The sequence below is a fragment of the Gouania willdenowi genome, chromosome 5 (genome assembly GCF_900634775.1).
Source record: "Gouania willdenowi chromosome 5, fGouWil2.1, whole genome shotgun sequence".
NCBI lineage: Eukaryota > Metazoa > Chordata > Actinopteri > Blenniiformes > Gobiesocidae > Gouania > Gouania willdenowi.
The window spans coordinates 11,433,054-11,684,462 of NC_041048.1; the positions used below are offsets into that span (position 1 = coordinate 11,433,054).

General features: G+C 37.3%; 3 protein-coding genes across 3 annotated transcripts; 2 read left to right on the forward strand and 1 right to left on the reverse strand.

The window, feature by feature from the left end:
• Window positions 1-26,538: 26,538 nt before the first annotated feature.
• On the reverse strand, window positions 26,539-49,371 carry LOC114463517 (CTTNBP2 N-terminal-like protein). Its single transcript, XM_028447119.1, has 7 exons — window positions 49,259-49,371; window positions 43,049-43,153; window positions 34,355-34,588; window positions 32,578-32,685; window positions 31,426-31,614; window positions 31,175-31,345; window positions 26,539-28,460 (listed from the first exon to the last, which is right to left on the reverse strand). Exons 1-7 carry the CDS (start codon window positions 49,262-49,264, stop codon window positions 27,597-27,599), a joined length of 1,677 nt encoding a protein of 558 aa, XP_028302920.1. The 5' UTR covers window positions 49,265-49,371; the 3' UTR covers window positions 26,539-27,596.
• A 28,867-nt stretch (window positions 49,372-78,238) lies between these two features.
• Window positions 78,239-177,827, forward strand: LOC114463415 (potassium voltage-gated channel subfamily D member 3-like). Its single transcript, XM_028446961.1, has 8 exons — window positions 78,239-78,548; window positions 79,916-81,074; window positions 157,419-157,581; window positions 166,677-166,778; window positions 172,935-173,027; window positions 174,700-174,953; window positions 177,007-177,275; window positions 177,354-177,827. The coding sequence occupies exons 2-7, from the start codon at window positions 79,972-79,974 to the stop codon at window positions 177,239-177,241; spliced, it is 1,950 nt and encodes a 649-aa protein (XP_028302762.1). The 5' UTR covers window positions 78,239-78,548; window positions 79,916-79,971; the 3' UTR covers window positions 177,242-177,275; window positions 177,354-177,827.
• Window positions 177,828-190,265: 12,438 nt separating this feature from the next.
• On the forward strand, window positions 190,266-205,711 carry inka2 (inka box actin regulator 2). The gene is made up of 2 exons (XM_028447284.1): window positions 190,266-190,626; window positions 203,999-205,711. The coding sequence occupies exons 1-2, from the start codon at window positions 190,540-190,542 to the stop codon at window positions 205,259-205,261; spliced, it is 1,350 nt and encodes a 449-aa protein (XP_028303085.1). The 5' UTR covers window positions 190,266-190,539; the 3' UTR covers window positions 205,262-205,711.
• Window positions 205,712-251,409: the final 45,698 nt, after the last annotated feature.

The window sequence follows — 251,409 nt, forward strand, 5'->3', positions numbered from 1 at the left end:
AACTGCAGTAAGGCATGAAAAAAAAGTGGAAAATGAGAAAAAGTAACAAACACCCCAAATCAGAGGTAAGGCTATTGTAAGGCATAAAAATTTAAAAAATTTGATTTTTTTTTTTCTGAAATAAGGCTATCACTCGACCCTAAAAACTAGTGCAAATATGATGTGCACACTTAAAGTGGAATGAAAATGCAGAAAGGCAAGAAAAATGAGGAAAAAAGTGGAAAATGAGAAAAAATAACAAACACCCCCAAATTAGAGGTAAGGCATACAAATTAAAAATTTGGGATTTTTTTTTTCTGAGATAAGGCTATCACTAGACCCTAAAAACTAGTGCAAATATGATGTGCACACTTAAACTGGAATGAAAATGCAGTAAGGCATGAAAAATGAGAAGAAAAAAATGACAAAGACCCCAAATAAGAGGTAAGGCTATATAGTAAGGCATAAAAATAAAAATAAAAATAGATTTTTTTTTTTTTTTCTTCTGAGATAAGGCTATCACTAGACCCTAAAAACTAGTGCAAATATGATGTGCACACTTAAAGTGGAATGAAAATGCAGAAAGGAAAGAAAAATGAGGGAAAAAGTGGAAATTGAGAAAAAGTATGGCATAAAATCTGACAAACTAAAAAAAAAAAAAAAAAAAAAAATGAGATAAGTCTATCACTAGACTCAAAGAACTAGTGCAAATATGGTTTGCACACTTAAACTTGTGTAAAATTGCAGTAAGGCATGAAAAATGAAAAATAAGGGGAAAATGAGAAAAAGTAACAAACACCCCAAATTAGAGGTAAGGCAATAGTAAGGCAAAAAAATTGAAAAATTTTAGATTTTTTTTTTTCTTAGATAAAGCTATCACAAGATGAAAAATGAGGGGAAAAAATGACAAACCCAAATTAGAGGTAAGGCTATGGTAAGTTATTAAATTGACAAATTAAAAAAAAAAAAAAAAAAAAATAGATAAGGCTGTTACTCGACTCTAAGAACTTGTGCAAATATGGATTGCACACTTAAACTGGTGTAAAACTGCAGTAAGGCATGAAAAACTAGTAAAAAGTGGAAAATGACAAAAAAGTGACAAACACTCAAAAATAGATGTAAGGTTATAGTAAGGCATATAAAATGAATTCATATTAAAACATTTTCTCTTTTAGAAACACCAGGGATTGAACCAAGGGCATCATTCACATGGAACACAGAGCTATATACAAGCTTTAAAAATGTAAAAGAACACGAACTAATAAACACCCACATCAGAGGTCAGGTATACAGTTGGACACATTTGGATTTTTTTTTCTGAAATAAAGCTTTCACTAGACCCTAAAAACGAGTGCAATTATGAAGAACACTTTTAAACTGGAATAAAAATGCAGTAAGGCATGAAAAATGAGGGAAACAAATGACAAACCCCAAATTTGAGGTAAGGTTATAGTAAGGCATAAAATTGACAAACTTAAAAAAAAAACAAAAAACTAAGATAAGGTTATCACGAGACCTTAAAAACTAGTGCAAATATAATGTGCACACTTAAAGTGGAATGAAAATGCAGAAAGGCAAGAAAAATGAGGAAAAAAGGGGAAATTGAGAAAAAGTGACAAACACCCCAAATTAGAGGTAAGGCTACAGCATGGCATAAAATTTGACAAACTTTAAAAAAAATTGAGATAAGTCTATCACTAGACTCTAAGAACTAGTGCAAATATGGTTTGCACTCTTAAACTTGTGTAAAATTGCAGTAAGGCATGAAAAAGGAAAAAAAGTGGAAAATGAGAAAAAGTAAAAAAAAACCCAAATTAGAGGTAAGGCTATAGTAAGGCATAAAAATTAAAGAAAAATTTGATTTTTTTTTTTCTGAGATAAGGCTATCACTAGACCCTAAAAACTAGTGCAAATATGATGTGAACACTTAAACTGGAATGAAAATGCAGTAAATGAGAAAAAAAAAATGACAAACACCCCAAATAAGAAGTAAGGCTATAGTAAGGCATAAAAATAAAAATAAAAATAGATTTTTTTTTTTTCCAAGATAAGGCAATCACTAGACTATGATGTGCACACTTAAAGTGGGCCTAAAACGCAGGATTGCAAGAAAAATGACGAAAAAAGTGGAAATTGAGATAAAAGTGACAAACTTTTGTGCATTATGTTTGCAGTGGTTTTTAGGGTCTAATGAACAAAAAATGAAAAAAAACAAAAATCACCCAAAATCAAAAGTAAAGCTATAGCAAGGAATTTTTTTTTTTTAAAAATTTTGAAAAAAAAAAAAATTGAGTTAGGACCATCATTAGACCCTAAATACCACTGCAAACATAATGCACATACTTAAACTGGGCTAAGAAAGCAGTAAGGCACAAAAAATGACAAAAAACAAAATTCACCCAAAATCAAAAGTAAGGCTATAGCAAGGCATTTTTTTTAAAAAAAAATTTCAAAAAAAAAAAATTGAGTTAGGACCATCATTAGACCCTAAAAACCACTGCAAACATAATGCACATACTTAAACTGGGCTAAGAAAGCAGTAAGGCACAAAAAAAGACAAAAAACAAAAATCACCCAAAATCAAAAGTAAAGCTATAGCAAGGCATTTTTTTTAAAAAAATTTTGAAAAAAAAAAAATTGAGTTAGGACCATTATTAGACCCTAAAAACCACTGCAAACATAATGCACATACTTAAACTGGGCTAAGAAAGCAGTAAGGCACAAAAAATGACAAAAAACAAAAATCACCCAAAATCAAAAGTAAGGCTATAACAAGGCATTTTTTTTCATAAAATTTCGGAGAAAAAAAAATTTGAGTTAGGACCATCATTAGACCCTAAAAACCACTGCAAACATAATGCACATACTTAAACTGGGCTAAGAAAGCAGTAAGGCACAAACAATGACCAAAAACAAAAATCACCCAAAATCAAAAGTAAGGCTATAGCAAGGCTTTTTTTAAAAACATTTTGAAAAAAAAAATTGAGTTAGGACCATCATTAGACCCTAAAAACCACTGCAAACATAATGCACATACTTAAACTGGGCTAAGAAAGCAGTAAGGCACAAAAAATGACAAAAAACAAAAATCACCCAAAATCAAAAGTAAGGCTATAGCAAGGCATTTTTTTTTTTTAAATTTTGAAAAAAAAAAAATTGAGTTAGGACCATCATTAGACCCTAAAAACCACTGCAAACATAATGCACATACTTAAACTGGGCTAAGAAAGCAGTAGGGCACAAAAGAAGACAAAAAACAAAAATCACCCAAAATCAAAAGTAAAGCTATAGCAAGGCATTTTTTTTAAAAAAATTTTGAAAAAAAAAGAAAATTCAGTTAGGACCATCATTAGACCCTAAAAACCACTGCAAACATAATGCACATACTTAAACTGGGCTAAGAAAGCAGTAAGGCACAAAAAATGACAAAAAACAAAAATCACCCAAAATCAAGGCATTTTGGGTGATTGAAAAATTTTTTTCAAAAATTTTGAAAAAAGAAAAATTGAGTTAGGACCATCATTAGACCCTAAAAACCTCTGCAAACATAATGCACATACTTAAACTGGGCTAAAAAATCAGTAAGGCACAAAAAAAGACAAAAAACAAAAATCACCCAAAATCAAAAGTAAGGCTATAGCAAGGCATTTTTTTTTAAAAATTTTGAAAAAAAAAAAAAATTGAGTTAGGACCTTCATTAGACCCTAAAAACCACTGCAAACATAATGCACATACTTAAACTGGGCTAAGAAAGCAGTAAGGCACAAAAAATGACAAAAAACAAAAATCACCCAAAATCAAAAGTAAGGCTATAACAAGGCATTTTTTTTCAAAAATTTCGAAAAAAAAAAAAATTGAGTTAGGACCATTTTGGGAAAAAAAAATTGAGTTAGGACCATCATTAGACCCTAAAAACCACTGCAAACATAATGCACATACTTAAACTGGGCTAAGAAAGCAGTAAGGCACAAAAAATGACAAAAAACAAAAATCACCCAAAATCAAAAGTAAGGCTATAACAAGGCATTTTTTTTCAAAAATTTTGAAAAAAGAAAAATTGAGTTAGGACCATCATTAAACCCTAAAAACCTCTGCAAACATAATGCACATACTTAAACTGGGCTAAGAAAGCAGTAAGGCACAAAAAAGACAAAAAACAAAAATCACCAAAAATCAAAAGTAAGGCAATAGCAAGTCATTTTTTTAAAAAAATTTCGAAAGAAAAAGAAAATTCAGTTAGGACCATCATTAGACCCTAAAAACCACTGCAAACATAATGCACATACTTAAACTGGGCTAAGAAAGCAGTAAGGCACAAAAAAAGACAAAAAACAAAAATCACCGAAAATCAGAAGTAAAGCTATAGCAAGGCATTTTTTTTAAAAAAAAATTTTGAAAAAAAAAAAATTGAGTTAGGACGATCATTAGACCCTAAAAACCACTGCAAACATAATGCATATACTTAAACTGGGTTAAGAAAGCAGTAAGGCACAAAAAATGACAAAAAACAAAAATCACCCAAAATCAAAAGTAAGGCTATAACAAGGCATTTTTTTTTCAAAAATTTAAAAAAAAAAAAGAAAATTCAGTTAGGACCATCATTAGACCCTAAAAACCACTGCAAACATAATGCACATACTTAAACTGGGCTAAGAAAGCAGTAAGGCACAAAAAAAGACAAAAAACAAAAATCACCCAAAATCAGAAGTAAAGCTATAGCAAGGCATTTTTTTTAAAAAAATTTTGAAAAAAAAAAAAATTGAGTTAGGACCATCATTAGACCCTAAAAATCACTGCAAACATAATGCACATACTTAAACTGGGCTAAGAAAGCAGTAAGGCACAAAAAATGACAAAAAACAAAAATCACCAAAAATCAAAAGTAAGGCTATAACAAGGCATTTTTTTTCAAAAATTTCGAAAAAAAAAAAGGAAATTCAGTTAGGACCATCATTAGACCTTAAAAACCACTGCAAACATAATGCACATACTTAAACTGGGCTAAGAACGCAGTAAGGCACAAAAAAGACAAAAAACAAAAATCACCCAAAATCAAAAGTAAGGCAATAGCAAGGCATTTTTTTTCAAAAATTTCGAAAAAAAAAAAATTGAGTTAGGACCATCATTAGACCCTAAAAACCACTGCAAACATAATGCATATACTTAAACTGGGTTAAGAAAGCAGTAAGGCACAAAAAATGACAAAAAACAAAAATCACCCAAAATCAAAAGTAAGGCTATAACAAGGCATTTTTTTTTCAAAAATTTCAAAAAAAAAAAGAAAATTCAGTTAGGACCATCATTAGACCCTAAAAACCACTGCAAACATAATGCACATACTTAAACTGGGCAAAGAAAGCAGTAAGGCACAAAAAAGACAAAAAACAAAAATCACCCAAAATCAGAAGTAAAGCTATAGCAAGGCATTTTTTTTAAAAAAATTTTGAAAAAAAAAAAAATTGAGTTAGGACCATCATTAGACCCTAAAAACCACTGCAAACATAATGCACATACTTAAACTGGTCTAAGAAAGCAGTAAGGCACAAAAAATGACAAAAAACAAAAATCACCCAATATCAAAAGTAAGGCTATAACAAAGCATTTTTTTTCAAAAATTTCGAAAAAAAAAAATTGAGTTAGGACCATCATTAAACCCTAAAAACCACTGCAAACAATGCACATACTTAAACCGGGCTAAGAAAGCAGTAAGGCACAAAAAATGACAAAAAACAAAAATCACCCAAAATCAAAAGTAAGGCTATAACAAGGCATTTTTTTTTAAAAATTTCGAAAAAAAAAAAATTGAGTTAGGACCATCATTAGACCCTAAAAACCACTGCAAACATAATGCACATACTTAAACTGGGCTAAGAAAGCAGTAAGGCACAAAAAATGACAAAAAACAAAAATCACCCAAAATCAAAAGTAAGGCTATCACAAGGCTTTTTTTTCAAAAATTTTGAAAAAAAAAAAAAATTCAGTTAGGACCATCATTAGACCCTAAAAACCACTGCAAACATAATGCACTGGGTGATTTTTGGTTTTTTGTCATTTTTTGTGCCTTACTGCTTTCTTAGCCCAGTTTAAGTATGTGCATTATATTTGCAGTAGTTTTTAGGGTCTAATGATGGTCCTATCTCATTTTTTTTCTTTTTTTTTTTTTGAAAAATATGCTTTGCTTTAGCCTTACTTTTGACTTTAAGTGATTTTTGTTTTTTGTGATTTTTTTGCCTTACTGCATTGTTAGTCCTGTTTAAGTATGTGCATTATGTTTGCAGTGGTTTTTAGCATCTAATGATGGTCCTAACTCAATTTTTTTTTTTTTTCAAAATTTTTTTAAAAAAAATGCCTTGCTATAGCTTTACTTTTGATTTTGGGTGATTTTTGTTTTTTGTCATTTTTTGTGCCGTACTGCTTTCTTAGCCCAGTTTAAGTATGTGCATTATGTTTGCAGTGGTTTTTAGGGTCTAATGATGGTCCTAACTCAATTTTTTTTTTTTCGAAATTTAAAAAAAAAAAATGCCTTGTTTTTTTTTATTTTGTGTGATTTTTGTTTTTTTGTCATTTTTTGTGCCTTACTGCTTTCTTAACCCAGTTTAAGTATGTGCATTAAGTTTGTAGTGGTTTTTAGGGTCTAATGATGGTCCTAACTCAATTTTTTTTTTTTCGAAATTTTTGAAAAAAAATGCCTTGCTATAGCCTTACTTTTGACTTTGGGTGATTTTTGTTTTTTGTCATTTTTTGTGCCTTACTGCTTTCTTAGCCCAGTTTAAGTATGTGCATTATGTTTGCAGTGGTTTTTAGGGTCTAATGATGGTCCTAACTGAATTTTTTTTTTTTTTTCAAATTTTTTTAAAAAAAATGCCTTGCTATAGCTTTACTTTTGACTTTGGGTGATTTTTGTTTTTTGTCATTTTTTGTGCCTTACTGCTTTTTTAGCCCTGTTTAAGTAAGTGCATCATTATTGCAGTAGTTTTTAAGGTCTAATGATGGTCCTAACTCAATTTTTTTTTTTTTTTAATTTTTGAAAAATATGCCTTGCTATAGCCTTACTTTTGACTTTGGGTGAATTTTGTTTTTTGTAATTTTTGTGCCTTACTGGATTTTTAGCCCTGTTTAAGTATGTGCATTATATTTGCAGTAGTTTTTTAGGGTCTAATGATGGTCCTAACTCAAATTTTTTTTTTTTTTTTTTTAAATTTTTGAAAAATATGCCTTGCTATAGCCTTACTTTTGACTTTGGGTGATTTTTGTTTTTTGTCATTTTTTGTGCCTTACTGCTTTCTTAGCCCAGTTTAAGTATGTGCATTATGTTTGCAGTGGTTTTGAGGGTCTAATGATGGTCCTAACTCAATTTTTTTTTTTTTTTTTTTGAAATTTTTGAAAAATATGCCTTGCTATAGCCTTACTTTTGATTTTGGGTGATTTTTGTTTTTTGTCATTTTTTGTGCCTTACTGCTTTCTTAGCCCAGTTTAAGTATATGCATTATGTTTGCAGTGGTTTTTAGGGTCTAATGATGGTCCTAACTCAATTTTTTTTTTTTTCAAAATGTTTTTAAAAAAAGCCTTGCTATAGCCTTACTTTTGATTTTGGGTGATTTTTGTTTTTTGCCATTTTTTGTGCCTTACTGCTTTCTTAGCCCAGTTTAAGTATGTGCATTATGTTTGCAGTGGTTTTTAGGGTCTAATGATGGTCCTAACTCAATTTTTTTTTTTTCGAAATTTTTGAAAAAAAATGCCTTGTTATAGCCTTACTTTTGATTTTGGGTGATTTTTGTTTTTTGTCATTTTTTGTGCCTTACTGCTTTCTTAGCCCAGTTTAAGTATGTGCATTATGTTTGCAGTGGTTTTTAGGGTTTAATGATGGTCTTAACTAAATTTTTTTTTTTCGAAATTTTTGAAAAAAAAATGCCTTGTTATAGCCTTACTTTTCATTTTGGGTGATTTTTGTTTTTTGTCATTTTTTGTGCCTTACTGCTTTCTTAGCCCAGTTTAAGTATGTGCATTATGTTTGCAGTGGTTTTTAGGGTCTAATGATGGTCCTAACTCAATTTTTTTTTTTTCGAAATTTTTGAAAAAAAATGCCTTGTTATAGCCTTACTTTTGATTTTGGGTGATTTTTGTTTTTTGTCATTTTTTGTGCCTTACTGCTTTCTTAGCCCAGTTTAAGTATGTGCATTATGTTTGCAGTGGTTTTTAGGGTTTAATGATGGTCTTAACTAAATTGTTTTTTTTCGAAATTTTTGAAAAAAAAATGCCTTGTTATAGCCTTACTTTTGATTTTGGATGATTTTTGTTTTTTGTCATTTTTTGTGCCTTACTGTTTTCTTAGCCCAGTTTAAGTATGTGCATTATGTTTGCAGTGGTTTTTAGGGTCTAATGATGGTCCTAACTCAATTTTTTTTTTTTCGAAATTTTTGAAAAAAAATGCCTTGTTATAGCCTTACTTTTGATTTTGGGTGATTTATGTTTGTTGTCATTTTTTGTGCCTTACTGCTTTCTTAGCCCAGTTTAAGTATGTGCATTATGTTTGCAGTGGTTTTTAGGGTTTAATGATGGTCTTAACTAAATTTTTTTTTTTCGAAATTTTTGAAAAAAAAATGCCTTGTTATAGCCTTACTTTTGATTTTGGGTGATTTTTGTTTTTTGCCATTTTTTGTGCCTTACTGCTTTCTTAGCCCAGTTTAAGTATGTGCATTATGTTTGCAGTGGTTTTTAAGGTCTAATAATGGTCCTAACTCAATTTTTTTTTTTTTCAAAAAGTTTTTAAAAAAAGCCTTGCTATAGCCTTACTTTTGATTTTGGGTGATTTTTGTTTTTTGTCATTTTTTGTGCCTTACTGCTTTCTTAGCCCAGTTTAAGTATGTGCATTATGTTTGCAGTGGTTTTTAGGGTCTAATGATGGTCCTAACTCAATTTTTTTTTTTTCAAATTTTTTTAAAAAAAAGTCCTTGCTATAGCCTTACTTTTGATTTTGGGTGATTTTTGTTTTTTGTCATTTTTTGTCCCTTACTGCTTTCTTAACCCAGTTTAAGTATGTGCATTATGTTTGCAGTGGTTTTTAGGGTCTAATGATGGTCCTAACTCAATTTTTTTTTTTTTTCGAAATTTTTGAAAAAAAATGCCTTACTTCTGATTTTGGGTGATTTTTGTTTTTTGTCTTTTTTTGTGCCTTACTGCTTTCTTAGCCCAGTTTAAGTATGTGCATTATGTTTGCAGTGGTTTTTAGGTTCTAATGATGGTCCTAACTCAATTTTTTTTTTTTCGAAATTTTTGAAAAAAAAATGCCTTGTTATAGCCTTACTTTTGATTTTGGATGATTTTTGTTTTTTGTCATTTTTTGTGCCTTACTGCTTTCTTAGCCCAGTTTAAGTATGTGCATTATGTTTGCAGTGGTTTTTAGGGTCTAATGACGGTCCTAACTAAATTTTTTTTTTTTCGAAATTTTTGAAAAAAAAATGCCTTGTTTTTGATTTTGGATGATTTTTGTTTTTTGTCATTTTTTGTGCCTTACTGCTTTCTTAGCCCAGTTTAAGTATATGCATTATGTTTGCAGTGGTTTTTAGGGTCTAATGATGGTCCTAACTCAATTTTTTTTTTTTTTCGAAATTTTTGAAAAAAAATGCCTTGTTATAGCCTTACTTTTCATTTTGGGTGATTTTTGTTTTTTGTAATTTTTTGTGCCTTACTGCTTTCTTAGCCCAGTTTAAGTATGTGCATTATGTTTGCAGTGGTTTTTAGGGTCTAATGATGGTCCTAACTCAATTTTTTTTTTTTCGAAATTTTTGAAAAAAAATGCCTTGTTATAGCCTTACTTTTGATTTTGGGTGATTTATGTTTTTTGTCATTTTTTGTGCCTTACTGCTTTCTTAGCCCAGTTTAAGTATGTGCATTATGTTTGCAGTGGTTTTTAGGGTTTAATGATGGTCTTAACTAAATTTTTTTTTTTTCGAAATTTTTGAAAAAAAAAAGCCTTGTTATAGCCTTACTTTTGATTTTGGATGATTTTTGTTTTTTGTCATTTTTTGTGCCTTACTGTTTTCTTAGCCCAGTTTAAGTATGTGCATTATGTTTGCAGTGGTTTTTAGGGTCTAATGACGGTCCTAACTAAATTTTTTTTTTTTCGAAATTTTTGAAAAAAAAATGCCTTGTTTTTGATTTTGGGTGATTTTTGTTTTTTGTAATTTTTTGTGCCTTACTGCTTTCTTAGCCCAGTTTAAGTATGTGCATTATGTTTGCAGTGGTTTTTAGGGTCTAATGATGGTCCTAACTCAATTTTTTTTTTTTCGAAATTTTTGAAAAACAATGCCTTGTTATAGCCTTACTTTTGATTTTGGGTGATTTATGTTTTTTGTCATTTTTTGTGCCTTACTGTTTTCTTAGCCCAGTTTAAGTATGTGCATTATGTTTGCAGTGGTTTTTAGGGTCTAATGACGGTCCTAACTAAATTTTTTTTTTTTCGAAATTTTTGAAAAAAAAATGCCTTGTTTTTGATTTTGGGTGATTTTTGTTTTTTGCCATTTTTTGTGCCTTACTGCTTTCTTAGCCCAGTTTAAATATGTGCATTATGTTTGCAGTGGTTTTTAGGGTCTAATGATGGTCCTAACTGAATTTTCTTTTTTTTTCGAAATTTTTGAAAAAAAATGCCTTACTTTTGATTTTGGGTGATTTTTGTTTTTTGTCATTTTTTGTGCCTTACTGCTTTCTTAGCCCAGTTTAAGTATGTGCATTATGTTTGCAGTGGTTTTTAGGGTCTAATGATGGTCCTCACTCAATTTTTTTTTTTCAAATTTTTTTTAAAAAAAGCCTTGCTATATAGCCTTACTTTTGATTTTGGGTGATTTTTGTTTTTTGTGCCTTACTGCTTTCTTAGCCCAGTTTAAGTATGTGCATTATGTTTGCAGTGGTTTTTAGGGTCTAATGATGGTCCTAACTCAAATTTTTTTTTTTCGAAATTTTTGAAAAAAAATGCCTTGTTATAGCCTTACTTTTGATTTTGGGTGATTTATGTTTTTTGTCATTTTTTGTGCCTTACTGCTTTCTTAGCCCAGTTTAAGTATGTGCATTATGTTTGCAGTGGTTTTTAGGGTTTAATGATGGTCTTAACTAAATTTTTTTTTTTCGAAATTTTTGAAAAAAAAATGCCTTGTTATAGCCTTACTTTTGATTTTGGATGATTTTTGTTTTTTGTCATTTTTTGTGCCTTACTGCTTTCTTAGCCCAGTTTAAGTATGTGCATTATGTTTGCAGTGGTTTTTAGGGTCTAATGATGGTCCTAACTGAATTTTCTATTTTTTTCGAAATTTTTGAAAAAAATTGCCTTGTTATAGCCTTACTTTTGATTTTGGGTGATTTTTGTTTTTTGTCATTTTTTGTGCCTTACTGCTTTCTTAACCCAGTTTAAGTATGTGCATTATGTTTGCAGTGGTTTTTAGGGTCTAATGATGGTCCTAACTCAATTTTTTTTTTTCAAATTTTTTTTAAAAAAAGCCTTGCTATATAGCCTTACTTTTGATTTTGGGTGATTTTTGTTTTTTGTGCCTTACTGCTTTCTTAGCCCAGTTTAAGTATGTGCATTATGTTTGCAGTGGTTTTTAGGGTCTAATGATGGTCCTAACTCAAAAATTTTTTTTTCGAAATTTTTGAAAAAAAATGCCTTGTTATAGCCTTACTTTTGATTTTGGGTGATTTTTGTTTTTTGTCATTTTTTGTGCCTTACTGCTTTCTTAGCCCAGTTTAAGTATGTGCATTATGTTTGCAGTGGTTTTTAGGGTCTAATGATGGTCCTAACTCAATTTTTTTTTTTCGAAATTTAAAAAAAAAAAATGCCTTGTTTTTTTTTATTTTGTGTGATTTTTGTTTTTTTGTCATTTTTTGTGCCTTACTGCTTTCTTAACCCAGTTTAAGTATGTGCATTAAGTTTGTAGTGGTTTTTAGGGTCTAATGATGGTCCTAACTCAATTTTTTTTTTTTCGAAATTTTTGAAAAAAAATGCCTTGTTATAGCCTTACTTTTGATTTTGGGTGATTTTTGTTTTTTGTCATTTTTTGTGCCTTACTGCTTTCTTAGCCCAGTTTAAGTATGTGCATTATGTTTGCAGTGGTTTTTAGGGTCTAATGATGGTCCTAACTCAATTTTTTTTTTTTTTCAAAATTTTTTAAAAAAAATGCCTTGCTATAGCTTTACTTTTGACTTTGGGTGATTTTTGTTTTTTGTCATTTTTTGTGCCTTACTGCTTTTTTAGCCCTGTTTAAGTAAGTGCATCATTATTGCAGTAGTTTTTAAGGTCTAATGATGGTCCTAACTCAATTTTTTTTTTTTTAATTTTTGAAAAATATGCCTTGCTATAGCCTTACTTTTGACTTTGGGTGAATTTTGTTTTTTGTCATTTTTTGTGCCTTACTGCTTTCTTAGCCCAGTTTAAGTATGTGCATTATATTTGCAGTAGTTTTTAGGGTCTAATGATGGTCCTATCTCATTTTTTTTCTTTTTTTTTTTTTTTGAAAAATACGCTTTGCTTTGGCCTTACTTTTGACTTTAAGTGATTTTTGTTTTTTGTCATTTTTTTGCCTTACTGCGTTGTTAGTCCTGTTTAAGTATGTGCATTATGTTTGCAGTGGTTTTTAGGGTCTAATGATGGTCCTAACTCAATTTTTTTTTTTTTTCAAAATTTTTAAAAAAAAATGCCTTGCTATAGCTTTACTTTTGATTTTGGGTGATTTTTGTTTTTTGTCATTTTTTGTGCCTTACTGCTTTCTTAGCCCAGTTTAAGTATGTGCATTATGTTTGCAGTGGTTTTTAGGGTCTAATGATGGTCCTAACTCAATTTTTTTTTTTTTTCAAAATTTTTTAAAAAAAATGCCTTGCTATAGCTTTACTTTTGACTTTGGGTGATTTTTGTTTTTTGTCATTTTTTGTGCCTTACTGCTTTTTTAGCCCTGTTTAAGTAAGTGCATCATTATTGCAGTAGTTTTTAAGGTCTAATGATGGTCCTAACTCAATTTTTTTTTTTTTTAATTTTTGAAAAATATGCCTTGCTATAGCCTTACTTTTGACTTTGGGTGATTTTTGTTTTTTGTCATTTTTTGTGCCTTACTGCTTTCTTAACCCAGTTTAAGTATGTGCATTATGTTTGCAGTGGTTTTTAGGGTCTAATGATGGTCCTAACTGAATTTTTTTTTTTTTTCAAATTTTTTTAAAAAAAATGCCTTGCTATAGCTTTACTTTTGACTTTGGGTGATTTTTGTTTTTTGTCATTTTTTGTGCCTTACTGCTTTTTTAGCCCTGTTTAAGTAAGTGCATCATTATTGCAGTAGTTTTTAAGGTCTAATGATGGTCCTAACTCAATTTTTTTTTTTTTTTAATTTTTGAAAAATATGCCTTGCTATAGCCTTACTTTTGACTTTGGGTGAATTTTGTTTTTTGTCATTTTTTGTGCCTTACTGGATTTTTAGCCCTGTTTAAGTATGTGCATTATATTTGCAGTAGTTTTTTAGGGTCTAATGATGGTCCTAACTCAAATTTTTTTTTTTTTTTTTTTTAAATTTTTGAAAAATATGCCTTGCTATAGCCTTACTTTTGACTTTGGGTGATTTTTGTTTTTTGTCATTTTTTGTGCCTTACTGCTTTCTTAGCCCAGTTTAAGTATGTGCATTATGTTTGCAGTGGTTTTGAGGGTCTAATGATGGTCCTAACTCAATTTTTTTTTTTTTTTTTTTGAAATTTTTGAAAAATATGCCTTGCTATAGCCTTACTTTTGATTTTGGGTGATTTTTGTTTTTTGTCATTTTTTGTGCCTTACTGCTTTCTTAGCCCAGTTTAAGTATATGCATTATGTTTGCAGTGGTTTTTAGGGTCTAATGATGGTCCTAACTCAATTTTTTTTTTTTTCAAAATGTTTTTAAAAAAAGCCTTGCTATAGCCTTACTTTTGATTTTGGGTGATTTTTGTTTTTTGTCATTTTTTGTGCCTTACTGCTTTCTTAACCCAGTTTAAGTATGTGCATTATGTTTGCAGTGGTTTTTAGGGTCTAATGATGGTCCTAACTCAATTTTTTTTTTTTCGAAATTTTTGAAAAAAAAATGCCTTGTTTTTGATTTTGGGTGATTTTTTTTTTTTGCCATTTTTTGTGCCTTACTGCTTTCTTAGCCCAGTTTAAGTATGTGCATTATGTTTGCAGTGGTTTTTAGGGTCTAATGATGGTCCTAAGTCAATTTTTTTTTTTTTTTAATTTTTTAAAAAAAAGTCCTTGCTATAGCCTTACTTTTGATTTTGGGTGATTTTTGTTTTTTGTCTTTTTTTGTGCCTTACTGCTTTCTTAGCCCAGTTTAAGTATGTGCATTATGTTTGCAGTGGTTTTTAGGTTCTAATGATGGTCCTAACTCAAATTTTTTTTTTTCGAAATTTTTGAAAAAAAAATGCCTTGTTATAGCCTTACTTTTGATTTTGGATGATTTTTGTTTTTTGTCATTTTTTGTGCCTTACTGCTTTCTTAGCCCAGTTTAAGTATGTGCATTATGTTTGCAGTGGTTTTTAGGGTCTAATGACGGTCCTAACTAAAAAATTTTTTTTTCGAAATTTTTGAAAAAAAAAAAGCCTTGTTTTTGATTTTGGATGATTTTTGTTTTTTGTAATTTTTTGTGCCTTACTGCTTTCTTAGCCCAGTTTAAGTATGTGCATTATGTTTGCAGTGGTTTTTAGGGTCTAATGATGGTCCTAACTCAATTTTTTTTTTTTCGAAATTTTTGAAAAAAAATGCCTTGTTATAGCCTTACTTTTGATTTTGGGTGATTTATGTTTTTTGTCATTTTTTGTGCCTTACTGCTTTCTTAGCCCAGTTTAAGTATGTGCATTATGTTTGCAGTGGTTTTTAGGGTTTAATGATGGTCTTAACTAATTTTTTTTTTTTCGAAATTTTTGAAAAAAAAATGCCTTGTTATAGCCTTACTTTTCATTTTGGGTGATTTTTGTTTTTTGTAATTTTTTGTGCCTTACTGCTTTCTTAGCCCAGTTTAAGTATGTGCATTATGTTTGCAGTGGTTTTTAGGGTCTAATGATGGTCCTAACTCAATTTTTTTTTTTTCGAAATTTTTGAAAAAAAAAATGCCTTGTTATAGCCTTACTTTTGATTTTGGGTGATTTATGTTTTTTGTCATTTTTTGTGCCTTACTGCTTTCTTAGCCCAGTTTAAGTATGTGCATTATGTTTGCAGTGGTTTTTAGGGTTTAATGATGGTCTTAACTAAATTGTTTTTTTTCGAAATTTTTGAAAAAAAAATGCCTTGCTATAGCCTTACTTTTGATTTTGGGTGATTTTTGTTTTTTGTCATTTTTTGTGCCTTACTGCTTTCTTAGCCCAGTTTAAGTATGTGCATTATGTTTGCAGTGGTTTTTAGGGTCTAATGATGGTCCTAACTCAATTTTTTTTTTTTCAAATTTTTTTAAAAAAAAGTCCTTGCTATAGCCTTACTTTTGATTTTGGGTGATTTTTGTTTTTTGTCATTTTTTGTCCCTTACTGCTTTCTTAACCCAGTTTAAGTATGTGCATTATGTTTGCAGTGGTTTTTAGGGTCTAATGATGGTCCTAACTCAATTTTTTTTTTTTCTCAAAATTTAAAAAAAAAAATGCCTTACTTCTGATTTTGGGTGATTTTTGTTTTTTGTCTTTTTTTGTGCCTTACTGCTTTCTTAGCCCAGTTTAAGTATGTGCATTATGTTTGCAGTGGTTTTTAGGTTCTAATGATGGTCCTAACTCAAATTTTTTTTTTTCGAAATTTTTGAAAAAAAAATGCCTTGTTATAGCCTTACTTTTGATTTTGGATGATTTTTGTTTTTTGTCATTTTTTGTGCCTTACTGCTTTCTTAGCCCAGTTTAAGTATGTGCATTATGTTTGCAGTGGTTTTTAGGGTCTAATGACGGTCCTAACTAAATTTTTTTTTTTTCGAAATTTTTGAAAAAAAAATGCCTTGTTTTTGATTTTGGATGATTTTTGTTTTTTGTCATTTTTTGTGCCTTACTGCTTTCTTAGCCCAGTTTAAGTATATGCATTATGTTTGCAGTGGTTTTTAGGGTCTAATGATGGTCCTAACTCAATTTTTTTTTTTTTTTCGAAATTTTTGAAAAAAAATGCCTTGTTATAGCCTTACTTTTCATTTTGGGTGATTTTTGTTTTTTGTAATTTTTTGTGCCTTACTGCTTTCTTAGCCCAGTTCAAGTATGTGCATTATGTTTGCAGTGGTTTTTAGGGTCTAATGATGGTCCTAACTCAATTTTTTTTTTTTCGAAATTTTTGAAAAAAAATGCCTTGTTATAGCCTTACTTTTGATTTTGGGTGATTTTTGTTTTTTGTCATTTTTTGTGCCTTACTGCTTTCTTAACCCAGTTTAAGTATGTGCATTATGTTTGCAGTGGTTTTTAGGGTCTAATGATGGTCCTAACTCAATTTTTTTTTTTTTCGAAATTTTTGAAAAAAAAATGCCTTGTTTTTGATTTTGGGTGATTTTTTTTTTTTGCCATTTTTTGTGCCTTACTGCTTTCTTAGCCCAGTTTAAGTATGTGCATTATGTTTGCAGTGGTTTTTAGGGTCTAATGATGGTCCTAAGTCAATTTTTTTTTTTTTTTAATTTTTTAAAAAAAAGTCCTTGCTATAGCCTTACTTTTGATTTTGGGTGATTTTTGTTTTTTGTCTTTTTTTGTGCCTTACTGCTTTCTTAGCCCAGTTTAAGTATGTGCATTATGTTTGCAGTGGTTTTTAGGTTCTAATGATGGTCCTAACTCAAATTTTTTTTTTTCGAAATTTTTGAAAAAAAAATGCCTTGTTATAGCCTTACTTTTGATTTTGGATGATTTTTGTTTTTTGTCATTTTTTGTGCCTTACTGCTTTCTTAGCCCAGTTTAAGTATGTGCATTATGTTTGCAGTGGTTTTTAGGGTCTAATGACGGTCCTAACTAAAAATTTTTTTTTTCGAAATTTTTGAAAAAAAAAAAGCCTTGTTTTTGATTTTGGATGATTTTTGTTTTTTGTAATTTTTTGTGCCTTACTGCTTTCTTAGCCCAGTTTAAGTATGTGCATTATGTTTGCAGTGGTTTTTAGGGTCTAATGATGGTCCTAACTCAATTTTTTTTTTTTCGAAATTTTTGAAAAAAAATGCCTTGTTATAGCCTTACTTTTGATTTTGGGTGATTTATGTTTTTTGTCATTTTTTGTGCCTTACTGCTTTCTTAGCCCAGTTTAAGTATGTGCATTATGTTTGCAGTGGTTTTTAGGGTTTAATGATGGTCTTAACTAAATTTTTTTTTTTCGAAATTTTTGAAAAAAAAATGCCTTGTTATAGCCTTACTTTTCATTTTGGGTGATTTTTGTTTTTTGTAATTTTTTGTGCCTTACTGCTTTCTTAGCCCAGTTTAAGTATGTGCATTATGTTTGCAGTGGTTTTTAGGGTCTAATGATGGTCCTAACTCAATTTTTTTTTTTTTCGAAATTTTTGAAAAAAAATGCCTTGTTATAGCCTTACTTTTGATTTTGGGTGATTTATGTTTTTTGTCATTTTTTGTGCCTTACTGCTTTCTTAGCCCAGTTTAAGTATGTGCATTATGTTTGCAGTGGTTTTTAGGGTTTAATGATGGTCTTAACTAAATTGTTTTTTTTCGAAATTTTTGAAAAAAAAATGCCTTGCTATAGCCTTACTTTTGATTTTGGGTGATTTTTGTTTTTTGTCATTTTTTGTGCCTTACTGCTTTCTTAGCCCAGTTTAAGTATGTGCATTATGTTTGCAGTGGTTTTTAGGGTCTAATGATGGTCCTAACTCAATTTTTTTTTTTTCTCAAAATTTAAAAAAAAAAATGCCTTACTTCTGATTTTGGGTGATTTTTGTTTTTTGTCTTTTTTTGTGCCTTACTGCTTTCTTAGCCCAGTTTAAGTATGTGCATTATGTTTGCAGTGGTTTTTAGGTTCTAATGATGGTCCTAACTCAAATTTTTTTTTTTTCGAAATTTTTGAAAAAAAAATGCCTTGTTATAGCCTTACTTTTGATTTTGGATGATTTTTGTTTTTTGTCATTTTTTGTGCCTTACTGCTTTCTTAGCCCAGTTTAAGTATGTGCATTATGTTTGCAGTGGTTTTTAGGGTCTAATGACGGTCCTAACTAAATTTTTTTTTTTTCAAAAATTTCGAAAAAAAAATGCCTTGTTTTTGATTTTGGATGATTTTTGTTTTTTGTCATTTTTTGTGCCTTACTGCTTTCTTAGCCCAGTTTAAGTATATGCATTATGTTTGCAGTGGTTTTTAGGGTCTAATGATGGTCCTAACTCAATTTTTTTTTTTTTTTTCGAAATTTTTGAAAAAAAATGCCTTGTTATAGCCTTACTTTTCATTTTGGGTGATTTTTGTTTTTTGTAATTTTTTGTGCCTTACTGCTTTCTTAGCCCAGTTCAAGTATGTGCATTATGTTTGCAGTGGTTTTTAGGGTCTAATGATGGTCCTAACTCAATTTTTTTTTTTTCGAAATTTTTGAAAAAAAATGCCTTGTTATAGCCTTACTTTTGATTTTGGGTGATTTATGTTTTTTGTCATTTTTTGTGCCTTACTGCTTTCTTAGCCCAGTTTAAGTATGTGCATTATGTTTGCAGTGGTTTTTAGGGTTTAATGATGGTCTTAACTAAATTTTTTTTTTTTCGAAATTTTTGAAAAAAAAATGCCTTGTTATAGCCTTACTTTTGATTTTGGCTGATTTTTGTTTTTTGTCATTTTTTGTGCCTTACTGCTTTCTTATCCCAGTTTAAGTATGTGCATTATGTTTGCAGTGGTTTTTAGGGTCTAATGATGGTCCTAACTGAATTTTCTATTTTTTTCGAAATTTTTGAAAAAAATTGCCTTGTTATAGCCTTACTTTTGATTTTGGGTGATTTTTGTTTTTTGTCATTTTTTGTGCCTTACTGCTTTCTTAACCCAGTTTAAGTATGTGCATTATGTTTGCAGTGGTTTTTAGGGTCTAATGATGGTCCTAACTCAATTTTTTTTTTTTCAAATTTTTTTTAAAAAAAGCCTTGCTATATAGCCTTACTTTTGATTTTGGGTGATTTTTGTTTTTTGTGCCTTACTGCTTTCTTAGCCCAGTTTAAGTATGTGCATTATGTTTGCAGTGGTTTTTAGGGTCTAATGATGGTCCTAACTCAAAAATTTTTTTTTCGAAATTTTTGAAAAAAAATGCCTTGTTATAGCCTTACTTTTGATTTTGGGTGATTTATGTTTTTTGTCATTTTTTGTGCCTTACTGCTTTATTAGCCCAGTTTAAGTATGTGCATTATGTTTGCAGTGGTTTTTAGGGTCTAGTGACGGTCCTAACTAAAAAAAAATTTTTTCGAAATTTTTGAAAAAAAAATGCCTTGTTTTTGATTTTGGGTGATTTTTGTTTTTTGCCATTTTTTGTGCCTTACTGCTTTCTTAGCCCAGTTTAAGTATGTGCATTATGTTTGCAGTGGTTTTTAGGGTCTAATGATGGTCCTAACTGAATTTTCTATTTTTTTCGAAATTTTTGAAAAAAATTGCCTTGTTATAGCCTTACTTTTGATTTTGGGTGATTTTTGTTTTTTGTCATTTTTTGTGCCTTACTGCTTTCTTAACCCAGTTTAAGTATGTGCATTATGTTTGCAGTGGTTTTTAGGGTCTAATGATGGTCCTAACTCAATTTTCTTTTTTTTTCGAAATTTTTGAAAAAAAATGCCTTACTTTTGATTTTGGGTGATTTTTGTTTTTTTTCATTTTTTGTGCCTTACTGTTTTATTAGCCCAGTTTAAGTATGTGCATTATGTTTGCAGTGGTTTTTAGGGTCTAATGATGGTCCCAACTCAATTTTTTTTTTTCGAAATTTTTGAAAAAAAAAGCCTTGCAAGAGCCTTACTTTTGATTTTGGGTGATTTTTGTTTTTTGTCATTTTTTGTGCCTTACTGCTTTCTTAACCCAGTTTAAGTATGTGCATTATGTTTGCAGTGGTTTTTAGGGTCTAATGATGGTCTTAACTCAATTTTTTTTTTTTCGAAATTTTTGAAAAAAAATGCCTTGTTATAGCCTTACTTTTCATTTTGGGTGATTTTTGTTTTTTGTCATTTTTTGTGCCTTACTGCTTTCTTAGCCCAGTTTAAGTATGTGCATTATGTTTGCAGTGGTTTTTAGGGTCTAATGATGGTCCTAACTGAATTTTCTTTTTTTTTCAAAATTTTTGAAAAAAAATGCCTTGTTATAGCCTTACTTTTGATTTTGGGTGATTTTTGTTTTTTGTCATTTTTTGTGCCTTACTGCTTTCCTAACCCAGTTTAAGTATGTGCATTATGTTTGCAGTGGTTTTTAGGGTCTAATGATGGTCCTAACTCAATTTAATTTTTTTTCAAAATTTTTAAAAAAAAATGCCTTGCTATAGCCTTACTTTTGAATTTGGGTGATTTTTGTTTTTTGTCATTTTTTGTGCCTTACTGCTTTCTTAGCCCAGTTTAAGTATGTGCATTATGTTTGCAGTGGTTTTTAGGGTCTAATGATGGTCCTAACTCAATTTTTTTTTTTCGAAATTTTTAAAAAAAAATGCCTTGTTATAGCCTTACTTTTGATTTTGGGTGATTTTTGTTTTTTGTCATTTTTTGTGCCTTACTGCTTTCTTAGCCCAGTTTAAGTATGTGCATTATGGTTGCAGTGGTTTTTAGGGTCTAATGATGGTCCTAACTGAATTTTCTTTTTTTTTCGAAATTTTTGAAATAAAATGCTTTACTTTTGATTTTGGGTGATTTTTGTTTTTTGTCATTTTTTGTGCCTTACTGTTTTCTTAGCCCAGTTTAAGTATGTGCATTATGTTTGCAGTGGTTTTTAGGGTCTAATGATGGTCCTAACTCAATTTTTTTTTTTTTTTCGAAATTTTTGAAAAAAAATGCCTTGTTATATCCTTACTTTTGATTTTGGGTGATTTTTGTTTTTTGTCATTTTTTGTGCCTTACTGCTTTCTTAACCCAGTTTAAGTATGTGCATTATGTTTGCAGTGGTTTTTAGGGTCTAATGATGGTCCTAACTCAATTTTTTTTTTTTTTGAAATTTTAAAAAAAAAAAAGCCTTGTTATAGCCTTACTTTTGATTTTGGGTGAATTTTGTTTTTTGTCATTTTTTTGTGCCTTACTGCTTTCTTAGCCCAGTTTAAGTATGTGCATTATGTTTGCAGTGGTTTTTAGGGTCTAATGATGGTCCTAACTCAATTTTTTTTTTTTTCGAAATTTAAAAAAAAAAATGCCTTACTTTTCATTTTGGGTGATTTTGGTTTTTTGTCATTTTTTGTGCCTTACTGCTTTCTTAGCCCAGTTTAAGTATGTGCATTATGTTTGCAGTGGTTTTTAGGGTCTAATGATGGTCCTAACTGAATTTTCTTTTTTTTTTCGAAATTTTTGAAAAAAAACGCCTTACTTTTGATTTTGGGTGATTTTTGTTTTTTGTGCCTTACTGCTTTCTTATCCCAGTTTAAGTATGTGCATTATGTTTGCAGTGGTTTTTAGGGTCTAATGATGGTCCTAACTCAATTTTTTTTTTTCAAAATTTTTTTAAAAAAAATGCCTTGATATAGCCTTACTTTTGATTTTGGGTGATTTTTGTTTTTTGTCATTTTTTGTGCCTTACTGCTTTCTTAGCCCAGTTTAAGTATGTGCATTATGTTTGCAGTGGTTATTAGGGTCTAATGATGGTCCTAACTCAATTTTCTTTTTTTTTCGAAATTTTTGAAAAAAATTGCCTTGTTATAGCCTTACTTTTGATTTTGGGTGATTTTTGTTTTTTGTGCCTTACTGCTTTCTTATCCCAGTTTAAGTATGTGCATTATGTTTGCAGTGGTTTTTAGGGTCTAATGATGGTCCTAACTGAATTTTCTTTTTTTTTCGAAATTTTTGAAAAAAAATGCCTTACTTTTGATTTTGGGTGATTTTTGTTTTTTGTGCCTTACTGCTTTCTTATCCCAGTTTAAGTATGTGCATTATGCTTGCAGTGGTTTTTAGGGTCTAATGATGGTCCTAACTCAATTTTTTTTTTTTTCAAAATTTGTGAAAAAAAATGTCTTGTTATAGCCTTACTTTTGATTTTGGATGATTTTTGTTTTTTGTCTTTTTTTGTGCCTTACTGCTTTCTTAGCCCAGTTTAAGTATGTGCATTATGTTTGCAGTGGTTTTTAGGGTCTAATGATGGTCCTAACTCAAATTTTTGAAAAAAAATGCCTTACTTTTGATTTTGGGTGATTTTTGTTTTTTGTCATTTTTTGTGCCTTACTGCTTTCTTAGCCCAGTTTAAGTATGTGCATTATGTTTGCAGTGGTTTTTAGGGTCTAATGATGGTCCTAACTCAATTTTTTTTTTTTTTTTTTTTTTTTTTTTAATTTTTGTAAAAAATGCTTTGCTTTTGGATTTTGGGTGTTTTTTGTTTTTTGTCAATTTTTGTGCCTTACTGCTTTCTTAGCCCTGTTTAAGTTTGTGCATTATATTTGCAGTAGTTTTTAGGGTCTAATGATGGTCCTAACTCAATTTTTTTTTTTTTTTAAATTTTTGAAAAATATGCCTTGTTATAGCCTTACTTTTGACTTTGGGTGAATTTTGTTTTTTGTCATTTTTTGTGCCTTACTGGATTTTTAGCCCTGTTTAAGTATGTGCGTTATATTTGCAGTAGTTTTTAGGGTCTAATGATGGTCCTAACTCAATTTATTTATTTATTTTTTTTTTTTTTAATTTTTGAAAAAAATGCCTTGCTATAGCCTTACTTTTGATTTTGGGTGATTTTTGTTTTTTGTCATTTTTTGTGCCTTACTGCTTTCTTAGCCCTGTTTAAGTATGTGCATTATGTTTGCAGTGGTTTTTAGGGTCTAATGATGGTCCTAACTCAATTTTTTTTTTTTCTCAAAATTTAAAAAAAAAAATGCCTTGCTATAGCCTTACTTTTGATTTTGAGTGATTTTTGTTTTTTGTCTTTTTTTGTGCCTTACTGCTTTCTTAGCCCAGTTTAAGTATGTGCATTATGTTTGCAGTGGTTTTTAGGGTCTAATGATGGTCTTAACTGAATTTTCTTTTTTTTTCGAAATTTTTTTTAAAAAAAGCCTTGCTATATAGCCTTACTTTTGATTTTGGGTGATTTTTGTTTTTTTTGTCATTTTTTGTGCCTTACTGCTTTCTTAGCCCAGTTTAAGTATGTGCATTATGTTTGCAGTGGTTTTTAGGGTCTAATAATGGTCTTAACTCAATTTATTTTTTTTTTGAAATTTTTGAAAAAATATGCCTTGCTATAGGATGGCATAAAATTTGACAAACTTAAAAAAAAAACAAAAAAAAAAGAGATAAGTCTATCACTAGACTCTAAGAACTAAGGCAAATATGGTTTGCACACTTTAACTGGTGTAAAACTGCAGTAAGGCATGAAAAGTGAAAAAAAGTTGAAAATGAGAAAAAGTAACAAACACCCCAAATTAGAAGTAAGGCTATAGTAAGGCATAAAAATTAAAAAAAAAAAAAAATTGATTTTTTTTTTCTGAGATAAGGCTATCACTAGACCCTAAAAACTAGTGCAATTATGATGTGCACACTTAAAGTGGAATGAAAATGCAGAAAGGCAAGAAAAATGAGGAAAAAAGTGGAAATTGAGAAAAAGTAGCAAACACCCCAAATTAGAGGTAAGGCTATAGTAAGGCATAAAATTTGACAAACTTAAAAAAAATAAATAAATAAATAATTGAGATAAGTCTATCACTAGACTCTAAGAACTAGTGCAAATATGGTTTGCACACTTAAACTTGTGTAAAATTGCAGTAAGGCATGAAAAATGAAAAATAAGGGGAAAATGAGAAAAAGTAACAAACACCCCAAATTAGAGGTAAGGCTATAGTAAGGCATACAAATTAAAAATTTGGGATTTTTTTTTTCTGAGATAAGGCTATCACTAGACCCTAAAAACTAGTGCAAATATGATGTGCTATCTAGTGATAAGGCTATCACTAGACCCTAAAAACTAGTGTAAATATGATGTGCACACTTAAAATGAACAAACATCCATAATTAGAGGTAAAGCTATAGTATGGCATAAAAATTGACAAACTTTCAAAAAAAAAAAAAATAAAAAAAAAAATTGAGATAAGTCTATCACTAGACTCTAAAAACTAGTGCAAATATGGTTTGCACACTTAAACTGGTGTAAAATTGCAGGAAGAGATTAAAAATGACAAAATAAGAGGAAAATGAGAAAAAGTAACAAACACCCCAAATCAGAGGTAAGGCTATAGTAAGGCATATAAATTGAAAAATTTTGGATTTTTTTTTTCTGAGATAAGGCTATCACTAGACCCTAAAAACTAGTGCAAAAATGATGTGCACACTTAAACTGGAATGAAAACGCCGTAAGGCATAAAAATGGAAAAAATTTTGTCACGGTCTGAGTTTACCACCATGCAGAAATTACAACCCTAGCCCCTAACCTTAACAAAACTAGTGCAAATATGATGAGAAAATACAGTAAGGGATGAAAAATTAGAAAAGATTAAACACTCCAAATCAGAGGTAATGCATTAAAGAGTCGGCATTAAATTAAAAAAAAAACTTTGGATTTTTTTAATTTTCCGAGATGAGGCTGTCACAAGGCCCTAAAAACTAGTGCAAATAAGACGAGCACACTTAAACTGGATAAAAAATGCAGAAGTAAGGTATTAACAAGTTAGAAAAAAGTGGAAAATGATTAAAAAGTGAGTTTATGTCTCAACCTGTCAAACAGTGACCTCTGGTGGACACTCACAGGTAGTACGTCTTATGAAGATCACCGCTCGTGATGCACTAAGTGTTCATTCCTTAGGATTAAACACTTGATCATTATTATTTCTATTGAACATGATATAGTTCTTTATCTTTGTGAAAACTATGTGCCACAGGCACTTTTCACAATGATGATGATGGAACTGTTGTGAGAATTATTTTGTCAGATTTTATCAATGAAGTCTAAGACTCAATTCAAACAATCGCAAGGTGGGGAAAAAAATCTGATCTTTAAAAAGGCGATGAAGGGGCACAACTAATATCTGAACTTAAACACTGCAAAACTGAATTGGACTGAGAATATTGTCAGTCTTTCAAAGCTCTTAGTTGTCTTACAATAGTCTTCTAGCTGGATATATTTAATTCAGGCTAAGGTTAATAAGCCACTAAACACAATAAAATGTTTAAAAAAAAAAAAAAAAAATTAACAGCACTGATAGACAAGAATAATGAGTGATGCAATATGTTAAAAGTTTTTACATAAAAAACAAAACTGAAAAATAAAAACTCGACCAAGTAATTGTCGATCTACAGGATTACCAGAGACGACTTTAGCTTGACAACATACACACATTGTCCAAATAAGTAAAAAAAAATAAAAATAAAAAATAAAAAAAATAAGTAAAGACAGGATCACAAACCGGTTTAAATAGATTTATTAAACAGTAGATAAAAAGGAACCACAAACTAAGTTGATTTGGATTTTATTCAAAGCTATAAAGAATAAAGGACAGTCAATGGTCACAGATTGTGCAGCGTTATATACTAATTTTATACGACTTTCATGAAGAAGCAGCACAAAAAAAAAAACAAAATGGCATGAATCTTTTTTTCAGTTTTCCATTTTTCTGCTTTACATTTACTAAATCAGCAAAATAAAAGAAAAATCATAAGTGCAATGAAAATAAGCTGTATTTATTGTATTGGTCTAGAGATGATTTACTGATGATTAATGGTTACATTTACAAGCAACATGCTTGACGTAAAATAAAAGAATAACATTTCTAAGGCATTATTATTAGGGGAGTCCCAAAGTTCCAATTTTCGATAATATCAAGCACTCCGATACAAGCAGTCGATTCCTACAGCTGACAGAACTAAATACTGACAATAGAAAATAACTGAAGTCAACTTAAATTATGTTGCACTTCTAAAGTATAATTATCAGTAGTTTTAAAAAAAATATATATATATATTGGATTTATTGGTTATTTTTCAGGGTTTCCTAATTTATTATTTATTCAATTGCAGAATATTGTTCTGTATAAGGTTAAAATGTTAACCCAATGTAATCCATTGGTTAATAATAAATGGGTCACTTTTTCTCCTACTGTTGCTGATTATTGTTCTCTGTTTGATTATATCACTTTATCAAGCCTTTTAGAAAGTTCCACAATACAAAATAAGTAATAAAAGTATGTATGATTTGTGCTAATATCGATTGGGTGTATGAAGAAATCTATTTGATGATATGACGCAATATTTCATCGCGCGATTATCGTATCCATCCAAAAAATGTCCAAATCAAATTTTTTTAATCATGTTTTTTTTTTTTTTTTTTTTTTTTTTTTAAAGGATTTTTTTTGGCTCTAGTGGCCTTTATATGACAGTTGCTTGACAGGAAGGGGGTGAGAGAGAGCAGGGAATGACACGCAGGAAAGGGTCCCAGGCCGGGAATCGAACCTGGACCCGCTGCAGGTGAGGAGCTATAGCCTCTGTACATGGGGCGGGCGCTCTACCCACTGAGCTAAACACCGCCCCTTAATCATGTTTTTTGACGAAAAAAAAAAACAATTTCAAGTCCGTGTATAGCAGAAATAAATGTGTTATGAGTTTGTCACACCACAAAAACGTGTCAAATAGCTGAGTACATAAAATCATAGAAAAACAAGCACTTCTCCCTGCTCTGAAACGCTGGGGGCGTGTCAGTTAGAGGCGCTGGAACCACGCCCACATGTGGAAAGGGCGCCACCTCCGTGTACTGTGTCTATGGGAGAGAGCAGTGTGAAAGTGGCTCCAGCATCGATAGAGCTTCTCACGTTGGTTTTCCAAAAGTGCTCGGATCGGGCCAAACGAGGCGTCAGCGGAAAGGTCTGCTCCGCCCAAGTCCTAATATGTGCATCCCTCCCCAGTAGAGTCAGAACTGCGCCCACTAGAGGCAAAACACACAATCGCGGTGCAAAAAAACTGGTCATTTCATGGAAAATGTGGCCACGTTTTATTGAAAAATGCAATTTGACAGTTTGGTACTTAAATTACAGCTAGTTACCATTTACTTTTTCTTTAAAGACATAAATAAATTAAATCAATTAGATTTCATTCTATTGTGTACTTGTACAGATTCAATTTGTAATTATTGATATCGCAATGTGCATCGCATTGATAAGTACTGTGATATATCGTATCGTGACATGCAAATTGTAAATCGTATCGTCAAATTCATGGCAAATCACACCCCTACAGGCTTGTAATTAAGGCTTTATTATGGTATTGTATCGAAGTGATTGGGACACCCCTAATCGTTTTACAACAATATAGTTTAACTGCTGAATGTGTTAAGGCTGTAAAGCAGGTGTCATCATTACTGCCCTTAAACCAGCACTGAGCTTTAAAATCAATAAAAAGAATTGAAAATAACCTCTTTTTACTTTTTTTAATTCAACAATAATAAAAAAAAAAACTAAAATAATATAAGATTATTGCAAAGATTTTCATTTAAGTGATTCTCAATCCGTAAATCTGTCATTTTTGGTGAATTACCCATAATTCTAAGAACAGAGCAGGCACTGCTTGATTAAAAATGGACCCATCACTGGTTAATTGGATGAAACCACCATGTCCAGTTCTTTAACCCCCTCTTGACTGGTGGTGAGGCCACAGCTGCCTGTGAGCGAACTGTCAGAGAAATGACTTGGGCTCCTGGGCGCTGTCGCTGGAGAGGGCGGAGCCTGAGCTAGACCAGGTTTCTTAGGTGGAATGGGGGGTGGGTTCCCCCTGTCTGCTCTGGAGATAGTGGGTGATTTGATCACCTGGGGGGCTGATACAGTCACCCTACCAAGGACTGGAGACAGGGGTGCTGCCAGGCTGCGGTAGTCAGTACCGAAGGGTGAGCTGTTGGCTGGGAGCTGCTTTGGGGCCCCCGGGCCCTGGTGGACGGTGGTGAAACGAGACAGGACCTGAGTGACCGTGCTGCGAGCCATTTGTTTCACTGAGCTGGACTCTGGCACAGGAGGGGCCTCCTTTGGAACGGGAGGGGAGGCAGACTGGGAGTGGAGTTCTAAGTCACTGGTTCCCTGAAACTTGTGACGTGCAGCATGGAAACGCTGGTGGATCCCAGCCTGGTACTGGGACTGAAAGCTGCTGCCGGGGACTGGGCTGCCTGGGGAGTGTTTGGAAAGAACGGGTGAGGAACAGGGGGAGGGAGAAGAAGGATTTTCATTCTTGTCATGTGGAGACGTCTTGTCTGAGTCGTGGTGTCCGTTAGAGTCCACGGTACACCTGTGACCGTTCAGCTCTAGTTCCCCTGCCTCCAGGTCCTCCACCATCAGACCCGCCACCACAGAGTTCCCAGAGGAGCCGTTAGTGGCCCACTGCTCTCCACCTGACACGGTCGGAACATTCATGGGTTCTGTTGTTTCTTTCATTGTGTTCACACCCAACTTCCTTTGCAGTTCCTCTACCTGAGTGCAAAAAAAGAGGAAAACATCAGTTTTTAGAGGAAAACACTTTGTTTTTGCTAAGAATAAATGTCTTTCCTTTTCTTTATTCTGATCTGTTTTAAAGCTGCTGGAGATGAATATTTATTTATCAGATGACATAGCGTAGGCCTCATAGATCAATAAATCAATGATCATTCACTTGAAATAAATAGAAAAAGGTTAAAATTGTTTTGATATCTTTGGAAAAAACTAATTTATTGACGTTGCTGGAAAAGTTTTGCCCATTTGCATTGTGGGATGTACAAATCGAAGTGTTTTTACTTCATTCTTACTGCAATAAGTCCGTGTTGGGAAATCGCTTTTGTAGTGTTTTTAGGGGCAAACACAAAAAAATCATTCTACGGGACTCCACATCCCATAATGCAATGCGCAAAACTTGAAAAAAAGTGTTTACAGCAAGTTCAAATTAAATTGATTACAAATACTGAGCTTCAAATAAATCACTCCATAAAACGTAACCTCTTGTGTTAGCTTTCTGTTGGCATCTCTTATGAAAACAAGTCAGTTGTCTCATCTCTTACCTTGTTAGGCTTTGTTATCCATGAAAATATTGGTAATCATATTTTTGGTGTGGGCGTCTGAGCCTTTTTTGTGTCAATAGACCCCTCAATTTTATTTTTATTTATTTATTTTTAATAGTATAATGATCCTTAACTCACTCAGTGCCATTGACGAAAAATCTCATTTGCTTTTTTTCCACGGAGATTACTAGAATACACCCTGGCGGAGGTCCCTCATCAATACATAAGCTGTAATGTGATGTAGTGACCAACTGGTGCCCTGAAGGTGGCAGCAGTGCACCTATAGATGATAGATTAGCCACTGATGCTACCATTAGCTAATGAAGAAGAAGCAGGAACGAGTGAGATTGTGGCGCTACGGAGTGATATTGTGAAGTATCCAGCAGCTCACAGCACCACATACTAACACCGAACACGTGTGGACCTGAGTGGATTATTGATAATGTTACGATCGTGAGATTAAACCATCAACTAACCGGGCTAAACAAGATACAAAATACAGTAAGCAAAACATTCAACTGTGAGCCAGATAGCAAAAAAATTATAAAATTGCCATCCAAAGCCTTGTCTCAGTGTTTTTTTTTTTTTTAGAAGGAAACCAATGTTCAGATGTTATAGTGAAAAAAAAAAAAAAATGCTTCAAAGTCACTGAGATTTGTTTTTTAGAAAAAGCCTGTTTTCTGAGATTTTTGCTCTGAAACTGGCGATTTGTGTAAAACTTGCTCTATTCAACGGCTGATCACGGAAGAACAAAACAAGCTACAAACAATTTTTTTTGATGAAAGTAGAGACTTTAATCTTTCAGAATCTGGTGTCAGATTTTAGATTTTAGTCATAGTACAAAATATTCTGTGGGTCTTTAAAAATCAGTCAAAATGCTCTAAAACGGCTGACACTGAGGGGGGTAGAAAATTTGAAAACGGCTGGCACTGAATGAGTTAAAAGAAGTGACAGGTAAACTTGATATGAAACATATTTTATTGATAAACTACATATGTGTAAGCCATAGAACTGTAGAAGCTCATTAAAACGTCAAATATCTGAACTCAATTACAAGTACACCAAAACTGTAATTAATAATTAATTACAGTTGTGATTGACCCCACCCTGGTTTACACTAGAGATCACAACAAAATTTTGAGCAGCAATTTCAACTGTTTACAGCCATTTTTTTCAAGCAAATGATCTTCAATCTATTGATCTATGAGGGCTACAGTATGGATTTATCTTCAGAAGCTTTAACATTTTCATCATTTTTTTTTGTGGTTTGAAATCTCAGATTCAATTTCACATTTATTCCATGAACATATCATGTATAACTTTAGATGTTGGAGAGTGAGGAGATAATATTTGTATCTTGTGCTTTGAGGGACTCCTTGTTACTCATCACTGTTAAGTAAAGTAGTGGTTCTCAACATTTTCAGCCCGCGACCCCAAAATAAAGGTGCCAGAGACCGGGGACCCCCACTGTATCCAGAACACATTGAACACAGACATGAAAAAAGTTAAATGTTGGAAATTAGAGTGGGCAAAAGTGAACAGAGAAAGTGGTAAAAAAAAAAAAGGGTTCAAAGTGTCAATATTGCCTTAAAAGTTGGCTAATTTAAAAAGTAGGAAATTCATGTTTAAACTGGGAAATATTTGGCATGAAAAATCGTGAATGTGGTTGAATTGCCAAAAGTAAGCATGAAATATGGTGAAAAGAGGTTAAAAGTGACAATAATGGGTCAACATATCCAACATTAGGTGAAAAAAGTGGTGGAAAGGGTTCATAAGTGCTGAAAATGTCTTGAAAGTGGAAAAAATATGCAAAAAAGGCAGTGAAGTTTGATGGAAAAGTGGCAGAAATGGAAGGAATGTAACAAAAATGCATTAAAAGGAGCAAAAATAAGGCAGGAAAAAATGACAAAAATAGGTTAAAATATGGCAAGTTTGGTGTAGTTGCAGAAAAAGTGTTAAAAAATAACCAAAAATGGGCTCAAATTGTTCCGAAAATATTCTTAGTTTCTTGAAGGCATCTGGCGACCCCCTCCAAATGTCTCGTCACCCCAAGGTTGAGAACCCCTGCACTAGAAGACAATATTGTGCATTACCTCCACACATGACTTTAGTAGGTTTAAAAAGTATCTCCTCCTAGTTTCCTAACGTTCCCACCTGTTGTTGGAGCAGACGACACTGAACTTCCTCCTTCTTTAAACGTGAGCGAAGCTGTTCTCGCTCGGTGTCAAACTCAGCCAGCTGCTCCTCCACCCGCGCCTCCATCCTCAGAGCTCTCCTCCTCTCCTCCTCCAGCTCCTTCCTCAGCACCTGACACGCCTCTTTTTCCTACATTACAAAAGGTTTGTAAGCAGTGCTGAGTCGACACAATGCAATAAGATCAGAGAGCGGCGAAACAACAAACCCACCTTGTCTAATCTGTGGTTGAGCTCAGTCACACGGTGACCCTCCTCCAGAGCTCTGGTGCTCGCCCACTTGCACTCTTTGGCCAAAGCACAGGAGAGCTGCTTGTGCTGCAGCCGCTCCTCCTCCAGCTGATCACTCATCCTCCACTGATCTTTCTCCAGCCGCCGCACCTGGCTGCGCTCAAACTCTAGCTGTAACAGTGGACAGTTAGCAAGCATGTGAGCAGTCGTATACATTGGTATTTATCTTCATTAGGAAAAAAAAAAAAAACAGCCTATGCACTTTAAAGGTCCTATATCATGCTACATTAAGACTTTCCAAAATCAACTAAAGCCACATATGGGTAATATTTTACATTTTGCAAAATAAAATAAGTGTATTAAGAAATTAAGGCTGCTCAATTAATCAAAATTTGATTACGATTATTACACCCAACGATTACAAAAATAACAATCGAGAACAAAAACGATTATTAAAAAAAAATATATATATACTTTTTACATACGTTACATTCGCTAAATAAAACAAAACCAATATTTTGGACATCTACAAATAATAAAGCTTAGCACACAAATTATTAATACTAACTTTGAGTTGTTTAATCCATCCACAAGCAAGCTCCTCCCCTCCGCCCGCCCCTCTCAAAGCCAAGCTAGGCTGCTGGCCAACACGAGGAAAGTTGTTGCCAGTGGTCTTAAACAAATTCCGAAGGCTTTCGCAGGTGAACACACATTGTCTGTTACCAGACATTATCGTTTGGTACAAAAAGAAAGTCTGTTTATTTTCCCTGTGCAGACTGGATAAGAAAGGACAATGACCATCCAAACAGATGTTCTTTGGCTGCTCGCATGCATTTAGCACCAGAGAGAATGGGCGTGTATGTTCACTGTGGAGGGGCGGCACCAGCAGCAGGCACTTCCTGGAGGGGACGGTTCAGAATTCTAGTGACGTCACTAGAATTTGAAACGCTCGTTTTTCAGAAGCAGGTCAGAGAGCAGGACTATTGAGGATTTCTCAGACATGCAGGAAGGAAGCCCAATAATACTTTAGGGATTTAACATTTAAGGAATTAACATTGTAACAAGGTTAAAAGCTCAAAAAAGTTGATTTGCATGATATAGGACCTTTAATATTTAACATGGAAGTGTCAGCACCTGCTGCTGTAAGCGCTCTCTCTCCTTCTCCAGGATATAAGTGACATCATCGCCCTCTGCTGTGTCTTCAGCATGTCTCCTCTTCTCCTCCTCTAGGTCTGCAATAACCTACAACCATTGAAGACGACACACACACACACGGACACACACACACACACATTACAACACCTGGGAGGCATAGTCAGATAAAAGGCTGAGTTCAAAGCTCCCACAGAAGCAATGATTAAAGTGAGGGAAGACACTCAGCTCTCCTTGTTATCCTGAATTCAAACTTGCTCAAACTTGAAGCTTTGCATTAGGCCATGTTTGCAGAGACAGTAAGTTTTTCTAAACTAAATTAAAATCTATGATTTTTTCTTATTTTTAATAATCCTCTCAGACATTTCCATTTATGTCCCCTAATTCTCAACCTTGGGGTTAACGTGAGACACTGGGAGGGGCTCGCCAGATGCCTTTAAGAAACTAAGAATATTTTTAAACAATTTCAGCCCATTTTTGCTTATTTTTACACTTTATCTGCAACTACCCCAAACTTGCCATATCTATTTTCATCACTTTTTCCTGCCATATTTTTGCTACTTTTTCTGCACATTTTTTCCACTTTCAAGACATTTTAGGCACTCATAAACCATTTCCTTCACCCTTTTCACCTAAAATAACCACATTCATAATTTGTCATGGCCATTATTTGATAGTTTAAAATAATTGGTCCAACATTGACACAAGTTTTTCTGTCAGTTTATGGCCACTTTAATGTGCAACTTTTAACCAATTTCTGTGATTTTTAAAATGTCATTTTACCACCTTTTCCACCATTTTTTGGTCATTTTTAGCCCATTTTAATTCTGATTTATTTTAAGATGACTATATACTATGGCCCAAATAATAATGAACTTCCTAGATAACAGTGGTTATTATTCAGATTAATAAATAAATATGGTTATCACAGATTCATAGAACAATGAACCATCATTTTGCTGACTTTATGGACGGACCCCAAAAAGCTCTCCCCTTTATTCCGTTTTATATTTGACCCTGTCTCCACATGACGGTTCTTCAATATTCATGTCTGTGTTCAACCACCTTCAGGAACACTGGGGGTCCCTGGTCTCTGGAACCTTTATTTTGGGGGTTGCGGGCTGTAAAGTTTGAGAATTACTGGCCTTAATCCATGAATTACTGTCGCTCTTCCCACTGTAAATGCATACGTGCGCACCGCTACCCAAACTTTAATTTATTACCGGTATTGTATTTTTATTTAAACAATCAGCAATCTTATTTTATATATAAATAAAAAACAAATATTCAACAGATGTATGACTTTTGCTGTCATTTGCTCCTACGTGAGTCATTGAACCTGTGTCAGAAATGACTGAGTTAATGCTGCGTCAGTTAAAATGATGTGTTGATACCACTGTGTTGTCTTTTTATAGCTCTTAATATGAGAAACGAGAAGTGGAAGTTGGTGTTTTGTGAGTTCAGCAAGTTTTGGCTTGTCTGTTTCACCTAAAAAAAAAAAAATTAAAAAAAAAAAGAACTTTTTATTTTTTACCAAAGCAATATCAGCTGCTGGAAATAAAGTGAATATATTACACATGCTCGAACAATAAAAATAACTAACAGTGACATCAGGTTTTTTTTATTGATCCTGTGGCCTTCGGGGAAATCGTGATCTCTAACAGTATCTCAAGTTAAAATATAATGTCGACTACCGTAATGACCTTTTTAGAATAAAGCTCCTCCCTTTCTTATGGGTTTACACGTGAAACAAACTCACCCTCCTGTGCCTGTTTTCTGCAGCAGACAGCTGAGCCAGCATTTTCTCCTGCATCTTCCTGCAGTGGCTCACCACCAGTTGAAGAACCACCAGAGGGTTGGCAGGGGTCGAGGAACTGGCAGCTTCCTTGTTTTGGTCACCCACGGCCTCACTGTCCCTCTGCAGGGCCTGGAAGGGGTCGCTGAGGCTGTAGCGTCCATAGCGCTCCTGGGTGAAGAGCTCTTTACGCTTAGCCTGAAAGGATTAAATACAACTGGGTCAGTACGTACTAGCCCATAGATAGGTGACTAGCATTTATGTCAGGATAATGCATATGTTAAAATAGAATAAACCTTTATTGATCCCCATAGGGAAAATTCACACATTGCAGCAACATCATAAAATAGCAAAGTATGTGGGGTGGACATAAATTAGAAATAGATAAAAATAAAATACATTGAAAAAGAAAATAAAACACAAACAACAATGTGCAATGACAAATGAAGGAATACGGGGGGGGGGGCAATAATACAGGTTTCTGTCATTTTTGTACATTTATGTTGTAGTGTTGTGTGTTTTGGGGTCCTTTTTTGAATTTCTTGAGTCATTTTTTCCATTGTTTTTTATGTACAAGTAATTGTTGTCATTTTGTGTTTCTTTACTGTTCTTTAGTGTATTTTTGGTGTCCTTTAGTGTATTTTTCTGTAATTGTATATATTTCTTTCGTCATTTTGTGTAGTTTTAGTGTCCTTTTGGGTATTTTTCAGTAACTTTCTATATTTTTGAGTCATTTTGTGTATTTCTGGGTTTATTTTATGCAACAAAAATATGAATGTGTTTTTTTTGTTCACATGGTTTTTTAAAAACAAGTTTTATTTATTATAGTCTAGTTGTTACTTAAAAAATGTAGTCGACAAAGACTAAGACAAAAAAAAAAAAATGGTATTAAAATAAACACTGGAACAGGCAACAATTAACTTAATTCAGGTTTTAATTTGGTGTGGGGTTTTGTTTTTATATTTAATATATTTCTAAACTTTTAAATCTGTTCAGTTAGGTTCGATGAAGATACATAAAAAAAAAAAAAAGTAGTTTGTGGTCATGAATTTCTTTCTTTCCAGAGAAATAAAGCGAGGAACTGTGGTGCCTTGACAGTCGTATTATTATCATTGCTGCTGGAATTTTAATATCTAATTCAGCTGCACTTCAGAGGAAAAAAAGAAACATGCCGAAAAAAAAAGATTAAGATTTCATCAATTTGACCAACAAAAAAGGCTTCTATTCCCCATCAAACAAAGTAAGAATAAAAAGAGAATACACAGTAACACAACACAAAGGAAGTGCGTAATAAATAGACGGATCACAAGCAGGAAAATGCAACAGATGGTACGATGGTCTACATTTAGACAGACAAGTTGCAAAGCAGAACTATTCTCTGTTTGCTCATAACAAAGGAAGGTTAATGGGAGTAAAACATCTCAGGTTGAACAGATACATTTAGGCCTGCAGAGAACAGGATTTAAGGAAAAGGAAAGGGGAGAGGAAAGGAGGGAAGGAAGGGGCCACACTGCAGCGTTTATTAGTATAAGGTTAAACAAAAGACGATCAGGAGATTTAGGAGACCACTATCCCTCATGGAAGAGTGTTGACGGAGCACGTGATGACTGATACTAAGATTAAAGCACAAGTTCAAAGCGCCCTCAGTGTGTATAAAAAGGACAGGTCTGGTCTACACTTTAAAACATTAGAAATTATTATTAGAGATTATTGCGCGCCACGCGATCCCCCATCCTGTGAAAAATTCCTGGTAAGAACCCTGTTCCCAAATCAAATAAAAAAAAAAAAAAAATTATTTTTGATTTCGTTTTAATTTTAACCCTGTTCCCGCTATCATCTTGCATGCTGCAAGGCTTTTCAGTGGTTCTTATTTCAATTTTTCCAAATTGTAAAACCCATAGTGAGTGCAAGAGAGTTAAAAATGCATCTCATTCAGAATAACAATGTCCACATACAATAAACTTGTTTTTTTGTGTTATTTTTTTAATGGAAAAAAAAACATTGCATTAGAATTGACAATGAAAGTAAAAACCCACTGAATAATATGCTTTCATTTTCGACAATCATTGATGTGCATAAACTTCAAAGGTATGAAAGAAGAAGCTTAAGGTGTGTGATATATTGCACATCATCAATTTCTTAGTGAAGTGAAATGCTATGTATATTTTTCCTCAGCCCTATTGAAATGATTTGTAATTTGCAATCTTATTTTTGCACCAGTTTTGTCACATCAAGTACATTTTCTTAAGCTACAATAACAAAAAATTACGTGAGCAAAAACTATATGAAAATATATTGATATTTTCATCAACTAAACTGTAATTTTGTCACATTGGAGGAAATCCAATCAGAACTCATGTGATTTTACGCATTGATTTCATCAAATCTGTCTGTGTGTATTTACAAACATTAATGCCATCCCATATCAGGTAAATAAATGCATAAACCCTTGTGCTTTATATTTTAGTAGTCTATATCTGTAACAGGTTCAGCTCTACAGACAACTCCTTTGGCTTCAGGCTTGGTGTTTGCACTCTGACATGTACTGTCAACTGTAGGACCTTATATAGACACAGGTGTGTGCCTTTCCAAATCATGTCCAATCAACTGAATTTACCACAGGTGGACTCCAATGAAGCTGTAAAAACCTCTCAAGGATGATCAGTGGAAACAGGATGCACCTGAGCTCAGTTTTGAGCTTCATGGCAAAAGCTGTGAATACCATGTGATTTCTTAATTTTCTGTTTTTCATGCATTTTTTCAAAAATTGTCATTATGGGGTATTTTGTGTAGAATTTTGAGGTAAGAAATTAATTTAATACGATTTGGAATAAGGCTCTAACAAAACAAAATGTGGAAAAAGTGAAGCGATGTGTATGCTTTCCGGATGCACTGTAGTTGACTAAAACTGAAATAGTTTGGCGACTAAATTTAGACTAAAACTAAGATTATGACTAAAACTGAATCAGAATTTGATGTCAAAATTAACACTGTTTTGCACTTTTCCCCCAAACCCCAAATTACACATGATCCATTCTATGGAATCACAGGAGTGCCAAAGTTAAAAGGAATTGCATGTGGAAATATAAAGAGAATCAATAATACAAATTTGGAAATAAGCTGTGAATACTATGTGATTTCTTAATTTTCTGTTTTTCATGCATTTTTCCAAAAAAAAAAAAAAAGAAGAACTTTTTCACATTGTCATTATGGGATATTTTGTGTAGAATTTTGAGGTAAGATGATCATTTCATACGATTTGAAATAAGGCTCTAACATAACAAAATGTGGAAAAAGTGAAGCGCTGTGTACGCTTTCTGGATGCACTGTAGTTGACTAAAACTGAAATAGTTTGGTGACTAAATTTGGACTAAAACTAAGATTATGACTAAAACTAAATCATAAATTTGCTGTCAAAATTAACACTGTTTTGCACTTTTCCCCCAAACCCCAAATTACACATAATCCATCCATTTTCTATACCTGCTTATTCTGCACCAGATTAACCCAGTCTGTTGCAGGGACTCCTTTCAACTTCAAATAAATATTTGTGCACACGTACATACAGTAGCACATTTCAGATACTTTTTACCTGATAAGCTGCGTTACCTATTTTTTTTACTATCAACTGAACAGTAGACTACAGTTTGCTCACTGGTACCTCAGTGCACTGGAAGTTGTTTGTCTCCACTTGCCCGTAGGTTCCAATAATATTCTAATAATGGTCCATTCATTAATAACACAAATGTGAATGATTCTCTGCACTCTAACCCATCCCAGAGGTTGGTGTTTAAGGGATTTTCTCATGCCCCACAGTGGTGGAAAGTAGATGGTGGTCCCTTTAGCCAGCTCTCACTCTTGCCATCCTTGGGATTTCAACCCTCACCCTGCAGTCACAAGCCCAAGTAGAATCTATAACTGTATAAATCTCTCAACTGCTGCCTTAAGAGTGGAGTTGTTAGGATAAACAGCTCGAATGTTACATAATATTCAGCCACCACCACATTATCCAGAGAAAATTCCTCACATCATGTTGAGCATGTACAAGAGTACAGTGCACCACTCTTATGAATCATTGCCGCGGTTTATTAATCATGCATCTGTCTGTTGGCAACAGTTGTTGGCCACTGGCATTCTCATGCCTGGGAAACTGGCTAGAATTCACTTGATCTTTTGCTGAATCGTGTCTTGAGTTTTGCTGGTGTGAAGAAGAAGCTTGTTCTTATCTAGATTTCTTGTTTTTTTCTTTTTTTTTAAACTGCAAACAAGAATTGTGCAAAGACACAATGATAGTTTTCCCATCTATACACTTGATCTACTCATGTGATTCTAGATTCATTGATTCAGTTGTTTCAGACAAAGAAACCAAAGACTTGATTTGTAGTTTCCGCTCTGCCATTATTGGTGTTCCTTTCAATGTTTAGGGCAATTTTCAGGATGCCAAGTGTTTTTTTAAGTATTTGTGAATAAAGGGAAGAGCTCAGCTGCCACAAGCCAACTTCCTCATAAAAGCCACAGCATGAGCAGCTGCAGCAGTGAGTCACAAGAGGAAAACTGCAATGGATAATAAGTACATCAAATACTATCGTACAATTTAACATAGGCACAGAAGCACGCGCACACACACACACAGCTTCAACAAAAACCGACTATAATATTCTTACAAACATTAAGAAACAGCTCTGGACAATGGACAGGTGACCTTTCAACAGATTAACCCACTTTCAACAAAAACCGGCTTCTATAAAGTAGGTCATTATGGATGGATTAATGGAAAAGATCTTAACTCTATGTTCTGAGTTTCAGTAACAAACAAAAGGATTGTATTCAACTTTTCAGTGACTTTGAGGTGAGTGCAATACCATCAATTCCATAACAACACAATGCAGCTGAAAGATATGAAGCTGTTTTCACACTGAGGTGTAGAGTAAAGCCCGATCAGTGTGGCTGATTATTCAGGCCTGTTAGAGCCTAATATGTAACACTGACCCTAAATGTAACGAGACCCAAATTGTTACAGAAAAAAAAAAGAAAAAAAAAAGTGGTCATAAACCCAAAAAATAGTTACTGGTCAACAATGTAACAAAAGTGCTGAGGACTGAAATATAATAAAGAAAATTATAAAACGCAGGGATGATTATAAAGGTAAAACACTGGGAGAAGTCACTCGTTCATTGCTTCCAGTTATATTTAGTCTTTTTTTGATTTTAGCAGCCTTCTTTTTGATTGTTTTTTTTTATATCGTATTCAGGAAATAGAGTTTGCAAAAAGATGGCTTTTCTTATTCATCAGTAGTTTTGAAGTCCTTATGTTGACAGTGTTACTAATTAAAGTTCCTTGTTTTAATTTAGTAGTGTTTTTCTTCCTTGTCTTGAGTCATATTTTGGGTATTATAAGAAGTTGTGTTCATGTGTCTATCAATGGTCCCTTTTCATATTTCATTGGCTATCGACAGAGATATCAGTTTCTAGCACCAGGTGTTTCCACGCAGGCAGACCTGCTAATACTTTGATGTTTTCTGCAGTCTGTGTCTTCTCTCTCTTTTCTGTTTTAGGTGTCTCTTGATGCTGGAGTTGGCAGTTCCTATAGACTGTAGTTCAACTAGTCTGGGACTCTCTGATGTTCTATCTCTCTTTGCTGTTCTGTTCTCTTTCTGTCCACTAAACCCAACCAGTAGAAGCAGATGGCTGCCACCTCTGAGCCTGGTTCTACAGTGGGGGGACTTTTTCCCCCAACTGTAGCTGATGCATGTTCATGTGGATTTGTTGGGTTTTTTCTTAAGAACTTTATATTTTGATAAGCGCTACAAAATGACTATTGTTGTAATTGTATCTATATAAATAAAGAATTTGAACTGAATTGAAATTGGCAGATACTTCAGATATTGGCTTTTCAAAACAAACATTATTAGCCCTAAAAATCCTATATCAGTGGGGCTTTAGTGTACTGTTGGAGAATAAATCTGGATTGGTTTCGGTTTAAACCACTATGTGACCTCAACAAACCAGTTCCATCATCAAATGGTTAGTAGTAAAAAGCTCATTTTAATGAGGAGTTTACTCCTGCACCACTGAACCAACCACGGGCCAGAATAAATAGGTTTGATTCAAAACCACTTTATTTAACCACGAAAAAGAAAAAAAAAAAAAGCACAGAAATACCCTCCTCCCTCCATTTTGACAGTTAAGGCTAGTGTTTATTTATTCACTCCTGTTCTCACTCCTGTCATCATCAGACACCCAGAGCTGTATCTCCTCTTACCTTAGATGGTCAGATCCCTGTGGGAGATGCAGGAATGCAGCTGAGACATAACACTTGAACATTCAGCAGCAGACTTTTTTTAGATGGCTGTCTTTGCAGTTTGAGCTTTCTCAGACACTTTATACACTAAGAACAGCATGACTGAAGATTATCGCAAGCTTTAGGAAACTGTTGCACCGCTTGTTTTCTCACCGATAACCTCGAATATTTGATGTCATGTCAGAGTAACTTTTATCTATAATATTAAATAATAATGCACCCCTTGGTAGCCACAGATAACCTATGATCGATAGGCATAGTGAGTGAGGCCATACAGGACACAGAACAGGAAAAAGCAATCCTTTCAAACAATATCCTGCTATAATCCTGCCAAAGCAGGTAATTTAAAAACTAGCCGGTAAATATCAACCCAAGAAAGTGCAATTTCCTCCAATACAGTTGATGACAGAAATGACCTGTGTGTAAATACCAGACCTAAGCTACTCAATTCTCCATGAAGGCCCAGACTATATTTTACCTTCAGCAAAAAGCAGAAAAAAAGGTAGATTTTTCAACCTTGAGAGTGATTTGCTGGCAAATGATTTACCTTTTGGTCCCTATTAGACTCAAGTTTGTTTTAGTTTTCAATTCAACAAATTAAAATATATATGGAAAACACTAAGATCATGCAAAGTCAAAAGGTCCATTAAAAAAAGCTAGTGATATATGCAAATGTAGCAAATTAATAAAATACACTCTTGGTTTTTGATATCTCAATGTTAAGAATAGTTTGTAGGAGGCTCTTATCAAAAAAAATACACGACTAGTAAAAACCTCAAACCAACATTATTTTAAGTTCTGCCACTAACTCTTCTAGGGCCCTATAAAATCTACATTAACAGAATTGCGGCCGGAATAACGAAATTTACCAATGGAAACTGTAGAACAGAATCGGGATGAAACACCGTTACCGTGAGGCAAAGAACGTTTTTTTATGGGGAAATGTTTCCGGGGAGCGCTCATTAGGTGCACTGCCCGCCCCCTCCCACCCTGACCACATTTAACACCGCCTAAACCACCACAAACACTGTTTGCCAAAAAACTACAAAAATCATCACTCACTCCTAAATACAGATCCGACCAGTGCCTGCTTAACTTTAATGTGTCTGTGAAGCTCCGTTTGTTTCTGGTGAAGTGTTGGGGCGCGCCGCGAAAACAGGAGCAGCTTTAATCAGCTTCACCTGCTCAGATTGCTTGAACAACATCTCATCAGAGCTACAGGAGATCCGTGGGAAAAGTTGCGTGTTGTTGTGGACGAGACCATCGAGGCCAGGGGTTGTACAGTCCGAAACATTGTAGGTTATTGATGATTTCTAATACTGTAAAATATTGTGGTGAAATTACTGATGCATCCTGATGCGTCCATTTATTTTTGTGTAATCATTACGGTCTGGAATGATGTCATCAGGATAATTTAAATTAGGTTAATTTAAATTAAGTTGATCAAAACTTAATCAATAAACCTGCTCAGATTCAGTAAACCATTGATCCCTGAGGGAAAATTGGGTGAAATTAATGCTGTTCTCATATATGACATATAAATAATTAAAAAGGAGCAGTCAGAATAATCCATGTCACTACAACTTATATCTACATTTTAATTGTATCTTAATTTATTTTTGACATCCATTTTTGTTTAATTGTGGGTTTTTCATTTATTAGTATTTATTTTGTTTCCTCACAGGAGTTAAAACAAAATTTTGAAAAAATAAAACGGCCCTATTATTCAATATAAACTTAATGAATTCAAGTAATTTTGTGTGACACAAGCATCTTATTTTAAAGTAGAAGTCTGAAATCTGAGGCTGTTTATCGAACTTAACTAATATTTCCAGAACAAAGTGTCACAATTACTTAGTTTATCAACTTGCCGCAATCCATCCATCAAAAATACTACAGTAAATACCTTGTTTATTTTGTGCTCTGTCGGATTTGCTTTACTACAGTAGTTAAACATATCAAAACAATAATTATATTTATATTATTTATAATATAACCTGTGAACATGTTTATTTTTCTCAACAGTCTCAGGTTTAAAGGAGCTTGGTTTGTGAGAGATACTGCTGATCAAACATTGACTGCCTTGCCAACAAAAAAAAATGTACCTATTACAGAGCACGCCGTTTTATTTTTCTATATCAAAATTACATGATGCATTTTTTACCAGGGCATCACTCAAAACCAGGCAGTCCTTTGACTGTTAAAAATTATATAAACTCAACTTTTCCAGTAAACAATATCACCTAAACATAATCTACTGACAGTGACAGTAAATCTGACTGTATTTACTTACTTACCATAAAATCTATTCTTAGGCAAGGTTTTTACTGAGTAAAGGAAACATTCTGTGTTATGTACCTTTAATTCTTCAATGACAAAGTCCCGAGCCTCCAGTTCTCCCTCCAGGATGCTGAACAGCATCAACAGCTCTGGCTTGGTCAAACTCTCCAAGTTCAGATTGGACTAGAAAGACAAAAAAGTAAAAGAAAGTGTGAAATTACCCCCGAATCCCCACGACAACCTGTGGTGATGTCTAAAGAACGTCACTTTATCCTCAAACAAAACCCTGTGCTTTCCCCAGTTTTGCATGTGATTGAAACGCAATTGAATTGTAATTGACAGTTTTAGTTGAATCTGCAAATCAATTTCAGCTCTAAAGCCATTTATCTTTATTTAATTACAATTCGATTACAATTATATCACAGCATTTATTTGCCATTGCAGTCTAAATTATATTTACACTGCAGCTGTATAAAATGATCAATTACACAAATGAAATTTTAATTTACCCCAGACAGAACCATACAGACGTGTGATCCAGATCAAGGATGTATGAGAATTCTCTTGGTATGTCATTATTATCTCTACAGGGCAAACTCTGCTAAAGCATCACATAACTTCATTTCTCTTTTATTAAAATAAACATGAGGGTTTAGAGTGGGTATTTCTCTGAAATACTTACCGTGTGTCTGCTGCAGGTCAATAAATATTTAGTGGGAGATGCCAGGTCAAAATTTCCCATGCAGAGATGATTTGTTGAGAAAACCTATCCAACAGAGGACTCTTTATCTTTATGTACTCTGACCTGATGTTTTACTGAATGAATCATGATACAACATCACAATGTCTTGTTTTCCTGCTGAGTGTCGTCAGACGTCAGTGTTGTGGCAGCCACTTAGGAAATGCGTTGTGGTCTCTTTGTAGTGTCTGAGCTCTAATCTCACAGCTGTGTTAGTTCTCCTGACAAGCCCTGCGGTGTCATCATCTAAAACATCCAAACACAAAATCCCCCCCAACAAATGTATGCGGGCCTCGCTTTGAAATCAGATCAAAGCAGCTGATGCGTACAGGAATCATCTTTTTTCTGATGTGAATCTTCTTAAAGGAAGTGTAGGACAAACACCACTGACACACTACTAGATAACAGACATCTGGTAAACTGCAGCTCAAACTCTTTGAGCACAGATCTAAGGAAAAATGTACAACCTGATTTGTTTTCCCCTCAAATCACACTGGTTATCATTAAGCTACGTTCACAATGAACGCGTCTTCTGCGGCACCGGGCGCGTCTGACGCACTAAACGTTCCACAGGTTTCGCAGGATCAAAAAATGTCCCCATTCACTTCATATGCTTGTTTGAAGTGAAGCACCGCCCACCAGCGACACATCAAACACGGTACGTTTCACTGCCTGCTGCAGCGAGAAGCTGCGCTCCTTTTTCTCCTCTCATAAACATAAACCACTAGTGTAAAAAGTCGGTGCGATTAGTGGCTAACACTATCCTAGCTCAGTGCCGACTTTCAAAAATGAAAACTACAGAGAACTTTTACCTGCTACTACCACCTCCTCGCTGATTTTCCTCCACGCCAAATCCTTCCTTGTCCGGTCCTGGTTATAAAGGCTGTGTCATACAGCTCCAGGTGGTCACACACAGCTTCTATGAATGGGTGAACAGGCCGATGTCCGTGTTGACGGCCTGACGTCATCGTCAACAAAAACTCTGATTGGAGTTCAATATTTTCAACTCTTGCAAATGTGCGGAAATGCGTAAAATCGGGAACACGCTCGCACGGCCAACCCACTTGATGTGCGGATCGGACCGCACCGCCGCACAGGAAAGAGTTAGCATCTGGAACGCATCCATCCATTGACTTTGTATGTAATCTGGATGTACGAACAATTCGTGACGCATCCGGTGTGAATGCAGCATTATTCTTTTTCAAATTAAAACAAAATCTGAAACAACTGTATTTTATACTTTCACTTTCTCAAATATAAATCTAGTTCAAATTAAATGAAGCTTAAAGAAAAGAAAAAGAATAAGGAATAATTAAAACGCAGGATTAAAATATCTGAGCTGGCACCTCGGCACTTTGGGCCAGATTCACTGTCATCTGAAATAAAGGCTGGTAATCCACTTACTTCCCTACACTGTTTCCTCACCTGCTGCGTAGAATTCACGAATTCAAGATTGCAGCAATAATTAGTGCACGGGCAGAACTGGTGCAGACCACCCCTATTTAAATGAGGGTTTTGCTACACCTGCTTTTCAGTTGTACTATTTTCCCATACTAAAACAATCACCGCGAACAGTTCCAGATTTCATGAATTGCACTGCGTCCAGTGCATTAATTTATTTGCATTTCCTCCTCCCATATTTTTGCTCCACATAGGAGTTCCGCCTCCTATGCATATTCATCAGAGGAAAACGTGGTAAATAAAATGAAGGCGCATTCTGACGCGCTGAAGACGCGCAGTCCTGATTCCCAGGGCTTTGTACTCCTTATTAGCGCGTGGAGTGACATTTGCACACGTTTTAATACCACTAAACCTTTTGTGAATCTTCCCCTCAGTGTTCTAATCCTGGCTGTTCTGTATTTGTTACACATCATGACAAGATCAAAAACTAATTATAGGGAAAAAAAACCCTTTGGGGTACCCAGAAATTTCCAATTAGTGATATTAAAATGGGACCACGGTCCAAAAAAGGTTGGAAAGCAGCCACTGCCTTAAGACCTTTATTCTCATATCTTGTAAAAATGTAATTTTCTGCACACACTGGCTGTAAATACCATGCTAAGTTACTCACTTCTTTGCAGGCTGAAGTGAGAGGTGTTCAGGGCTCAATGGGCTGCACATATATTCTACAGCAGCATCCTCTCACAAAGAAGGCTCAGAGTTTTGGTGCTGCCTTCAGCAGCACACGGTCTGCGGTCTAACCACGGGGCTAAAATGCTAATTAGACGACAGCATACACATCTTACTTTAACGTTGGTTTACAGGTTTTCTAGCTAATTTCACATCAGGCCCTCATAATGGCAGAGACAAGCGTGCTCTGTGTCATTGGAACTGTCTGGACAAGCAGGAGCCCACTCGTGTTTTCATCGTTTGCATAATATTCATTCATCTTCCTAATAAGATTGCTTTTAATCTATTTTTTGGAGTAGCTGATTATTAAGTGTGGCCAAACAGAGTGACACACTGACAACATGGGAAAGAAAAATATTCCCACACATGTTCTAAGCTTGACTTTGGATAACAAAACGTGCTGTGTCTGTAATCCTTTTATCTGTGTTTTTTCTGAACCCAGTGAGCTGCACAGTGCACACCTCCTCCTCAGCAGAACTGGAAACTCATTAAACACAGTCAGCAACTTTCACTGCTACAATGTGTGCTTTGCTGTAGAGTAGAGCAGTGCTTGGTTTGTGAGAAAATCTGTACTAAGTTAATACACCTTTGCCTCCAATTACGAAGATAGATAGATAGATAGATGGATAGATGGATAGATAGATAGATAGATAGATAGATAGATAGATAGATAGATAGATAGATAGATAGATAGATAGATAGATAGATAGATAGATAGATAGATCATATGATGATATATTTCTATCTAGACCTTTGACAGTGTTAATTTTGACAGTACTTTTTTATTCACCGTAATGGTAGTCAAAGTATTATGACTAAAATGCAACTTAGTTTTAGTATATATGTAGTCATCACAAATATTTCAGTTTTTATCTAGTTTTAGTTAGGGGTGTGAAAAAAAAATTGATTTCACGATATATCGCGATTTTTTGGGTGCCGATTTTAAATACATTTTTTAAATTTAAAAATCGATTTTTTTTGTTTTTGTTTTTTTTAGGATATTTAATCAATATTTTTGTGTATTTGTGCAATATTTCAGTGGTGGTTACAATGCTTCCAGTGTGTTGCAATGGGTATTTGATGTACTTTATTTTATGATGGCAGTGTGTAACACTGCATTTTCTATTTTTCAGTGAAAATGTGCAAAAACGCTAATAATAAATAATAAATAGGATGTTTTGAAGCAAATAGTTTTGACTCAATTTGTCCTCTGAATGGTCAATATCTTCTGATGAACATATACAGCAACTTGATTTTTCATCTCTACGTTTAATTTTGATATTAACTGCGTAGAACATTGCGTTATCGCGATAATATCGTATTGTGACTCATATTGCAACATCCTTGCCAATACTCACCCCTAGGTTTTAGTCAAATAAATGACATTAAGGTTTTAGTTGACTAAATCTGTTGAAGATATAGTCGACTAGAATATGAAGAGTAAAAGTTTATGCCTTTTCCAATGATTCAGTTATACATTTGGATATGTATGTATATATAATGTAAGCAATGATATGACGACCACATGTTGATATTAAACTTGGTCACTTTCACGCTTAAAATGCTTTCACAACTTTCAAATGTGGTGAATCAAACGAGATATTTAGCCTCTGTTTGCTTCGGGTTTGCGTCGTTGTCAGTTTGAAATGTATCCTGTGAAAATTGGAAGTATATACTTCAGTGGAAATGATCACCACACTAATCATACTAACCATAGTATATAGTAGACAGTATATATTCATTGAGTTTGTAGTGTATAGTACGGAGTGCACAATCTCGAACACAACTTATGTCTCAGTATTGTGACTTTAAAAATGTAGTTGACGTACATTTTTGGAAGTGTCTATTGATACGGAAACACATCAATAGATCCCGGGACTATAGGTACATTTTCCGGACCTTTTCTACATAAGCGTAATGTGCCTGAGTTTTTTATTTAATATACTATTTATTTATTTTTTTTAATTTTTTTTTTTTTTTAATTTTAACAAATTTAACATAGCAAATTCCGCCTTTAAAAATAAATATACAAAAAAAAAATAAACATTTTAGAGTATTTCCTGGGTTAGGGTTAGGGTAGGGCAAAAAATGATTTAATTGATTAATCAAATTTGCAAATTCAAGTTTTTTTGTTTTTTTTTTCACCAGTTTTTCAGACTTTTTTGCATTTAGATGTGAGCCAGCCCTCTCTTTGTTTCCATTTGTTTACCCTTTGAGTAGGCTATATGTGTGCCACAAGCATGTTTAATTTTTTATACGCACTATGCTGCGAGGCTAAAGGAAGAGTTAATTATTTTTTTATTTGTAATGTTATATGTTGTAGAATATGTAGTTATCTGATTTCTTAATCAGAAAATTTAAGCTACTGTAAAGTTGCTGCTGCACTTTTGCTTAAACCTGGGTTAAAGCTTGAAATTGTTGAATGACAGAGCCTCATTTACTTTTTATTTTGGGATTGTTCTATGCATTTTAACTCTTGAGGACAGCAGTAATAAAGTTGCACTTTTGACAATATATCTGATGTCCGCAGTCATTTTTAAGTACATAAAAACAAAAAACAAAAATCATATCAAAACTTGAATCATTTTTTTTTTTTTTTTTTTTTTTGCTGAGCCCTAATATCATATTTATTAAAAATAAATATGAGCTAAAATAAAACTGACGGAACTTTAGGTCACGTGGTGCACCTAATACGTCACCTAAACTGGCCAATGAGGGGCGCTACGTATAAATAGACATGCAGTCTATTCAAACGTTTCCGTATCAATAGCCACGGCCTACACTTTTTAGTCAACTAAATTAGCACTGATTGGACGGAGTGAATTTCATGTGTGAACTTGAAGTCCATTAGTTTTCCAGCAGACTTTGGCTTGTAGAAGCAGGTCAGCTGAGGGGAAGCAGAGCTAGAACTGAAGTGTGTTATAGTCACTTTCCTCCTTCCCTTCAGCTTCAGCAGGGCTGACCAGATGCAGCATGTCTGCAGAACAAATTGGATTTGCAAGGCAACCTAATTTCTGCACAAGCCACCCAAAGCCTATTTCCCACACTGAGCTCCCTGACCCAGACACAGATAGACATACAGACATAGATCATTTAAAAAAAACGAAGATAAATAGCACACTGGTCCAAAAACAGATGTTACAGTGTTACCTATCCAACAGGAACCAACTCAACAGATGTTAGGATTACGATAAACATCAAACTGTTATCTTCCTGAAGGGGATAGTGATGTGATGAATGTATCATTTTAGTTGTAATGTACACATCCTAGTAATCATTTGTCCGGTTCGGCCTATACAGCCGCGTCCACGGTCGCTTCATCTTTTCTCTCTTTAAGGAGCGCACACACAACCAAACACTACGAATTAGTTTCTATTTCCACTCTTCAACATAAAAACGATGCGACTAAGGTTCCTTACCTTCATTTGGCCCTCGGGGGTCTTTAAAAACTCCAGCTGAATACTTTTTTCCCTGTCAAAAGATTTGTTTTACTTGTACTGTGTCCTCCGTCTACGGCCAGAGTTGTGGAAGGCGGAGCCAAAGTGCTGAGTGACAGCTGGTCTGTCCAATAGGCTCAAAGGATCTCCATTATTAGCCAATGGGAAGTGATATTGATGGAATAGGCTGAGCTAATTTAATCCCGCCCCTTTGGATTTTGGTGAGATTTCTTTGTTTAGTGAGTTTCGAGACCCTGTTGTTTGTATTTGTTCTGACTTTAGTGAGATTAGTCTATTGTAACCACGATATAAAGGTTAGATTACATTATTGGAAACATAAAGTGTACATTTTGTCCCTACTTGTCTGTCTCATAAGGTTATAGTCTATAAGCTTCACGCTTCACAGTTTAATACCTCACATCTTCGTGTATTGTGAGAGCGAGAATTTGTTGGCAGTGAATTGTTTCATCTTAAACACAAGACTTTAGACTTTTAACTTAAAATAAATAAATTATAATAATAATACTTTCAGGGCTCTCAAGTTTTAATGTCAGTTTAGAGTGACAAATTGGACCATTTTAGCAAAAACAGTTCTTTTGACATTTTGTGACATCAGTCATGTGATATGCACGAGAAAATATCAAGTCCCTGCAAATATTCTGGAGTTTCAATATAGAGATATCTAAAACTGAATTATTTATTATTCAATATTTCTTTCTCGCTCATTTTTCCTCTATTTTACAGTCCGATTTAAATACTCTTTAGGGCCAAAATTGAGTTTCACACTTGTTCTTTAAAGCATCTCAGGTCACCCAGTTTAAGTGGGCTCTTCCAGTCTGTCAAGATACAACACCTGAAATTATATTTGGTAAAAAAAAAAGACTCTGAGCTGGGAGGCATTAGATACATACACTAAAAATAGGAATTAAAATCATCCAAGGGGTCTATTTACATGAAGCATGTTGCTTTTATTAATTTACATCCCGTTTAAAATCCAATTTATATTAATAATTCATGCTAAATTTAGTTAAAACACATGCAGGAGAGTTTGGATGGTAGTGTACATGACCAAATCATCTGCACTCGCGTCTAGCACTTCCAGGTTAGCCTCAGCTGTCTTCTGCTTAGGACCAGCATCTAAGGAAAGCAGAGAAAGTATGGCTACTCACTACTCAGTACATGTACATGTATATACTCCCTACAGAAACAAATGTACACCTCTCTTGGTTCTCCTCAACCTGCTCCCTATTCCCATATCATACCACTTTGTCATCTGCAAACATCTAATCCATGAAGCCTCCTGTATCCTGACCTGTTAGCTTGTCCATCACCATCGCTAATTCTTAATTAAAAACCCAAACTCTAGGTTGAATTTCTCTGTCACACAAACAGCACACCTCAATGCAGTCTAATCTTCCCCGTGTATGTCCTGTCTGAGGAGCAGATGACATTTCCATGCAGTAGGCTACCACCTTGCTCTCTTTGCTTTATCTCCAAATACACAAAGCGACTGTGCAGCTCCTCCTAACCTTCTCTCTGTCTCCTTCAGTATTCTCAATTTACAGATTATATCTCTAGTGCTCATTCCTGGTATGAGGCCAAACTCAAACTACTTCTCACGGAACGTCCACCCAGGGCTATAAATTAACACCCGCCAACAACCCGCCAATTGCGGGTAAAAATGAACTTTGGCGGGTAACAATGTAGCCATTTTGGCTGGCGAAGAACCAAGCAAATACCACTGTGTCTGTTTGAATCAGCAGGCTGCAGAAACAATGCGACATATCATTGTTGCCAGGTTGGGCTGTTTTCTGCCAATAAATTTGAGGATTTTTGTGTGTGTTAGATTTTAAAAAAACATAATGTATATCTGGCAACACTGCTGGTTGTACTAATCCTACATTTTCCTTGAACACTATGTTGTGACGTGTCATACAACATTGGCTATGTGCTTAAGTTAGCGTGATTGTTACGGTTTGGTATCAGAAGATAAACGGAATGGCGCAAAACAAACAAGAAAGTGTCTATTCGTATGGTTGCCGTATGGACAAACTCCGGCGTTATTGGTACATTTACCGAAGTACACGTACGTAGCGTTTTAGGGTTAGGATTAGGGTTGGGGTTAGGATTAGGTTATAACCATATATTGCAATGATTTTTAGGGTTAGGGTTAGGTTTTACGGTTAGGTTTAGTCTTAGTCACGTGACCTAAACAGACTAATGACTGACCTTATCACGTGACCTAAACTGGATAGAATGTCGGTATATTGATACGGCAACCGTATGGATAGCCACTGCCAACAAACAATAGGAGCTGAAATGAGGTTGTAAAATTAGTTGGAAAACAAACAAACCTGTGAAAAACCTGAACAGCAAAAAAGGAAAGCTGCAGCCGACACAGGGGAAATGAAGATCTGAAAAGAAGAAGAAATTGAGGAGTTTTATTACTAAATGGATGTTGGGTCGTGAGTGGCTGGTGTTCGACCATTTGTTCACCTTTAATATATGCACTATACAGTTTGTTTACATTTGAAGAGCATGCATGTTAGTAAAACATGTTTTCTCTACAGTACATATAATTCTTAGTACTGATTACTTCTATTCTTTCTAACTTCAAACAGTGTTCCAGGGATCCAATTTTCATCTGAGTTAAGTCTATTTATTAAGTTATGAGAATATAAATATAAAATGTTCACTTCTTTGGCACACCCAAGGCATTGTTACACCATTGTTTTTATATTAAATGTATATATATATATATATATATATATATATATATATATATATATATATATTTACCATTTTAATGTATTTCTGCAATCAACTGAAGTAAAAACAATTTAAAGAAACATGAACACTTAAATCTATTCTCTGGCACTCATAATGTTGTTTATTTTTACTGGAAAAAAATTGTCTGGTGGAAAATCTGGTTGGCTGGTAACTTTAAGAATCTACTAGCCATGCTGGCTGGTGATCTAAAAAGTTAATCTAAAGCCCTGGGTCTACCTAATCTTCACTCTTTCTCACATTTTCACGTTTTTTGTAAGTGCACGTACACAGCATGTAACTCATAATGACCATGTGTCTCAAATCTTGAGCTACTTTTACAGTTGTATGTCCTATTGTTGTAGCATGGACTCCACATGGTCTCTGAATGTGTGCAGAGGTACAGTGGGGCAAAAAAGTAGGGCACTAGGGCACCGAAATACCTAAAGCCGGCCCTGCTCCTGTCATCACGCTTGCCTTTAACAAATAAATAGATATAAAAATAGAATACGCCTTTGAGCTTGTGGAAATATTTCACATAAAAAAGCAGAGGAAAGTGTAACTAAGCTGGGAATTCTTCACTTTTATTTTTAAATTGTGTCTGATTGGTTTTATCTGAGTAAATGCTGCTAGAAATCAATACATTTACAGTATGTGCTCCACATTATGCACTAGAATAGATCATTTAAGGCCTGAAAGTTGTAGCGTGAACTCCACATATCAAGTCTTGTTCGTCCTACAGATTTTTTATACACCTCAAATTGCCAAAGACGTCACCTGCTTTTTTTTTCCTAAGAACGGAGTTTATATGATTCATAAAGGGTTATGTACTTGATATTTTACTAAATCAAAAGCAATGCATGTATGCTTCATCTAAAACATAGCTGAAAAGTCTCATGAAGGCCATTTTACATCCTACAGATTATTCAGATTACTTCCTAACTATAAGCAGATGTATCTAATTAAACAAGTATTAAAAAAGAAAAAAGAAAAAAAGGACGATATGTGTAAAAACTGTTCCAGCAGGTGTAAAAAGGCTCCGTGATAGCAGTTTAATGGGAATATAGTGTTATTGACTGTCAGCTGGTGCCACAGTGTGCAGAGGTTTAATCACCTCTGGAAGATAGAAAATCAAACTGTTTTATTACATTGTGGATGAGATGATACAACAGCCAGCAGGACATTTAATTAGATTAACTATGAATCTCAGGGTTTGACAGATTTTTATTCATCCTTGTTAATACATCTGGCATGAAGGACAATAGGTAGGGAAGAGAAGAGATATACACAACTCTCCCATTGCTTTTTGTGTGAAATAAATACGTTTTGTTATTAATTCTGCCAGACACATCACAGTAACAGTTTCTCAATTGCAAGAAAATGTGTAATACACATGATCTGCCAGCAGAGTGCACTACATCTACTTTTTCTTTTTCAGAGAAGTTAGTTTTAGTCCCAAAATGTTACCTTGTATTTACACTATTTAAAGTTCATTGATTCCATAACAATGTTTCGGTTGAAGGAAAAGAAAAGAAAAGAAATTTAAAGTTTTTCTTTTCTTTTTTTGTAAAACTTACTGTTCAATGACAAAATGGATACCAGGGCTATTACATCAAGAAAAAATGCAAATATTGATAATTATATACTAACTTACTTGTTGTATGTATTGTTACCAAGTTATATAAAAAGTAACTAATTCAGAAATGATTACTTAAGTCAGTGTTTTTCAACCTAGGAGGGTCGTAACCTCATGTGGGGTCCCCTGGAATTTAAATGGGATTGCCTATAATGTCTAGTAATTTATAAAATGAAAATAAAAAGTTTCTGTTAAATTGTTGTTTTTTTAACGTATTGTTATTATTATTATTATTATTACTATTATTATTATTATTATTAAATCAAAACACAACACAATCTTTAATAACTATGTATATTTTTGTTTTCTCAAATATACAACTGGTTCAAATGAAATGCAGTATAAAAATATCTTGTCTCTACTCTGTAACAGTATAACAAACTTTATCAAAAACAAATTCTAGAAGGGGAAAAAAGTATTTGGGGTCACTAGAAACTTGTGATTGTGATATTAAAAAAGGTTGGGAACCACTGACTTAGTAGTTCATTCCTTTAATAAGAGTTTTTCATGATAACTATTTGATAACAAGCACATATTGGCTTTTGGAATAATACACATGCAGTATAACGTAACATTGTGTTATCACTGTATGGCCTAATGTCTGTGAAGTTAATGTATATATTGTATTTGTAGATTGATCAATAATATATCTAGTCTTTAGCAGAAGCCACATATATTTTTATACAGGAACATACCTACAAAAATGAAAACAGATTAACAGCTAAATTCTATTTAGTAATACAGAAAATGTAATTAGCTAAGATCCCTGGGGTAATATCAAAGTGTTGATTACCTTGCACGTGGGCCAACATTTAATAATTCCAGAAGCAGAATTACGGTGCGTGGGGAGATATCACATGGTATAACCTCCACTTCACTGTAGTTTGCATTTATTTATTTTTTTTAATTTATTTTTTAAACTGATCCAGAATCAGTATACTGATCCGGATTCCCTCCAAAATTCAATAGAGTTTTCCATGGCGCAAGGTCTATATTTGTAAAAATCCGTTTAGTAATTTTGACATAATCTTGATAATAGACAAATAAACAATGGTGAAATTATTAGCTTCTTGACAGATGTGAAAAAGACGAAATACATGTAGTTTTTCTTATTGAAGGGAGGTTTTGTAACATGCCATGTGAAATGTGTTAATATTTTCCACTACTAGATAAAATGACTAAATTCAGTTAATGGTCAAACTTGGCAGTGCAACAATACCTCTTCAAACTACATCATCATTATTAGTGTATGTTTAGAATGTTCCTTCAAATATGCATTAAAAAGGCTTTTTTTTATTTTAGCACCTGAAACCATCAACACACGAATGAGTACTGAAATATTCTTACCTCTGCAGTACAACACCCTGCTGCTCCATTAGAATAGTTCTGGTATTATAATGAATGACCTTATCTTTGATTTGACACCTGGTACCCTTTCACATAGTGCCCAGTTATAATATACCACTGTGGCATGGACGTGATCAGTAGAAGTAGAGCTGTAAATACAGAGGCTTGGAAAGAAGGAAAGCATCTAAAAGAGTCAATACAAGGCAGTGATTAGCATGTGTTGCCTGGCATCCAGTTCTGTTGGGTTTTAAGTTATTCATCTATTGCTTAATATCTGTCACTTATTCCCATATGGTTCCACATACAGGAGGTCCCTTCAAAACTGGAAAAAAAATGAGATGCTTTTCAATATCTCTCGGCGATGGAGTCAGAGATAAACACGTTTCTTGCTAGCTTTTCTTCATCTGATTACATTAGGATGTTAAGGCATGTGGAATTGATTTGCTTTGCCAAAAGGCCGTGATAAATGAAAATCACCTGAAACGCTTGACCTTGAAGCATTTCCTGTCATTTACATATCTCCAGAGCCGCGCTGTATCGTCTAGTATCAGACGCCTGTCAAAGTTTTCAGCAGGTTTATGATCATGAAACAAGAAGATAGGAAATCACACATCAAACAAGTAGAGGAGCTTTCCCCTTTATGTTTGGCAAGGTGCTCACTTCCAGACAATTGATGAGTAGCGTTCCTTAGAGCCAGCTGTGTTACGCACATGGACAGAATGTTGATTTCAAGAGCGAAAACAGAGCTTTTAGTCCAGACATTGACAACTGGCGGCCCAGGGGCCACATCTGGCCCTCAGTCTATATTTTGCGGGCCCAAAGCAAATCTCCAAAAATGTGTTAATTCAAGAAGTTGGAAGGAATATGAAGCTCAACATGATACACAAAGTAAACAAGTACACAAAATACACCAAATTCACGAAATGACTCATAAAACATAAATTGACAACTAAGGCGGACACAACAACCACTTAAAGATGTTGATGTAACCCTATTTTGTTTACCGAAAGAGGATAAAAACAGTTGTGAGACGAAAACCAATTGATGACCATAGGGGGCGTCAGTTCCAACTCTGCAGTTTGGTAGTAGACAATGAAGCAGAGAAGAAGAGCTCTCCTCAGGGACCTTTACTCTCCCATAAACAGTGTGGTGCTGACGCTCTGATGGGGTAAGTTAGCGAGACCGTTGATGATTCACAAACCCTGAGGTTTGAAGTCAAAATGACAAAATTACTATACAAAAACACACAAAACAACAACACAATACAGAAAAGCTCCAAAGACAAACAAATCACACAGAATGACAGGAAACAAAAAATACAGAAAGTGACACCAAAAATGCACAAATCAACAACAAAAATGCAGAAAATGACACACAATAACTCCAAAATCACACAAAATGACTAAAAACTGACAAAACATCAAAACCACAAGACAAAAAAAAGACAAAAACCCGTTTTTTCTCTTTCATTATTCTAAATGCTGACATGAATATTGATCATGTGGCCCTCGGATCAGATACAATCACATGTTTGTGGCCCCTGCTGTGATAGAGTGGCACATGCCTGCTTTAGTCATGGCTTCTCTCATTTTCTCACCGATGAGAGCAGTTTGTGAAAGCTTGAATATTGAATATTCAAAACGAAACTTGAAGAATCTTAAAAAAACGTAACATGCACAAAGAAATGATGAATACATTCTTTCACAATGATCTTCCAGAATTGTAAGAAGTAAATGTTCAACTATCTTGGCTCAATGCTAGGCCTACACAAATTAATTTCAACTTCACACACACAAAAAAAAAAAAAAAACATAATAGACAAAAGTTTGTATTGAAAGTGTTGTTTATTCAGGCATCCATTCAAGTTTAAAGCAACAGACGTCAAAATTATGAATAGTGATTTAATAACGTAATGGCTTTTGCTTGACAAAGAGGATGCTGTGTGAATTTAAATCGCAAGTTTCATTGAGAACAATACTTTTTCCCCGTATTACACAACTCTCTTCAACTGCTCAAAAGTTATTCTAATAAATTCTATATAGCAAGCCACAGGAAAGACGATAAATATTCTCATCTAATACAAACACTGCTTCGGAAGTGAATAGGATTATTGATTTAATAAAAAAAACATCAAAGCTACAATAAGTCAATAGTTTCTTTTTTGCTTTTCCTTCGCCTGCGTCATACATGCTCGAATATTTATCAGCACAACTCCAAAGAGTTTGAAGAGACACTTAATCAATTTTTTTAAATTATGTGCCATTTAAAATCTATCAATTTTTACCTGAAAAATTACTTTTGAATGCGTCATTGTAGGAATTTACCAGTTTCCTGCTGTCATTGTTGTTGTAAGTGAAATTCAAATCAGTTTCATGCTTCTCCAGCTGCCTCAAAGCAAAGAAATACATTTATATTTTTCATATTGAAACCTGTTTTTAGGACAAAGTATTCATTCCTGATGGAATAAATTCTGGTTTCGTGCAACCCTAAAAAAACGTGATAGGAAGCTGTTAGAGGTTGAGAATATGCATGTGGCTATAATGCTATGGTTTAATTAAGATTTGGAGTAATAAAGTTAAACAAATTATGTTTTTTTTAAATCCACTAAACTTGACCCCAACGTCCTTTCCAGGCCTTTCTAAATTTAACACCCCATAATTGACAATTTGCAAGGTCCGGGCAACCCTAATTACTGCTGCTTAGCCTGCCCCAATATGCACAGACTGTGGAGAATTTCACGATAACCTGACAATTTCTTGCCTTGGATGGGTTTATAATTGGTCATATGAGGACATTTAAAACATGTTTTAAAAAAAACAAGCTTACAAAGTGTGAGGAGTGTGCATGTAAAGCAGGGCTTTTAAAAAATTAAAATTGAAAATCAACCTCTCTGAACTGTTTTTGATTAAGACTGCTTTTTTTCATTAGTACTCGTCTAATTAACATGGCTCTTTCCCAATATGTTTTTTTTTAATTTTTATTTCAAAGTGATTTAAGGTCAGTCGTGTGCTGTGAATTTAATGGTTAAAGTGAAAAATAGATTGTAAGATTTTTGTTTGTTTAATTTCATTCTGTCCTCCACTTATTTAGGTCACAGGGACCTGATCTTGACCTCCTCCATCACACGTGTACGCCCACATATTCTGTCCATAGAAATATACACCAATTGTAAGATCCTCAGCTATCAAAGTCAACTTACCAATTAAAACAACTGATCAGCTATGGGTGAGTTTTCAGAGCAGACATTAAAATCCCTTTCTATATATATCAGATTTCTTTTTAATGGTTTTTGGAGTTTTCAGGGACAGAAGGTGAAGTAATTTCCCCATGTGATGAATTAAGTATTTCTGATTCTAAGATCAAAAGTTAGTTTTGTAATCATTTGGAAAATTGACACATTGCATAGAAACCTGCTCTCCTGCCCAGGGTCGGCTGCTAGGCCACTCATGAGGCCGCCTAGGGAGCCATCTGCTTGAGAGGTGACAAATTCAATAAATATAACAATAATCTAAAAAGTTATAATAAACATGAAACACACACTTTACTTTTTTTTTAACCTTGTCGGCACATGCTGTTGCTGTCGAAGCTCAGCACTACATGAAGTGCAATCTTTTTACAACAGCAATGCATGTTTTTTATTACAATAAAATAAATGAATGTATTTTATTGCATAATTGTGACCATCACCAGCCCTCTCTAAAGAAAGGGTAAGAAAAACTTTATTAAAGGGAGGATGTAAAAAGAGACGGCTGTGTTGCACCTTGGTCAGGGGGAAAGGAACAAGGAAGAGGGAGTCAGGGTACGACAATGTAAGGGGTGGGAAGAGTCAACTGTTTTAAGGGGAGAGTGTAACGTGATGTTATAGAAACACACCCTTTACACTCACTGTATATTTTTTTTCTTCATTCGATTTTTATATTAATTCAAACGTGTGAAGTTTTAAACAACACTGGAGATGTTAGTAATTGTATAAGATAGCCTGCTCTTTATTTGGTGCTTACAAGCAATCTTCTGCCCATATTTATGCTATTTTATTGAATTTTACCTCCGTCAATGCACTGCCTTTTTGCATATCTCGTAATTTTTGTTTTATTCTATATAATTCTGTTGTGTTGTTTGCACATTCTTTGGTTTTTGGGTTGTTGTTTTTTTTTTGCTAACTAGTAAAACCAAACAGGAAAGTAAAAATTTCCTTGCACTGAAACTTTCACATTTTATTTTACCTTTTGATTTCCAGGTTTTACATTGCTTTTGGATTTTTCACCATTGTTGTTAGCGAGAAGGTCCTGGGTTCAAGCCCTGGGGTTTCTGTGTGGAGTTTGTATGTTCTCCTCGTGCTACATAGGTTTGCTCCGGGTACTCCGGCTTCCTCCCACAATCCAAAAACATGACTGATGATTAGAGTTTCTAAATTGCCTGTAAGAGTGACTGTGGGTGGTTGTTTGTGGACTGGCGCCCGTCCAGGGTGTACCCCCGCCTAGCACCCAGTGTGAGGCACCGGCAGACCCCCACAACCCTGAAAAACAGGAACAAGCAGGTCTGGATGGATGTCTTGATATTTAAAGTAATAAATAATGTGTACCACACACACTAGGGCACCTAAAGCCGGCCCTGCTCCTGTCATCACTCTTGCCTTTAACAAATAAATAGACATTAAATTAGAGCACTCCCTTGAGCTTGTGGAAATATTTCACATAAAAAAGCACAGGAAAGTGTAGCTAAGCTGGGAATTCTTCCCTTTTATTATTACATTGTGTCTGATTGGTTTTATTTGAGTAAATGCAGCTAGAAATCAACACATTTATAAGAAGCATGTGATTGATAAAAAAAACACATGGAGCAAAACTCGTTTGACCTTTGAGTTTGTATCAATATTTTGATGAGATTGCATCAAACTGTCGGGCGACTGATCTGTATCTGTTGCGTGTACACCCCATTTAACTTTTGGTGTAAGTAAAGTGATTTTCCCTTAGATAGTAAATGACAGGCTGTGACTGCTCATATAAAGCAGTGTTTACCTCCTCCTTTGTCAAATTATCACTCAGCAGACAGACTGGCTTCGAGGCACAAACAGGCCAGTTGAAGTAAATTGTTTCTGTGTTCCCTTTGGCGTCAGATGCTTTTTAGCCTCCTTTAGTCTTTAACAGTCCACAATTTCACAGTTCACTATGTAGTTAAAATCCTTAAAATAAGACCCACATTCTGAGTTTTTTCATTATCGTTTAACAATTTCTAAATCGAGTGTCTCAGAGAAAATTTAAGTAAGGGAAGTAAAAGGAAACAAGTGCTGGTATTACTTTTGTCAGGCTGAATTTGTTGGTAAATGCATATCAAAGGACTTTAAAAATGTCAAAGTCATGCAGAAGAAAAAAGAAATACATGGAGGATTTACATTAGTATTTTATCTAAAGTACATGAATACTGCCATTAATCTGACTATACGATACAATTCATAATTTACATGTCATAATGCAATATATCCCATATATCCCGATACTAATTACTATGATATAATATATAATATATATATATATATATATATACAGTATATAGCGTGATATCAATAATTTCAAATTTAAACTTTACGTGTACAAAATGGTTTGAAATACAGGTTTTTTTTCAACTTGTGAGAGCAAGTAATTTGTAACAAAAAAGCTTTAACTGTTGCTTCTACAACTGATTCTGATTTTGTTAAGTTATTCAATTATTAAAAAAAAAAAAGTAACCACATACATCTCTAAAAGTGCCCAGTATGTTTTATAAAAATAAATCAACTTCCAAGCTAAAATGAATCAAGTGAATGGCTCGTTGTCATGCTTCTGCAGAGCTTGATGACAACACATTGGTTTCAACCAGGTGTGTTGGCGCAGGGAGACAACATCTAAAAGAGACATTTTGTGATCTTTTTGTGATCCTGGCCCCGGATCACAAAAAATGTCCAATGTGCATATAACGTAATGTTTGTTGTGGCTTTAATTTCTTCAAATGATCAAAAACCAAATTCAAATCATGAACAAAATCAAAGATTAACGCCATTTTAACACATAACTATATAAAAAAAAACATGATACGTAGATATTTTACAAAATGATTATGTATTTGGATCAAAATAACAAAAGTTGGACCTGATTTGAAGCCCAATTATGTGTCTGTTAAAATAAGATTCCAAACACTTTGGGTAAGATTACAGAGAACACACTTTGAAACCTTTGAGATGTCCCCCAATTTTACTTTTAAAGTCCACCATGTTATGAACATGTCAACAGCTTTCAAGCCAAACCAATTTTGTCAAAGAAAATATCACCTAAATGTCATCAGCACATCACAGAGTACATGTGAGTGTGCAGACACTGATCCAGATTGAATACAGCACAGTGCTCCCTCTGTCACTTACTTAACATTTTTGTGGTCAAACTTCCTCAAAACCCAAGACTGTCTCAGTTACTTCAAAAAAATGAATATCTCTAATATCCTCTGCACTATATGCGTATAGTATTTTTTTTTAACACTTATCAGTCACCCATTCATATCATGAGTTTGTTGGGTCTCGTGATCTGTGATCGTTGTATTCATTTGCGTGACAAAACAAATACTAACAAATAAGAAACCTTTCATTTCAGAGCTCGTTGCACAGCTTCTCTTTTCCCTCAGTCTTTATCGCATCTGTTTTTTTTTCTAACAGCTCTGAATTTTACCGGGTGTCAAAGTGAACAATTACAAACCAGGTCAGGCAGACGGGCCTCAGACGACCACCTGCTCTCACTGGCAGCACAGCTTTGTGTCAATATTTGCATGCACGTAACTGACAACAACGCAAAAAAAAAAAAAAAACACTCACACACACTCGCACAAGCGCGCACGCACAGACACGCACACACAGTAACAGAAAACAACGCAAAATAAACTAACTATGCTGCTCACAGTTTTATTTGGAAGACTGTACAATGAGTGTGATCTTTTTTCTTCTAATAGCCAATGAAACAATATGGTACACATTTCAGAACCATTAGCCATGATGCAGTAGGTTAACGATTATCGATTTAAAGAATCAGAATCAGAATCAGAATCAGAAATGTTTATTTGCCATGTACAGTTTTGAGGACAGTACAAGGAATTTGACTTGGTGGTTGGTGCACAAAACAAGCAACAAAAAGAAATAAAAGAAATAAAAACAACACAACAAAGAACAACCCAGCAACAATAATAATAATAATAATGATAAATATAAAGGATGAGGGATAAATAAAGGATAGATAGAGAATAAAGGATAAATAGGATAAATATAAATATATATATACAGTGCAGCATGGTATCAAGCTGGTGGAGGTGGTGATCGGGTGGGGGGGGGTTCAGTGGGTGACTTGGGGTGTGTTCATGTGGATGGTGGCAGAGGGAAAGAAGCTGTTTTTGTGTCTGGAGGTTCTGGTCCTGATGGACCGAAACCTCCTACCAGAAGGGAGAGATTGAAACAGTTTATGACCGGGGTGGGAGGGGTCGGCCACAATCTTTCCTGCACGCCTCAAAATCCTGGAGGCGTACAGGTCCTGGAGGGAGGGCAGATTGCAGCCGATGACCTTCTCTGCAGAGTGGATGATACGCTGCAGTCTGGCCTTGTCCTTGGCCGTAGCTGCAGCGTACCAGATGGTGATGGAGGAGCAGAGGATGGACTGGATGATGGAGCTGTAGAAGTTCACCATCATCTTTGTTGGCAGACTGAACTTCTTCAGCTGCCGCAGAAAGTACATCCTCTGCTGAGCTTTTTTGATAAGGGAGCTGATGTTCAGCTCCCACTTGAGGTCCTGAGTGAGTTCCTGTAATGAATTTTAATTGTAAGCTCTATCAGAAGATCATATATAATAGAAAGGTAAAATTACTCAAAAATGCTTGCAAAGCAGCCAAGAGTACTGTATGTATATATTTATTCATTTCAATTGTGTGTGAATATGATGTTTAGATATTTAGCCATTCAAGTATAGCTCAATTGTTTCATGATTGCCTGACATGTTTAATTGTTTTAGGAGGAGAAAAGCCTCATACAGTATGTATTCACATGTAGATACTACACTATCATGAGGAGAGAGACATACTTTATTCCTTTGTTAGAGTTTATTGCTCTGTAAGATTCTATTGCTCTGTCATTAGAGTTCATTGCTCTGTCTTTACAAAGGTTTCTGTTGCTTTAGAAACATGTGTGTTTCAACACTCACACAATAGGCACACTGTTTTTACATGGTTCATAAAGCAACAGGGCAAGAATAGACTGAATTGGGATAAGTCGGCCAATCGCGCCCTGCGCCAACTTCACTCCTCGTTCGGGGTCATCCAGCCCAAGAAGATGAATGCAGAACCCCCAAATCTTTGGACACTTCCTCATGTCTAGCCACCTGTGTGTGAGCTGTGTTCCAGGAACAGCAGGCCTGCTAAAACTTTACTTGTGACTCCAACTTAGAATAAATTAAACTGAGAAATAAAACAACTTTTGTCGTCTGTCCTCGAGCTGTTCAACAAAAGAAGGGAAGAAGGTAGAAAAAGCCTCACAGTACTGTTCGAAGTTGCATATTAACGTACTACTCATGTTAAGTCTGATGTCAAAATGAGTATGTACTGTGTTGACATTAGATACTATGGAAAGATTGAGTATGTGAGAAATACCCGAATGTATACTTTATCGGGACACTTTTGAAGAATGCACCGTTGGCACACTAGTCATACTCAACCGCCTCATGATGCATTGCGAGCAGAACGTAAAATCATCCTGGGACCGGCTTCAAAGCAAAAGCATCTCTTCTCGTCTTCCATTAGTTTTTAATGCTTTTGTCAGTTTTTGTCAGTAGCACAATGGCGGGTCTCCAAAAATCTCCAAAATGTCGGCATGAAATGTGTTGCTGTGAGTTTTATGGATCAAATGAGCACATGTTGATATTCTACTTGGTCACTTTCTCACTTGTTTTCAGAACTTTCAAAGTTGGCGAATCAACGAAGATATTTAGCCTCAGTGTGCTTCCGCTTTTTGTCGTTGTAGGTTCGAAATGCATGTTGGGAAACTTGGAAGTATACAAATGCTCATCATCCTAGCCATACTAATAGTACAGTATATAGTAGAGAGTATATACTGTACTCATTGAGTGTGTAGTGTGTAGTACGTTAGTATGCGATTTCAAATGCAACCTCTGACTTTCTGGGGTTCTATTCTCTGCGCCATCTGGCCTCTGTATTGACACTAACATACGATTGTAATTGGATGAAATAAAAATACACACCTCCCTTGATTTAATAAGGGTCTAGCAACAGCCAGAGTCCCTACAAACTAAGGTCAAACCCTAACCCTAACCCCCACCATAGGAACACGCAGGCGTGGTTTGTAGGGGGCGTAGTTTGTAGGGGAAAAGGGGTGTGGTTTGTGTATTCTGGGTGTGGTTTGTAGTGGCTCTGGCAGCAGTTAGGTCCTATTGTTGTTTTTTTGAAAGCACAAAAATCTGCTAACATTCATGATTTGCCAGTTGCAAAAATATTATTTTAAAGCTCCTGATTTATTACTTGTCAACACATCTGCCTTATAATATTATTGTGTTCACTTTGGTATGAACTGCATCTAGTTTAAAGATAGGTGTTAATTTACTGTAGTTTAAAGTGGCCTTCGTGAGCAGCTACAACTGTCTAGTGATGAAGGCCAATTGTTTGTCTTTCTTTTGTCTCTCATTGTTTGCAGAACAGGTTTCAGCCAACTGGATGGACAAACATGAAGGCTGGGGTCAGATCCTTTATTAACACATAACTAGTACACACACGTGCACACGTACACACACGTTTCTTTGGCTCAGCAGTTCATCAATCTGGCTTCTCCTCTTTGAAGTTCATGTACAGATTTTTTTCACACTGAATCTTCAGACTTAGTTTTTTTCTCGTTTGTCTCCATCACTCTGGCTTAATGCTCAGTTTCTACCCTTCCATTCTGTTTTTGTTATCATCATTTGGATCTCTCCTTTTCAATCACGGTTTTGTATATTTTAATTACAAACAATTTATGAAAAAGGATCATTTACATAATCATTTGAAAGTTCCAGTGACTGGGCACAAAAACTGTATGGAAAAAAGAAATGTGGAACGTTGAGTTGTGTGGAATGTAGAATTTTAGTGTCATCTATTGTATAAAATTAGCATAATTATTTAATAATTAGGTGGTTAGTATTGCTCAGTTGGTCTACCCAATGGTATAAGTATTTCTTTACAATAATAAAAAAGAAACTAATTTGGGAATTCAAAGGTCCTATAGGTGCTATATTAAGATCTTTCAAAATCAACTCCAGAAATATTACTTATTTTTTTTCAACCAGGAAGTTGAGACGCACGGTTTCTTGGAGCGCCGCCTCTCCCCGTGTGAGTGCCTCCCATTTCATGACGTAGCGCTAGAGCCCCGGCAGCGCCCACCAAACTTTGTAAACAGTTCCAGTGAATGTATTTCAAATACAGACCCTTTCCAAAAAAATTGAATATAATGGAAAAGTTGTTTAATTTCCATAATTCCATTCAAAAAGTTAAACTTTCATAGATTATAGATTCAGGGCACACAATTTAAACGATTTCAAGTATTTATTTGTTTATTTTTACATAATTTGGGCTTCCAGCTCATAAAACCAACAAAAACAGAAATTCAAAAAATTTGATTACTGCCAAGAAATCAACATTTACTTCTCAGTTTGTGCAGAAAAAAAAGAGGAGAAGAAGGACTGGACTGTTGGCCAGTGGTCCAAGGTCCTCTTTTCCAATGAAAGTAAAGTGTGCTTTTCATTCAGGAATCAAGGTCTAAGGGTTTGGAGGAAGACGGGTGAGGAACAGAACAGAACATTGCACCCCAAATCATGACTAACTGTGGATATTTCACACTGGACCTCAAGCAGCTTGGTTCTGTGAGTGAGTATGGCTAACATTTTGCGAGAGGTTTATTTTACTTATGGCTATGGCCTCTCCATCTGTGGGTTTTATTGTGGGAATCGTGCCGGTTTGAAGATGTAATTTACTGGACAATCCACTTTGGAACTGGCCAAGGTTCACCAAGCAGTCTTCTGTAAAGTGACGGTCACAGACGAACAGATGCTGGATGGTGTGTTGCGTGCTCCCAGAGATAAATTCCAACCACTTCTGGCGAGTAGACTCTTCTTTCGGAAGTTTGAACAAATTTTGAGGACTTTCACAGTCAAACACACATTTTCTCTTACCAGACATTATCGTTTGGTACAAAAACAAAGTCCGTTTATTTTCCCTGTGCAGACAATGACCATCCAAACAGATGTTCTTCGGCCGCTCGCATGCCTCTAGCACCAGAGAGAATGGGCGTGTATGTTCATTGTGGAGGGGCGGCACCAGCAGCAGGCACTTCCTGGAGGGGACGGTTCAGAATTCTAGTGACGTCACAAGAATTTGAACCGCTTGTTTTTCAGAAGAGGGCAGAGAAGCAGCTCAGAGAGCAGGATTATTGAGGATTTATCGGAGATGGAAGGAATCCCAATAATACTTTAGGGGTGTTTTTGATATAGGAAAAAAATCAGTGTAAAGTGGAATAAATCAATTCCATTCAAATGTGTTCATACCGTACAGCGCCAAATACATTTAATGGCACTCATCACAAAATTTAAAGTTATTTAATTTTAAAGAATCCACATTGGAAAGAATCAGTGCTGATGGAGAGGAGAAAATCCCTTTAAACAGGAAGAAATCTCCAGCAGAACCAGACTCAGAGAGGATGGCCATCTTGTTGAACAGAGTATTACAAACTGGTTGAAATGCTCCAACACCAGAGGAAATAATGGCGAGTGGAAGAAAAGAGAAAGTAAAAAGCACAGACTGCAGAATAAAAAAAAACATGTTACAGCTTCAACCTTTACATTTATTTGGTTGAAGCCAAATTTAGTCTTTTTTTTCCTCTGCCAGATAGAGAAAATATGAATGGAGTATAATCTAAAGAAACCAAATAATCAGTTTAACAAGAACGTTCCCTCTCCACTGCCATTAGCACTCAAGAGTGAAAAGCCAACATTAGTGTTTGCTTTTAGACGGAACACCTAATGTAATAACAGTACTGGTGTTGCTAAAGTGCCAATGTTGCTTTTACTAGTGCAAAAGTGAAAATAATATATTGAACAAAGGACATATTGAAGAAATAATTATAATGCAGACTTTTTATGTTTTTCTGAAGATATTTTATCTGTACATACCAGAGTAGAGCATTACGTTACACATTATACAAGATTGAATTACATTTCCCTTTCAAAACCTGCATGAGATGAGTCATCAAAGCAGATTTCAAGTGTTTTCCAAGACCTTTAAAAAATAAAAATAAAATCTGTTCTTCAAAACAGGTAAAACTTCCTGAAGTTTACTTTCCACGTAAATTATATCCATGCTCACAACTTTTGATGCAAGAATAACTCTCTAAAAATACGATTGTTTAGAGTAATTATTTAACGTGGTATTTTACTTCAATACAAATTCATATAACATGATCCATTCATCCATTTTCCGACCTGCTTGCTCCACTTCAGAGTTATATAACATCATCCTTCCATTAGTAAAGAATCATTGTGAGCCCACGCACACACATATGGGCATTCTGGTGAATTACCACAAATAATCTTATCCTCAAAATGGTTCATTTTGTTGTTCATTTATTGTTCCCCCAATTACTTAGTGAAAATATAGCAATGTTGTTGAAACCAGCTTTTAAAATCTGCTACCGACTCTGCAATTCATGTGTTATTGAAGTTGCTGCCGAAACATGGTGATTATAGCTGATATATATATATATATATATATATATACTGTATATATATATATATATATATATATATATATATATATTTTTTTTTTTTTTTAGTTGTTCTGTTTTTATTGTTTGTGCAGATTTTGGTGCAGTGGTCTCATACATTAGACTTGCATTTATACAAAGCACACTGATGAAAACAGATCAGAAAGTTAGCTTACTTGTTTAGTGCTGTGAAGAGTGTTTTATCGTGTTAATGTTCAACAACAAGTTAATGAGGTTACAGCGTACTCAATCCACTTATGTGAAGGTTAAAGGCAAAACCTTCACAAACAGTAAGAAAACATGCTGTGCTTTACAAGGTTATTCAATTATCCACAGAAAACTAAATCTTTTCTACAGTAAATTTACTTTAGCTGATTTGAAGATGTTGTTCCAACAGCCCTCATCTATCCTTGGCCACCACTCAACCTGTCATTGAAGACTTTTGCCTTGTTTCTTAGGAATGATTAGAAATGACAAAAAAGGAAAGTATTGAACGAATTTTCACTTCGAGTACATGGAAAAGAGTTGTCAAGGTGCTGTCTTGCTGCTCTTGAATCCTCTTCTCCCAGTACTTTTCCACTGTCTGTAGCCCCTCCCCCTCCAGCTCACATCAATCACCTGACCCACACCTGGTCCTCAATAGCAATATACGTAGTATATCAACCCTTTCAGATTACTCCTTGCCAGGCTATAGTTGCAGCTAGACTAATTCTCGCTGGTTAAAGAAATTTTCCTGGCAAACCAAACTGTCTTCAGGCTTGGATCATGTCTCCTCAATCTGGCCCTTGTAAACTGAAGTGTCTGTTGGAAGTTCTCCTACCTGGTATAGCTATAGGAGATCCAGCTTTTTAGGGCTGACGTCGATACCGATATTAGGGGTTTTAAAAAGGCAATCTCTGATGTATCTGCCAATATCTGATACATGGTTGATATATAAAATAAGAACATTGATATACACAATATATATATACTGTACATAAACACAAATTCTTATAATACCCAAAATATGACTAAGTACGAAACACTACAACAAGTAGTGTTTCACTGTCACTGTCAATATAAGGACTGTAAAGCCACTGATAAATAATAAAAGGCAAACTTGTGAAAACTTTATTACAATAAATGCCTGTCGGGTTTAGCCGTATGTCTTCCCACTATCGCTTGTTCATGTGGATCTTGTTGGGTTTTTTTTTTCTTATTATGAATTTTATATTTTGTTAAGCGTATTGAGATGACTTTGTTGTATTTTGCACTATACAAATAAAGTTGAATTGAATTGAGTTAAAGCTGCAGTATGCAGAACTGTGAGAAACAACAATGCTCCCCCTCCCTTCCATGAACAAAAGTTATTGTGCCTTCACCGTTATACTTGTGAACACGCATAGCTTAGACATTTTTCTCAATAGAGACTGGTGACAAATGTAGGGACTTTATCTTGTGTTATTGGTTGAGTTTTGTGGTGTTTTAGAGCAGCCGATCACCACAGAGTGACAATCAACACTCCGCATCCAGACTACAAAATTAATTGTGTCTGTTCACTCCATCTTGGGTAAGCTTCTCATGGTTTACACTCGATGTATCCCGTCTGTTCTCACTTTCCTTCTGAAACCAGTATGTGGGGCATCCGCTAGGAAGCAAAGCTCTCCGTTTCTCCTGAGTATGTTTGAGACTTTAGACTGTTGTTTCGCCACGTCTGTCCTTTTCTGTTTGGTTTGCCTTGTAACCAGTGTGCCTAACGCCGCAATGGGGTTGAGTTGAGTTGAGTTGAGTTTATTTGTCATTGCACATGTTACAGAGCAACAAAATTACATTTCAGTTTCATCCCGTCCAAGAAAACATAAAAAGACAATCACATAACATTTATAACATAACATGGGAGCACAGGAGCGGGAGAACTGCGGTTAGACACAAGGGCGAAGAACCCTTATTTAGATGAGAAATGGGATAACAATAATGGCTAAGAAGAACCAAACTAGGCCCTTCTGGAACATCTGCCAATGCACTTTCCCTACTCTCAGATTGTGAACGAGCATAGATTTTTGACAAGCAGCTCGAGCAGCCAATAGTAAGGCCCAAAGCAGCTCATGGAGCACACACGTTTGTAGAAAGATCTCTGATTGTCTGAAATCCAGCGTCACACTCCTGGATTTCTAAACCTTAGGGCCAGGAGAAGAGATTTATTGTCTACTCAAAACACTTTGGTTTACAATATGCTCAAAGATAATTATGGATTTTTGACCAAATGACACAAAAAAAACATACATACTGCAACTTTAACCTTATGTCGATTATTCAATGATTGCTAGAATCGGACCAGTTAAACGACCGCACCAATTAATCAATCAGTCTCTGGTTCAAACTCCACTGGGCACATCATTCATTACACCTCCTAAGGCCTTCAATAAAGACACGAAAAAACTGTTTTTAGCAAAACCATGAAAACTGTGAGTTTGGTGAAAACTAAGAAAGCATTTTCTCATCATTGTGCAGAAAAATCAATGACAATGTCAGAGCAACAGAAGTAAAGAGATGCATTTTTGAGAGCTCAACCAAAGAAACTTCTTGAAACAGCAGCATTGCTCTAAATAGCCTAAAAATTTCAATACAGTAATAATTCAAAAGAAAAATAAAAAGATCTCCTTATAATCAGGCAATTAACGGCCTCAGTCGAAATGAAAAGGAATTCAGACGGATATGAGTTGTGTCAAGTTGTTTAGCCTACAGAATTATATTATATAAATTGTCAGTCTCCAACAATTTATATAACTGTTTTTGTCATTCAGCTTAAGTCATAGCTGCTGCAAAACCTTGGATCAACATAATAACAGAGATAGCTACTGCAGGTATGTTACATCACCGAGTGCGATCTGAATGACGAACATACTGATTTATTATACCCGAGGTTACAAATGTCAACGTACTGCTCAGACTCTATTTAGACTCAACACTGCATATTGAAATGATAAATGGGTGTGGGCTTTTTTCCCCCCATCAGGTGAATTTCAATACATTATTTTCAGAACAACAAATGATCTTGGAATAAAATGCACTAAAGCTGTTTTATTGAATCTTTTTTTTCCACTTCACACTACAACAGAAACTCGTTAGTTTAGAGAAAAGGCTGGGAAGGATTATTTGTTATTTATTGAATTATGTTGCATAAAATGACAATATATAATCTAGTATTGGTTGGAATCAGGATATGATTTTAGCTGCATCTGCTTTCCTCTATATAACCACTTTTTTTTTTAAAGAATCATTTCTCTTACATTCTGTTTTCAACATTTGAATGCCCCTGCTGTCACCTGCCTATGCAAAATAGTGTGAAAAATTGCAGGTAAATGCTCTCCTCTAAAGTTCAACTGCTACCCTCGAGGTTTGAACATGTCAGAGAAAGCTGCAGAAGTGGGGAAAAATGATCTTCAGCATAGGCACTGGAATATTGGCATTTGGTGGTGTGAGGAAACATATTGAAGCTGTGCTAAATAATGGCCAAGATGAGAGAAATGTGAAAAAGTCTTAGCGTTCTTTTATCTCTGTGTCTTTCATCTGTGCGCTGAAAGATTTCTTTTAAATCTCGGTGGAGGAGACAAGGCTGGCAGAGATGAGTGTGAATGATTGTGTGTGTGTGTGTGTGTGTGTGTGTGATGTGTTTTTGTATGCTTTACAGATAAAGAGTTGATGTTGGTTTGTGTGTTTACGCAAGAAAGAAAAACCAGAAGATTTAAAAGCTACAGGATATGGATTTATACTTGAAAACATGGCGTGGCTCTTTCCCTGCTTTGTGCCCTTTGGAACACAGGTGAAAACAGGTTAAAAAATAAATAAGACACCTGAGGGGTATTTCATCAAACCCAGCTCAGGGTTAAGTCCAGGTCTAACATGAGAGTCCGGCTCCATTAAGCCGGGTTCTATTTGGAACGGCAGTTTCATCAACGAGAAAACACCTTAGTTACCATAGTAACACAGTCCGTGGCGCAAACCTGCTCCCGACCAATGCAGACGCACTCTCAAAAAACCACATCATAATTTTGAAAGAAGTCATTTAGTTATGCTTTAAAACACTCAACAAAGATCTACAAAAGGAAAAAGGAGTCAAAAAGGCTTATTTTATACTTAGAATCTAAAATAAATACCACTTTAATATGGTATTTTAAAAGTTTAATGTGTCCCATACTTTTTAATGAGATGATCACGGTCTCCATGTATTTAAACCTAATAATATGTCTTTATAAGGATACTTGCGTATCTATCGCCTCCGTTTACCGCAAGGTATAAATGTCCATTCATTGATCAGAGATCAATAATGAGAAAGCTCTGGATTTACAGAGAAGGAGGGGCTTTTCAGGGAGCGTCACAGGGCAGAGCACTAAGACTCCCCCATGACAAAAATATACTATCACTTTTCGGGATGTGCACACAGTGCACGCACCTCTCGTGCGCTGTGCACTTAAGGGAGCAACTGCAGTGTTGGACGTGACATCCAGCTGCGAACAGCATCGTTGAGCTGCTCCCTCCGTTCATTTGAATTTAATGTTTAGTGCTGAGTTCATCAAACACTCACAAGTCTAATAAATTACATAATATTCAATTGAGAGTTACATCATTGTTTTTTATTAAACGCAGACAAGTGTTAAGAGAGAGAGTTGCGACAACTTTGTTCACTCCAACGGTCCGTTTTCTTTTTTACAGCAATGGCTGTTCATGGAGCCTCACAATAGTTCCTAGAAGTGAGCAGTTGACTGCTGCAGCTCAATGGAGCTAAAGCGGAGGAGACAGTTTGTGATGGACTTTTGAACGGTAAGACGTTAAAATAATCATAGTGGCTATTTAATTAATAATACATTAATAACATATGATGGCGTACTGTGTATGTGTGCATATGATGGTGTACTGAATAAATATTGTAAATCAATGCAGTTAATGATGACAATACACCTAAAACCCCAGGTATGTCACTCGGAATCAAAGGATTCAAATAGCCCATCAATAACTTCCGGGAACTATTTGAGTCTATTTCGAACTTTCGTTGTCGCAACTCTCTCTCTAAACGCCCTCACGTCTCTAATCATGAAATCTGTGATTGATCTTGTGGGTCTTATGAAGATGTGCACTTTAGCTAAACATTGTCAGCTGGCTTGGCTCAGCTGGGGAGCTCCAAGCTGAGAAGAGTTTGGTGGAATGGGAAAAGCCATGGTCAGCAATGGTCATGGACGGCTTGAATAATCCAGGTTTAAACCGTAGGCCTGGCTCTACTAAGAACACTTTGATGAGATACCCCTCTGGTTCATGTGTGTTTTACTCAATGTTTTGGAATTTATTTGTTTATTTATTATGATCCCTGTTATCTTAAAGGGTAAGTACACCCCTGCCTTTTGCTGAGCTGCCACTAGGAGGGAAATTTAAAAAAAAAGCCTTGATTATGGGCATTACTGCTGTAGCAGAAAGACTACTTTCAGTAACCGCCCCTTCCCCTTTGTCCCCGCACACACAGAATCAAAACCCATCACAACTGCTAGCTAACAATCCAACCTACTGGCTACAGTTTGCAAGGAGGTGGGTGTCAGGTTTTATAGGAGAGGTGGGGCCAACAGTTAAAGTGATGATGCAGGGGTTTCAAGGGCTCACTGTTCAACCAATAGCAAAACTCAGTTGTAATAGCCGGCGTTCAACCCTTAGTGGCCAGTATACTGGACATTTTACAGCTAAATACGCAAAATGAAAATACTTTTACTAAAATGTGAAGAGTGGGACTAGGATCAATACCAAATACATACATTTTCAGCAGAAAAAATGTTGGTTTGAGGTTTACTTACTCTTTAAGCATAAAGCTATTAGCTATTCTTCCTAAGGTCCACAAATTACACTGACAATAGAATTTATACAATGAAAATAATAATCACATTACACCAACAAAACAGACATATCAACAACTACAACTCAAACAAAATCAATAACAACAGACATAAATGCTATGTATTAGAATTAGTGTTTGGCACTAAAGTTTCTTAATAAATAATATCTCTTTTGGGATTTTTTTTTAAAATGACAAATATTATGTTGTTTGTCATTTGGTAATGAATACCATTCATGAATAGCTTTATATGTTACTGAACGCAGTACTAATGACGTTCTTACTTTGGGTAAAATAAAACAACCATTAACTCCATGCCTAGTTGAGTAAGAATGTGTTTCTGTACTGAAAGAAAGCTTTTGGTATAAACAAAAAAGAGTGTTAGTTGTTATAATATTCCATTGAAAGACCACCAATGAATATAATAATCTTTACTTCAAATATACGATTTTGATGCATTTTAATGACATTTTTCCTGTGCCCACATGACAAAGCCACTTGTGCCGCTTTGTTCTGGACCAGCTGCATATTTTCAAAATTGCTGATAGATATGCTGGACCAGACTACAGAGCAATAGTCTAATTGAGAAAAAAAACAAAGCTTGAATTCATTTTACTTTGCACACTTTTTAAAAAGAGACACAGTACTTCCCATTTTAAGAACCAATGGTTGTACCTGCTTGTCCCAATATAGTCTCATGGTCTATTACAACACCTAAAAGTTTGACATCCTCAACTTGCTATAATTAAATCTGATTTATTTGGAGCTCAAGTTTTGGTTCAGAATGTAAACAATGAGTAGTTCCAATCAGGAGTGGACAGGGACAACATTTCAGCCCTGGCATTTTCTATCCAGACTACAACATTATCAGCTACACCATGTAGAAGTCATTATTAAGTCAGTGATTCTCAACATGCGGCTCTTTATGTCTTAATTTTAATTATTATCCCCCAGAAACTTTTTAACCCATTTTTACCTATTTCCTTTGGCCATTTTGCAACTTTCTTTATCATATTTTTGCCCCTTTTCAAGAAGTTCTGACACTTTTTTCAGGCTTTGCAAAAATTGACAAAAAATAAGAAAAAAATGGACATTTATTGGCAAATATATTCCTCATTTTTGACACTTTTATCCAATTTTTGTACTCTCTTTACTTTTTGGGGCCACTTTTCATCCAAATAAGCTAACTTTTGCCCAATAAATATCAATGGTTTCCTTTTTCCCATACATTTTGCCTCTTCTTGTTCTACATTTTTGCCCTTCATAATTGTTTGCCACATTTCACCCATTTAAGCTACACTTTTCCATTACATACCACCTGGTTCCTCTGTATTTGCCCATTTTTATTTCACTTTTCTTGCCATGTTTTTGCCACTTTTAGACCATTATTGGATACCTGTTATCATGTCTGCCTACACTCACTCATCAAAAAAAGAAACGCAGCGGACTGGACCGGCCCACTTTGGGTCGACGGCCCTCCGGGATGATGCCCGGTATGCCAGATGGCCAGTCCACCCTTGGTTCCAACTATGAGGCACGTTGTTTTTGAGACATTCAATGCCAGTTTATCTATGATCCAGTTTACCAACAACTGTAATTCTCTCTAATTTAATTTTAATATGAGAATGTACATTGAAGTCCAGCAATTGATTATGTTTTGTTCTTTAATTGAATCCACACAGCATTTCTCTACCTTTATTTCCATCATCATAGCCACTTTCACTATGAAGGCCACCCTTTCAAATAGCCTCTTCAGGCAGCCACAGCCAGCCCCCCTGAGCTGTTTATATACAGTGGAGAGTTCTGGATGGAAGCATGAGATTGAACACGTCCAAGGTGCTTTCTGTATCCTCCCTGCACGTAACAAGGGCTGTAAGCAGTCACGTCTGACCCTCAGACTGTGATTATGACAGATGGTAGTCAATCGTGTGTTCGTTATGGTTTACAATTATAGTTGCGTGTTGTACAGGAGGAGCACAAATAAACACAGCCAGTAATTGCTATTCTGAAGCATGACTGAGTGTATAAGATGCCAGTGGGTGTGTGTGTGTGTGTGGGGGGTCTTCTGTTGCTGCAGCTAAAAGGGTTTAATAACCTATAGCCTGCCATCAGGGGTTGCTATTGTTAAAATTAACTTGTACAGTGCCAGTCGGAAGTATGTATTCATGGAGCTTAGGTAGAGTTGTCAATTATGGCCAAATGAGTATGTGTTTGAAGGTTGGATGCACAAAGAGGTGTACATACTCTGTGACGTTATAAAGAGATATATTTGCGGGTGCAAAGTAAAATAGCATTTGCGATTTCCCTGGTCTAATTTTATTTACATGAGCATGCTATATTGATCAATAAAGTTTGCACCAATGTGGCTGTTTAGGTAGAGTCTGATAAAATACATAAATTTGTACAAATAAAACTATTTATTTAGCATTTAACATTTCTTAGTGCAGGGGTGCTTATCATCCAAGGTTAGTAATTAATATATTTAACAGATGTAACTTAGTGAGCAGACTGAGAATAAATTCGTCTATAAACACATAGTGTGTGTGTGTGTGTGTGTGAATGCCGCTGCTCAGACGCCCCTCCCCCCTCTAACCCTCCGTCCGCGTTGATTCCGCAGTGATTTCAAAATAAAACCTTTTGAACGTAATCACCAAATATGTCCAAAATAATGGACGCACACACTCGGCGTGTGTGCCAGCTTATAAAAAAGTTTCAGCTCGAACAGACACTGATACTACGTCAGGGAGATATTCGCTCCACTGACAGACAGACAGACAGACAGTCCTTGGTTTAATAGATAGATTAGCATGTTTTAATTATGTACAGACATGCATAAACCCAAAGGTTGAAATACATGCTTACATCTGGTACTGCTGTTAACTCCCTCAGGGGCTGAAACCTATAGGAGCCTATTGAGGTGGGAGGAAAAATGATGAATGAAAAGTATGGAATAGAGCATAAGCACCAGGAGGTGTTTGGCTCATGACCAAGTCTTTCAGAGTGAACTAGAGTGAAGGCCAAAATAGATCTGAAACATAAGAGATGAGTTACTCTAAAAGAGTGGGACAGGATGGTAAACTAACACACTAACAAATATTAAGCATTTAATTTATTAAAAGAGCGGTTTGGTTCATCTGTCTCACTGGTGTAAAGTAATCCTGAACACAATCATTAAACTGCAATGACTCATCCTAATCTTCATGTGCAATAACACTTGCCTAACATGGTTTCATCAGCTTCAGAAGTGTTTCTGCTGTTATGATGCTAACACTGACTTTTTTTTACCACTGAGTAAGCAGCTCTGACACTGGGTTATTGCCTGGAATATCTAAATAATCGTAGAAATGAACTCCTATTTAAGCCTTACATATATAATACAATTGTAGAAGTAGTTATAACCATAGACAAACTGTTTTTCAAAAGAAATTCAAGTGAGGATGCATAAACTGAATCCCTCAGAGTCAGTATAACCCCTAAATATAAGCCCTCGGAGTCAGTATAACCAATCTTAGTATCACCAATCAGAGTTAGAATAACCCCTCAGACTCAGTATAACTTCTCGGAGTCCGTTTATCCCTCAGTATAATCCCTCGGAGTCAGTATAACCCCTTGGAGTCAGTATAACCCCTTGGAGTCAGTATAACCCCTTGGAGTCAGTATAACCCATTAGGGTCAGTATAATCCCTCGGAGTCAGTATAACCCATTAGAGTCAGTATAACCCCTCGGAGTCAGTATAACCCCTCAGAGTCAGTACTCGGCGTCAGTATAATCCCTTGGAGTCAGTATTACTAAGGTACTACTACGACTCCCTGGCCTCCTCGCCGACATCGGCCCCCTTTGCCGGGGGTCGGCGCGGTGGACAGGGGGGACCCCGACGAACACCGCAGCTGGGAAGATCCGCCCAAAAAGGGCCGAGCCTCCAGCGGCGGGAGAGGAGGGCAGCGGCAGTGGCCGCTGGTCCTCCAGCCGCGGCGCTAGCCCAGCCCCGCTTCGCACCCCGGCCTGATTGACCCAGCCCTTAGAGCCAATCCTTATTCCGAAGTTACAGGTCAACTACTGTCTGCATACACAATCAAAAGGGAGGCTGGCCCGACTGACTGACTGTTGATTTTTGCGACAGTGCTGTGGCGCTTTGTGGCCACTAGGAGCGCTTGACGTGAAAGTTACAGGTCTAGCGCCACTCGTGGCCAAAAGTTACACAGTGTGCCTTTAATAATTAATAATAAAAAGTTGAAAGTAATAAGTTTAAACTCAATATTGTCATCCAAAAACTGAAGAGTAAATCAAAAGTTGCAATCAAGATTTTCATAATACATAGAGGAGGACTATATAAACCTATTTGGAAGCATATTCAAGCTATGATAATGGACTGGCTTTAAATGTCTCCAGGATTTGAAGTCTGGCCAAAACGTAGTATGGTTGTGCGTGTGTGTGTGTGTGTGTGTAATGATGATGATGATGTTGATGATGATGATGGAGGCCGGGAGAGGAGAGGCGGAGGGCAGATGATGATAAGCAGCTGCTACAATGAGCTCTGCGCACATGTAGGAGAGAAGCTGCGCCTCTCCTTCACTTTACAAACACCGTCAGGGAACAGAAGAAGCCAGGATGTAGACTTCCTCATCACCCTCGTGCTCTTCCTTTTCCTTTGGATCATCAACCAAACGAAGCAGATTCTCCTCCGTGTCGGGTTGGTTCTGACAGCCCGCCTCGGTGCGCGTGTGTCCGTCTGGAGGAGGAGCTGCTGCCCGGGGCTTCAGCACCGCTGGATGGACCTGAGCTCCTTTAACTGTTCCTGGAAACTCTCGGGTTTTGTGTTGGCAGGAGTTGGAAATATGTTCCTTTTTTTGAACAATCCCATTATTGGTGAGCACACTGTGTTTTATCGTCTCTCTAAAAACGATGGAGGAATTACCAAGTGTGTGTTTAAGTTGTGCGCTAATTTGATAGATATGAAAAAAGTCATTAAAAATATATTAGGTTAAATGTTACACACTTACAAATCAATGTAATTTAGCATAAAAGGTATCAAACTTGCTTTACCTTAACCTTTCTTATTTCTTTTTTACATTATTTTTCTTTATTTTGTAAAGCAGCTTTAGTTCCCACCCAAAAAGCGCTATATACAATTGCTGCATAATAATAATAATAATAATAATAATAATAATAGTAATAATAATATTATTATTATTATTATTATTAAATGCATCGAAATCGAGATCATAAATAATTATTATTCAAAATTTGGTTAGATTACTGTAATAACTCAGTGGTTTCACAAAAAGGAAAAGGAAAGAAGATATAATTACTGCTGCTTTTGTTACCAGCGTTAATTTTGACACCATTTTTTATTTACTTCTAGTCATAGTCAATATGTAGTCATCAGGACTATTTCAGTTATAGCCTAGTTTTTATTCGACTAAATCACTCACAGACATAGTTGACTAAAATATACGGCATAAGAGTTTATGCACTTTTTAAAGATTAATTTACCGTTTATCAACCTGCTATGGAATGGTATTAATATTTGGAGATACACACAGACAGATTGGATGTGATCAATGTGTAAAACCACATGATCATTTGAGAGATGATTGAATTTTGCCCCATGTGAAGAAATTATTGTTTTGTTTTATTACTTATTCTAATAGAAAACATCAATAAATTGATACATTTTTCTTTTTTTGTACTTATTGTAACTTTTTAAAAATGTAATCGACGAAAACTATGACGAAAATGTTTAGTCAACAAAATGAAGACTGTTAATGCTATTTTCCGGTTCTCTTTATTCATTGCACACTAAGCTGCACTGAGCTGTTGGTTTAGTCACAAATGAGTATCATTGGCTTGCAACTCCAAGTAATTAAACCGGCATCCGACACACAAGCTGTCACAATGAAATGGATTTTAGTCAAGAAGTAGTTTTCATTTCTCATATAAAGCTTTCCCCACTGTGTGCAGGCTTACTTGTCACGTATCATTGATATTTGTGCCTTTTCGCTGTCATTTATCAAGTTTTTTTCCCTGAAGCATGGTGACATTTAGGCATACTCTTTTTGGATTTGGAAGAGACCTGCACAAAGTGACAGGGAATGTAATAGAGGAACGAGTTGACGAACTGATCTGTAGCTCATGGTGTAACGATTTTTGACAACATTGATCTGACTGCCGTCTAATTTGCAGCTGTTAACTTTCACCTTCACACTGCTTCTATCATTTTTGTTGTGTTTTAGATGCTGGTTTGTGTTGAAGACTGTGAAGTCTGAATTAAGGAAGACAGTCCTTCGTGATGGCAGCAGGCGTGGCAGCATGGCTCCCCTTTGCCAGGGCAGCAGCCATTGGTTGGATGCCCATTGCCAACTGCCCCATGCCTGTAGCACCCAGAGACAACAGCAGGAAACAAGATGAGTTGATCATCCTTAATGTGAGCGGCCGTCGTTTTCAGACCTGGAGAACCACTCTGGATCGTTACCCAGACACTCTACTTGGCAGTACAGAGAAAGACTTTTTTTACAACGAGGAAACCAAGGAGTTCTTCTTTGACCGGGACCCAGACGCCTTCAGAAGCATCCTCAATTTCTACCGAACTGGAAAACTCCACTACCCCCGTCATGAGTGCATCTCAGCCTATGATGAAGAGCTGATTTTCTTTGGCATCATCCCTGAGATTATTGGGGACTGCTGCTATGAAGAGTACAAGGACAGAAAGAGGGAGAACTTGGAGCGATTGCAGGACGATCAGGAGGAGAACAAAGACATAAAGCTGCCCAACATGAACTTTAGAGAGACCATGTGGCGGGCATTTGAGAACCCTCACACTTCCACAATGGCCCTGGTCTTCTACTACGTCACTGGTTTCTTCATCGCCGTCTCGGTCATCACCAATGTAGTGGAGACGGTTCCATGTGGATCCACGGCCAATCATAAAGACATGCCATGCGGCGAGCGCTACACAGTGGCGTTTTTCTGCATGGACACCGCCTGCGTTATGATCTTCACCGTGGAGTACCTGATGCGCTTGTTTGCAGCACCAAGTCGTTACCGTTTCATGCGCTCCGTGATGAGCATCATTGACGTGGTGGCCATTTTGCCGTACTACATTGGCCTGGTCATGACCAACAACGAGGACGTGAGCGGCGCCTTTGTGACGCTTCGTGTTTTTCGCGTGTTCCGTATTTTCAAGTTTTCCCGCCACTCGCAAGGCCTTCGCATCCTTGGTTATACGCTCAAGAGCTGTGCTTCAGAACTGGGATTCCTCCTGTTCTCGCTCACCATGGCCATCATTATCTTCGCCACTGTCATGTTCTACGCAGAGAAAGGCTCCAGCTCCAGCAAGTTCACCAGCATTCCAGCCTCCTTCTGGTACACCATTGTCACCATGACGACGCTGGGGTGAGTAATTGACAGATTGAAGGCACTGCCGTTCTTAATCTGTATTTATGTTTTTAATAAGACCAGAACCATTGCCTTTGCATTTGATTGATGCATATGTGGCATCTTGGCATATTTCTTTAATGAATCATTCTTAGGAAACTATTCCGAAATTAAACGTGCGTTTGAATTACCTTCCTATATATTTCACTGTGCTTAATTTAGTTCTACATATTCTGACGTATGCACATGTTGCCTTTGGTGGCCTTTAAGTATTTGTCTCTACAATCAAGATTAGACTCATGGGATAATGTTTCATTGTTTTTTGTCGTGGCATCTTTAATAATATCCTTGACCTAAATGTTTGAAATCCTATGCCACTTTTTCCATTTTTGTTACAGTAATGTTGTCTCTTTCATCTCTCTATCATGTCTTTTAAAAAATTAATTATATAATTATTTCCATGGAAGTGAAACATTCTGTACTCTATCAATGACGGACCGTTTTTTTATATACATGTATATTTTTTTATTTTAAGCACTCTTTGCCTTCCATCTGTGTCATCTGGTTTTTCTGCTGCTTTGCTTTTTGTGAAAATCATTTCTTTGTTTTATGAAGTGAGATCGCTCCTTTGTATGCCTGGAGGCAATATATCTCAAGCGACATCCGCAATCACCTTTATTATGATTCCACTCCGCTCTTAATCTTTCCTCCAAGCCCCACAAAGGCTATGTGCTTTGAATGGCAAGAAGAACTTGAAAGTGTTCCTGAAGTTCAGCGATGTTACATGAATTCAGGCAAGGTGGAGGAATTATAGAGTTTCTAAAATACAGCTCTTTGCTCCCATGCTGCCGGTTTAGATAATGTGCTCCTCAAAGATGTTCCCTCTGTAAAATAAGTGTCAGAACACAAAGGTGGATCATTGATTCAAATAGAAACTGACACCGGGAATTAAGTGAAAATGCCTCTGGAATGATTTGACATCCAATTTAACACTGCCGTTTCCCAGTTGATTGAAAACACTTTTTTGTGTTTTTTACTGGTATAGAACTAAATAAATTCCAATGTTGTCGAGGGCGGCAGTAGCTCAGTCCGTAGAGACATGGGTTGGCTGGTTCAAGTCCCAATGCGGACCATAATACAGAAGTTGTTCTGGTAGCTGGAGAGGTGCCAGGGCACTTCTCGAGCACTGTCGAGGTGCCCTTGAGCAAGGCATCAAACCCCAACACTGCTCTGGTGCGCTCCCTTCATTGTGGAAGCAGCCCCACTCTGACATCTCTCCATTGATGCATGTTCACAGGTCCTGTTTGTGCATGTGTGTGATTCGGGCCTGTGTGTGTGAGAAGCATGTCCCTAAAAATAGTGTAACATAATTTCCCTTCAGGGATTAATTAAGTAATTAAAATTTTATAAAAAATTAAATTAAATTAAAATTAGTTTCATGATTTGGGTCTAAATGTGTGTCCCATCCAGTCCTGTATTATCTTCTTACTCACTGAAGTTTTGTCCTTTAAACTTCTTCAATATTGCCAGTATGCATTGGCAGTAGATTTCTTTTGAATAATTTAGTCGAAAATGTCTCAATTACTACACATCTTCTTGTGTATTCCTAATCTTTTCACGGGTATGAAAATGCAATTATTAAAAATGCAACACATTATCTAATTGATTCATTATGTAGTGCAATTTATGCATGATCATGTCGTGGAGTTTTGTAAATGTCTGCTGACTGAATTAAATGAAGAGAAAAAAAACTCCACCTGCGGAGCAAATTGAACAGCGCATGGTGGAGATGGTACAAAGTGGTTTTCAACTGAAGTTTTATGACTGACACCGAGAAAACAGTTTGTCACTAGTCAAAATGTGAATTTTTTGTTTTACGTTTTCCATGTTTTTCCTTTCTGAAGGAATTCACAGTGATCAATGGGCAAGTGATGTCATGACAAATGCTCATAGTTCTTATCTGGAATTATCATTTTTGTCATGTTATAACAAGGCAGTTGTAGCTTGGCCATGAGTCGGACGGTCATTAGTCTTTGGCATTATCCACTCGTACCCCGTTTGCTAAATTGAGATAGGGGACAAATAAGCACACAATCACTGCACCCCTTAGGTTGCCGCACCTTTCTGTTTTATATGCTTTCTTTTGGACAAATTCTACAGAACTGATAGGTTGATTATCAGAGCTATGCAGATGACACACAACAACTTCTATCACTGAACCCAGATGACTATGGTCCCATAGAGGTGTTGTGTGAATTCTTAAAAAAGGTAAACTGCTTTAACTAAATTATGACAGGATGAATGTAATTGTCTTTGGTAACAAGGAAAAGAGGACTGCTGTCAGTGAGTACCTGGAGTCTCGATCATTAAAAGCTAAAAAATCAAGTCCGAAACCTTGGTGTTCTGATTGACTCAGATCTGACATTCAGCAGCCAGATCAAATTTATCACAATAACAGCTTCTACTACCTAAAGAACAATGAAATGTTTAATGACTCAGAAAGATCAGGAGAAGCTGTTCCATGCTTTTATCTCTAGCAGACTGGACTATTGTAATGGTCTCACATTTGATTGTCTTGTGTATGAAATGCGCTATACAAATATATTTGCCTTGCCTTGCCTTGCCTTAGAGCTATAGGACTGTTTAGGCAGGGGTTTATTTTTCTGGTGCCGCTCCTGCAGTCTGAGGTTCTTTCAGCTTGTAAAAAGCCTTGTCAATTTTAAGTTTTGTTTTGAAGTGTTACGGTCCACGTAGTATCCCAAAAAATACTGGTGACTTACTATGGACGGTGCGATGCAAACTATAGATGTTAGAACATTTTCGATAGACGCTGTTAAGAGAATCAAGTTAATCAACAGACACTGAAGTGGATCACGAGAAACGAAGGGCCCCCATTAAATACATAACACCAACCCTGGTTACTTCAATCATATATGTTCAAGTGTTTGCCGCAATCTCCACATTTGATTTTGATATATTTATGTATTCATAATGTTTCAATGCACCAGTACACCGGTCGTGATTTTATACGCTGCTCCTATTGAGGATATTATGAAACCCAAATCCAGCCGGAGTGGTCATACACCACCGCAAATAGGCAGGATCAGTCCGGGACCAATTAGGATCAGTCCAGAAATCTCAAAACTTTTTGATAAGGCCAGGAATGCTCCGGACCTGATCCAGCACCAATAAATCCTATCCCGTCAAAAGTGGACTCATCCTTACACCTATAATGTCAGTTTGTATATGCCACAGGAGATCTTTGCAAACCTGTAGAGAAGTGGTTTGGGGTCTTTGAAATCATTTTTAGAAATAAAGGGTGGAGGGTGTTATTAAGAATCTAATGCTGTTTCTTATGACTTTTAATTTGATCAACAAAGAAGCCCAAACAGCAAAAGAGCAGCTAGGCTCTGCTGAAGAGAGGCATTTGACCCAAAGGTTCTTATACATAGATATTTTCAGGTAAGACGTAATTGAAGTCTTGGGAAAAACTCAGTTTTTTCTTCAAGTCAAGGTCATAAATTTACTTCAGTAAAGGACAAAAGTAAACCCCAATGAAAAGCCAGACATGAATCCAGCCTGGAATACTTCTTTCAGTCTTTAGCGTCTAAAGGCTCCACAGTCTGAAAAGGCTGACCTTACCTGGGCTGCACAATACTTGTGCTGGTCTATCTGTTCGTTTTTGTGATTGTGTGTGTGTGTGTGTATCTCTTATGTCACACACACACACACGTACACACAGAGGTTGGAAATGCCAGGGTGAAACCATTATGTAAATTGTAAACCTGGACAATGTGTCTGAATGTGGAGCCATTATGTCCAACACAATAAGCTCCAACAGCAGTGATCATCATCAGAAACCAGGGATGGTTATTTGCTACCAGAGAAACAGTTGATTCAAAAAGCTCACATTTTTTTGTTTTGTGAGTATTATAATTGAGCTATTGCCTTCAGTTTTTCAGAATAATTAAAAAAGAGCCAGACTTTGTAAAATGTAACCTTTCATTAGTCTTTGTTTGTGCTTAGTACAAGTTACACATGTTAGACATTCTGAAACAAATAGTTATAAATTTTGTTGAGTAACGGAGAGAAGATATAACATACTAATACTATTTATTTATTTATTTTTATAGATTTCATTGTTAGTTTTTGTTGTACAAACAGATATGGTTAAAAATATGTATTCCTTCAAGCGGGGGCAAGGAACATTAATGATTCACTTGTAGATTTTTTGCAATTCAAAATAGATATTGAGTACTAAGATAGTGATAGCTATGTTTTTCATTTCTCTTCTGCATCTACACAGCATAATAATGTCAAAGACTGTACGCAAAACCTCCACATGGTCAATGATAACAGGAATATTGGTAAAGAATTATTATTAGTAGTGTTAGTATTAATTTAATATTAGTAATTTAGTAAAAGAGAGCTTTTTTTCTTTTAGTAATGTGGACATACTGCTGTGCCTCAGCAGCTGCCTGAATGTAAAAGAGCAAAGCAAGACGTTTGTGTCTTACAGATTGGACAATTTTTTATTTTTTTTTAAATCAGTAACATATATCACTTAAAGAAATCCATTACCGACTCTGTTCCAGGATAACGTACAGTATATATATTTTTAGGTTGCAGGTAAAAGTGTGTTTACGTCAATCCAGGTTTCCTTGGTGAGGCACATAATGTGCATGTAATTATAGCTGTAAGTGGACAATCAGCACCTTTTACGAAGCTCAGTCTTTTTTTTATGCCTGTCCATTAGTTCGCCTGTAGATTAAACATATGCCCAGATGACAAGGTCACCAAAAAAAAAAAACATTAGTCAATGTTCATTAGAAGCTGCAGAGAAATCGACGGTATGTTTAAAATACATTTAAACTTACATTTCTGGAGAAGTTTGTAGAAAGATTGGTCATTTGTGCAGGCAATAATCTGTATTTCTAAAAATCTTGATTGAACCAAAGTATTTTATTCCACAACAGATTTCGCAGATTTTTTGATGTATTGTTTAGGAAGACTGGCGCACTGTCCAGGGTGTACCCCTGCTCAATGAGAGCTGGAGATAGGCACCAGCAGACCCCTGCAACACTGAAAAAATGAACAATTTGGGTCAGAAAATGGATGGATGGATGGATAGATGGATGCATGGATAGTTTAAGAAGCTGAGGTGACTGGAGGGTTTATGTCAGTGTCAAGTGGATCTAATTTTCCCACCAGCAAGAAAACTCCTCAACCTTGTATTTTATTCTTTAAATGCAAACTTTTGGGGTCTTTTTAATCTTTATTCTCAAGATTTCCTGGTTGAAAAACTCCACAAAACATAGCTTTCTATTATTTTATTTTTTTTAAAAAATCATATCTTCCAATCAAATTAAAATGTTCCCAATTTACTCAATACAATATTGAATTTATTTATGTTCTGCTTTTTATCTGATCTAAAAAATACAGATTTTTGTACATCAATGAGCTAAAGACCCTGAACAGTTTTTAGTGAGGTCACAGTTGAACTGTTTGCTGTCGCTTTCTGCTGTTCTCATCGTTATCATCTCAGAAGCACCCAGGAGCTGCTAATCAGTAGATTGCTTCACCTGCTGCTGCACTGGTTGAAGTTGCTGTCAATTCAAAACTTTCCATTCATTACAGTGAATACACACATTTAAAAAGGATTTGCAGAGTTTCAGGATTACAATTTGATTTAGCAGACACTTATCCAAAAGTGACGTATAATACAAGCAATTTGGGTTATGGGAATTGCTTCACATTCCACAGTAATGCCCCAGGTTGATTCGAAACAGCTACCCTCCGATTACAAGCCCGTTTCCTTAACCATTACGCCACTACCACCCAGTGTTTCCAATTAAACAAGGCAAAGAAAAAATAAGCATTTATTTTGTTTTAAACCTGTCTTGATTACTAATTTTAATCTCATGTATTGTTAACTGACCTCAGGATAAAAAGCTGAAATGTAATGACGTGATAAAGGGAACTGGAGAGACGAGGAATCACTGAAACTCATAAAGGCAAGGCAAGGCAAATTTATTTGTATAGCGCATTTCATACACAAGGCAACTCATTGTGCTTTACATGATCAAATAGTGCAACAGAAAACATTCAACAGCTTAAAATCAATAAGAGCATTTAAAATCATGAGTGAAATCAATGAAAATGATCAGCAAACACATTACATCAACAACATGGCCAAAAATCTCCCTCTCAATCATACGCGGTAGAGAAAAAGAGAGCCTTTGACTTTCATTTAAAGCTTGTTGAGAAACAAAAACAAGTTATTAAAGGGCTGTTTTACCCAACCCTAATCAGCGCTGACAAGAAAGGGGCAGAACATCAAAAAACGTTTAAATGCATAGCCTTTTTGAAATAAGTCGCTGTGAGATGGACACGGCCTGGACTAATGCTGCATTCGATTGCAATCTGACAGAAGAATCCGAAAAGTTCAATAAAATGGCCCTTGCGCTCGATCGGAATAGCGTTTTAGCAAAATGGCAGCGCACACCGTTTTATGTAAACAGTCATTTTCTCCCCAACTTTTACTTCTATGTGTCATCTAATTGTGTTACTAAAAGTGTACTTTTAGTAACTCTGTTCATTTGCATAAGTAGTGATGCCCTTATAGTTCAATGCATTGTCTACAGTCTATGGTTTAATGAAGCATTGAAGATCCCCCTTGCTGGTGCGTTCAAGTCATACTTAAAGTGTATGACGTTTCTCTTTTTCTCTCATCCACCAGAAACGTGTCCGTCTGTAATACTGGTCCGACGGAAACACTTCCGTTGCGGAAACCCAGTGGCCGGGAAGTGTCAGGTGAATGCATTTAAAGAAATGAACACAAATGCAAAAAGGTCACAACACGGATGCAACACGGAAGTGTTTCCGACGGACCGGTATTACAGACGGACACGTTTCTGGCGGATGTTTTTAACCCACCAGAACAGAGAAGAACAAGAAGAAGACATCGAAACGCGTATGGAAGTAAGTGAAAGTTGATCAGGATACTCTTATATTTTTCATATCAGGCTATCATATCATAATACCCGTCCGTCGAAAACACATCCGTTGCGGAAACACTTCCGTTGTGGCTGGTTTGCATTCGTGTTGTGACCTGTTTGCATTTGTGTTCGTTTCTGTAAATGCATTCACCTGACACTTCCCAGCCACCGTACTTTTAACTCTGTTTGCTGCTGTTCCCTGACCACTGAGAACCACGGTGGGTCTGAGACCAGAGAGTCCAGCTCGAGTACAACCCAAAACAATGTTTGACCTACATAAAGATGTGACGTTAAACAAGATGAAAAACACTAATTTCCTTAATGCCCTCATGCCTTATTTTCTTTACTTGAAGCACTTCATTCACACATATCTGTGTAGTGTCACATCTAAGTGATCAATCAATTCAACAAGGGATGTTAGACCCAAATGAACTCAAGCAGGCAGATGAGAAAGTGATTTATTTAAAGGAAGAACAGGCTGATAGTAACCTTTGATCCCTGAGCTGCAGCATTCATCCTCTGCTTCAGTGGATCAATGACATCTAAAAATGAAAAAGATAATAAAGGCACACATTTAATTCCTCCTTAACATTTGTACAACATGTACCGGTATAACTTTGAGAATGAAGCCCAAAGACAAGCTGTATGATTGTACTAAAGCAAGGGATCCAGGAATTTAGTGAACAAAGCTGACTGCTTTTTAAATGTAAATAATATGTATGCAATGACTAGTTAAACTATAAATAGATATTTACGTGTCTGGACCAGTGGGCGTGCACTGTAGCTGTTCCCACTCAACGTTATTGAAGCCAAAATACAGCACTTAGGGGTGCTTCCATCATGCAAATTTGACATCATTTGGGGCTCCAAACTTGGGTCCGGCAGGAGGAGCCCTAGTAGCACGCCCCGCCCCTTTTGCATACTGCCCAATCATCGGCTGTCAATCATCGTCATATATGATGTCAAATCCCATTTTTCAACCTCAAACAACTTTTTTTAAACAAGCTTCACAGAAAAATGAGCACTTGAACATAATGTAGGGTGATAATAACTAATGATCACAGCAGAGTTTGGGTTTGAAAAAAACTTTACAGTTTGACCCACATCCCATCCGTTAACGTTGAGGAGGCGGGGCTTATGACCTATACTGCAGCCAGTCAGCAGGGGGAGCTCTTAAAAAAAAAAGCTTCACTTCCCCATGAGCATGAGTCTATAGTCTATAGTCTGGACACAAAACTTCCTCACAGTAAGTGTGTAATAAACACTGGTTATCATACTGTAGCTGTTCACCATCATTAGTTCACATACACACTGTAGCGCTATACGTAGCACAGATTCTAGCATGTTAAGTCATAAGTTGGACCACGTATAACTTCTCTGATGAATTACAGACAACATTTTTACATTTCCTCGTTTTATTGTCTAGTTCACTTGAACTAGTGTGTTGTGTGTTAACCTGAAACGGCTCCAATGCCGAAGCATGCTATCCTACTGTAACACAACACGGAAACAAACACAAAAATTACGCACAAACTCAACGCGACACAAGCGGAAAAGCGACTTACAATGTGTCGGACACATACCTTGTTTGAATGGTGTTGTATTTATAACTGAAACTTCCTGAATCCTCTTCTTTCTTTCTCTTTTTTCAGAAAAGGGAGTGAATGGGATTTGTGTAGTTGTGTCCAATTGACCCCACAGCACGTAAAGTCGAAAGGTTGTGGCGCTGCACAAATTGTAATTGGCAACCCATCTATTAGCAAAGTCTAAACATAACTTCCATGAAAATTTACTTGTTTGACGTTTGTTCAGGACTATATAGATATGATAGATAATGAATGCCTTTATTATATATATATATCTATGGTCACACCCTCAACGAGCCATAAAAGAGTTATTGTAGATGTAAATTGGAGTTCCATGAATCAGTGATTGATTGCTCAACCTCGCAGACCAGAAGTGTGTTTCCGTGTCGTGAAATTGTGTCCAGTGAATCTAAATTTGAGAAACAGAAGTATATTGAATTTTTGGAACGTACCAAGATGAATATATTTTAAACAGAAAAAATACAATTTCAAGTTACTAATTCAGTTTCCAAACAGTAATTTCAATTTCAAGTCGTTACTTTCAAATTCAATACCAACTATTCAAATTCAGTTTCTAGTGGCACAAATCTCAGCCCATAGTCTTCCAACAGCGAGAGATTTAAACGTCCTTAAGGCAGTCTCTTGCAGTCTTTGACATCATCAAGGACTGGTTATCCAATAATGTTTAGCGTATGACAACAAAGCTTTAGACTGTTATTCATCGGCATGCATTATGCCTTTGGTCATACTGTATGTTGTGTTTATGACTGAGCCTCGATAGTCGGGCGTGTGTGTGAGTGTGTTTTGGAGGGTTTGCAGTCGGAATGGCTTTGTAATCAGCTGCTGTCAATGCTCAGCAAAAAAAAGGTGTTAAATCAACCTCAGGTGGTTGATAAAAGATTTGGATTGAATCTCAGTGTGGTACTTTCCCAGTCGGTTACTTGAGGGCTGGTATCAGTGGGTAAGGATCCAAAAGACTGATGAGAAAAGAAAAACCTTCTCTCTTTTTCCCTCCGACTGTCTTGCCTACCCCCCCACTTTCCTCATGAGTCTCCCAGGGGAACAGCTATTTTGAGATCCCCAGCACAGTAAAAAGGGAGTTTGCATTTTTTACCTTTGTAACTATTATCTGATACATAATCCCAACACAACTGATTAAGATACCCTGCAGGTACAATGAAAGCCAATAATCACAGGAATGCCACGGGCTCCCCCATATTTCATTTGTCCCTATATTAAAAAACAATAATAACCCAACATAGAGAGAAATTATAATAAGATGTGTATTGAAACCTGACCCCAGGGTTATTATTAGAGTGATGCTCCCAGTTGTAGAGGCCTGGTCCTGGATGGAGGTTCGTTCTGTAGCCGAAAGTGAGAGAACATGTTGTGCATGTAGGTCATGTTCCCATCTCTGTGTTAATCAGTGGCTATATATAATTTTTTTTTCTTCAGAGATACGTTTAGCTCATTCCCATTCGTGTTTTTTTGCTCAACATCTTTATTAGATGAAGTGGACTGGGTCAAGGGACCAGTGTCAGGATGGTAGATGTCAGGCAATTTAGGGTTTTGGCTCAGTGAAGCTCTATTGTTGAAGGTTTGTTCAACTGAATGTGAAATCCATGCCATCATGGATTTTGCATTCATCCTAAATTGACTGTAGGAGTAGCCTAAATGTTTGTGTGCTTGTGATCGGTGAAGCGTATTATTTTTTTTTTTCATTTTTTTTTTTATCTAAGACATAGGCCATCATAGATGCAATGAGAGCAAGAAAGTGCCAAAAATGTAATAACAGTAAGCAATCACACTAACTAAATATGACATCTGATAAATTGTTTTTCTAAAACTTTCAGAATAGACAATTAAACACTTTGAGTGCTTATATTTATTCAAATGTAATAAAATAACTGTTTTTGTAAATCGGCGTACCTTCATTCCAAACAATCATTTGGTTAGGGTGATTAGGTGTTATGATTTCTCTGGTGAACATGTTATCTGATTACTGGCTATTAAGAGATATTTTTCAAAAACAAAAAAAAGAATACAGCCAATAACTGTCATCTTAGTGAGTTCTTATTGCATCGTAACCAAACATGTGGTTCGGATTCATGTAAACTTGCTTCTTTCTTGTTCTTGCCACCTCAAAAAACCAGGACACATTTCTCAGTTCTTGGGAATTTTGAAGAAAGGTTTAGATGCTAGTCCATGGTTGTTGGAGGGATGTGGTGGAAAGCCAGTCACAAGATTCTAGGAATAATAAAATAGTTATCTTTAAGTTGTTTAAAGGAGAAGAGCATTGGGTCAAAAATGTTCATCATCTCTTCTTATTACTATATAGAAGTTTTTGGTTCTTTTTTCAAACATTAAATTTAAGAGTAGATGTTGCTCTTGACCTTTTTTGCTTTACAGTTTCGGCGATGTCTCTCGCCTTCCTCAGAAGCGTCTCACTGACAACGTGTGCCGTGTCAGCCGGTAGATCGTAACAGCACACCCAGCAGAGCTGTCAGATCCACCGGGTCCGCCATGCCCACACCAACCGGCGTGTCACGGTGGGCCCAACAGATCCAACCGCCCCGCAGTGTGCACCACCATCCCCACTGACTATTTTTTCTGTAATAGGGTGTCCCAGGCGTGTGAGAGCATGAAGACCGCCTTGTCTCTGTTCACGGCCTTCTTTACACGCTAACTGATTTCTATGGCCTCCTTGATCCAACATTTGTGTTTGTTTTCTTCTGCCCCGATGATCCTCGCCCCGTCCCAATCCATAACGTGTGTGTTTCTCTTGTAGTGGTCTGATACTGCAGATTTGAGGTTTCCCTGTTGTTTCTTTTTGAGTTCTTGTGAGTCGTGTTGCCGTTTTCTTTTCGCATTACTTCTGACGTTCTTTTTTCCTTGTGTAAAATGGTCTTCCTGTCTCCCCGATGTATGTGTCATTGCAAGATTTGCATGGTATTTCGTAAATGACATTTCCCCTTTGATTTTGTCTGTTGGTTGTACCAGAAGTTGTTGAAGTTTTGTGTGTGGTTTTATTGCAGTGCCAATGTTGTGTTTTTTCAAGATGCGTTGGATTGGTTCTGTTATCCCCGGATGTATGGTAGTGTGACTATGGTTTTGTTGCTGTCATGGACTTCTAATCTTTTCTTTGTTTTTTGTGGGTTTTTTTGTTCTGCTTGTTTTTTACCTGTTGTTTTCCTCTGTTGATGGCCCACTTAGGGTACTGGCGGCGTGTGAGTGCCTGCAGGATGTTGGATGCTGGATGGAGAAGAACATTGTTTTACATGACCGATGGACCCATACATTTTAGGGACCCTCTCATGGTATATAGTGGATATGTTTCTTATAGTGCCCTTCACTGTTGGGATTACGTTTGAACTTTCTGAAAGAACAGCAATTATCAAAAAGCTGAAAAGCAGGATTGGGACATTCTTCAACTCAAGTTTTTTTGCTGAGGTTGGTTTTAATACGAACATTTAATTGGGGGTTAATTCTTTTACTTGAGTAATGATCTCCACACTGTGGTTAAACTGCTATGCAATCTAAAGCACAGGGTTTGATGACAAGGATAAAAGCAATTATCCCAGGCGTGTTTGGAAGAAATTTATTCTTAGCTCCACTCTTAGCTCATTTCCTTAGAATGTGTAAAGGTTATAATTAACACCTGCAGAGCTAAGCTTCTCACTTTGAGTGTGAACAAAGGTTCGGTTTTAATTGTACACTTTTTAAAAAAAATTTGTGCTGTGCACAGAAAAGGAGCTGGCATGTAGAGGGTGGTGTTCACACTTAATGTGGGTGCTACATAATGTACTTTTTTTTGTATTCGAGATATGGATGTGTTTTGTTTGCAGTCAATGATGGAATTGGGTTAGATTTGATTTAGTCTCATGTGACAAAATTATAGTTTTGTTTTCATTCATTGAGAAAAATATGAATACATTTCTATATAGTTTTTGTTCACATGTAAACTTCTAACTCGTAACTGTCTAGTTTTTGTAACTTAAAAATGTAGTCGACGTAAACTATGATGTAAACCAGACGGACAAACACAGAAATCGACAGAAAAATGCAAAAAGTGCACAAAAAATTCCAAAAATACACAAAATGGCAACAAAGAGAGACACAACAACCACTTAAACAAACAAAATGACTACAAAAATAACACATTACAGAATAACTCCAAAGACACACAAACTGTCAACAAAAATGCAGAAAATACACATAAATACTGTACAACAAGGACACTAACAATAACAAAAACACACAAAATGACTCCAAGGGCCTGATACAAATCTAGATAATTGTATCCTGGATTAAGCTCTGTTAACGGGCTAACAGAGAAATTATGAATAAATTAAAATCCATAATTCAACCCAAAAACAACACTGTTGTTACAGAAAAAGCAATAATGAAAGAACCCAGGCAGGAAGCTGCTGACACTGCTAATGCCTAAAAGTGTGAGATTATTTATGATATTAATCCATTGGATGATAAAAGGACAGTGTTCAGTTTCATTTTATTACAGCGCACACATTTTTCTATTCCAGTAAACCTATTTATCACACACACTGAGATGAGAGCACATTGTTTCATAGTCTGTAGTATGTTCCTGCTGATGCAGTCAGCTTTGCTAGCATATGAATTAATTAATGACTTCACCCGTACGTGGATGCGAAGACACAGGCTTCATCAGCTGACTATAGATCAGTCCACCAGATATACAGTAAATCTATACGTTTCCTAAATGATGTCATTGGTAAATGAAAGGATTGCATCACTGTCTAAACACTCTCTCTCCTATCAGCTGTCAGATCAGATCCACACAGTGACGTGTTCACACATCACCTTTTATTGGACAGCTCACTTTCTAAGAGAACCGTCAGGAGGCGGGACTTTAGCACTTGCTCAGATTATAGCCAGAGCAAAATCTACTCCCGACCAGGCTAGTCTTTCAGCATAAGTTACCATGGTGATTAAGTGCCGTAAGAAGTTAGCGGGCTTCGTAGTCCAGCACATACTGATTAAATCCTGTAAATTAGTCCGATAAGAGGTCATCTCGCTTTGTAACAAAGGCCTCAAAAACACACAAATTGACTAAAAACTGACAAAACAACAAAACCAGACAAAGACAAACAAAAACAATAACAAACCCTTTTTCACAACTGTAATTATTGCTTAGATTTGTTATTCTAATGCTGACCTGAATGTGGCTTATGTGGCCCCCGCTGTGATAGAGTTGCCCATCCCTGACATAAACTATGATGTAAACTAAATACCCACCGGTAAACATTCCGGATCTCTGTGTTGCAATGAAATGAAAACTGTTGTTTGTACTGGGTTGTACTGCTGGATAGTTTGTTAGTGGCAATGTTGTTTCTCACCCATCATAAGCCCTTCCAGATTGGAGTGGGTGCTTTCTCTGGCAGCCTGCTTTCACATAGTATTAATGGTCTGCTTTGTTGGCTTTCTAAACCCCTGGGGGTCAAAACAACTGCAACTTGTTGGAAATTAGAAGTATTCTCAATTTATCAAGGCAAGATGTTCCTGCAGCTTGCCTTGATAAACAATTTCCCAACACTTGACTGTTTAATAGAAACCTTTCTAATGATAGCGCTGGAATTTAATTTAGCTCCAACACAGGTTCATTTAACACCTATAGTCACTGAAAAGAAATTATGCTGAAAAAAGGGTTTGTCACAAGCTTAATGTTTTTTCTGTGCCTCTCTTTGCTGTATGGTAACATGAGCAAGGAAGTTAAAGCGTAGTGTACTGGAATAGCAGGGTGTAACCATTTATGGTAGATGTCCTCTAACACATGATGATGATGATGACTTCTGGTTTGGGGCAATAAATAAATAGTCTCATAGCATCACTGTGTGGTGTTATCACCAACCCAGTCTCACTCCCAACTCATCACATAATGACATTCCAAAAGGACCTTTTAGCGTCAGTATTCGACGCACGGGGTAGTCCTTTGGCTTTAATTTTCGATACGGAGGGTCCATAAGTTGCTTTTCAACGCAACTTTTCAAAATAAATCTTCGAACCCTAAACCTAACCCTACCCTAAACCTTGATCCTAACCCTAACCACACCCGACCGCCTCCACTCAATGACCCTGACCCTAACCCTCAATCTAACCCAGTCAACATGAACTCTTATCCTAAACCATGACCCTAATCCTAACGCTACCGCCCCCACTTAATGGCCCTAGCCTCAACTGCTTCCACTTAATGACCAAATTTAGGGAACTTTGCATCGCTCACCTTCCACGTTTACTACACCCAGACATGAACTCTAACCCTAACCCCAACCGCTACCGCCCCCTCTCAATGGCCAAATTTAGGAACCTTAAACTTACACCAAAACCTAAGATAATTTCAGCACCTAAAGTCAAACAGCATAAAATTAACCCAGAAGACCACCCAATTCCTTATAACTGGTAATGGGGCGGAGGCTGGAAGCTGGGATGAGGTCCAAACAGACCCAGTTGAAGCCCTAACAGGCTCCCACTCCTTTACCTCAGCTAACAGTTCTGTGAACCCTCATGCCATACCACTCGTCGCATGAATTTACGATAGGGTGTCCAAACAGACACAGAATGGAGAGGGTGCATGCATCCCCCCTGTTCTGTTCTCTGTCCTATACTGTATTTACAACACTGCACTGACACCGCACTATACTGATACAACTTCACAAAACCTTTTGATGAGTGACACAAGGAAGGGAGCGACACGAATGACAGGCGTCGGCCCTTGCCTGCCTTTGATTCCCTATCTAACTGGGAGAGTCCCTGAACTTGCCCATGGGATCTCATCGAGAAAACACTTTCCCCTACCAAACCCTAACCTTAAGTTATGGGTACGTTTCTCACTAGAAATGTCATAGAAACTATTGTAAAGCCACAATCTATCTTGAAATAAGGCACGGTCCGACCTTTAGTGTCACATATTGATGCCAAAGGAAATGAAATTGCCTGATTGATGATCAAATCCTGTTGTTTCTGCAATAACAGTGATGTAGACCAGTGGTTCTCAAACTTTTTTGGCTCAAGCACCCCCTTTCTCTTACTTTTAAATCCAAGTACAGTAGTCCCTCTTTTATCACAGGGGTTACATTCTAAAAAATAACCCTCAATAGGCAAAATCCGCGAAGTAGTCAACTTTATTTTTTACAATTATTATACTTGTAAAACCCCTCACCACACACGTTATACACTTTTCTCAGACAGGAATTATCATTTCTCTCTTGTTTAAACACTCTCAAAGTTCAAACCTTCGTAGATTTTAAAACATAAACCTGTTTTCAAACATACAGCACTTCAGAGTCACACTGCAAGCGATCAGACATTGATGCGGAACGCATTCAGAGACTTTGTTGACGATGACGTCACGTCAGCACGGACACCGGTCGGTTCACCAATTCAACCATGGAGTAGAAGCTGTGTGACCACCTGGAGCTGTATGACACGGCCTTTATAACCGGGACCGGACTAGGAAAGATTAGGCGTGGAGGAGAATCAGCGAGGAGGTGGTAGTAGCAGGTAAAAGTTCTCTCTGTAGCACTGAGCTAGGATAGCATTAGCCGCTAATCACACCAGCTTTTTTCACTGGTGGTTTATGTTTATGAGAGGATAAAAGCAGGCGCAGCTCCTCGCTTCAGCAGGCAGTGAAACTGACTGAGTTGGATGTGTCGCTGGTGGGTGAACATTAGCCAATCAGGATGCAGAACACAATGCGCGGTCATACGCTGTAAAAAAATGCATCCAAAATTGCACTGTAAAAAAATCCGCTAAACACCGAGGCCGCGAAAGGTGAACCGCGATACAGCGAGGGACTGCTGTACCCCCTTATTTCAGATCTCTGTGAAAAAATTGCTATAGAGAATAATGATGGAATGAATGAGTTATAACACACATTTTAAAGAATCTTATTTTGTAAATAAGTGGAACAAAAAGCTGTATTTAGTGCCTCCTGAATAGATTTATTTCTATAGTTTTTATCATTTACGGTTATTTCACGCCTGATGTGGGACCAAGACTGATCCTTGTATTTTCAGTTTCAAGATAATTTCTATCATCATTTTGTGTTTTTAGTGTCTTTTTGTGTATTTTGTTGTTATTTGTTTTTTTTTTGGTGTCATTCTGGATGCTTCTCTGTTATTTTTGTGTAGTTTGGAGTGATGTGTATTTTTCTCTTATTTTTGTGTTTTAGTTGTCGTTTTGTGAGTTGCTGGTAGTATTTAGTATAAATCAGATTTTTAACTAAAAATGAACATTATAAAACCCCATATATTTAATGCTTTCATTTGTTATTTTTTTCTTTCTCTTTCTCTCTCAAGTACCCTCTGTAGTGCCATTGAGTACTCCTAGGGGAACGCATACCCCCTTTTGAGAAATACTGATGTAGACAAATAGTTATGATTGCAAACAAATAGTCTATAAATAACACAACCTCCACTTCCTATACCATACTTTATGTTTACTATAATAGAATTGAAGAAATTGATTAACCGTTGTCACATTTCTTGCCATCCACTCGATCTTGTTAATATCTCACATAGAGAAAACATGAATTATTTCAAAAGAGGAATCTTACAACTCATTCACCCAACTACTTTTTTTAAATGAAAATAAATGGTCACAGTTGTTTTTTTTTTTTTAATATGCCATGTGATTCAGTCATCAGTAGGTCTTCTTTATTAATGAAATATGTCAATATTTACTTGGTTTATTCTTCTTTCATGACACATTTGATGAATAAATAAACTGTCTTTGTTAGGATTTAATAGTCCTTTATCTGTCTTCAAGCAAACCATGTTGAAACCATTGAGCTGTTTGCTGTTGTTCTCTGTCACTGGACTGAAAAAACAAAAAAAAAACTCTGCTTTCATCTGTTTTCTTTCATCTTTATCCATCGTTACCCTTCTAGTCTTTAATGTTGAGTATTGTTCTGCTGCCAGAAATAAACAACAGTTGTTATTGCTATAATAATATAATAATGTTACTTAGAATAACCAGCCATGACTACAGACTGAGCACTAACTGCTTTAGAGCCACATCACAGAAGTTGCAATTCTTGTCACTTTTTATACTTTACAGCATACATTTTTAGACTGCTGGACCTGAAAAAGGAATATCATGAGGATTCTTTAAATAACTCATTAATTGTGATTGTGTTAATAACATAAAGCTTGTGCCAAGTAGACAGATGGTTTTAGTTTGTGCAATGAGGTTGCATTTTGTTTTATGTCAATCCCGTACAAAATACTTTCTGCTGTAAATTCAGAGGTATCTCTAATCTTTCTCCCAACCTTTTACAGGAAACAAAAAGACAGCTGCTGCTGCTGTTGCAGCATGGACATTTAGAATCACGCACAGTTCTTGTCTAACACCTTTAAAGGGATCATCCACTGTTTTTATCGAATTTGGCCTACAACTTATGAAATGTACTTACTAGAAGATATATGCCTAAAAAAAACATTATTATGAACAGTATTCAGTTAATTGTCATTTAAACATGGGACTACTTTGCAGTAAACCTTTGGGTAGGAGTCCTTTTATCTTCAGGGTTTGTGTGTCTTCAACTGTCCGTGATTACTCGCTAACTTCAGCCACGAGAGCATCAACGACGCATTGTATAAGCAAGAGCAAAGGTTGTTTCGGAGAGCTCTTGTTCTCTGCTTCATTGTCTACTACGAAAATGCAGAGTTGAAACTGTCACCCACTGCAGTCACAGATTAACTTTTTATCCCCTTTCGGTAAACAATAGATGGTTACAGCGGCATTTTAAAATGTTCCTGCAGCACAAGTTGGCATTTTGGCTGAAAAAGCTTGCTAACTAATCTAAAAAACAGGCTGAATGCTTCACTCCAATAGCAAACAATGGCATTGTGGCCGTGTGACATCATCAATCACGTGATTTCAAGATGGCGTAGCACAGACTCATACATAACTGTAAAGTAGTCCCATTTTTTAAAGACAATAAAATGAACATGGTGCATAATAATGTGTTTTGTTAGGCATAGATCTTCTAATAATTACATTTCAAAGGTTTTAGGCTAGATTTGTAAAAAACAGTAGAGGATCCCCTTAAACAAACATCGGCTGTTTTCTGGTAAATTGGGAAGTGTATATACATTACAAATGACTTGTTATAAAACTGAAGCTCTATATGACTTTTATGAATGTAGTAGCATTAGCTAATACACCAATGCCGGCCAGAAAACTATACAACTAATGTATGTCAATATTGTACGGCTCCAAAACTGTTGAAATGTTACATTTAGAAAATACATGAATTTATTGCAAATGTTTTATGCCGTAAATGACGTAAATGAAATGCATTTAACCATATCAAGCCTGATGTATTTTATTGGTGGGGTTTTCTATTGTCTTTTAACACAATTGGAAAAGCTTAAAATATTCAAAAGTGTAATGTTACCTAAAATAATATTATTTATTTATTTATTTATTTTAATTAAAAGCTATTAGTGGGTCACCAGCCAATAACAGGGCAGACTCTGATGATCAGACAACCACTCAAACTCCCATTGTGGGAAATCAAATTAACATACATACATGTTTTTGATTGGCGGGAGGAGACTGGATTTACTGCAGAAAACCCACGCAAGCACAGAGAGAACATGCAAACTCCACACAGAAAGTACCCAAATGTCCACCCCACAACTTTCACACTGTGAGGTAGACGTGCTAATCACAACAGCACCGTACTAAACCGTAGTAAATGTATATTTTTTGTCTTTAACACCATTTAATACACTGTCACTAACACCAAAATATAATTTTAGTCTGGACTCCTTTTTCAAATGTAAATATTGTAAAATGTTGTACAAAACCACTTTGTCAGGGTTAAAGATAAGTTAATTACGATCAATAATAATAATTACTGGCTTAAAAGAATACTTTTACAGTGTGTGCTTTTTCCGTATCTCTTCACTGCATTTCACTATCGCACTTGTATCTTGAAATCAAGTTTGATTATCGTAACTCCATTATTATTGAAATGTACTTCGAGAATGAAACAAAAAAAAAAATACATTTAGTCCAAAGTAATTATGAAAAGTGAAGATAAGAATTATTTTGTCACATACGGTGATGCCATGAGATAGACAAAGATAGATGACAGAAGGTGAGAGAAAACTAATGAGTTGTAGAAAGAAGAGAAAAAGGGATGAAGCGACTGAATGAGCCGCGCAATTTTTGAAAAGGACAAAGCAAGAAGAATTGAAGACGAGATTCTATCTCGTGGAGTTTCGGACATGTTATCTCGAGATGTTTGTGAGAGGGGACAAAGAAGAACCGTGTATGACACGACATGCTCTCGACCCAAAATTAAATTGTTATTATTAGACAATCGGCGGTTATCTCGGTGTACAGATGGCAGTGTGGTCTGTAAAGAATATGGAAAGATAAGAAATACCATTTAAAGTATAGTAAGAATGAAGGAAAATACAGGGTAATACTGAAAAACAATCATATAGGACAATAGTGGTCAATTGAGTTTACATTAGAAATTATGACATATTCACTGCATCACTGGAAAATCCATGTACCCTTCGTTCTTTGGTTATTCCGTTATCAAACCAAATCAAAATAACAACTAAACAGTGTGGTGATTTTGTTTTACTGACTTAAAACCAAAACAGAATTACAGAAAAATCAAAAACCAGACAAGCAGCTTTTTCCTGTTTTAGAGTTAAATCTTACTCTGTTTGTGAGATATTTGGATATTTATGGGAAAACTAGGACGAGAGCTTCATGTTTTAAAGGTCCTATATCATGCTTTTTTTCACCCATCTCCATTTGTTCTAAGAATCCCAACAACATAGTATCTGAGATTTATTTTCCCAAACTCGCCTGTCTTCCAGAGTTTTAGCCCTCTGAAAAGTCACCTTCTGAGCAGTTCTGAAAGCGGGCTGTTTTGGAGCCTACATATGCATATTCATGAGTAGGCGTGACTGTAGTCGCTGACTTCATGTCTAGCTCTAGCAATCCACACACTGTTATTGTTTTCCGCCAAAAAACTGCACATTACAGTAAAACACATGGCTATTTAAGCCGCTATTGTGATTGTGAGTCCGTCTCAGTGTTTCAGGCTGTGTGTGAGCTTCAGCTGATGTTGCTGCTACTGCTGCAAACTGCTTAGTCACTTTCTTCTCCTCCTTATCTCTATTAATTACAGGAATAGTGCATTTAAGGTGGTAATCATTTGTTTTGTCCAACCGCTGCATCGCCCTGTGTCACAAACATGTTAGATCAAGTCAAAGGCGATACGAGGCGATATAACGGATACTAAAAATGGAACGGTTTAGCAGCAGGCACTTCCTGGAGTGGGTGATTCAGACTTTTGGTCGTTTTTCAGAAGAGGGCAGAGCAGCAGCTCAGAGAGCAGGTTTAGTGAGGATTTCTCAGAGATGCAGGAAGTAAGCCCAATAATACTTTGAGGGTATTTTTAAAAAGGAATTCACATTGTAACAAGGTTAAAAGCTTATATAGCGTATATAGTAGGCCCTTTAAGATCACTACACAGAGGGGACCCACAGACGGGGGAGGACTTTTTAGCATGTTGTCCACCTCACACCAATGGCAAAGAGGCATAATATGTGTCGATGATGTTTCGTTACAGAGATATTGATGCTGGAACTTTGAATCGTGAATATCGTGCCAACTTTACCGAACAGTGTCATGGTTCAAATAGTATCCAAAACAACTGGTGACTGACTATTGACTGTGAGGCTGGTGTGACGAACAATAGATATTAGAACTTCTATGATTTGACAATTTTGCAATAACAGTTACAAAACAATTTTGTGCACATTGTAACACCGCTAGCCACTAACAGCAGCCGTCAACACACATGGACATTGATCACAAGTAGTGAGGAGCACCAGGAGATTCATTACACCACCTCTGGTTCCTTTGATCACATATCGTGTGCATATGTTATGTACCATTCATTTTTTTGTTTTGATTTTTTTATATATTAATAAAGTTTCAATTCACCAGTTCATCAGTTGTGTGACTTAGGCATTTCTCTTTTTTCTGTCTGGGAGTAAAAGTCTGTGGGTCACTCTGTGTGGTGAAATTAAAACATGAAGCTCCCGTCCCGTAAACATCCAAATATCACACAAACAGAAGATTTCATTTTAAAACAGAAAAACGCTGCTTGTCTGGTTTTTGATTTTTCTGTATTTCTGTTTTGGTTTTAAGTCAGTAAAACAATATTCCCGGTAATATCTATTCATTCAGTTGTTTCTCTGACACAGTCATCAAGCGCTTCCCCCAGCATACAAAAAAGCTGTAATGCAATCCACAGTTTGAAGAAAAAGTTAAACAACATCCTTCTGCATTTCCCTATTCCCCTGCTATCAGATAGAAAGGCCTCATTCACAATCATTAGCCCTTGTCAAACAGCTATGTGGCATTATCTGTGGCCTTGCTATTGTGACATCTCTCACTTGAATGCCAATTATGAAGACATCCAGAGGCTAAGATGACCTCCCCTTGTCCTTGCAGTTAAAGAAGAGGAATACTTGTTATTCTCATAGGAGGACAGTTCTTTTCCTCACAACTGCATTAGGGTTTTCAATTCAGGGGCTGGTGGTGATATACACACCATCCATCTTTGGTTGACAATTTCTCTTTACTCTCAGCTAATCTTTAAATGTCTCCCTTTTTAAGAATTAATTAACATTCAAGGATTGAATCTTTTAAGGTTCTGTTGGTGGCTTTTTACAATTTAGCATTATTGATTCCGGTTATCTGTATTTGACTTAAACTGATAATACAAAATCAATTTGATCAATAGGTTTTAGCTAGGGCTGAACGTTTCTTTCCTCAATATTGCGATGGCGATTTAATTTGCAATTATTTTTTCAAGGTCCTCTTTTCATGTATTTTTCAACAAACATAATCAATGTATTGTGTTCTGATAAACAATATCAGATGTAATATACGCACATTGTATAGGCTTATGTTAAGAAAAAAGAAATTGAAGCATGAATTAATATTAAAGACAGTTTATCAACTTCAATTACAGCTGTAAACTTAAATACTTTGACTTGCAGTCTTGTAAGCATTCACCATGACAACGTAAAAAAAGTCTCCCAAACATAATTAAAAACTAAAGTGCAGGAAAATAAGTCGAACAAATAGCATTTTTTTAAGGTAAATCAAAGTCCTAATATGCACAAAATAAACAGTGTATGTTCTTATTTAATCTTTAAGAAGGAAATAAAACTGTTTGAACACTAATAAAAATATTATATTTACTCAATAATTGCAGCACACAACACACTAAACTTATTGATCACATTACATTGAAATGACTTTCACCCATATCCCCCTCACGGATAGCAGTGGCTGCCACAAACGGGTAGCAAACCTGGTGGCGGCGTCCGACAGCGTGATGGCCAGGGTGAGACGTTGCACCCACCAACACAGAGTGCGGTTTTGGTTCTGAGCAGTGGACCTCACACCACCACGAACGCCGGCGCGTCCGACATGAGCACTCCCGTGGCGAGTCTGTCGTGGCCCCCGGAGCGGGCCGCGAGACGCGTGGTTTGGCGGGGGAGCGCAGCATCTTCTTTTTTATAGCCAAAATAATTCCACACACCTGGCGTGTTAGATACTGTTCATCATGAGGACTGAGCATTGCTTTGGAAGACATGAAAAATCTGTTGAATATTATGTACGGAGATAAAACAAAGGCATGCTGTTTGTTTTACATCAGTCTAATTGCGATGATAACCAGGCTTTAATCTAAAATGTTTGCTCCCTGCTCTGGCTGGAGTAATGCCACAACTGTTAGCAACGGCTAAAAACTGTGTCAAGAGTTCCCATCGGGGGACAAAATCGTGATGACATATTAAAAAAAGCAGAGCCATGATTATGTTGTTTTTCTCCACAATGCACAATACACGTTATCGCTGAAAGCATTGTTTGAGGTCTGTTCCAGTTTTATAAACCAGAGATCAGCCACTTTGCAACATTACAAGCACAGTAAGGCTTTTAACACCTCAATACTTCTCTGGAGCCATTCAGCTTTTTCTTTAACCTGTGCATAAGTGATGTAACTACACATTTTATTTTCACACAACCAATGCAACTGATTAAAATTCTGAAATTTCATTTTCTAGCACCCCACATTAAGCTGGTTCAACAATCCGGTTGGCTCAGAAGAATCAATTACTGGGACTGTACCGCAGAAGAATTTGAATACAAGATGCAAAATTTAACTTGCAACATGTTGTCACATATGATACAGTATGGCTCAGATGGACTGTGTGGTATCAATAAACCAGTGGTTCTCAACCTTTTCAGGCCGTGAATAATGGTGAATAATGGACATGACATATTGTGAATGTGGTTAAGTTGGAAAAAATAAGCAGGAAATATGATGAAATGAGGTTAAAAGGTGGGAAAAGTGGTGGAAAGGGTTTATAAGTGCCAAAAATGTCTTGAAAGTGGAAATTTGGAGAAAAGGCATTGGCATTTGATGGAGAAGCGCCAGATTATAGTAATAAGTATTATAGTATTAAAAGGAGCAAAAATATGGCAAGAAAAAGTTATGAAAATAGGTTAAAAAAAAGGACAAGTTTGGTGTAGTTGCAGCCAAAATGTTAAGATCAAGGTCAAGGTCACGTTAAGTGTGATTTTTTCTAATTTTAAATTGTCAAATATGTATTCGCCTCGCAAATACAGGTCTGGCCTTGTATTATTTCTGTTTTGAAAGACAGCCAAACTGCGTCATCCCTTCGTATTAAACTTTGACCGATGCTGTTTATTCAAAAAAGGTTCAAACTGTGCCGAGGAAAAGCAACATCTGTGCACGGCTTGTTTTGGATTTCATTGCCAGCACTGGACAGGTGTTATCCCATGCCTGTGATACACTCCCACTCCCACATTTCTGCCACGCTCACTGGGCAACACATCCTTTAAGTGGGTCACAAACCACTGACAATTTCCTCCACTTTGATCGGAAAGAAAGGTCTGGCAGATATCATGAAAAAGATATCCAAAGGTCTCTCAGGGATTCAGACGTGATAGGGATTGAGATTTTGAAATTAAATGTTGTAGCACTTTTAACTGCTTCAGTACTACTGCAGCATTTATATGTCTTTGAACAATTGCATTCTCACTATTGATATCCTTTTTTTTTTTTTTTTTTTTTTCCGTCGTCGCTAACTCCTACACCGTTTGTCCGATTTTGACAAATAAGCTATTAAAAATTCATAAGGTTCCCAAAATGTATGTTATCACTTTTGTGATTAGTAACTTTTAGACTTTTTGATTTATTACATTTTTTCTTTTCCATTCATTTCTATTGGACATTTCAGCTTTTTTAACTTTTAAGCTCATCCCCTTCAACTGGATTTAACCATTAAACCTTTAATATGATCAGCTTCACCCCCATTTCAGCCTTTTTCAATTTTTTTTACTTTTTCCAACCCATTTCAGCCTTTTTCAAATTTTTTTACTTTTTCCAACCCATTTCAGCCTTTTTCCACTTTTTTTACTTTTTCCAACCCATTTCAACCTTTTCAACCCATTTCAACCTTTTTCAACTTTTCTCCACTTTTTAAACCAATTTCAACTCTTTTCAACTTTTTTCAACTGTTTCAACTAATTTCAACTTTTTTCAATGTTTTCAACCTTTTGGCTAAGGTTCAGCTAATGCTAGGTTAGTGTTAATGCTAGGCTAATGCTAACACTAAGCTATTCAATACTAGGCTAATGCTAATGCTAAACTAACTTTAGGTTAATGCTAGGTTAATGTGAATGCTGAGCTAAGGCTAATGCGAGTGCTAATGCTAGGCTAATGCAGTGCGACGCGGCCAGCACCTGCATCCTCACTTGCATTTTCTTCAAGAAATGCCAATATTCTAGCTCAATTTCATTTTAGAGCATGTCTTTTCAGGGTTTGGTTTATGACAACTTGCAAAGACAATGTACAATTTTCTTTAGATGTTATGGCTTTGCTGTTTTGCAACACAGACGCCTAAAAAATGTAGCTGGAATTTCATGGTTAACTATGGAGCCTGATTTTTATCCAGATATTTTATACCATGAATAGTATTATAAAGTTAGAAGTATGTGTATTTGATGATAGAATAAGTTTGATTGAAATGCATTTTGCAAATTTACAATATTGTTTAGTAAATATTACTTAGCACTTTAGCCCCTATGATGATAAAAAAAAAAAAAAAAAAAAAAAATATCTCTAAGACTATTCAGTTTAAAAATATAAAGTGATTTCATGTATTAATTGAGAGGACCCACAGACACACATTCTTCTGGAAAGAAAGTTTTTCCTGCTCATGCAGAAGAGAAGAGCCTTTTTATTTTTATCTTATAGAATTGAACTTTAATCTCCTCATCATGTATCAGATCAAGGTTGAGTTAAGCAATCAATAAAATGTCAGAAAAAAATGGTCATTGGCCACAAACCATTGATCAAGAACAGCCGGCTCCAGCGTCAAGACACCTGAAACTGAAAAATTGATAAGATGATTATGGATTTTTGACCAAATAAAACAAAACAAAAACTTACAAACTGCAGCTTTAAATTTTTTCAAGGTCAGTTCAAAGAGGATTTTACTTTTATTCTGAATTAAAGAGGAATTAAAGCTCCCATGTAAAGGTGGCCAATGTCCAAAGGTGCCAGTGAATTGTTATTGTTGTTGAAAAAGAACATGTGCATAACTGAAATCTGCAGGATCTGTGAAGTGTTCTAGTTTGATGTTTTAAAAAAAGTTGTCATGTTAAGTTCATACACAGATGAGGACATGATTTTGTTTTAATTTCAGACCGGCATTAATTGTAAGGCTCTGTTTTTGCACATCAAATAGGGGAAATTGTTCTATTTATTTTGTTATCCAATTTATGTTTTTTTTTATGTTCCAGTTGAAAAGGTTAGGATTGCAATATGTGGTCTGCCTGACTGGCATCTTTGAATTTTTAGCCTGTAATTACATACAGATGAGTGTCTTTAGTGTATTATTATTTCCGTGTAAACGTTAAGATGAATCCCACTTGGCATTGATGCTGCTTTGTTGTGTTTTTTTTTTTTTAAGAAGAAAAAACAAGTTTCTGTGCGGGTGTTCCACACAAGCCAATGGTATATCAATTTATTTTACACTTGTAAAAAAAAAAAAAAAAAACTGTTTATCAATTCTGGACAAAACTCTTGAGGAGATTGCATAGATTTGTTTTCCCCACATTGTCGTCACCTCACATCTCACAGTGATTGCCACTATTGATTTTTGTTTGTTTTCACCATTGGGAGAGCACATTTCTGCTTGTTGTGTCTGGACCTCTTCTGCTTTAATAATTTAAGAAGAAGAAGAAGAAGAAGAAGATGGAATAAAGGCTTACAGAGGGCTAACAAACACTGACACAGGCAGATGAACATAATGAAATGTTTTCTTTTCTTTTCTTTTTTTATTTTTTTAATTGAAAACATATTTTGTGATAATTTGTATTATTTTGAATTTGAGGTTTGAGTCTATTTTTCCTGGAAACTGAAATACACTGAAGAACACAGATATCTAATTTGATTGATTGTGGTATTCCTGAACAAGATGCAAAGGGAAGACACATTTTTATTCATATTTTCAGAAAATAAATACTTTAGTTCATTTTTGGGACAAGCAAAACATGAAAAACTGCTTTAATAAATAGAACATGTAAATAAAAAATAAAAAAAAAAATGGAAAAATGCCACGTTGTAAATGTAATGCAAAGATCTTTCTATTCTGTTCAAAGCTTATTGATGTCTTTCTTTTGCTTCAAATACTACTTAATTGAAAAGGATACTATTTAAAGCCAACTTTGCCAGAAAAACAAATAAAAATTTTTACTGTCACTATCTTTGCTGGTTTATGATTGTGAATTGATTCAGGGTAAGGTTTAATGTAAATTCAGTGCATTTTTTTATTTATTTTTTGTTCTGTTCAAATTTTATGATAGGAAATTTGATGTAAGTAGCTTTAAAGTCATCGTCCTATATTTGTGGCATGTTTGTCGCAGCTTGGTTTGGGGGCCAATTACATTTTTCAGTTACAATTACATTTTCAATAACCCATGTTCAATTACAATTAAATTATGATTACAGTGACCAGCATTTTTTCCAATTACAATTCATTTACTATTGTTTTTTTTTTATTCTCAGAAAGTCAAATACAATTGCATTCTCAATTACTAAAGTTAAATTACAATTAATCACAGTTACTGAGCCTGAAATAAATAATCTAATAAAACTCTTCTGTTAGCTTTCTGTTAGCATCTCTTATAATAACAGGTCTTAAATCAGCTGTAAAATACACTAAAAACACATATCTATCTTCAAATTAGATTCTCATCTATCTATTACTTTGTTAGGCTTCTGAATCAATGAAAATATTAATATTAATATTTTGGTGTGGGTGTCTGAGCCTTTTTTGTGTAAGTGTACCCCTAGGTTTCATATTTTTTAATGGTAAAATGTGGGAAAGCTTGATATAAAACATATTTTAATAATTGTTCACTGTAGAACTTTACATAGAACTGTAACGTAGTTCCCAAGTTTTGCGTTGAATTATGTTTGACATGGAATTTTCATGGCAATTCCAATTTCAATATAAATTATCTAAACTCAATTACAATTTCATTACAATTACAACCGCAACAGATTTTTAAAATTACAATTATAAGTACGCCATATAGTTGTAATTAATTATATAATTAATTATCGATTATAATTTACTCAACCCTGGTCACAGCCTTTGCTTACTTTTAAGGTTTGGTTACAGGATTATACTGTTTCATTTCAAACAAAATGCAATAATACAAGAAATAATGTTACAATGAATAAAATATTTGAGGCAGATGGCTTCCAAAAAAACAGATCATAACAATAATCACTGCATACGCTAGTATAACAAATAATCTAAGCTTTAAAATCATTGTAGATTGGAAAAAATGAATAAAATTGTGCATAGAAATGAGGCTTCAAATATAGCTAATAGAACTTTATTTCTTTACCCAAAAGGCATCAGATCAAACAATGCTGTTAGATGATTTAACTTGTTGTCTAAGTTAGTTTGTGTTGCTGGTTTATGGCCATAATACTAGTTTTTATGCTTTGCTTTGCCAGCCTTACATCAGAAAAAATCAGTATAATGAAATGCACTTATGTTAACCTCCCGTTATTTATTAAAAACCTTCTTCATCTGAGATGCACTTTGCTGACACACAAAGTGCTTTAGATGACAGCAGTGCTTCTTTCATGCTGGTGCATCTGTTTGATAAAAAAGCCCACAGTAGAAGCAGAATCAGGAAAACGAGCCTGAGGCAAGCTGGCCTGATTTGGGTAAATACTGTTTTGGAATGATAATTACTTTACCTTACTTTAACATTTGTATATTATTAACTCATCGTCAAATAATATTCCTTACGGGTTTCAGTGCATTATTTCAGAAAACTTTTTTTTTTATAGAATTCTGCTTAAATGCTGCAGATTAGGGGTTTACTTAAGGAATCATTAAAGTCCTTTATTGTTTAAGGTTATACAATAGCATAACCTCGTTCTAAGCTGAAGTCAAAATGACTAATCAAAATTCAACAAGCAGTGAAAATGTAGTGTGTGTGTGTGTGTGTGTGTGTGTGTGTGTGTGTGTGTGTGTGTGTGTGTGTGTGTGTGTGTGTGTGTGTGTGTGTTTACATTAACTGCAAATACAAATCAAACAGTATTTTAAATTCAACGGCCAGTAAGTGCACATTATGTTCTCAAAGATTGTATGTTAAAAGGGATAGAAGGTATTTTAGATTAAACAGAGGATAAATGGCGAAGGTAATTAAGTTTAGTTTACATGTATATCTCCAGCTCTGGTGGAAGTCTCGCATTCAACAGCAATTGTTTCCTATAAAAGTGGCCATTTGGAGAAAGATTGATGGTTCATTACCTGTGAGTTTATACACTCACTGCATTTGGTCCACTTTAACTGATGAACTCCTTTAGCTCCTATTGCTCCTGAAAATAAGATCAAATGAAACTATATAGTACATTTGATCGGGCATCACGCTATGGGTTCTATTCCTGCAGGGATGGAAGGTAATAAATTCAACGTGGCCTGTTTATCCTTTTTCATTCCAAACATTTTTTGTTTACCTGCCAGTCCATGCATTTTTCTGTTGATGGGTTACAAAGCAGAAAACCAGTTAAAAGTTCACATATGGACCTGTTTTTATATGCAAACACGTGCAATATTTTCTTTCACAATTGAGGTGGATTTATTTAGCTGTGGAAAAGAAATCACTAAGATGCCCTACAAAATAAAAGCAATGTGCTGAGGGCAACTTCTTTTGTGGTATGGCGTAGTGTGGAATGTCATTCCCTTCTGGCCATGGCCATGCAAATGTACATGTCCCAAAAGTGTGTGTGTGTGTGTGTGTTGCATAGTCAACTGCCGTGGCTTGGCCTTCACAATATTGCTGAAACATTTTTTTTTTCCACAGCATTGACTCCCCAACCTCAAATGTTTAAATGTATAATTTCCTCTAAATGGCAACAAATTCAGTGGGTCGTACACGCTGCACCTGCTGCACAAGGACTCCAGTCTCCATATGAGTGGGCTGCTTAGAAAGAGTCAAATAGTTCTGTATAATGTGCTTTGCCTCCTTTGAGCCATTTAATATCGCACAAAGCTTTTATACAGAACCTTCTTGTTGGTTGAGCTTCTCTACTGGAATAAATATGTCCTTGGTTATGCACAAATCTATTGTGCGATTGTGATGATATGTTCTCCTAATTTGTTTTATAAAGAATATTTTTTCTAAAGGAAAAAGGGCTTGTGTACAATACAATGGAGAATTGAAGTAATTCAGCAATAAGTGCTTAGGCTGTAATATGAAGGTTAACCCTCTAAGACCCAGACATATGCATATGTGGACCTTTCATATGGTATGGGAGTACATTGGGGACAAAGAGTACAGAAATGTTTTTAGGATTTTATGAATGAATGGGGGCAGCAAGATTTCCAAAATTATTTGGTTCTTTTTAAGTTTTAAAGAAAGCTTGTGTAAAGTAAGGCAGCTAATCTCACTTTTTACAAATCACAAAATTCTCCTATTCACAACACTTCAATCAATCAAACTTTATTTATAGAGCGCTTTTCAAATATACAATATAATTCAAAGTGCTTTACATCATTAAAACCTTACATACAATAAAAAAAATATCCCACGTAACAAACAATCCGCGGCAAACCCCAACTCCATTACACAAACCCACACACACAGACACATAGAATTAAAATAAGGACAATGACACATGATATCTGGCTGCACAGAGGATCTTGGAGGCAGGACAGCATCACAAGGAGCCATCTGCACCAGGATCTGATCATAGACCAAGCCCACAGGGCCCCCAGTGCAGCAAAGAGACAGGAGTCCTTCACCAGCACTGAGGACCCATGAGACAACACAACCACCGCCACGATCCACCACAGCTGCCAGTGCAGAGGGCTCCATTTGAGGAAACACTGGGAGAAAACAATAGCAATAATCAAAAAGGATAAAACACAAATAAAACCATTGAAACAATGGGAACTATACTTTGTCTTCCCCAGCTATCCTCCAGTTCCTCCAAGGGCTACTGGATGCTGGGAGGTTGTCCTCCACTCCGAGAGGCATGGCTGCGAAATTAAGGCAGCTCGGGTGGGACAGCACTAGTTTCCAGAGGAAACAGGCAAACTGGTTTCCCAGTTTCTTAAGGGCGTTAGGAGACGTGCTGGCCTGCACTCAAGACTGTCATTCCTGCCCTGGGAGCTGGAGCTGGTTTTGAGGGCTCTTGAAGGGCCTCCGTTTTTTCCAATGTGATTTTCATACTGCACATGGCTAATAACTGAACTGAACTTGAGCTGTTAGAGTCTGTGGACTTAAAGTGGCTGTCATTTAAGTCTGCCCTTCTTTTGGCACTGGCAACAGCAAAGAGGGTGGGAGAGCTTCATGCTCTCTGTGCAAAAGCACCTGTGTAGGTTTTGGCCAGAGGATGCAGGTGTGGTCCTGTGTCCAAACCCAGCATTCACTCCTAAGGTTTTTTTCTGCCTCCAGACCAAATGTGGACATGGTGATACAGTCCCTTTATACCACATCTACAGAAGGTTAAGAGCTGAGGCATTCACGTGGACAATGGTTTGTAGGCAGACAGACCAGCTTTTGGTCAGACCTCCTGGGTCAGCCACTGTCAAAGCTCTGTTTCCCTAGTGTTATGTCTCTCTCTCAGACAAGTTTGCAAAACATGTCTGGTCCCCACAGAGATTCCCTCTTAGTGTCAGCACACTGATAATCTCATAACAAAGTGTGTCCTGAGCTGGGAAAAACTCATTCCCTTCCCCTCTTCAGTGCGATTAGCCAATAGCTGCTGATCATTTTGTCTGTTCCAGCCTATAAGAAATATGTTACTGTGTTGCCACTTTTCCTTTACCCCCCACAAAACCTCTTCATCTGTACCTATTCTCCATGCCAGAGCTCTGGAATAAACTCCACAAAATATACTTTGGACTATTTTGACTTTTTTCTATTTCATCAGACATATAGTGTATGCTCGAAGATTTCTATAACAGTAGCATCTGGCACCAGGGCTTCAGGCAGCAGCATCTTGTGTCCTACGGAGCCGAGTAATGATAGAGAACGTATGGTTACGTTTGTAACCTTGGTTTTCTGAGTGCAGAGGCTTCTCCTCCACCCCGAGGCCGCCCAGGGATTCGTTCCATCAGATTAATGGAGAAGTGGCTGACGTGGGATAGGCTGGCAGCCACGTCCACAGGTGGGTTGTCTTAAAGAAATTATCCACGTCACCTGACCCGAAGGTTCTGGTACTCCAATAGAGATATATATACCATAAATCTCTGGGTGGAGGGGAAGCCTTTCCACTCAGAGAACCAAGGTTACAAACGTAACCATACGTTATGAGAGTTTTAAAGGTGCAGTCCGCAACTCTCAGATCTCTCTCTCCCCCTCCCTCCCTGCTGCTCTCTTGCCCTGCCTCCAAACTTTCTAAAGTTCCTCCCTCAGAGGAGCCAACAAGCTAACGTTAGTCCGACAGAAACATCACATTAATATAACATGCACTGTTAAAAGCATATTACTGCAGCACTTCTCTCTCTCAATGTGCACACACCTCAGCAGCAACAACACAATGTCACTTACAGCAGCCACACGGAGGCTGCTGCGCGCACAAAAACAACACATGCACCACAGAGTTCTAATGTAACAAATACACATCAAACATAATGTAAATCAAGCAGCAGTAATTACCTTTCAAGCAGAAAAGTCAACAATTCCATCTTCTACTCCTCCAGACCATACACTGTAAAAAATACAGCCTCGGGAAAGGAGCGGGGCCTGTGAGCAACAGCTGTCAGATAATCCATCAAACACAATCCTGGCTCTGATTGGTTCTTTTTGCTCGGTTTCATGTAACGCTGTCCTTACATAGTAACAGCTTTAGCAAATATGACAAAAAGTCACTTTTATATGAGCTGCAGACTGCACCTTTAAGGGAAATATTTTTTGTCTCACATTCAAATCAATATGATTTAAATTTAAAAGACAGAAACACGAACATACACTTACACAATTAAATACTTTCATATTACATAAGCAGAAACATCTATAAGGCTTTTAAACAATATCCAAAATGTGCTTCCATTGTTTTGTACATCTCTGTTAAGTGTTGTCAATGCTTAGACTTTAACATTAACATCTTCTCAAAACTCTTTACTCAATCAATAAATTGGTTCAAAGGAGGAGTCAACTTGGAAGGCAACCTATTCTTTCTAAAATGTCTCTTTTGTTGTCATCTCTTCAGTTAAACATCAACACAATGCTCCTGTTCCATCAACTGTCATTGTTGTGTTCCTCCTATGTCCTACACACAATATAAACTGTCTTGTTTGAGGCTTTTTTGTGGAAAGCAATGACAACGGGTGTTATGACTCAGACATCAGACGAGTGCTTTACAAAGAAAAAAAGAAAAGAAAAGGCAGTTACCCAATAATGACATGTCTATTTGGACTTTCTATATTAGTAATGATCAGAAACTCATTTTGAGCTTTTTGGCTCCTAATAATTTTACCAGTCCTCTATGGCGAAAAAAACAGCTTTTTCTACTTCAATACAGAAGTTGGATGCATTAATGTTGAATCCCCTTTTTTCCTGTGTTGGCCATTTATACGACTATACAAAAAATCTGCTAATTATTGTCAAAGGTGCAATCTTTTTTATGGCAATTTTCCCCGTGCAAAAATGTATTTTAATGAGCTCATCTGTTGCTTACGTGTCATTTTAAGGCTGACCTTTTTAAAAAGGAACAGATGAATCTCTTAAAAACTAAATCAGCCAATATTTTAGGTTTTGTTGTGGGAAGAAAAACATATATATTTATATATTATGTTAAATATGTAAAAAAAAAAAAAAGTGTTAGGACGGTGGGGTTATAGATAATATCTTTCTATCTATATTACCTTACAAGAAAACTGGGTTAGAATTTTTGGTAACACTTTACTTATGACAGCGTATTGTCAGCCTTAAGTATAAAATTTCAAGTAAAGTGTTACCAGAAACATTTCTGTGTGGAAAAACAAACTTCTTTCTGAAAACAAAAGTAAAATCATTGTTTTGTTTTCCGTTCTGTTCTTTGCCGCTTATTCTGGTGCGGGTTGCCACTTGGTGGTTCCCAGGTCAGCCGAACGAGAGAATATCTACAGCGTATCCAAGGCCGACTTTGGGGTCTCCTCTCAGCTGGACATGCCCAGCACACCTCCATGGGGAGGTTTCAAGGCATCCTTGAACCAACTCAAATTTCATTCACACACAATATATAAATAGGATAAAAATTGCAAAGAGGCAATTCATCCATAATTTTTCATAACAAAAACAGTAGGAATATTGCACTGTTATGAAAACTCTCTCTCAGTCTGTTTGTGCGAGTGATTTTAGTGCCTTGAATCTCCTGCCAGAGGGCAGCAGCTCAAACACCTGATGTCCTGGGTTTGTGCTGTCTCTTCAAATGCTGCGTGCCCTTTTGTGAGCTCTATACATGTGGAGAGGGTGGCCGAATTGATCATTCACGCGTTCATATCATCTTGCATTGACTACTGTAATTCTGTTTTCACTTGTTTTATTAAGTTGACCCTAAACAAACTCCAGATCGTACAAAATGCTGCTGTTGCCAGACTTTTGACTGGTGACCTTAAAACATCCCACATTACCTCCATTTTTTCTACTCTGCACTGCACTGGCTTCCGGTCAAATTTTGAATAGAGTATAAAATTTTAGTTCTGACTTTCTGAGTGTTTCAAGGCCAGGCCCCTCAATATATCACAGATTTGTTGTGCCCCTACACTTCAGGGCGCTTCCTTTTGTCTTCAGGCTAGGGTCTCCTAGAGATTTCAAAAACTAATTTTAAAACCCGAGGATTGCAGGAAAGAGAAAAGAAAAGATTTCCAGCCGCTGGGGGCCGCATGCATGCAGCCTCTCTAGGCGCTCCACATGCTCCCTTCTGGCTTGCAGGGAGGGAGGAGGGACGGAGGACCAGTGGAGGCGTTGAAAAAATAAACCCTTTGCTTTCCCTCTGAAACAGTTAGATGATGTGTGATGACCATGGTAGAAGTCCAGGTATCGATGAGGGAGGAGGAGGGGGAGATGGAGGGGCTGAGCGTCAGTCTGCACAACATCTTTGGTGAAATAGAAGACAGACAACCTTGAGCGGTTGGCCTGTGAGAGAAGCTAATGATGATAAACGATTTGATTTTGATTCAGGCTAGCACACTTTCGGTAGCCTTAAGTCTTTGGTCTCCAGCAGTAAAATCCAATAATGTGGCCTCAAACTGCAAAGCACTCAGCCTTTCCAAGCTGGTTTAAATTCTACATAAATGTTCCAAAGTAGCCTCCTGCATACTTTTGAGTTTGTTCATCACATTAATCTGAGTGTTGAGTGCTCTGACCCATCCTTCAGAAATCACGGACAATCTTCCCAAGACAGCTGCCAAAGTAATACAGACTTTGCGATCGATCAGAAAGCTGCACGCTCCAGTCAGCAGCATCCCTGCTACCATAAATCCAATCATGTAGATGTCCTCCACAGAAAGCATGGACAGACACACAACCTTCCACTTATTCCAGGAACCCATTGTGTATCCGGCCGCAAACGTTCCGCCCGGACACGCAAGACCAGCAGACCAATTCCATAATTTCGGTTTTTGGATAAACTGCAGAGAGAGTCTCCTAGTAGATGCACAAAACAGAAGACAAAACAAGCAGCAAGAGCAGATAGGGAGGAGAGTGGGAGCAGAGAAGAATGCAACTGCCTTCACAGAGTAGCAGAGGAGAAGTGGTATGGAGTTACAGTATGTGGTGGTGGAGATGGTGGTATGGAGTATGTGGCAATGGCGTCTTCTTTTGATCTTTTAGCTCTGTATGCAAACTGGAGTGGATCAAGTGTGGGTGGGATGTAAGATATAATATGAAGTCGGACCAGTTTTTCAAAACATTTCATGATGATTGGTGTTAGGGCCACTGGCCGATAGTCATTTATGCTGCTGATGGTGGGCTTTTGGGCAGCGTACCGATTGTGGCTGACTTCAGACATGATGGAATAATGCACTGGGACAGTAATACATTAAAGATGTTGGTAAAAACTCCATCCAGTTAGACTGCACATTCTTTGTGAACCCACGCGGTTAGTCCATCTGGTCCGGCAGCCTTCCTAGGGTTCACTGCCCTCAGTATGCCCCTCACCTCATACTCCTGCATGGTGAAGGAGAAGCTGCTAACACCATCTCTTTAACTAGCTACTCATTACTCAATATTCCTCTTGAGTCACTCTTCTCTCAATCCAACCTACTCACCACAGATTGTAGAGCCCACAGGTGCTCGTTTTAATAAAAGGGGCAGGGCTTACAGTGCTTGCTTGTGACACAAGCTGGTCCCAAAACGTCACATGAGTTTCAACCCATAGAGGGCAGTCACTGACATTTTACAAGGTTACTCCTCCACCACCTCCAGCTCCTTCTCCACCATCGAGGACATTTCTCTGTCAAATCTGTATTTTCCCCTCATGTTTGTGTGTGTGTTCATAAATAAATAGTTATATATAAAAAGCTCAACTCTTACACATTGAGCATATTTGCTGTTACACAGTATTATGATTTATTGTATGTAGTATCTAAACACAAGCAGTTGTACATCTCTAGTATGTGGCCATACCTGCCTGTCATTGTCAGATCACGGACACTAAGGACCACTGACAGTCACTCTAGTGGTATCTGCCATTGTGTTCTCAGGCAAGACACTGCACATACATTGCATAGTATGAATGTGGTATGTGTGTGAGTGTTTGGTGGTGATCGGAGTGCCCGATGGCGCACTATGGCAGCCTCGCTTCTGTCAGTCAGACCCAGGGCAGCTGAGGCTACCATAGTGACTTATGATCACTAAGTGTGGAGTGACATAATGATGCAATGCAATGTAAAGCGTTTTGAGTGTCTATGAAAAAGCGTTACATGAAATCCATTGCATTATTATTATTATTATTATTATTATTATTAGTTTAGAACACTTGTGGTAACAGTAAAAAGTTTTCATTTTTCATTTTCTAGCATTGTGCAGTTTTTAGCATCTACTGGATCTGAGAAACATGGGCTCTTTAGAACAAGGTTACATAAAACATGTAAGTGCTCCATGTCCTTCATTTTCTCATTCAAATCCCCACCTACATCACGTACTAATTAAATGGTCAAAACAAGTTGCGTCGTGTTCTACAGAGCAGGCCGTCTCATTCACTCCCTCTAAAGTAAGCAGGAGGACTGTACTGTGTTATTCAGTGGTTGAGTGGTCGTTGATGATGGCTCAGCCCTTTATTAAAGGGGCCACAAGAGGACCTCTCATGTTGAATGAATGTTTCAGCCTTTGAATAAACTAGACTGAATCACTTTTTTCCTCTCTTATTAGCTTTTATCACACGCCATCATTTGGCATCTTGACCCAGTGCACAGTATTATATTAAACAATGGGGAAAGACTCCCATTAAACACAGCTGGAAAACAACAAGGGTGCATGTTTGGGGGCGGGAAAAAAAACTTTTACTAGCACTTCATAAAACCACACAGATGCTGTTTTTGCAACAACACAAACAGCGTGGCAATTTGTCACAAGTCACCATAACGTTGTGGCGTATTGTTGATAGCCAGTTCCAGAGCTGGGCCGGGGGCGGGGCAAATGACTGGGCCCTTTAAACGCAAATAATAAAGTTCATGATAACATAATTTTACATCATACACATGCCCGCAGCAAAGGGGCTTACAAGCTTCGACACCACGGAGAGCGACTATGTCATTTTGAAGTCCATCAAAAGAACCTGATGTATAACAAAAAAAGAGCACAACAAAAACATCACAGCACCACGGATAGCGACCGCATCATATTGACACCCACTTTAACCATTTCAACTCAGAGCCTGTATCAGTAACTATGAAGTTTAGTAAAACTGGCACAACGGCCCACATGTTCACTCACCACTATTTGAAGGATATACGACGAGCCTTGCGCTGTGCGAACTCGTCCACGATGCTCTTTATGTCCATTTTGTTTGATCGCTCATTTTAATACGTTTTAACTTGGAGAATGAGCGGGACATGTGACTGACGTGCGCGCGCATACTCTGTGCAGAAACCATGTTGTTATTGTATGTGACGCTTGGAAAAATTGAAAAATGGCAATGAATGAACTGCTGTTAAGGCTCGTAAATAATTTGTAGTATGTAGAAAGTTTGTCACCTGAGGACGCGGTCGCTTATTTAACAAAACTCACTTGTCAGTACAGGTGAACGGTTGCAGGACCCATGCAGCATTCCTGAAAACAACTGGCCATCCGATGTGCACTCCTGGCCCGATGTTCAATGGCCAGATATTTATACATATCTGATAGAAAAACCCAGTATATAAACAAAAGAAAACCTAAAAGCATTGAGTCTCTAGATGCTAACTGTTGAACGGGCAGGTAGGCAGGCTGCTGTACTCCTGTTACCGAAGGTTTCCATGTATTTCCGCGTATTCTGATTAGTTTCAATGGATGAGTTTCCATCTCTAGATTAAGTCTCCTCCTCACTGTCCATTGACAGCTTTTTATGGTCACTTTTTACTGGATCCAGACTGAAATAGCGCTCCGTCCGCTGGCCAGCTCCCATTATATTTGGTCATTGGAGCAAAAGACTAACAGAATCAACTCCCTAAATTTACATTACTACATACAATATGCAGTAGGTAAAGTACCACTTGATTTGATTAATCAGAAGGAAAATAAGAGGTTATAGATGCAATTGTGCTAAGCCTAAACTTTTTCTAAATCTAAAAAGTGCAATAAAAACTGGTAATGGAAACTCCTGAATTTCAAAAAAACACTCAAATATCGCTAACAAGGTGAATGAGCTGATATTGTAAAGCGCTTTGAGACTAATTCAGTGTGGGGATAAAGCTGTATAAATGAAGTCAATTTACCATTTAGACAACAAAGGAACGCGGCGTGCTGTAAAGATGTTTTTAGTCTTCACCTTCAATGGAAACACATTCAAAGCACAATTATACTTTGGCAACGGCCACCAGTTCTGCTTTCATGCGTGCACCCAAGGGCTCTCCACGCCCCAGTCTCCCCGCGACCACGGCACGGTCCGGTAACGGCTGAGAGAGATAGAGGTGTTCTACGGGAAGTTCGGCTGTTGCCCCTCCTCCCTCCATGGCACCCGCACACACACACATATTCCAATAAAAGTGATGCGTGCCCCACTGACGCACCCAGGCCGAAGACCGAAAAAGCCACAAATGAAGGCAAAATCTACAATAAGCAGCGCGGTGACGGCACCTGCTGTCCCCCCTTGGCCCCCCCTGAGCTGGGACCGTCATGCTTCATATGGATCTATGATTCCTAATTCCTGTATCTGAGTCGCTGACGGACGTATTCCGTCAAAATGGCTGACACGCGGCTAGGGGTCATGTGATTGGGACATCCCTATATATAATGTGTATGTATTTATTTTTGTATTCATATGTAAGAGACTTTGATTAATAAAACTTTATAGTGAACAACTTGTAGTGAGTAGTTTCCATTATCCAGTATCCATTTTTGGTTTTTATTTGTGCTACTGACTACAGAAATGATCCCCTTCATTCTACGCAGACAGCCTGCTGATTAAACAGTGAAAGCAAAGAAAGGAGAAAACAAACGCACACAGCACCCGGGAGAGCTTTGGCAGTAGCAGGGGGCATATTGATTTATGTATTTGTATTTAATTTACCTTCTTACACTTGCCAGAGGGAAACACAAACCGTTTGAATGTCTCACTTTTACTATTTGATGCCGTCTACTAAAAGTTTATAATCAGTGACTGTTATCAGATAAGTAGATTCTGATATAGATGACGTTACTAAAGCAAAAATAAATACATTTAAAATAGCTACTAACATCTGCCCAGTGTTTTAGAAGAGTTTCACATTAGCTTTTTTGTGTGTGTGTGTGTGTGTTTATTCAGATAGTTTTACTGCAAAGAGAAAACATATGAAAATTAATTGCCACTACATGAGTTTTCTTTACATCTATACTTTAATTACCAACCAAACTTCATTATCACATTTTTTTTAATCTAGTGACCTATTTTTTGTCATACAGTGGCTGTACAGTTGGTACCGCAGCCACTCAATCCTGAATGAATTTTACTGCTTCAAAGGCAGACAAAGTATGGGTGTGTTTGGAAAAAAGAAAAAGAGAACAGCTGCTAAACACATTCTTCTACAACACAACAAATAAATGCAGATTACAGAGTGAAAGTGAAACGTGAAGCTTAATAGAAGCTGAAAGCCTTGTTGGTGTTTATTATTGCAGCCAAAAAGGCCATCTGTTACTTTAACTGAGTGATGGGACAGTGTACATTAGTACAAATGCTATCATTTCCAGGACTTTGAGCTCTAAAAGGGTAGTTGATCACACTTTTAAAAAATCCTCCACGGTCTTCATTTTAATGTTGTTTTCTGTAGTAACCTATCCCGTTTTCTATTTTATGGCCAAAAGTAAAATTACCAAAGTTGCATATTCTAAAGGTAGCCAAGGATTTTTGTAAATATCTACAGTAGATGTGGCCGAAACAATCAAAGGAGTCTTAAAACTGCTTTGTATTCTGATGCATCATACACGGTCTGTTATTGAAAAAAATCCCATATACATGTAGCAAAGTTGACTGTCAAATTAGGTGTATAGGTTACTGAAATAGGTTGTCGTGGAAATTGAACAATAGCTGTTGGGGGGTGTCAAACATGAAGTACCCAATCTGGTGCGCTAGGTGAATTTTCCAGATTTTAGAAAGTAATATAGGCTATTTAATTTCTATAAAAAATCTAACAAAAAAATAAACTTTTTTTTATTATTATGAAAGACCAGATAAGTACTACTGTGAATTGTTTGACTTTCAAAATATTTGGCACAGTTTGTCGGTCTTTCACATAAAATCTCAATACACTAATGCAGTGTTTTTCAAATGGGGGAACGTGTAGGAGTACGTGATGGCACAACAGTGGGTACTTGAGAGAAAGAGAGTGAAAAATTAACAAATGACAGCATTAAAAATATGGTGTTTTAAAATGTTTATTGTAGTTAAAAATGATTAACATAATAATGATGATGGAAATGATCTTAATTAGAACATGAACTGAAAATACAAGGGTCAGTCTTGTTCCCACACTAGGCGGGAGATAACCAGAAATGATAAAAAAAAAAAAAAAAAAAAATAGAAATTATTGAATGAATATATTCAGGAGGCATTAAATACTGTTTCAGATTTGAGATTTTTTGAAATGTCTGTTGTCACTCATTTAATCCATCATTGCACTCTATAGTGGTTAAGGACGCTGGCCTTGTAATCAGAGGGTTGCCGGTTCAAGCCTCACCTGGGCCATCACTGTGGGATGTTAAGCAAGTCCCTTAACCCCGAACAGCTCCCCAGGCGCCGCAAAATGGCTGACGACTGCTCCCCAGGGATGGGTTAAATTGCAGAGGACACATTTCAGTATATATGTGTAACAACAAAGCCTAGTTTAATTTAATTTATTTAATTTAAAAAAAGTTTTACCAGTAGAACTCGTGAAAAGTTAGACAACACCTAAAGCTAGCTAAAGGTAAAGTAGATGTATTGGAAACCAAACCTCACCAAAGAAATCAGGAGAAAAAAACCTCTGAATTAAACAAAGAATAGAGAAAACTTACACATATTGAAAATGTACACACAAAACAGACTGACACAAAAATGTACAGTATATCTACCGACAGATCATATAGAGCTTGTAAAGAATCAGTCATTTTGAATTGCCAAGAGGATACTGGCAAAATGGAAGTTATCCCTTGACAAGAAAGGCTTAACAACAAGAATAAGAAGTCGGCTTTCAAACTATGTATTACTGCTGTAACACATTGATGGAGTGATTCATTGGTTTATTCATTCATATGCAATGTATAATTAAAATTGTAACTACATTGTGAAAGTATACAAATATCTGTTCTGTCTTTTTTTTTTTCAACAAAATACTGGTAGTTACTTGATCAAGTTTACGTTATTCTCAGTAAGACAGCACAGCAAGGCTCTGCCACAGCCAACACATGTACAGTATTTGGAAATAGTTTCAAGTTTCTTGTATGATTTATTGAGGCAGCATGGAGACAAAGTGGTTAAGACTTCGCCCTGACAGTTAGAAGGTCCATGGTACTGACTTAGATTCCAGGGGTGGAGAAATGTATCTGGGATTGTTACGTGGTTTCTTTTTTGCCCTAAGTACTCAGCTCACTAAGGTCTAAAACCATGTATTTCAGGTTCAAATTCTGAAAGGCAAAACTCCCTCTGCTTGCTAGCAGAAATTTTGAAAAGGCCTTGCAGCTAAGTGCTTCAAAACAACTTCTTTTGCAAGGCCGAATCTGCGATCGATCCCAACAAACTTCTCTCAAGACTGTAGTTCATTCGATATTCATTGTGCAGTTGCATTGATGTAAAAGAACCATAGCTTGAACTTTCAGCCCTATTTTCAATGATTAACACAGGGTTGGCTTTGAAATAAACAGCTACATACATTCTAAGGAGTGGAACTAGAGTCACTGAAGTGATGTTTCTGTCTGCGAGAAAATGACTGACCACTTTATTTCATTATGGACATTTTTTGTTATAAAGGAAAACGGAGAGACTGGTGACGAAAAGGGATTCACTGACTTTGCCTCCTCTATAGTTTGCGAAAAGATGATCAATATCAGTTTATCCATGTGTACATGTTCAAATTCATTTTCTCCGTGAGAAACTACTTAGTAGTTGGGTGTAATCGAAGGCATATGCAGTTCGTATGTTTGCCTTGTTTGGATTGTAATAAAGATTTGTCTCTTTTAGCTACTGACAGCTGGACACCAAAAAATGCCCCAATACGGCCAAACAAAAATGATTTGTAAATTACAAGGCCTTGTTCTAAGTGAGCAGAGGCAAAGGTTTTATTGGTTATTACAGAGGTGTCTCTAAATAAGATGTACAAGGAACGTGTGTGCTCTAAAATGTCCTAATGATAGATGGACTAGATCAGGGGGCGTCAACCTTTAGCATCATAAGAGCCACTTAAGCTGTGGACAATATTTTTGCTCTGAAATACGATGAGCCGGTTAAGGTGTTATGATCAAACTGGTGACCTTTCTTCCTAATGACTGCTGCGCACAGATGTTTACACTCAGACTACCAATGTTCTCTTTCTGATGTGACTGAGAAGTGTCTGAATGATGGCAAATTTTTTTCAAACACTGGCAAAAAAAGAAAGAAAATCCTCACATCTGAGGTGAAACAAAACATAGATGTGCTTTCTGACAGTGTGAAAACTGGATTTCTAGGTATGGTTTTGTAGCATTTGCTGTTTGCTGCATGTTTGGCCCTGTTGGCCACCGTATAAAGGCGCTCATTGTGACGTTTGCTCCCCTGTGTGCGTTGAACAACTTCACAGCAGAAATCTTTGGGAGACACATGGCAGTATATCGTTTATCTCAGCATCAGTGGTCTGCACTCTTTTTTTTTTTTTTTAAAGGATTTTTTTTTTTGGCTCTAGTGGCCTTTATATGACAGTTGCTTGACAGGAAGGGGGTGAGAGAGAGCAGGGAATGACACGCAGGAAAGGGTCCCAGGCCGGGAATCGAACCTGGACCCGCTGCAGGTGAGGAACTACAGCCTCCGTACATGGGGCGGGCACTCAACCCACTGAGCTACACTCTTAAAAGAAACTCAGATCTGAGCGTACAAATGGTTGATGAATGGGGGCGTAAGGTGGGGTAAAAGACACCCAATCACAGGGCCACATGTAGAAGGACAAACAACTACTTTTACAACAAATGTATTTCTAATGAAATGTTGGTTGTTGGTAATTATTATAATTAGTATATCTACCCAAGTGTGACAGAGAGTTATCTTCAAAAAGGACACAACCTATTTGAGACATTGAGGTTATTGATTGTTGACCAACTAAGGGTAATTAGGAATGCTGGTCCTCTCACAGTTTTGATTTTTCTGCAGACTGCTAAAGGTCGAGGCCACTCTGTGAGGGTGTGAGGTGATGTTTTAAAGCCATAATGTGGTCAGAGAAGGGCAGGAGTACTGGGGGATCTTACCTTCAGAACCACAGACACACACGGACACAGACGGACCCTGGGAAATTCCTGTAAAAATATCTTCCTAGCTGTCCTGAGATTTTTGTTATTTCTCTTCTTTTCTGTACACTTTTTTGTCCACTCTTTCTCATGGTTAAATCAGACTTGCATTGCTTTCCTGTTTTCCCCTTGACAGAGAGTGAAGACTGATTTTATGAGATGAGAAAGGACATCTTGCTCCTATGCATGCATCAAAAAGCAGTTTAGAGATTTGAGAGTTGAAAAGTTTAGCCTTGAACCAGTTATTCCAGTCTTTTATTGACTTGGTCAAAGTACGCTCAATCTAGGTTGATAACAGTTCAGCTAGTGTTTGGGCACAACTGAGATTCAGGTTCCGTAAAGAACAGTGCTCAAAGAAGCTAAATTGTGTCTGCATTCAGGATTATCTGAATTCTGACGGATGGCCATATCGGGACATTCTTCATGGCCTCACCGTGTTAGCAGATTACTGAGCATGTAAGGTCAAGAGATGGTATACAGCTGTCTAAAAACAGTTTTGAGAGATGAATGGTCGGTTATAGATGTGGATGTCAAAGGAAATGAAGGGCTCCAGCTATTATTCATGTAAAAGCATATAAATAGCTGAATATTCTCATCACTAAGGTAAACAACAACCTTAACGGGTGATGCTTAGAAACAATGTAACAAACTAGTTGCTAAATATTCACCTCTTGATTTGTTTTAATTGGGCAAATAACTGTGGAGTGTATAATTTAGACTTTCGTCTTGCTTCTGTTATGTTATATAAATCAGTCAAGGAAATGATACATTTCTAAGTAATGCTGTTAGCAAATACGTTTTTGTTCGGCCTTTCTGTGTCATTTAGTTAACGTTTTATTGCGTCTTTTTTTGTAAGAAATTGCTTGAATGATGTGAATCATCATTGTACCTTGTTCAGGATCACTGATCCAGATAACTGTGAATATCTGGCAAAGAGGATATTTTGGCGCTTGGCATAGGTTTGCGCTCTCTGAGTGCTCTTGTTTAGTAATTAAGTACATACTTGTCTACCTTAATGTCCTTCATCCTTTTATGTTCTTATTACCTCAATCATTTTTGTCAAATTATTCTTACAAGAGTCCATCCTTGAACAGCAGCTGCCAAACACATTATTATGTGTGACCTCTGCGCAAAGAAATGATCTGACCACACGAGTCCACATCTGCACAAACAAGCACTATCTCTCTGTGTTTTGCTCTTAACTTTTCTGTGATTTATTCCACATCCATATGAGTTGAGTTTGATGAACCCCATTCATCACCTTTTCAGACATCGCTCCAACAGGCTACAGGAGGTATTTGTCATACTAAGTAAAGCTGTTTTGATCTATCACTGCAAGCTATTTCCAAAGTGGATTTTAGAAAAGACCCTCAAACTAATTACTTGGTTGTCATTGAGTGAGTATGACTGGATCGATGCCATGATTTTTTTTTTTTTTTTTCTTCATGTTCTGCTTCAAAAGATACTTTGAAACCGGCCTTATTGGCTTTCCTTCAGATGAGAAAAAGCAGTCACTCTTACGGCTATTTCACATGAGATTCATTAGATTTTGATTAAACTCACTCCGATGTCTTATTTCCTAATCTTACCTTCATCGTCACATTGTTTGCGTTAAAAATGACCTCAGAAGTCAAAAATACCAAGCTATGCAAATTTCAAAAATCAAGTTAAATCTACTTAAAGGAAATACTACAGAATGTTGTACTAGAATTTATCCACGATTCTATAAGGCAGTAAAAAAAAAAAATGTGTCTAACTGTCCATGAATTAAGACTGCTGGAAGCCATTTTTATTCTGCACATGAATCAGATCTACATCTATTCTCTCTGCTGGGTAGCTCATATTTTTCATGCTATTACATACTGCTCACACTACCTGCTCTTTGCTGTGGGAACCCATAGGGAGAGAATGATTGAGAGATAAGGGTACAGGATGAAGAAACTGAATAGAAATGCAAGGTGAGAAACAAAGTCATCGTGTATAACGAAGACCATAATGTTGGACTAGTTTATTGTCCATAGGTTCACAACTGATGGACAATAGGGAACACTTAGGTAAAGGAAACTTACCCAGAGTGTAAGTATTGGAGAATCAACAAACTGTTTTTTAGTAACGGTAAGTTCCTGCAATATCACCCTTCCAGAAAATGTCAAATATAATTTATTCTGTGACTGCTGTGCCGCTCGTGGATGCTTCACTGTGTATTATTTAAAACCTATCGCAACTGAGCAGATGTTTGCTTGGGGAGACGGCAGTGTAAATAGTAGTCATTAAAAGGCGTATTACATGCGGTGGCAAGCACTAACAGATGGGAATAATGTTAGAATTAAGTCAACTTACACCCAATGCTCAAAACATTGACTGCAGTGCAGGTACATTAGAAACAAAATTGGTGTCTAATGTGAGTTTTCCTGAGCTGAAATCTTATGCACGTTGACCTCATTTGACAACTCTGGTTGTAATTATTTTGTTTACTTGTGCATTTGAAGGTCAACAAGTTGTGTGGTGATATCACCTTATGTCCCATCATCTTCTCTCTGTAATTTTGTTGTTTTTTTTAAAAAAACCTATAGTCGAGCCTTGTGCGAAAAATACTGATGGTGGTATGCTAAGTTCCACAATTTCTTTTAATAACCTGAAGTAGTTTGCATCAATATTTACACACTCCAGTACAGTAGGTGGTGATATGCACCTATTCAAGTTGATTGCAACACGCCAATAACCAAGAAACAACAAAAAACAAAGCTTGGATATTTTGACTTCAAATATTGATATTGATGTTCCTGATGTCAAAAGCTTCGACCAGAATGGGTTCATCCTTTTAAAGTTATCGTTTTGTAATCTGAATGTAAAATAATATGCAGATAGCATTAGCATTATGCACCTTTAGGTTGCACATTGTTATAGAAGTGCATATTGCTCTTTGTAAGGCATAGACAATCTTTTTAGCTTGCATAATATTGAGGACGTCCTCAATAAAGGTTTGTTCTATTAATGCCAAATATTGTAAGTAATGAAGCAGGTATTTTCTGAGCTACTGAGGCACAGGTGGTGGAAAAGTATCCCAAAAACCCTTATAATAAAAGTTACATTGGTTTTATATAATCAGGGTTTATTGGACTTCTTTCTTTTTTGGCCAGGTGATAAAAGCTAAGCTGGCACTGCTGTGTCCTGCCTGACCTTGCCCGCTTGCCTCAGTTCCATCTTGCCAGATTCTTTGCCAGGCCACCTGTTATCATATTCCCTCTCATATCCACATGTGAGATTCCCTCTCACCAGCAAGCTTGTTGGTCGATCACCTCGAAGCTGAAGATTTGCAGTAAATTTAAAAGTAGCATCACATCAGTTTATTCTACTATCGTCACTACAAATGTGTAACTCTTCTTAGCTTATTGAGACAATGGTGGCTTTTCTGTGTGACTTGAACTAAGCTTGACTCTTTTACTTTCAACCCTTACAGATTTCCTTCAACTTGTTTTAACATTCAATAAGCACCTTTTCCTGTTTGATTAATGGGAATATTATGATTTTTGCTGCCAAATTGACCTCAAAGTTCACCAATGAAAGCAGCATAATGAGTGTTTCTGTGGTTTAATGCTCAGGGAATGATCCATGTGGGTTTTTTATTGCAGCAAAAACCAGAATAATGAGGGTCAGCCAAATTAGAACACTTGAACAGTGAAAAAAACTGTGCGTACAGTCCGCAGAGCGTTGGTGTTTGAATACTGCAGTTTACTATCTAATGAATTTGAACCACTTTCTTTTACTCTTGCCTCTGCATTCTGCAGAAGTTCACTTTTTAGCTCTTTCATGATCATTAGTTAATTTGTAATCGCTGTAACCACCGATCAGATCTTCATGTTCACTCAAAACAAAAAGAAATGCATTGGTTTCACATCATTTCAATTCAAGTTTTAGTATCCAGATTCATTATTGAGCCAGATAACTACATCCTCTTTGCTTCTTATGTCGTCTATGTAACGACAAATACTTATAACTGAAGTTTTTTTGTGAAAAATATTTTTTTGAAGAATGAAAAGCAGCACCATGAAGGTAATTTATCATTCAATTGCAAGTTTCCTTTAAATGGTATCTGTTGCAAACTTTAAATGCTAGCTGTATCAAAAGATTGTGAATCATACTAGAGGGTTAGTCATGTAGTGTTCTTTTGTTATAAGTTCTGCTGAAGCTGCCAAGGGTACAAGTAACTGCTCCACAGTACGACACAATCAGGACAATGTTGTCTCCTTCACAAGCTGATAGTGATGCACGGTCATTGCGCAGATGACCGTGGCTCAGGTGGTAGTTGTGTCACCTTCTGATTGAGAGGTTGGGGGTTTGACCCCAAGGGTATGTATCTGTCTAAGTGTTGACTTGTCCTTGGGCAAGACACATAGCCTAAGTTGCTCCTAATGGTCAACTGTGTCGTGCATGGCAGCTCTGTCCCATTGGTGTGTGAATAGGTGAATGAGCGGATAATGCAAAGCACTTTGGTACTACTTTGTAGTAATAAAAGCGCTATATAATCAATTTTACCATTGTTTTGTCTGATTAACTATATTTGATCTAGAATTCTTTAGCGTGTTCTGGAGGTACTTCAATCTTTACTGAGAACAAGAAATTAACTGTTTGACAAGTCACTATCATGTTCTGGCGCTCTGAGGCAGGGCCAGCTCTGGGTAATATGGTGCTCCAGGCGAGAGTGGACTTTGAATAAATAACAGAATAACAGACAAAATGAAAGCAAAAACACACAAAAACGACTCCAAAAACCCAGGAAAAACACACAATTAAACAAACTGTTATAGATGCTCAGAATGGTCATCATTCTCACATGAATATTGTTAATGTGGCCCTTGGATCAGAAAATCACATTTTTGTGGCCCCAAAAAAAGGTATAGAGTAAACTAACACCACTATATCATTTTCAGAGGAAACAGAACTGAGAGGAAAATGCTTGAATGAGCCTTTATCTCACTTCATTGACTGAAACCACCTATATCTTTTTTAAATGTGTTCATGTTTATTAATTTACTTTGACACAAGATACATTTTAGGACTTGTATTAGAGGTTTGTCAAGTAAATGTGAAGGGTGAAATGTATTGTACGTTTTTGCACCCCTCCAGCAGATGGCGCCCCAGGCGACCACCTGATTCGCCTATGCCCAGGGCTGGCCCTGCTCTGAGGTACCATTCCGTCAGTAAGCTTCTCTTCCAGGGACAATTAGTGGAGACAGGCTTTGGTGTAACTGTACTGAAGCTTTTTAAGCCACTTTGGATCCGCCTTCGCACCCATCTTTGTTAGCATTTACCTATTCACACCTATTTCACTGTTACTAGTTTTAGGAAATGTTACTGTATATCCTAGGATAAGTAGTGTTTTTGCATTAGGGGCCAGTAGTTCCAAATTATACTCTTTCAGGGAAAGCATCGTAAGATATATTTTCCTATGTTGTCAAATTTCAAAATGTTCTTAAAAATCTTGATGTATTGATAAAAAAAAGATATGCTAACCAATCCCTATTGTGTTTGGCTTACTTCCATTTGGTAATAGCATCCTTGCATAAAATGATGTACTGCCTTTGACGTGTTTTTATAAGAACATTATACTGGAGTAAATTTATGGGCCATCACTAAATAACATCAGGTTTGTCCACGGCTGCATCACAATCCATTCTTGCACGTTGTAAAAACTTTTTTTAAAGTGACGCCAAGAAAATGTGCATGTGTTATACATATTTCGGAAAAGTTAAAGTTGCATTAATTGAATACATTGACGACTAGCCCGTCAGTCACTGTCTAACTGTGTCTGCCTGAGAAAGAAGAGCAAGGCTCCTTTTATTATTAACGTTTCTGATCAATATCATTATGTTTATAAATTTCCATCCAGTAAACACTCAAGCACGTCTAAGCATCCTCTATTTGGACTTGTTTGTGTGAAACTTCCACATCCATTTTACACAATAGAACAATGCTCATAAAACTGAAAGTGTGGATTGGGAGCGTCACAAACTCTCAGAATATATTTTTCTTTTATATTCTAATCTCAGCTGTCACATCATGAGAAATTAATTCTGAGAAACAGTTTGAATACAAAATCTTGCTATTTGATGCTGTTTGTTAATCTGCTGCCATGTTTTTTTCTTCATTTGCACAAAAATATGCTAAGAAGTCAGCCTGGCGTTGTGTTCTTTTCACGTCGGTGTGAATTTAAGCAGCCTAAGGGCACAGTTTACAGAAATAACAAGGGAAACAAAGTGCCTGTTGCCCAGCTTATTTAATTAAAAACATCAGAAGAAACTGTGATAGTGAAGGAGCTCCAAAGATGGTTGTGGATGAGCTATACATCTTTATTAGGTTGCAGTGATGGTGAACAGGAGACTGATTTGTACATATCTCACAGTGCTGGGAGAATTGCATACTTGCATGACCCAATTCTCTCTCAGCTTTACGTAAAACACTGTCGATGTTTGGCATACTTTACAAAAGATTCATGACCCTCTGGTGGAGAAATTGTATTTATACTAAACACTGCTTTTTTTTAATGATTGGTTTGAGTTACAATTATGATGAAATGCCCCGAAATCTTGAATCCAAGAAAAACTTTAAAAAGAAAGCAAGAGAAAAAAAAGAGAAATCGCATATTTTGCATTTAAGTTTGACAAAATTATACTCCCGTTCAGTTTTTTGTTTTCTTTTTTACCCCACTTTTTAATTCACAACATAGTTTGTATATAAACCATGGTTAAAGTTTGTTTGCCAGTGAAACTGCAGGAACATTTTGAAAAAGTATTATTATGGTGCATGGTTCAAAGTTTTCTTTCTGTCTTCATTGACTTGCAGAAAGTTTGTCTTGTTAGTTCGTCCCTCATAAACGGATGTCATTGTTATATTTAATATAAACTGGATCTCCATTCTTTCATTGGACTGTTTTGGCATGTAGTCTAATAATAATAATAATTCATTTTATTAAAAGCGCCTTTCAGGCCACCCAAGGACACTTTACAGTAAAAACACAATAATAAAACAGAATAATAAAAACAGTGCAATACATTAAAAACAGTATAGTACTAATAAGACAAAAGAAAAGCAATGTAGGTGAAATAGGGATGAGAATTTACAGACAGTGGGCTGATTGGAAGAGATGGGTTTTGAGTCTGGAGTCGATGTTTCTTATGTGGGGGGGGATTCAGAGTTTGAGAGCAGAGCAACTGAAAGCTCTGCTCCCCATGGTACTGAGGCGGGCAGTGGGTACAGTGAGGTGGATGGAGGACGAAGACCTGAGGGAGCGAGAGGGAGTAACAATGCGAAGGAGGTCAGACAGGTAGGGGGGGACGATGTTGTGGAGGGCCTTGAAAGTGTAAAGGAGGATTTTGAAATGTGTTCTGAATTTGATGGGGAGCCAGTGGAGATGCTGGAGGACAGGGGTGATGTGTCCAGATGAGGGGGTTCCAGTGACGATATGGGCTGCAGAGTTCTGGACCAGTTGGAGTTTATGGAGGGAGTGAGTTACAAAAATCAATCCGGGAAGTGGAGTGAGGAGTGAAAGGGGCGGAGAGGGTTGATGTTGCGTAGGTGGAAGTATGCAGACTGGGTTATGTTATTGATGTGGGAGTGAAATGATAGGGAGCTGTCGAGGATGACACCCAGACTCTTGACCTGAGGGGAGGGGGAAAGGGTTAGTTTGAAGAGAATGGATTTGGTACCAATGAGGAGGAGTTCTGTCTTATTGCAATTAAGTTTGAGGAAGTTGGAGGTGAACCAGTTTTTAATTCCTGAAAGTGGGTAAGGGAGGAGGGGGGAGAGTGGAGTCAGGTTTACTGGACAGATAGAGCTGGGTGTCATCCGCGAAGCAGTGAAAATTAATGCAGAATTTCCTGAAGATATTGCCTAGTGGAAAGTGATAGATGATAAAGAGAAGGGGGGCCAGGATGGACCCCTGGGGAACACCAGAAATGACGGAGGAGGGCTGGGAAATAAAAGTTTTGAGTTGGATGAATTGAATGTGGCCTGAGAGGTAGGAGTGGAACCAGTGTAGGGGAGTGTGAGTAACGCTAATGGAGGAGAGTCTATCGAGGAAGATGGGATGAGAAATGGTGTCGAAGGCCGAACACAGATCAAGGAGGATGGAGATTAAACTGGAGTCTGCTGCCATGAGGAGGTCATTGGTGATTTTGAGGAGTGCAGTTTCAGGGCTGTGGAGGGGATGGAAATCGGATTGGAATTTTTCATCGAGGCTGTTTTGGGTGAGGTGGGAGTGGAGTTGAGAGGCAACGATTTTTTCTAAAAGCTTTGAAATGAAGGGAAGGTGGGAAATGGGGGCGGAGGTTATTGAAATTATTGGGGTCAACTCTGAACCAGGTTTTTTCAGAATGGGGGTGATGACTACTGATTTGAAGAGAGTAGGGATGATTCCAGTGGACAAGGATGAGTGCATGATGGCTGATATGAAGGGAAGCAGAGGAGAGAGGTGATACTTTACCAGGACTGTGTGGATGGGATCGAGCTGGCGTGAAGAGGGTTTGGATTTCTTTTTAATGAGGTTGGAGATTTCTGACAGGGGGGAACTTTAAAGGAGGAAAAGGGTTGCATGGAATAAAGAGGTTCAGAGGAGGGGAGGGGGGAGTCTACTCATGACAAAGCCTTTTTGTTTGATGGAGCATAGGGCAGACTCCATAGTGACATAGTGGCTAGGGTAACTTCAGCCATCCGCAAGCCACCGCGGGGCCACGCATCAACTGTTGCATTAGCTGATACTAGAGGATGGATACCCGACCAAACCCTGACGGGACCCGAGTCGGGTTCAGACAGATATTTAGAACTGGAGGTGGGAAATTCACGCCCACAACAGCAGTACAAAATGTAACACAATCGTTTCAAGGCAATAGGTAGAAATGTGTGTGGGCTCACTCTCTTTGGTTTAGAGTGCTTCATCACCCATTAGCATTTAAAAAAAACTTAAAATGTATGTTAATTTTTTCTCAAATCCTGCCCTATTCTCCTTTAATGTGGGTTTGCCCATAAAAGTCTTTGCACTCTGTGCACAATGCAGATATATATTCAGCTGTGCACAAAAGCACCTTATTCATTGGTTTGCAAGGTCCTTTTCAGCCTGAAAACTATTGATTCATGTACAGTTATTTCTTTGCCTCTCTCTTTCAGCTATTTAGTATAATCACAGCTGCAAACTAAAAAAAAAAATTAACTTTATGAAATCCTCTTACAACAGTGGTGGGTGGCTTTTCAGATGAGCGTTTGTGTTATTAACCATAAGTACCTCTTAAAAGCCTATGTAGTGCACAATATGATGCATTTACTGCCCCACAAAATACAAAGTCTCAGTTTTTTGTTTGTTTCTATTTGAATTTGTAAAAAGGAAAGAAAAAAGATCCTGTAACCAATGGTAATCATATGGATGTGAGTAATCATTTTAATTCAAACATTTTTTAGGTATGGGATCAAACTGAGGGAAACAATGCTCATCTAGATACAAAAATGATTTTTTAAAAAAAAACTTTATTGCATTAATTAACAGAACAAAATGTCATTTTTACAGACAGCTGTCATCAAAAGTACACTGCATTTTTAAAAATAGAATATAAAACAAAACAGACCAGAACAGAACAAAGAAAACAATAAAATAATAATAATAATAACAATAATAATAAATCAAGATTTTATAGAACGAACAAACTCGATATTTTTAATCCTAATCCTAATAAATAAATACAGTATTTTAAATTGACACTGTAAAAATTAAAAGAAAATAACAAAGGATAACTTTAGACAGGTTAGACAGTTTTATAGAAAATTCTAACTTAGTCAATATATTGAAAAAAGGAAATATATCTTTCATGGAAATAAACACTTTAAAGTTAATAAAACTAATGTTACATTAAGATTTGCAGCTATTACACAATCACAATATGATTCATAGAAGGTCTATCGACTAATTTTAAGCTCCTTTTTATTCTAACTCTGTTCCTAGGAGTAAGAACACATAACAGGCCAACTTTGCTCAAGCTGCCTCGTCAGAAGTACCATTGCTAACATTTTTACCTTTTCCATCTCTTAATGTCAACTCCTGATTTGGGATGCCTCTTCCTCTCGAGTGATACAACAGTAGCTCCTTGGGTCTCTAGAGCTCCTCCGGCAGCCTACTTTCCTATCTAACCTACATAGGAGGCTTTTTAAAACACTCCCAAAGAAAGCTTTTTCATTTCTGTTCTCATCTCACGCTCTTTAATGGAAGTGGATGAAGAGGCACCTGATAAAGGGCTGAACGAAGTGAGGGGATGTCCTAGAAGAACAGGTGGATATGTGGAAAGCAGCCTGGTGTGTGATAACACCTGAAAGAAACACATTATCAAGTGGACCAAGGAAAGGAAGTAATATAAAGTTTATAAATCTGCTTACTAAAACTTTTGTGTTTCTGCAGTGAGTATACAAGTTATCCATGCCTGAGCTGTTTGTTTTGCTGCTGGATTAATTGTAATAATTAATTCATCTTTGCAGTGTCACTTTTGCCTTGATCTACAAGGTCGTTTTTTGTACATTGGAGAAAAATCAAGATAAAACGAATTGTTAGGTCTGTGATTTTTATTTCTCCATATGCTGAAAGTGTCCCATAACTCTTAAAAATGTAAATAATTAAGCATTTATCCATTTATCCAAAAGGATGGCCAGTCCTTACCTCATCACTCCTACATCTAAGTAATCACTACAGTCATTGCCCAATCCCATTAGATCTCTGAAGCTAAGCAGGTCTGGGCCTGGTTAGTAGGAGGATTCCAGGTGCCACAGTGGGGTGGCAGTCGCTCCAGTGGTATCTGTCATTGTGTCCTTGGGCAAGGCACTCTACCCACATTGCCTAGTATGGATGTAGTATGTGAGTGAGTATTGGTGGTGGTCGGAGGAGCCGATGGCGCACTTTGGCAGCCTCGCTTCCGTCAGTCTGCCCCAGGGCAGCTGTGGCTTCAACAGTAGCTTACCACCACTAAGTGTGGAGTGAAAGAATAATCCCTTAATTCTGTAAAGCGACTTTGAGTGTCCAAAAAAGCGCTATGTATAATTGATGCATTATTAGTATTATTCATGTAATTACAATTTAAATGCTCAAAAATGAAATTTTCAGTTAACAATGTATATGTGTTCCTATTTTAACAGTCTTATGCTGCTCATGTAGTGATTTTATACCTGATTTGTATGATACCATTAAGGTGTGCCCTTTGTTTAATTTTGTACAGGAAAAAAATGACTCCAAAAACACACAAAACAGCAAACATACACAAAATTGATGAAAACAACATACAAAATAGATAAATGTAGTCCAACAACCCATAAGATGACCATAAATATACACAAAAATAACAGATTTTAAAACAAAATGAGAACAGAAATGACTCCAAAAAACACCACATCACAAAAACACACCAAATGACATACATACAGTGACAACAAAAATACACATTATGACTCATTACACACAAACACACAAAAAAACACATAATGAGATAAATATATACAGAATGACAACAATACACAAAACAACAACAATAAGACAACAAAAAAGGCTAATCCCTTTATTGTTAAATTGTGTTAATTCTTAATTGTCATTATTCTAAAGGCTGAACTAATATCCTGATATTGTAACCCTGGGATCAGACAATCCTTTTACTGTGGCCCCCACTGTAATTAAAGTTGCCCATCCCTGTATTAGAGGATCAATAAAAAGTTTAGTGTTTAGTGTAGTTAATTTCTTCATTCCACACTGGGTGGTGAATTTCAGGCCCGTGTTTTTACAAATCTTGATGATTATAGCTTACACTTGTACATCTGCTTCCTATAAATCAGAAACAAAATGCCAACTTTGCACTTCAACACTCATTTTCAAAACCACGTTTTGAGATTAGTTTGATCATTTCAACAAGAAGCCACATTAGCAGTTTTGATTGCTAGGCTGTGGGGATCCACACAGTAATTTAAGCTTGTAGCATGTTGCATTTTTATTACTAAACAAAGATATTTTTTTTATTGTCTTAAACAGAAAGTCTCATTTTATTTTCTCTGCTTGCAATACAAGGAGCACGTTTCCCAGATTTGCTTCCAATTGTTTGGCGTCACATTATTCTGGGAGAAAGTTAAGAGCTAATGATTGAGAGCTAGTGCTTCTTTCATTGGATACAGACGTGGTGATGGTGATTAAAAAGGCATTGAAGCTGAACACCAGAAGAGATGAGAAACCAATATGCTGAGGGTAAAATCTCTGGCTTGCTAAAATGTTTCCACTTTTTAGAAAATTAGGCTCACAAAATGCAGCTTATTCTCATATTGGAAGGTTCACGGTGAATGTCAAGTAGGAGAAATATTAGAGCACAGGGAATAGATGCTTTCTGTGGGGAAATATAAAGGCAGAAAGGTTGCCTGTGTGGATGCACGGTATCTAAAATGATCAGTGACAGCCAGATCGTGTCCTTGAAGGTGATCATGACCTTTAGCGGATATAAACATCACCTGTTGACTTGAATATGAGGGAATGTCCTTCATTGACTACACTAAAGATTTGAGGAAGAATTACTCGAAAGGAGGGAATTTACGATTGGCCCATTTCTATTGGCAGCTTAGATTGCTATGATAACGCAAGGCTCGGAGGATGGATGGGCCCACTCACGATGGACCAATCAGTCGGCTCCAGCAATCAATGGTACATTTTGACGCCACTTGTCCTCAGAAGGCATTGACGAGAACTTACAGTAAGCTAAAAAAAAAAAAAAAAACTGGTGCTGAGCCATGCATGGTGTACATACTGCCAAAGGGAAAGCACAACATGTTTCATATGTAGCAAAGTAACAAGGTTTTATAAAGAAACAAGTTACAACCAGTGCTTCATTTGTAAATCCCAGAACACAGGCCGGGTGTTGCTCTGGCAATAAGAGAGAGACAAAAATGTCACGGAATTAATTTTTTAAAGCGCCTTTTGCTAACTCAATGGGCCAATAATATCACGTAAACACAAACAACCACCAGTTACCCTAAATGTTTAATAAAAAGATGATGAATCAGCGTTAAAGAAGCACAGACAATGGCCCGTTACGGAGCACATCCGTCTCTCACTCTGAGTGACAGCTGTCAAATCTGCCATGTTTCAGCACCAAGGACAGCGCAAAATCGCCGCTAATTTAGCCACTCTCACAAATACTAAATATTTAGAAACTTTTACATAACTGCTCTAATGAATCAGTAGCACAGCAGAAAATTAAAATAAAATACACGTCCAAAACAGCCAATAAAAAAAAGCCCTTTGTATCTTCGCACCTTTTTTACATGCATTAGCATCGTTGCTATAGGTGCTGCTATTCACTACGCTAACAGCCTCTGTACTGCTGCTCTTTTCTGCACTTTCTACAGAAACAACCTTGGACTTCTTTACCTCAGGCTTAGATTCATTTAGAAAGCTATTTAAATCCAACTTCCTTTTTTTCTACCATTTTCCAAGCTGACAGAGAAACAATTTTTGCACAAAAATCACACTTTAGACAGAGCGTGGGGGCGTGGCCTGACCTTCTCCTCTCTTCCTCACTCGTGCTCAGTTCTTACGTTCAATTTTGCGTCTACAATGACATTTCCTGTGATTTCAACTTAAAAGACACAGATGTCCAAATTTAATACTTCAAAATGTTATCAAAACACTTAAAAGCAAATAAGGTGCTGAAAAAAACAAATGTGCTGGATTCAATCATATAAGTACAGGTCAAAATCAGGGAGGTGCAGGATCTGGTTCAATACATTACAATATGAAAGTATGCAACTTTTCATGTAAAATCGACTTGAATTTTTTTGTAGCAGGAAACAGATAGAAAGGTGTTCTCAATTCTTATTACAGAAATCATTTTAGCTAACCGTTTTGCACACCGGTAAATAAAAGCCATAGAGCTTTTCTTTTTTTAAGATGAGGGTTTGATTGATGGACTGTTTTTAATGAGAGCATTGATGTGGCCGTGGTTTTCTTTTTTCTCCAATGATCAGTGTCCGACAGACAGTACATACGCATGAAGACGTCCCTTTTAGTATTCTCTCATATAAAAGCTGGCAGCCTGAACAAAACCCTACATCCAGTGTCCTTTAGCCACGCCATCATGTTTAAATTCAGTTGAGGCGATAATATTTCAGATAAAGTGGAATATCTACATTTACCTCCAGATTGCTTTTTATCGTTTGTAATTTGTAAGTGTTTATAATATAAAATCATCATTATATGTAACACTGACGGTGTTTTAGTGGCAAAGTGGCGGTCTAAGGTGAAAGTAATGGATTACAAGTACTTACGTTACTGTACCTGTACTTTTTGGAGTATATTTATAAATCAGTCATTTTACTTGTACTTAAGTACATTTTAAAAGAAAAGTAATTCATCACATTTCTACACTCAGTTGCTGAGTAAATTATTAGTTTTGTTTTAAAATGATCAACGGACAACGTGAAACTACAAAAAAAAAAAAAAAAGTAATGAAATCAAATGCATTACATCATAGCCGACCAATCAAATTAAACAAAAAGGATTCAATGCCAGTTTTTTCAGCATGAGATTTTTTTTTTTAAATTTGTAATTGGAATAATTAGTTATTTTATTTTTAAAAGAATGTCACATTGACAAACAATTTATTATATACAAATGTCTTTGGAAAACAAATTAAATTCCAATTGTGCAATTCTTTTTTTAAGTTCACACATGAGACGTTTACTGTATGCATGAAGAAAAGCCTTCACTAGAGAGTTGATGTGTCATAGCAATACAAATGTGAGACCAGGAGAAAGCAGAGGAATAGTTGAACCACCATGAAAAACAGCCATTAGGCAAGATCATTGTGCAACTGCCAGTAAGTTGGCTAAACACTGACAAACTAACCAAGTGCACTGGAAGAAAACCATTTAAATACACCTGAAGGCAATGAGCTGATTAGTTGCAGCTTGGATACACAGGTGATGTGAGTGAGGCTGATTAGCAGAGCAGGAGCTGTAACTGCATGTCAAAGCATGGGGGGGTTGATCCATTGTTTAAATCAGATGCGATTCGTGGAGTATGTTAGTCTTCAGATTATAACTTTCTATTTTTCTAGGCAGAACAATGCCATATATTACCTGTTTAAAATTTAAATTAGTCAAAGATGTAAGATTAGTTCATGTTTAGCCAATGAGGGAAGTTATAGAAAAATGTTATTTTATGCTGAATTTGTTTTAAACTATTTATTTTCTGGAACCATCTTTTTCAATCATATTAAATGAGTACAGTACTTAATATATAATAATAATAATAATAATAATAATAATAATTTCTTTAAGTTATATAGCGCTTTTCAAAAAAAAAAACACTTCACAAAGAAAATACAGATGATAAAAATAGAAAAATTAATTTAATAATGAAAGTTTAAAGAACCATTGTAACATTAAAAGTAATATAAGTAGTGTAATGGTAGAATTATATGCACCAGTGAAGTGCCGTGACCACTAGGGTTGGGTAGGCACGTTGCAAATTGAGACCATAATTTCACGTTTCTGCTGGTTAATCTAACAAAATCAACATTGTAAAACACCATTAAAGAAACATAAACAATTATTTAATATAGTCTCCATACTCTCCCAACAAGATATATCTCATGACACGGCAGCACATCCGTTGTTTGTGTTGGAAACACAAAAAAACGGAGAAAATGCCAACAACCACAACTCAGAACAGCCTCAGTGAGGCTCATCCACAAAGCCAATCCTACCATTCACTGTGGGAAGTACCAACAATGTTCTGACCTTACCTTTGCAGGTCTGGTAGCTCAGGTGTTGGTCTCCCATCTTTTAAAAGCTGTCTGATCACCTTTTCCTTTTCTATCCTATAAGACAGGAGTTTTCAACTCATCTCACCCTGGGACCCACATTTTGCCTCAGTCATCAAATCGCGACCCACTTTTTTTTTTATTCAACCAACCAAGTTTAGTTTTTTTCAAAGATTGCGGTTGAAAACACGCATATATATATATATATATATATATATTGCTGTGCAACATGCTTTTCACAGCATGTCTGTCAAAAGAAATGTTTCTTTCAAAATAAAAGACAAGTCACACGTGACAGACATTAAGTTTTTTTTTTGACCAGCTTTACGCGACCCACCCAGTACAGATCCGCGACCCATTTTTGGGTCCCGACCCATCAGTTGAGAATCACTGCTATAAGAGTTCTGGAATAAACTCCACAAAATATGTTTTTGGTCTATTTTGACTTTATTTCATCAGACATATAGTGTATGCTTGAAGATTTCCATAACAATAGATTTGACAGTCTGAATAGATGAGTTTTGAGGCATAATTTACAAGAGTCAGAGTGGTATAGTTTTGAATCTCTTGAGGTAGTGAGCATGAGATATCACTGACTGGGCTATCAATTCAGGTTGCCAGTTTCAAAACTGGAAAACCTCATTACAAAAAAATGTGAAAGATGAAAACACAAGTACAGGGTGCAACCTGTAAATGTATTTCTGAGTATGTAGTGGTTAATAAAAACGAACAGGTTTAATGTATGGGTTTTTAAGCTATTGGAGTTGCTGGGTGTCTGTAATTTACCTTTAGCTTTCAGCAGAGCATAATCAAGCATTTATTTATTCACACTCAGTGCTATGAGTTACATTTTTTCCATAAGCGCTTTCTTGGCATAAAAGCTCCTGTTGGGATTGACGGGTCTTCAGTCTAAACCGTGGAATGCACAGGTCGTGATGGATGATGCTTTAGTTCCAGTTGCAGCAGCTCACATCCATCCCACCTTCCTCACATGCTTTACTGTTAGCACACACATGGATTGTTTGTCTGGTTCTTGTTTAACCTAATCTTGGCCCGAGCTGCTTTTGTGTTTACCCTCTCTTATTTATCTTATTATCGTCTTTGGAGCCGATTTGGTAGGAAATATGAAGGTGGGATGATGTCTGCGCTTCAGTAAAGCTAGCTGTGTGGCCTCTGGGTTAATAGCCCAGTCATGATATTTCATGTTCACTTTAAAGAACTTTGAAAGAGCAGATTGGTTTCAGGCTTTTACCTGCAGTGATAGGGCCCTGAAAAATGAATGGAAACAGCAAACATGGTGTTGAAAATCAGATTACATGTGTTAGCTTGCTGTAAAAAAGAAATACAAAGGGTTTCTGCAACTAGGGCCGTGTTTGAAATGTCATGCTAACGTACAACCTATAATCAATTTGACGTCAAAATGAGTATGCAGTGCGTTCACATTAGTTAGTATTCAAAGATTGAGTATGCGAGGAATACACTCATGTATACTATATTGTAAGAGAATCTAAGGTAAACGAAGATAAACTCAGTCTGTGACACCGGCTTCAAGCTAAAAGGCAAACATCCCCTTTTCAAAATAAAAGCATCTCGTCTTGTCTTTCATTAGTTTTTTAATGCTTTTGTAGTTAACTGGAAGTTTAGTCAGTAGCACAAAGGCGGGTCTCCTCAAATCTCCAAAATGTTGGCATGAAATATGTTTCCTTGAGTTTTATGGATCAAATGACCACATGATGATATTCTATTTTGTCACTCTCTCGCTTAAAATGTTTTCAGAACTTTCAAAGGTGGCGAATCAACAGAGATATTTAGCCTCAGTGTGCTTCAGGTTTTTGTTGTTGTACTGTAAGTTCAAAATGCATCTTGGCAAACTTGGAAGTATACGTCAGTATACGTCAGTATATTTCCAAGTTTGATCCCAATCATACTAATAGTATATAGTAGACTGTATGAGAGTTTAGATTCCTGGCCCGAGCCCGACCCGACCTCATTTTCCCGCTCAGCTGACGGACCGGGTCGGGCTCGGGTTGGGGCGGGCTTTATGCCCCGGGCCCGGGTCGGTTTGGGCTGCATTTTCAAACACAGCCTTGGTGTCAATAAATGCAATAAAAATGCTGGACACCAACCGCCGTTTGAAACCGAAGATGTAGAAGTAAAACAAAACACATCACATGACTTCTGTGCAAACACTTTAACATGGTGGAAAAAGCATTAAACAATAAAGTAGACATTACCTTTGCCTGATTTCCCGTGTTATGTGACATTTTGGTGCAATGTCTGGATTCTTTTTCTACATCTCGTGTGAAACAGTGTTTGACATCGAGCACTTTGATGCATTACTACCACCTCTGTTTCATACTAGAAATGCTGTATTTGCATTGCAGATCAGTAGCCTTTCCTTCTCAAACTGAAGAACAATATTAGGTGTAAACTGTCTTTTTATTCACTCTTGCTTTCTGTTATGGCTGATGCCTTTTCTTTCTCCTTTCAGTTTTTCCTTCCTTTCTTCTTTCCTTCTCTCAGCTGAATACCTCAATCAAATCATCAGTCAGGAAGTGAGGAAGGTGACATAACATGTGAGGAGACAATGTTCTTGTGAATAAAATATTTGGCCCATAATCAAGATGGCTTTTGTAATTTGTAATATTTGTTGAATCTTTGTTTTTGTACTTGTTGCCCATATCTCCAGAAAGTTCATCAAACTACGAGCACAATGCAAACAGGTGGTTACATGTTTAGTGCGTTACATGTACTGTTCTGTGCATGACAAACGCTGAAAAACTGACAAATGCCATGGAGAGCTACCACTTGGACACAACGCCAAAGATATACAGCAACTTTTCAGCTTTCTTCAGACTGATTGCATTCACACTAATCAAGCAGTAACAGGTTTCCCTTCAAAGCGGTCAGTGACTCTCATTTTTAAGTAGACCGATCTGCAGCAGAGTTCAAGGTATTATACAGGGATGTGAAAGTTTTAGGATGATACCATGTGAATTATTACAGTAGTGTTTTATCCAAGTTAAAAATTAGCCTTTTTGGAAAATGTATATTGTGTATTTGCTTGGATTTTGTTTTTGTTTTAACGTTTGTCTAGGCTTTTTTTTTTTGATTGAAAAACTCATTAGTTGCGTAGTTCAGAGCATTAGTTTGATAGTTCCAAGCTGTCGTTTTAATTTTTTTCTAAATCTCATTTAATTTGTTGTTATATTTATTTTTTTACTAAAAGATTAGTATGAAAATATTCTACTTTATTGATGCAGTTTGTTTCTTTTGTGCAAACATGAAATGGAAATATGTGTGTATCTTATAAGCGACGCTAGCCTCTGTGTTTTTGTTTTTGCGATTGTTCGACGGCTGACAAAGTGGTTTGACATTCTCATGATTTGCACTTGTATATCCAGTGGGATTTACAGAGCTCTCATTAGGAGCATCATCCTGTCAGAGCCATTTAGATACAAAGCAGATTATGTAAACATCCCAACAATACATTTTGTATTCAACAGCGCTGTCACACAGCTAACCTGTGTTTATTACTAAAGAGCTATCACGGTTCAGCGTCTTAGCAAAAATGAGGAGGATTAAAGAAAAATTATTATAGTTAATCCTTGAAAAACATCAAAAAAATAATCCTGCATTATTTAAATAAAAGATTATTATTCCAAATGTCAGTGCATGACATTTATTTTTTTTAAAAAAAGGGTGTTTTCCTTCTCTGTTTTTGTCATTATTATTAATGATAAGTAAATAACAAGAAATTTGGCTTAATTATTTTTTTCACTGTGAATTGCAAGACCAGCCCTGACTGACATCAACTATTTCTACATATCTAGAATATATGTCTTTGGAAAAAACGTTTTTTTTTTTTTTTTTTTTGCATTTCATTTTATTTCCTATGTGTGGCAATAAGTGATTTTGCATGATCTCAAATATTTGCATGGATTTTCTATGAAGGTAGCTATGTTTTGCTACAGACGTCTCGCAAAAACTCAAGCAGCACTGATTAATGTAGTAGTTTATGCATCTGTAGCTGCATATTCCAGAGTTGTAGTTGTAAAGGATAATAGGCACGAGTAATTAAAAAAAAAAAAAAACATGAGTAAATGTTGGAATACAAGTTTGCAGTTGTCATTTTATTTGTGTAAATATCAGTCTACGTTTACACATTTGTGAATATTTTTTTCCTGTGACTTTCATATTCAGATATTGTCTTTGGGTTTCAATTTTAACGCTACCGCTTCACATTTTTTCCCCATCATTTGTGACATGAAATTAATTTTTAAGTTCTCACATCACATTCTACAAGTAAATACATAATTTTCTTCTCATACTGAAAGCTCTTCCATAGTCCAAAAACCATGTATGAAAGGAGAATTGCACATAAGAGTGGGTGAGAGTGTGAGAGTGATGTCTGTCTTTATTTGTACCACGCTTTTCACTTGAAAGAAAGAATCAGTAGATGAATTGAATTAATACCTGTTTTTCTTATAACACGTTTGAATGCCAGAATATCTGTTTGGAAATGTTCATATGTCATACAATATGTTTAGCTGGGCCAGCATTGATGTGTAAAGTACCTTTTTAGAAACCTCCAGAAACCAATTAAAGCTGCAACTGAATGAGTAAAAATGTTTTTATTTACACCGGCTTCGGTGAAGGAAGACGAAGCTACTGTAAAAACAGCCCACTTAGCTTCTATAGCATGTCCCGTGTCCCAGGGGCTGGCGGTGTTGTGCCAAAGTCTGTGACCCGAAAAAAATCTGTGACCGCTGCAGCTTCTCGGCAGTAGAGAAGAAGAGTCCTACGTCAACTGCGTTAACCACTTCGTAGCTATTAAGGAGCTCTTTACTCCCCCTTAAACATGACGCTCCGGTGGGTGAAGTAAATGCAGACTGGAAAAGAATTACAATTGTGTTTAAGGGGGAGTAAATGTCCGCCGAGAAGCCGCAGGGGTTGGAACGATCGCCACCTCTGGTCACAGATTTTGGCACAACACCGGCACTCGGCTGCGGCTCTTGGTGACGTCATCGACTAGTCGACGTCGACTCGACTAGTATGCACATGAAGTCGACATTTAAAATTATCAAGTCGTTCAACCCCTAGTTTGCAGTGGACAGGACCGGCCTTCCCAACAGGCAACACAGGCGGTCGACTGCGGTGTCATCTGCTGTGGGGGCACCAAATTGCACCCCCAAATTTGTATTTATTTATTTTTTTATATATGAATTTAAAAAGGTAGAATAAACTTGAAACACACCCTTTACAATCACTGTACATGTTTTCCCTTAATTGAATATTAATATAAAAAAATTTTTTAACTATCCCTGCTAATCTTCTGCAAATATTTATATTTATTTTATTTTAATTCTTGTTGTATTCTATATAATTCTATTGTATTGTTTGCACATTGTGTTCTTTGGTTTTAAGATCTGTCTTACTGATTAGTGAAACCAAACAGGACGGTAGAAATGTCCTTGTACTGAAACTTTCATATCTTATTTAAATTTTTGATTGCACTGTTTTGCATTGCTATTGGATTTTTGCACCATTTTTTTTATTGTTCCCTCGAGACATTGGCATTGGCAGTTTTGTATTGTATTATAGTGTATTTTTCTACATTTTTTAAATATGTTGTATTTTTTTTTCAATGGGTTGTTGTGTCGCAGAATAATGTGTACACACTTTGTATCGACTCAAAAAAAATGATAATAACCTAGTTTCATTCCATTTTTCTTTAAGTTTTTTTTTCTTCAAGTAATTTCGCCTTGGGCAGTGGAGATGATAAACTTTCAAGTGGCTATTTTTGACTTTTTTTTTTTTCATTTTGGATTAAATGATGATCGATTCATTGATCTATGAGTCTTACACTACGGTTTTATGTCATAAAACATTAACGGTGTTGCAGCTTTAAGCCCCAGCATTGGAAATACAGCATCAGTTTACAATGACATCCTGTTTTTATTTCCATCTGCTGCTGTGCTGCTTTCACTGCTGCTTGTAGGTAGTAATGACAGTGGATGCTATCCTGCTGTTTTTGTTGTGTGGTGCGTAGACACTCCATCCCACCACTGTGTCTTTCAAAGTTAACAATTTGTTATTATAGAAAGTAAAACAATTATTAATCACATTTCAACTCAGAGGAATTAGAAACTGCTTTAGGATTCAAACTTGATAAGGAGATTGATCCTATAATATTATTAAGGAAAGCCCACAGAAGCAGAAGTAAAGACATGGGTTTTGGTACATTGATTGATGACTGCTCCTGTTATAGGGTTTCATTGTTTTTATTTAAAAACTCCCCTGCCGGCGATAAATCCTCATAAAACAGATGAGATGATGAATTACAGGTGTGAGCTCAAAGGCACCTGTAGCAAGTATCCCCGTGGTCTCAGTGGTCTTGTGTGTGTGTATAGAATACATCATTTATGCTATTTTCTTCAATGTGAGACACATTCTCCTGTCAGCTTTGGTGAGCTTTGACTTTGCTGCTTTTAGTTACTGTCTATCTCATCACAGGAAAGGTTTCCATCTTTTCTCCAAATGTTTGTTTGTATTTTAATCAGAATCAGAATGCTTTATTTGCCAGGTACAGTTTAGAACAATTCTTGGAATTTGACTTGGTAGTTGTAGCGAAAGAATACACATCAACACAACGGAGCAGCCATTTGCGGCGCCCACACTGTAATGTCATTTTAGTGAAAGAAAAGTGTAATGAATATAGTAATCCTTAATGGCTGGTTTTGTGCAGTGGTTTTTATTTTGGATTGGTTCCTAACAGTAGCTGAGTAAATAATAAACCATAGAAAAAACTCACAAAAGATTTGCTTTGACGCAGCATGTCATCCAGTAATTGAAGGGTTGTCGTGTCGATTCCATCCCCACTCTGTGTTGCTACGTCATTGATCAAACACACATTTTCTCATAGAATGGAAGTCGGTGGTGGTAAGATCTTGTTATCTGTGCACTGGTTTCTGTTAATGTTTCTGTATTTCAAAAGTTCTAACACTGACACTTTGTTTTCACTTATTTACAATATTTAAATGTATTGTGGGGGAACAGCAGAAGAATCATCATGCTTGCTCAACCTAAACAGTCTAAAAATAGGAGTTTTGAGCTCTAAAGGTCGTAATTTACCTTGCATTGTTGCATATTATCAAAGGTGTAAAGAGAATCGTAAGGCAGTTAAAAATCAATTAATTGGTATCACGGTTCATATCGATTTTCTGAAAATTGAAACGCAGTACTTTTTTTTAAACAGCAGAGGGCTATATATATACAGTATATATATATATATATATATATATATATATATATATATATATATATATATATCCTTCTCTTGTCCAAATGCTGAGGCGGCGGGCGGAATCTGCTACTACTTTCTTTCTGGCCGCCTACTACTCTTAAACATATTCATAAATGATTCCTTACCCCTTTAGCACCAAACGAATATCTGTAATATTACGTGAATATCTGTAAAAGTCACGTTTTTCTATTAGCTCTGTCTGCTAGCATAGCATATCTTCTTCACTGCACAGAATAGCAACCGAACACTGGGTTACCAGCGCCCTCTGCTGGTCCAAACAAATATCTGACGTAAATACAGTGCAGACTGGTTTTTTTTTTTTTTTTTTTAAAGTCCAATTGTTAAGGCACAAAATACATTTTCACTTGCACTTTTAAAAAGAAAAAGAACTATTATGCAGTTTTGCATAGTTTACTATAAAACCAGAATTTAAATTAATAGGCTTCTTTTTCATTTGTATTATTCCTTTATTATTTCATTCAAGATTTATTTTTAGTTAAATTGCATTGTTTTGAATAGTTTATCAAGGGATTATTTTGAGAATGAAAAATAAAAGGAAAATAGTACCGTATTTTTTCCCACAAAATTTTTCAGACCCCACATTTGTTTTCGGTAATAAATCTTGCCACGGTTCCCATTGATATATATGTGTATATATATATATATATATATATATATATATATATATATATATATAAACTGAGGAAAATAAGCAGCATTCAATGCTGTTTTGGTGCAGTGCATAACGTTTAATTCTGATTGGTCGGCTATGATGTGATGCATTTGATTGTTGTCTGGTCATTTCATTTTTTTTGTCATTTCACAATGTCCGTTGATCATTTTAAAACAATAAATAATCATTTCCTTGGTAACTGTTTGGTGTAGACATGTAATGAATCACTTTACTTCTTTTAAAATGTACTTAAGTACAATTAAAATGACTGATGTAAAAACACACTCAAAAAAGTACAAGTACACATGAAAGCAACTCAATTACAGTAACGTAAGGCAAGGCAAGGCAAATTAATTTGTATAGCGCATTTCATACATGAGGCTAAAAAAAACTCAATGTGCTTTACATGATCAAAACATGCAACAGAAAACATTCAACAGCTTAAAACCTATAAGAACATTAAAGTCGGCAAAAAAAATTAAAATCATCAGTAAAATCATTTAGAATCATCAACAAACATTCCATCAACAACAACTACTTGCAGTCAGTTACATTCACCTCTGCATTATATGTTGTGGTTTATCACAATAAATTCTATTTAGAAAATATATATTATTAGTTATAAGCAAATATGTCATGATACTAATTCATACTCGGTCACTGACTCCATAATTAAGTTTGCTGCTGAGTTTAATGTCAACACTTCACTCTGCAGCTGCTATTTTCTTTTATTTCCAAGTCCAAATCCCCGTCTGTGGATATATGCAAGTTTATGTAATCGCTTGTGCGTCCGTGGGAATTGGTAAATGCCTCAAAAAACTTTATAAAAATTAATGAGTTGGCATAGAAATCAATCACGCAAACATACACATCTACATGAACATTGAATTTATTGAAGTAATACATTTTGTTGTATTTAGTCTCAATACATTCAGCACACTTAGTGATATGCTTAATGACTAAGTGATTTTACAAATGCAGGAATGTTTTAGTTTTATTGGATCTTTATCTTCAAATGAAATCAAATAAACTTTATTCATCTGTTAGGAATTTTGTTTGCAGAGAAGTTCCTTCTTCCACTGCCTGGTTTAGCTCACGTCGTGGCGTCATCTTTAAAGGTCTTAAAAGTAACGAGTAGCTAATTTTTCAAATGTAAGGAGTAGAAAGTACTGATATTTGTTTAAAAAAGAAAGGAGTAAAAGTAAAAAATGCCCAAAAAACAAATACTCAAGTAAAGTACAGACATAAGTACAGTAATGATGTATTTGTACTTGTAACCTCTGCTATTTATGCACAACAAGAGAGACAGAGAGGTTATGCATCTCTTTTATAACTGATAGAAACCTGATATAGACATAGAGATTACATCTGTGGAGGGATCTGGCTCAATAGTTTGGAGTTTGAAGAAGTATGTTTCCCATGTGGGTAATCATAAATCATAAATACGTGGTCAAACACATATTATGAAAGCAGGAAAGAGCAATGGTTTGGCTGATATTTTGCACATCATATTTTTGAGCTCTAAACGTAAAATATTTTCACTGCTGAGTGTTCCCAGACACCAGCTAAAAAAGTCTTTGTCATCAGCTAACAGACAGCAAATAGAGCAGAGTGTGAAATCATTTTTCAGATTGCCTGGCAGCTAGGATCAGGATCAGGCAACAGGAGCAGCGAGCCTTGTGGTTGAATCTCCCTGGCTTGTTAACAACCCTTATTTCTCAGAGTCTTCGCAGCTTACATTACACATTAGCCAATCTGTCGACCTGCCTGCCACCGGTCCTCAAACAACCCGAGAAAAGTTTTTTTTGCTGAAAGAAAAATTATTCTCTGTGATTCAGTCTGGAAAAGAGGAGTAGGGACATAGTTTTTTATTCTCTTTGAACATAAATAACAAGTCGAGGAATTCTAAACCTTTACTTCGGGCCAAATTTTGCTTCTCATGCATAGCTGGCTATTCACATCTGAGATGAGATTTAGATTTCAGCATAAAATAAGCCATGTTTCCAAACTTAACTTTCACTCATACACAGTGTTTGGAATAACTGCGTTTTATTTTTTTTTTCAATAACAGGGTAATCGAACTAATTACTTTTTACGCCGTTACAACGCCGTTACCTTTACTGAACGTTAAATGCGGTGAGTTACATGCATTGATTGAATAAACTGTGATCCGAAAGCAACCCTGGCTTCATACGCAGCTGTGGTGAGGTGGATTAAAAACAAGGTGAGCGATTATGATTGGCTAAGGCGGTGTCATGTTTCATGCTAGCCAATCAGAGCCAGTGTTTTTACACATGTGCCAGCACACGCGCCACACACACAACCACTACAGATTGGATGAAGCAGCAGAGGTGGCGAGCGTGGAGCAGTCCGATGAAAAGTTGGCATTTTTAAGGTGACGATACAAACACTACTTTAAATTAATTGTGGTCAAAGGCAAGAACGTGCATGTGAAGTGTACATTATATCCAGGAGTGAAAACTTTGTCAACATAAGTTGTTAGCAACTCAAATTTAATGAAGCACCTCACGACGACACACGCATCTAAAAAAAATCTGAATTCTTTGACATACAGCAACTTTTTTTTAACAGTAACACAAATAGTTACTTTCCTTGGTAATGAGTTACTTATTATAGAGTAATTCAATTACTAACTCAGTTACTTTTTGGATCAAGGAGTGAGTAACTATAACTAATTACTTTTTTAAAGTAACTTTCCCAACAATGCTCATACATCATGGAAAAATTCGCTATAGAATTATGGTCACTGAATGTTTTGTGAGCTTTAATGATGATTGTTTTTTCTGTAGTTTCTGCTGCTTCATTTGTTTATTGAGTCATTTCCATGGGAAAATTTCTTGTGGAGCATCTGACTGCCTGGTGGCCCTGTGATTTGTTAGTAGTTGTTCAGTTTAAATTAGTTTTGGTTTTAGTTCATGATTAAAATCAAGTGAAGAGTAAATTAAAAGATAAAATCTGCTGTTGATACCCTGGGTTCAACTTCGAGATGTGCCTGAATCCAGGTCACCTGATATAAAGATGATGTATATGGCTTTTAAAAACATTGCATAGCTCTACATAGCGTAGGCAGCTGTGTGCCATGCAGAGCGGTTCAAGTCTTCTTGGCTGATGTGTATGTGGGGCGGCATATCCACAAGGGGCTCTTAAACGCACATCACAGGCATGTCTCAGGCTTCTGGATAAATTTACGTTGTGACATAACTTAGAAATGCTCTGTTATATTTGTAAGCACACACTCACTCCATCTGTTCACCCTTATCTTGATAGTGTCTGAACAGTGGGATGTTTATGGTAATTGAGTTGCTTTTATGTATTTTTGAGTGTATTCCTGAATCAGTAACTTTACTTGTACTTAAGTACATTTTAAAAAGAGTAAAGTAATTTGTTTTTTGTTTTAAAATGATCAACGGACATTGTGAAACTACAAAAAATGAAGTGACCGGACACCGTTTGAATACATCACATGAATTAAACGTAATGCACCGCTCAAAACAGCTTTAGAGTTTCTAAATTTAGCTATACTTAGAACCTGAAATTTTTTTTCATTTTTATTTGAATTCCTTGGTGTTTTTATTATTTTTTTTACATTTTTTGACATTATTTCATACAGATGCCTTTGTAGAAAATAAATGAAGTTCCAATTGTGGTAGATTTACTTGCTTCCTTTTTAAGTTTCTACATGAGATGTTTACTGTATGCAAGGGAACCGTGGCAAGATTTATTACCAAAAATATTGCCAATAATACCAAAATACTTGAGTTTTTTATGTGTGACTTACTTGTACTTGTACTTGAGTACAATTTCAATAAAGTAACAGTACTTCTACTTAAGTAGGAAATATCAGCACTCTACACCTCTGTCCCTCAGATGTAAGACATCCTTTTTTTTCATATCTTTCCCCCTAATAAAATGTTCCTGACATATGCTTGGCAGGGCTGGTGACTGTTACAGTTTTGCAATATAACAACACGATATATAATACAAATACGCATAGTGCACTACATCTCGTGTTAAACTATGATGACAATTCAATTCACTTCAACTTTGTTTATATAGCAAGGATGCATGGTGGCTTAGTGGTTAGCACGTTCGCCTCATAGCAAGAAGGTCCGGGGTTTAAGCCTTGGGGTGGACACTTGGGTCCTTTCTGTGTGGATTTTGCATGTTCTCCCTGTGCTGCGTGAGTTTTCTCTTGGTATTCCGGCTTCCTCCCTCAATCCAAAAACAAGAGTGTTAGGTTGATAGGGGTCTCTAAATCGCCTGTGAGTGTGAATGGTTGTCTCACTTGCAATGGACCGGCGGTCTGTCCAGGGTGTACCCCCACCTAGCGCTCAATGAAATCTGAAGGTAGGCACCGAAAGACCACCACGACCCTGAGAAAAGGAGCAAGCGAGTCAGAAAATGGATGGATAGATAGTCATCTCATAGCGCTCATCACAAAATATTAAATTGTTAGGGAAAAAACCCAACAATTCCACATAAACAAGCATCAATTAATGTATTTTCATTTTCCTAAAGTTCCTTTATTGACAGTGCCGTAAAATCTCCGGCCTGGCGTACAGTAGTTGACACATTTTAAGACATGGAATATAACATTTTCCAATTTTAAACCTTGTCTAAACAGTGCTGGCTGAGAAATAATCCAATGCAGATCAACAGATGGATATGCAGTTCCCTCCAAAAGTTTTCTCTGCACCATCGCAACAAGTCTGTTTTTTTTTTTTTTGGTTTTTTTTGTCCTACCTGTCAGGGAATGACGAATCCCTCAGTAGCACAATCTAACTTGTTTCTAAACTATGCTGCTGAAAAACATATCCCTGGTGAGGCTGTGCTGACATCAAGAGACATTGTATGCACTGAAAGAAGCCGCTCAGCTGCCTGAATTAACTGGAATTACACAAACATTCATTAAGTTGTTTTAGCCACTGTGGGTTTATTTGCCAACAGAGAAATGTTGTTCAAAAATCTTTTTTTTCTGGGCACAAAATACTGGCTTTCTGTTGTTTTCTGTCTTTGAAAAACATTCTCTCTGTAAAGGATTTCCGGGACTTGGCAACTCACTCACCAGGTAAATGGCTTCCATGGCAGCTTCTTCATCCTATTTTCTTTGTGGAACAGGAAAAATAAGTTCTTTAGCTGTGCAATCAACTCAGTGTGTTCACATGCAGCTTGAGAAAACTGAATAAATGGCTGATGGAAATTTGATTTCTAAACGCACGAAAGCAGGTTAGCTAGGCAGGAATCGGACTATCTGTAGCTTGACTAACAAATCCAGATCATTGGATTGACGATCAAGCTGTTAGTGCATGTTTGTACACCAGCTTGACAGAAACACGTTATGTACATTCCTGCAAACATCCTTGAATGGACTTGATTCAGCCTCATTCACCATTCACACACATTCACACACCAATGGGACAAAGCTGTCATGCAAGGCACTACTCGACCAATAGGAGCTACATCAATGTTTTGCCCAAGGACACTTTGACACATAGACAGGTACAGCCCTTGGATCGAACCCCCAAACTCACGATACATTGACGGTACAGGAGAAAATATTTTCATTCATTGTGATCTTCTACGGGTCAACTGGAACTACGTCAATACGTACTGAAAGAATACAGCACCACCTATGGAGGCAGAGTTAGATGGAGTTTGTCAAGAGTTCAGTTTTCTCTCCTTCATGTTTTCTCAGACAAGACTTGGGTGCACGGTCAGATAGCTGCGTGTATGGAAACACACTGACTGCGTTTACTCATCTACCCAGTACCATTTATACTATTCTACATTTTTAGTTCTATAATGTTGCTTAAAAGTATCCTTGTTTCAATAGTTGACTCATCCTTTCGGAACAAACATCAATGATTGTCATGCACTGCCTCTTCCACTGTGGAAATAAGTGGACAACTGTGCAACTTCTTCACTATAATACATTATGAGGATATATATATATATATATATATTTTTTTTTTTTTTTTTTTTTTTTTTAATTAACTATGACCAGTGACGTGCCGTGAACACTAGGGTTGGGTAGGCAGGGCCTTGCAAATCGAGACCACCAATGTCAACACCATTGACAAATTTACATGTTTCTGCTGGCAAGTGTTAATTCAATTCAATTCAACTATATTTGTATAGCACAATTTACAACAAAGTCATCTCAATGCGCTTATCAAAATATAAAATTCATAATAAGAAAAAACCCAACAAGATCCACATGAACAAGCATTTAGCCATCCATCCATCCATCCATCTTCTTCCGCTTAACCATTTCCGGGTCGTGGGGGCAGGATCCCCAGTAGGGAGGCCCAGACTTCCCTCTCCCTGGCCACTTCCTCCAGCTCTTCCGGGGGGACTCCGAGACGTTCCCAGGCCAGCCGAGAGACATAATCTCTCCAGCGTGTCCTGGGTCTTCCCCGGGGCCTCCATCCTAATTAGGTGCCCGAGCCACCTCATCTGGCTCTTCTCGATGCGGAGGAGCAGCGACTCTACTTTGACCCCCCCCCCGAATGACTGAGCTTCTCACCTTATCTCTAAGGGAGAGCCCAGCCACCCTACGGAGGAAACTCATTTCGGCCGCTTGTACCCGTGATCTTGTTCTTTCGGTCATGACCCAAAGCTCATGACCATAGGTGAGGGTTGGAACGTAGACCGACCTGTAAATCGAGAGCTTTGCTTTTTGGCTCAGCTCCCTTTTTACAATGACGGACCGGTGCAGACTCCGCATCACTGCAGACGCCCCACCAATCCGCCTGTCGATCTCTCGCTCCATCCTTCCCTCACTCGTGAACAAGACCCCGAGGTACTTGAACTCCTCCACCTGGGGCAGAACCTCATCTCCAACCCCGAGAAGGCACTCCACCTTTTTCCGGTCGAGAACAAAATCAAGATCGTAAAACACCATTAAAGAAACATAAACAGTGTAGTGTTATCCCGCCCACTAGCTAGAGAACGTAGCAGCAGCCACGCTGTATCAATTCCTTAATGCACTCTGAAGGTTCCATATAGCATAGCGCGGTTATGTCCAAAGGCAGCGTAGAGAGCTGCCTTTTTACGTAAATGGTTGTCATCTTGGGGAACTGACTGCGCATGTGCAAACAGATAAAAACACGCTATGGGAACGGAGGCAGAGCAGCAATGTGCTTTTGGGAGGGGGTGTGGCCTCCTCTTGCCTGATGCGTTCACACTGAATGTGTCACAAAATGTCCAAACGTCCAGATTACATACAAAGTCAATGGATAGATGCATCCCAGATGCGAAATCTTTCCTGTGCGGCGGTGCGGTCCGATCCGCACGTCAAGTCCATTGGCCGTGCGAGTGCGCTCCCGATTTTACACATATCCGCACACCCGCACATTCGAGTTGAAAATATTGAACTCATGCGGCTGTTTTGCATGACAAAAGCCAATCAGAGTCTTTGTTGAGGATGATGTCAGACCGTCAACATGGACACCGGTCTGTTCACCCATTCAACCATGGAGTATAAGCTGTGTATGACCACTTGGAGCTGTATGACACGGGACCGGACTAGGAAAGATTTAACGTGGAGGAGAATCAGCGAGGAGGTGGTAGTAACAGATAAAAGTTTGTGCATATATAAGGCGAATGGGGACATTTTTTGATCCTGTGGACCCTGCAGTACGTTTCGTACGACAGATGCGTTCGGTGCCGCAGAAGACGCATTTGGTGTAACGCAGCATTACAGCGGAGTGAGACTGTGCAGCGTCTCTGCCGAAAATTGAAAAGTAAATAATTTATATTTATATTATAATTAAAACAAATAATCAAAATGTCAATTCACCCTTGGGTAGGCACTGCCTACCTTGCCTACCCTGACTGCACGTCACTGACTGTGACAAGGTGAATACAAATGTCAATTAATCAAGTTCATTAGTCGTTTAAATGACACTGGTACACTGTCAGTGGTTGTGTGAAAAATTTAATTTAATTTTAATACCACTGTTTATATACTTGATAACTCATTTTATGGATTACAGTTTTAAAGATTTATGTATGCTTTTCGGGGAGAAAGAAAAAAGTTGAAAACATTTTAGCTTAATTTGCTCTACTTGATTCAAAATTAAATCAAACTTAGTCCTGTACTTAGGGGACCACAAGACGCAAACTGTTGGGAACCAATGGTTGAAAAAGTGACAATCAAATCCCAACACCTGAGTTTCCCTTTATGATTTCCCAGGTATGGAGACATGGTGCCAAAAACCATCGCTGGAAAGATCTTTGGCTCAATTTGTTCTTTGAGTGGCGTGCTGGTGATCGCCCTGCCCGTCCCAGTTATCGTCTCCAACTTCAGTCGCATCTATCACCAGAACCAGAGGGCGGATAAACGACGTGCACAGAAGGTAAGACTTTATATATTCTGTCATTTTTATCCTTGATTTGCATATGCTTCAAGAAACCAAGCAAAACATTGTCTGCATAATTGCTCATTTTTCCTAATTATTCAGCCACTTTGCTCTGTCGTTTCCCTCTGAAGAAATGGTCAATGAATAGAAGAATACATAAATGAAATGTTCAAGGATAAACCTACCACTAACCTCACTGCACTCCATCATTTGAATGATCTGTCTCTGCTCATGATTATTCATTAACACTGTTTATTAATGCTAAAAGTGTGCTTCCTACCTGGTCTTTCGAAAGCTATAAAGAGCCCAACAGGAAGCAGCACACGCTGTTTTTAATTAACATCCGAAAATCATTGACCAATAGTCCTCAATAGAAAAAAAGGTATTACAATTCACAGCTATTAATGTTGACCCTGTAGCCTCGGGGGAGCTTTGACCCATAAATATCCTATTTATCAACTGCCAGTTTGATTTTCTCTCATTGTTTATTTTCATTCATTGCCTACAAATATTTAACCTGTCTGAACCTGCATTTTGATTCATGATTTTACTTTCACCTTTAGCTCAAGACAATAATGTGGGGATGTGTGGTAAGTTTTACGATACACAACCTTGAACCCCTCATTTGTAGGGTTTACACATTATCATTAGCTCCGAGCTACACAATATGTATTTTTTCAGGTTCCAAACAAGCCTCTGAAAAACTGAGGTTATAATGATGGTTATTTTCTGAACATAAAAAAAACAAACTGTGGGACCATTTTTTTTGTCTATACATCAACAAAGTCATGTGTAGCCTCACAAAGAGATGGCAGGTTGTCATGGTAAAACACTTTTTTTAATGGTCTGGAGGGGCAAAGCAAGAAGTCTGGAGCATGAGAGTGTCTTGAAAAAGTAGGTCATACAGGAATAAAAATGCAAAATGAAGATATTTTTAAGAAAAACATAGTAATGGCAAAAAAGGTCATTTCATTTGCAGCTATGGTTTTACCTTGAAAAGACTTTGCTAACATTGATCAATGATGTACCTTTAGAATTCTGGGCCTTAAGTGAGCAATTGTAAAGGTTCACTACTACATAGGCAGTGCAATAATACTGTGCACATTATGTTGCATACAGGTTCTCAAAATCACAGCAACCTATTATAAAAGGCTTTTTAAGTGTAGGTTATTTTCACAGTAAAACATTGATTCACCTACAAACATTTTTTCAAGTTACTTTTACAACTGCTTTTTGGTAAAAAAACAAAAACTTTGTAAATTAATATCAATTACTGTCTATATTGTGTTTCTATCCTATGGATTACATTTTTATGAATTTAACATGGTCCATATCAGATGCCAGATTGTTGGGAACCACTTATGCTGCTGGAAGCTTTCACACAGTACCCGCGTCTCGAAAATTCATGTTGCGCAGGATGGAAAAACGTTTTCCCCATGTTCGCTTCGTATGGGCGTCTGAAGCGAATATAAAAGCCCCGCCGACTAGACTTCTTTTCTTTTCACCATCAATTATGGAGAACCCCAGTAAAATCAATGCTCTTTATCGTCTGTGGAAGCTGAAGTGCCGTCAAAACGCGTTCGTGAGTTTCACTGTTTTCTTCAGGAGCTGCGCCAAATCCTTCCTGGTCCGGTCGCGTAAAAAAAAACTGGCCGTGTCGTGACGCTCCATGTGGTCACATACCGCCAAGATTATTTTCTCTTCCATGCTGAAATGGGTGGAAAGACCAGTGTCCGTATTGACGGCCTGACGTAATTGTCAACAAGGGTTCTGATTGGTTTACGCACCAATTCGCTGGAGTTCAATATTTTCAACCCAGACGAATGACAAATGTCACGGAAAATCGGGAGCGTGCATGCTGCGGCCAACACTCTTGCCGCGCGGATCAAACCACAGGAGAAGAATTTGCCTCATACCGCGTCTATCCCATTAACTTTTGACTCCTAGCTTTGATTGGCTTCTCGTTTCATAATATGTAGACCTTCCTCATCCTCAGGAAATGTGTCGTTTGGAAAGCAATTTAAAGAACCCCAAAATCTTTTTTTGATGAATACATATGCAATTGGTTTCATAGATTCTTGTCCAACTCTTGACATTTTGATCAAAGTATTTCTATTTGGCATATTTTAAAATGTAAGTGATTGCCCTCTATGGGCTATTACAATCAAATTACGCTATTTGCTGAGAATGGTGGTTTGTGATGTTTTGGTGGCTTCTTTCCTCACAAAGCAGCACTGTTAGCCCTGCCCTTCCTTAAAAAACAGCACTTCTCGATTCCGCAATCTGTGGCGAGTTATAATAATAAAATAATGCATTGGATTTTATATAGCGCTTTATCATAGACACTCAAAGCACTTTACAGAATTAAGGCATTAATCTTTCACTCCACACTGAGTGGTGGTAAGCTACTTTTGTAGCCACAGCTGCCCTGGGGCAGACTGACGGAACCGAGGCTGCCATTAGTGCACCATCGGTCCCTCCGGCCACCACCAACACATTCATACTTGGCAATGTGGGTGTAGTGTCTTTCCCAAGGAAACAATGACAGATACCACTGGAGCGACTGCCCCCCACTGTGGCATCTGTAATTCTCAGTGGTCTCCCATTCTACCACTAACCAGGCTTACTACAGGCTACTATGGCCACAGTAGTAGTATTGAGTCGGTAGTTAGCATAGCATAGATTGTTCTTAGGAGATTTTAGAGTATAGACTGGGCGTGTCTGCACTGCTCCAGGAGCCCCGCCCATAATCAAGGCATTTTATGAATTTCCAGCCTAGATGCACATGAACCAAAACCTCCATGTTTAGTTCAAGGACAGATCCTCACAATGTTCAGAACAAACATCTTCATTCTAATTAAGACTCATTTATTTGGGAACAAAAAAGGTAATTTAATTTGAAGTCTCTAAGAGGTTGTAAATTTAGAAACACCAACACTTTGGGGGGAAAGCCTTCAAAGGAAACATGGGTGCAAAATTGTAACTACGCTAGAATAACAAAAAAAACTTTATTAGATTAAAATAAAGAAGATCAAAGAAAGTTTTGGTCATAACAGTCAATGTGTCACTAAGATCTTGAACAGTGCAGCATGGCAGAGGAAATCTTTGGCCTGGGTTTTATGGCCTCTGGGACAAAGCTCCTTTCAAGTCCTTTCATGCTCTTCCAGCCTTGAATTCTGTATCTTATCAAAGAATATTCGATAACAATTGAAGGAGCATTTATGTGAAAACTGAATTCAAACTGAAAGTGTTTTTGCCCAGGTTACACTCATGTCTTCAACAAGCCACTTATAACTGGCTCCGAGAATGACACATGGAAGATCTCACAGAGATTAAAGGAAAGAAGGGCAGCTTTGAATCTCACCGAGTTGTTGATTTAGACAAAGCATGGCATATTGAGATGGTTTTTTGAGGATCGGGAGTAAAATAAAAGTGTCAGACACAATTATGCAAACCTCCTACAAGAAGTTATTTCTGCCAGAGGGGGCAACGTTACCTTCTGAGATGAGGATGGTGCTCCTATTCCTACACAGGGATATTACATCTCTTGGCAATATGTTGAGAATGTTCATAATGTAGTAAATCCTTTATTGCTTTAAATATAGCTATTATTCTGATTACCTTAGCTAATGCCACTAAGGCCTAACGTTTAAACACCAAGAAACATTTTTTTCTCTACTAAAGACTGTATTTTACAATCTCTCCATCCTCAAGATGAGAAAAACTGAAAAATCAGGATCACTGATTGGATAGACTACAATATGATGGAATGTATGTACTGTACATTTTAAATGTGCACCAGATTTAGTTGGATTATGGCAACACCAAAGACCGAGGGTGTTATTGGAACGTCTGCGACGACCCCCGGCGAAGGGGGCCGATAACGACGGCAAGGCCTTGCTCTTGAGGGGAGCGTGTCCGACACGGCGAGGAGGGCCAAGCGCCGGTCCTCCGGCGGCGGGGAGAGGAGGTCAACTACTGTCTGCATACACAATCAAAAGACAAGGGAGGCTGGCCCGACTGACTGTTGATTTTTGCGACAGTGCTGTGGCGCTTGTGGCCACTAAGGGCGCACGACGTGAACGTTAGAGGTCTAGCGCCCCTAGTGGCCAAAGATTACACAGTGTGCCTTTAAATGAGGGATATGTGTGCGCAAGCTGGTGTGGGGACAGAGTGGCCGCGTGCTGAATATAAAATTTGGGAGGCGTTATTGTAATTACATATTCTTGGATTACAGTAAAGGTGGCTACCTGGAGATATTTCACATTTTTTATCAATTCAAAAGTTCATTAAAAAAAAATTGCATGAAATGAATATAGGAGATGTAGGGAAAATATGGCCTTTTTTAAATATGTTTCAAATTGGGATACGTCGGGTAGAGTAAACAGTTTGTATGTTTACTCGCACCATAGACTGTTTTGTGAAATACCTCCAACTAAGAACTGGGAAGATTAAAAGCTGCAAAATAGACGGATGGACAGATATGAAAAGAAAAACCATGGATTGTTACACCTCTTCTCATCAGGTCGTCCTATAGCTGGTTCACCCTATGGAGTCCTTCCTTTTTTGGTCATATACTGTAATATCAATGTCCAATTGTTACTTGACACTTTTTCTAAAGAGTTTACTTATGCTACGCCATAACTGGATTAGTTGTTTCATTACAACAAAACACAGCTTCATGTAGTTTCCTGGCATCAAAACTACAACGTTATGGTTCCTCTGCCAGGTTTCTGTCAGTGATAGCAACTTTTTCCTCTGCTCTTAACGTAGTGTTCATCTAATTAAACTGTAATGCCAGTGTAGCCAAAGCCCATTATCCGACTGCTGATTTCTCTGAGCCACAGATCTGCTTTGCATTCACGGTCTCGTCTCTTTCAGAGTGATCGCCACTAAAGTTGAATCATTGTGCTGTCAAGTTTCCTTTCGAACGAATAGAGAATAATACGTGGCTGAAGGTTGTTTCATTTGCGTGGTTGTCGTACATGTCGCTCTTCTGCAGTTTTTAAGATGAGATGGCTGTTTCTTTAGATTTTTTTTATGTGATAATGATTTTTTCTTTCTTGAGATGTACTACTTTTGAGAAGATATATATTTTGATTGAACACTTAAAAATCAGTATCAGTGGTAAATTAGTGCCTCACACGTTGTAGTTTGAAAAGCAATTGATTTCTTTGCATTAGGTTAAATATTGATTCCTCACAGCCTTCAGCGATTTGAAGGCTCATTTAAATCTTAACCTAAGTTAAATAATTCAGACTGAGCTGCTTTGCGATTCAAAAAAATAATTTTAAAAATTCATCAGATTAAAGCTTTAAAATGTTGAGCTTCTTAAACACTTGTTTAGACGCATGAGCACACCAGCAGAGGAGACAGCATGCCCTGCAGAAAATATCAGTGCAACCCATTGCATAGCGATTGCACATAAACAAGGATCGTTGTTCGTTATTCTTTCATATAAGTCTTCCCTCCTCTTGTGTCATAGAAAGTGTTTGTGATCGATGAAAAAAATAAAATAAAAATGCAGGCAGCGAAGACGGCAAATTTTCTTTCTGAATCATTCACTTTTCGACTGCAAAGGAGAGGAAATCAGGGGATTCTCTGTTCTCTACCTCTATTTCTCATGCAGCACTCACCACAGCCCAGCCATGCTTATTAGATCTCAGATATCAGCAGTATTAACATTTTCACATTTAGACTTTTTCTAATGCCTCCAAACTAATTCCATTACTTTGGATTCATGTCTGGGAAGGAGATATTACTCCGACTTTCTCCTCTGTGTGAAATGCATTTACTGAGGAATAAAGCGAGCAGTAGGGGAGGTTAAAGAAATCCCTCGCCATATGTGTCCGAGAGCACAGTACAGTCCCCCTAACATCTTCTTCATTAAAAAAGATCTGACACTAATTCGCCTTCGCTCTTCTACTCCTTTGCTTAGTTCAGTTATTGCATCCATGATTCAAACAAGTTTCATCTTCATCTCGACCAAGGAAGGAAACGGCACCTGTAGGAGATTTTAACCAGAGGCGGATATTTCTTCTAGTCTATTTTTGAAACATGTGCAATCAAGTTTTAATTATTATTTTTTTATCTTTACATTCAGCTACAAATTCCAATACACACTGACATCCACTAAAGACAATGAGATAATTGTTTACCCAGCAGGTTAGTTTTCTTGAGTATTCAGATTGGTAAATCATTAACTATTCTAACCGGGAAGTCTATGAGTATAAGCAAAAACTGAGAATTAATAAAGAAAATACGCTTTTTAATATAGTTCTGATCAATTAAGCAATGCTGCCTGTCTTGTTGAAAGTATTGAGTTTGAGTGATCTTATTTGCATAGAGAAAACATCAAGTGGCTAATGAGTCAGGATCCCGCTGAAAAACTTTGATTAAAATATAGACATATGTGATGTGCAGTTTTTTAATGAGCACTTCAAAAAAAAAAAAAAGACAGAACAAACAAAAACAAAGTTACACAGCCAAGCCAATAAGATATAGACGATATTTGGCTCGTGATAACGATATGGTACAAAATTAAAAGAAAAAGGACTTTCTCTCTGGACAGACTTACATACTCTGCCCCTCATCTCCTCTTCAGACACCACTCGTACCTTTGATACATCTTGAGATAAGATTTTAATATTGAGATATCTTGTCGCATGCTACATCATCCCACCTTTACTGAATCTTATTTTACTACGAGTTCTTACTACTGGTTTTTATCGATTTTAGACAATGGTTCACGTTTGAACAATCATGCAGTCTTTTCCTCTTGTAACAAGATCCCAAGCCAAATCTCCAAATGAGACATTGCTGTCGGCGCTTCCATTGGTCCAGTAGAGACAAAAACAGACTTTCATGAATTGTTCCATCCCTCTGGTGTGTTGAGGATTATGCATCCATGCCAAACTTCAGAATTCATTGTTTGGACTTTGAGGATTAAGAAAACAATGTGATTTCAAAGTTGAACCTCTACTGACTTTCACTTTGGATCCACTTGTTTTGTTTTAGCGAACACTGAGGTGAGTAAAGATTGTTGTGGTGAAGGGTTCTAATGAAAGGGGCCGTCACCATGGGCATCGGGTCAAAATGCCCTTTTCAGACAATGAGACTGGATATCAGTTCAATAGGTTTATTTGATCAGCTTCGGAGGCAACAAGAACAACAGAAAAACACACATGAAATGTTTGACCTCGGTGCTGAAAGACAAAATGAAACAATATTAGAATAATAAACAACTCAACTTAAAACCATTTTCTAAAGGAAATAATGGTAAATTAGGTACTTAAGATAAATTCAAGTGGACTTTGTAACAAAGTTAGTTAGTTCGACCTCAGGTGTGTAGTATAAGTTTAAAGTGAAATGGTCCCAAACTTTTGAGACTTTAGGTTGGTTTTTCTCAGTGGGGGCTGGTGCATTTTTCTCCATCGGAGGCTACAGCTCCAAAAAAGATATACATCAAAAACAGGGTTTGTGTAGCTTTGAACAAATAAGTAAGGAACATTGCAGTTACAGAACTGCTTTCAAACTAACCACAAACAAGAAAGAACAAATGTAGTTTATATCAGTGGTTATCAACATTTTTGGCTCAAGTACCCCCTTTTTCTCATTTCGGAAAGTAAGTACCCCCTTATGTCCAACTACAACATTTTGCTCAGAATACTGTAAAAAACAACAACTATAGAGCATAATGATGGAATGAAGGAGTAATAACACACATTTTAAAGAATCTCATTTTGTAAATAAGTGGAAAGAAACAGTATTTAGTGCCTCGTGAATAGATTTATTTCTATTAATTTGAGAAACTCTGGTATATACAATAGAGTGTGTCAGGGTTATTATACTTCTTGAAATTTTTTGTTAGTTTAGCAAATAATTAAATAAAAACGGGGTGACAAAGGAAGTGGTAAATGAACATACATAATTGAAGACCTGACAAAATATAATTTAAAACCTAGTTTACAATGGACATATTCAATGTTTGAAATCATCAAATTTAGTTCCTAGTTTGTTCATGTTTCTTTGCCTTCTCTGAAAAGTGCTTTAAATGGGTCCTACCTGTCTTTATTTGCACTGGGTCGGCAGGTAGGCAGGGAAAGCAGATTTATTTAATTTTTCTTTCTTCATTTTGCTTCTCCTTCTAACTTCTCACGGCTTCACATGCCTAAACCACTTCATGACGGACGACTGTGACGTCAGCCCCCCCATGGCGGGAGGGGGGTGTTGTGTAAATGATCCGGCTGCATTCAACTCTGCACAGCCGCAGAGTGTCTCTGGGCACCGGTTAGCTGCGCCCAGAGTCACTCCTTTGACTCATATTGAAGAGGAGTTACTGCGCATGTACAACTTTTAACGAGAGTGGACGGTAAAGATTAGTGCACCCCAAGGAGGAAACACGTCACTAGGCAGACACAGATGAACAAATCAACTTTACACATCATCATTATCTGTATGATATTTATTCTGATTATCTAAATACAGATATTACTTTGTTTCATAGTATTTTTAATTCATTATCAATTTTTATCATTTTTTATGTCTTACTCAAACTAACGTATGTGGTGGGGCGGCGCCCTAGCGCCCTCTATTGGCCAGCCGCCACTGTTTTTTCTTCTATTGCGCAATTTGTCTTCACAATGTAAAAGTGGAGCGACACCCCTCCCAGCAGCTCATGTATGGTACTGCAGCAAAAATGAAGCAGAACGCGGCCGGAATCTTGAGACAATATTTTATTTTTTCTCTTTGAAGCCCCCCAGCAAGAATCTCAAACTCTGCCTATGGTGTAACATAACCTAAATTATCATAAATGCTCCCATAGTTCTGAAAAGCCAAACCTGCACTTTAACAAGATTTGTGATGATAAACAATCCATTGGACAAGAAAAAAGATCGTGAAAAATGTGTCTGCATTCATACAGAGTGACATTTAAAGTTACATAGTTTCTTTTTTGTGTTATTGGTTCAGTGTCTGAAGCTCAAGCTTCTGCCTAATGTTGTGAAAGATTGGCTCGTATTAAATACATCAGTCATGATTTGTGGTCTTTGTCCACACTGTCTGATGCTCTAACCTCTTCTTCCCACATCCAGAAAGCCAGGCTGGCACGGATAAGAATATCCAAGAGCGGCAGTGCCAACGCCTTCCTGCAGAGCAAACGCAACGGACTGCTGAGTGAACTGCTCGAGCTGACGGTGAGAAGAAGAATTTACGACTAACAACGCACAGTGGGCACCATGACACCTGAGAATTACTTTCAAATGTGTTGCATGGAAGTGAAGGCAGTACCAGTATTTAGTTATTTATCACACTTGATCTGCTGATCTGCTCAATACTTCATTTCACTGCAGTGCGATATTTCAGATCCCAATACTTCTCACACAGGCAAACAAACAACTACAATTACTCTCCTAATTAGACCTAGAGAAGTTTACAGAAGCTTTAAAATGGCAGCAGAGGTAGTGGAGACTTTATTATTGTAGTTACTCACTGCAGGGGTTTGAGACATAATGGATCAACTAGTGACGTTTATTTCACTTTATCCTGTTTGCTTTAGTCTCAGTTTCTGCTATTTTTTTCAAAGCAAAGTAATGCTGCATTAACAAAATAGGGTGACTTCCTAGCCGAGGTGATGATAATGAGATATTCAGAGCTGAGAAATGCTGAAAATGTAGACTTTAGAATCTCCACAATTCTCTTCTCGAAAGTAGCTTTGAACTTCAGAGAGAGCCGGCTGGTTTTTATGCATGTATAAGTGGACAATATTCTCTATATTTAATGCATGAACATCAAAACTGTGAGAATTTGGCATTTTGTTTACAAAACTATGTTTAAAGTATTTAATAGCAGAAGCTATACCCTTTTCATTTTACATGCACTTGCAAATGTCAGCACTCTTTTTTTCATGAAAACAAATATAATATATTTCAGTTCATTCTTTAACTTTGATTAAAAGAAAAGTTGTTTGGAAAAGCATGAGGACATTGCCTATGTTAAATCCCTGCCCATGCAGCCTGCAATGACCCACTCCCTTCCTTTGCAGTTGGTCGCTAAAATGAATTTGGATCTAATCGAGTCCAGTGTGAATGCTCATTATTGTCTGGAAGTGGTTAGAATTATCATATAAATGCCATCTGTGAGTGCTGCGTGACCCCCCTCACCCCACCCATCCCTCTACATGTTTGTGATGAAGCTGCCAGAGTGCGGACCCGCATCACATTACCACAACGTCACCGCTGACAGTCATTTTGTCATATTCCTCATAGTCATGCAGTGCAGCAAACTGACTCTCACTTCAGCCTATAATTAGATTAGAAGTTCACTTTTCTGACAGCCACTTATTTGTTAACCACATCACTGGCTCTTTGTCACAAAGGGCGACTTATTGACGATCCTGTCATGTTTTGTGAAAACACGGGCTTTAGAAGCATTAAAGTTTCTTTAGATGCTGTGTATTTAATTTCCACTCTTTTATTCGAGAGTGACAGGCCCTTGTGCTAAACTTTGTCTTTCTCTGCATTCCAGACATCTGAAGACTTATTCATATCTGGGATTATTAAAAGGAGGTTGTTGTGTCAAAAGCATTTGAACCAAATGTGTGAATAAGGGGAAAGTAAGAGATTATCAACAAATATTCTTCTATTAAAATCTGATAGTCAGTGTTACAAAATTGATGTTTGGATAATTACAAAAGGCTCGAAATAACTTTATTTTTGTGTTTGTTATATTTATTAATTATGCAAATCATTCATTCAGTACAAATGAGTGCGTGCATGTATGTTAATGTTATTACTATTTATGTATTATTAGTGATTGGTTTGTGGTTCTCAGTTTCCTGTTGTTTGACAGGAGTGGCTAAAGTGGTTCTTTTAATGTTGAAGTTTGTTCTGGTCATTTGGAATCTGTAGTTAACTCAAAAAAGAAAATACACAAGAAACAAAACCTACTCTTCTCATTATGGAAATAACCACTGATCCACTATGCTCCCTATTTTCAAAGGCAGAAATAAAACAAGGTTTTTTTTATTTAATTTAATTTATTTTTTTTATCTAATACTCATTAAGAAATGTCAAATTCTGTAAACTAAACAACAAAGTGTATAAGCCTATTCCCACTATGAGTCTAAACCTCTAACTTCCCCATAACTGGCTTTTAAAGTCCTAAAAACTAGCTGACTCCAACCTATGAATAGAAAAGCGACTTTTCATTTTATGTGCATTTAAATTCAAATGTCCCCTCGAACTCCTGACTGATTTAGAGCTTCTTTGTTGGTAACAGAGCATTTTACAATTCTCCTTTACTGTGCCTGAAAAAGGTGCATTCTGAATGCTATGAAATACATGACAATTCTTGGAAGTTGGCATTTGAGCCGCAGATTTAAGCCATAAAGTTTGCCCTGAGATTAATGTTGAAAATGTAATCTCCCTTGAAGGGAAGAAGATTTTACTATAAGCCTTGAAAACAAATTACATCAGGCTGGAAGAATGAAAAAAATGCAAGTTATCACGTAAAATCTAACCTTATGGGACTTCATGATGTAATAACATGTCGGGGATGGGCTGAACTTCAAAGTAGCATCACATTAAATGTAATGTATTCCAGCTTTCCTACTATCCTCACTTATTAAGAGTTCAAAGTCTAACACACACTATATATCACTAGCCTTTTGCAAAAAAACAGAGATACACAGCAGTGCACACATACGGTCAGTACCTTTATTAATGTGAACACTCGGGGGCGGATTCACTAAGCTCTGAAATAAAGGGTGGTAATTCAGTTGCTTCCCTAAATCCTTTAGTGAAGCAGTTTCCTCACCTGCTGCGCAGAGTTCACTAAGATTGCAGCAATGATTAGTGCACATTCAGAACTGGTGCAGACCACCCTTATTTAAATAAGAGTTTTGTATGTGTTGTTTTGAACATGGAGGGTGAACATGAGTGCACGGAAGCAAAAATAAAAATTTGAAGCAGCAGAATTGGCGGTGTATGTAGTAGTATGAATTCCAGCAGATAGATAGATATTCTTTATTCATCCCGTAGTGGATGTGACTGTGAGTGACGGATAGGTGTGTGCGTGAGGTTCGATCGCGTGTGTGTGTGAGACAGTAACCCGCAGAGGAGAGGTGGAAACACGTCCAGCTTTTTTTTTTTCTCTCCCTCACACTTGAAAACACATGCTCATGTTTGGTCTAACCCGCATTCAAAATCAAATCAAAATAAATGTTTTGCAACAGCAAATAATGGACAAACACCATGGGGCCATGCGCAAGCTGTTCAAAAAGTTTCAGGTCGAACAGACACTGCGTCAGAGAGATATGCGTCACACACACACACACACACGGAACCTTTTTTCATCTCCGCTGTGTTTTCTGTCCACATTTACTGCAGCGATGATCTCTGCGTGTGTGTTTGCACCTGCTTTTTAGTTGTGCTATTTTTCCATACTAAAATAATCACCGCAAACAGTTCCAGATTTCATGAATCGCATTGCTCCCCCTGCATACATTTATTTGCATGTCCTCCTCCCATTTTTTTGCTCCCCCTGGGAGATCCGTCTACTATACATATTCATCAGGGGAAACGCGGTAAATGGATTGAGGGCGCATTAGGAAGCGCAGCAGTGGCGCACTCCTGATTCCCTCGACCTTGTACTTATTATTAGCGCGTGGAGTGACGTTTGCACACATTTCAATACCACTGTATCTTTAGTGAATCCACCCCTCAATTTGGGTTGTGGACTATGAATAATACAAAGTGAAAACACATGCACTCCTCTAGGATAGAATAATGGTGGAGTGATGATAGATAGATAGATGGATGGATGGATGGATGGATGGATGGATGGATGATAGATAGATAGATAGATAGATAGATAGATAGATAGATAGATAGATAGATAGATAGATAGATAGATAGATAGATAGATAGATAGAGAGAAATTCGAGTGCCCAGTCGCATACCTGTACATCGTGTGCCATACATTCCACACACACACACACACACAAAAAATAAATAAAAGGTTAAAAGTTACTGACAATAGTGATAAAAGTGCACATTAGCAGGGAGATATACGAAAGGTATTGAAACCACATACCAATTCTAGAAAATGCTTTTGCAAGTAAAGCAGATAGAGACAATAATTTGTCAGATAGACATAGTATAGGCCTCATAGAACATGAAATCAAAGATTGTTTGCTTGAACAAAATAGAATAGATAGAGAAAGGTTGAAATTGCTGCATAAATGTTTGTTTTTATCTCCACTGTAAACACTCTCTTATTGAGATTGTAGGAACAGTTTGCACATTGCATTGTGGGATGTGGAGTCCCATAGACGGATGCATAAAAGTGTGATTTTTTTCCATGATTTCTTATGTTTTTCCCCAAAAAACTCTGCTAAAGTGACGTCCCAGCACATTTCTGGTGATTTCACAGACTAAAGTAGCTGCAAAACTATATTGGGGTGTACACGGAAAGATTCGAATCCGGCCAAAAATTGAAAGTCTCGTGGAGTAAGGTGCCTAAACACAAGGAATACTGGGAACAAACTACAACAAAATTTGGAGAATCATTGTCCTCTTTGTCTGGCAAAGAAAACTCAATAAAACACTTCTATGCTTTCGTCCACGTGTCCTCACACATCCAACGATGCAATATGCGAAACTTTTACAACAATGTTTACGGTGAAGATCAAAAACAAACTTTCAAGCAGCAATTTCAGGCTTGTATATCTTCTTTTTCAGCAAATGATCTTTGATGTGTTGATTTATGAGCCCTAAACTATGTCTTTATCTGAACAAAAAAAGTTTTTAAAAAAATAAATCATCCTCAGCAGCTTTAACTGCATGCATAGATGGATGGATGGATGGATGAGGAGAATGTATAGTTGGATGAAACTGTACGCATGTCTTGAAAATTCAAAGACTTGTTTCCTTCCTGATAGAAAAAGATTCCAGCTTGGATCAATACAATACATCTGTGTGAATCTATGTAATGGTTGAATTCAGTTTTCCTGTCCTTGACTGTAACTCCACTCTGAGACATCAGAGATCTTCCTGTTCTCTTCCCTGCAACGTTGCATTGTTCATGTTCCTGCAAAGTCAATGAGATTCTTTTGGCTGGATCTCCTTCCTACACAAATCCCCCCTCGCTGTGGGCAAAAATCATTTGGTGTTGGTTTTGCATGTTATTTGGCATTTGGAATGACTCTCAGACTAAGCGATGTTAGATGCGTAAGCTTTAAAACCAAGTTCCTTTTTGCAGAGACACCAACAAATGGCTGCATGGGTTTGTTTCTCTTTCTTCACACAATCAGATTTTTTTTCTTTCTGACGCTTCACACTGTTATGGCAATTTTTATATTCATCATCATATTGTCAAATGTGTGTTCATGTGTACAATTTGTCATGTTTTAATACATGATGACTCCATTACTCTTCGCACTTTTGAACAGCTGAATCATGTTAGATTAAACAGTACAGATCATATTGAAGGCCATACACATGAACACACACACTATCAAGGATAGATAAGAGTGGCGCCCAATCTTCCTCATAATATACACGTCATCATCATCCTCAAATGTTTCCACTGTTGGGCATCTGACTCCCTCCTTCTCCTCACCTCAGGGTGGAACTTTTTCTGTTATCTGTATAAAAGCTTAAGCTGTGAAACTGTTAGTTAGAGCGGGTCTTGCCTTTTTGCTCTGCCACGAGCCTTTTGCCTTTCATTCTTTCAGGATGGAAGCTTCTTTTTTACTCCTTTTTTATTTAATTTTATAATAAACCTTTTTTATAAAATCATCAATGCCTCGCCTGGACTCCATCATTCAACCAATAAATCATGTCTCCAAATGAGGTCAACCGCAAATTTGCCGTGACAACACATAAAAAACCGCTGAGCTGCTGAAAACAAACAACAGCATTCTGTAATATCTACTTGAATGATGAAGTAGGGAATTTGGGAGTTGCATGGTTCTTTCCATCTAAAAATATTGCTTTGAATTTTGGTTTTTAATCAAATAAAGATGTTTCTTTACTGGCTACAAGGAGCGTATTGGTAATAAAAACATGTGAAAACAAAAAACAATCAAGAGAAAGTTCTGTCCATTATGTTACAAATCTGAATGATATTTTTCCATCAGTCTGACAAAGACGCCGCCTGTCTGCTCATAACAGAAAGAAGTACTGCAGTAAATGGACCGCAACTAATTAATCACAACGCTGACTTGTTCCCAATGTCAACAGCTTTTTATTTCTAATGATGCAGCTTTAGTGCTTCACTAGGAACAAACTGCACAACCTGAACACATACATAACACGTGTGCGTGTCTTTGCCTTTGTGTGGGCTGTTAGGGTAAAGAAGAGGACGAGCAGAAGCTGCTGAAATCTCCATCTCTGTTAGAGACCCAACACCACCACCTACTGCACTGCCTGGAGAAAACCACTGTGAGTGCACTACTACTCGTCTTCTACACTGATTTACTGTGAGTAGTATTGATCTAGATCAGGGGTTCTCAACATTTGGGGTCGCGAGACACTGGGAGGGGGTCGCAAGATACCTTTAAGAAATCAAGAATAATTTCTGAACAATTTGAGCCCATTTTTGTTTATTTTTACTGTTTTTCAGCAACTATATTTCAACCTATTTTCATTAGTTTTTCTTGCCACAATTTTGCTCCTTTAATGTATTTTTGCTACATTACTCCTATTTCTGCTACTTCTCCATCAAATTTCAATGTCTTTTGTGCACATTTTTTCATATGTTGACCTATTATTGTCACTTTGAACATCTTTTCACCATTTTTTATGCTTTTTTTTCCAATTTAATCATATTCACGATTTGTTGTGCCAATTTTTTGGCAGTTTAACCTAATTATTACTACTTTATTCCTACTAAATTACATTACCCATTCCGTCTCTGCCACTTTGAAGCAATATTGACACTTTAAACCTTTTTAAAAAAAAACTTAAAACTTATAAAAATTTAACCGTTTTTTGTTTTTTTTTTGTCCATTTATGGCCACTGTAATTTGCCACTTTTAACCAATTTCTGTGGTTTCTAAAATAGCATTTCACCACCTTTTCCACTATTTTTGGTCACTTTTTATCTATTTTATTTCTGATTAAAACAAGGATTTACATCTTTAAGATGACTATATACTGTGGCACAAATAATAATACACTTGCTGGATAACAGTGAATATTACTCAGATAAATAAATAAATGTGGTTATCACAGTTATAGAACAATGGACCATCATTTTGCTTAATTTATGGATGGGTCCCTTCAGGTACAGTGGGGGTCCCCGGTCTCTGGCAGCTTTATTTTGGAAGTCGTGGGCTATAAAAGGTTGAAAACCACTGATCTAGATCACATGTTTCAAACTCAAGGCCCGGGGTCCAAAACCAACCCTTTAGAGTAATTATTTTGGCCCACGGGAGGAAGTAAACAAATTTGAAAAAACATGATTGTGTAAATTACCAAATAATTCAGATGTAGATATCTCTGCTTATCTGAATACATAAATTCAGTAAAACTCTGCAGTATTTGCAGGGGCTCGCAATTTTCTGGGGCCTTCATCACACGACTGCAGTCATTTTAATGGCAATTTAATCATAATTGTCAAAAGAACACTCTAGTCTTCTAAAAACCTGCAATTTCTTAAAAAAAATCCCACCTAAATTACACTAAAAAGTATCGAAATCTTGTAGAATTTTGAACAGAAGATCTCCTAATGGATGACATTGGTGGCTTTTATACAGTATACATGGAAGTGCCACCTAAAATCTGTGGTCCACTTAAGATTTAACTACTTCGTATTTTGCTCCTGAACTAAAACAAGTCTGACACCCCTGATTTAGATAGACGCAATGCAATTATTCAAGTATAGCTTTTTATTTTAAAACTGTTTTTAGACTTCCAAATCACATTGAAATGTATGTTCAAGTGCTGGGTTTTACACCTGGCTTTCAGACACACACACAATTTCAAACATATTTTAAACCCTGTTGCACAACGCAGCAAGAAGAGATTAACACTCATGTGGTGCTAGTTTGCCATCAGCAAAGGTGTAAAAAAGTATCTGCTTGTTTTCTATTTTTAATCCTCTCCTCTCCAGGCTCATGAATTTGTTGATGAACAGCTCTATGAGCACAACTGTCTGGAAACAGCTCTGCAGACGTATCGCTCAAGCAGCCCAGCCATACCTGACAGCCCTGTGACCACCTGCTGTGGTCGAAGGAGAGAAAGAAACCACGACGAGGCCAACACTACACTGCCCTGCTCCCATCTTGTCCCGAGCCACCAGGACCCGCTGCTGGAGCTCAGTGCCTTCCAAATGCAGCGCTGTGACCTGCGGTCACATCACGCCAGGTAAGGCTGAGCAACACAAAGAAGACAGCAGCAGGAGCTGGAGCCAAATGTCAGCCACTCATTGACGTGCAAACTGATCAGAAAAATGGATTGTTTTCAATTTACTTTGACTTAGGTTTAAGGATGTGCCGATTTATTGGGATATGATGACGATTGGCCAATATGTCTGTGACCAGATCGATTAGAATTTAAATGAAAGCTTAAATGTCAAACAAGTGTCAAACTCAAGGCCCAGGGGCCAAATTCGGCCTTTCAGTGTATCTAATATGGCCCACAGGAGAAAGTAAAAATTACAAAACATTAATCATTGTGTGGATTACCAAACTATTCACTTATAGATACTGTATCTAGGTACCTCCCAATTCACACATTCAGTCAAACTCCACAATTTGCTGGCTATCACAATTTGCCAGTGCTTTTATTTTTCATCACAAACTATAGAGAAAATCAAAAAATTTCAAAATTCTACATTTTTTTCATTAACAATCCCACAAGATTCCTTTAAAAAATCAGGAACAAAATAAAGATCTTGTCATGTATGGCTTGGATGTTGTCTGTGCTTTACATACAGTACAATATATATCAATTACACATGAAATTGATAACTAGGTCACAATAATGTAGAAATAGTTTTTATTTCCAAAAATATGTGGCCCTCTTGAGATCAAACTGATCCATATTTGGCTCGGGAGTCAAAATAAATTTCCGACAGTTATGCATGTTTTGATTGTGACCGTCACCAGCCCTCCCTCAAGAAGGGTACACAACATTTTAATAAAGGGAAATATTTTAAAGAAGTGTCTATTCGTACGGTTGCCGTACGGACAACCCCCGGGGCTATTTACCGAAGAACACGTACGTATCGTTTTAGGGTTAGGGGTTAGGATTAGGTTTAGGGTTAAGTTTAGAGTTAGGGTTAGGGTTAGGATTAGGTTTGGGGTTAAAATTACAGTTAGTAGGGTTAGGGTTAGGATTAGGTTATAACCCAATATTGCAACAATTTTTAGGGTTAGGTAGGGGAATGTGTTTTCTCAGTGAGACCCCCAGGGGAGTTCAGGGACTCTCACAATTAGATAGGGATTCAAAGGCAGGCACAGGCCGACGCCTGTCATTTGTGTTCTTCTCTTCCTTTGGTGTAAGTTTAAGGTCCCTGAAGTTGGCCATTGAGAGGAGGCGGTAGTGGTTGGTGTTCGGGCTAGGGTTCATGTCTGAGTGTAGTAAACGTGGAAGGTAAGTATTGCACATTTCCCTTAAATTTGGTCCTTGTGTGGAGGCGGTAGCGAGGCCATTAGGTGGAGGCAGTAGCGGTTAGGGTTAGAATCTAGGTTTAGGTTAGGGGTTTAGGGTTAGGTTTAGGTTATAACCCAATATCGCAACAATTTTTAGTCCTAGGGTTAGAGTTAGTGTTAGGTTTTGGGTATGGTTTAGTCTTAGTCACGCGACCTAAACTGGCCAAATAGGGGTGCTGCGTATGAATAGAAAGTCGGTATATTGATACGACAACCGTACGAATAGCCACTGCCTATATAAAAATAGAGGGCAGTGTCACACCCTAGTGAGGATGGGAAAACAGGGGAGGGGGAGTTAGGGTGGACATTCAAATAAGGGATTGTCATGAAAGCTGATCAGGTCAATCAGCTGAATGTAATATGTATACATGTTTTTTAGCATGTCTCAAAATAAAAAAAAATAATTGCTAGTCAATAAGGAAATAATATTCAAATACTAATTTGAAGAAATACAAAAGTTGGGAACATTATTATGTCGTGTTTTTACAAATCTACTGTGCAATTTTTTGCATTGAAGTGTTTCTCATTTTCATATCATTAATACAAAAATACTGATAGATTTGGTCTTAGTAACCAATGAATGATTTGAAATTAAATCAGCTTTCGAAAGAAAGAAAGGACAAATATGAAACTTTTTCATTTCAACAAAATGAAGGAGGATTTTTTTTAATAAAAAATGAACAATGATAGAGAAATTTGCAGAAAGGTTTATTTACATTTTTATTTGTTATCATTCATTCATTCTTTATCGTTTCTTATCTCAGCCGTTCAAAACTCAACCTGAGAACCAATGACAGGATCAGCTGTAAAAGTGGACGCATCACCACAGCGATTATCAGCCTCCCGACACCCCCCGCACTCACCCCCGATGGGGACAGCCTTCATGGTCCCACCCTACGCAGGGCACCCCTGCCTTCAGGTCACCAAGCAGCCACTGCAGGCCTCCAGATCACAACAGGCTCCTGCAGCAGCAACATTGTCAAAGTTTCAGCTCTATGACTCTCTGACTGAGCGGCGTAACTCACCTGAACAGGTAGGCTGTAAAAGCAAACAGGGGAGGATAAAGTGGGCGGAGTCACCATGGCTGTTAACACAGTCTTCTCTCACACAGGGCTCATGACGAAGAGAGCTACGCTTTAGAATATTGGAGATAAGAACCGTGGTGTCATGAACTGAAATCCACAAACTCCAGCTGTAAATGTCCTGTAGATACAGATTTGAGTCGATGCATTTCTTTAGTTTCCAACAGCAGCACAAGACGTTCTCAGCACTGTTGATTAAATGATGTAGAAAATTAGATCAAATTACCCATTGTGTTTTCTGGACTTTTTGCTTTGTCTTGTTTGTGTCATGTGTTGCTCGTTTTGAATTTATTAGAAAAAAAAAACGGAAAAAATTTAGAAATGTGTTTTGTATTTTTTACAGAATCATTTGCAAAGGGAGTCAACACTGCTAATGCTGAAGCTCAATGTGTGTCTGGTTTTGTCATCGAATGTATTAATGACCTTAAAGAGTAACTAAACTCCAAGGTTTATATTGTAACATCTCCAAAGAACAATCTATGCCAGGGGTTCTCAACTGGTCTCACCCTGGGACCCACATTTTGCCACGGTCATTAATCACTACCCACTTTTCTTTTTTGAATTCCACCAACCAAATCGTTTTTCAAAAATAGCTGTTGAAAACCTGCAAGTTTCTTTCAAAATAAAAGACAAGTCCATCATGAGAGACATTAAGTATTTATTTATTTTTGACCAGCTGTCTGCGACCATCCCAGTACAGGTCCGTGACCCACCAGTTAAGAATGACTGATCTATGCTATGCTAACTACTCACTGTATCTCTCTAACCTACTCGCCACAGATTGGAGCGTCGGGAGGTGCAATAACCTCCATTCTCAGCCAATACCAAAATTTGATTGTAACAGCTGGGTTTCAACCAATAGAGGGCAGTCACTCTTACATTTTTTACAACTAAATATGCCAAATTAAAATGCTTTGACTAGAATGTCAAGAGTTGGACAAGAATGGATCAACAACACTACTTCATACTAAATACATTTGGTTTCAGCAGGGGAAAAGTGTTTTGTGGGTTTAGTTGCTCTTCAACAAACCACAGCCAACTGTGATATCAGGTTTACTCTTATTGAGATAATCGCTAGAAATTCTGGTAAGACTTTAATTGAAGTTTTATACATAAGGCTGATATTACGCTGTCATTAGCATGAATAAGGTGTCATGTAGGCTGTCATTAAGTGTCGTTTGCTAAATTATGACACCTTTGGATCTATGTTTGCATTGTTTGGGTTAGGTGGAGGGATTTAGTGGGGTTAAGTAGGATTAGGGTCAAGGTTAAGGGTATGGTTAAGGTTAGGGTTCTTGTTTTCTCGATGAGACCCCCTCGGGAAGTTGAGCCTCCCCAGTTACAGTAGATAGGGAATCAAAGGCAGGCACGGGCCAACACCTGTCATTCGTGTTCCCCTCTATCTTTTGTCACTCATCAAAAAGGTTTGTGATATTGTATTAATATTAATGCGATGTCAGTGCTCTGGTGTAGCAAGAATGAAACAGGGAATAGAAGCAGGGGATGGGTGCACCCTCTCCATTCTGTGTCCGTATGGGCCCCCTGTTGTAAGGTTATGTGTCTAGTGGTGTGAGGGTTCAGAGAACTGTCGCCGAGGGTCAGAAGTGGGAGCCTGTCTTGGCTAACAACTACAACTGGGTCTGTTTGGACCTCTCCCAGCTTCCAGTCTCCCCACTCTACCCTAAAGGTATGGGATTGGAGGTGAAGGGTGTTGTGATCCTGTACGACTATGTGTAGTCTGAGGGTTCAGAGAACTGTTGCCGAGGGTCAGAAGAAGGGTCAGGTTAGCGTTACTGTAGGTAAAGGAATGTGTTTTCAATGAGACCCCCCGGGGAGTTCTGAGCCTCTCCCAGTTAGATAGGGAATCAAAGGCAGGCACCCTCATTCGTGTTCCTCAGTTCCTTGTGTCACTCATCAAAAAGATTTGTGAAATTCTATCAGTATATATGCTGTGCCAGATGTGTCAGGTGTGAGACCATTCTGTGTCTGTGCCTGTCATAATTTCATGTGTCGTGTGGTATGAGGGTTCATTGAACTGTTAACCAAGGTTCAGAGGTTGGAGCTTGTTTGGGCTTCACCACAACCTGGTCTGCTTGGACCTCATCCCATCTTCCAGCCTCCTCCCCTCCTACCCGTGTGTAGGTATGGGGTGGAGGTGGAAGTGTTTTGGTGCGTTCTTGTCAGTTCTTCCTTGGTTAATTTTATGGCGCTCATTTTTAGGTGTCCACATTTGTTTTAGTGTAATCTCCCTCTAGTGGTTGGTGTTAGGAAGGGCTAGTGGTTGGAGGTGCAGCCTCGAATTTGGCCAGAAAGTGGAGGCGGTAGCAGTTGAGGTCAGTGTGAAGGTTCTTGTCCAGGTATAGTAAAAAAGGAAGGTCAGTAGTAGGGTCAGGGTTAGAATAGTGATAGTTGGTCAGGGTCCGGTAAGGAATTGTGTGTCAGTGTTTCTTTTTTAGAGGAAACCCTTGATCAACCACGCACAGAGAGTCGGGGGTCCACAGTCAGTCTTCCAGGTTGTCTTTTGCGGGACAGAAGAAATATAGTGAGGAAGGCTTGTTGCGGGATGCGTCTTTAAATTCCCATTAAGGGTTACGGCTAGGGTTAGGGTTAGGAAGAACACTTAACGACAGCCTTCATGACACCTTATTAATGCTAATGACAGGTCATATCAATGTCAGCCTTATGTATAAAACTTAAAGTAAAGTGTTACCGGAATTCCAAACCAGACATTGATGGTAAGTAATCAAGGAAACCCACCACAAAAGCAGATTGCTAGTTCAGCTTTTCTTTATGGACCTCAAACCCATTGATCATGTGTATCTTTCAACCTGATCAGGGTCAGTTTACAATGAGCACAAGCCAGGGTTTGAGCATACAGTACACAGCCTTAGCAGTCATTTCCGTGTGTTTACATGGACGCTGTTTTTTTTTTTTTTTTTTGTCAGTCAGATTGAATTCATCCTGAATAATGAGAGGTCATTTTTTCTCAGTTTTGTCAGCAACATTGATTAAAAAAAAACAAAAAAAAAACACCAAAATGTTGATTTTTGGATCAAATTGTATCAATTTATTCTGATAGATGTGGCTACATGACATTGTTTTATTCATGTCAGAGTTTAATCTGATTACTTATATCATATAAACTCTCACATGTAGGATTTGTGGCTTGGATAAAGCATTTGATAAGTGATGCTCCCAATGTGGCAGCAGAGAGGATTCAACTGATCCCCAACCTGCGGTTATGATCCCTGTTTTTAGCCGCTTTGCTGTGTTGCAAATTGAAAATGTGTTTTGAGTAGTCTGTGGCTTCCAGTCAGGTGTGCTGTAGTTATTTGTGTAAAAGTTCTTTGCACTGGTTTCCCTAAAACAAATGCTGATGGTTTAACTTCCATTGTGAAATATTTGTGTGTTTTGGGATTTTTAAATTGTATTTAATTTTATTTATTTTCTTTGTCTGTTTTGACTCATTTTGTGTTGTATTTGTGTGTTTTTTTTGTGTGTGTGTGTGTGTGTGTTTTGAACCTAATGTGAGAGTACTGCGCCAAACAAGTAGTTACCTTGTCTGTATCAATGTTGTGATTTCTTCAGAAATTGTCCACGAATATTTGTGTGTTTATTACATTGTTATCTCTGAAATTACCTTTGACCCTGGGTACAGCTGAAACTTATCTGGTACACATTACACATCAGATTGAGTGATAAAATAAATTATTGATACTATAAGAAACGTGGGCCTTATGTGAGCCTTATATTTTGGTGTGGGTTATGATAATGTCATAATAAAAACATAATACATGGGGATGAACATCCAGTAGTTGCTTTGTCTGTTATGACTACAGTTAAAATCAAATTTACTTTGACAATATTTTCAAAAGCTCATCTACTGCACCCCCAGTGGTGTAAATATGAACTGCACACAGTTGAGGGACATTATGGCCTTTAAGATCTTATGAGATGATGCCTACATGTCTTAAGAGTCTGGGTTCCTGCTAAAATATGTGTTTACATTTGATTACTTTAGTTTTTTGTTACTAAAAGTCCTGCCATCTGTGTTTTTTATCCTTGAATTGAACTTTTCTCTCTGTTACCTGTGTTTCTGTTTGTTTGGTATTAAAATCTGCCTCAAAAACAGGCTCTATTATCTTCTTTCTCCCTGCATGCAATGAATAATATTGCAATTCACTTATGGTTTTTTGCTTGAAGACTTTTTACAGTCAAACGTGGATTTCCAATAACAGAATTCACCTCTGTAAATTATTTAAATCTACTTCATGTTTTGAGTTTTTTGCTCTCTTTGGAGGAAACTGGAGAACCATGATGAAAAATGCAGGTAAGCACGGAAAACATGCAAACTCCACACAGAAAAGTACTGGGAAATCAAACCTAGCTTTGTTTGATCCAAATGTGTGGGACCCAGATGTTTTATTTTATTTCAATATGCCAGCAGTGGTTTAGCATAGGTTGTGATCCTGGATTACACCCATTGACTTGTCTAATTATATTATATAATAATATTGTACTGGATTATTCATTGATCTCTCAAAGGCTTTTGACATTGCAGATCATGCTATTCTTTAAATGTACTGTATGCTCTCGAGAGGTTGGGTTGTCAAGTAATGCAGGTAAATGCGTCAGCAAATATCTCGCACAAGTGTTGATTATGACAGCAAATATTGATTTAGTTTTAGTCGTAGTCTTTTGACCAAAATTCCACTTAGTTTTAGTCAAAATTTAAACATCAGGACTATTTCAGTTATAGTCTAGTTTTAGTCAACTAAATCTGTTACAGATATAATCCACTAAGAAGATTAGACTTTATTGTCATTTCACAGTGTGAAACAAAATTTGGGTACGATCCCACATAAGGTACAAAAGACATTTACACATCAAGATAAAATCAATTAATATTAATAGTCATTTTAAAATAGACATATATAACATTAAAAAATAATTGAAATGTATCTATCCATATATAAACACATTTACATACCTACACATACATACATACACATGCCTATACCCTATTGTAGTTACAAAGGTATTGTATAGTATATATAGATTTATAAAGCATAGGGGTTTATGCATTTTTTTTAAAATAAAAAAGACACTTAGTTCTGATTAAATTTTGTTCCACGTTAACATTATAGTTTAGTTTATATAGATATATATATAGATTATATATATATAGAGGGTTTTCTAGACGTCATCAACCTGGAAGTCGCCATTTTGGAGATAAGCAGCAGGTTTATAAACAGCACACAAACGGGAAAATCCCAAATTTAAAGAGGAAATGCTGAACTATTGCCGTGTTTTTGACTGTACTAATTGGTCGGACTGTAAAACACGTGGAGTTTTATAGACTGCCAAAAGTTCTAACAGATCAGGGAGAACAATGTCTGCATTTTATAGTCAGTAGTTCTACATCAGGAGAGCAGTGACATGAGACTAGCTCACCGTTGTTGCACCAGTTGTTATTGGTGTATAATATGCAAACACCGCCGCCCTCATCTCCTGTCTTGCATTTAAATCCAGCTTCAGGTAGTCCAGGTTGCTCTGCAGGGAGCGGACATTAGAACGCAGGATGGAAGGAAGCGGCGTTCTCTGAGGATTAGCTTTTAGCTTGGTTGCTAGCCCCGCTCCTGCTTCTGATCACCCCGCTTCCTCCGCTGGCGGACACCGCTGGTACGAGGCTCCGCTGCTTCAGAGGCCACTGGATGTAGTCGGCGTACCAATCTGAGGCTTGAGGTCCAGAGTAGTTGCATCTAACGCACTATAACTGTTTGATTTGCCTAAATTTAAGATTGCCTGGCTGTCGTATATTATTTTAGAGTAACTATGCTGCAAGTTCACTGTGAAATTATTAGAACTGTCTGAGTTATCTGCCAATATACAGTATATCCGTTGCTAACGTGAGCCTGTACAGCCACAGCTGACCTCCAAACTTCATCATGATTTAAGGTCTTCGACGGAAGACTCTCTGGGTCATTGATCCAAGACGAGGGAGCCGACTCGTATGGATCTAAACCGTACTTTTTCCAAATATCGTGCCCTTTCCTGCGGACCAAGTCCTTCCCTGTATGCCTTTGCATCTATAACCCATTTTGAGGAGCTTTTCTGTGATTTATCCATCGCAGAGTTCACCTCTGTGAGCCTCCAACGTGTAGTGTCAACATCCGCTTACCTCCAACATGGCCGCACATCTGAGTTACTGCCCAGAAAGTTATGTCGGTGAAAACTCTCTATTCGTCGACAAAAATATCAATATATTTTACTAAAGTTTTCGTTCACGTGCATTTTTTTTTTTTTTTTTTTCAATTTGTTATAGTCTAGTATATGACTTAAGCAAATATACTGTAGTTGACAAAAAATTATGCCAAAAATCTTTAGTCAACAAAATGATCCTCGGGTGTAGCCACATAATCCACACAAAACAAAAAAAAACCTTTCATGCATGTCATGTTCTTTTAACTTCTCTTTTATGTGTTGAACCAGGTGCTAATGTTGGCATTATTTCAGCCTCGGCGCTCATTAAAAACACTCTTTCCAGCTCCACACCTGTTATTAGCAGCAGTCTGACAGACGTCATCTGCACACACAGAGGCTGAAGAACTAAAGCAATGTGAGACTGAATCATCTGTGAAAAACACCCACACAACCAGCAGCTGCTACTCCGTCATTAGGAGGAAACACAGTGCATGAACAACCCTGCATACAAGATTTCAACACGTCATTATTTATTTTGTAAATAAGCTATTTATGTGTCTGTGTTGGCAACAGATTTTTCAATACTGTGCTGCAAATGTTCATTTTTTTTTATGTTTTAATAACATTTTGAGAAGAAAAATTCAACTTGACATGCAAGACCTAAATAAACAAATTAATGAAATCATTAAGTGTGATAACAGGTTTCCACATGTAACTTAATGAACAAGTTCGTAGTCAACAAATAAGAGATTAAAGGGTGATGAATAAAGCTGTATTTCGATTCGTTACTAAAAAAAATAAGTAATAATAATAATATAAAACATGAAAGAATATTTTCACAGTGAATTTGTTTATTAATGTTTGACAAAATATATTTTTTAAACATATGAAAGGAGTTTTTTAAAAAAAAAAACAACAAAACAAAGCCATTGCAGCAAGAGCTCAAAAAATTATGCAGAGGTGTCAGAAAGTTGTACTGTTACATACCTACCTGTAGGTGGCAGTGTTTCGGCACCATTGGCAGATGGTGCTGAAACACCAAATTTATTGTGGAGAATGAATTCATTTAACAACAAAAACTAAAATCCATCCGAAGAGATTTGTTAAAAAGAGCAATAAAGTTGCGGTCGAGCAATAAAGTAACAGAATACATAAGTGTGTTCCTCTCTCTGTATATAAATCTGAGTTTATAAAAGTCAAACACCCACATTTTAACAACTAAGTTTGATGTAGTTTCAGTCAATTAAATGAAAATCAGATTTGAGTCGACAAAATCTGTTACAGATATAGTCGACTAAAAATATACATAGGATAAGAGTTTGTGTATTTTTAAAAACGTTACACTTGAAAATGTTCATGTTTGTAAATACAGACTTATCTGATGAGATCCAAGCGTAAGACACATGAGTTCTGATAGGATTTTGTCGTATGTGACAAAATTATAGTTTTGTTTCATATTTGTCGACAAAAATATAAATATATTTTGTTACAGATTACTGTTTCAGTGGCCAGTAGTCATATTCTAGTTCTTGGCACTTAAAAATGTTGTTGATGAAAACTATGACGTACATCTTTGGTGGACAAAATGAACCACGTAGATGACTCTCACAGGCACGTTGCATAACCACACAGCTTTGTCTGGTCTCTGCATGAAAGTCCTGTCATGAAAGACACCTGGTTGATTTATTCTCACAGATGGTGCAAAGAAAAGTGAGAGAACCACTCACACCTGCACATAAGACTGTTTGTGGCCATGATGCATCATTTATATCAGCTTTGAACTCGACTGATTCAGGCTGAAGACATGCATGTGATATGAGACCTGTAAATACAAGCAGGCATGATGATGATGCATACACATACCCTACCTCTGAGGTAACTAATCTTTTACTCTTCCTGTGTACTCCGCCTCCCACTGATGATTTTGGACTGGGAGAGGAGAGAACAAAACCTACGCGTGCATAAGAAGAAGGCAGTGGCTATCCGTACGGTTGCCGTATCAATATACCAACATTCTATCCGTACACAGCGCCCCTATTTGGCCAGTTTAGGTCACATGATAGGTCAGTTATTGGCCAGTTTAGGTCATGTGAAAATTGTTGCGATATTGGAGAGAATACAACACTGCCAATAGAGCTGACAACAGCTGGATTACCCTTGATGTAGAGACAAAACAAGTGGTGACATTATGGATGAAAAGGGAAAAACCTTCCAAACACCTTCGAAAGAGGAACTATTCTTGAACTGGAGGAATGCTAACAACGTCTGGCAGGGAACAAGGCCAACACGAACAAAGATAGAGAGGAGGAGGACAACACTGACCACAGATGAGAATACACAAAAAAGGACGGTTCAGAAGAACTCAAGAATGTTTGACCAGAGAGACATGTAAACCCATGTAAATTTACGATGGTAAAACAGGGGACGGGACCCGGATAAACAAACTGCTTCTCTCGTCTCCTTTTTCGGCATGTACAAAAAAAAAAAAAAAAAAAAAATGTGAAAAAAAAAAAAAAAGTGAATGTAACCATGTCGGAAATAAACTGAATAAATAAATGAATAAATAACCTAACTCTAACCCTAAACCTAACCCTAAGACGCAACGTACTTGTACTTCGGCAACCGTACCAATAGCACCTGGGTAAGTACGGCAACAGTACAAATAGACACTTACTAATGCTGCGTTCACACCGAATGCGTCTTCTGCGGCACCGGACGTGTCTGCCCCACGCAGGGTCCGCAGGATCAAAAAATTTCCCCAATTCGCATCATGCAGAAGCGAGGAGCTGTGCTCCTTTTTCTCCTCTCATAAACATAAACCACCAGTGAAAAAAGCAGGTGTGATTAGCGGCTAATGCTATCCTAGCTCAGTGCTACTGAGAGAACTTTTACCTGCTACTACCACATCCTCACTGATTCGTGGGTGAACAGACCGGTGTTCGTGTTGACGGCCTGACGTCATCGTCAACAAAGACTCTGATTGGCTTTCGTCATGCAAAACAGTCGCAGGAGTCCAATATTTTCAACTCTTGCGGGTGTGCGAATATGTGTAAAATTGGGAGCGCGCTCGTACGGCCATCGCACTTGACGTGCGGATCGGACCGCATCTGGGACGCATCTATCCATTGACTTTGTATGTAATCTGGACGTATGGGCATTTCGTGACACATCCGGTGTGAACGCAGCATTAGACCACTTCAAGTCCCAATATCAGTCGATAAATTTAAACCACAATCATGCCAGATGTACAAAAACACATCCTTCAAGTATAAAACAGGATATGTATGTGTGAATCTGCTCGTGCTAAAGGTCACGTGGCAGTTTTTCATTGTTGTATAGTTGTTGTTTTTTTTGTATTTTTGTTTGAAATTTTATTTTTTGTACTTAAAGACTGTCATTAACTTCTAGCACGAATCACACAGAAATGTCCTCTGTTTTTTGTACTTCTGAGTTTGTTTGTGAATCGTTGGACGTGAGTCGGACATGTTTTGTGTGTTTTTACTTGATTTTTAACTCCATTCACTTCTATTAAATCAAGCTGTAGTGAAAAGTTCCTTACATATTAAAAGAAAGAAATGATAAATAATATATACAGGCAAATATTAGCCAAAGTAATAATATTAACCCTCCTGTTTTCCTAAGGGTAAAAAATGACCCGTCGCCATGTTTAACAGCAGAGAAAACCCTCCTGAATTATATTTTTTTAAACTTGAAATTTGATGACTTCGCCTAAAGTGAACCCAACATTAGAAAAAGTGAAACTTTGCCTTTGTTCATATTACCTTGAAAGCTGCACACAAACAGGGTACAAAGACTGTCACAGGTCTTTGTTGAGGTGTGACACACAGACACCAGGAGAAACTGAGGTGTTCCCAGCAATAATAATAGGAATACAAATAATAGTGGACTAGATTTTCAGCCTTGTGACTATTGTGTGTTACAGTTCACCGTTTTACTTCAGTTTGCATTAAACATGTGAAGTTTTAAAAATCTAAAGCAAACCACTTGTTACAGACTGGCTTCCTGATGATTTTATTTCCCGTGCACTGTTGATTGTTTACAGTAGAAAAACACTGCACACAGTATATCCTACGCACACAATAGTGGAATGTGTGTTGCTCCTGTTGCTGAGTGCCTGTTTTAGTTGCTGAGTGCCATGTGTGTTTCTCTGACAGCTGAGAGGAAGTGGACTCACACACACCGTGAACAGCTGCAGGTTTGGGATTCTCTTCGACATGAAAGAATAAAGTTTTACCATCATTGATCTGTGCTGCTGCTTTGGGACACAGACAAGGATGATTATTTTAGTACAAAGTTTAAAGATGAAGATGCCAAAGGAAATGTACAACGTTTGCACTTTCACTCACTAATCTCCCTTCCTTGTCTATGCAGAGTCGATTTACTCAGTTGGAACTCACAAGCTTGTTTTTGGAAGGTGAGAAACCAGGTGAATCACGACTCAACAAAAACATACAAACGCTACATGTCCTGTGATCTGTGAGGCAGCCACTTTTATCACAGAGGCCTGGGATTGGTTATTTATTCATTTCTAGATATGGGTGATGTTATTAGCCCACCGATATTATTGGCTCATTGATATAATCGACCAATAAAATGTGATATTGGTTGACATCTGTATCGGTTTTTCCACCGATATTGAAAAACCGATATGGAATGTCGTTTGAGGCAATATATTAAATAATTCACTTGTTACAGGGGTTTTTTTTTTTAATAACCAAAGTTGACTAAGTATTCTTATTTTGCACAGATGATGTTTTATGTTGAATACATCTAGTGGGCCGTCACATTAAATACTGCCATAGCCTTAACCCAGTGGTTTCCTGAGTGTTTTTTTTATATATACTGTGTTACAAATACAGAGAAGCCAGATTATGATTCTGATTTTAGAAAATATAGAATACAGTTGATTAGGATTGTGTGTTTCAAAAAGAATAATAATTGAAAAATGTTAACAAGACATTTTTAATCTATGGTTTTTTCAACAATTACTAGACATTTCGAAGGACCACATTTAAATTCCAAGTGACCCCAAGGTAGAAAAGCACTGCCTTATCCTGTTATTTTTATGGGAAGATACTGTATATAATGTGACCTTAACTCAGATTGGTGGAGGGGATTTTGGAAATCAAACATTTAGCGTTGGACAAAATCGACAGATCAGATATCGACAAAAAGCTAATATCTAACACCCCTTATTATTTCTTAATTTGTCTGTAGCAGTTTTCCTTAAACTGTTTACTTTCAGTTGAACAATCGTTTTGAGGTAAACAGACTTTCCTCTGGTAGGTCAACAGAGGAAATCATTGTTTTGTGTTTGCTTGGACGACTTCTCACCGAAAACACACACATTTGTGTATCCCATATAGAATAACTGGGACACAACTCTTCCTTCCCTCAACCCTGGCTCAGGTGTTTCCTCTCCACACACACACGCACACACACACACGCACACACACACACGATATCTCTTAGTAAATCCTTCACTCCAGTAGACCAGTGGTTCCAATCTCAACCTTTTCAGCCCGCGACCCCAAAAATAAAGGTCCCAGAGACTGGGGACCCCCACTTTACTGTTGAACACAGACATGAACATGGAAGAGTCATGTGGAGACAGCTAGGGTCATCTAACAGGGGGAATAAAGGTTTTTGGGGCTCACCCATGAAGTCAGCAACATGATGGTCCATTGTTCGATGAATCTGTGATAACCACATTTATTTATCTATCTGAATATTATCCACTGTCATCCAGGAAGTTTATTATTATTTGTGCCATAGTATATAGACATCTTAAATATGTAAATTCTTGTTTTAATCAGGAAAAAAAATAGGTTAAAAGTGATGAAAAATGGTGGAAAAGGGTGGTGAAATGGGATTTTAAAAACCACAGAAATTTGTTAAAAGTTGCAAACTATAGTGGCCACAAATGGATAGCAAAGGTGGTAAAAACAGTTCAAAGTATCAATAATGGAACAATAGTTGAAAGAATTAGTTTAAACTGGCAAATAATGGGCATGACAAATTGTCAGTGTGGTTAAAGTGGCAATAATAAGAATGAAATATAGTGAAAAGAAGTTAAAAGTGACAATAATGGGTTAACATATGCAACATTAGATGGAAAAAGTCTTGCAAGTGAAAAAAAAAAGCATTGGAATTTGATGGAGTGGCAGAAATGGGAGTAATGTAGCAAAAACGCATTAAAAGGAGCAAAAATATAACAAGAAAAAGTGATGAAAATAGGGTAAAATATGGCAAGTTTGGAGTATAGTTGCAGAAAAAAAAAGGGGGGGGGGGGGGTATGGGCTCAAAATGTTCACAAAATATTCCTAAAAGCATCTGGCGACCCTCCACCAGTGTCTCGTGACCCCCATGTTGAGAATCCCTGCTGTAAAAGGCGGGCAGATGTTGAACAATCCTGACTGTGCCTTTAAATCTTGCTACCACGTTTTCTATATGTTTTGATTTTTTTTTTTTTTTTTTTTTATTTTTTTTTTAAGTTTATGTTAAAGAGAAATTACTTCTGATGAATAATCTACTCTTTCAAAACAAGAGCTGACTTCTTTTCTTTCCATTTTTTTTTTTTTTTTTTTTTTTTTATCCCTCTTTGAATGAGGTTTAGTCAGAAGCTTCCTCATTGGAGGAAACATAGCGCTCTTCTTGAACCAGTAAAGCAGCTGAACACACACACACACACACACACACACACACACACACGAGAAGGCAGGGTGAGGAGTCTATTAATACACACATGAGAAGAATCCTTTAAACATTTGGAGTAAACACGTTTGAAATCAGCAGGTTTTTTGTTTTTTTCTTCCATTTTTCTGCGTCAATGCGCGCATTCCTCTGTAGGATCAGCGGCACTTTGGCAGCTGCCAAATTGATGACCGTTGCATGTTGAAAAAGCTTCACCGATCATGCTCAGTGGACGTGGGACGACGTGTTTTATCATCTGAATTTGAACGTGTTTTCAGAGGAAGGAGATAAGGAAGGATGGAGCATCATCATCATCATCATCATCACAAACCAGAGAGCAGCAGGGACATGGATTCGTGTCTGAGGAAACTGAAACTAGAGCTGGTAGGTTCAAACATCTGCCTCTGAATAAAACACTGCAGGTAGTGATCGAGATTCAATGTAAACACGCACTGATTTTAACGCACACGATTCCCTTTTGCAGACTAGAGTGTCTTTAAGTCCCTGCTTTCTGCCCACACACATCTGGGACAGATGTTTTTTTTTTTTTTTTTTTACTGAACTCCAACGCGGTTTATCTCAGTCTGCACTAAAGTGCACAAAAATGATTCTCATAAATAATGCTCTGTGGGAATAACTTTGGCCAAATGTTCATGGAGACTCCAAAGAAGATCAATAAAAGTAACAGATGCGGATCAATTCGGTTTTCTGTGTCCTCTTAGTGCAGACGTGGGCAACTAGGGGCCCAGGGGCCACATGGGGCTCTCTGAGTAAACGCTCAGACAGGGTACAACGCAGAAATGACACAAAAACATTTTTAAACAACATTCAAAATGACAGAAAAATACACAAATTGATGACAGAAAGAAACAAATGCTTCCAAAATGACTAGAAAAATACACAAAATTAACAGAATGCCCAACAAAACGATAGCAAAATGACACAAAATAAGAACAGGAATACATTAAACTATAATGAATTACCCAAAACAGCAACAAAAACATGCAAAATGACTCAAAAAACACAAATGTGAAAAAAAAAATACAAAATGACAAAAAATGACTTAAAAAAAACTCCACAAATATGTCAAAAACACACAAAGTCTTTGTTTTTTCCTGCATTAATGCTCACATTACTCATTATTCTAAATGCTGACATGAATGTTGATAATGTGGCCCTCGAATCAGACAGTCACATTTTTTGTGGCCCCTACTGTTATAAACGTTGTCCATCAGTGTCTTTCAGTGTCATGTCACTATTAGGAATGTGCCATATTTTATCGTTTATGATTTATCGTCAAAAACATTCTCACCGGTAAGAATATGTCATCCCACGATATAAACGATAAATTCTCATGTTATAGGAAATCAGAGAGATATTTATCAATCATAACTTTATGTAACTCATTATCAAATATGAAATAAACAAGATTAATCAGCAGTAAAAACACTAATGGAGTTATTTGTGCTTTTCATGTTCTTTTTTTTTTTTTTTTTTTTTTTAATAATAATTTTATTTCAAGTGAGGAAATAAATGAATTTCATACAATAACACTAATAGTAATCCACATGCACTAATATATTCCATAAAATATCAGCTCATGAACTCTCTGAGTCAGCAGATATTGTAGCCTTTTTAAATGTGTCTCGTGTTGATTTATTAAGATTTATTTGTGTTTGTAAGGAACCTGTTTACACTAAGTTGTGATTTTTTTTTTTTATTCATTTTTTTATTTATAGTTTTTATTTATTGTGATTTTTATGGTTATCGTGATAAATACCAGAAATTATCTGGATAATTTTTGTTGTCAATATCGCCCATCCCTAGTCACTACATACATAAAAACATAGATGCAATTACCAAAAATACAGATAATCAGAATATACTTTCCCATCAAACAAATAGTGTAATATGTTGTAGTTTTATGGTAAACAATGCAATCCAAAAGGCAAATATCAGTTTTCAAAGATTTCAGGCAAAAGATATGTTTTATACAGTATTTGACTATTGTATGTGTCAGAATGAAACCTACAAGTCAGACTAACAGTAAAGTAGCAGCAAGCTTTGCTAACAGGTTCAGATTTTTCAGAGCCTCGGGGCAGATTTCTAATGAACCCAAACTGGCTTTTGTTTCAGTTGGATCTTCATCAAAGGTGTCACATTTTAGTTTCACTCTTCCTGGCCTGTGATCAGCAGCGAGGTCACGCTCAGCTGCACGTTTTGCAACTGAATCTGTTCTGTGACCGTGTTCACCAAATTAGCCACACGTCTGTGAAGTGGCACTTTAGATTTAATGGGAGTTGACTCGGATGCCAGAAAGGCATGTCGTGCTGTTTTGGCAAAAGTCTGGTTATATTACAGTAGAAGTGTCACGCTGTGTCCAGGATCAAACACGAGGCAAAGGGAGCAGATGCTGTGTAGAAAGGCCAAGTCTGTCTGCGCCCCCCCCCCCCCCCCCCCCATCACAGACCATGGGACACAATCTGTTCTTCAGTCGTCACTTTTCCCTCCACTCCATCTAGATTTCATAAAACAACTACATCTGCAACATCCAACACATGACATCATAACTGAGATGCATTTATGATCCCTTGTAGTGCTGTGCAATATGGAGAAAATGTTATCTTACAATATAGGTAGATTTATATCCTGATAACGATCATTTGTATCCCAATATAGTTTTTTTTTCCTTAAAATTACATGAAATGAATGGAAAACTGCTGGTCATTATGTATTTTATTATATATAAAATGAAAAAAAACCAAAAAATATCCTAAAATAAATGGTACTTCTCCTTTAAGAATATTCTCAAAGAAGGAATATTCATGACGTGGTGTCACTGTTGTCATCACGTATTCTGATTTGTAAATTTATATGTAGAAATGCCACCAGGGGGCGCAAAAACCAACAATGATGGCCATTGATGTCATTTTTAAACCGTACCTGTAGTGAAATTTAATCGTTAGCTCCATCAAAGATCATATATGACAGTAGAGGTTTCATGAGGTTATATTCTTTAAAAGTGCGTCTAGAGCACCAGGAGATAAATGAACACTTCCACTTGTGAGACACTGTAGTGTTCTTGGCTGTAGTGACAGTTTGTAACCAGAATAATCATAATAGAGGGTTATATCGTACGGTAGATGTTTTTATATTGCACTATGATATATAGCATTAATCCCTTGTGATGTAGCCTAGCTTAGCTTGGAGGACTAATGCAGAAGCTCTACACGGAACATGCAATCATACACATTTAGCTGCATGACTGTCACAGGCTTTATTCCTGCTCCTTTTAATGCAAATGGTCCTCAGTGCATTGCATATTACAACTTTACAGTCCCATTCATGTGGCCATTACTAAAGCAGGCTTGACAATCAATTAGATTATTGCACAGCTCAACCATTTTAGCTATAGCCTGTTAATCAGACTTGAAAGCCATTCTCTTTCCTTTCATTACCGACCATGTGTCAGTGATGGATGGCTTCAGTCGGATGAGGATAAATATACCACCACCACCAACTGACACGGTTGTTTCTTTTCTATTTGTCAGACAATGCATACTTTTGAACATTACAGGCAGGCTTTTGAACCTGATTTTGAATTTGAATTTCTTGTTTTTTATCCATTATGTGTCAAAAAATGAGCTTATCTTGGCACATTTTTTTTTTTGTATGGTGATATGGACTAAAACACTTACCTTAATATTTTTTTTCAAAATGGCGATATACAATATAATGCATGTATAATGTTGATATTTTTAACCAGAAAGACAATTCTGGGTTAAATTTGCTGATGAAAAATGCTTCACAAGCACATTTATTAACAAACAGCTGCACAATATACGGCTTTTTCTTCTGTAAGGGACAGCACATGTGAGTGAGTTCTGTAATGTGGCTTGTTTAGGGGAAGGTCTGGGTTAGGACGCACTGAGTAATCCATCTAACTGTGCTTTTCATGCTGTTCTGAGAAATAGAGAAAGCAGCAACTTCTAAAACGAGTATTTTAATACAAAATAAGCAATTAATAACCCCGCGACCCTGACAAAATAGGAATAAGTGGGTCTGAAAATGGATGGATGGATGGATGAATGGATAGATGGATGGATGGATGGATGGATGAATGGATGGAAGCTATTAATAAGCAAAATAAAATTAAAAAAAAAGTGATATTAATTACTGTCATTTTCTTTATTGCCAAAATAGAAACTTGATATATCTTGAATCTGGATATATTGCCCATGCATAATGTCTAGTTTTTTTTTGAGATTTTGCTGATAAAATAACCTAAACCGTGTGTGTGTTGTGCACTTAATGCTCTGTCAGCTGTAAAAGAAGTAGTGTTGCCCGCAAAGCTGAGCTGTGCGTGTCGGGGGTCGAAGGTGTCAGGTCAGAGAGGTCACGGCTGAACATGTGACCTTTAACCTAATCAGATCCTGAAGTGTTCGTTCATCACATACAGAACCTAAGGTTTACAGGTTTTCAATCAGAAATGTAGTAAACATAATATGATTGATTATCGCATGTGCAGCTATGACTTTGTTTAATGCACTGGTGAATCTTGTGGATATGATGTCAACAATGAAATATTGCGCTCATACATCAAACAGTCACGGTCAGACCTTCCTGCTTGGAGTTGAAAATACAAACATACTAATCATACTAAATCTGACATCAAAATGAGTGTGTAGTGCGTTGACATTAGATAGTATGGAAAGATTTAGTACACAAGAAATACCCAGATGTAAACTAATGTTTTAAGTTTGCACAATGGGCACACTAGTCATACTCAACCGCCCCATGATGCATTGCGAGCGGAACGTAAAATCGTCCTGGGACGAAGCGAAAAGGCAAACATCACCTTTTCAAAACAAAAGCATCTCTTCTTGTCTTCCATTAGTTTGTAACGCTTTTTTTGTAAATAGGGCTCTTGTTTTGAAGTTAACTGGAAGCTTCGCCAGTAGCACAATGGTGGTTCTCCCAAAATCTCAGAAAAATCGGCATGAAATGTTATTTCTGTGAGTTTTATGAATCAAATGACCACATGTTGATATTCTACTTGGTCACTTTCTCGCTTAAGATGTTTTCATCACATTTTTAAAGGTGGCGAATCAACGGAGATATTTAGCCTCAGTGTGCTTCAGGTTTTTGTCATTGTAGGTTCGAAATGCATCTTGGGAAACTTGGAAGTGTACTTTAAGGCTGGGATACACTGTGCGACTTTTTCAATCGTTGCACTCAGCTCCAGCTCAAACTGTGCGACACAGACGCAGAGCCCGAATGCGCGCAGTTCACGATGCATGTTCTCACACTGTACGTCCATACACGACACGTCAGGGTCTTGTTTCCGGAAATGCAACGTACACATTAGAAGAAGAACAACGACTGGCCATACGATTGCTGATCGGGAGCTGGTCGTGAGGTGTTAATCACTTCTCGTGACCCCATCTATACTCCACGATGCACAACACATGATCTAGCAGAGACTCGCACGATCCCACAAAATAGTCGCCAAAATCTCATCATCCTAATCATGCTTGTAGTATATAGTAGACAGTATATACTCGTTGAGTTTGTAGTGCATAATTCGGAGTGTGACATTTCGAACACAAACATTGTCTTGCCTTTGTCTGATAGTGTCTAAGATGGTTCCCACCTCCTTCGCAGCAACAACACAGACACAGCATTTGACATCAGCACAGTTTAATTCTTATCCACAATTCTTTTTATTCCTTTCTCACCTGAGGCACATTTCAAACACCTGGAACTCAGCTACCACAGTGAAAAGCACAAATCCATGAAATTGAACATCAATTCACACAGAGCTACAGGTGAAGAATTGATATTAAGGTTCCTTTGGTCTGTTTGACCTTTTCAGGAACTAACACAAAGCTAATGCATGAAGCAGTGCAGTTTTTGAAACCCTTGGTTTTCTGGGATGCCCTTCCTTCCCCTCAGCTAAAATTGGCTCCAGTGAAAACGGCAGCTGTGGGGTTTGGATAATCATTGTGTTGTAGATGGAGCTGCAAACCTCTGACAAAGCCTGTCTATTGTTCAGGATCTCTGCATTTTCCACGGATAACTGAGGAGAACATGGAATAACACCTCTGATATCACATTTATTTAGCAGTGGATGTGTTGTATGTTTCTGTGGGTGAAGTCACTTCAATTCCTTCTGATGTTTGCCTTCACTGGAAGACTAATCTGGTGGTTATTTCTCATGGGTGTTGGCCTTATTAAAAATTTGATGTGTGCTTACATGTGTTTTATTGATTCTATTTTGGCTTACCTTGTTGCACTGTTATTGTTTACCTCTGAAAAACTCAATGTACAGTGTCGCTAAGGATACATAATGTATTAAAGTGTCTATCATGGAATTCTGTTGAACAAATAAAGCTAAAAATAGCCAGAGACACTACTAACAATGATCAAAGTCCAAGGATCACCCTGTTTTGAAGTTTTCCTTGCATAAAATAAATGCCTTTAGCTAATAAATATTTCCTCGTGTTGACCAGTTTGGTGATACCTATGTCTACTAGTAATGAAAATAATGAAAAGCCTCATTCTGGAAAATTGTCTGATTGTAACATAACTGAGAAACGTAACATCACATGTTTTCTTCTGTTGATTCAATCAGAATAAACATAATTTGGATGGTACACTTTATTAGATATTATGCAGGCTCATTTACAGTGGATACCAGATATTTACATACATTTTCTCATTGTATGACATCAAATCAGAATAAACAAACTTTTGCTGTTTTAGTTCAAGTAGGATTCTTAAAATAATTTATATTTGCTAAATGTCAGAATAATGAGATAATGAATTATTTACGCCTTTTTTTAATCACTTTTTGCAAAATCTGTATTTGTCTTTTTACTTAGTATATGTAAATATCTGGTTTCCATTTTACTTGCAATACAAATGTACAATGAAATTCTTGTTTAATGTAAATTATTGTTCATTATCAGAGAAGAGACAGAATCTAAAGTCTCTGTTTTTGCTATAATTCAGTCTGTTTACTCAGTGTTGTCTGTATACACTGTTAAAGTCCTGTAGTGTTGAATCCCTAAAATTATCATTCATTAAAAGTCTGGTGTATTATAAGATCAATACAGTGTATCACTTAGAAATCTATGAAATAATACCTAGCATCATATTTTACATCCCGACTGGAGACTGGATCTTCCAGAAAAACAGCCTAAAAGACAGAACATTAGATCACTTTCTGTTATCCACTGCTGTATCAGATTGAGACAACGTCAATAAGGTCAGATAGGAAAAAGCAATCGAACCTCCTATAAGCTCTCGAGGGAGTCTGTGTAGATCAGCAGATCCCAGAAACAGTGATGTAGATAAACTGCACTGGGTCCCAGTCTATAATGGTTCTCTTTTCCCTTCACAAATACTGAATGAATTCACTTCAGTCATACTTTTCATTGTGGGATTATTTGAACCCAAGAACATTTCTGCATCTGCAATACTTTAGTAAAAGTAAACAGAGTGCTGATGGGACTAACTCACAACATTAAAATTGCATCAGTATCATATCTTTCCAGCTTACAGAAAACTCTTGACGTGTCAGTTTATCCGTGAATAATCACAGGAGCCTTTTCCTCAGAACTAAGTAGTTCTGGCTCAGCAACACAAGCAGATAACCTATACGCCATGTGTTTCTAAGAGTTCTCAGCAAGTGTTTTGGCATTTTCTCAGAGTATTCCTATTTCTTTGCAATGTCCCAAATATGTGAGATTAGCTATTTTGTAGGCTCTCATTTGAGCCTACAAAATGTGATCATTTGTAGCTGTTTTCTGCTTTGGTGTTTGAACTCTTTTATTAACTGTTAACTTGTCTAAAGTGTAACCCTGAGATATGTATGTTAAACTTTATTTTAATCGATGACATAATGAATGACCCTTGTTAAAACCCAAATTGTTATTTAAAAATTGGAATAAAACATGGAATGTAATAACTGGTCAATAATGTAACAAAAATGCTGAGTGCGAAATGTAATGAAAAATAATTTGATAAAACTCAAAATGTTACAACATTAGATGCTGAGCCAGAGAAGATATGTGCGTTAAACCCAAAATGTAACAACTTTCGGTTCACTATTACATTATGGGGCAGAATATGAGGCAAATTATTTTTCCCCTAATAAATCAATGACGAACTCTATGATGTAATAAAATTATTACACTATTATAATAGCGTATTTTTGCAAAAAGTTATTACATTTTGGGCTCAGCATCTTGTTACATTATTGACCAGTTGTAACATTTTTGGTTTTATTAAATTTTGTATTACATCCCAGGCTCAGCACTTTTGTTAAATTATTCAAACATTATTTTATTAAAAAATGTAAATAAATAAATAATAATAATAAATATATATAACAATTGGGGTCGTTGTTACATATTGGGCTCTAACAGGCCTGAAGATCCCACTTTTCCTTTTTAACTTTTTCCCACTTTGCATGTCCAACTTAAACCCGTCATACCAAATTTATTTATCCAGCTTTATACCAGTAACTGCTTCTTGTAACTCAAATTACAAAAAACTGTTTAAAATTGAATGCTTTGAACAAACATACAGTATGTTATATATCTATATTAAGAAAGACCTGCTGTATGCAAGCTATTTTAAAAAGTAGTGTTGTGGTACTCAAGACTGGTCTTGGTCTCGAGACCACATTGTAAAGGTCTAGGTCTCGTGTGTCGGACTCGGAAGCATTTTTACTCGGTCTTGTCTCGGTGTCGGACTGCCCGGACTCTGGATTTTCCTTCAAGACCAGCACTCATTCCTTCTATTTTTAAACGTTTTTTAATGTGATACCAATGCGAATAACTGGATAAAACGATAGATATCATGGATTAGTCATGCGTTAATCCACATCGTATAATGATTGCAACCTTCCAAATGTGACTGAGTGACGCAAGCGGGAGAGAGAAGTCGGAGGCTGTACAATCATGTGACATGAAAAACTTGCTTTCAGATATTTAGAATAATTGTGAATTTATCAGTAGTTTTAATACATATGAGTTTATTTTTTCCAAGAATTCAGTTAGTTTTTGTGTAGTTGAGAGTTTTACATGTTCTGCTTTGATAGAGTTGCAGACACCTTTTTGTCAGTAAAAATGTATTTAAAGAAACTAAAGACAGCATGTGATTTAACCAGCATGTGGTTTTAAAATTATTATTTTTTTATGGTCTTGGTCTTGGTCTCGGTCTAGACTTGGTTCGGCACCCAAAAGTCTTGGTCTTGTCTTGGTCTCGGTGCATTCTGGTCTTGGGCAAGTCTTGGTCTTGGATAGCGTGGTCTTGGAACACAACACTATTCTAAAGTCAGCATAAATAATTTAATTTGTGTTAAATATGGTCCAACGTCACTCGTAATAACTAGTTGGTAGTGTCACCGTATAAGAGACCTTTCTGTGTTTTCTTTTATAGCATTTATCAGAGCGCCGCTGTGAGCCTGAGGATATGTGGAGCAAACTGAGTAAACACGTGTAATCAAAGAAGCATTCATCTCTCTGTGTGTGCACTCATTTATTTGCTGTACGACTTTTATTGCTCTCTTGATCATGACCTCTGGGACTGTCTATTGCTGTCCGGTCACAGACAGCCTTTGTGTGGACAGGACACGCCCCCCCAACCCCCCTTGTCCTTGACCCACACAGCCCACCATTCATTTTTAATGAGGGGTGAAGGTGGAGGGGGTGGAGCTTAGTGTAGCTGCTGCTGTTGCTTGTTTCTTCTAAACAGGAAGACCTTTAAGGACTGATAACCTTGGCCTTACTGTTTCCTCCCCGACAAACAAACAACAGTGAATAGACGCCTCTGAATGCTTTGTGTTTGTTTATTTCCAAACTAATAACCTTCTTAATTACCTTTTATGAACAGGAGAAGAAAGACATGTTGTGCATTTACAGCCTGGATCCAGATAAGAAACAACCAAAAGCAACAAAGATTGATATGTTTTACCCTTAATCCAATGTTATAAATATAAGAGTTTTGCAATAAAATTATCATTTATGTAAATGTGAGATTGTAAGAGAATGTATCATGCCTGTTTTATATATTCCATCACACTTGAATCTATAAAGCACATGTGTCAAACTGAAGGCCCGGGGGCCAAATCTGGCCCTTTAGACCATCCATTTAGGCCCTCGGGAGAAAGTAAAAATGACAGAGAAAACATTAATCATTGTATAAATTACCAAATAATTCAGTTGTGAATTGTTGTTGAAAGAACTAAATTCTTCCAAAATTTTGCAATTTTTCTCAAATTATTCCACAAACTCTCCCAAAATTAAATGAAAATTGGTCAAAAAATAAATACATCAAAAAATATTTAAGTATCTGTCACTTATTGCTTAGATATTGTTGATGCCTTCCATACTTTGTCTGATTTATAACTGGAAGTGCAAACTTAAGCACATTAACGTTGAAATTGGTAGTTTTCCCGCCTAAAATCTGGTCCGTATTTGGCCCTTGAACTAAAATGAGTTTAACAGCTCTGCTAAAGAGAATTTGTCATGATGCTGCTCTGTAGACAACCTGTTAATAAACTAACCTTTACAAGCAGGTTTGGTCGAGTATGAACAGTCTCATACTCTTGATCTAACGCAATGTATTCTTAACTTCCCAGAGGTTTTTGATTAAACCTTTTATTATTAGTTGAAGACTAATGTCGGCTATTATGTCAGCTTGTCTGACGTCAGTGAGTGAAGCTTTCTTTCTCACAGTCATCTTTCTGTAATCTTTATTAATAAAGAACAGATAAGTATTTGTTTAAAAGGAGGTTACCAAAGCCTCTTTAGGTTGTATTGTAATGCTTCTAATGTTGGGACTTCTCTGTAGTCATGTCAGCTGAATTCTTGTTTAATTTAATTACACACTTTTAGTCATTTACATTGTCAAGGTAGAAAATCTCCAACTTGCATTACTGATCTCTTCAAACATTTAATCAATTCGATTTGATCAACTGAAGTTTTTTTGACTAAGATCAGTTAAATTTGATGAAGTTGATCAAATTTAATAATTCTAAGTTAACATTCATTCGTTTTTTGCACCTTTTAAAAAAAAAAAAGTCAACTTTTATTCTTTAGTGTACTTTTTCTTGAATCCAGGCTTTAAATACCAGTCCTGGAGCAACAGAAGTTCGTTGGCACGTTACAAGTTAAGTGTTTCATTTGTGTCTTTGTTTTGTTTTAGCCAGAGAGAAATAGATATTTCTTTAAAAACGCAATAAACTCTGTTTTTATTAAGTTTTATCCAACTCTATTTTCATTGTTTTGACTATCTCAACCAATCATGGGGTAATGTGAAAAGTCTAATGTAAGCATCAAACAATCATAATGTTCAAAAAAAAAAAAAAAAAAAAAAGAGCTACAATAGACAACGCTATTGTGCTTAATTACCTCCAGTGTTTGTTTTAGTGACAGCAGGAAACTCATGGCCTTTTGTTCCAGACATGTGCATTGATAGGCTTATTATCAGATGCCAGAGGTTATGTATGGTCCAGTGGATCCATTCAGACATATGTTATCAGGGAAAAGTGTTAAATGATGTAATGTTCATGACAAAAGCCTCTTAGGATGTTCCGGTGTCCTACAGTAGTTCAAATTGCAATTAAATGCAAAAAAAATGGTTTTTCTTCTAATTTAAACGGGAAAAAAAAGCCGATATTTGTCTGTTTCTATATTTGATGATGGAATAGGAAGATTAATTCATTATAGTATTAAATAACAATGTAATATGACACAATAACCACTGAACTTTTCTGTACTCGTAGATCCGGTACTGCATAGAGCAGTCCCTTTTTTTCATGATTTCATTAATCTACGATAAACTTTAATACTACAGGATATCTAAAAGGTCTGACAGGTTTTTATTTAATCAGAGAAAAATAACAGTATACAGTGTTTAGGGAATTACCTCTAACCCCTCTTTTTTTTGTGTGTTTTGGAGCAAATTTTGTCTTAATATATACGGGGGAGCTTTGATTTTTTTTATTTTTTTTGGTTGTTTCTTTGAAAGTCTATATTTAAAGTAAACATTTAAGAAATAAAGCAACAACAATAAATTATAACAATAAAAGTCAATTTTACTTGCTATAATCTATTACCCTTTTAATCCATCTTTATTTAGTTTGTTCTCACAGTAATTCCTCATCCTGTACCACTGGTTGTTTCTCCCACAGTGCTTAAACGACTTTTTGTGTATGACTCTTTATTGTCAGTTGTCTCATTCAGATACTTTTCCCACCAGAGGTTAACACAATCCCTGCTCCCTTAAGATTAAAAACCACCACCTGGTGTTACTGCACCTTCATGTGCCCCCCTTTATAACTGAGCCCATACAGTTTTGTCTTCAGCACCCAAACATATGTTGATGCTCTCCCAGTCTACCCTCCTCCTTCCCTGTGCTCATCCGGCTGGCTGACTCCCACCACCACCCCCTCTTCCACTGTCTTCCCCCCTTTCACTCCTCTCATTGTCAGTTGGTTTCCGCCTGAGTGAACCCCCCCACCCCGCCTCGCTGTTTGTGGATCATAGAGCAGTGCTGATTGGTTGTCACACCCAACAGTGTCAGTGGGTACATATAGAAGCAGTCAGACTGATCACTTTCAAAGGTGAGAGACAGTGAAAGGCTGGCAGAGGTACAGATGAACAATCAAAGAGGAAAAGTGTGATCGTAGGTAAGGTGTGACTTTAATATATTGTTTATGACAAAAGAGTTTTTTTTAAATCAAAATTAAGGTTTAAGAAGTTTTGCGGTGATAAAATAGTCTTGAAAATTGCACATTTTTTGTTGATTTTTAAAGTTGTTTTTATTTTAAATTTTTTTTAAAGAAAAAGTTAACAAATTTATTTAAATTTTACTTTTGGTAAATTAGAGGATTTGAGCCATATCATGCAATTATGCTAATAAGGATTCCCTATCAACATTATTATTATTAATAATATTTTTTTCTGTTTTCCATACATTCCACACACTCGTGTTTTAGTTTAATCGGCTTATACTTCACATTGTTAAATCTTGTATGCACTCTCTTCTTTTTATCCATTTAGTGTTATTGTGGAAAGCACAGAAAATGGATGGATGTTATTGTGGAAAGTCCTTCCTTATTAGCCACTCATTAATCAATAGCTCATTTCATCAATGCTGTGTCTGTCTTTATTTGATCAAAAAAGGGTCCTACCGCATTGGCTTTATTAGTTGATTAAGGGTGGAAGTGCACATTGACTACAACATAGACCAGTCCCTCATTTGGTGGGTTGGCCCAGGTCACATGACACAGGCTCTTAAACTAATGAGAAGGGAAAGTGAAACAAGATGAAAAAGGAAAAAAGTGGAGACAGAATCAGCAAAGACGGAAGCGAAAAAGACTGAGGGTAGAGCAAAGAGCAAACCAAATAATGTGGAAAGAGGGAGGAAAAAGTGATGGTTGGTTTGTATTACAGCTGTCACCATTTGGATCATGTCACTGGTTCACAGGCCATATGGGACTCAAGCCTATCATCCAAAACTAGGTCACATGGTCAGTAAAATGAACAAAGTAAACACATGAGACAAGAGGAGAGTCTAAATTAGACAAATCCAAAAAGACTTGAATCTACTCATTGTAAATAATTATTATTGTTTCAGTTGATGTCCATGAAGATAATAGTTGGTTTAAGCTGTTAAAACACATTACACTTCTCATATTTACTCATATTTTTCTCTAATCCTTATATTTTTCTGCTTACAGCTGTCCATGAAAGAAGCCGGAGATGGACTCCACGCTCAGATGAATTCAATGATGGGAGCACTTCAGGAACTCAAGCTCCTTCAGGTCCAAACAGCATTAGAAAGCCTGGACATTTCAGGACGCCCCGTCAATCGTGGAATCCCACATCCAGCTCCAGGAGCTTTTTCTGATGCGTTATCTGCACAAGCAGCAGCATCGAAACAGGAACAAGATTTCTGCTTTAGGAAAAACATGAATGAAGAGCACGGCTTGACATCAAGTTCCAAGTTTTCCATGGAAAGCAGAAGCTCCTTTAGTCAAAGTGACCAGAGCACGTCCAGTAACAGGAGCAGCATGGAAACTTCATCATCATCAGCATCGAGTTTGGAGAGCGACAGTGAAGAAATTGAAGAAAGCGCTAAAAGTACAAGAAGTGCAAGAAGCGAAAACGATCTTGAGTCAATACCCAAGCGATGGTCTGGATACTCTGCTCCTCAGGCCGACTTCTATGGCCCAACAGTTGGAAACCCTCCTCCGGAGCCCCACCTTAACTTGCAGGATCTTCAGCAGGCACAGGTGGTGGACCTCCCAGGGATCTTATACAGTCTCTCCAGAGAGGGTCCCTCCTTGGACAGCGAGTACTCCGAGGAGAGTACTGACGATGCCAGCGACTGGACTTCGTCTCTTATGAGCCGCAGCCGCAACCGGCAGCCTTTGGTTCTTGGTGACAATGTGTTTGCAGACCTTGTGGGCAACTGGCTTGACCTACCCGATGTAGAGCAGGAGGAAGGAGAGGACGAGGACAACAGAATCAGGACAGAGGACAGGACAATGGACTGTGGGGTAGAAAGACCAGACTCTCCAGCTCACCCGCTCCGCCTCAGCCGCTCGCAGGAGATCTGCAGAAAGTTTTCGCTCACCACAAACATCTTCAAGAAGTTCCTCCGCACTGTCCGACCAGACAGGGACAAGCTGCTGAAAGAGAGGCCAGGATGGATGGCTCCTGAGCTGATGGAGGGCGACCTCCTCAAGAGACCTAAGAAACTGTCAAATAAAAGTCCAAAAGGAAGCTTTTACCTTCCCTTCTGGACAAATGGACAACAAGGCAAAGGCAGGTCATTCCTCCACCCGGCAGAGACGGAGGCAAAATACTATCATCATCAACAGTTGGCCCAGTTTCTCCAGCAGCCGTTTACTGGGATTTATTTAGACAGGAGACAGCCAGAGACAGGATTGAGGAAAATGCATCCCTTGTTTGACCACAACACAGCTGTGTGGGTTTGACACTGAGCCAACGGTCTGTAAGGGATGCCAGATTGGGTTTGAGACAGGTGTTTGAATGAATGAATAACAGAGATCTTTAACAAATTTCAAACCCACAAACATGGTTTTCTGGCTACAGGGAAGCCCTTAAAGCAACTTTCTATCCAACAATACAAAAACTCAAGTCTTGCTTTCTGTGCATGAGTGCGTGTTCGGGATCAAGTTGTTAAAGAAATGTGCTGCAAGTGTGCATGTATGCCTGCAGTTCATGTGGTTGTCTTTGAACAGCGGTCTTTTTTTTTTTTTTCAGAATGTGTCCATGAATGCCGATAATATATAAAACACCACGTTTCCACTTTTCTGCCAAATAATCTCCTGTCATACATGTCACCTTCTCTGCATCCATAAATTGTAGCAACCACTGTTGAATTGCATGGTCAGTTTTTTTTTATAATGATAATAACACAAAGCATTGTTACTGAATACACTGCCACTATTGGTTTCCAATAGATGTTGATCTGTCTCGAGAACTCAGGTTTATCTTAGCTCAAGCCATTTACCTCACTCAGGAAATGAATGACTGAAGTTGTGAGAAACTTAGAATTTACACAAATGGCTTTGTGTCTATTTTAGATTAACCTCCTACTGTCACCAAGCAAGCAGCAGCAATTAATATTAAACTATTCATGAATTTCTCTTTTCTGCAAATTAATCTGTAACTAAAGCAGCTACAGCCCATACACTGATTTTTTTACCTTCAGAATTGATGCTTTTAAATCATATATTAACAATTAACAGTGTTTTTCATTCATCAGCATCAGCAGACTACAGCAAGTTTACTTCAGAAAGCCACTCAGGATTACATAAACACTGCCCAAAACAAGTATTATAGAGGACCAGAGTTGTGTGAGGACAATCCAATCTAATTCTTTGAATAATTACTACCAAACTTGCAGTTATTTGCCTAATTTAAAACATAAAGACAGACCAATCAGCTCCTCCAGCAGGGATTAGGACTTTTGAGTGTCTCGGCCGATCGATCCATATGGTGTCTTCTCAGAAATCAGGTCAGTATATGCTGCATGAGCTCGAAAACACACGCACACACACAGTTTGTGCAGGGACAGCCAAGACACGGAGCTTAGTCAGAGGTGATGTCAACTTTGTATGTAAATGTAAAATTATTTTCTTGTTATTAAAGCTGATCAGGTGTAACTTTTGCCGCTCGGTTGTTTTCAGTGTGGTTCTGTGAACCCTCAGTAGTAGTTTTATGCATCCTGTGCACTGTGAAACCGTCAGACTTATTGTTTATTAAAGTGGTTTTCAGAAATAAATCAATCTGAGTCTTTACTTATCATTTCCGCATCTTTTGCCAGCAACAATTCACAAAAAAATATTTTGTATTGACGAAATTCCTCAAATCAGCTCATACACCTCATCACTGAAGTTATTGGGAGATCTGCTAAACGAGATAATGTAAACAAGTACCATATCTACAGTATGTCATGGCTTTGAGCTGCAGCTCCCTCCCTGGATTCTTTCTGCTCTGGATCCTCGCTTCACTAACGTGGTGCTGCGTGACTAAGAGGTTCATCAAGGGTGAAGCCAGCGACTCGTTCGATGCCTGAGCATTAACGGAGCACTGAACTGCTCCTAAAAATGTTACACGACTCCATCCACATCCTCGATAAATTAATAAAGAGTAACATGAACTCTACAGCTTCAAACAAAGACATCAACGAACATCAATCAGTTCATCCGTCTGTCCTCGTTCTCTACGTCCCAGGACTCACTCCTGCTAAATATACATAAGCGATGAATCTTAGAATGGTGGACCCATCAATGGAGAGCCTTGCTTTTCACTTTGATCAGTAAGAGGGCAGTTGATGGATAGATGTGGGGACTTAAAATATCATCAGACCTGTTTTGACTCACATACCAAATTACATCTCAAAGTTGTACAGAAATGCAGATGTGTAAAGAATACTGATATATTCCACTCAAGTAGAAGTACTGTTACTTGATTGAAATTGTACTCAAGTACAAGTAAGTCATAGATAAAATACTCAAGTACAAGTTAAAAGTAGCTCAATTGAATAGTACTCAAAGTAAAAGTTATGAGTTGCTTTCACATCCCACATTTTTTTTTTGGTAATAAATCTTGGCCATGGTTCCCTTGCATACAGTAAACATCTCATGTATAAACTTTAAAAGGAAGAGACCAAATCTCCCACAATTGGAACTTAATTTATTTTCCACAAAGGCATCTGTATGAAATAAAAGTTTTGACAAAATGTACAATGTTTCAAATATAAAACACCAATAAATTCACTTCAAAATTTAAATTTTAAAAATGCTCAGGCTCTAAGTTTAGCTACATTTATGAACTCTAAAACAGTGCCATGCCAAATATGCCATGTGGGTAACAACATAATAGGTAGCAATCTCAACCTGAAACCAAAGACAGTGGCTGGGAGTTGATCAGAAATGGCACGACTAAGAACATATGGATTATGTTCAATGTGCCATGAAATGGAAATAAGAAAATAAATCACAAAACTCAGTAACAGTTGGGTCTAGAAATGTATTGAATTACTTTACTTCTTTTAAAACGTAAATGAGTGCTTTAGAAATAAGCTCAAAAAAGTACAAGTACCCATAAAAGCAACTAATTTACAGTAAAGTAAATACTTGAAATCCATTACTTTCACCTCTGCAGAAATGTCTATACTCTGAATTAAGATTAGTGTTCATAACACAATGGCTGTATGTCCCTTTTGATATTTTTAGGTTAAATATATAAACCCTACTTTGATTGAAGAGGGTTACTGTGAAATTATATTCTCCTAAATACATCCAGACACAAAGACACGTGTGCACAACAACAGCTGCAACACTAGTGCTGTCTGATATGGCTCAGTTTCCCCAGGGATCCAAAGCACGGACTACTAGACCCCCTCCCCTCCCTTTCCCTCCCCTCCCTCCTCTCAGATAGTCAGCTGTCGCTCTCTCACAGCTTTACCACTTTACTCCCTTCCCAATATTTGGGGCACGCGATGCCCGACCTCAACCCAGTTACACAACTCCAACAAATAAGCAAAAAGGGGCTGCAGTGCAAAGACGAAACCCCTGGATAGTGTTACAGTTCAGCCCCCAAAATGTGAATTAAACTTTGTTTATTTGAAGGAGATGTGTGATGATCTCATAAAGAGGATCGTTTCAGTGGAGGAGGGGGAAGCAGGGGGTGCACAGTCTGTGTGATTGCATTTGTGCACGCACGATTGTGTATTTAATGACCCCTCTGGATCCTTTCGCGAGGCTAATTTCCTGCTAAGCTCTCATCTTTCAAAGAAGCCCTCAGCTGTGTGGCTGTGGCTCGGCCATCAGGAATGCGCTCACGTTTCACTTTTTATAATCGTCAGCAACTGAACGTCTAGAATCGGCACTAAGGCAGGCTTTTCTGGAGGTTCCCACAAGAAACATAAGCCGCGCTTGCGTGTCCGTTCTCACACAGGCAATAGCTATTGCAAAAACCGTAGGTTATTAGTAGTAGTACAAACACACCGCGACACTTGGTGAAATGAAAGACTGCAACTTAAAGCCACGAAGCAGAGGCAGATTTGGCAGTGAGATAAAAGTAAGAGTTAAATCTGGGGAGAATTATTTGGGATTTAACATCTGGTCACTTTACGGGGGAAACGCTTATGTTAAGTCTCACACTCTCATGTCCTAATGCAAGCAAAGAGGAGCCACAAAATGACATGCTTTTAGCCCCCATAATTTCTGTTTGTTTATGGCATCTTCTCTATGCAACTTCATTTATTGGTGCATGCGGTGCCACAGCAGCACAAAGTGTTTCTTTACCCTCACATGTTGGGGATCAAATCGTTTCAGTCAAAGGAAGCTGATTTCCTCCGGTCACCCATCGCAAGGGGTGTACTGGCCATCTGGGATACCGGGCATTATCCCGGTGGGCCGTCCACACAAATTGGGTCGTTCCAGTCCGCTACGAGTTTTTTTCTTTAATTTTTTTTGACAAGCAGGTGGAGGCAGACATGGTAACAAGGGGCCAAAAATGGTTCAAAAGTGACAAAAACATGGCAAGAAAAGAGTGAAAAGTGACCAAAATGGGCCAAAAGCAGTCAAGAGTGACCAAAAAATAGGCAAATAAAGAGAAACCAGGTGGTATGTAATGGCAAAGGATAGCTTAAATGGGCAAAATGTGGCAAACAATAATGAAAAAGGGCAAAAATGTGGAACAAAAAGAGACAAAATGTAAGGAAAAAATTGGAAACAAGTGATATTTATTGGGCAAAAGTTAGCTTATTGGGATGAAAAGTCGCCAAAAAATGAATGAAAGGACAACAATTGGATTAAAGCGTCAAAAAAAAAACTTGCAAAAATTTAAAAATAACAAAAAAAAAAAGGTTATTTATTGGCAAACGGTAGCTAAAGTCTGAAAAAAGTTTGGAAAAGGGGACAAAATGGGACAAAGGAAGTTGCAAAATGGCCAAAGGAAAAAGGTAAAGAGGGGTTGAAGTTTCCCCCTTTTAAGGTTTTCTGGGGGAAAAATAATTAAGACATAAAGAGACACATGTTGAGCATCACTGACTTAATAACAGCTTCATTTACACTGTGTCAGATAATGTGGTGAGCTGTTCTGGACAGAAAATGCCAGGGCTGAAATTTGGTCCCAGTCCACCCCTGCCCATCGCAGTCAGTGTCAGTCAGAAGGGAAAGCTTCCTCCACCCCCAACAAAACCACTAAGGATTAGCAGTGACCGCTGTTAATGGACCAGCATCCATGAGGCTGCAACCCCCCCACCCCCACACACTTACGCACAACTAAAATAGACATTTTCATGGAACCCCCAATCCTCACAAATTCTGTTAAACCCTTCAAACAGTGAATAATTGAGCTTTGTACTTAGCCAGTTTTATCTCTGCAGTCACACTCTCTCTCTCACACACACACGATTTGCTCTACTAATTTCTCCCTGTAATTCTGTCATTCCTTCACACACACACACACACACACACACAGATAATGTACTGCACCCCAGGGGGTTCTTTTTTTTTTTTTTTTTTTTTTTTTAAATCAAGCCGTAAACGGCAGTCCATCGAGGACTCCTCGTCATCATTAATCCGGATTAAACAAAAATCCTCAGTTTGGACCAACACCCACACAGGGTTATTTAACTGTGACTGTGATTCAACACACGTCATCAAGCAATTTAGAAAAAAAAAAAAAAAAAAAAAAAAAAAAAAAAGGAAACTCACGACTCTATGTGGCCTTTATCTCAATACAATTCCTTGCTCTAAGGATTGTTAAATAGTCTTTTTAACCAAAATGTATTTTCCTTCATGCATGTCTGAGTACTAATTTTGATGGAAGAGGAAAGATGTCTTTAACCATCTTTTTGTGCAGTGAAGTGGATAATTGTTCAGAATAAAGTAAATACAGTTGTAAAACATGATTTATCGTTACACCTGTAGTAAGACATCATTCTAAGAGGTTTGGGTTCAGATCTCTTTCTGTTTCTTATGGTGAAGGTGACTTTGCAGTGACCCAAATCCCTTCTTTTGCCATCATGTTTTCACTCTGCACTCGTGTGGAGAGCCTAGTGTAAGATAAATTATTCATTGAGATGAAGTCAATGAAAGTTTTAAAGTTTCAAGTAAGAACAAGGGGGAAGGACGGCCTGATTTTAAGTGCACACTCAACCAAAATATCTACCACATTTTTTCAGTGTACTCTTTCTAAAACCCCTCAGTGACCTCTTCTCTGTCCAGCTTTGATCTTTACTGTGACTCTTTGGAGTTTACTCAGGTCCGTTCTCATTTTTTTGCTTTTGTCCTCCCTTAAAGGTCTGGATGGGTCGTGCTGTTGCAGACCGTAAACTTGCTAACACTAGCTGGGTTTCCATTACAGATTTTTGCAAAATAAAGGCGATATTTCTAAATGTCGACAAGGTAGAATATCGCTTTGAACGTGTTTCTATTGTTTTAGGCAGGAGCCTCGTAACTCCCATGAAATCTCATCTCGCAAGACTTTGCTGCACAAAAACGGACGCTCAGAACCTCCTTATAACTCTCTGTATTCCTTTCTTGTTTCACGTCTAATGTGGCACTAATCATTTTAAAGTATAATACTAAGAAATGTCCCTGTCTCCTCTTCTTTTTACACCTACCGCGTCATGTTTTCTCAGAGAGAAATGGTCATGTGACTAAGTACGTTACATCCTGTGTTTCCATAGCGCTTTTGTGAGACATTTCAATATCGAAATGCCTGAAATACCTCTTTATGAAAGCGTAAAACTGTTTGAGCGATATTTGAGTGTTTTTTATCGAAATTCAGGTGTTTCCATTACCAGTTTTTATTGCGCGATTTAGATTTGGCGCATTTCCAAGGGTAATGGGAATTGAGGGCGAGGGAATATTGAGGGCGAGGGAGTATCTTATACCTTTCCATCCCTGCTACATCCGTCCCATGAGAGCGTGTATTTTCAACTGCAGGAGACATAGTCTATGGCCAAAGGTCTCGATTGCTGTCAGAAAATGTAGACGTTGATATTGTTGAAAAATCACATGTTCATAACCTAAATCTGGGCTGCCTGTTCTAGTTGATGTTTTAATAAACTTGCTACGGGCCATTCCATGTCATTTCACAAATGGCCCGTGCACATTCGGTCTGCAAAAATCCTGAAATTTTTACCAATTTTTTTGTGATTATTCAATAGGCACAATATACATTTTTAGTTTGATCGGATGGTAATTTTTGAGATATGGACAACTGTGAGGTGTGTATGTTTTCGCTCATCCATATTTTTCTTCCATTTTAAGATTCCAACTACATCACATGAGAAAGTGAGATTTGGTATAGTAATACAGCTCCGCCTACTCTCACAATATAAATAAAGATCTGCTATACATCCTATCTGGTGGTGGACATGGCAGCCCCTCAAAATTGGAAGAAGGTTTATCAGGGTTTCGGTCTCTAACATGTTTGGTTCTAACATTAGTCACGAAACATAACATGGAATGACCTTTATGCAAAGTTAATGCACAGGTCGGAATATTTTTTTAAGTTTTTAAGAATGTCAGGATGACATGCTTTCATTTCAATTTTAGTCTCTTTTTGTGTATTATTTACAGAGTGGCACTTTATGCACTTTAAATAGGAAATATTGGTCTTATTTACGTTATTGTTTATTTTATATTCTTTTTTTTTTCCTTTCCATTTTTTTTTTCTATTGTTATCACATACAATCCCACCAAAATAAATTCAGCTCTAGTACAGTCAGGTGTCATAATCGCCAAAATATTTTATGCTTTCAAAGTGTTTCGGGGGTTTTGTTGTTTTTTCTGTCTGTATCTGTAAGCTTGGTTTGGTCTCCGTCAGCCAGTGTGAAAAGTAATCAGTAGCTCCTCCCACTTGGCTCTACACAGGTGAGGCCACTTACCAATTACCCTCCTTAAAGCTGCAGGCAGTTACTTAATAGGAACCTAAAACCCTTCTTTATACTGTGCTGATACTGGGAATTCTGTGTATATTCTGTCATCATCATTCAATAATACAGTTAGATTAATGAAGTGGATTAATACCAATCTACAACCTCTCATTTGTAAATGGAAATTATGTAAATATAAATCAGAGATTGCTGTAGATCATATGTTTATGGGTAAATGTGTTCAGAAAAGAATTAAATAGCCTTGGTAGTCCAATAGATTTAAAGTGCAGAGTATATTAACAGCTATTAAGTATAGATATAAATCAAATAAACTTTATCTCAGGCTTAATGAGAGGAGGAAGGGAAGAGTTGGAGTGTGATGAGGTACAAAAGTAGGGCGAGCAGATAGAATGAGACGCTGAATACAGCCCTCCAGGAAGAACTGCAGGAATAAAGCAAGCGTGATATTAAGTATAATATGAATGTGTGTCAGTAATTCACTGCTTGTGGGTAATTCAATTTAAACTGATTTTTAAAGGCACACTAATAAGTTCATGAAACATGTTTCAAATCTAAATGCAAACCTGCAGGTTCCCACGCATATTTAAGTTTGCTTGAAAAACAGTGGATGGGTTAACAAAGTAATGACTGGCCCTTAGTTGACCTCAGCAGTTCTCTGCTCTGTGATCAACTAACCTACAAAAGTTTGTCTAAAATTAGAGATCCAAACTCCACTACTTTGACTTTTGGAGAGGATTTTTTTTTTTGGTGCAGGACGCAAAACACGGCCCCATCCTGAGCAGCTGCAGCTGTTGTGGTTTGGCAATTAAAGGCCATTCCCATCGTATACAGGGCAAAGCCAGTGTGGTGAGACTCAAGCTGAAAAACAACTAAGGAGTTCTAATGGCCCATCCTGCTAAGAGGAGCTGCAGCTTTACTCTCAAGTTGGTGGTTTTGCAGCTTTGTGCAGAGCTTGCATGTGTGTTCTTTTGCTGAATGAGGAAGTAATATCAATAAAACATTTTACCTGATTTCCAAGTGACAAGTGTGCATCTGCACAGTTTTGTTTTTATTATTCACACTGACTGAAATTTTTTTTTGATTGATCAATGGAACATTAAAAAAAAAAAAAAAGCAGGAATTTTCTTTAAGAAAGTGCAAATATTGTTTTGTTAGTTTATGATCACAGGTATTTGTTGTGAACTTGCGATTCTCTTGCGGGACGGCTCAAAGCTCCTCTGGAGAAGGCATTTCTTTGTGCACTTGAATAACAAAAGTTATACCATATAGCAACTGCTATCCCCTACCAAACCACACATCAATTGACTCTTTCAAAACATTTTTTTTCTTTTTTTGGCCATTTAAATACTACAAAAGGCATCAAGATGGCCTGATTTTAAAAAAATTCCCCCATACTAAACTGCAGCCTAATGGATAATTAGTGCTTCCAGGATAAAGGATTATTCTGGTCTGCTTCTCTAAGCCTTTTCAATTGAACCATTTGAGATATTCAAATCAATTATCAGCACCATTGAAATAAAAAAGGTCATAAAAGTCACAGAATTATAAAAAATATTCAACTATACTAATAAGGAACATACACGAGATAAGACCTTTGGTTTTTACCCAACTAATGATGGAGGGATTTTGACAAGATTCCATTACTATACTGTATTTCGTTTTTATACCATTATATTTTACCTTAGTACTTTTTTTGCACTGTTTTAAATTTTTAAATTTTTACAATGTACTTTCCCTGCATGCCCCTGTGTTCCCATACCTGTAAGCTGCTGGAACTGTGAATTTCTCTTGGAGATGAATAAAGTATCTATCTAGCTATCTATTACATTTTGGAGGGAAAAGGATCAATAAACTGATTCTGGATCACTTTGAAAAATAAAAAAAATGTCTTTATTGGTGGATATATTTCAAAAATTCACATCTCGGTTGTAAGTTGACGTTATGAAATTTGACTCAGTTATGTCGGCTTGGTTCCTCAGTCACCCCCACCGAGATACAGATTGTGCATTTCCTAAAGATTTCTCCAAAAAATGGGGGTGCCCACACATTTGGTCTTACTGTATTGGTATTAATGGGGACTGTTGTATCATTTTTTGGAAATAAAAAAGGCATCATGGAAATGTTTCATTTTTCAACCTTCACCTCCTCCACCTCCTTCATCCCTTTATCTCCACACTCTTCTTCCTTAAAGTCCGACACAGCAGCAGCAACAGCAGCTATAAAACATTTAACATCTGACTTTTGCAATTTTCTCTGGGCAACCAACTCCCTTTCCCCCCCAGCACATGAATATGAAAGAACACTGTCATTGCATGAGCAGTATGAAGGCAGGCCGGAGCACGACTGAACCTCAGGCTAAAAGCTGCTGTTGTGTAGCATTACATCACATCATCTCCTGGTGCAGAACGACACACTAACACATTAGGCTACTTCTTTTTTTCTATTTTTATAATCTGTGTCACGGTTTCCTTTTCTGTGTCACTGCAGTACATGTGGTCGACCCCAGCTGGGCAAGGTTTTCCCCATTGATGCAGAAATGTCTATCAGTCACTGCTGTGGCTTCAGGAAGCACGAGTCCAGCTATGTTCATGTAACAGTGACTAATGACTGCCTCACATCGCACTGTTGAAGTTAGGCTAAAGCTGTAGTATTACCCTAGTTATCCTCAGGAAAAATTAACTCATAGGGATGGTAGGTTTTAATAAGAACCACGTCTAAAAATAAATAAATATGTCTTTTAAATGGTACACTAAACACGTATGTCAGGGAAAGCATATAATGCTTTCATGTCGGTCGATAAATCTCCAGCCGTGTTAATGGCTCTGTAGTTGCAACACAGAAGTGCTTTTAGTCACATGCTAATGTTAGCATGCTGATATGCACTTAGTGTGAGAATGCAGAGCAGGTTCATTGTTCACGAGAGTAGGTCTAAGGTAACCTTGTCTGCAAGATGGATTCTCCTGGTGTTCACAAAAATCACAATCCATCTTGTGCTGTTCCCGCCTTTGCCTTCCGAAGCCGAACCGGTTCGAACCAGTCATGAGGCAGTGTTGTGGTTTTGGGGCGAGATATCCGAATGTGACGAAGGCAGAAGCGCTGAAGCAAAACTTGTGCATGCGCAGTTGTGGGGAGAGGAACTAGCTGGGCTACCACTATTAGCATAGCTCCGAATCAAAATAGAAAGATGTCGACGCAGGTGGATGAACGTGTGGAAGCTGCTATGAACTCAGTTTTAGAAGAAATCAACATTTCCTTTTTGAAAGAGCAACAACGAGAGGCGCTTTGTGCATTTTTGGACGGTAAAGACATATGTCCTTAGATGACATCATCATTAGATACCGTGTGATTAGCCAAAAAACAAATCATGGTGGACAGGCGCTTCGCCCAATCAGCTTCAAGCATTCTGTTCATGTCCCTCCCTGGTTCTGAAAGGATTCGCCAGACACAGACCCAGATCCATATGGAGAACACGAGTTAGATAACTGGCACCCCTAGCCATTGCCTATACTGCCTATGCCACAGGCTGTCCCTGAGTGCACACATTATTTAGCTTGGTAGCACCTATGTTGTATTCAACAGTAATTGTATCATTTTTTAGTTCACTTTCATTGCATTTAATACGGCACTAAACGTTGGTAAGAGTTAATGAATGTTACTCTATCAGTTTTCCTGCGTCCATCACTGTAAGAAGGTGAGCTAAAGCACATGTAATCAATCGTCGCCCTGCCATCTGCTGTGCGTGTGTGTTCATACCTTTTCTCAATGGCCATTTTTGTCCCACTACTGTCAGTAAAACCTCAGGGGGCTTGTTGTGTTACAGACTGTCCTACTGCTTTTATTACCCAGGTTCTGTGCAGAGCCTCAAGAATACACAGCTCAACTTGTTCTCAGCAAACAGAGCAACACACACTGGTGTCATTATAAATCATATTTATTCCCCCTACTAACAATAAAAGGTTTCTTATTTATGTTGTGCATTGGTATTCTACAGCTGCTGATTGATGAAGTTGTACCTTTTTTGTGGGGGAAAAGCATGGCAATACTTGGGATACCTTAATGGCATTACTCCAAGTTGTCGTGAACACATTATGGACAATATAGGAACACTGGTTAGCGCCATTTGCTGATTACTCAAAATTTATGTCACCAAATAATTACGATTTAACAAAAAAAAAAAAAGTGAACCATTTTCCTCTTCTATATTTTATAATACAGAAATCCTATTGGTAAAAAAACTCTCAGATGTTTTACCATTTACTGAACCACTCACCAAACCTCAAAATATTTTTCAATTCATTTAAAAGCTAAAATGGATTTTAGAATGTATAACAAATAATGGATGTTGTTCATGTGATAATAATAAGAAATATTTTAAACACTAATAGAGTGACCCACTTGCACAAATATATTCCATAAAATATGAATTCATGAACTCTTTAAGTCAGCAGCTAGTTTTGAATGTGTCTAGTGTTGATGCATTCAAGTTCACGTGTGTTTGTAAGGAACCTGTTTACACTTAAAGCTGCTATACAGAGTTTCTGAGAAACGTCTCGATGTCCCGCCCTAAACAGTATCACTTCCGCCCACTGCCTCTCCCACTCTACCAGAAGTCACGCCTCGGGTCGTATTGACATAGGTCTATAGGTCAGGTAGGAGCCAAAATCATATTTACCTGTGACACACGGCCTTGTTTCCTTGCACAGTTCTGCATTCACTTTGATTGACAGTCTCAAAAACATGAAGTCGAAGCCTATTGGCTGTGCGTTTCCATTTGTATTGGGTTCTATAGGACAAAGGAGGGACTTATATACATTAATGTATATGAATTACCACCGGCCGTAGACCATATGGTTTATCGTATTTTTTATCGTTACCGTGTTAAATACCAGAAATTATCGGGATTTTTTTTTAGTCTATATCGCCCATTTCTACCACCAGCTGTGGCGATGTCATGCGAACCCACTAATGTAACACTGTGTGGGGAGTTAAAGCTGCAATATGTAAAACAATTTTGGCATCATTTGGTCAAAAATCCATAATCATCTTTGAGCATATTGTAATCAAAGTCTTTTGAGTGGACAGTGAATCTATTCTCCTTCTCCTGGCCCTGTAATATGACATTTATAAATCCAGGAGTGTGACGCTCCTAAAATCTAGATGTCAGCCAATTAGAGATCTTTCTACAAACACATCTGCTTAATGAGCTGTTTTTTGCATTACTATTGGCTGCTTGACTGTAGTAAAAGTCTAATGACAGACGTCTCAGCCAAAGTCTCCATAATGCTGCATTCACACCGGATGCGTCACGAAAAGTCCATATGACCGGATTACATTCAAAGTCCTGGTTGCAAATTATTTTCTGTGCGGCGGTGAGGTCCGATCTGCACGTCAAAAGCATTGGCTGTGCGAGCACGCTCCCGATTTTTCGTCATATATGCATATTCACACAGTCGCAAGAGTTGAAAAGATTGAACTCCTGTGACTGTTTCGCATGACGTGCAGGCGCGAAAGCCGATCAGAGTCCTCGTTGACAATGACGTCAGGCCGTCAACGTGGAAACCGTTCTTTACCGCCAAAAAAACTCCACATGGAAGAAGAAACCATTCATATAGAGCTGCAGACATTAACGCATGGATGAGAATCTCATTGTAGCAGTTTGTGACCTACCCGAGCTGTACGATACGGCCAGTTACTGGTACCATGGAGGCATGGAGGAGGATCAGCGAGGAGCTTGGAGTAGCAAGTAAATGTTCTCTCTGTAGTTTTCATCTTTGAAAGTCGGCACTGAGCAAGGACTTGCATTATCTAATGATAGCATAACCACTGTCACCACACCGGCTTTTTTCACTGTACTATTTCATATTTATGACACAAATTTCATCAATTAATTTTTGAGTGGCAATATATAAATTAATAAAAACCTTTCATTTTGTTTCTTAAGTATTAATATATGTTATACCATTATATAGATATGTGACACGTACGGGGTAATGGGCTCCACTTATATATTGTACGCGCCAATGATTTGGTACCACCAACTGTCATAATATTTGACTCTCAAATAAATGAGAAATCAACTCTGTCTATTTTTTCTTTTGGGGCCCAAAATCAAAAATCGGGCTCTGAGCGTCGATGTGTACACATCCATAAATTATACCTACCAAATTTCAGCCCAATCCATTCACAAATAACAGAGAAGTAGCGATTTTAACTAGTGTACACAAGTAGAAGAAGAACAACAACAACAGGAAGGAAAAGAAGAACAAAGTGAGTGGCGTTTTGAGTACAGTAGCCCGGCCTAATAAAAGTAACTGCAGCACAATGCACACACAAGTGTGGGGCAGGAAGGAGCCGGTTTCCGTAACCAGTGAAATGCAACCGCATGTAACCAGAGCTCCAATGGCTGCCTGCCCTCTGTATCCATCTCCTTTTTTCTACTTACCTCGGGATTTGAAGCTGTAACAAATATCATAACTGGTAATGCGGTGGCTTCTCTCTACTGATCTGTTGTCAGCTCACCAAAAGGTAAACCATCTGCAGATGACTGGTTTGCCTCTTTTTCCTCCTTTTTTACTTGATGGAATTCATTACTTGTGCAAAATGAGCTTTCTGTGCACACGCAGGGGTTTATAACACATTCAGAGCTTGCTGGAGATAAATCAGCCTACAGAGCATCCTTTCTAGGTATCATTGCTTACACCGCCAGTTCTCACCAGGGGTTTGTCATTTTGTTTGGTAAAACATGGATGATAAACATGTTGCAATGAAAACCAATGTAGCTTTTAAAAGTAAAAAAGCAAAACAAAAAACTAGATCCCTGGCGCCTGAATGCTGCTCTATTTAATCGTACGATAACCATAATAAAGTGTTCTTGACTCTGAAATTCCTTTGTTTTAAAAAACCATTGTGTATGTTATAACGATGTCTTGCTTTAATCTAATAGGAACGTCTATCTGCATCCCAGTCCTAAATCATAATGGAAGTGATCAGCTGATCTTTCTTTGTTTTGGGTCAAATTTCTCAACCAGGAGGACGGGCATTGGGAGAGTCAGTAAGTCCTGAGGACTTGGAAGACGTCCACCACCAGATTGGAATTATGATAACGGGTCTTCTGCTTATTGGATCTGGCATTTTCCTGATTTATCTCAAAATTAGGATTACATTGGCAGCAATAGTGGATGCCCCTTGTCATCAATGGACGGGGCCGAACTCTCACAACTCTCTGATGGTTTCCAACGTGGTGAACTTTAAGAGGAGTGGAGAGTTCGTCTCAAAGGAAATGGCCACATTATTGGATTATTGGATTGAATGACCAGGAACAATAGGGCTGGCAGTCAATAATTTCTCTTATCTCATTCGGCCCCCTGAGAACAGCCTGTCAAAGTCTGTTTTTTTCTCCACACTCTTCATGGATGGATGTTGGTTCGACGCTCCGACTTTTCCCTTACTTTCCATGAACACCTGCAATCTGGCTCAGCTAACAAACTCTCAAGGTCATCTCGACGGCAACGCCGTCCCACATCATCGGTTGGAGAACTATGACCGCAGCTGCCGGGGCCGTACGTCCAGCTTGTTTTCTCTCTCTCTCTCACACACACACACACACACACACACACATTTCATCAAATAATAGTACAGATTGTAAATTAGAAAATATAAACAAGCAACACAAACATGCAAAAACATTTCCTGTTTACAACAGCCGCAGTGAGTTTACTTTGCGTCAAAAAGTCTGGTGTTGTGCATGTCATGCGTCTGTACACACAGAGCTACATACACTCACTTATTAAAACGTTTAACGATTGTACAACTTATAAATAAAAGCAACATAGTATATCCACGAGGGCAGCTCAGCACCTGCTCCTCTGACTGCATGTCGCTAACCACCAGGAACGTAATATTTCATGGACATAAATTAGTATTTTGTGCGCACAAATTAGTATTTTGTAGCACAAAATAGTGTTTTGTGCGCACAAATTAGTATTTTGTAGCACAAAATAGTGTTTTGTGGCCACAAATTATTATTTTTTTTAACCATGTCATGTCTGGGGCTTCGTACATTACATCTTAAAATCCCAAGGTTAGCAGGAAAAAGGAGATGGATACAATGGGCAGGCAGCCATTGGAGCTCAGGTTACATGTTGCATTTCACAGGTTACGGAAACCCACTCCTTCCTGCCCCACACTTGTGTGTGCATTGTGCTGCAGTTATTTTTTTTTCCTTAATGTGGCTGCAGGCAGAGTGGCCATCATATGGATGAACCTCATGATGATGAGGTAACCAGAAAGGGAGGATTACATTTTCATCACCAAACGAGAGCGCTGTTCACCAATGTGTGTGTGTCCCTATTGTGTTTTCATCCATTCAGAGAAATGAATCTCTTCATGCTATAATGGTGAGCTTTATGGTGAAATGAGCTCTGCTACTGTGTAGGGGTTTAAATCAGGGAGTAAGGCTGAAACACCATGACTGCAGACCGTGGCCAACAATTGCATTTTATTCTTTTTTCATATTTTCCTTCCTTATGTCAATGTGTATCAAAGTCTGCAGATTTAATGTCTCGACATCAGAGGTGAAAGTAACTGATTACAAGTACTCACGTCATTTTAATTGAGTTGCTTTAATGGGTACTTGTACTTTTTTAAATATATAACCAAATCAGTCATTTTACTTGTACTTAAGTACGTTTTAAAATAAGTAATTTGTTACATTTCTACACCCAACGGTGACTGAGTTAATTATTTAAAAAAGTGCTACTTTAAACCACAGTACTGTACTGACCTCAGGTCAGCACATTGAACATAATCCATATGTTCTTATTCATGCCATTTTTGATCAAAGCCCAGCCACTTTCTTGGGTTCAGGTTGAAGCTGCTTTTACCAATCATGTTGTTACCCACATTGCACATTTGGCATGGCACTGTTTTAGAGTTCATGAATTTAGCTATGATTTTTTTGACACTGTTTTGAGTTTCATTGTTTTTTGTTGTTTTGGAATTCTTTTTATATCATTTAGATGCATAGTAGGGTTTTTTTTAGTCATTTTGTGAGGTTTTGTAGTTTTGAGAATCTTTTTGTGTTATTTTTTTTTTAGAATTGCAATGTATGTTTTTTGAGACATTCTGTGTGTTTTTTCTGTTTTTGGGTGGTTTTAGAATTGTTCTGTATGTTTTTTTTTTTTTTTTTTAGATGTATTGTGTTTTCTTTTGTTTTTTAATAATTTTATGTGATTTTCATTTTTTTATTTGGAATTGAATTGACTGGTGTTATTTTACATAAAAGAGTTGTACAATTTGACAAACCTTTTATTTTATACAAATGCCTTTGTGGAAAATAAATTGAGCTCCAGTTGTGTAAGATTTGGTCTCTTCCTTTTTAAGTTTATACATGACATGTTTACTCTATGCAAGGGAACCGGGGAAAGATTCATTTCCAACAATAAACGTGGGGGGTGAAGGTAACTAGTAACTTTTACTTTGAGTACTATTTAATTCAGCTACTTTTACTTGTACTTCAGTATTTTATGTATGACTTACTTGTACTTGTATACAATTACAATCAAGTAACGGTACTTCTACTTAAGTAGGATATATCAGTACTCTTTGCACCTTGCTGGACAGGTATACTCTTCATACCTGTCGAGCAGAGGTGTAAAGTGTACCGATTATATCAATGAAAATTTTTTGAAGAAAAACTTTTGCCTCAACGCTATAATAGATTCTGATTATTGCTGTCACAATTATAGTCAAATGAAGACAGAAGATGGCTATCAAAAAATATTTTAATTAGGACCAAAATCCAGGAAAAGACATGTTGCATCTAGACAGCATGGAAATGTTGGTAAATTGTTTTTAGGGATCCCCCATTTTTACATATTAAATGTACTTATAAGAAGACATTTGGCTAACGCGAATGCGTTATTATGCACCACTCATATTGCCTTTTTAAAATGAGCCTGTCTTCCGCCATCTTGAAATCCGGTGACTGATCAAATCACAGTTTTGTAGTAGACAATGAAGCAAAGAAGATGAACTCGCTAAAGGCTGAGATACACTGTGCAATTTTTTCAATTGTTGTACTCAGCTCCTGCTGAAACTGTGCGAGTCATGTGTAAAGCCCAAATGTGCGCAGCTGACGATGCAAGTTCTCACGCTATACGGTCCGACACTGACACAATCTGACTGCTCACACACGACATGTCTGGGTTTATTTCTGGAAATGCATCGTACAAATTAGAAGAAGAAGAACTCTGAAGCCTCGCCATTAAAACAGACAAAGAAGATGAACCCGGAAGTGGAGAGACACTCACAAATCTCAGCAAAAACAGCTTTAAAAAAGAAAAGACGGCGATGTGATGGACCAGTAGCTAGATGGACAGACGTGGGCAGCACAGTCTGCCAATTTTATAGCGGTCCTACGGTGTTCGAGCATGCGCAATGTGAGAGTTTAAGGTAAGTCCATCCGTGGCACTGCTTAAACTGTGAGACACCCTCACGTGGAGCGACTGGATTTCAAACATGTCTGATTTTCTTACGACCATACGGTTGCTGATTGGGAGCTGGTCATGAGGTGTTCATCGCTTCTCATGACCCCACGTATACTACACGATGCACAACACATGTTCTAGTAGAGACTCACACAATCCTAAAAAATAGGAGCACGAGTGAAAAATTGGCTCAAAATGGGCCAAAAATCGTACAGTGTATGCCTGCCTTTAGGGGACCTTTACTCTCCACCCTGTAAAACCCAAAAATAGAAAAAGAGCAAAGAAAATTTTTTTTTACTGTCTGGATGAGCCTGATGTGCTCTCTCGTTAACATACTAAAATTAACCTTCATACTTACATCCCCACAGTCAAGAACATTCACACCTGTCCTCACACCCACACAGTAACCATCCTACATAAACAGTGTCAGGCTTTAGATATTTGAGCAAACAAACAAAGCTCATATATATTTTACATTGAATACCACAACAAGAAATCATGTTTTCATTCAGAATTACTCGTCTGGTCTAAACAGATTTAAAAAAAAAAAAAAACATTTAGAACTTGCAAATACTCAAATACATAATATTTCTAGTAGTAAATAAGTAAGTATTTTTCACAACATGTCAACATTTGAGAAGTTCTACGTCCCCATGTATTGTGCGAGGTGCATATGCCATTTTGACTACCACCCTCATCCAACGTTGTAAAACTACAACAAAGACATAACAAGCTGAAAATCTAAATTGGTGCATGCATTCAACAATAATTTAGTAATTACTTGTTTTAGACATTCTAATAATCACAAAAAAAAAAAAAAAAAAAATCAGAGATTTGACTTACCAGCTGCCACTGATGCAAACCCAAGCGTCCACCCCAGGCCTTTTTTTCATTTAATAAAAATTGCCAAATTCACAGAGGGAGCCGTTTTGTGTTGTAGTGTATTGATGTACTTAACATTTTGATATTAAAAAGTTTATACTCTTTTGAACTAAGGTTAACAGTTTCAACACATGTATGTCCTCAGCAGACCTGATAGGCCTTCATTTTTTAGTTAATGTATCATGATATTTTCAAAGAATGAGGTCCAGTGTGCTATATCAATAATGGCTGTAGTAATATCCTTACGTTTCTAGAACATGTCTTCTGTGCCATCTGTTTTACATCTAAGGTGGTTCACATTTAAGCCTGAGGGGCACCAGGTATAGAGGGCCTCCCCATTGTAGAATTATTGATAGGTTGTTTTTCTCCAATCTATTGCAAAGACAGCAGAACCATTATTCTCCGATGTATGAGCTAATGTTAAAGAAGAAATGCAGATGTCGGGTGACGTATCACTGAAGTATATAGGCACCTGCTGCTCGGAGGAGCTTCAGAGCTGCTTTCGACCTCGCACTCTCCAGACAGCCTGTATCTGACTTTTTCATGAAGGAAGTCACACCATCAGATGATCACCTCCGCAGGTACTCGTCTATGTTAGGAGCACTGCATGGCGAGTTTTGGAGGCGATTTGAAGATCTCAGAACAATGGAGAGTGAGATGTACTTGATTTCCTCACCATTTACCTGCAATGTGGATGATGCACCAAGTGATGTCCAGCTGGAACTCATTGACCTGCAGTCTGATGCAGTACTGGCAGAGCACTTCAAGTCACAACCACTGCTCGATTTCTACTCTGCTCTTAAGCAAGAGAGGTTTCCAAACATGAGGACACATGCTCAGAAGATTTTTGTGCTCTTTGGCTCTACCTACATATGTGAGCAAACATTCTGAGTGATGAAGTTTAACATGTCCAGATACAGATCCTCTCTCACTGATGATCATCTGTCAGCTGTGCTTCGCACCTCCACCTCAGACATTCAACCTGACTTTGATGCACTTGTTACAGAGACTAGATTTCTCTCACTGAATAAGAAAAAAGAACTGGAAAAAACACAGAATGAGTGTGAATGTGATTAACCAACAAATGTAGGCGTCATTTTGTTCCAATATGATGTCACACCATGTCATACTGAATGTGGCTGAAAATGGTCATTAATATAATGAATCAAAAACTGCACAAATGTTCACATTTTGTTAACCATTCTTTTGGGAAGTTTTACTGAATAAATGTTATTTTCTAAGACAACCTCTCTTTTTATTGCTCAATTGTAACATTTACTCTTACCAGTCTTTCCAGCTTATCAAAACAATGCTATTTACTGCTTTATATAAAGAAACACACTTAATGTTTCAGTTCAATTTTGGTCCAGCTCTCCATAATATTTTCTTATTCTCATGTGGCCCCATGTAAAAAACAATTGCCCACCCCTGCTCTGGAGCATAGACATTACATGCTAGATGCTGCATTGTCCCTCCAGAGTCGATGCGGGTCTACGTATATAATGTGTATGCTCTGGAATGCACACCACGCCGACATATATCCCAGAAACCCATGCACACAAGTTAACGGAGATGATGCCAGACAGAACTATGTGTGTTGGACTTGATGACTTGAGTCTCTCTCTGGTCCACTGTCATACGGGGTCTCAATAGTGTCCCTTTTCCTTTCTCTCTGTCTACTGCCCCTAGGCCAGATATGGGCACTCCTGGTACCTGAGGGCCGCAGTCCTGCATGGTTTCAATGTGTTCCAGCTTTAGCACACCTGATTGCAATGTGCTACTTCAGCTTTTCAGGCTTTCTGCATAGCTTCATAATGACACTGATTAGATTCAGGTGTGTGATTTGTTTGGACTGCAATGATACCGTTAATAAATTATCTCTCTATAAAAGCAAGGAAATTCATAAATGCTTTACAAATTCCGAGTGCATCTAAACTGACTGTTTTGGATTAATGACACTAAACGAGTCCGGACCGAGTTTGTTCCGGTCTGAGGAGATACGAATCCACGAGGACAACAAACTGAAATTGGAATTGATTGGGTTCAACTCCCTACAGTGTCCTTGCTAAAACACACTAGTTACCACTACACATTTCACAACAAATTCCCTAAATGTCCCTGACGTCCCACCTTCAAACACAACCTCATTTGGCCATCAATGAAAAAGCTACTTTACCTCCCACTTTTCAATAGCAATAAATACTTCCTACTGGCACTGCACTAGTTATGTAAATGTAAGGAGTGACATCATAGTTTGTTTTATACAGTTAGGATCAGTGTTGTGCTAGTTACTGAAAAAAAGTAACTAGTTACCGTTACTAGTTACTTCATTCACAAAGGTAACTCAGTTACTATTTTGATTACTTACACCAAAAAGTAATGCGTTACTGGAAAAAGTAACTTTTAAGTTACTTAGAATTAAAGAATGTATTATTTATTTTGGGTCATTTGTGTCCATACAGCTTCATATTAGTGCTGTAATAATATAATAATCCATTGCTGATCAACTGCTAGAAAACAACCATAAATGATGTGCATATAAAGCACAAAACAGCTGCTCCAAAATTAAAACAGTATTTTTTTCAGCCTTAGCACAGTAATGTAAAGTAAGCTGTGCATATTCCAGGTGCACATTCTGCTGTTGAAAATGCTAATAAAAATAAATGTGGAAAAACTAATTCACAGCATTTTTCTCAGCTACACAATGCTAAACATATCAGGCTAATGAGCTGCTGTTAGCAGTGACTCAGCAGCAGCGACAGGCTGCATATTTACAACAACATACCGTGCAATAGTTTGGCTGATCTGTCCCTGGATAAACAGTCACAGTCTGTTAAAATCCAGCCACAGCGTTAGCTTAGCTTCACTGATGCATCTTTTGGAGACAAAAATAATGTACGTATTTCCACTCTGAGAAGCACGTCCTGTTCTTGCATTGACTCGCCATGATTGGCGCACGTGATGTAAACAGAAACACGCTGACAATGTTTCTTCTTCTACTGTTTTATCGTGTTTGGCACGGCATCCCGCAAAAATGTGTAGCACCACTGTAAACAGGAAGTGCACTGCAGCTAGCAAAGTAACGGAAAAACGCACCAAATTGTAAAGGTAGCAGCGTTATTTCTTTCGAAAAATATTGCGTTACAGTACTAGTTACTGTAAAAAGTGATGTTGGGGCGGTAACGCATTACAAGTAAAGCATTACCGCCCAACACTGACCTTAACAGAGAAGCCCAGAGGCCTTGTTTATTTTCATTGATATAACATTAATATTAATTGACTTGACATGAGCTATAGATAGGTAAACATAGACGAATACATTATTAAGAAGAACGTTAATATTTTTAATTAAGCCGAGAACTTTTTACAGTTCACAGTAAACATGGTGATGCTGCTTTTAGTTGTTATGCTGCAAAGAAGTGGAACAAACTGCCAGCGGAGCTGAAGTCAGCATCCAATGTGAACATTTTTAAATCAAAGTTAAAGGCACTTTTTTCTCTACTGCATATGATTGAGAGAGAGACTTTTTGTCATGTTGTTGATGTCATGATGATTTTACTGATGATTTTAATTGATTTTACTGATTTTACTGATGATTTTAAATGTTCTTATTGATTTTAAACAATTGAATGTTTTATCATGTAAAGCACATTGAGTTGCCTTGAGTATGAAATGCGCTATATAAATAAATTTGCCTTGCCTTGCCTTTTAATAAAACTGTATTCTATATGTAAACTTTTGTTTTATTAGAATTCTGTGTCAATCTACTTCATAAATAATAAATAACTTTCATCTACCTGTAACGGCTGAATTTACGGTTGACCTTATTTGGAGACATGATTTATTGCTCTGGTTGAATGATGGAATCCAGGAGAAGCATTGATGATTTTATATAAAAAATGTTTATTCTAAACTAAGAAAAAAGGTACAAGATGGAACAAAATGAAACAAAATTAGCGTCCGTCCAGGCGGACGTCCGAAGGAAGTGCCGCGCCCCGCTCCAACAGTTTCAAAGCTTAAGCTTTTTATACAGATAAGAAAAGGTCCCAACAGTGAGAGACAAAAGGGAGGGAGTCAGATGCCCATAGTGGAAATGTTGGAGGATGATGAAGATGTTATGAGAAGGTTTGGCTCCAGTCTTTATCTGTCTTGATAAGTGTGTGCGTCAGTGTATGTCTGCATGTGAGCAGAGATTCTGGCCTTGGCAGAGACTGTGCTGCACTGAGAATAATACGATCTGTACTGTTTAATCAGATGTTCAAAAGTGTAATGAGTAATGGAGTCGTCATGTATTAAAACATGACAAATTGTACACATGAACATACATTTGACGATATGATGATGAATATAATAATTGACCATAACATACCGTTATCTGCTGTGTGCTACATCTTAAATTTGTACAAATTTTATTCTATTCATTAATACATAAATATTTATCAATTTGTAATCACATCATGTGCATCCTATGATTTGGTAGGATTACATTCTTTTTTTTATTCAAAAACACTTTCATGGTTATTGTATGATTTAACAAAGCTTTTTACTTTTTAAAGCCATTGGTTTGCATTGCAACGTGTTTATTGTCCATGTTTTGCCAAAGGCAGAGTGTAACAAAACGACAAACTTCAGGTGAGACATGGCGGTGTAAGCAATGATACCTAGAAAGGATGCTCTGTAGGCTGATTTATATCCTCTTTGAATCTGTTATAAACCCCTGCAGGTGCACAGAAATCTAATTTTGCACAAGTAATGAATTCCATCAAGTTAAAAAGGAGGAAAAAGAGCCGAACCAGTCATCTGCAGATGGTTTACCTTTTGGTTAGCTGAATACAGATCAGGGGAGGGAAGCCACCACATTACCAGTTAAGATATTCATTACAGCTTTAAATCCCGAGGTCAGCAGGAAAAAGGAGATGGATATAAAGGACAGGCAGCCATTGGAGCTCAGGTTACATGTTGCATTTCACAGGTTATGGAAACCCACTCCTTCCTGCCCCACACTGGTGTGTGCATTGTGCTGCAGTTATTTTTTTTTTCCTTAATGTGGCTGCAGGCAGAATGGCCATCATATGGATGAACCTCATGATGATGAGGTAACCAGAAAGGGAGGATTACATTTTCATCACCAAACGAGAGCACTGTTCACCAATGTGTGTGTGTCCCTATTGTGTTTTTATCCGAGGAGAAATGATTCTCTTCATGCTATAATGGTGAGCTTTATGGCGAAATGAGCTCTGCTACTGTGTAGGGGTTTTAAATCAGGGAGTAGGGATAAAACACCATGACTGCAGACCGTGGCCAACAACTGCACTTTATTCTTTTTTCATATTTTCCTTCCTTATGTCATTGTGTATCAAAGTCTGCAGATTTGGCTCCTCTGCTGGGGTCTCGGGCGGGGAGCTCTCTGAGAATCTTCTGAAGAGATGGTAGATCCCTTTGCTGAATTGCTCTAAAAAGCTTTTTTAAACCATTTCCACTTAGATTTTTTCTTACGTTGGCACACATGTTCTTTATGTGGCTGTATTAGATTGACTCTATCCCCCAATGTCTTCTCTAGAATAGATTGTTCCTCCTCAGATTTTTCCAGTTTATTGCATGCTTCTTGAAGCTGTGAGACGGCTATCCTCAGGGTCAAAGAGACTGTGTTGTACTCACTCCAAAGCTGTTCTTGGTCCTCCATCAACTCCTGCATTTGACACTTTTGTTCAACTTGCACGTTCCGAAGTTGGGAAAGATCTTCTCGTAGGCTCTGGTTCACCTTGAGCAGAGTTGCAATTACTTCCTTCTGGTAATCACTGTCATTAGCAGGCTGTGCTGCTTCATCACTAATGTTGTCAGGAGACACAGTTATCTCTGAAACACCGTTAATGTTAACAGGAGACACAGCTTTTGTCTCTGAAACAATGAAGGGGGCAGATGTCTGTTTCTTTTCTTGAATGAAATCAAGAACCAAATAACAAAAAACTGACCAAAGAAACAAATAGGCAGCCATTTTTGCATGCAACTTGTCACTTCTTTGTATCTTGTTGTTGATGTTGTTTTATGGCGTGTAGCGTGTTCTTCCTCCGTGTAGTTTTACAGCTACCACCTGGCGTATAGCGTGTTAATATCTCACCTATTCTTTAAATCTTGGCAAAATGTGAGGTTCAAAGGCAGGATTCCAATGATGACATCATAGGTTGAGGGTTCCAAAATTGGCCAAAGGCAGTGTTCACATGATGACATCATAGGCCAAGGCAGTGTTCCAGTGATTACGTGGGGGGTGAGGGGGTGGGGGTGTAGGCTATAATGGGGGTAGAATGGCCTTGCCAAACCTTAAGCATTAAAAACATAAAATTAATATTATTATTATTTTAACATTGACATGTTAATGATGCCACACTGTTGTATAACTATGTATAAAAACTTGTTTTAAGGGGCATATGATGAATTTGTGTAAAACAAAAATAACCAAACCGTTTATTTGTTATTTTGATTTGGTTTTAAAATGGAATAACCAAAGAACAAAGGGTGCACGGATTAAGATGCTACATATATGGTTTTCATACAATTTCTTTATTTAATGTTAAATAAATATCTCTATAATCAAGTCAACTTCCAGACGCTTGTTATTCAGTAGTCCTGTTTCTTTACATGAACAGACGCTGTTTGTTGTGTGGAGTTTGTATAAATCAACCCATTTACAAACACGAACCGGCTAAACCCCTTCTTCAACCCAATTCTTATCGTCTCAAAATCAGCATCACTACTATAACGCTGAGCTTTCATTATTATTTCATTTCCTGATTTATAGTTTATAATTTTTACCCAGAGCTGCCAATATTTAATAAAACCTTGAAGTGAGATTCAGCGAGATCAACCACATTTTTGTGAGTTAGGACTACACTAATGTTGCTGGTCAACTGATTTGGTAAATGCTATTCTGATCTCCTGCAGTGCAGCAGTAATCATTAAGTACTGAAACAACACACAGCAAGGTGACCAGATTTCTGAGAAGAAATTATCGGGACTTTTCCCGCTTGAAAGATTTTTTGCGTAAAAGTAGTATCGGTCTCCAAGGCAGAAAGACCGAGTTAGCTGCTAAAGCTAATGCTGCACACGAGCTGAACATTTTGGTTTTCCTAAATTTTCAGACTGTTTCAGTTGATGGCGTTCACTTATCGACCTGCCCAACTTGTGCACTTCCTTCAAATTTGTAAATTGAACTAAAATAACAGCTTAATAAAACTAATCATGAACCTGGTTAGAGAATGGTGTACCTCGTAAATTTACCTTTTCAAAGTGAGAACTCACACTGTCCTTTTCTCGCTAATAATACATTGTATTCATAAGCGCTTTTCAAGAACTCTAAAACACTTTACACTTGTTAAAACAATTACACAAGTCAGAAAAAAACCCAACAACAACAATAAAGTAAATACGGAAAATACATAATCAAAAGTTGAAAGCTTGGGAGAGGAGTGTGGAAACAGAGGAGGTCTGTCGCTTTGATACTGCGTCTACCATCGGTTTTACAAAAGTGCTTGGATATGTGCATCATTCCTGGGTAGAGTCCTAATCCACCCGCTGGAGACCCAGGTAGTCAGTGTTTTCATTCACCAGGGGTGGAAGCAACTGCCCTTGCTTCAATATGGCTGCTGAGCTGCTTCCATCGGTTTTTAAAAGTGCTCGGATCAGCCGAAATTGACATCAGCGGAAAACCCTGGACACCTCCTCGAGTCCGAATATGAGTAATATTAATAATCCAAACACAATTAAAACACTACCAATCTCTGGAATGACCCCACCGGTCGCGCATGTGCAGTTCCAGAATGTGAAAAGGCTTATTCACACATTATCGCGCAATATAGCAAGTTGTAATTAATACCCAAAAAACCACAAAGCCAAACTAGTGTTGTCATCAGATTAAAAATATTGTGCGATTCATTAATTACACTCTGTGATTAATTTATCTAATTCATCTTTTTTTAATCTCACCTAAAAATTGCTTAGAAATGCCCTTAACTAGAGGTATTTTCATTTAAATTACATTATTGTGGCAGATGGAAACATTGATATATAACAAAGTGGATTTATAAAGTCATTTATTGTTTTTAATAGACTTGAAACATTTCCATTCCTTTGTATATGAGACTATAAAGGGCTGCTGACACCTTTAGTTTAAACCATCAGGGGAATATTGATGTGTACTTTTGTCAATCTCCAAAGTTAGCACATTATTAACAGTAAGAACCATTTTCTGATCAAAACAATTTTTGTACACCAAACTTGTTACTTTTTCTCTCCTTCAGAAAATATAAATAATATAATGAATAAAACAGACCCATCAATCACAGTGCTCAAAAATAACATTGTTCATCACAAAATAAAGTACTGTAATCACATCAAGTAATCACTTCCAGTAGGAAGTAGTAGCCCCGCCCACATCCTCGACAACCGATAGTGGTCGACTGTCCACTACAATTATTTATCCACTCCCTTTGTTCATTTGTCACTCATGGATTTATTAATTTTGGTTCTGAACCCTGTCAACTTGTTCAGTGTGTCCTAACTACTCAGTTTAAAGTACCGTCCGAAGGACCACTGTCCATGCTAGCTGCTACATAATTAGCATTGCGGTGGGAGATCTTCGCTGGAGGCTAGAATTTGCACACAGCTGGGCTTTAGTTTTCCATCCGGTGTGTGTTTTTTTTTTTTTTTTTTTAACGAAAATTAACGCTCAAAGACTCCTCAGCTTCTCCGTTGTAGCCGGTGCATCAGTATTTATAAGTATACTTGGAAAAGTGCAATGAGAAAGCTTCCGCGCTGTTTGCGGTGCAGAAAAAAGGAGCAATTAGCGCGATTATTTTTTTTTAACGTGTACATTTTTCCTGGAATTAATTAATTGCAATTAATGCTTTAAAGTGACACTCCTAAGCCAAACAAGCATCTTCGATAGGAGCAGAAGGAAATTGACTCGGTCCTGCCCTGTAGATCTACCACTTTTGTGGAGATGATTGTGATTCAACCATAGATAAGTGCAATATTTATCTGTGAAATACGATCCACTGCCGCCCTGCCCAGGGTGTAACCCCGCCGAGCGCCTGAAGAAATCCAAAATGCAGCTTGAAATGTTCAGCACCTGCTGTAACTTAAAGGAGAGAGTAAAGTTGCTCAAAATAAGCAGTGTTATTATTGATTATGTTCTCCATTATATAATATACAACACTCGATACATATGCTTTAATATGGGAGGTACACTTTACCCTGGAGGAATAAACTTGCTGTCAGTTGTAAATCACTAAGTTAAACAACAGGTAGGATAGAACAAAAGGATCAATATAGATTAAAAGCATTTAAAAGTCCAACAACGTAGACTATGGCATTAAAAGTATCTAACAACGTTACTTCGCGGTCCACATTTGCTGATTGTCTATGTTTCCGCGGCCGGTGGATGCCAATTTTGTCGCGGGGTAGGCGGGTGAGTAGACGCTACACCGCTCAATCCACCGCTTTATATCTAGATACTGAGTGCAGGATTTGCTCGTTCTTGGCTCCAGCCGGCTTGTTCTCTCAGGGTATGACTACAAACAACAGACCAGTGAGTCTATGGAGCACCCACGGTGTCCATGTTGTAAACAAAGCTCTGAGCTGCTACGGGAAGCAGGATGGTCAAATGTCATTGGCTGCTGTTCCTTTAAAACTTTTTTACTTGGTTTTATTTTGTGAACCTTTGAATTTTAAATCGCCGTTTTCATAATTTCCTAGTCACTGTGTTCTTTGGCACTGAAAATATTTGTATATTGTGTCAATTATACTAAAAATGAGCAAAACTGTAATGAAAACCTTTGACCACGAGGGGGGGCAATGCCCCTCGCAAACACCGCGTATGGCGTATGTGCGCTACCTCCTGTCCCACACGAGATCATCTTTGCTTAATTTATGCGGCTTAGCGCCGGCAAAAATAGAAGGGATACGCATCAGTGGCGGAAGGCTCCGGACTGACAAATTAGTTACGCAGATGTGATGGATCGCATAAGCTTGCGGTGAAAATTGACATATTCACTTTAATGGAAACGTATAAGCTCAGTTGTTTTTACGCAGCAGATACGCAGCAGTTTTACGCATCCAGTGGAAATTAGGGGTAAATGTGATCAGAACAGACAAATTAGCTTTGTTCATCTCCATCTTTCTGTCTTCAATAAAAAACAATGGAGGCGGTTGACCTGATACTATATCACAGGGACTAAGGGAGTGAGGACAAGGTTAGATTAGCAATGAGGAGGGGGCATTAGTGAGTGGAGCCTTGAAGTGAATTGATATTGAGACATTGCCAACACCTCAGTGGCTATTACACCCCCTCACCTTCTCTATTATCAGAGGCACAGCAAAGCGCACACACACACACACACACACACACACACACACACACACGGAGAATGAAATAATGATGGAAGAGCCAGGAGAGGGGAGCGCCTCTGCTAATGAGCTATTGACTTTTTCAAATGAGAATTCACATGAGACGCACAGCTGCTGGACTGAACATTTTAGCCATTTTTCGAGAAAATATTGACAATCATCACCTTCCAAATCCAATGCTCTCTACACTACTAAATAAGCAGCAGGAACATCATCTGTAATTATTAGTGATGAAGTGTTCTACATAAAAATCTAATTAGGAAAAGAATAAAGGAAGGGTTGAGGTAGAAATGTGATGTTTGACGACACAATTTGAGAAAGATATATCAGGTCTGTATAATGACAAGTGTGGGATGTTTGGGGCGAGTACAGAATCAATCTGATTTTTAATGTTTCCCTTTAGTTACATTTAACTCAACAATAATTAAACCTATGATGGCAAAAACATTTATCATGAATCATTCATCTTACTGCACTGACTGTCATTAACCAATGTCAAACAATGTTCAGGTATTTTGATGGAAGAAAGGAGGTCCAACTATGATTGATCGCTGTATAAACCTTGTTCTCCCTGGTCTTGGGTCGCTTTACACCTGGGAAAGACAAACTCTTTGTGTTTCCCATGCTCTTCCTTAAATAACATACGCGTTGAACTGTTCCTACACCCAACTCTGCTCTGCTCATTAGTCTGATCTGTTTCACCTGTGGCTGTGTGTCTCCCAGCTGCAGCTAATAATGCAATCACTCAGGTATATTTAGCCTGCGCCTTTGCACAGATATTTTGCCACATTGTAATGCATGTCAATTTCAGTAAGAAAGAGATTCAAATGTGAAGTTTGGAGTCAAGGGATACAAATGCGGCAAGAGAAGTGGGAATGAGAAAACAAATGAAGACATCTACATGAAATATAGAAAAGGGCAAAAGGGTTGGAAGTGCAATAAGAAGAGAAGAAGTGATGCTTACAGTCAAGGCTGGGGCACTGTACAATAAATAAAACATGGAAAATAAGTAGACACCAAAATAGATTATGTGAGGAATACCAGGAGGGACACGAGTCAGCAGAATATTATCATCATTCTTTGGTAGAGGAAGTATGAGACACAGATGCTACGTTCACACTGCAGGCAAATGCGACCCAAATCCTATCTTTTTGCCCATATGCGACCTGTATCCTATCTGTTAGACAGTCTGATTTTTTCAAATCCGACCCAGGTCACTTTCATAAGTGGTCCCAAATCAAATATGTATCCAATTTTTTGCAATACGACTGCAGTTGTTGCATCCAAACTGTCAAGTCAATCTTAATTTTTTGCTGTTCCTGACTTGAGAGGAACTCCTCTTTTCTGGATGGTGTTTCCTGGACTTCACTCAAAGAACCAGACCTTCAATTACTTCTTTCTTCTTATTTAAAGCAGTAATTCTCAACTGGTGGGTCGGGACCCAAAAGTGGGTCGCAGACCTGTACTGGGTGGGTCGTGGACAGCCGGTCAAAAATTAACAAACATTTAATGTCTCTCATGTTGGACTTGTCTTTCAAAAAACAATCTTTTCATTTTGAAGCATGCTGTCAAATGCAAGTTGCAAGGAAAAATATATAAATGTATGTTTTAAAAAATATTATTTATGTGTATGTTTTCAACAGCTATTTTTGAAAACCTAAATTTAATTGGTTGAATTCTAAAAGAAATATAAAACCGTGATTTAATGACCGTGGAAAAATGTGGGTCCCAGGGTGAGACCAGATGAGAACCCCTGATTTAAAGTATTGTCTGCAGGTTGGTGCATCAGCTTAGATGAAAAACCTCAAAAAGAAAATACACAGTACAACCAATTAGACAACCATTCATTCATTGAAATCAAATTTAACTTTTCAACTTTGTAACATTTCCCAAGTACTTCATTTAGTTGTTAGTTTTAAATCAGTACCATTTTTTAAACAAGGGTTTCCACTTTAATCTTAATCAATTATATTAAATTATTGGTATTTTCACAACCAAATTTCAAAAGTATTTAACGTCTATGTCTGGTACTTATTTGCCCAGTTTTAACAAAGAAACAAATCAGACATTTATAATCATCATTCCTTTTAACTACGTCTTTTAACAAAATCATATTGTTAAAGTAAATTAACTTAATACTTTAAGTCAGGTTTTTTTTTTTTTTTTTTTTAAACCACAGCATTTTTAAACAATGTAAATAATTTTTAAACTACTTATTTAACCATTTTATCTTAGCTTATTGGTGTTTCACATCAACCATTAATCTAGTTTTAACTATGCAGTTAACATGGTACTGGATATAAGCATAATAAACCTTTACAGTACTAAACAAGTTCCAACCTCAATAATCATTCCTTGCATTGGCTGTTGAACAATAGACAATTTGCCAAACTTTACGAATAAATTAACAAGAAATGCAGTCAATTTAATTTTCAATGCTAAACAATGTGTAAATCCAAGTCTCCTGATTGCTTTTGAATGACTTGTCCAAGTTTTTTATGAGCCTGGTGGTTGTTTAGAGGTGCTTACCAGCTGTCCATCCATCCCAGCTGAGGGTACAGAACAAATTCTTCTTCTGGGCATGCACTGCCATTGCCTCAGTTCCCCCACAGTGACTGGTTGGCGTGATTAAAAGAATCAGGTGTGCACACTCACAAGTGGGAGGGGCTTCCACCTAGCCCCTCCCCTGCTTAGCAGGAGGGTGAGAGGCAACTCACAGGCAGTTTAACAGAACACTGTCTGTTGTAAAGATGTAGCAGCCATCACAGCAAATGGCTAGAGCGATAAACCTGGCTCTCTTCTTTTTCAGTCTCCTTAAAGTTATGAAGTGCTGACTTCTGTTGGAAAGAAACGTTCTCATCGCGACACACAGTCCTACACTGGACGCCTCCATTTTTACTTCCGTAAACACCGTACGTGCCTGCAGGATCATGTGTCACATTAGGACCTCTTCTGCGCATGCGGGTCACTTCAGCGTAGCAGTCTGTTCATATTCCAAACTGATTGAAGATGCATTTAAAAAATAATATGAACTATCACACAAAAAATCTGATTTTTTGAAAAAAAATCTGAATTAAAATCTGCAGTGTGAATGTAGTGAGAGAGTGATGATGAGGAAGAGATTTAAAGAGGTTGGAGTAAATTAGTTATGATAAGAAAACAAACTGTTTAATACTCCACATTGTGCACCTTTTGTGTTTAATCAGTAACATCTATTGTTTATTGAGGCAAAGGAGGTCAACAACAATATGAAGATGAGAGACATTCAGCTGAAGACCAAATGATTGCTCAGTGCTCCAGAGCTCATGTCTCCAGAGTTTAGGTGACTTACATTTGACAGACAGACATTTAAAGTTTAAAGACACTAGTGCAGTGCCCGTCGGAAGTATGCATTCATGTGGGAGCATAAGGGGTATAATTGTGTATTTTTGTATCTTTCTGTTTTCTTTTTGTGCATTTTTTGTATACTTATTGTTTTTTGTTGGCATTGCAGTGATTCTGTTATCATTTTGTGTATTTTTTGTATCTTTTTTAGTGTAGTTTTGTGCATTTCTGTTGTAATTTTACATGTGAAGGAGGACCACTTACCGAGCAGAGCAAGGTAAGCACTGGTTGCTTCTCGACCTGTTGTGGTCCACAAAATGTGTTTGAATGAGGAACTGTACATCCACCCTCCCACCCTCTTATAGAGGGTGGATGGAGGGCGGATGTCTTATAGAGGGTGGGAGTGTGCCTGGCGGATGGAAAGTTCTTTCCAGCCAATCAGGGCTTAGTGGATTAAGAAAAGTGCTTCTGAGGGCAACAGGGAGTGTGTATCCCATATCGATACATCTCACAAAATCATATGAAACAGAACTCAAATATCACACGGTTTGAATTGAAATCAAAGGAAAAGTGGCGACCAGGTTACAAGAACAAAAGTGAAACTAAAAGAACATCATCATTGAGAATGTTGCTCACACTCACTTCAATCCACTCAGAAATCAACATTAATCCAAAACAAGTATACTTTCATGAAATTGCTACATTTATGCAAGATATAGGCCTATCTAACATTGTAGGCAAATGTACAACCACACAAAGCATTTCTAGGTCAATGTAATATGTTTAATAAAACATAATGTGGCTAAAAATGTCTCTGATCTTTATTCTTGACATAAGACAGATTGCTCTGTTTTATGTCAGTTATAATCTGATCATTTGGCTTGCATATCGTAAGATATGGGTTTTAGAATATTTAAAGTTATTCAAGACATATTATTGCCTTGGTACCTTACATGATCTGCGTCCCTTTTCAGTCTTTGTGAGTTTCCTTGTACACTTGGATGAGCGGGTCCCTTTAAATGTCATTGCCGCCAGGAATTGTAGGGCAGCATTATCTTGTCTCCTTTGGTAAAGACTGCATCAGTGTTTCCTCGGCTAAAGGTGGTTATACAGGAAGCATTGAGCCTCATTTTCTTAGCTTTAAGAGAACTTGAATGCTCCTTATCATGGCCGCCGCTTAAACACTTCCGGGGGTTAAGGAACAGTGGATGGGACAGGAGATAGGAGGGAGTATTCGGCCGCAGCCCAAGTGTGCCTGTCTCCTTCACCTTAAGCTGTGTCATGTGATGAAGCTCTTGCTGTGGCTCAAATGAAGGATCCTAAGTAGGGATGTAACGATTAATTGTAAGGCAGTTAAAAATCGATTCATAGGTACCACGGTTCACATCGATGCTCTGAAAATTGAATCGCAGTACTTTTTTTAACCAGCAGAGGGCGCTATATATTAATCCTTCCAGAAGCGGACGTGACGGGTGGAATCTGCTACTATTTTCTTTCTTGCCGCCATTTACTGTTAAACATGCTCATAAATGATTCTTTACTCCTTTAGCACCGAAAGAATATCTGTAATATTATGTGAATATCTGTAAAAGTCACGTTTTTCTATTAGCTCTGTCTGCTAGCATAGCTTCTCTTCTTCACTGGTGGAATAACTGCATGCCAACCGACCACTGGGTTACCAGCGCCCTCTGCTGGTCTAAACAAATATCTGACGTAAATGCAGTAAAATGACTTTTTATTTTATTTTAAAAGTCCAATTGTTAAGGCACAAAGTACATTTTCGGTTGCACTTTTAAAAAGAAAAAGAACTATTATGCAGTTTTGAATTGTTTACTATAGAACCAGAATTTAAATTAATAGGTTCCTTCTTCATTTGTATTATTCCTTTATGTATTTCATTCAAGATTTATTTTTAGTTAAATTGCATCATTTTGCATAGTTATCAAGGGATTCTTTTGACAATGAAAAATAAAAGGAAAATAGTATAGTATTTTCCCCAAAAAAATAAAGGAATATTTTTCAGTCATTTGTCAACATTCCCATTTTGTAAAATAAATCGTGAGAAAATCGTATCGTGAACCCAGTATCGTGAATCGAATCGTATCGGGAGTTGAGTGAATCGTTACATCCCTAATCCTAAGGATATGACATTGAATCCATGACCTGATCCTCCTGCTGACATCCAGCACTCAAAGCTCCATCCACTACCAGGCTGTCATGGTGTAGTAGTGGGAACTCATACTTGCTAGCAACCAACCGCTAGTAGAATAAGGAAAGCTCCCATTGGCTACCTGGGCAAACTCTGGAGTTAGTGGCTCATTAGATACAAAAGACATGACAGGGCTGTGTTCGAAATCGCATACTAATGTACTATACACTCAGTTAGTCTACACTGTCTGCTATATACTATTAGTATGATTAGTATGGTGACCAAGTTTCCCAAGATGCATTTGGGAACCTACAACAACAAAAACCTGAAGCACATTGAGGCTAAATATCTCCAGTATTTCGCCACCTTTGAAAGTTCTGAAAGCATTTTAAGCGAGAAAGTGACCAACAATATCCAATTTCTAAAATGCCTTTTGGATTTCTAATCAGGCAGCTGGTCAGCTGAAGTACTAACCCAGCATACTTGTCGAAAAGGGTGCTTTCACACATATACTCCAGTGGACTCAGGTGACTCAGGCGAGTAAATACTGAAAGGAGTGAGGAATTGTTTGTGACGTGTTTGCTTGTGTGCTGACAAAGCGAGTCTGAAAATGGACAGATGGAGTGACGTGCCGTCAGGGTAGGCAAGTTTGGCAGTGCCTACCCAAGGGTGAATTGATATTTTGATTATTTAATTATAATTTTTTTTTTTTTAATTATAAATTATTTATTTTTCCATTTCCATTAGCCTACAGTACCTATGTTTGAAAGTGTCCGCATTTTGTGCGTTTCATAGCCCAAATTACTAAACAGCGCTATTTCCTGGAACAGCTGCACAGTCTTTTTTTTTTTTTCGCTCCGCTGTTAGGCAGAGGGAGGCCACGCCCCCTCCCAAAGGTACGTCGCTCTTCTGCCTCCGTTCCCATTGCGTGATTTTACGTGTTTGCACATGCGCAATCAGGTCCCCAATATGACATCCATTTACGCGTAAAGGCAGCGTAGAGAGCTGCCTTTGCACGTAACTGCTCTATGCTAAATGCTATACGTAAATTCACAGCACATTAGTGAATAGATGACACGTGACCGCTGCTGCTACGTTCTCTAGCTAGTGGGCGGGATAACGCTACAGTCAGGATGACAGCGCTAGAGATGATAGAGAAACTTTGTTTTGAGCTTTTAAAAGATGGAGACCAACACCTGAGTTACCAGAGCTTCAGCTAAGGTAAGGTCAGAACATGTTTCATACTTTTCACAGTGAATGGAACAAAAGGAAGGATTGGCTTTGTGGATGCTCCTCACTGAGGATGTTCTAAGTTGTCATTTTCTCTGTGTTTCTGTGTTTCCAACACAAACAACAGATGTGCTGCTGAGATATATCTTGTTGAGAGTATGGAGGCTATATTAAATAATTGTTTATGTTTCTTTAATGGTGTTCATGATGATGATTTTGTTAGATGGCTAAATGCTTGTTCATGTGGATCTTATTGGGTTTTTTCTTTCTTATTATGAATTTTATATTTTGATAAGCGCATTGAGATGACTTTGTTGGAAATTGCTTTACACAAATAAAATTAATTTGAATTGAATTAACACTTGACAGCAGAAACATATGAAATTGTCATTGGTGGTCTCCATTTGCAACGTGCCTACCCAGCCCTAGTAGTCACGGCACGTCACTGGATAAATGGATGGATGGATTTGTGTGTGTGCTGCCAGCTGAAGCACTGGGTTGTGAGTGTGTGCGGGTGAGGGTGTGCGCTTGCCTGTTGCCGCGACGGCAGTCTGTGTGATTGCTGTGTGGTGCTGCCCAGTGACTGATGGAGTTGCTCCACTACATATGTGTTTTAACGTAAAGTCCTATCATATTTGGTCCTGGTTTGCTTTCTCACATGATTAAAGACCACACCATGCTTTGCTTGAGGCAAACTGAGACCCACATTTTACAGAGGACCAGAGATTGCTTATTTGCTCCCCACCAGACTTCGAATAAGCTTTCACACTATTGCAAAAAGACCGGCCAAACCCAGGAAACGGAGCATGGTGCAATCAAAAAGGTGTGTGTGAAAGCACCCTAACTGTCAAAGCCTTCTTGACCTCTTGATGAGTGACTTTAAAAAGCAAAGTACTTGGGGTGATTTTTCATTTTGTTTTTTAATCACAAACTCCAGCAGTTTGCATTTACTCCCATTCTGCTGATCACAGGACAAATTTTGAACTTGACATACTGGTGCCTGTTTATTCTCTTACACTGTACACCGTTCTGCTGAAACAGCCATAAACTGCCCCCCATTTGCTCTGGATCGTGACCACAATTATTAGTGGCTATTTTTTTCCCATCAGTGTTTCTATTGGCTTTTATTTGTAATTGTTTTTCTTTTCTCTCCCTATTAGTCCTAGATGATATTAAATCATCATATAACCTTATGAAGAAAAAACAACCACAACGTAATGTATTTACAAATAAAACAAATTGAATTGTGTATATAAGTTTTTTTCCAACTGTAGTATTTGGTGATTGGTATCAGAGCAGTGATATGGTGCGGCTCATTTTTCAAACATTGTCAGTGTGAGGCATTGATGCATCAGCTCAATCTCCAACCAAAAACTCTGCTCTGCTCACCAAAGAGCAATCAACTGAAACGTGGGCCAGCAGACACCGGAAGGTCCCTGAAGAATTACCTCCACTCTCATCCATGAACACATTACCAATGATTTCTGCGTGTGTGCTTGTCATCGTAGACGGCTGAGGCCATGAATCACAAACCCATCCTGCATATCCCTGACATCATCAGATAAACACGCGAGCAAATTGTGAACCACAAACATTAGAAAGAGCTTTTCATTGAACCTCTTTCTGTTGGTTACGCTTAATTGTAAGTATGGATCTCTTATCAATGATGTGTAATATTAACTTAGATGTACAAACAGTGCACACTGAGGGTGTAAGAAAAAATTGATTCGACGATATATCGCAATCTTTCACCATCGTATCAATCCAAAACATGCCCAAATTGATTTTTTTTAATCATATTTTTTTAACTTTGCATAGCACGTTAAGTCCTAGTCACTATGTGTCAGTGAACAGCATAAGACCTTGTTAAACTACCTCACCCCCCTTGGAAGTTGACATACTGTTATAAAATTTTGCGCGACCAGATTACATACAAAGTCAATGGGATGGACGCAGTAAGAAGCAAATTCTTCTCCAGTTGGGCAGGCTTGGTTTTATCCACGTGGCAAGGCCGTTGGTCGCGGCATGCGTGCTCCCGACATTCCTCATTTGCTTGAGTTGAAAACATTGAACTCTAGCGAATGTTTTGCTTGACGTGAAAGCCAATCATTCCTTGCAATCAATGACGTCAGGCCGTCAATGCGGAAACCGGTCTTTTCACCAATTCAACCATGGAAGGGAAGCTAATCATGGTGGTGTGTGACCACCCAGAGCTGTATGACACAGCCTGTTATTTTTAGCGGGACCGGACCAGCAAGGATTTGGCATGGAGGAGAAACGGTGGGGAGGTGGGAGTAGCAAGTAAAAGTTTTCTCTAAAGTTTTCATCTTTGAAAGTCGGCACTGAGCAAGGATTTGCATTAGCTAATGATAGCAATAGGTAATGATAGCATTAGCCACTGGGTCATTCAATTCAATCCAACTTTATTTATATAGTGCAGAATACAACAAAGTCATCTCAAAGCGCTTATGAATATAAAATTCATAGTAATGCTGCGTTCGCACCGGATGTGTCACGAAATGTCTGTACGTCCAGATTACATACAAAGTAGCTGCGTTCCAAATGCAAAATCTTTCCAGTGCGGCAGTGCGGTGCGATCCGCACGTCAAGTGCGCGCTCCCGATTTTACGCATATCCGCACATCCGCAAGAGTGGAAAATATTGAATTCCTGCGGCTGTTTCGCATGATGAAAGCCAATCACAGTCTTTGTTGACGATAACGTCAGGATGTCAACACGGACACCGGTCTGTTTTTTTTTTTTTTAAAGTCCAATTGCTAAGGCACAAAATACATTTTCAGTTGTACTTTTAAAAAGAAAAAGAACTATTATGCAGTTTTGCATTGTTTACTATAGAACCAGAATTTGTATTAATAGACTTCTTCTTTATTTGTAGTATTCCTTGATTTATTTCATTCAAGATTTATTTTTAGTTAAATTGCATTGTTTTGAATAGTTTATCAAGGGATTCTTTTGACAATGAAAAATAAAAGGAAAATAATACAGTATTTTCTATTTTTTTCCCAAAAAAAAAAAAGGAATATTTTTCAGTCATCATTTGTCTACAGTCCCATTTTGTAAAATAAATCGTGAAAGAATCGTACCATGAACCCAGTATTGTGAATGGAATCGTATCGGGAGTTGAGTGAATCGTTACATCCCTTGTCGCTGATGGGCGGTGCTTCGCTTCAGACGTGCGTATGATGCGAATGGGAACATTTTTTGATCATGCGGACCCTGTGGTGCGTTTCCTATGGCAGATTGTCCGGTGCCGCAGAAGACGCATTCGGTGTGTAAGAAAGAAAGAACCCAACAAGATCCACATGAACATGCATTGAGCGACAGTGGGAAGAAAAAACCCCAAAACTCCCTTATTTTATTTTATTTTGTCATCATATCGGCATTTTTCACTGGTGGTTTATGTTTCCACTGTTTCTGTCAGAGGATGTCTGCCGAAAAAAATTAAAGGGCCTCAGGGACACGGGTATGAAGGAGAGGCATGGGTCGAAATCTAGTATCATGATTTAAAATATATAGTAATGTGTTTCATATCTTGTTTACTGTCACTAAGAGGTAAACAATCAGACGAGTGAGGGAGGAGGAGGAGAAGGAGAGGGAGCAGAAGGAGAAGGTGCTGCTGCATCTCCTGCAGGAACAAGTGCAGCCAAACCATCTGATATAAATCACCTGCAGCACCGCGGGTCAAGGCCCACCTAGGTGCTGTTCATCCAATAACAAGCCCAAGGAAAGCTTTAAGTGAAAACCTTTCAGCCAATCAGCAGCTTGCATCCCACATGGACTCTGAAGCCCGCCTACAGGCTGCATCGTCACCAGGAAGTTACTGATCTCATGCTGCATTCAATGACACTCAGAACTCCGAGTTTATCGACTGGGGGTCACCACCTGGAGTTGGAGCTCCAACATGGTAAAGTCAAACTTCCTCTAAAAATAATTTGTTTGACGTCTCATAACAATGATGGCGCCTGTGCACACTGCAGAATCACATGTTGGTGGTAAAACAGTGATTAAAAGCATTTTAATGGTAAAAACCTTAGGAATATTCTTGATGTTCACAAATTACTTTCCGCTGCTGTGGAACACAGTAATGCAGGCTATTTTGTTGCTGCATTAAAACATTTTTTTACTTGTTTTAAAGCCTTACATGAATCACTTTGAATGCTTCATCTTGTGGCCTTGCTTTGATGGGCCAATATAAAGATACTACTGAAAATAATCATAGCGTTAATCACACAAATACGAGGAACTTCATCACCACACATTATCAAAAATAAGTCAATCACATTCCCCTGACAGGGAGCTCTTGTTACCTCCCACTCTGGAAAATGCATTAGACACAGATGATATCCTGGACCCCACCTTCAATCCCACCCCCATACCACCACTAATCTGATAATTGATCTGGCTAGGGAAAGGAAACACTTATGTGTGCACTGTGTGTGCATGTGTTGGTTTTTTTTATTAATGGGAGTAGATAAGAGCCTACTGTTGTTCGGAGTTCTGCTTTTTAGATCTCCTCTATGCCACTTAGACGTGAGCAGTTAATCTCAGATCTGCCAGTGCAACATTAAAAACTCACTCATTGTTGAAAATGTTATGCAGCTCTCAAATGGTTGGGACAAATATTGACTCCAGAGGAAAAGGTTATTTATAGTGCGGTTGTCATAAATACTAGCCTGGAAATCGCTGGTACAGGGGCTGAATTGAATTGTTATTGAACATGGATAATTGAAAACGTAATTGTAACTGAAAAATGTCATTGACCCCAACCCAGGTGTGAGGTGATAAAAGAAAGTATTTACTTTTTACGTCGACTAAAAAGTGACTAAACGTTTCCAAAGTTGTAGCATCTATTACAGGACATGCAGCAGTGAGAATGAACACAATGTGTTTGATATAATCTACTTTGACTCAAGCCCATAGGCATAGCTCAGGGGTCTGCAACCTTTACGCTCAAAGGAGCCATTTTGCCTAATCTCACCTGGATTAAAGTCATTCCGGAGCCGAAAAAATCATTTCTCAATAAAGACAATATTGTGTATAAAATTCTATACAGTTCAAATTATATCAAGTTATTTCATGTAAAAAATATTTTTTTGAGTTAATGTATTTGAAGGGCTACAACACATGATCAAGTCGGTCAACACATGCTAAGTGATCATTTCTTGCAACATATCAAGCATGGATATTAAACTAAAAAAAAAATGTATGTGATTTTTTTTTTAGGTTAACAAATTGTTTTATCATAATTCTATTTGAAGTTATTGTGATTAGTCATCAATGCCCTCTGTAAGAAACAACACGATCCCAATAACAGACGCACGAGTCAAAAATCAGCTCAAAATGGGCCAAAAATCACACAGTGTCTGCCTGCCTTTAAGTGTGATTTTGCACAAAAATAGACAGTAGAAAATGGCTTAAAAAAAAAAAAAGCTAGCTGGATTTAAAGAGCTTTTTTAAGTCAAGCTAAGCCTGAGCTATAGCAAGTTGCAGCACCTGTAGCAATGATGCTCATGCAGCAGCACCTGCAATATATTAAAAGGTTTAGAGGATACAAAGGGCTCCATTGCTGTTTCATAAATGATACATGAAGTATGTAAAGCAATAAGTGACAGATATCAGTCCCTGCAGGATGTACCCTTTTAAATTTCATTGATTTTGTGACAATTTTTTATGTAATTTGGGGAAATTATGAGAAATAATTTCAGGAAAATTAAGTTTTTTGAACAATTTTAAATTTAAAATGGCCGCAGTCATGTGATAAAAGCATGGGAATATTGTGATCCTCCAAAAATTGTGGCGTTTCATTGAATTAGTGTATTTAGAAGGGCTGAGATATCTACTGCTGAATTATTTGGTTATTTACACAATAATTCATGTTATTTTTGTATTTTTTTTAACTTTCTCCTGTGGGCTGAATTGGATGGTTTAAAGGGCCGGATTTGGCCCCTGGGCCTTGAGGTTGACACATGAGCTCTCCTTGCTGTTTAAATTACATCAATGTTTAATGTACAGTATCTTTAAATAATTACATTTTAGCATTTAAATCTGATTGCGTGTGACTTCAACTATAACTCACCCTTGCATATTGTGACATTTCCTCTTGAAAAGCCTTGGATTCAGTCTCACTAAATTTGCATTTGTGCTTTGACGTTGAAAAGTAGATTTGTAAATTGCCAACATGACAGGTGCTGAATATAATCCCAGAACACCACCACCAGTCTGCTGTGATTTAATCCTACACTTGTCTCCCATCTCACATTATTAGTCATTTATGACAAACCTATTCCGGTGTAGTTTCGCTAACCTCTCATCTTTTCTGATGTTAAATTCCTGCATCTCACTCTGCTCAAGAAAATGAGAGATTAGAGGAAATCTTATCTTTTCAGGTAAGAACATTAGTTTGTAACTGAGGCTGTGTGGGCTCGGTGCACAAGGTGTGAGAATCCCCTCCCCCACTGCTCTCAGTGGGAGTGTGAAGTACTGACAAGATGTGACACACACACAGAGGCAGTATCTCTGTGAATATACACTAATATCACAGCTAAAGTCAAAATAAAAGCTATTTGGGGATTTTTTCGTGTGCTGTTGAGTGTGGACTAATTTGCTAAAACCTTTCAAATGTTTATACTGTACACCAGTGTTTCTCAAATGGGTTACGCGATGGCAGGCACTACAGGGGGTAGTTGAAAGAAAATTAATTAATGAACGCATTAAAAAATATGTTATTTTACAATGTTTATTTTTTTTGTTAAAAATGATAATTGCAAATGAAGGTTATCAGCAACTCACAAAACGACAACAAAAATGCACAACATAAGAGAAAAATATACTGAATAATAAAAAGAACAAATGACAAAATACACAAAATGATACCAAAGACACACACGCTAAGAGAGAAAAAAAACTTACCCTTACCAGCAACACACAAAACGACAAAGGCAAATACTAAATGAGAGAAAAATACGCAAGATCACTACAAAATACACCTAAATAACAAAAAATGTACAAAACGACGTAAGAATCAAACAAAGCAATAGCCTCCACCACCCAGTGTGACAGGCGTTGCTTAGTAAGCAATGTCCAGGTACGTAGCCAGGCGAATGCCTCGCTTCCTTAGCAGAGCGATCGCAGCATCCGTGCAGCACACAAACACCCTCGGGCTCAAAGAGAGGCCAAAACGGGAGAAGGCGGTACTCGTAATACACACCCCAGAAAGCAAACCGTAGGTACTTTCTGTGAGGGGCATATATTGGAATGTGGAAATACGCATCTTTGCTCTGGCTTACCCACTGAAAGAGGAGCCATACACGAAGCGATGGCGCTCTCCCGGAGGCAGACTGTAAGCGACCGGAGAGCCCAAAGGTGGCCTGTGCAGCCCAAGCGTACATTGATGGAGCCTCCTCGTGGCAGATGGCCGTTCGTCACCAGAGGGCCCGTCCGCAGCGTGGTGGATCCTTCTAATGTTGGCCGCCCGACCAACAACAGAGGGATCTCCCGCACAGCGGAGGAGCCCCCTGCCGGTGGTACAGGGCAAGACCACACTGCTTGCTCCAGGGGACAGGGTGACGACGGGAAACCGCTATTCCTGACCAGGAAGGGGCCAGAGCCTCTCTGCGAGTGGGAAGAACGGGACCTGTCATTACTCTGCTCATAGTGGCAGACATTGCTTTCATATGATGCACCCCTGGCCTTTGGCCTAGGGATGCGATCGATGAACACATGAGACGCCAGGTCAAGCTGGGAACCGCAGCTGGAACCCTGAGCAGCTGCAGTTTCCATCAGCAGAGCTTCTACTTCCCCCGCCTCCATTGGGACACCGTGAGGGGGGAAGGAGTCCTGCTCAGACAGGCGTGCCAGTCTCCTATGGAGGTTTCGTAACCCTAAACACGGCACAGTGCTTACATGAGCCGGGAGTTTCGACCGCCATGCGAGTATGTTCCAGACCCAGGCAGTTGGGGCAAACTTTGTGCCTGTCCTTAGTGGAGATTTTACCCCCACATAGATGCAGGCGAGCCCTAGAGCATCTCACTCCCTCGGTGAAAGAGTCAGCTTCCATTACCACGTGACGCAGTTAGGAGAGCAGGTGGCTAGCTTACGCTACCACAAGGCAGCTAGCACAGGTGCTAGCAGGGATGCTGTCCAATGTGTGCTGGACCGTCTGAGACGTCGAGGACAGCGTTGGTTTTTGAGACGGCAGCTTTCGCTTTCGTCGATACCCTAGTATCTGGCGCTGTACGGCTACACACTTTCGTGAGAGCCCAGATGAAGGACCGACGAGCGCACGGGCCTGTAGGCACCGAGGGCAGTGGGACCGAGACGACAGCGAGGTGTGCTGAGGTCAACGCACCGGCCTTGCGGCACGGAGCGTGCAGCGGGGCAAACACCGGAGTGAAAGAGCCGCTGTGGACCAACGTGTGCTGGAGCAACAGCGTTGGAAGGAGCCGTCAGTCGGAGCTGATGCCTGGAGGTTCACTACCTTTCGGCAGTAAAGGACAGCACCTACCAAGCGAAACAAGGTAAGCGCTGTTTCTACTACACAGCTACTACTACTTCTCAACTTGTTGTAGTCCAGAGCAGGCGCTAGTTCTGCCAGCGTCCGTCGACTGGAATAAAGAGAATCCGCCTGTGGACAGTTATGCTGGCGGAAAAGAGGTGTTTGAATGGTGCACATCTGTCCGTGTCCTCCTTTTATAGTTGGTGGGTGACCCCCAAGCGGACGGACGCGCTTCACCGGCTAATCAGGATTAGCAGATTGAAATAAATGCTTCTGAGGAATGCAGACAGAGGTTGCATCCCATAGTGAGACATCTCAAGAAATATTATGAAATAGAACCATGTACAGTATGTTGGCTTAATCGTAGTTGTTTGATGTTTTCTATAAATCAAACAAGAATAATTGTAAAAAAATAAAAAAAATAAATGCAGACACCTTTTCATGAATCTTCTCATAAAATCTCAGTGACGTCCCATTTTCTACGCAGAAGTAATCGGCAAAATTCTGGATGTTGTGAAAGTCCACTATATGTGAACTCATCAGAAAGAGGTTAAAATGTCTTACACTGTCATCGTAATGGTGGCCAGTGTATTTGTTTGCTCCTACAGTGACACCTAGTGGTCATTAAAAGTAATAAAAAAAGGACTACTTCACACTGTTAATACAAAATACAATATTTTGTAAATTGAACTATATTCTTGATTATTTAAAAAAAAAAAAAATCTTGATGTGGTTTTCCAATCTGTCTCATAAAAGATATCTTGAATTGTTTTTATTTTTACATTGATGTTTATCATAAGGAATCATTTATATTTAACTGATTGTAACCCCAAATAAACTCCTGCTCAATATGTAACATTACATAGTAAAGCAGAGGTTCGCAACCTTTTTTTGGATCATGACCCCATTTTTATATTGCAAATTTATTTCTGGCGACCCCAAATGTTTTTTTTCTTTCTAGAAACCATCATAAAGATGTGATCAAGCCATCTTGATTTTGGGTGATCTGTTTCAGTTTCAGCATCCATTCATTTTATATAGGTTCTCGTTTGAGACAGCAAGGGTTCTCAACCTCAGGGTCAACTCAGGATCCCTTTTAGGGACACGCAACGCTGAAGAGAAACTATGAACATTTTTTTGAACAAGTCATTGCCATATTTTAACCGATTATAATTCTTGCCATATTTTTGCTTCTTTTAATGCATTTTTGCTAAATGACTCCCATTCCTGCCACTTCATCAAATTTCAATGCCTTTTCTGCAAATTTTTTCCACTTTTAAGACATTTTCAGCACATTTGTTAACCCATTATTGTCACTTTTCGCGATATTTCGTTATTTTTTACCAGCTTAACCAAAATTATGATTTGTGATGCCCATTATTTTCCAGTTTAGAAAACTTTTTCCAACTAATATATAAACTTTAATGCCTTTTACTATTTTTTCCGTCCGTTTTGGGCTACTCCAATTTGCAACTTTTAACCAATTTCTGTGGTTTTTAAATTCCCATTTCACCACCATTTTTGGTCACTAAACACATTTCATTTCTAATTAAAAAAAGGATTTACATCTTTCATGTAATTATATACTATGGCACAAAAAAACAAACTTCCCGGATAACAGAGGATATCATTCAGATAAATGTAGTTATAACTTTCTCCAAAACAATTAGTACACTTTTAATAAACAAGAACGCGTTGACCAAATTCATC

Bases quoted from the DNA above. Each gene is read 5' to 3' on its own strand.
- LOC114463517 (XM_028447119.1), bottom strand. The intron at 32,686-34,354 runs GTGAGTTTGTTT...CAATGGTTGTAG, and splicing joins CAGAAAACAGGCACAGGAGG to GTTATTGCAGACCTAGAGGA. The intron at 31,615-32,577 runs GTGCTGACACTT...CCACTGTTACAG, and splicing joins GAGAGCGCTTACAGCAGCAG to CTAGAGTTTGAGCGCAGCCA.
- LOC114463415 (XM_028446961.1), top strand. From the start codon at position 79,972: ATGGCAGCAGGCGTGGCAGCATGGCTCCCCTTTGCCAGGGCAGCAGCC. The intron at 81,075-157,418 runs GTGAGTAATTGA...ATGATTTCCCAG, and splicing joins GTCACCATGACGACGCTGGG to GTATGGAGACATGGTGCCAA. The intron at 174,954-177,006 runs GTAAGGCTGAGC...TTCTTATCTCAG, and splicing joins CTGCGGTCACATCACGCCAG to CCGTTCAAAACTCAACCTGA.
- inka2 (XM_028447284.1), top strand. From the start codon at position 190,540: ATGGAGCATCATCATCATCATCATCATCACAAACCAGAGAGCAGCAGG. The intron at 190,627-203,998 runs GTAGGTTCAAAC...TTCTGCTTACAG, and splicing joins GGAAACTGAAACTAGAGCTG to CTGTCCATGAAAGAAGCCGG.